At 50.6% G+C, this 273,172-nt stretch overlaps 12 protein-coding genes and 5 long non-coding RNA genes across 27 annotated transcripts; 6 read left to right on the forward strand and 11 right to left on the reverse strand.

Annotated features, from left to right (window-relative positions):
- Nucleotides 1-3,344: 3,344 nt before the first annotated feature.
- LOC307204537 lies at nt 3,345-4,072 on the reverse strand. The gene is made up of 2 exons (XR_013833735.1): nt 3,942-4,072; nt 3,345-3,473 (listed from the first exon to the last, which is right to left on the reverse strand). It is a non-coding gene; the product is annotated as an uncharacterized lncRNA (long non-coding RNA).
- Nucleotides 4,073-6,640: 2,568 nt separating this feature from the next.
- On the forward strand, nt 6,641-27,054 carry PITPNA (phosphatidylinositol transfer protein alpha). Its single transcript, XM_079956105.1, has 12 exons — nt 6,641-6,777; nt 11,030-11,060; nt 14,947-15,092; nt 16,144-16,239; nt 18,943-18,946; nt 20,663-20,737; nt 21,669-21,752; nt 22,536-22,613; nt 22,935-23,045; nt 23,708-23,830; nt 24,088-24,157; nt 24,634-27,054. The coding sequence occupies exons 1-11, from the start codon at nt 6,758-6,760 to the stop codon at nt 24,133-24,135; spliced, it is 816 nt and encodes a 271-aa protein (XP_079812231.1). The 5' UTR covers nt 6,641-6,757; the 3' UTR covers nt 24,136-24,157; nt 24,634-27,054.
- Nucleotides 27,055-28,676: 1,622 nt separating this feature from the next.
- Nucleotides 28,677-43,604, forward strand: INPP5K (inositol polyphosphate-5-phosphatase K). Of its 2 annotated transcripts, none has more exons than XM_079956116.1 (12): nt 28,677-28,808; nt 30,595-30,702; nt 31,197-31,305; nt 32,233-32,349; nt 33,015-33,190; nt 35,124-35,235; nt 35,680-35,789; nt 37,579-37,768; nt 38,587-38,724; nt 39,724-39,807; nt 39,896-40,000; nt 40,251-43,604. In XM_079956116.1, the coding sequence occupies exons 1-12, from the start codon at nt 28,777-28,779 to the stop codon at nt 40,350-40,352; spliced, it is 1,383 nt and encodes a 460-aa protein (XP_079812242.1). In that variant the 5' UTR covers nt 28,677-28,776; the 3' UTR covers nt 40,353-43,604. The 2 variants fall into 2 exon arrangements, with proteins under 2 accessions (XP_079812242.1, XP_079812243.1); XM_079956117.1 differs by lacking the exon at nt 28,677-28,808 and adding an exon at nt 29,354-30,413.
- A 5,060-nt stretch (nt 43,605-48,664) lies between these two features.
- LOC307204342 lies at nt 48,665-51,407 on the reverse strand. The gene is made up of 2 exons (XR_013833614.1): nt 51,299-51,407; nt 48,665-49,548 (listed from the first exon to the last, which is right to left on the reverse strand). It is a non-coding gene; the product is annotated as an uncharacterized lncRNA (long non-coding RNA).
- A 260-nt stretch (nt 51,408-51,667) lies between these two features.
- Nucleotides 51,668-55,852, reverse strand: LOC307204330. The gene is made up of 3 exons (XR_013833595.1): nt 55,652-55,852; nt 54,332-54,437; nt 51,668-51,918 (listed from the first exon to the last, which is right to left on the reverse strand). It is a non-coding gene; the product is annotated as an uncharacterized lncRNA (long non-coding RNA).
- MYO1C (myosin IC) lies at nt 52,108-93,951 on the forward strand. Of its 3 annotated transcripts, none has more exons than XM_079955450.1 (32): nt 52,108-52,238; nt 74,578-74,736; nt 75,170-75,285; nt 76,514-76,712; nt 77,081-77,161; nt 77,682-77,861; nt 78,042-78,140; nt 78,286-78,399; nt 79,016-79,087; nt 79,270-79,389; nt 79,614-79,699; nt 80,023-80,128; nt 80,525-80,605; nt 81,293-81,384; nt 81,599-81,693; nt 81,852-81,898; nt 82,022-82,102; nt 85,938-86,043; nt 86,361-86,478; nt 86,756-86,869; nt 86,955-87,031; nt 87,184-87,252; nt 88,101-88,185; nt 88,365-88,524; nt 89,434-89,517; nt 89,647-89,740; nt 89,832-89,887; nt 90,084-90,219; nt 90,607-90,677; nt 90,860-90,957; nt 91,855-91,954; nt 92,304-93,951. In XM_079955450.1, the coding sequence occupies exons 1-32, from the start codon at nt 52,122-52,124 to the stop codon at nt 92,328-92,330; spliced, it is 3,240 nt and encodes a 1,079-aa protein (XP_079811576.1). In that variant the 5' UTR covers nt 52,108-52,121; the 3' UTR covers nt 92,331-93,951. The 3 variants fall into 3 exon arrangements, with proteins under 3 accessions (XP_079811576.1, XP_079811578.1, XP_079811577.1); XM_079955452.1 differs by lacking the exon at nt 52,108-52,238 and adding an exon at nt 57,022-57,171; XM_079955451.1 differs by lacking the exon at nt 52,108-52,238 and adding an exon at nt 70,347-70,613.
- On the reverse strand, nt 61,960-72,565 carry LOC307204235 (uncharacterized protein). The gene is made up of 2 exons (XM_079955832.1): nt 71,348-72,565; nt 61,960-65,680 (listed from the first exon to the last, which is right to left on the reverse strand). The coding sequence occupies exons 1-2, from the start codon at nt 71,580-71,582 to the stop codon at nt 64,920-64,922; spliced, it is 996 nt and encodes a 331-aa protein (XP_079811958.1). The 5' UTR covers nt 71,583-72,565; the 3' UTR covers nt 61,960-64,919.
- A 2,115-nt stretch (nt 93,952-96,066) lies between the features above and the next one.
- YWHAE (tyrosine 3-monooxygenase/tryptophan 5-monooxygenase activation protein epsilon) lies at nt 96,067-110,890 on the reverse strand. Of its 2 annotated transcripts, XM_079955871.1 has the most exons (7): nt 110,685-110,890; nt 107,492-107,691; nt 104,144-104,250; nt 103,322-103,528; nt 102,600-102,736; nt 98,585-98,630; nt 96,067-97,566 (listed from the first exon to the last, which is right to left on the reverse strand). In XM_079955871.1, exons 1-6 carry the CDS (start codon nt 110,746-110,748, stop codon nt 98,623-98,625), a joined length of 723 nt encoding a protein of 240 aa, XP_079811997.1. In that variant the 5' UTR covers nt 110,749-110,890; the 3' UTR covers nt 96,067-97,566; nt 98,585-98,622. The 2 variants fall into 2 exon arrangements, with proteins under 2 accessions (XP_079811997.1, XP_079811996.1); XM_079955870.1 differs by lacking the exon at nt 98,585-98,630 and having other exon boundaries at nt 110,685-110,888.
- Nucleotides 108,096-110,325, reverse strand: LOC307204323. Its single transcript, XR_013833582.1, has 2 exons — nt 108,437-110,325; nt 108,096-108,401 (listed from the first exon to the last, which is right to left on the reverse strand). It is a non-coding gene; the product is annotated as an uncharacterized lncRNA (long non-coding RNA).
- A 1,443-nt stretch (nt 110,891-112,333) lies between the features above and the next one.
- CRK (CRK proto-oncogene, adaptor protein) lies at nt 112,334-119,152 on the reverse strand. 2 transcript variants are annotated; one of them, XM_079955845.1, is made up of 3 exons: nt 118,884-119,152; nt 117,488-117,856; nt 112,334-115,511 (listed from the first exon to the last, which is right to left on the reverse strand). In XM_079955845.1, the coding sequence occupies exons 1-3, from the start codon at nt 119,077-119,079 to the stop codon at nt 115,504-115,506; spliced, it is 573 nt and encodes a 190-aa protein (XP_079811971.1). In that variant the 5' UTR covers nt 119,080-119,152; the 3' UTR covers nt 112,334-115,503. The 2 variants fall into 2 exon arrangements, with proteins under 2 accessions (XP_079811971.1, XP_079811970.1); XM_079955844.1 differs by having other exon boundaries at nt 117,318-117,856; nt 118,884-119,143.
- A 3,774-nt stretch (nt 119,153-122,926) lies between these two features.
- Nucleotides 122,927-128,666, forward strand: RPL23A (ribosomal protein L23a). The gene is made up of 5 exons (XM_079956096.1): nt 122,927-123,073; nt 125,154-125,334; nt 126,374-126,550; nt 127,334-127,403; nt 128,509-128,666. The coding sequence occupies exons 1-5, from the start codon at nt 123,049-123,051 to the stop codon at nt 128,521-128,523; spliced, it is 468 nt and encodes a 155-aa protein (XP_079812222.1). The 5' UTR covers nt 122,927-123,048; the 3' UTR covers nt 128,524-128,666.
- On the reverse strand, nt 128,516-131,143 carry LOC307204523. The gene is made up of 2 exons (XR_013833728.1): nt 130,922-131,143; nt 128,516-130,754 (listed from the first exon to the last, which is right to left on the reverse strand). It is a non-coding gene; the product is annotated as an uncharacterized lncRNA (long non-coding RNA).
- A 7,471-nt stretch (nt 131,144-138,614) lies between these two features.
- TLCD1 (TLC domain containing 1) lies at nt 138,615-147,310 on the reverse strand. The gene is made up of 4 exons (XM_079955949.1): nt 147,105-147,310; nt 144,728-144,810; nt 141,287-141,369; nt 138,615-139,419 (listed from the first exon to the last, which is right to left on the reverse strand). Exons 1-4 carry the CDS (start codon nt 147,293-147,295, stop codon nt 139,039-139,041), a joined length of 738 nt encoding a protein of 245 aa, XP_079812075.1. The 5' UTR covers nt 147,296-147,310; the 3' UTR covers nt 138,615-139,038.
- A 16,536-nt stretch (nt 147,311-163,846) lies between these two features.
- Nucleotides 163,847-190,284, forward strand: NEK8 (NIMA related kinase 8). Its single transcript, XM_079955593.1, has 16 exons — nt 163,847-163,958; nt 166,656-166,861; nt 170,746-170,978; nt 173,266-173,397; nt 174,541-174,749; nt 176,293-176,372; nt 176,866-177,047; nt 177,973-178,123; nt 178,802-178,878; nt 180,655-180,772; nt 181,322-181,472; nt 181,814-181,977; nt 182,080-182,238; nt 182,356-182,514; nt 186,326-186,512; nt 189,941-190,284. The coding sequence occupies exons 1-15, from the start codon at nt 163,912-163,914 to the stop codon at nt 186,352-186,354; spliced, it is 2,097 nt and encodes a 698-aa protein (XP_079811719.1). The 5' UTR covers nt 163,847-163,911; the 3' UTR covers nt 186,355-186,512; nt 189,941-190,284.
- Nucleotides 190,285-192,800: 2,516 nt separating this feature from the next.
- Nucleotides 192,801-219,702, forward strand: TRAF4 (TNF receptor associated factor 4). Of its 2 annotated transcripts, none has more exons than XM_079955747.1 (7): nt 192,801-192,978; nt 211,370-211,421; nt 212,717-212,821; nt 213,836-213,997; nt 215,032-215,193; nt 215,972-216,127; nt 217,866-219,702. In XM_079955747.1, the coding sequence occupies exons 1-7, from the start codon at nt 192,848-192,850 to the stop codon at nt 218,496-218,498; spliced, it is 1,401 nt and encodes a 466-aa protein (XP_079811873.1). In that variant the 5' UTR covers nt 192,801-192,847; the 3' UTR covers nt 218,499-219,702. The 2 variants fall into 2 exon arrangements, with proteins under 2 accessions (XP_079811873.1, XP_079811872.1); XM_079955746.1 differs by lacking the exon at nt 192,801-192,978 and adding an exon at nt 195,823-196,108.
- A 13,000-nt stretch (nt 219,703-232,702) lies between these two features.
- On the reverse strand, nt 232,703-257,126 carry FAM222B (family with sequence similarity 222 member B). Of its 4 annotated transcripts, XM_079955669.1 has the most exons (4): nt 257,005-257,126; nt 239,900-240,024; nt 236,145-237,739; nt 232,703-232,742 (listed from the first exon to the last, which is right to left on the reverse strand). In XM_079955669.1, the coding sequence occupies exons 2-3, from the start codon at nt 239,979-239,981 to the stop codon at nt 236,184-236,186; spliced, it is 1,638 nt and encodes a 545-aa protein (XP_079811795.1). In that variant the 5' UTR covers nt 239,982-240,024; nt 257,005-257,126; the 3' UTR covers nt 232,703-232,742; nt 236,145-236,183. The 4 variants fall into 4 exon arrangements, with proteins under 4 accessions (XP_079811795.1, XP_079811793.1, XP_079811796.1 ...); XM_079955667.1 differs by having other exon boundaries at nt 232,703-237,739; XM_079955670.1 differs by having other exon boundaries at nt 232,703-237,624; nt 257,005-257,021.
- A 5,245-nt stretch (nt 257,127-262,371) lies between these two features.
- Nucleotides 262,372-272,141, reverse strand: ERAL1 (Era like 12S mitochondrial rRNA chaperone 1). 2 transcript variants are annotated; one of them, XM_079955740.1, is made up of 11 exons: nt 271,953-272,141; nt 270,325-270,486; nt 269,202-269,329; nt 269,022-269,099; nt 268,641-268,687; nt 268,484-268,545; nt 267,198-267,310; nt 265,939-266,298; nt 264,830-264,979; nt 264,624-264,704; nt 262,372-263,359 (listed from the first exon to the last, which is right to left on the reverse strand). In XM_079955740.1, the coding sequence occupies exons 1-11, from the start codon at nt 272,065-272,067 to the stop codon at nt 263,237-263,239; spliced, it is 1,419 nt and encodes a 472-aa protein (XP_079811866.1). In that variant the 5' UTR covers nt 272,068-272,141; the 3' UTR covers nt 262,372-263,236. The 2 variants fall into 2 exon arrangements, with proteins under 2 accessions (XP_079811866.1, XP_079811865.1); XM_079955739.1 differs by having other exon boundaries at nt 262,372-263,362.
- Nucleotides 272,142-273,172: the final 1,031 nt, after the last annotated feature.

Consider the following 273,172-nt stretch of genomic DNA (forward strand, 5'->3'; position numbering starts at 1 on the left):
ATAGGCTCCGATGGTCTCCCAGTAGCCCAGCCAGCATGGCCAGTGGCCAGATGCAATAGGAGGGGGGGGTCCATCAACATCTGGAAGGCCAAAGTTTCCCCCATCTAGTCCAGCATCCCATTTCCTACAGCGCTCAGTCAGATGCTGCTTCTGGGAAGCCTGCAGGCAGGGGTTGACGGCACAGGCTGCCCGCCCTGGAGGCAACATGCTCCTGAATAGAGAGTCCCAATAGCCATTAACAAATGTCCTCCATGGGGCAAACTTTGATACTAAGGCACCCTGAGCTAGGAGAATATTTGGTCCCTTCCCGTGCTTTAGGAAGATGTGAGGGCTCTGGCAGGGTCCTAGAGACCCCCTACCTCTTTCCCAAAATGGGGAGGCAGGACTCTAAGACCCTGTCAGAGCCCCCAGGCAGCCTTCCCATCTGTTCTCCCTCCACTAGTGGAGGCAGGGAGTGCGTCTGGAAATTGCAATTGAGGAGAATTGCTCAGGTCCTGCTTTTGGAATTCCCTTTGGGAGATCTGGCTGGCCATGTGAGAACAGGAGACTGGATCTTTTCTTGATACATACATAATTTTGTTGTTTGCCACCTTTCCACAGTTCAAGGCAGCTTACAACATGAAAAAATACGTAACTTCGACATAACAAAAGTAGTCATAAGTGATAAATAAAACATTAAAAAAATACACAACCAAACTGAATGCTTTGCAGATAAAGATCTAAAACAAATATATAAAAAGCCCACATCACCATCAGCAATGCCCTGCAACAAAACCCCTTAAACAACACCCCAGTCTTTGAGGCTGTTCAGCATTCTCAGATTTTGTAGCTGGAGTCAGTCCTGGCCCCACCCTCCCAGGCCAGGTGGAAAAAGACTTGCAAGGAAGAGAGCAGGCCTTCTGGGACTCACAGCCAAGCTAGTTCTTGATCTGTGTTCCCTTCATATAGTTAGGATCCTTACTTTCCTTCAGGCCCCTAAAAGACAGTCCTCTACTGGTTAGAGAAGACGGGGGCACGGAACCCACTGGCCACATCCCCTCTTGGGGATCCTTCCAGAGGCTGGATGCCAGAAGGACAGCGGTGACTCTTGCCACCTTGGTACTGCAGGGTACCTTCCCTCAAGAGGTTGTGTGTGCACACCCATGAACCTGCCTCTCCACCCAGGCAAGCCAGAGTTAGGATCCCAGTTCAAGAGCTCACTTGAGGCGGGCACTGAGAGATTGGTCTCAGAAGGGTGCGTGGTCTGAGCAGAGTCCCAAGGGCCAGAGAGAGAGAGAGGCTGGAGGGCCGCATTGGCTCCCAGGGCTAGAGCATCAGATTAAGACAGTGGAGAGCCAGGATCACACCTCTGCTCGCCCATGAAACTGATAGGGGGCTGCTACTTCTCAGCCTAATCTGCCTCACAGGAGGCCTATGCCACCCGCCCTGAGGTCCTTGGAAGGAGGGGGGGCGTATTAAAAGGTAATAAATGCACATTTGTGACAAGGAACCATGTCCCATTGGGAAGCGGTGTGAAGAAGCACCACTTGCTCTTGGGGCAAATGAAGGATGCTGGCTTCCTCCAGGGAGGTGCCTGCACTTGGTCCCCAGAGCCAAACATTCGCTGCTGCTGTGGCTCCAGGGAAGGGGCCTGGGCTCTGAGCCCAAGGCAGGCTGCAGCTGCTGCTCACTCTGCATTCGGACAGCGTTGCAAGCGAAGCCTCTTTCCCCAAAGATGAGGTCCTCTTAGTTAAACACACTCCCTCTGGGGGCAGGCATGGTCAAGGCAGACCCCGCTGAAGCCAGTCAAAAGGAGCAAGCGAGCAAGCCAGGCAGGCAGGTGGGCGGGGAAGGTTTCTCATCCACAAGGGCTCCTGCCAGCCCTCAGCCCCATTGACTTCACAGGACCAAGTCCAAGGGCGGAGAAAAGCCCTTAGATAAGGGGCCTTGGACTTTGCCTCTTTCGTTCTGTGGGCGTAAGTTCCTCAGAGGGTTCACAGGAACAGAAAGTAAACTCAGCCATCATGGGTTAAGTAAGAGGGTGGATTCCTCTAAACAGATTGGTCACTGCCTGAAACAAAAGAAAACCAAGAGTAGGAATAAATGCCTCCTCCTTGCGTAGAAGGCGGCTGCAAAAAGGGGCATCCCTGAAGGATCTCCTGAGATTTCTTCCAGAATATTAAAATTCAAGGTAACCTCACCTAGCAATTTTCTACAAAAATAACAAACCCATATTGACACAAGAAATAAAATACAAACTAGGTGACACCCAAATGCCCTGGCTAACACACCAACAACTGAACGCCGCCTTAAACAAACCAAAAGTAAAACCAGCAGCCAATATGCCCTTGACCACCTTTGAAAACCTCCTCATGACAAAATACTGCTCCAAAACCCCACAAACCCCCGTGACATCATCAAAAAACAATAATGCTGATGACATAAACAGAGGTTACGAAATTAACCCCACCCAATGGACTAGAATGTGGTCTAAACCTTAAGGTCATAATGACCATACACATTATAAAGAGCTTACTCTCACCAGCCAGAAACCTCACAGCCAGATGGACCTGTCCGGAGTATAAACATGGACCACTGGTACAAAATCGTATTGGGAAAAGCCTTACCATAAAAGTTAACCAATAAACTGAAACTGACACAGGAACAAATAAACGAGGATGCCTTTGTGATAGGAATTTTGAGGTCTTAGCCAATTTCAAACGTCTTTATAAGGCCTTGCATGCGATTTTTCTGGGTCTTCCTCCTTTCCTGCGGGTGAGGGGAGCACCCTGTTGCAACAGATCAATAAAGATCAGGCTCACTAGCTGCTTTGCTTCTCAATATTCTCTGCTTGGCCTCTGTTATTTTCTCCTACCAATAGGGAACCTACGTAAGGACTCTATATGGGCTCTTGGATACCCCTAAGGGGAAAAGGGCAATTATTGTTTACAACAGCTTCACCCTGGAATGGCTCCCCTTTATTACATACACAGCTCAACAAGAACCCACCAACAGCATAAACATTAATATGGCTAACTTGACCCAACAATCCCTCCCCCCTCACATAAACAAACCTCACTGCAGCAACCTCAAGACAACCAACCACACACTGCCCCAGCGCCTTACTACCAAGGGAATATAACAAATAGACAGAGAACCTGCTCAAGTGATGCTGGCACAAAAACCCACACACATACCCTTAGTGAAAGAATGTAAGTTTTACCACCCCACCCCTCTCCCCCTCTTCTTCCCCAACCTTATCCTGTACACACTGTCTCAAATGTAACCGATCTGTAGAAAAAAACTCTACAACCTGAGACAATGCACATATTTTTGTAAGGCAAGAAAATATTTTTTTTAAAAAAAAATTCAAGGTCCCCTTGTGAAATTGATCAGGTAGAGCAGTGGGCAGGAATCTCAGTCGCAGGGGTCAACTGGTGCCCTCCAAGCCTCTCTCTCTCTCCGGCCCCCTAAACTTTCCCCAGATCACAGCACTGTAAATTTTTCCAATATGCAGTGACAGCTGCAAGAGTGTTACTGGCCCAGAAATGGAAACAACAGGAAATACTGACGATAGAAGAATGGAGAATGAAACTGTTAGACTATGCTGAGTTGGATAAATTGACTGGGAAGATTAGATATTTAAGAGACCAAAAGTTCATCGAGGGCTGGGGAAAATTTGTGGAATATCTGGAAAGTATAATTGAGGGACAGATAACGCTAGAAGGATTTAAAGAAGCACTGTGAAATTTGAGAAGTATTGTTTAAAGGGAATAGAAAAAGAAAGGTTTAAATAATGACAACTTAAATAATGACTATGGATGATTTACGGAAAAGCTGAAGGAAGTCCAGAAAAGAAATAATTTGTGAAAAATTGGATGTGAAATTATTATGTGTTTTTGTTTTTGTTGTAAACCAATAAAAATTATTTTTTAAAAAAAAACTTTCCCCAGATCACACACCCTTTTCCCAGTCCACAACTCCCTGCCCTGCTTTGGGCCCTCCTTGAGTGCTTTGCCTGACTGGACTCTGCCCATGAACTCTGGTCATGTCTCTTGATGGCACTAGACAGGAGGGGTGCGTATATGTGCAGAAACTGCCCATTTTGCTTCTGGCCCCCGCTCCCGACATGTTTGTAACTGGCTGACTGACCGAACCCAAAGGGTGCTCATCAATGGTTCCTCTTCATCCTGGAGAAGAGTGACTAGTGGGGTGCCACAGGGTTCTGTCTTGGGCCCGGTCTTATTCAACATCTTTATCAACGACTTGGATGATGGACTCAAGGGCATCCTGATCAAATTTGCAGATGACACCAAACTGGGAGGGGTGGCTAACACCCCAGAGGACAGGATCACACTTCAAAACGACCTTGACAGATTAGAGAACTGGACCAAAACAAACAAGATGAATTTTAACAGGGAGAAATGTAAAGTATTGCACTCGGGCAAAAAAAAATGAGAGGCACAAATACAAGATGGGTGACACTTGGCTTGAGAGCAGTACATGTGAAAAGGATCTAGGAGTCTTGGTTGACCACAAACTTGACATGAGCCAACAGTGTGACGCGGCAGCTAAAAAAGCCAATGCAATTCTGGGCTGCATCAATAGGAGTATAGCATCTAGATCAAGGGAAGTAATAGTGCCACTGTATTCTGCTCTGGTCAGACCTCACCTGGAGTACTGTGTCCAGTTCTGGGCACCACAGTTCAAGAAGGACACTGACAAACTGGAACGTGTCCAGAGGAGGGCAACCAAAATGGTCAAAGGCCTGGAAACGATGCCTTATGAGGAACGGCTAAGGGAGCTGGGCATGTTTAGCCTGGAGAAGAGGAGGTTAAGGGGTGATATGATAGCCATGTTCAAATATATAAAAGGATGTCACATAGAGGAGGGAGAAAGGTTGTTTTCTGCTGCTCCAGAGAAGCGGACACGGAGCAATGGCTCCAAACTACAAGAAAGAAGATTCCACCTAAACATTAGGAAGAACTTCCTGACAGTAAGAGCTGTTTGACAGTGGAATTTGCTGCCAAGGAGTGTGGTGGAGTCTCCTTCTTTGGAGGTCTTTAAGCAGAGGCTTGACAACCATATGTCAGGAGTGCTCTGATGGTGTTTCCTGCTTGGCAGGGGGTTGCACTCGATGGCCCTTGTGGTCTCTTCCAACTCTATGATTCTATGATTCTATGTGCACAGCCCTTAGACTGTAAAAGGTTCCTGAGCCAGAGATTCAAAACAAAAGGAAGTCCTTCACACAACATGCAACTGAACTCATTGCCACATGAAGTGGAGATGGCCACTAGTTCAGGTTGCTTTAGAAGGGGGAAATCCAAGGAGAAAAAAGCAGCAGCCTTTCGATGGCTGTGTAGGACCTCCACTTTCAAGCGCAGTCTACCTCTCACAGATGCTGGAGGGCAGCAGGGAGGGAGAGCCCATGCTTTTATTCCCTTTCTGGGCTTCCCAGAGGCACCTGCAGGAAGTGGGAGGCTGGGCTCCATGGCCTGATCCTGCAGGGCTCCTCTTTTGCTGGAATTCCCTCCCAGGGATGTACTGGGCCATGGAGAGGGTAACATCCTGCAAAGATGATGAGAAACTTCTCCCATCAACTATCAGAGGCAGCTGAGGAACAACCAGTGTAACCAGCCCAGCCGGTATAAAGCCGGAAACCTAGCAACCCTTGAAATGAGGATGACAGCAGGCGGCTATCCCAGGCTCACTTCATTCTCCGTGTAGGGTGGAGGCACCAGATTGCCCTGCCATGCAGAAAGGGCTGTCCCAGGGCTCAGGGTGGGCCAGGATCTCCTCCCGCTCCTTAGCAGCTGAGTCATGCTTGGCAAAGGGGGAGGGCCGGACTCAGCCCTCCAAACCACCTTTCAGCAGCTGAACCTTCCTTACAGCCAAACCCTTTTAAAAAGGGTGCTTCCCCCACCCCACCCCCCAAAATATGGAAAAATTCCCCCTGATGAATTGAATAGGCAGGTGTGGGGAAGGAGTGAAAGTGTTGGTGGACTACAACTCCCATCGCCCCGATCCCTGACTATGCCGGTACATCCACACATGACTTCCCCCCCAAGAAACCTGGGAACTATAGTTTACCCCACCCCAGAAGTACCCTTCTTGGGATTCTTGGGGGGAAGCCGTGGGGCTGTGTGGGGTTGCAGTTCACCAACATGGGGGGGGGAGCACTGATGCCCACCCCCCGGTTCAAGAGAAGCTGTGGCAGAATGAATATCCGCTTTCCGAGCCCCTTCTCTCAGCCGCTGCTCCGTTTCAGGATGAACCCCACGGGGCTCCTTTGGACCTCCGCCGCATTCCGGATGGAAACCGAGGCCCCAGGACAGGGACATGGAGGGGGCGCGCGTTGCCGGGCGAGCGAAAGAGGCGGCTGGCGCCCTTATCACTGGAAGCAAGGCGGGGCCGGAATGCCTCTGAGCATACGCAGAGCGCCGCCGCCCGACCCGCCTCAACCTTCCCGCGCGCCTCCTGCGCAGGCGCCGCTCGCGCGCCCAGCCCTCCCGCTCTGCCTCCGAGGCGTGACGCCATCGCGCCGGGGACGCGGCGCAGTGACGCAGCGGCTGTTGCCGGGGAACGCTCGTTCCTTCCCTCTCGGCGCGCCGCCCCCTCCCCTCTCGCTCCCGCCCCCTCCCTTCGGCGCTCCGTCCGGGCCGCGCGCGGAGGAGCCCAGAAAGAGGCGGACGGCGGGCCAGGAGAGACGGAGCGCAGCCCCGCAGGAGGAGGACGGACTGCCAGTAGCCGCCGCCGCCGCCGCCGCCGCCCGCCCGCCATGGTGCTCGTCAAGGAATAGTGAGTGGCCGCAGGGCGGTATGTGGGGGGGGGGCGAGGGGGGTCTCTCCTCAGAAGGGCTTGAGGGAGGTGGCAGGGAGTTCCGCAGGCGGAGACACCCCCCCTACACTGTCCGGGGGGACGGGGGCTGCGCTCTCTCCCGGGAGGGGAGGGGGGTCTCTCTCTCTTTCTCTCTCTCTTCCCCCCCCCGTGGGAGGGATGCGGGTCCGAGGAAGAGGAGGATGGACGAGGGCGGTGAAGGTCACCCTCCGCCCGATGCCGGGATGGGGATGAGGATGGCGGAGCCGCGCTGCCCTCCTCCTCCTCCTCCTCCTCCTCCCCGGCGCCCGGCATCCTCTCTCGCAGGAGGACCTTGGAAGAGGAGGAAGAGCGGAAGGCCGCCGCCGCCGGGAGCCCCGAGGGAGAAGCGGGCCGCCCTCCTCCCCTCCCGGGTGGGCCACCTTCCCTCTCTGCCTTGGCGGACCGGCTCTTCCGGACAGGGCACAGCAAGGTGCGGGCTTGCCGCAAGGTTAACTTGAGATGAGTGCCTCTTTTTGCACCATGGTGGTGGTTGTTTTGAGGGTTTTTTTGGCTAAGGTCACTTGACCCTGCCTGAGGTCAGCCTGCAAAACCTCCTTGGTATGGCCCTTCCCTGGGCCTCTGGCAACAGGGTCTCCCTCCTCCTCCTCCCCCTCCTCCTGCTGCTGCTGGAAGTCCTGCCTTGCCAGCCAGTGCTGGGGGGGGGGGGAGGACTTTTGCTGGTGCCTTCCAGGTGCTGGGATTTGCCAAACGCCAGAGCAGGGACCCAGAAGATGGGACAGACCATTTGCTCTCCCTGGCAACCGGCTTGCCAACATGGCCACAGCCATCAGATGCTGACGGGCCTTCCGTGGAGGAGAGCTAGATGCCGGCAGCGAAGAGCAGCTGCTTCTTCATTGACCTGCCTGGAGTTAAACTTCTGTCCTTCTGCAGCACTGTGTATCCGCAGTGTGGGATAGAGTCTGGGATGCTCTGCTGCTCTCCTCCCTGCTCCAGGGTCCTGGTCACGTCTTGGGGGAATGAGACCCCACAACAGCACAGCGTTCCCTTTTCTTCCCCTCTCTGAAAGCACATGGAACTTCCTGAAAGAGGTTTCAGACTAGAGCTTGTTTCATATATTGTTCAAAGTTTGCCTCACCTCAGAGGCAGACAGACCCTGCAGCAGAGCTTCTTTCAAGCCTGGACCAATCCTCAGCTGTGGCCCCAAGGAAAGTAAGCCATGGCTAATCAGCCATGTTTGGTCCAAAGTCTACTCAGTTATGAAAGTATGACTTGATCGTGCTCCATTATAGGTTTCTAGTTGAGAACGCTTTGAAAGAAAGTATTTTCATTATTAAGGTGGTTTTACCTGTTTGCTGACTCCTTGACATGTCTGGAAAATGACAGCTGGCTATGCAGAATCTGCTTCTTCTGGACAAGTTTTGGTTTCCCCAAGTTATATGCATTTTGACAGGTTGCTTGATGATGAACTGAAATTCTCCAGTATGAAATTACTAATTGTCTCCTGTCTGTCTCTTTGCAAACACAGACACACATCCTAGCCTCAGGAGTCATGCTCTGCTGGCTCATCTCATGCATTGCTTTATTCCAAATGCCCATAGAATTGGAGGGTTGGAAGGTATCCCAAGGGTCATCTAGTCCAACCCACTTGCAATGCAGGAATCCTAGCTGAATAATCCCTGAAAGATGACCATCCAACCTCTGCTTAGAAACCTCCAAGGAAGGAGAGACTATACCTTCCAAGGGAATCTGTTCTACTGTTGAATGGCTCTCACTGTCAGAAAGTTCTTCCTGATGTTTAATTTCTTGCAATTTGAATCCATTGGTTCAGAGCCTCTCCTCTGGAGCAGGAAAAAACAAACTTGCTCCATCTTCCATGTGACAACCCTTTAGATGTTTGAAGGGTCATTTCTCAGTTTCCTCTTTTCCAGGCTAAACATACGCAGCTCCTTCAACTTTTCCTCATAAGGCTTGGTTTCCAGACCCCAGATGATCTTGGTTGCCATCCTCTGCACACATTGCAGCTTGCCAATGGTCTTCTTATATTGTGCAGGACTCCAGGTGTGGTCTGACCAAGGCACAATAGAGCGGTACTATTAATTCCCTTGTCCTGGACACAATACTTCTGTTGCTGCAGCCTAGAAAAGCATTCGCTTTTCCCCCTGCTGTATCACACTGTTGACTCATGTTCAGCTTGTGTTCCACTAAGACTCCTAGATCCTTTTCACATGTACTACTGGCAAGCCAGGTGTCCCCAATCTTACATTTATGCAGCTGGTTCTTCCTTCCTAAGTTTATAACCTGGCATTTGTCCCTTTTGAAATTCATTTTACTAGTTTGGGCCCAGGTCTCCAATCTGTTAAGGTCATCTTGAATTCCAATTCTGTATTCTGTGGCATTAGCTACCCCTCCCAGTTTGTTGTCATTTGCTAACTTGATGAGCACCCCCTCAATTTCTTCATCCAAGTTGTTTATAAATAATGTTGAACAACAACAGGCCCAGGACAGAACCCCGTGGCACCCCACTTGTCACTTTATTCCAGGATGATGAGGAACCCTTAGTGAGCACTCGTTTGGATTCAGTCAATCACCTACAACAAAGCCACTTAACAGTTACTCCGTCCACATTTAACAGTTACTCCGGCCACATTTTATTAGCTTCTCTGCAAGAGTATCATGGGGAACTTTGTCAAAAGTCTTTCGGAAATCAAGATACACTATGTCCACAACATTCACCTTGTTTTTGAGAAACCCATGCTGGGTCTTAGTAATCAAAATATCCTCCCTCAGTGCTGTTTAATTATCTGTTCTGGACTTTTCCTGGTTTTGATGTCAAGCTGACTGGTGGGTAGTTTCCTAGGCCTTCTATTCCCCTTTTTTTGAAGATGGGGACAACGTTTTTGTCTCCTTGTTCCCGTCTTCTGGTCTGTTATGACCAAGTTTAGGGCTGGGCTCTAAATATTTTGGTACAGGCTCCTGCTTTTAACAGCCATTTTGGAAATATATTTCTGGCTCTGACCAATGACAGAGAACAAAATAAGGCCCTTCTTTCTTTGCTGTCCTCCTTGCCTTGCCAGAAGCACAGGAAGTTACTCATTCCTCATCTTCCACGCAGACCCTTCCAGGTGACTCTCCTCCCCTTTGACTTTCATGTTTCCCTCTAGGGTACCTTTGCCCAAGACTGGTTTGGTGAGGGAGCTCACTCAGTAGGGCGTCTTGCCCTCGGCCTGGTTTGTGGACCACGGTGAGCTCTGCTGTCCAACTGGCTAGTATAGAGGGGTCTCTTTGCAGAATTCCATACATTCCTGGAGTCCCAGTGCCCACCATCCCAGTCTGTTGCCAGGTTGTCTGCTGGGAGCTGGAATCCAGCTGTCCCTGAAGGGCCACAGCAAGTTCCCCTTCCTTGGAGGAAGAGGACTGGCATCTCTCAGGGTTGCTACTGGGTGTGCACTGCATTGCTGGGGAAGAGAGATGGTCACATTTCGTGCCTGGAGCCCTTCCCCAGTTTGGAGTCGTTCCAGTCCACACTGTCTTGACTTTTCTGGAGTTCATCAGTTGGCCTTGCCAAACATCAAGAGCTTTGCCAAATATTTAAGTTGTCCTAGTATGGAGATTACTGGCATAGTTGTAAGAAACCCTTGTCTCTTTGTTTTAGTAGAGGTAGGCTTTGGTGACAGCTGCTATTGTGATGCCATCATCATAACGCATTAGATAAAGCAAACATCTTTGCATCTGACGTTAATGTTTAACTAGCCACTGTGTGTGTGTGTGTGTGTGTGAGAGAGAGAGAGAGAGAGAGAGAGAGAGAGAGAGAGACATTATTGTGGTGTTTGGGGTTTACATGTGTCTTCTTTCTTGAAAGTTCCTTGGTGGGGCTTGGGCAGAGTCCATTTTGCTGTTCTAGTTTTTTCTGTTTATGGAAGTGACAGGCACATATATTCTCTTTCTGTCTTTCTCTTGCTCCACACAACATTTGTGAAACGGGAAACTTCATTGCTGTTCTGGGAGGTCCTTGCCTGAGTTGCCCCAGGCTGCAGAAATGAACTCCCCAGCAGAGACAGCATTGGCAGTGGGGGTGGCAGGCAATAGCGGGGACAGAGGGGGGGTGTCCTAGCTCCACCGGAACCCCTTGGGCTGTAATCCTCCAGTGGGGCTGTGAGTTGTTGTTGGCACTGTGCAAGTGATCCTGGTTACTGGACCTTTAGTGAACTTCCTTTTGTCTCTTCTCTTGCAGTCGTGTTCTTTTGCCCGTGTCTGTGGAGGAGGTAAGTGCCAACTTCTCTGCTGCTTCTTTTTTCAATACCTGCCTTAAATCTAGTCCTGGTTCCATTTGTGGCCAGTGAGAAGTGTGTTGTAGCTACTTAAAGATTAGTTCATTTCTGCTTTAGTAGGGGCCACTTTGCTGCAAGCGGGGAGGAGGTGGGTGTTTAGTGCTGTGGAGAGGAACTTGTCACCAGTTCTGCAAGGGGTTGAGTGACATTGGACAAGTTTCTGGGAGTCTCCTTAAGGTGTGAGGGCCTGGCATTTGTCTGCAAGCTTTCTAATGTTCTTCTCACTGTTTAAACACTCATGGTCAGAGCACCCACAAGTCTCAAGTGCGTGGCAGATCTTTCCTCCAACCCAGTTCCCTGCTCCACTCTTGGCATCAGTTATGGATGGAAGAGTCTATAAGATTTATCCAGGTTCCTGGGCTCTGTTGCCTGCCTGCCCTCCTTCTTAAGACTATTTGAATTATTAGGAGCAAGCTGCTGACTAAAGAATGTTCCTGCATTTGCAGCAAGATTAGTGAGCGTTGTGTGAGGGCCTAACTCCCACCGTGCCATAAACTTCAGCCTGCCTGCCTGCCTGCCTGCCTGCCAGGGGCTTTTGAGTGGAGGTGGAGACATCCCTAGGATGCATAGCTTGTTATTCCCCTTGCTCTCTCTCAGCACTTTGCGCTCCAGGGAAGTGTCAGGCCCTCACTGGGGGCATTCCTGGGTGTCCGTGGCAAATGTGAGCATTGCACAAAAGCGTGTGTCATTTCCCCCAACTATTTGTTTTGAAGCAGAAGTGTGGAGGGGGCTACCAGCTTGAGCAGAGAGCTCTGGTTGACTTTCCTTCCAGGTCCATTTTTCTGCTAAAGTCCCCCACCCCCCGCCCCAACCCTGGTGATGGCAGTAACAAAGGACAATGGAGGCAGAGCTAGAGAATGTAGGTCAGCCCAAGTGGCCTGAAGCACACACGTGCGTCTTCTGTATCAGCTTCACCCACGGAAGGAGACCCAGCTGGGGAGCCTTGCTGGAAGTGCTCCTTGCTCCTGGCCAGGTCTTTGGGTGCTGCCCTTCCTCCAGCCTGGAATGGACGGGGCTCATCCTGGTCTTCTGACATGGCACTCCTGGGGCACTGACTCGCTTTCTGCTTGCGTCCCCCATGTGGAATATTTGGAGAGTAATGCCGGCCAACCCTGTACGGTTGCTGCAGAGGTAACTGAGACAATATGGGTGAAGTAAATATGTCTGCTTGAAATCCCCACGGCTGCCCGCTAGCCTGCTCTGGCGCCCAGGTGGCTCCTCCTGAGCAAGGGCTGGCCTGGCTGCCTCAGGCTCTGCACCTGCTGGGGTCCTGAGTCCTGTCCGGTGCTGCCTTGTCAGAATTGGGGCAAAGCAGAGTTGGGTTCATGTTTCCCAGAGTTCGGGTTACAGAGTGCCTTGAAGGGAGAAGGAGGCTCCTGACACCTTCCAAGTGCAGCTTGGTCTCTTGCCGCTTCCGAGGCTGCACCCCTTGGGTAGCCTGGCTTCCTGTCTCCCTAGACGGGGCCTGACAGGGAGCCCCCTGGATCAAGCTCTCTTGGAGACTCCCATCCCTGGCTTGTGGCTTTGGCAAGGTCCGGCTGGTCCCAAAGCACAACTCAACCAATGCAGGCAGGTGCCGTTTCCATTAAAGAGACCAGAAAGCCAGAGGACCTAGGAAAGTGTTGCAGGCGCGAGCTGAGAGTGGAAGCCAAAGCCCTGAGGCTACTGGGACGGAGAAGGGGGTGGGCCTGGGCAGCAGCGGGTTCTCTAGAGCTGTGTAAAGGGACGCCAAGAGGGGGAGCTGCAGAGCAAGATTTGTTCTGAGCGGGCTGGGTGCCAGCTGTGCTCTCTCTTGCGCCTACAGAACCCCTCAGCATCACACCCCCCCACAAAGGAAAGCAATGGCGGCAAAGGGGAGGAGAGCAGGAACCTTCCTCCCAATGAGGCAGCTTAGGCAGATTAAAAACCCAATGCCTCACAGTCCCACAGTCCAATGGCCAAAGTTCCGTGTGGGGCTTGTAGGTGTCTCTTCTCTGTATTCTGTAGGGGCATCTGCAAGGGCCTCAGTGGGGGAGGGGGACCTTTGTAGAATATAAACAAGATGGGCCATCTTTAATATCCAGAGGCAATTTAGGATTGGATCTAACCCCTCCCCCAAATATCAGTTGCTTGGTGTTTTTTGGCAGGATGTGTGGGTGTGTTCTCAGCTGTTACTTCTAACATGGTGCCATCATTTGTACCCACTCTCTGTGTGCCCCCCCAACCCATCCCCCCTCCTGCTTATGAGCTGGAGGATCTGCCTTTCCCAGCTGAATGCAAAGCTGCTTCCAGGAGGATGAATGGCCCCCAGGGAGCCAGGCTGAGGGGTGGAAAGGAAGAGGGGTGCTTTCACTACAGGATCATGTCTCCCTGAGCATGGCACTGAGTCTGAAGTTTTAGCCCCAGCAGAGCACAGGGCCACTCACTGCCAGGCCTCCCAGAGGGCTGAGCTGTTCCTGCTGGACTGAGCACCTGAGCTGAGCGGCTCCTTCCAGCCACCCCACCACCCTCCTTCCTGGGCACGGGGCCTCATGCCCTCTTGGACACTTTCTCTGGCGGATTCCCCCGGGGCCTGCTCTTATTTAACACAGCAATTTATCTGGGCCTGCTTCCTTGTTCCAATGGGATTAGGGGATCAGAAATAACAGGGAAGATTAAGGGGTGAAGATGGCAGTCCAGCAGCCTGATCCTCTTAGTGCCTGAACTCTAACTTGTGGAGCGAGAGGATGCAGGAGAGGGAGAGTGACCGGAGAGTGCGTCAGCGCTGGGGACACGCTGCTCTCTGTCCCCAGGGGACCCTGTCTGGGAGACCCCACCCACCCCCTGGGACAAAGCCACTTGGTCTGCCCCAGTATTTGCTCCCTCTGCTCTCTCTCTCTCTGTGTATGTGAATGCCGGCCCTGCACTGGAGGGGCTTCACAACTGTGCTCACAGTTATGGGGCAGATGGCCTAAAACGCTTGCACAGCGTGGAGGTTTAGTGTTGGACTAGGACTGGGTAGAGCCAGGCTCAAATCTCCCTAAGCACCTAGTGCTGCTTCCTCTTAGCGGCCTAATCCTTTCTAGGGTGAAATGGGGGGCGCTGGGCACTTTGGAGGGCTGGGTCAACCCCTGTTCCAAGGACTCTGCAGAGCAGGCCCTGCTTCCAGCCGGTGGAATGACCCAGGGCTCCCTCACAGGCTCTGCAAAGTCCTGGCAGCAAATGCGGCACATAGGCAGAAAAACAGCTTGGGTGCCCAGCACCCGACCCAGGTTCAGTCCCTGGCAGCATTGCCAGGTAAAAAAGAGGCTGAGGGTCTGCACAGTGTAAAGCAGTCAGGAACATAGGAAGCTGCCTGACACAGGCTCAATAATAATAATAATACTAATTAATAATGTTATTATTTATACCCCACCCATCTGGCTGGATTTCCCCGGCCACTCTGGGCGATTTACAGCATATCTACAAACATAAAACATCAAGCGTTAAAAGCCTTCCAATGCAGGGCTGCTCAGACCTTCCTCTGTCCAGTTTTGGGTTGCCTGCAGGGCTGGGTCTATGCTTATAGCACAGCTAGTGGTCAGGGATGATGGGAGTTGTAGTCCAGCAGCATCTGGGGGCCCACTGCCCTATGCAGGATCTCTCCAGCGCCTCCGATCATTTGCCGTATCTTTGCATGGTGCTCCTGCTCCTGTTGCAAGCCACTTTGCATCATTCCTGACCCACCAGTTGAGACCCAGTGGAGTAGGTGATGCTGAGCTGGCTGGACCAGTGGTCTGCCCCAGTCCAGGGCTGCTTCTTGTGTCCCTGCCTACCTGCTTGCTGAATCTACAGTGATGCTGTGATGTCCCTCCTCCTTCAGTACCAAGTGGGGCAGCTGTACTCCGTGGCAGAAGCCAGCAAGAACGAAACTGGCGGTGGTGAAGGGGTGGAGGTCCTGGTGAACGAGCCCTATGAGCGTGACGGGGAACGTGGGCAGTACACACACAAGATCTACCACTTGCAGAGGTATGTGGCAGAGATGCTGTAGGCAGGGTGGGTGTTGGTCTTCCTGGGGAAGGGGTGAACTCCACTGCTTTGCAGTCTCTTTGCCTTTGGGGAGAGGAGGGTAGTTGACCCCAGGCTCTGTCTTGGGAAGGCAGACCCTGTCAGAGGAAGGAGCCCTCTGGCCAGAGTTCTGAGCAGCCTTCCAAGTGAGCTTAAGGGGTGGCTGGAGGAAGTGCTTGTTGGGTGTGGGGGGGTTGGATCTTGGCCCCTCAAGTGACACACAGATTCATCCCTCCCCCTTGCAGTAAGGAAGCTCTTCTGGGTGTTTGTTCAGCCCTAGTAGTTCTGCTTTTCTGCATGTTGGGCTCATTGCTGCTTGTGCACAAGAAAAGCAGTGGGTCCCCTTCCTGCTTCAGCTTCTGGGCAGCTGTTCTTGTGGCACTCCTTGCTACAGCTCCTTTTTGGGTGGGGGTATTGCTTTGATCCCAGCTGCTGTGACCTGTTCGAGTGACCCTCAGGAAGCCTGCAGGCCCCTTGGAGACGGCCACAGCCAGGCACTTGTGAGCTGAGGTTCCTCATCGAGCCTTTCTGGCCTGGTGATGAGCAGACTGGGGAGACAGAGAGGAGGAATCACAGCTGGGTGGGGGGAGGACGTGGGGAGCCCATAGAGAGGAGCTCCCTCCTGACCCCTTTACAAAACAGCTTGCTGTGCAGTCAGCCCTTTGGCTTTACCTGCAACCGTGGAGAGCAGCAGGTGAGTAATGGAGGTGGGGGGTCAGTCTGAGGTCCTGGGCCTGAGCGCTGCTGGCTTGGGGGTGGTTTCAAGTCAGTTGCCTTTTTCTGCAGGGCCGGTGGCTCTTCTCAGCTTTGTGTGACCTTCTGGGTGTTGTTTCAGCCTTTGGGTGCAGGGCATTGTGTTTGTGGCATTTGACACATGTTTGCTGGCTGTTGCCATAGTCAGTCAGAAGATCAGAGGCCCAAAAGCATCCTGGGCTTGTCTGTCTGTGGAGCTGGGCTGTGTGTGCAAGATGCCATTCAAAGATAGCTGTCTTCTCTTGCTCGTTTCCTGCAGCAAAGTCCCTCCCTTTGTGAAGATGCTGGCCCCAGAGGGAGCCTTGAATATCCACGAGAAAGCCTGGAATGCCTACCCTTACTGCCGGACTGGTGAGTAGCCTTGCACTCTGTGGGGTGGGCACCCCCCTCACCTATTTGGAAAAGTGCAGGCAGGGCGAGGCTTTGGGGACCTTTTGCACAGACGTTCCTAAGCTGCAACTGAGATCACTTTCCCTCCCTGGAATGGGCAGCTGTCTTGTGAGGCCAACCGGAGTTCCAGGGCTTTGGTGCTGGAGAGAAGCAACTGTTCTGCTTCCTTGTGTAAACCACAACAGGGCTTGTCTGATGGATACCTGGACTGATTCTGCCCGGTTGATCAGCCAGGCAGGACTCTCCCTGCTCCAAATCAGCCCTCGAGAGGAAGATTCCTGGAGATCAGGCAGGGCTGAGTGAGCCAGTTTGGAGGAGCTTGCGGAGGGTCCTCTTCGTGCCTTGGCAGGTGAGGGCAAGGCTGGACCCTAGGGCAGCTGCTGGCTCCCTGGTGCAGTGGCCAGGAGGAACATCTGCCTTGGCAGCCCTGGGGGAAGAGCTTAGGCCAGCTGTCCTGGCAAGGATCACAGTTTGTCTCTGGCTTATCACATTAGCACTTTGCCTGAGACATTGGGATTCCTGCCAGGGCATGGCCAGTGTATCCTGGCATTAATTGGTGCCCCTTTCCTGCCCAGAATTTCACGGCTGCCCGACTGGCTTTCCTCTGGGCATGGGTGAGGCTGCAAATGTTCTTGCCCCTGAAAGCTTTGCAGGGTCCCTTGGCCTCAGGTGCTTCCCCCAAACCATGGACAAATGAGCTTCTCATGTAGGGAAAACAGCAACCCTTATTCCTCTCCAGCAGCTGCCAAGCTGTGCCTCTGGCAGGCCAGCACATAGCTCAGCACTTCTGTTTTCCAGGCCTGCCATGTTAGCGTTTTGGGGGGGAGAAGGGTGTAGCCACAAGGCTTGGTTGGTGCAGGAGCTGCAGCCGCTGCTCACGCAGCTCACAGGGGGCCTTGCTGCCTTCGCCCGCGTTTTCCAAGGGCAGAGAAGGCACACTGGGTGGGGGCCCAGGCCGTGGCCTCTTCTGGCCGTGGGTCCTTGCATTGCTCCGGCCTCTCTGGGGGAAACATCCATTGCTGCTCCTGCCCTGGACCAGAGTCTGTGGAGACAGCCTAGTTGGGAGGGGGAGCTGCACCTCCACCTGGACTTGCGGCCGTGCTGCATCCAGGGCAGGTCACACTTTGTGGCAGCTGCGCAGGGCTAGGGATGACTTAGTGAGGATCTTGGGACGCTGCAGTTCTTCATTTCCTGGAAGAAACTAGCAAACTCTGCGAGGCCCATCCTTGAGAGTTGGGCTGTGGTGCTCTGATTCGGGAGCCCTGCCCTGTGAACCTCCGCTCGCTCTCCCTTGCTTTAAGTTGGGAACGACACACCCAGCATCCTCTGGGCCAAGGGAACTGCCATGGCAGCTTCTTGTCACGGTACATTCCCAGGTGTTCCCTTGTGAAAACTTGTAGGGCCAAGCAACCTGGCCGATCCTGAAAAGGTGGCGTTAATTCCTCAGAAGTCTCCGCGCTTTGAGTAGCTGTCTGACGCGGGGCGTTGAAACCCTGGCATTTGCCCTGTGAGCTTTCGCTCCTCCTCTTCAGAATGGAAAGAGTGGCGGTGGCTGGTGCAGATGCCTGGCCTGTCACCAGATCCTCCGTGGCCTGGCTCTTGAATAATGGAGCTCTGCTATCAGAAGCATCTGATTACTGGCAGCCGGCGCTGGACTTGGTGTGCTGGTTTTGGTTACCACACGGTGGAATGTCAAGAGCTGGCCTGGCCTGGGAGGCGGCTATTTTTCCCTGTGCAGGATTGGAGCGAGGAGAGAAGGAGAATGTCCTTATGCACAAAGTAGAGAAGGCCTGGCAGGCTTCTCATCCAACTGGAAGCAAATGGCAGCAGAGCCTCAAGCCTGGTTCACCAGGCGGCTGGGACATTTTCCCCAGGGTGGTGCACTGTCTCCCTCCAGAGGAAGCCTCTTCCAGCCTCAACAGCAACGCCTGTTTTCTAGGCACAGAAACTCAGGGATGGATTGAGTCAGTTCCCAGGGCAGCAAAGTCTCCCACATCCCTCTGCCTGTGGAGAACACTTCCTCCTCCCCATCCTGCAGCGGGGGGTGGGGGGCTGTGGCCCTCCAGATGTTGCTGAACTCCCAATGCCCATCAGCCGCAGCCAACCAGCCGAGGAAAGGAGGAGGAGGGAGCTGGGGATGGCTTTGTGATGCATGTTTGGTTATTGTAAGGGTTGAGTTGAGGAGGGCCTCCACAAGCCGGGGCCACTGTCAGTGCAGACCATGAAGGGCTCTGGTCCACCTTGTTATATGGGAGCTTCCTAGGTGAACCCACAAGGCCCCTCCTGCTCTGAGATGTGACCCCCCCCCCGCCCCTGTAAACAGCAATAGAGCTGGTGCCCCCTCTGAAAAGTGGAGGCTGGAGCAGGAGCCCCAGGCAATTGATTCAGAGGCAGGCAGGAGCAGAATGACCCAGGAGCATATCCAGGGCTGTGAGGAGGGTTTGGGGCAGCAGGAGCGCTTCCTTCTGGCAATCCATTTGCCCCCCCCCCCCGCCCAGGCACCACTGGGCTACATGCATGGGGATGGGGGGGGGGGGAGTGTGGCAGAGTTCCTGCTGCATCTCCAAACTTTTCTCTCTCTCATGAAAGCTGTCTTTCTCTTTCCATGTGCCGATTTCTGGAGCAGTTATTACGGTAAGTGTGGCTTCCTCTCTCCTTCAGAGCGGAGCTGTGTAAGTGATTGGCTACTGGGATGTCCCACAGCCAGGTGGGGCTTGCAGAGGGACTGCACCCTCGTGATGTGGAGCCCCTGCTTTGCACACAGAAGGTCCCAGCTGGCAGAAGACCCTTCTCTCCTCAGGGGTGAACTTTGCTTCTTTGAATTCAACAGTTGATGCCCCTCCACAGCCTCTTGCCCCCAGCCCTGTTCTCACCCTGGGCCAGCTGAGATCCTCCCGGGCCACTTGTACCAACTGGCCCTCCCTGTCCTGTGGCCTTTGCCCCTTCCTTCACTGCTCAGCAGAGGCCATTGGGCCCCCATCCTGGCCACTGAATCCTGTGCCCACTCGGTGTCTCGACCGGTCCTGGCAGGCCCTCGATCAGCCCCTCTAGGAAGTGGCTGCCCTGGCGATGGATTCCAGGCAGGGCAAAGAAGTTGTGGGTGGGCTGGCTCCCTCTGGCTCTGGCCTGCTAGCCAAAACCCTGGAGAGCCTCTGCCAGCCTTTGTCCTGGGGCAGGGGACCAAGGCTCTGACTGTCAGCTCCAGGCATTCTTTGAGGGTTCTAGTCACTACACTTTGCCCCCAAAAGGGACTGTTTGTCTCTTAGCTGGAAGAGCACTGCAACATCTTTAAAACTACTCCATTCTCATTTTGTGATATATAAAACAGTGCAGGTTAAATGTTAGCAGGCACAGAGTTCTGAGATATTTAATAATAATAATAATAATAATAATAATAATAATAATAATAATAATAATAAAAAATTTTATTTATATCCTGCCCTCCCCAGCCGAAGCCGGGTTCAGGGCGGCTAACAACAATAAAACAGTACAAAAGTACAGCACAAACAACACTCTAAAATCATTCATTATAAAATTAATTAAATTCAAGCCACTGGCCACCATTGGGCCAGAGCTCCGTGAAGATTGCCAAGGGGGGGAGTCAGGCTGCGCCCTGGCCAAAGGCCTGGCAGAACAGCTCTGTCTTGCAGGCCCTGCGGAAAGATGTCAAGTCCCGCAGGGCCCTAGTCTCTTGTGACAGAGTGTTCCACTAGGTCGGAGCCACAGCCGAAAAAGCCCTGGCTCTAGTTGAGGCAAGCCTAACTTCTCTGTGGCCTGGGACCTTCAAGATGTTTTTATTTGAAGACCGTAAGTTTCTCTGTGGGGCATACCAGGAGAGGCGGTCCTGTAGGTACGAGGGTCCTAGGCCGTATAGGGCTTTAAAGGTTAAAACCAGCACCTTAAACCTGATCTGATCTTGCAGCGAAGACCCCGTAAGGAGTCTCGCTGCAGCATTCTGCACCCGCTGGAGTTTCTGGGTCAGTCTCAAGGGCAGCCCCACGTAGAGCGAGTTACAATAATCCAGTCTGGAGGTGACCGTCGCGTGGATCACAGTGGCTAGGTCAGAGCGAGAGAGGTAAGGAGCCAACTGCTTAGCTTGGCGGAGATGGAAAAATGCCGCCTTTGTTATAGCTGCAATCTGCGCCTCCATTTGCCAAATAATGCAAGAGCAAGTTTTCTCAAAATGTTTCTAAGGGCCTGGAATTCCATTGCTGTGATGTGATCCCAGCCTGTGAGAGAAAGTTGCCTGACCCAACTTAAGAAGCCAATGGGGAAAGGAGAGCAAGCAGACAGATCCGCTGCCCCAAGGGTGGAGTCTGGGAAAGGTGTATGCTCCCGCTTGATTTTCCTAATTCCCAGCTGGTAACGGAATCTTCTCTCTTTGGCAGAATGAGTACATGAAAGACGACTTCTTGATCAAAATTGAGACCTGGCACAAACCGGACCTTGGCATGCAGGAGAATGTAAGTGCCCTTGGCAGGAACGGCCCCTGTGGCTGGCTCTGCGTCCCAGAAGCGGGTGGCAAAGAGATGGCTCTGCAGAGCTTGCCTTCTGGAGGTGGCCAAGTGCAAAGAAGGTTCGGGCATGTTGCTGGTTTGGAGCAATTCTAAGCCTGAAGCGCTCGTCCCTAAGTGAAGCCTCCCCAGCCACCTCCCCATGCTTTGCTCCGGAGTGCCACAAGACGATACGCCTCCCGTGCGTGTGCTGGGGGTCCCCCAGGAGTTTGTGTGTCCATCTTAAAATGCCTCTCCCTGGACCACACAGGCTGTGGGGTGAAGTGTCCCCTCAGGCTGCTCTTGTGGGCAATGGGGGGGATTCTTCACTTACTAGCTTGCTTTTGGACAGGAGCTCTTTCCACCTGGGGCAGAGGAGAGGTTGCTTTTGGGACCCCGGAGGACTTGGCTCTTCGTGAGCCACCCCTCAGCTTCTCTCATGTCTTTTCTTGCTGCTGCTGCTGTGTTTATTTGATTTGTCTTACTTAGAAAACTATTAATTCTGAAGTAATGTGCAATGGGGGTTGTACAAAATCATAATGTAACAGTAAGAATGTATAAAACTAATGAACAGTATCCAACATTAGTCGTACTTGGAGCACCAAAGCAAATGGGCATTGTTAACTTGGGTCCATTAATTTCAGTGGGTTTACTCTGAGTAGAACTTAGTTGAATATAGCTTACTATAAATATTCTGCTCTTTCATAAAAACTGTTTTCATGGTGATGAGTTTCTGTGTGTTTAAAGATCTTTGCTGTTATGTTCTTGTCCTGCGTTGGCTGCCATGAAAGCTCCAATGGCTGAAGGTGGGGGGAAGAAATCAATTTAAAGAAGAGCACTAAAACTTGGAAGAGGGGCACTGAGACATCACGCAAACGCTCCTCCTTTCTGCTGCCTGCAGGTTCACAAACTGGACCCGAATGAATGGAAGAATGTAGAAGCCGTCTATATCGACATTGCAGACCGGAGCCAAGTGCTTTCAAGGGTACGGCAGCCGAGTGCGAGAGCTGGCCTGGGGTGGGTGTTCAGGAGAAGGGCTCCTCTTGGGCTGCAGGTGGGGGGGGGCTTTGGGGGGGGGCGCGTGCTTTGCTTGGCTGGAGAAAAGCAGCTGCCTCTGTCGGGGGCTGTTTCCAGTCGGCCGAACTGGGCCCAGGGCATAGCCACAAATAGCCACTTCAGAGTTGTCTGGCTGACTGTGACCTTGAGTTTTCCCTCAGAGCTCTGCAGCGGCATAGCTTACAAATGAAAGAATTGGCTTAGCCACAAAAACCACTTAAGACTTCTAATTTCTGTGGGCATTTTGTGGAGGCTTCTAGGAGAGTAAGAGGTTCCTTTTTTCTTTTCTTTTTATTTGCGAGCGCTGAGAAGGGACCATAAATCCCAGCATAAATCGCTCTGTTCCCTTGCTCAGGATTGTAATTGGCAGGGTGGCTGTGCCATGCATTGAGTGGAGAGAAAAGGGGGGTGCTGTCCGTCTTCCATTCCCTGGGGGGCCTTTGGGATTAGGAGCTCAGGCCAAGGTGGAAATGCCCAGCTTGGGTTGGGGCTTCTTCCTCCTGGTCCCCAGTGCAGGGAGCTCCAAGGCAGCCTCTGATGTCTTGCCCCTGAGCAGCTGCTGTGGCCCTCGATACTACAGCGGAAGGGGGGAAATGGAACTCCCCTGAGCTCCTTGCTTTCCAGGAAGCAAAGGAGACTGCTTTGCACCCTTCTTAGGAGGTAGGTGTTACCTTCCTTTGCTGTAACCTGCTCCCTGTTGTATCTGCTTCAGGATTACAAGCCGGAAGAAGACCCATCAAAGTTTAAATCCACCAAAACAGGGCGTGGCCCTTTGGGGCCCAACTGGAGGGTATGTATGGGCATTGGTGTCGTTCTGGGTGCTGTGCCAAATGGCAGTGGTCCTTGGAGAATAGGGGCTCTGTAGCTGCCAGGTGTTCAGGCTGCTTCATAGCTGATGGAAGGTGGCTCAGGACTGTCTTCCTTGAGACTTAAATGGGGGGCTTCCTGGCTCACAGCCGATAATCTAGACATACTGGACCTGCTATTGTGGGTTGGGTTGCCGGAAGTATAAACACTGAATGAGCGGAGAGGAGGAAGAGGGGAGGGCTGGCCGTGGGGCTGGTTTGGGGCCAAGGGCTCCATTCTGAGGATTCCTCTCTTACGTCTGCAGAAGGAGCTGGGCAAACAAACCGACTGTCCATACATGTGTGCTTACAAGCTAGTAACGGTCAAGTTCAAGTGGTGGGGGCTGCAGAACAAAGTCGAAAACTTTATACAGAAGGTGAGTGAAAGGTCATCCCCAAAGGCCAACAGGACGTAATTGGGGAAGGCGGGTGAGGTGGTGCAGCCCTAGGCCTTCACAAAAGGGCTGGGTGGGGAAACGTCCCTTCCGTCGCTTGGGGGTTGGTGTGCTGTGGCTTTGCCAGGCGTGCCACATTGTTCTCTTGGAGGTGGAGCAGCCACACACCAACTGCAGGCAGGCAAATGAAGCCCTGCCACGTTGCCCTCCTTGTCGTGAGGCCAGAGCAGTCAGCTCTGTCCTGTTCATATCTGGATTGCTGTTGCTTTGCCTTTGGCAAGTGCACACAGCTTTCCTTTACAGCCAGCAAAACCTGTGCCTGCCTCAGAATAGTTACAAGCCAAGGGTTGAGATGGCCTTTTGCGCCCAGCAAGATGAACAGGCACTGTAGGGCCCATCTTCCTTCTGCTTTGTGAATCGGAGCTCTTGCATTCTTGCGCTTGCCTGCAAGAGCTCAGAATGGTCTGTCGCTGAATGAGGCCAAGAATATTGGAACTGACTTCTGGCAGGGAGCAACGCGGTTCTGCTCCCTGGAGGGGAGTGGGGAGGCATGACTCAGCTGCATGGCTCAGCATGCCCTGCTGCACGCTGGCTGTGGACGGCTCTTGCGCTGGAGCTCTGAGCTCTTCTTCCTTCTCTTGTAGCAAGAGAGGCGGCTTTTCACGAATTTCCACCGGCAGCTGTTCTGCTGGCTTGATAAATGGGTTGACCTGACCATGGAGGACATTCGCAGGATGGAGGACGAGACGAAGAGGCAGCTGGATGAGGCAAGTGGGAAGGGGCTTGGTCTGCTGGGCCTCATGTCCCCCAGAGTGATCAAGGACTGGGGGTGGGCAAGTGGCCGGCAGCTCTGCTTTCCTCGCCCGAGTGCCTGAAGTTCTTGCTCCTTTTCTCTGTCGGATGCTTTGTGCATGACACGAGGCTCTGCTGAGGTCTCTCACTCCAGGAGATCTGCCCTCTGGTTGTGCTGCTCCCTGGCCTAATTTTGCAAAAGACCAAAAAATCTCCTTTTCTCCTGCTGCAGATGAGACAGAAGGACCCCTTGAAAGGAACGTCGGCTGCAGATGACTAGCGTGGATTCCTCTCTTTGCACGGTATGTCCACATCTTTGGGGCTGCCTTCAAAGGTTAGAAAAGAGGCGATGCCACAAATATGGGGACATGGTGCTTCTGACATGAGCTGTGTTGCCCCTTCTTAAGGATCCTGCATTGGCTCCAAGCATAAATATCAAGAGAAACATCTGTGCCAAGTGCAATAAATTCCTGGTGCAAATGTTCTTTGTGGCTCTGCTGCAGGAGGCTTTTGGTGTGGGCGTGGGGTGTCTGAGCAGGACATGGAATAAGTCTGCTGCTGGCTCTCCGGGATTGCACAGTTGACTGTACCCTCACTGTTGAAACCATGCAGTGTCATCCCTGAAGGAAAAGGCACTCTGCGTTCCCCCTCCTTCAAAAATGACTGCCAAGATACTCAGGAGTGTTTAATAAATCCAGCTACCCAGCAGAGTTTCCCCACTTGGAAGATCGCTTTCAAGCCGCTGAAGTAACCCAATTTCTCTCTTTCTTTCCTTAAGTTTGCAAAACAGCCAGCAGGAAGGCCCAGGAACTCCACCCTCTTGACCAACGGACCATCTCTGGATCAAGCCCTCCTATAGCCAGTCAGCAGGCGACTTCCAACCTCCCCTAGCTAACTCTAGTGGCCCTTACTATCGTGAGCAAATAGACAGTCCTCTGGTCCTGAGCGCTCTGGCCTTGGCACCTGGGCTGGAGGCACTTCCTGGGGGATGGCTGCACCTGTGACACAGCCGCCTTCCCCAGAAGAGTGTTCAGCCCGATTCCCATGTGGCTCTTTGATTTCCAAGTGACCGTTTTAGCTGAAATAGTCTTGTGATGTGGTGATTTAGATTTCATATGTATGTATATATCTATATTTTTCCTTTGAAACACTGGGATAAACTGCTGCCTTTGTTTCTTCACCTTTCTTTGTCCATTTGTGGAGATGGGAACTCAGTATTAGAGGGTGTCAGGCCAACCTTTTTGCTCCCCGAATATCACGGTGATGGGCAGGGCTCCTGGCCACAAGGAGCAGGGAAGATTGCTCCTAGCAGTGCCCTGGTCTTGAAGTGCACCTGCATCAGCCTCTGCTCCTTGCCCAGGTTCTGCCTGCTGAGCCCCTTCCAGTGTGGTCCTCAAGGTCCACATTGCCGCTTCTGGGGTGGTGGGAGCAGGTGACTTAGTTGGCCTGCTAAGAAAACAGTCCTGGGTCTCCTCCACCTTCCCCTTTACTACAGTAGACGAGCTGAATGGTCTCTTAACCCGACCACCAAACAAATTGCACAAGCAGAATCCCGTTCGGTTGTTTCCTGCTCAGGCGCTGCTTGTGTTGGGCGTTTGTGCTGCTCCTGAGCAATAAGGCCCGTAGCACGGAGCAGTGGCACTGCAGAGGGGATGATCTGTCTCTCTCGGTTGCCAGGAGCTGCAGGGGTCATGGCCAAAAGCTGGCTGAGCTCTTTGCTGCTGAGGAGGGGCTTCTGAAGCCCACTTGCCTGTGGGCTGGCAGCTGCTTAAGACAATCACAGGAGAAAGAGCGGGTTGAACAAACACTGCTGGCTTCACTCAGGAGCTGGTGGGAGCAGAGCTGAGGCCATGCCTTGGTGTGGCAGCCTCTGTAGCCGGGTCTCCTCCCTTTCTCTGCGCCTGAAGCAGTGGCCCTTGCCAGACAGAGAGGGTGGGAGACTAGCAGGGTGACGACGGGCAGCTCTGCCTTGAGAGGAGGCAGTTTATCCCTCTTGTCCTCTTGTTTTGTCCATTTTTTGCCTTATTGATGTCCAAGTGCAATAAGCAAGCTTGATCCGTTCTGGTCGCGCTCTCTTGACAGGTGACTTGAGGGGCTTTGGGGCAAAGGGGCTTTTAGCAAGCTCCCCAGGCGGAGCGGGAGACATGGCTCAGCACTGGGCCTGCCTTGCCTGCCTGAGAAAAAGAAGCCCAGGGGTTGGGGCAAAGTCTGTTGGGACCAGGAATGTGTCGGGTGCTCCCTTCTCCCTCCCCTCCAGGGCAAGGAGGCCCCCTGGTTAATCTTCCTGTACTGTAAAATACTGAGAATTGGGAATTAAAACACTGAACATTTTTTTCCTTTTTTTTCTTTTGGTAATGAAGTGTAAGAGGATTCTTATGCTTGAATGTGTTAACTGTTTCTATGGCTGTTCTTATCACTCCTGCTGCTTAAAGATTTGTTTTTTAGCTGAGAGGCTTTGTAGCTGGTGACACCACATCTCTATGGAAACAGATGGTGACATTTTGAAGGGCGGGGGAGAAAATCAAGGGAAGATTGTGGTACGAAGGTGAAAGCTCTCATTAAAACACAAAGCTTTCCTGCTTAGCAGTAAGAGCGAGAAAAATGCAGCAAACTTCCACTCTGTGTGTCCTTTGTTCTGCTCTTTGCGTGTTGCGTTTTTTTAGAGTTCGCCTCCTGCCGAACTGTAGCTGAGGCACATCTTCTGAGCCTTCTCTCTGCCTCCCCTACCCCCTGTGACGACTGACCTCTTTGTTCCTTCCTGGGAGGAGGGGGGAGCCCAGCAATGGGAGCAGAGAGGGTGCTGCGGAGGCACTGCGTAACATGTTGCATTTGGCTTCACCACCCAGACCCCACCCCACCCTGTTGGCTTGGAGGAGGAGGGTGGGTATGGTTGCTGAGCTGAGCTGCTTTCTCCCAACACCTGCCTGGGCTTCCATCTTTGGAGCCCAGCGGGGGGAGAGAAGCCCCCCACCCCACCAGCATGCTCTTGCCTTTCTGGGCTCATCCTCTGCTGGCCTCTGCAGGGACTCCCTGATCTGTTTTGGTTGGTTCCTAGTGCAACTCCTTTTTATGGCAAACACTTTGTAGACTTGATTAGATGATCTTATTGTTTCTTTAATGTGAGTTTGTGCCTTTTTTTGTCTCCCAATCTTCCAATACAGGCATATTGGAAACAAATCTAATAAAATCATAGACAGAGCATTGGCCTGTAGTCTGGCTTTTTCTTGGGTGGGTGGGAAAGAGGGAAGGAAGGGGTTGTTTTGCCTCTCCCCCACCCCTGATACCTTTTAGGGTGTGTGTCAGCCAGTATGAATGACTTCTGTTTAACTGGAGGAGGGAAGCAGACAGGAAAGCTGTGACAGCTGCTGTGCCTACTGAGCAGCTGGACTCCAGTAACCAGGGGGAAATCTCTAAGGACAACACAGCAGTGCTTGCAGCAGTTCTCAACCTGTGGGTCTCCAGATGTTGTTGGACTACAACTCCCATCATCCCTGAGCTCTGGCCTTGCTAGCTAGGGGTGATGGGAGTTGTAGTTCAACAACATCTGGGTACCCACAAGTTGAGAGAGGCTGATAGGGAGTGGGTGGGCTTCCCGGGTTGTCCCCTTAGAAGGCTACAGTGGAGACCATGATTTCAGTAGAGTTGGTGACAGCCGGGGGTGGGACTTGGGGAGTGAGTGAATGAATCCCCTCCCAGAAGACGCTGGGAAGGCGGCAGGAGCCGAAGGAGCGACGGGAGAAGCGTCTCCTAGCCTGCAGTTTCCCGGAGGCAAGGCAGGAGCCCCTGATGTCTTTCTACCGCAGTTGGGGTGCTCTGCACATGTTCTTGGGTCTGCCTTATTCCGCATTTGCACTCGCGCTTGGGCGTCCGGCCTTTTCTAGTGGGACAGCCCTAATTTATATATAAAGCGAATACAAGGCGAGGCTCCCTGCATTCTTGTGAGCTCCTCTGGACTTGGAGGCCTGTCACGTCGGCTCCCGAAAGAGACACATCGAGGTTGTATTTATGAAAGCCCCGCTGCTGCGCTCCTGGGCTGCGGCGCCAAGAAGCGGAGCGCGAAGCCGACCCGGAAGGCAGCTGCGGGACGTCACGGCGCGCTCTCGAAGGGACTCCGTCGGGGCCGCGCTCCCCCAGAGATATGAAATATGCAGAGGGGACCATTTTGCTGCCGGGATGGGCCACTCCCTGGATCCAATTGAGAAACCATGTTTGAATCTTCCTCCCTCAAGTGAGAGCAGCACGCAGAAAACAGTGGCAGCGCCCCCCTCCCCGCAAAAGAAACACACGCACAAAACGCCGCAGGCACGTCAACGCCCCATCCAAGTGCAGGTTTTTATTTCGGGAAAAATACGTTAATTTTACTGCGCCGGTCATCGCTGCAGCAGAGCGGAGAGTCCTCTGCGCGGAAGAGAGCCGCTTGCAACAGCCTTGCAGGGTAACCTCGCGCGGATATTGCGGGTTGGGGTCAGGCCCCATAATAATAATAATAATAAATCTTATTTATATCCCGCCCTCCCCAGCCGAAGCCGGGCTCAGGGCGGCTAACAACAATAAAATAATACAACATTCTAAAATCATTTCATTATAAAATTAATTCAAGTCATGAACAGCAGCAGGCACCAGGGTCGCATCTTCCGGCGCAGCGACCCTCAAAACCCCATTGACTTCTTTGGGCAGCTTCTTGTTTCTATCCGGAAATGCAAGGGATATGACACTCTAACTTTTTGCGTAGCTCTGCGTTCGCTACCCGTTGTTTGCATCACGTGCTCAGAACGACGCGGCCTCTTGGCATCCCAGCCAATCAGGAGGCGCGCCGACCTCGTCCCCTGCCCCGATTGGCCGGAGCGGTCACAAGAGCGGAGCGAGCTGTTTCCTCCGGTCTCGGCCGTCTCGCCCTCCTCTTCTTTCTCGGGCAGCCGCGATGGAGCCGGAGGAAGGACCGCGGCATCTCAGGTGAGGACGCGCCTGCCCATGCGCGCGGGGGACCCGTCTTGGGAAAACTCCCCTTTGGCCCACGTGCCCCCGGCGGAGTCAAGGGAGTCCCTGGGCATGGGCAGAGTGCGCCCGAGCCTTCCTGCCCCAAGTGGCGCCCCCACTCCCGCTGCTCCCTCGAGGCTCTTCCGCCCCCTTGGGGTTTCCCGCGAGGAGGCAGCAACCCCTCCCGAAGGATTTCGGGGCCCCGTGACCGGCCTCCGCCCGCGGACAGGCGCTCCTTCTTACAGCAAAGCCCCCGGATGCGGCGCCGCGGCTCCGGAGCGGGAGTTATGCTAATCGCCGCGGGAAGCGCGAAAGCCGATTTCGGCTTGCAAAGCACCGGCTGGGATTTGAGTCCTTCGTGGGCCGCTTATTTAGCAGGTGCTGCGCCCGCTGCCAAAGGGGCTCTCCTGCCCGCACTTTCCACATCCTCCGGGGGCGGTGATCAGGCGCGCCCGCGGAAAGGCAGGCAGGCAGGCAGGCAGGCGGCCGGGAACACGCCCAGGATCGGGGGCTGCCGGGCTGCCTGCCGGTGGCGCTTCTCCCTCCTCCCGCGGGACGGGGGTCTTGCGCTTAAGTCCCGGCCAGGTCTTCCTAAGCGCGGCCCTGCGCGGTACATCCGCGTTCTGCCTTTGCAGCTCCTGTATTTGCGGAGAACCTCCAGTAGATGTTGGACTCTAGTTCCCAGCAAGCAGCGGAGTCAGTGCTCAGGGGTGATGGGAGCTGTAGTCTGGCAGCATTTGCAAGGCCACCTGTCTCTGGGCTTCACCCTGTGCCTTCTGGAGGGCTGACTTGGGTGGGGAAACAGGCCAAATATGTTTTCCCTTCCCCACACTTCTCTGACCACAAGCTAAGCTCCAACAGGCACCTCTGAACCCCCAAACCCCTTCCTGGCCAGAAGCTGTGTTAATAAAAGCCTCCTGAGGGGCTCACTTGTCAGATTTGGTCCCTGGCTTGGCAATCCCTCCATGTGGGGCACGTGCCTCAAAACCAGTGATTATACCTCCATGACACAGTGGCAGAAACATGTGATTGGCCTCAGTTAACAATAGCTTTTCATAAATCTCCAGGCTCCAGTGGCATTAAATCTTGGCACGTGGCATGGGTGTGGGGGGTGCACCTTGAGGGCTTGCAAGGAGAGGAAGAGAACCTCCCTTCCTGCCTCAGAGTTGCCTTCTGGTGTGGTTGACGGCTTCCTTGCTTAGCTTGTGCCAGAAGCAAGGCTTAATTCTGCCAACATTGACACTTCTCTGGCTGGGGGGCGCCTTGGGTGGGGAGTGGGGCATGCCCCTCTCCTTCTGGCCCCATGGCATCTTTGCAGCCTGAAGAGCCGCTTCAGGACTTGCTCTCCATCTCCTTGCTAGACCTGGAGGGCACCCCCTCTGCCTTGCGCAGCCGCTCTGCCAGTGTGAGCAGCACGGGCTCCAGCGGGCGGCTGCAGCTGCGGCAGCGAGTGGCACAGCTCATGGCTTGCGTGGAGGACGTCAGCTCCGATGACGAGATCCACGAGGAAGTCTCACGCACCATCGACGAGGCTTTTCTGATCTGTGGGAAGATGCAGAAGCAGAAGCTTCTGGGGATCAGGTGCCCTTCCCAGGCAGACAGGCTCTCTCCAGCGGGGCTTTGGTGTTTTTAGGGCAGGATTACAGATAATAAGGCACGAGGAGGGGAGAGGTTAATGGGATGACGAGGTAGCTGTGCCGGACAGGAACCTGTCCCCACCTGTTTGTACTTCAGCTGCCCTGCCTTTTGTCTGTCTCTGAAGGTTGCACTTGGTGACTTGGAACGTGGGCACAGCTTCTCCCCCTCCTGATGTCACCTCTTTGCTGCAGCTCAACGTGCAAGACCAGGAAATGGACATGTATGTCATTGGGTAGGTATTTTGGGAACTAGATCTGGGGCTCTTCTTGGGGATATCATCCTGGTCATGCCATCTGCAGAAGCGAGGAGGCGGCGTTCACGAGCATGGTGCTTCTTGAGATCTTTTGCAGAAGGTCTCTGCAGGTCTCTGGGCATAGGGGGAATGTGGCACAGGTGAGAGATCTCATTCAAGAAAAGGGGCAGCCATTCAGGATTGTGTGGACTTCGAGAAAGAATGCTCTTGGTGTGTGATTTCACTGAGTAGTACTGAGTAGTCAGTACTTAGTATGCTAAGATGGTATCCAGAATTGTGCCACCGTGTAGTGATGCACCCTCCCTTCCTCTGCTTTCATGTGGATGCAGGCAATGGGTTAAAAGATTAACAAACATCTTATTGGACAGCAGAGGGACAGCAGCCGCTCCTGCTCTTAGTGTTTCCCAATAGGTCTGGGTACTTTTTGTCAAAATGAGATGTAAGATTACCTGGGTTAACCCTGGAGTGTTCAGTTTACAGGAGGTGAACTCCAAGATTGTGAATTTCCTATCCGACATGGCCTTTGATGATCCTTGGAGTATTTTCTTCATGAATGTTCTTTCTCCTCTGCGCTATGTCAAGGTAATCATGTTGATTTGTCTATTGGTGGCCTCTGGCTTACATTCTCCTGATGAATATTCTCTCATGTGAGGCGTCCTGTCATTTGGGCGTGGCCCTGCCTCCTTCCTGATCAGCAGACAGTCCTAGATCTGCTGCAAGTGTTCCAGAGTTTGCATTCAGCATAGGAAGGGCATGTTGGGGAGGCATTCTCAGCGACTACCCGCTCCTCCCAGGGACTTGCCAAAGCAGAAACCATTCAAGGCTGGCTTTTGGAATTAAGTGTTCTAGAATTGTCTCTGATGCAAGAAGTAATGTAGTCACAGTGGCTCTGTGCTCCCTCCACTGGTCTGGAGGCAATAAGTGCCTCTGAATACGGTGAATTACAAGGGTGGAGAGTATTTCTGCTGTTTTCAGGTCCTGGGGAGCAGGTTGGCCACTATGGGAAACAGGGCAGTGGGCTAGAGGACCCCTTTGGCCTGATCCAGTTGCTGAAGGAACTTCTTATGTTCTTTTGATTTCAAGAATGTTCTAGTCTGGTTTGATTCCAAAAGGCCTACCAACCACCTAGAATTGCAGTGGCTGTGCATTAAATTAAATAAGACAAGGCTACAATTTTGATGTTTCCTGTGCCTGGTCCTCAGACACTACTCCACGGCCAGAGTTCTGTTGAGCATTGCACTGGCTTTGGTCAGATGCTCCCCAGTGCCTTTATCAGGGCTGGGCAGGAAGAGATTCTTGGTGCTGTCTGACTTCCATTTATCTCAAATTCCATCAAGAATGGAGGAAGCAGAAGCTTTCCTTGGCCCTCAGAGGAGATGCAGTCGCCTTTCTTTAGCCAATTGAGCAGTGTTTGGACTCCCTTCCCAGGCCTGGGATTTCCTGGGGCATCCTAACCTTTTCTGGGGGGGTCGCTAGTGTTTGTTTTTTAAAAATCTCCTCTGCTTGCAGGTGTCTTCCATACGTATGCAGGGCCTCCTCCTCCTGGTCTTTGCAAAGCAGCCTCACGTCCCCTTCATACGGGACATTCAGAGCCAGTTCACTCGCACGGGTCTCTACGGATATTGGGTAAGCAGCTCACCGTGTTTTCCAGACATTTTAATGGCTTTTTCATTTCGCAACTTAGTCTTGGCTTCTGCATGTTGTCTGTGGTGGCTTCAGTGAGGAATAAAAGAACATATAGAATTTTACTCCTTTTAGTAAAGTTTTAAAACATTTTGTCTGAAGTTATAAACTTGTCCAGGGCTACGGAGATTAATCTGTACGATGATGCAGGATTGGACCACATCAGAGCAAAAAGTGCTGCCATCCCTGGTGCTAGCAAATTTGCTCCTTGCTTCTGTACCCAAAGAACAGTCTGATTCCTGGCTACCTATTTAACACTCATGGTGGCATACTTCTCTGTTGTCTTGAGGATTCCAGTCCCTTTCTTGTCTTCAAACAAATTTGGGATTGACCAGGGGTTTTTTTAGCTGAAACTCACTGGAACTCAGTTCCGACACATCTCAAGTGGGCGCCGTTGCCATTATAAGAGAACAAAGGAGGTATTCCTGATAAGTTCCGACACCTCTTTTTCTAGAAAAATAGCACTGTGTTTGATATTTATGAATGGTTGGTGTTGCTTCTGAAATGTACCTGTAAATGGAAACAAGTCTCAAAACAGCCTCAAGCGCTGTGGTTGTGTGATCTGGGGGACCTGACCCGTCGGTGCCTTGGCTTCTTATGTCTTGTAGGGAAACAAGGGGGGTGTTACCACTCGCATGTCTGTCTATGGACATACCATCTGTTTCCTGAACTGCCACCTGCCAGCCCACATGGAGAATGCAGGACAGCGGTTGGATGACTTCGAGCGTATCTTGGAGATGCAGCAGTTTGAAGGCGAAAAGATTCCCAACGTCCTGGATCACGAGTAATAAATAATAATAATAATAATAATAATAATAATAATTTATTATTTATACCCCGCCCATCTGGCTGGGCCTCCCCAGCCACTCTGGGCGGCTTCCATAGAAACCAAAAATACAGTAAAATATCACACATTAAAAACTTCCCTGAACAGGGCTGCCTTAAGATGTCTTCTGAATGTCAGGTAGTCGTTTATCGCTTTGACATCTGCTGGAAGGGCGTTCCACAGGGCGGGTGCCACTACCGAGAAGGCCCTCTGTCTGGTTCCCTGTAGCTTTGCTTCTCACAATGAGGGAACCGCCAGAAGGCCCTCGGCGCTTGACCTCAGCGTCCGGGCAGAATGATGGGGGAGGAGACGCTCCTTCAGATATACTGGACCGAGGCCGTTTAGGGCTTTAAAGGTCAGCACCAACACTTTGAATTGTGCTCGGAAACGCACTGGGAGCCAATGTAGGTCTTTCAAGACTGGTGTTATATGGTCTCGGCGGCCGCTCCCAGTCACCAGTCTAGCTGCCGCATTCTGGATTAGTTGTAGTTTCCGGGTCACCTTCAAAGGTAGCCCCACGTAGAGCGCATTGCAGTAGTCCAAGCGGGAGATAACCAGAGCATGCACCACTCTGGCGAGACAGTCCGCAGGCAGATAGGGTCTCAGCCTACGTACCAGATGGAGCTGGTAAACAGCTGCCCTGGACACAGATTTGACCTGTGCCTCCATGGACAGCTGTGAGTCCAAAATGACTCCCAGGCTGCGCACCTGGTCCTTCAGGGGCACAGTTACCCCATTCAGGACCAGGGAATCCTCCACACCTGCCCGCCTCCTGTCCCCCAAAAACAGTACTTCTGTCTTGTCAGGATTCAACCTCAATCTGTTAGCCACCATCCATCCTCCAGCCGCCTCCAGACACTCACACAGGACCTTCACCGCCTTCACTGTTTCTGATTTAAAAGAGAGGTAGAGCTGGGTATCATCCGCATACTGATGAACACCCAGCCCAAACCTCCTGATTATCTCTCCCAGCGGCTGCATGTAAATGTTGAAAAGCATGGGGGAGAGGACAGAACCCTGAGTGAGTGGCAACTGAATCTGGTCGAGGCTGCCCTGCTGTCTTGCTTCTAGGAAAAGAGGATCCAGCTTGGCTTGGCCTCTGCTACATATGTCATTGTCCATTTAGTTTAGGGAGCCCCTCTGATAGCTTTGAACCCAAAGTGAGAGCATCCGGAAGACGGTTATTTCATGAAGATGGTGGTGGTGATTAATTTGTTGCTGTTTCCACAAATAACCCAAAGTGGTTTACAAAAATGAACATTAAAAACAATCTAAAATGTTCATCAATAAAATGTGGATTCAATTCAACTTATCCTAATAAAAAGCTGAGCAGAAGGCCACAAACTTACTTGACGCTCCAAATTCCCAGGTAAATAACAATTTTTTTGCCCAACTCCTAAAAAAGAGATAGCGGCTGTGGAATTATGTAGTTTAGGGTTTATTCAGAGCTCCGCAGAAGTCCGTTCAAGGGAACAAAATTCCTGGAAGAAGAGGAGGTCCTCAAGCAGAACAGCCCTTGGTCTCACTCCCAAGCTTGGAAGTCTTCCCTTTTGCTCTGAAGCACCTGGTTCAGGGAGGGAGGTAAAGGTGCCTGGACCAGAGAGGGAGGACCATTCTGAGCATTATTCTGGCAGCTCTTTTGGGAGCCACTGTAAGTAGTGAGCCTGACTCCGCCTTGTCACTTTCAAGACTAAGTGATGCTTCCTAATGGGAAAAAACCATGCAGTTCAAAGCGAGCAAGGGGACAGATAACTTTGCACAGTGGTGAAAGATAATGGAGACCTACAGAGTAAATGTGCTCCTGAGATGATATGTGCGGATGAATCTGCTATGTCTGATGTCTGCCTTGAAGCTTTCTTAAGCAGTTATTTCTCGTTTCTTCTCTGTGAAGCGTTCTCTTCTGGTTTGGTGACTTGAACTTCCGGATTGAAGATTACGGCCTGCATTTCATTCGAGAATCAATCAATAACAGCCGATTCAGCCTTTTGTGGGAAAAGGACCAGGTACCACCACCTCCAAGTTCTGTTCTCTTCATTCCTGTGCAGGGGCCACCACCAGGATCTTCTGCTTTCTTCTCTCTGACCCTACAATTTCTCCTGCTGATTCCACCCACCCATGACTCAACCCCCCCCCCCCAAATGTCACTTGGAAACAAATCTGTGAATATTTACATTTTGTTCCCATATTTTTTTGCCTTATTCCTGGTCCATATCTATTTCACAATTGGCTCTAAATTTCCTCCTGGGAAGTTGTGAAACTTGCCTGTCCCATTCCATATTGATTTCTGTGGAGTAAAATGACCTTCATGTGGATCTCCTTTCCCAAAGAAAGAAAGAAAGAAGCCTCGAAGAGGAGGAGGCTGCAGAACTTCTCCTATGTAGGCTTCTTTTAGTTGGGGCTGGTTGCTGCTTTGCGTTTCTGTTATTCCTTTCTTTTTATTTATGCAGCTTAACATCGCTAAGAAGAAGGAACCCATTCTTCAAGAATTCATGGAGGGCCCCCTGAAGTTCAAACCCACCTACAAGTTTGACCTGTACTCAAATGACTATGACACCAGGTAAATGCTGGTTACCCCCACAGCACACCCATCTTGGGTGTATGACCAGGCTGGTGAGGGTGAATAAGCAGCCCACCTGAGAAGAAAGCGGGAGGCAGTTTGGGGAAGGAGAGAGCTTCATCAGTGTCTTGGCCCAGTGGAATTGGTGTTTGGGATTTTTGCACTAATGTCTGTTTCTATTTCAGGGGGCAGAAGACACTCTTTTGGTTTAAGTAAGGAGATTTTGATGCCCTCCTTTCCAAATCTTCAGCATTTTAGACTATTAGACTATTAGCATTTCAAACTGCTGCTGCTCTATTCTCTCCAGCTGCTGGAGGCTTGATCCTAACCTGCGAATTGGCACGATGGACCTGAAATAAAAAAGGAGCCTCCTGCATCTGGGTGCAAGGGAGAGTTTCCCCCACAGTGATCAATGGGGATGAAGGAAGCAGCTGCTCTCCAGCATGATAGCCCTTGTGGATTCAACTTTGTTGGCTCACTAGCTTTGCTTTCTTGCCTGCCTGCTGGGGCTCCTCAGAAGTCAGGATAGGAAATGCTTCTGCTGCACTTGCTTCTACAAGGCACAAAAGGGCTCTGCTGGCTGCTATTTAGTCAGGTCAGCAGCTTAAAACAGGATTCGTAGGTTGCTCAGCTGCCCCTTGGGTAGCTTAATCCCTTCAGAGAGACCCAGGTGGGGAATGGAGTGAACAGGTCAGATCTTAAACTACTGATAACTCCGGTGGCAATAAGAGTTTAGTGCTGCTGAGCAAACTGTCTTCTTCTTTTTTAAAAAAAAATAATATTTATTGGTGTTTCAAAAAGTTACAAGAATAAAAAACAGAAAATACAAAATACAGGGGGGGGAAACCAATTAAGAACAAATCCATCTTTCCATATCTTATCTATCATTTGCTTGTTTCCTTGACCTCCTCACACCTCCCTTTTTTGTATTCTAGTTCATTAGTTGTTTCAGCAAATCCTTTCCTTCTTTGTTTTTATCTTACTAATTTATCTTAATATATTGTAACTTTACATTCTGACCTGTTAACAATCCATTTTTACTTAATCCTTTATAACATTACTGCTAAAACCACATAGCTTCATTCCAGCATCCTTCTAACATTCCTTAATTTTACAATGTTTCTGTAGATAGACTTTAAATTTCTTCCAATCTTCTACTGACTCTTCTCCCTGGTCTCGGATTCTGCCAGTCATTTCCGCGAGCAAACTGTCTTCTTCTATAATTCTCTATAGAATTATAGAGTTGGAAGGGATCTGAAGGGCCATCTAGCCCAACCCCTTGCAGTGCAGGAATCCTTTGCCCAAAGTGGGGCTCGAATCCATGACCGTGAGATTAAAAGCCTCATGCTCTCAGTCCTCTGCGAATGACCAGGTAGCCCAGGCTGTATTTGTCTCCTGGGGTTATGACCATTTCACTCTGAAGAGACAGCAGAGTTTTTGAAAAACTACCCAGGATCAGGGCCAGAAATGCAGGTAGCACAAACTTCAATGTGGGCAAACCTCTCCTGAGCACTTGACGTTTTCATGTAAATGTAGCTGATGCAGCCTGGTTAACACTTGGTTGCTGCTAGTTCCTGTTGTTTTCTGATACGAAGTTGATTAACCTCCCTCCTCCTTCGTCTGCCTTTCTTTTAGATCTGCTAATGTACAGATGTTGTTTGATTGAGCTGTAAAATGAAGGCGGTGGGGGGCAGTGTATGCATTGGGTTGCTTTGTCCCCATAATGCTTCTGCTGCTGCCATGGATGCTTTGCTTCCTTGGTGTGTCCTCACTGCCTCCCCTTTTGCAGTGGGAAGAAGCGGAAGCCTGCATGGACGGACCGGATCCTCTGGAGGGTGAAGCATCTTTTGCAGTTGGCCTCGGAAGCAGGAGAGATGCCAGAAGAGGAGGCCATTTCTGTGTCCCTGCACAGCTACATCAGCCACATGAGTTACGGCATCAGCGACCACAAACCTGTCACCGGGACCTTTGTGCTTGAGGTAATGCTCTCCTCTCCCTGAGGGCAGAACTGGCTCTAGGAAAAGGGAACCTGGTCACGACTCCGGTCCCTTCCATCAGAGAAATGGCTGGACGATGAAGCCCTGCTACAGAAGACCTGGGAAGGCTTTACAAGCTTTCCAGCTACCCAAGGTGCATTTTCTGATGGTTGCTTTGCAGTCTTGCTCTGTGTCTCAAAGACAGATCACGAACCATCTTCTCTCGTGTAGGTGCTTGCAAACTGTAACTCCGTCTGCCTACTGATTTGGGAAGGTCTCCTGTGAAGCTGCTGCACCCCCCACATTTTTTTTGAGGGTCACTCTACAACCTTTTTAGGATAGCTTAAGTGGCAGCACGAGACGCGGGTGGCGCCGTGGGTTAAACCACAGAGCCTAGGACTTGCTGATCAGAAGGTCGGTGGTTCGAATCCCCGCGGCGGGGTGAGCTCCCGTTGCTCGGTCCCTGCTCCTGCACACCTAGCGGTTCGAAAACACGCCAAAGTGCAAGTAGATAAATAGGTACCGCTCCGGCGGGAAGGTAAATGGCATTTCCGTGCGCTGCTCTGGTTCGCCAGAAGCGGCTTAGTCCTGCTGGCCACATGACCCAGAAGCTGTACACCGGCTCCCTCGGCCAATAAAGCGAGATGAGTGCCGCAACCCCAGAGTTTGCCACGACTGGACCTAATGGTCAGGGGTCCCTTTACCTTTAAGTGGCAGCACTTGAGGATTATTAACATTTTCAGAGCTGGGAGCCTGAAGAGCGGCTTTTGACTGCTGCTGAATGGGTGGCTATGGGATACAACTTCTTTCCTTTCTTCCAGATGAAGCCTCTGCCCCCTGTCCCACTGGTCAGGCTGCATCCTGTGGGCAACTGGGATGCTGAGCAAGATGCCACCGTCCGCTACTCCACAGCACCTGAATTTCCAAGCAGTGCCTGGGATTGGATTGGTCTCTACAAGGTGACATTGCCACAGAAGTGTACTGAGGGGGGCAGGATAGTAGCTCAACAGCAGAGACATGCAGAAGAGTCCTTAGTTGAATTCCTGACCTCTTGAACTGGGAAAGACCCCTGCCTGAAACCCTGGAGATCTGTTGCAGTGTAGACCAGGCATCCCCAACCTTCGGCCCTCCAGATGTTTTGGACTACAATTCCCATCATCCCTGACCACTGGGAGTTGTAGGCCAAAACATCTGGAGGGCTGCAGGTTGGAGATGCCTGTTGTAGACAGCACACAGCCAGCATACCAATGGCCTGGCTTCCATTTCCTCTGCTCCTTTGAGGGTGAGGTGTGCTGTGGTCATGAGAAAAACTGTGCCATTGTCTCCGTGTGAAGAAGAGGTTCTCCTGGTCCCTCCTGGCAGTGCCAGAGATTTCCTCCTGCCCAGAGTGCCCACAGTTCCAAGAGGATTTTTGGCATCCTGCAGCCAAGGATGACTAAAAGGAGGCAGTGGTGGGTTGTGTGGAGCCGAGGTATCAGGGTGGGAGGGTTCCCTTGGGGGAAAGAACAGGCTGCAGAAACAAAGGCAAGGCTCAGAGACAGGAGGAGGCTCGTGAGTGGCAAACCTCCTTGTGCCTGAAAATTCTCATTTTGATGGAAGCTGTCAAAAGCCAGGAGACTGATGAGAGACTTGGTCTTTGGTATGGGAATCTTTTGGATTATTTAGGCCAGTTCTTCTGTCTGTGTCTAAGCCTCTATGTGTTGCCATAATTTCCTTAGAGTAAAGGTTACAAACTTTGTGATAAATCATTGTGTGGCCTTGGCTTAATCTTGCTTTTGTCGTCATATTTCCTCATTTCTAAAACCTTGTATCACTCTTAGCAATACTGAAGTGTGAAACAGTTCAGAGTTTGCATCCCATTTCCTCAGCTAACCAGAGCAAATAGCTCTCACATATTAGACAGGTGTTCACTCCCCTGACAGCCAAGTTGTGCTCAAGGCAGCTCTCTCCCCTTGCAGGTGACCTTCAAGCATGCAAATGACTACTTGATGTACGCCTGGGTGCAAGACAACGAGATTTCCTCTGAGGAGGATGCCAAGCAGGTGAGGGGGAAGAGAGGTTATCACTGCTGGCTGCTCCGTTCCAGATGTTTTGCTGAATGCTGACTGCCTTTGCTTTATTTTCCCCTAGGTCTATCTCAGTGCTGAGGAGCTTCCAGCAACGGGAGGAGAGTTTCTCCTGGGTTATTACAGCAACACAATGCAATCCCTGGTTGGCATCAGCCAGCCCTTTCAGGTATGGGGCTGATGGGCTGACTCAGCACAAGCCAGCTTCCTAGAACCCCCAGGGAGCTCTTCCCTATGTTCCTGGAATCACCTGGGGAAATGGTTCTCCTCTTTGGATTACCTAGCCTACCTCACAGGGTTGTTGTGAGGACAAAAATAGAGAGGGGAAGAGAACCGTATATGCAGCCCTGAGCTCCTTGGTGGGAGAGAACTGTAATAAATAATAAAAAACAAACACAAAGACTGATCTCTCCTTTCAGATTCAACCAAGGAGAATGTTAGCAGAGAAGGACCTGGCCTGGGACGGAGTCAGCAGGATGCAGGAGCAGCTCTGTGATGAGAAACCACCGTGTGACTTTTGAACTGTGCCACGTGCCCCTGCAGCGGGGTCTGTGAGGAGGGAACCTCCTTCCTCTGCCTTAGAAACAGGCCTCTCTCTGAAGAAGGCTTGAAACACAGGTGGGCATGTGAGTTTGAGCAGCCCAGAGCACCATTTCCTAGGAAATAAATAGTTCTATTGCTGTCCCAGGAAGCTGGAACAAGGCTGTGCCTACCTTCAGCAACTAAAGAACCTTGACTAATTGTAGCTTTCCCAAGAGGACCCACCTTCCAGTGGTCTAGCGCAGGGCAGAGGGCACTTATTCCTGAGGCCTGCTGCTGCTTCCTTTTCCTAGGGGTTATTTTAGGACCCAGGCAATACACTGCAATATTAAGTAGTCAACGGTTGGTCCTGTTTTTTAAAAACCAGCATTCCAGGATTCAGCTCCCTATTTTTATGAAATGCACTTAGAATTTACTTGGGAGCTGAAATACACTTTCTATCGTAGATGAAGAGAGTATGCAGTCAGTTGTGACATTTTGGTTGCTTGGGAATGAGCAGTCATGACAGAGCAGTCAAGAGGGAGGGACGTGAGCAGCTCATGGCTTCTGTTATCTTTATTTCCAGCTGCCCCACTTACTGTGGTAGTTTTAATCTCCAAGAGTTCAGTGCTTGAAATTCTGGAGGTAAATCTACATCCATCCAACCAACCAACCAGCTGACTTTTGCTTGGAATGTGGGAGTTCTTGATGGCCTGTCGCATAAAAACGCCCCAGCCATGCTGGCGATTCCACCTGGGGTTATTTTGAGCTGTACAGCAAGGGAAGCCAATGTGGTGCCGTCCAGATGTTGTTGGTCCCCCAACTCCCATCAGCCACAGCCAGCAGGGCCAAAGGTCAGGAAAGAACAGGGGCAGGTGTTATCTCCCCCTTCCCCCTTTGGAGCAAGTTTTGCTGGCACCTTCCTGGGGCCAGTCCTGATCTGGATGCATTTCCTGCACCTTTGCACAGTTTCTGTGGAACTGGCCTGTCTCCTTCAGCCCATGTTTCTGCAGTTTCTGGCTCCACTCAGCACTCAAGGCCCCTGTCAGGATGGGCTCCTGTGCTGCACTCTCTGCAGCCCCCAAGCTCATAAAGCAAAGCCGGCTAGTTCTCCTCTGCATGCAAGTGATGTGGAGGCTGCTGTGGGCAGCATGTTGTGTGTGGATATGACTTGGCCGCTGCAGGGATTCCCTTTGCTGCTCATGCCAATCCTTTGCACTCACAAGGGAGGGAGAGAAATATGGATGTGCCTGCCCTCTGGGCACTTGTCAGCCGCTCCTGTGACTCAAAGGTTTTCCATGGAGAAAAGGTACCAAACTGCCAAGAGAACAGGAGAAACCTGGGCTGAAATAATTAGTGGTGGGTGTTATCATGGTGGGCAGCCTTTGAACTCTGAGATAAGGCAGAGGCACCCACCAAAATCCTTATGAACAAGCACTTTCGATTTGTCTTGTCTGAATTACTCCTGTTGCATCGGGACTAGTTTCCATTTCTCCCAATGGAGTTTCTGTTTCTGAGAAGGTGGCCATCTTGCTCTCTTCTAGACTCCGACCAACTGTAAGTAGTTACAGATAGGTAGCCGTGTTGGTCTGCCATAGTCAAAACAAAATAAAAAATTTTTCCTTCCAGTAGCACCTTAAAGACCAACTAAGTTAGTTCTTGGTATGAGCTTTTGTGTGCATGCACACTTCTTCAGATACACTCTACATGTGTATCTGAAGAAGTGTGCATGCAAGTGTAAGTATGGGAGGTTTTTGAATGGGGCAGATTTCCCTGTGCCTGTTAGCAGGTGAGCTTCAGTCACTGCCTAATGGATTTAAAGTTACATTGTGGCAGATGGAGAGCAGGATTCTTATGTAAATTGGCCCACAAGAAGGGCGCCCTGTCTGGCAAAGCCTGACTCTTCGCTTGAGCCTTGGCATTCTACCTGGGGCAGGAACTTCCTTGGGAGCCAGTGGTGGCAGGTGCTTTTCTGTATGTCACTTTGTTACATGCGTGAAGATATATTGAGAGCGGTTTTTTATTGTCTTTTCGGTAAACACCCTCAAGGTACTGTCGGGTCATTGCTGTGACGGACATATTTTTTGTTTTAATCTTTCTGTTTGAGAGCTCTGTCGCACCCTGGGAAAGGACTCTCTTCAGGAAGGGCCGTAGCTCAGAGCACCTGCCTTGCATGCAGAAGGCTGCTGGTTCAATCGGCATGTAGGGCTGGGAGAGTCTGAAACCCAGGCAGTGTAAACAGTACTAAGCTAGATGGACCAGTGGTATAAGGCAGCTTCCTCAGTGGAATTTCATTTTCTCCTCTTTTAAGCATCCTGGCCATCCGCTTCCTTTGTTCTTTGCTGTGCGAATTTAAGATAAGCATCGTATTTGTGTCATTGTATCATGACATCATTTTTGTGTGTGAGAGAGATTCACCCCGAAAATTGTTTGGCAGTCAGGTGTGCTCTGTCAACACAGAACAAGATGTGGCAAAGCAGGTGTTCCATCCTTTCACTGTGCCAAAGAGTCTTGTGGCCTAGGGGTCACACTTCTCCATACCAAACTGGTTCACAGTTAAATCTGCCATTAAATCTAGTCCTGGTGTTGACACCCAAGTGGTAGGAAACACTTCTCATCATCTTTGATTGGTTTACTAGCGTGCATCTCCTCTTGAGTAGTTACTTGGCCACATCTGCAGTTGATAACATCCAAGAACTGGGGGGGACTGCCTAGGAAGAATGGCCAAGCTACTGAATATGTATCGGCAATACTTACAAGACTACCACTGGGTTGCTGTTGGTTTCCGGGTGCAGTTCAAGGTGCTTCTCCTACTGTTTTTTAAAGCCTAATTCCTTAAAGGGTACCTGAAGGAGCTCTGCTTCCTCCCATATGAACCTGCTGGTTCCTGGAGACCACTGTCTTAAGGTCCAGCTCCTGGCACCTCACTGTCACGGGTCAGGCAGGTGGTGATTTGGGACAGGGTGTTTTCTGTGCTGGTGCCTTGCTTTTGTGATACACTTTCAAGTGCATCAACTTTTTTTTTTAAAATCATGTTTTAGGTACCAAGTAACAACTGTATTTCCCCCAACCCCTCACCTGTTACAGTATATGCTGTATTTTGCTGCTGCTGCTGCTATTTGTCTTCACTGCTTAGTTTGTATTGTGCTTCTATACTATTTTATTTTAGATGGTAACTTGTCTTGCAGTCCTTGAGGTGAATCACAAATGGTTTAAAGAAGAAATATTAAAATAAATGTTAACTCTGATAGTTACTCTGCCTTCCAGTTGTTGCTGTTGTCTCTGAGCCACAAGGGGGCACTGCAGAGGACGCAGAGTCTGCTGAAATGGTTCCAGCTGTTTCTCGGGCGTGGTCTCTCCTCTGGAAGCTCTTCTGAGTGATGGCAGTGCAGACGTCTTCACCATCAGTAGGGTGCGCCTGCCTTTAAATGAGGCATGTGTGTGTCCGTCGCACAAGGGGGAAGGGGGTTGCTGGGGAGACGTGGAGATTGTTAGCGTGAAAAGAGATGGCCCTGCTCACTGCCATTGGCAGGGGACGCCTATCTGGGAAGGTTCCCCCCACTCACCGCTTCAAACTTGGGATGCAAAGGAAGTGGGAATATTTTTTCACGAAAAGTTTTTTCACAGCTCAAAAGCGTCTGCTGTTTTGGCTCCTATTGGCAGAGGGAGAACAGATCCTTGAGACCACAAAACAAGACCGGAATTGATCACTTGCTTCAGAAATGCCAGTTCAGAAATGTGCCAGGGAAAACTGCTGACACTTTTGAACTGAGTGGGTGGATCTGTCTTTAGTAAGCTAATCTCTCAGCAGAACAATGCTGCTGCTGCTGCTGCTACCACCGGCTGCAGTGGAAAGTCGTCTAATTAAATCTTCCCAGCTTGTGGCTTTTCCATGCCTTTGTGGCCGAGTGCAACCTGAGGTGGGAGGAGGAAGAGGGCCTGTGCTGCGGATGGAAGCAGATAACCAGGCAGGGAGCGGCTGGCTCCACAGGGCAGGCGCAGGGAGCCTGAGAGGGAAGAGATGACTGAGCCAGAGGCGGAGGGGAGGGAGGCTGGAAAGTATTTGAGGAGAGGCTTGAACATGGAAACAACTAGGCAACTTTTTAAAAATCTGCTAGGCATACAAGAAAACTGGGAGGAGTTCTCACATCTGTCCTTTCCCCTCCCAGCACTGTTGTTCACTGGTTAATGAATTGAAACAATCCTGTTCATGGTTTCCTCCAAAAGCAGTGCTACAATGGTAGGAAAGATTTGCTTCGACACGGCCGTCTGTGACCTGGCACCCTCAGGATAGGATGGCCTGCAGCTCTCAGCACCAGGCATCTGGAGGGCACCGGCTGGCAAGGGTTGCTAAAACAATTTTGTGTTCTTTTGTGGTCTAGTAAGATGCTGTGAACTCCTTGGCCTGGCTCAGCTCTTCCCCCCCCCCCCACTAGTAGCACTGCAGAATCGCCAATGCAAAGCAAGTAGGAGGCAGGAGAAATCACCACTGAGGTTCACAATGCAGTGAGGAAGAGTTTTTTTGATGTGTGTGTTTAAAAAAGCTGAATCTGGGTTGCTACTGAAACGAAGTACAGTATACTTGAAACAAGCAGAAGCGTGGGGAGATAAAACTTCTGACAGGGTTGGCATTCTGGGACAGCTGCCAAGGCCCCAAAACCTAACCCAATTCACTACCCCAGAGATGCTGGAGCAGCAACCCCCATGGCCTGCCCTCTGTCTTGTGGCACCATCAGCCTCCCACCCCTTGAAGTGGAGGCCATTGATTCCCACCTCTTGCACTGCTGAGGGGGGCGGGCAGGTGGTGGCAGAAGCTGCTGCTTGTTCCTGCCCCATTGCCTTTGGTTCGTCCACCTGACTGCATGGGGGAGCAGCAGGCAGCTCCTCCCTGGCACAATGGGACTTGGGCCTAGCAGGTGGCAGCAGCTCCTTATTGCCCCCCCCCTCCACTCAACACACCCTCCAGATACAGCTGCTTCCACACTGCTTCGCTTTCCTTCCTTGCCTGCAGAAATCTTCCTTCAAAGCCCTGCCCTAGAAGCCAGTTATGGCTGCCTGCCAAGAAGACGGTTGGCCCCTGACCCGATTGATTGACAGACAACTACACATGCCCTGGAGGCAGCAAAGTGGGCCATCAGTGTTGAGAGGATGAGACAGTATTTCTGCAAGTTCTTTTCCACTCCCAATCCTCCTGGTTTCAGAGCCAGGGAAAGATTTTGCAGCGAGGGTGAGGGTTCCTCTGCTCTCAGCTTCCTGAACTGTTGTCTGTGGGCAGCAGCACAGGTAAAGTTGCCTCGCCTGGCTGCTGCATGTTAGAGGCACGAGAGCAGTCTATGAGGTGACTTGTGGGGTTTTAATTCCCAGCATGGGCCTGGAAAGAAGCTAGAGGGTTGGGCAGGGATGCGTGTGTGTAGAGGGGGCAGGGGGAGTCTTTCCTCTTGGGACAGAGCTGAATGTTCTTTCGAGGATTTCTTCCCAAAGTGATTCTGATTTTCTCTCACCCAAGCTGCAGTTCCTCTGTAAACACCCAGCACCGACATCAGTCTGCAACTTCTTTGCACAACTGCTTAAGGCCTAGGAGTCCTTTTTCTGGCACTGCATCAGACAGCCACAGACTCATAACGTGTCTTTTGTTTAAGTCTTAGGTACCAAGCTGTACTAGGGAAGTAACAAGAAGTCATGGACTGATTGTGTCCAAGGGTTTTTCCCGTTGCCATGGGCTTGCTTTCTGGCTTTGGACCAGCCATTTCTCCTCTCTGATTAGAAATAGCTGGTGTGGTTTGCTGGGAAGAGTTGGAGCAGGAGCAAGTAGGGAATGGGAGCCTGTGGGTGGGGGCACCAGCCCACCATCGGGAATGACTTGCAATAAGGAGTTTTTGCTAACTTAACTATCAGCTACAGATAGGTAGCCGTGTTGGTCTGCCATAGTCAAAACAAAAAAATTCCTTCCAGTAGCACCTTAAAGACCAACTAAGTCAGTTCTTGGTATGAGCTTTCGTGTGCATGCACACTTCTTCAGATACGTATCTGAAGAAATGTGCATGCACACGAAAGCTCATACCAAGAACTGACTTAGTTGGTCTTTAAGGTGCTACTGGAAGGAATTTTTTTGTTTTAACTATCAGCTATTTAGTGAAATCCTCAGAACCAAAGACAGCCAAAATCATCATCATGTGGCAGGGTGTGTGTGTGTGTGGGGGAATACACCCATTTTCGGCTAAGAGCAGCAGAAAAACTAGACTCCAAGGGAACTTTTGGGTGACCAGGAAAAGTAATGTGACTTAATTATGTTAGCAGAGTTGGGAGCAACCTTTCTGTTAAAGTGGGTCAAATTTGATGGTGCTGCATTTGGGAGGCTTCCACATGATTGTGGCTGCTCAAACCTTAGTTCGAAATCAGCCCCTGCTCTTTTTACTCCTCTTAGGCAAGGAGGTTGAGTCAACCGTCTTCCAACAATTCAAAATCTGCAGGCTCCTTCAAGCTTCTGCTTGTTAGTGGTAGACAGGCTGGGGTGCTGGAGACTCTGGCTCTACAATGAAGTCCTTGCATTCTGATTGGTGGCTTCCGAAACTGGGTAAAATGCTATGGCAAGGGGACCCCCAGTGTGTGCGTATGTGTGTCCCAAGCAATGGCATGAAAGAATGGCAAATACCTGCTGAGGCCAGCATGCTGCAACTGCCAGTGTGGATGAGGAAGGCCAAGCTCTCTCTTGGGCAGGAAGAGATCCTGCCAGATGACCCTTCCCTGCCTCCCCCCCCCGCCCCCGCCCATTTGTCAGATACTTGGCAGCTGCTGGCTCCATCAGTCTTCCATAGGCTGTTTCTCAAAGAAAACATTTGTCTGCTTTCAAGTTGCCTAAGTGAAATCACTTGAGGACAATTCAGCCAGAGGGGTAGCAAGTGAAACATTGCAGGTTTCTTCAGACAGCTTGCTCCCCCCCCCCCTCCATCCCTTAACGCAGGCAGGAGCCATCAATGGTCACCCCCTCTCTTGGGGATAAATAGTGAACCTCTGCATTTACATAGCACAGCTTTATGTAAACAGGAAATGTTTCCAAGATATTTCGCATGTTTTTTGGACCTTAAAATATCCACTGATAAGAGCCATTGTTTCTTTCCCCACTGCTTCCTGCAAACTAAATTATGATTTCCTTGAGACGGCCCAGCCTTAGAGTCCCAGAACATTGTCTCCTGTCTTACCTGATTATCCTGGAACGTGGACCAAGCAAGGCAATTTCTCTGAAGGGCAGGAGACAAAGTTCACGGAGGCTGGCGGGACTCATCACCAAGAGGCAGTTACAGCCCTTGCGGGTGAATTTCCAGAGCACTCCCCATCAGGAAGCAGTTGCAGGGTAACACTGCAGCGTGGGAGGAAATCAGTAGTGTATGTCCACCAGATCATTCCTTCATTAATGGGGACTGACCAGGCACCCCACCAAGAGGTGGAGGGAGGTTGCAGCATAGTTGTGACACCCTTGCATTCTCAACTGCACTGTCAACAATTGAAGTATATTTAGCTATTTCACTGGATGCCTAACTAACTCTGATTTCTGCAAACAAACCTCTGTATAGGTTTCCTACCTAAGTCCACCAAGTTCAAAACCTTTCCCTTTCTTCCTCCTCCTCACTGTCCCATTGCATTTGGGATTATGCCCTTCTCTCTTACAGCCAGTGACACACCAGAGCCAAGGTGGCTCCATAAATAAATATAAGATTCATCAGAACTGTGAGACATCTTGGAAAACATGAAGTCTTTGATACTAGAAGGCAACTTTTCTCTTTCAACACAAGTTTGATACCTGGGCAAGGGTGCCTCTTCCCACCCTGGTTTGGGTAGTGTACGTGACAGCTGAGCTTGATACCAGTCTATTTTTAAGAGAGGTGGGATTTCAATCTCTGATGAAGGATTCAGTTGATTAATCAGACCAATTAACCCTAACTCCACCTTGAACCCTTAGCAGGAGTGATTCTAGCACTAATATAAGCTCAATTTTATCAGCAAAGGTGGCAGATGGGTAGCAAAAGCCAACAGTAACAGCTGAGAGTTTTTCTTTTTCATATACCATATTTATTCAGGTCTAAAGCACCATTGAATCTAATGCACATCTCAATTTTCAGAACCTTGAAATAAAAAAAAGGAATTGCTGGCGAATGTAAATGTGCTGTCAAATCTAATGCACCTTGATTTTTGCAACGTAATTTAGCCAAAAAACGTGAGCATTAGATTCAAGTAAATACGGTACATATGTATTTCTCGGCATGCTCATCACCCCTCAACATTTAAAGTTTCAGCAAATAAATTACTTAAAAGTACATTTTTCCAAACAAAAATAAACTAGTTTTATTTTTGGATTGCTTATCTCGGGGGAATATATTTGGACAGCTGTGTCCCAGCCTCCCTTTCTCCTCAGTGTGCTCTTTGGCTCCTTTCCACCTTCGTTTAGTTTCTGGTCCCCCCCCTCCCCCATTTTACATCTATTTCTTAAAACCTGCTCTTATATTTTGTTTCGGCCTGGGTCTTAAGGCACATCCATTAAACCACTTCTGAAGGAAAAGAGAGATTCAAGTCTGCTCCATGTTTTTAGGAGTAGGAGAAACTGTTGGCAAGTACTTCCCACCATGGAATTTGCTTTGGAAATGGGAAACTTATTCTGGAAAAGACATAAGCAGACTCAGAAGCAGTGACACAGCCTGTTCTGGAAGGGGTAGTGTTCCTTCTTTTGAGCCTGCCTGGAGTCAGATGCTGGCAGTAGCTGGGCTTTGGCTGCTGTGTCTGTCCTGGAGAAGGCAAATCTGGCCACTTTCATCACCCATGATGTCTTGGTCACATATTTCAACTACTGTAAACCATCTTTGACAAGGGCTTTGCAGCTGGTGGAGATTTATAGGATTTCCTCTGTTCCTCTCTATCTGTTTATAGATATCAATATAATGTCCTCCAGAAGAAATTCCCAAGGTGGTTTACATAAAAACAGGCAGAAATTCAAATTTCTAATTTTTTTTTGTTAGCATTGAGATGTGGTGGCAGGCAAAATGCGAGCATGTAGAATTTCTGCCTGTCATGGAACGGCTGATGACATAGAAGACCTCTCAGATAAGGAGAGGGCAAATTGTTGTTCCCTCTTAATCAGTTCCTGATTTCTTTCTGAGCCCAGTTCAAAGAGCTGGTTATCATCTCTAGTCCCAAGTGTTGTTACACCTGGTTATCCTTTTTTTAAAAAATTATATTTATTAAAATTTTCAAAAAATCCAGAATAAAAAAGAAAAAAAGGAAAAAGAAAAAGATAAAATTGGCATTTAAAACCTTACTTTCATTAACATCTTTCCAGGACTTCCCCCCCTCCCCCTCTTGTATTCCATTTCCATAGATTAATTCCACAAATTCTTACCCCAAATTTTAAAACCTTATTATAATTATAATTAGCCCGTTATTCAAATTTAGTTTAACTTGTATAACCATTTCTCTTTATATTTTTTGTACTTCCCTAAGATCGACCCCAGCTCCCTTCCACGAATTCCCCTTTTTTTTTATCACACAAAGTAAAACAAGAAAAAACAAAAAGATATAATTTTACAGCCTTTGGGTTCCAAATCTCCCTCCCCCCTTTCCCGGTTTCGATCCCCAAAATCCATCCATCTGTCTACTGCTGGCCTGGAGATCCCACGTCCATGTCTAAATCTCTCTCGATTCCACTTTGCCGTCTTTTTGGTAATCTTTAATTTCAGAAAACCCAATCTTAGAGAAACTCTCAGAAAAGATCATTCTTCTTCCATCCAGACCTCTATATTTAAGAGTATAACTCAAATTCTGTTTCTTGATCCTTTTAAAGTCTGGATGTCCCAAATGTTCCAACTTCGAGCTTGGTCCAATTTTTATTCCTCAGGTTTCTTTTCCTGTTCCGCTTCGAAAACCTTCTAATTCAAAAAATTCTAGTTCCTCTACAGAGGTTTTATTTGTTCAGGAACACAAACTTACGTCAAGTCCCTTCCTTTCTTCAATAGATAAATCCATTGTCTCCTTTAGTGTAGAGACCTCTGTAGGCAAAATAATACTTCGTTTTTGCAGCTTTCCCAGGAGATAAAAAGTCCTGTTCAATTCCATGAGTATTTTTCCACTTGCTGCCATTCTTGCAATGTCTCAGAATTCCCTCTAGAGGGATTATGGTAACTTAGTTTCCTTCCAGATCACACCCAAAAGTCAAATTAACTTGTTGCCCTTATTTTCAGTAAATTTATATCCAAATTGTAACGAATCTAACCGGCAAAGTCATCGTAACAAAGTTCTCTTTTATTCTCCCACTTTGACAGCTACTTTGACAGCTGTCAAAATTTCTATATCTCTTCACCAGTCTCTCATAACGGATCGCTCCCGGTTCCCGGGGGGTTACTCTTTAGTTCTCACAAACCACTCTTCTCCTCCAGCACAATTACTTGTAATTTCCCTTCGTGAAATTGATAACTTTTTTCAAATAAACAGATTCTTCTCTCGATCTTAGTTGTCAAATCCTTGCGTTAGAACATCTACAACAGGGGGGGCGGACTTCCTTTTTGCACCTCCCCCGCTCGCTCCGAATTCGTAAGACAAATTTTCCCTTTTAAGTCCGATAAATTTACTCACGGGTTGTTCTTTTTAGTCCAAATTTTCAAATTTAGAAGTCGGTGCTCTCCGTCAAATGGCATGCGGCTTCGCTAGGCAGGGGAAGCAGTGGACTCATAGCACCACACCCCCCCTGTCACCCTCTCCGCAGCCTTTAAAAAGGCTCCTTCACGGGTCGGGGGGGGCAAACGGTGCCCGCCGAGTCACCAAGTCCATGGGCATCACCGCCCATGGTTTTTGAGGGTCCCCGCGTCGCCGGCGCGGCGGGACCCAACCCCTGTCCAGCAGGCTCCCTCCGGAGCTCGGAGGGAGTCCGCCATTCGGCGATGGCGCCAACCCGGAAGTCCTAAACCTGGTTATCCTGCCTGCCGTTCTGAGATCTGCTGAGGAGGCCCTGCTCCACATCCCTCCTTCCCCTCCAGCAGAAACATAGAGGGGGCCACATTATTATTATTTATTAATTCACATGCAAGGAGGGTCTTTTTTGGCTGTGGCAACTGTGCAGACTCTGGTCCTCCTTCCTTTGGGCACAGCCTCTCTTCTCCCTGGCCATTTCACAGACTGGTAAAGACTGTCACGCAGGTGTTCAGATCAGATTATCACTGCCATGTATTTGCCTACTGCCAGTGGTGGCCTTTTTTATATATAGTATATGTGTTTGCAGCTCTTTTTATGATGTTTCCATTGTTTTTTATTAATAAAACAGCTTGCTGACTTCAGGAGCCTTTGGGTGAAAAGTTGCACATATAATTTACCAAATTAGCACACAAACAAAGCTTTGCCCCTTAGGAAGAGGTCTGACAGAAAGAAAGGCACACCTGGCGCCGGCTGGGCAAGGGGGACCAGGAGGGCTAATGTACCCAGGGAGGAAAAGAGCCCTTCCGCTGCAGCTTCTCAGGGCAGAACAGCCAAGATCACAAAGGTGGTGCCAAAAATTGCAATGTCCATCCAGGTCTCCAGAGTCCCCTGGGTCTGAGAGAAGAAACATTGGAGTTAAAAGCAATAAGCAAAGACATAAATTAAAGGCTCTTGGAACAGCTGAAAGGACGTGGAAACAAGTGCTTGAACTGCATTGTTGCTTGAGCTCACACCTAGAGCTTGTACAAACACAGGCCTCCAGTTCTTCCGCTGCTGGGCCAAGGAGGCTGTTTATTGTGCTGCTGCTCCTTCAGAGAATGCCAGGACTGTTCGATGTCCGCCGGCTGCAGAGGGATGGTGAAAACCAGAGACCGAAGCTTGGGAGGATGGAGCTGCGGACCAAGTTTATCCCCACCGGAGAAATGATTTGCCAGGTTGGTCAGGATCAAGGGGCTAAGCCTGTAAGCATGGCTCTTCTTGTGCTGCCTAAACCTGCTTTCCTTTTCTTGTTTTGGTAACTTGGCACAGACAAACACGAAGAGGGAGGCACGATTCAGGAAGGGTTCTATCAGTGCGAGGGAACTGCTGCATTTGTGGAAAGGGACATTCTAGCATGGCTTGTGAAGAGAATGAGGACAATACCCAGTGACAACTTCAAGCTTTGAGAAAACTGGCCCTTGCAAGGCCAGAGGAAGGAGACAATGGTGTCCATATTTCAGACCACTGGACTGATGCTATAGCAAGTTAAAAGCAAACACAGTGAAATCTGTCAAGGTGGTCAAGTATCAGGGGCGGGGGCATAAAGGAAAAGGTTCCAAGAACTGTGTAAAATTAGCTGGGCTTCAGGCTGTCTCTATGTTGGTGAATGATTGGATCTGGAATACCATACGGGTGAAGAGGAGGCATTTGTTGGTTTGGGCTTTACACATCTCTCCCAATATCTGCTCTGTTGCTTTAAATTAAAGTTGCCTGCAGGTTTCTAACTCTTTGTGCAGGTGACATAGACAGGATTCCAAATTCAAGGTCACAAAGGTTGGAGTGGACGTTTCTGGCTTTATTGGGACCTCCAAAAGCTAACAGCCTGCATTGCCAAAGGATGTTGGCTCTTAGCTTTATACAGTCCAGATGAATGATTACTGCTCTGCCTGCAGTTGGTCTTCTCCAGTGTCTATTGTGGTGGACCATGGGCTGGGCTGTGGGGCATTAGTGGCTATACCCGATGTGGGAGCCACAGGGGGAAGCCTTCCTCGCCCTGTGCTCTCTGGCGACAAGATTTGGCTCTCAAGTTACCCTGGGACTCTTTCCCCACTCTCCAGGATGTTCCTAGTAACAAGGGCTAGGCCCTGTCATAATGGCAGGATTTCTCTCTCTCCCCCTTTGGCTCTGCTGTGGTTGTTTATCTCTGCCCTCTCACACAGCTCCTGTGCCCATGTGGTACCAGCCAACGCGCCAATGTGAAATGACAATGGTTGTGGGGAAGAGGACTCGGAGGGCGGGTAACATTCTGGGCTGCTACAGCCTGCTGATGGAGCATGTGGTGACAGCAGCAGGGTTGGCTTGCCAGTACTGTACAGTGGTACCTTGGGTTACATACGCTTCAGGTTACAGACTCCACTAACCCAGAAATAGTACCTCGGGTTAAGTACTTTGCTTCAGGATGAGAACAGAAATCGTGCTCCGGCAGCACAGCGGCAGCAGGAGGCCCCATTAGCTAAAGTGGTGCTTCAGGTTAAGAACGGTTTCAGGTTAAGAACGGACCTCTGGAACGAATTAAGTACTTAACCCGAGGTACCACTGTAGTCCAATGGCAGCAGTTCCGCTCATGAAAAGGCTGGAGGCTGCTGCTGGCAGGACACTTGTGGCAACATTGGAAGACTTAATCTGCGAGTAGCTGGGCGAATGCCATGTAGATCAGACTCCCCCCACCCCCACCCCCACCCCCACATGCTGGAGCCTGTGCATTCTTTTGAGCTCCTGGTTCCCACTCCCTGCCCCCACTCTCTCTTATGAATCTCTTGCGTTCTCCTCTAGCACCAGAACATCCTCTATTCTGCCTTCCTCCTCACCCCCCCCACCCTGGCTGCCTTTATGGATTGGTTAAACATGAGATTAACTGGGGTAAATGTTTTCTACATGCTTACTTCCTCAGCCTCAGTGTTCCCCATCTATAAAATAGGCACGTTCCCTAGAATGCCTATCTCTCCTTTAGCTGATATGCTGCACTAATATGCTGCGCTGCTGTTTGTGTTATACATGTGATCTTGTGTGCAATGTGACTTGATGTGGTGGGGTTCAGAGTAATGGGGTCTACATGCACTCTTACTTCTTGCTTCATGCGGGACCTAGGTGAACATATCTGTTTTGTGGGTTGGGGGGCTGGAATTCTCTGCAAGGCTTTGAAGCAGCACAGCTTTTTTGAGTCCATTAGGACCTTCTAAAAATAACAGAAATGTGCCACTGTTGGTGACTTCGGGGGGCGGGGGGGGGGGGGGAGAAATCCTTACCAGGTCAGCAACACAGAATTTACCTCTTAGCTGAAGTGCTGCAGATAGCTCTGACATGGACCCACTGACAGTCTTCTGAAAATGACACTTGAGATTCTTGGGGAATAAGAGCTGTGTAGTTTGAAGAGCCTGCCATTGTGAGCATAAATGCACTTAGAACTTTTAAATGTCCTGTCTCCAGATGCTTCAAAATAAGAAACTTGAAATATTTTATTACTAACCTTCTACTGCTCTATTAGCTTCCAACAGCTCACTTGGGAGCATCTGAAAACAGGCAAGACTCAACCCTATCAGAAGCCTGTCAGCTACCCTTACGTTGGAAGCTGTCTTATCCTAAACTGGATTGTTAGTCCTTCCAGTGCAGTACTGCCCTTGCCCTCGCTATCCCCCATCTTTGTTAGAAATCTGCAGAGCTTCAGGCAAAGTGAGCAAATAGGTGTTACAAGGTGCTCCCTTACAGGCTAAAGCTGCATCTGCCCCAGCGCTGGGCACATTAACTGGCAGCAACTCTCCAGACAGGTGTCTCTTACAGTTCTGTCACCCGAGACCTTTCATTGGAGAAGTCAGAGCCTTAACCCACAACCTTTTACAAACAAACTGTGGACTTGCCAACTGCCAGAGCCTGACACGTTGTAAACTGGTCAGATTTGCAAGCAGGGCTGGGCTCAAATGAACCACAAGGCAAAGGCAAAGACTGCTGGTGGCGGGGAACTGCAAAAGGCAATTTTTGCAAGGGAGTTCACCCTTCCACTTTGCCCCTAAGTATATAGTAAAAGCCACGGTTTTCCCAGTAGTGATGTATGGAAGTGAGAGCTAGACCATAAAGAAGGCTGATCGCCGAAGAATTGATGCTTTTGAATTCTGGTGCTGGAGGAGACTCTTGAGAGTCCCATGGACCGCAAGAAGATCAAACCTCTCCATTCTGAAGGAAATCAACCCTGAGTCTCACTGGAAGGACAGATCCTGAAGCTGAGGCTCCAAGACTTTGGCCACCTCATGAGAAGAGAAGACTCCCTGGAAAAGACCCTGATGTTTGGAAAGATGGAGGGCACAAGGAGAAGGGGACGACAGAGGACGGGATGGTGGGACAGTGTTCTCGAAGCTACCAGCCTGAGTTTGACCAAGCTGCGGGAGGCAGTGGAAGACAGGAGGGCCTGGTGTGCTCTGGTCCAGGGGTCACGAAGAGGCGGACACGACTAAACGATTAAACAACAACAATAGTGTATGTGCTGTGCAACCCGCAGCATGTGGCTAAATCCCACTGAAAGTCTCCTTGGGGCTTCTGCATGGCAGAGCCCTCATCTATTTTCTAGGTCGGCGTTTGCTCTCCTTGCAGTGGGCGCCTGGGAAGGGCTGCAGCGAATTGCAATTCTCTCCTGCTTTCTTCATGTGAGCAGATCAGATCCCAAGCTCTCTTCCTCCTCCAAGAGTTGACAAATGTTAGAACTTGTATTTAAAAGTCACCACCAGCATTAAAGGCCTGGCCTTTCCGCCGCTTGCCGTGCCCCAGAAAGGCCCTCTGGCAACAAGGACGAGGCTCCTCTGGAAAGAGCTGGCCGGCCCAAAGCAGGGCGAGGAGGCCTTCGCCCGGATCCCGCTCACTGCGCAGGGAGCCGCCTCGGACCCGCTCAGGCCTCGCTCAGCGCTGCCCACTCGGACGGGCAGCAGCGGCGGCTCTGAGGGCTGGTGTCAGGCCTAAGCGCCACCGAGAGGCCCTCCAGCTCCCGGGGGCGAGGCTGGGCCACCACAGATGGTCCCCAGGGCCCCTCGAGCACGATCGAGGCGGGGAAACGCCTCACATAGTGGGGCGGCGGAGGAAGTTCCCTCCAAGTGTGACGTGGCAGCTAAAAAAGCCAATGCAATTCTGGGCTGCATCAATAGGAGTATAGCATCTAGATCAGGGGCAGTAATAGTGCCACTGTATAAGGGAAGTAATAGTGCCACTGTATTCTGCTCTGCTCAGACCTCACCTGGAGTACTGTGTCCAGTTCTGGGCACCACAGTTCAAGAAGGACACTGACAAACTGGAACGTGTCCAGAGGAGGGCAACCAAAATGGTCAAAGGCCTGGAAACGATGCCTTATGAGGAACGGCTAAGGGAGCTGGGCATGTTTAGCCTGGAGAAGAGGAGGTTAAGGGGTGATATGATAGCCATGTTCAAATATATAAAAGGATGTCACATAGAGGAGGGAGAAAGGTTGTTTTCTGCTGCTCCAGAGAAGCGGACACAGAGCAATGGTTGCAAACTACAAGAAAGAAGATTCCACCTAAACATTAGGAAGAACTTCCTGACAGTAAGAGCTGTTCGACAGTGGAATTTGCTGCCCAGGAGTGTGGTGGAGTCTCCTTCTTTGGAGGTCTTTAAGCAGAGGCTTGACAACCATATGTCAGGAGTGCTCTGATGGTGTTTCCTGCTTGGCAGGGGGTTGGACTCGATGGCCCTTGTGGTCTCTTCCAACTCTATGATTCTAGGATTCTAGGGACACGGAGACACCCCGTCCTGAGGTCGCTTCTCTCGCGCGCGCTCCTTTCCCGCGCAAACGGGCCCGCGGGGGCGGGGGAGCAGAGAGGGTCGCGCAGGCGCGGAGGGGCGTGGCCAGGCCGCTCTCCTGCCCTCCCGCCCCCGCCCCCCTCAGGAGGGCCCGAGCCAGGCCGGCCCGCGAGCCCCGCCGCGCAGGCGCATTCCGCCCTTGCCACGGCTCCGCCCGGCCCGTGACGGGAGCCCCAATTGCCGCCGCCGCCGCCGCCGCCGCCGCCGCCGATCCGATCGAGCGGCTGGAGCGACCGTCGCCGCCGGGGCACGAGGAGGGCGCGGCGGAGCGGAGCGGGAGGGCCAGGCGGCAGCAGCAGCTCACTCAGCAAGGTAGGCCAGGAGGGAGAGAGGGAGGGAGCGGCGAGGCGAGGCGGAGGACGGACCTCTGAGCATGGGCAGAGCGCCTGCCCCGCCGCCCGCTGGACTGGGTCTCCCACGGGGGCGAAGGCAGCCCGGCGGAGCTGCGGGACCTTCTCGCGCGCGGCGACCCCCGGAGGGGCTGAGGGGGCGGGGCTCCTCTCCCCCCTCCGCAGCCCCGCCTCCTCCTCCGACCCTGAGGAGCTAGGTCTCCACGTGCAGAGGAGGAGTCCCGCGTCCGCGTGTCCCTTGTGAATGCGGCCCCTCCCCGGTGGGCTCTCCGCGGCCAGGGCTGGGCCGGTGTCCCGGGGGGCGGCGGGTCTCGCTTTCTCCCGAGGAGGCCCCGCTCTGGCGCGGCCGACAACAACTTCGCTTCGGCGCCGGAGTTGGCTGCGCCGGAGCAGGAGGGAGGCGGCTGCCCCGGGGCGGGGCGGGTCTGCGAGGGCGCCGCCGCCGCCGCCGCCGCCGCCGCCCGAAAGCGGAAGGGCATCTGGGCTGCCCGCGGCGAAGCGTGGCTCTCGCTCCTCAGCCTAATCCGTCTGCTGCCAGCCAGCCGCTTCCTCGCCGAAGACGCTCGCCTTCCCTTGGGGAGAAGACGAGGCAGCAGAGGCTGCTCTCCCGGAGGGAAGGCGGGGAAACTGAGGCACAGGGGGATGGTGGCTCTGGAGAAGCAGGCCATGGCACGCCATACCCACTTGCTGCCACCCGTTCCACCCCCCACCCCCCGGTCCCGTATGCCAGGCAGCAGCTACACGTGAATACACCCCACTCAGAGCTCAGGTGTGAAGCCCACCTCCCTCCTGGGTGCAGCAGGGGCCTCTGGCTGTGTTAAAAGACAAGGCAAGGCAACCTGGCAGATTCAGCCTCAACTGGACTTTCTCCTGGGTAGCCACTCAGGCTGCCTTCTGGATCAGGCCCATGGCGCATCCGGTCCAGACCTTCTCCCAACCAGATGCCTGTGGGAAACAGGCAAGCTGCTCCCATACGTATGGCTGGCACTCTGCTCCCATACGTATCATATTATACTCCCATGTTTAACTTTCCACTGGGCAAGTCACTTTAATAATATTTCTTTTTTTTAAAAAAAAAAGCCTCATTATAAGTGATTCCAAAGTAACACGCTTTTCAGAAGCCAAGCCATGGACCTCCTACTTTTGAAAACTTTGATATCTCTATGGTAGTTTTTGTTATGTGAATGGAGCCAAGGACCCTCTGGGTGGGTTACATGGATCCGCTGGGGTCCACGAACCACCAATTGGGAACCACTCATATATAGTATAAATATGTATAAGCAGTATATAACAGTGTATGGGAACATCACATCCCAGATGCAGGCCAGGAGGATTCCTATACTGTGTTACGTTTTTGTGTTTCTTTGATTATCTTGGGACTCAACTCCAGGCGAGGTCCCATAATGGGCAGGTATATCCTGCTGACCAGGCTTGCAGTTATGTTGTTGAGGGAGTGGAGATTCATCTGCTCGTGTGTGTGTGTGTGTGTGTGTGTGGCTTTCCAAGTGCCTGGTGAGAGAGTTGGGGTCGCTGTTCAGTGCAGTGGGAGTGAGGGTGAGGGTCTGCCAGAAGGGATGAAACCTCCGGTGACCTTGGGAAGGAAAATGAGTTGGACTCTGCCACCTTTGTATGGGTGTCTTGCAACTTGTGTCTCTGTCAAGGTTGTTAGCAGGCCGAGCCCTTGGAGTGAATTTGGCATTAATTAAAATTTAATGCCTGAGGTCAGCAAATCCACAGCTGCAAGGGCAGGCGGGATGCTTACTTAGTGGACGTCCTGGGAGAGGGGAAGGTATTCTTGCTCTGCTCAGGGTTTAGGCGTGTACATTTTCATATTCCGTTTTGCATTCCAGTGCTTGGTGCTTGGAGGGAAACCCCGTGGCCTTAGGAGGAGTCACACCGACACACTCTCCCCCCTTCCCCAGGGTTTTGACCTGGCTTACAGAAGTGGCTGCTGGGTCAGGGAAGCTGGACTCTGAGCGGAAAGTCAAGAACTGCCCCAAAGGGGATTTTTTTGTTCTCAGGGTGGGCTACCTAATCTTTCTGGGCTGAGCTGCTGGGCTCTTATTTCCTGTTGCTTATGAGTGTTATGGAAGCTCTTAGTCACAACCAGCATTGCCAAGAGTGGCTTGATGCAAAGAGGAAAGGAAGCATAGCAGGTGACCTCTGCAGAGGCTGCTTGAAGGTCTCCTGGCTCCCAGTTGCAGCGCAGTGGAACGGAGGGTTGGGGGGTCTCAGCCAAGGAGGTGTGATAAGGGCATGGCAGTCTGTGTCTGCCTGAGAAGCTCTTAGACATGGGTTCTCTCCACCTCCCCCCTGCCCATTTGTGCCTTGGATAAGTGGGTGAGATCTGCAGAGTCCCCGTCCCCACCCCACCCCCAGAAATTGGGTGCCATGGAGGAGAGCAGTATTGGTTCCCGATCGCAGCTTTTGAATTCACTGCACTTAAAAAAAACCCTTATCTTACATTTGTGAGTTGGGCTGGGGGAAAACCCCATATGTCAGGTTGCCAGAACATTTGCAGATTGGATGCTGGTGCCAGCTTGCAGGTCTGAAGCCTCTGCCAGCCTGATGCAGAGCTGGTACCCAAACTACCATGGCTGGGTTCTCGGGATGTGATGGAGGGGAGCAGAGCAATGGAACTCTTTTCTCAGGCCTGTCCGGAAGTGCTGGGAGAAGTGGATTCTGCTTTCTGTGGTGCCTCTGAGGGAGGGGCACCTGGGTGCAGCGCTGCTGCTGCTGAGAAAGGAAGGCCTTGTCCACTTCCGTGGTGCTCATGGATGATCCCAGGAGGACTTTGGAGCTGTGACTCTTTGCTAGTGAGACACAGCGGGAGGGCCTGTCTCAGCGGCAGCCTCTTCTTCTGTGGTTCCAGCAGGAAGCCTTTGCTGCTCCAGGAGAGGGGAGTCCTGGCTGGATGTTCTGGGTGGGCTTCCTTCGCCACCAGTGGCTGATGCTGCTGGTGCCGTGCAGTCAGTTCTGAGCCGTTCTTTGTGCAGGAAAAATGCATTTTGTTGGCCAGACTTGGTGTCCCCGAAATGATGCCAGCCCTGCACATTCTGAGCCTTTGTTTCCCTGGCCAGCTTGGTTTAATAACATAAGAGCAAGCTTACAATGCCTCTAACTCGCTTAGCTGCAGCCTGGCTAATTTCCTGGCTTCTGTCGTTTAAACAGGCAGCGCTGGCTGCCGATGGGGCCAGTTGAGCAGCTTCTGGGTGGAAGCCCTTATCCTGTTGACAGGTAAAGGACTTCCATGGGGCCTCCCCGCATCCTGGAACCAGCCCCTCCCCTTGCCTCCCTAGAGGGCCTGGCAGGAGTCCTGCCTGGTGGCTTTTCCAAGGGAGTGGATTATTGGTTTTAGATTGAACTGCCTTTTATATCCTGGGCTGTGTGCTTTGCTCCCACACCACCTGCTGCATCTCAGGTCCTTCTCGGCTTCTTGGTGGCATTTGGCTGGGCCTGGGCAGAGCTTTCACTCCTGAAAAGCACAGGGCATCCTTTCTCCTCCCTCCTGCCCCCTCTCCCCGCCCAGAGCCTCCTGCCCCCCTGCCATTTTGAAGGTGTGGGGGGGGGATGACCACTTTTGGAGCCCTTTGAGTCAATTCTCTTTCCTCTCTTCACTCGCCTGAGTCTCACCCAATGAAGAACCACTGGGAGATCCCTGAGACAATGCAGAGTGAAGTGTTAGCACTTCATGCAAGAGGGAGGGTGCAGTTCTAATCCTGGAAAGAGGCTGGTGCATATTCAGATGCAGTTCTGCAGGTCTCTCTGCCCTCCCAGCCTCCCAGCCTAACATTTATTTGCATCCTTGTCTAGTGCTTGTCACAACAGAGCCAAAATCTCCCACAAGGAGGGGCAGCCCGCTGGCTGGTTGTACACAAAGCTTGGTGAACACTCCCTTCCTTGAACTAAGGTGCTTTTTCATTCATTCTGCTCTTCCTTCAATAAGTGTGTGTGTGAGCAGGCAGAGGCTTATCCTATTCTCACAACAGTCCTGTGGAGTAGATTAGACTGAGAGGAGGCGCCTGGTTCATGTTCACCTGGCTGCACGGGGATTCAAATGCAGAGTGCTTCAGCCTTCAGGTCCATCTCTCTCTCTGTGCAGGATGTGCAAGGCAGAGTCTTCTCTCCTACTCTTCTTTCCCACTAATTCCGCCCCCCTCCCCGCAACTGAGCAAGTGGGAAGTAAAATGGGAAATGCAATTCCTTGTAAGCAAATGGAAGGTGATGCATGTTGGGGCAAAAAAATAATAATCTAAATTTCACATCTACTCTTACGGCGTCTGAACTGGCAACGACTGACCAGCAATGAAACCTTGGGACATAGCAAATAGCTCTATGAAGATGTTGACTCAGTGTGCTGCATCAGCCGTGAACAAGGCAAATGCCATGCCTGGGCCATTAGGAAAGAGATTGAAAATGAAACTCCCGCTTTCCCAGTACCATTATACAAAACATTTGGAATATGGTGTACAGTTCTGGTTGCCCTGCCTTAAAAAGGGTCTTTTCAAGCTGGAAAGGGTTCAGAAGAAGGCAGCCAAACACATTTGGTGGAGAATGGTGTTTATTATGGAGAACTTTTATTATGCACACAGTCCTGGAAATGAGGGACCCCTCCCAAAGGGATCTGCCAACTTGTGGATAGTGCAGCAAATGGTCACCTGTGTTTTGTTTTTTGCCTTCTGTCACAAAGCAATCTGCTCCTGCGGTCAAGGAAGTGCTAGCCTCTCACTGGGGTCTCCAAAACTGTTTTGTTGTGAAATGCTGTGGGCTCAAACTGCGGTGCAGGACTGCAGGTAATAACAATGAATAGTGATTTTAAAAGGAGAGGGGGGCAGCAAAGTGAACAGGGTGTGTGTGGAGAGACTCCTCTATCAGGGCAGGTTACAACTTTGGGGGGCCTTTTTGGTTTAGGTAAGTGAGTGAGGCAGGACATGATGGGGAGTTTTGCATATTGGCAAAAGAGGATTTTCTCCCCCGTGGTACAAGGACTTGTGGACATCCAGTGAATTGGGGAAGACAAAAGAAAGTCCTTCACAAGCCGCATGTTTAACCTGTGGAACTCGCTCCTGCAGGAGGCAGGGGTAGCCACCAATGTGGGCGGCTTTAAAAGAGGCTTGGACAGATGCATGGGGGAGGAGAAGGAGGCTATCAATGTCCACTAGCCAGGAGGGCTGTGTTCTTCCTCCACGGTCAGAGGCAGTGATGCTTCTGAATACCAGTTGCTAGAAATTGCGGGAGGGGAGAGGGTTTTGTGCTTGGATCCTGCTTGCGGGCTTCCCACAATGGGCATCTGGTTGGCCCCCTATGAGAGCAGTTTGTTGGACTAGGTGGGCTGTTGCCTGGCCCAGCAGACTCTCCTTCTCTTCTTATCCTCTGGTGCCTTTGAGAAGCAAAACAAGACATTGTTTACTCCAGGCGATAAGCATGAATATGCTGCAAACTGAAGGTGCCTGAATGTGTCTTTTCCCTCACCATCGCCATCATTATGCTCAGGAAGGTTGCTGGGATCCCTGTGTGTGCTCTGTCAAGAGCAAACCCTCCAGCTGGCTTGAGTGGCTCCTTAGGAAGTCGCCTGTCCCTGGCTGGCCTTGCCCCCCTCTCCCCCCACTTGTGGGATGAGAATGCGGCATGTCAGAGAGAGAAGGGCCATCTGCCCTCTGGGGTGGGGCTTGGACCCACATCTGTGGGTTGTTTGCTGGGAGTGGCAGCTGAAGGGGGCATGGGAAATTTCTGGGTGGGGGGCTGAAGTCCTCTGGAACAAGAGCACTTGAGACACTTTTATATTTGGCAAGGGAGATTCTTCTGCTGAGAGAGAAAGAAGGTTCTTGAGGGGAAAGGCTGCTAAGAATAGAAATCATTTACATACAGCACATAAAACATTCCAAATCCCAGCCTTTTCCAGGCCTGCAACTCAGCGCAGCCCTGGGAATTGGGTCCCACTTACTGCCTTGAAGTTTGAATTGTAGGGATTCAGGGCTTGGGACTTGTGAGGCTGGTGGGTTCCTGTGCTCTTCCTTGGACAAAGGAGGTTTCCAGCTTTCCCCACCCAGGCCCTTCTCCCTGCATGTGGGGATGGCAGGAAGAACCAGCAGCTGCGTCTTGTTCCAGGCACTCAGGGCTCTGGGAGCACGAAAGCCTCCCTCCTGACATTTTGTCCCTGGGTGCTGCTTCCTGCTCTCCTCTCATTGCCAGCATTGTTGCGGAGGGCCCTGCGCTCTTTCTTTCTTTCTTCCCTCCCTTGCTCCTCTCCTCTGCTTCCCTCTCCCCCACTTGGGTCCCGTGCAAGAGAGGAATTTCAGCAAGATTCTCCACACGCTGGCATTGCCACTCCTCCCCACTGTGGAAAGTAGGACTGAAGTCAGCTCTCTCCCTCTTTCCCACCCTCGCCAGATCTCGACACAAACTGCATTCCATTCATTCCATGGGCCTGACTTGTGTGGAGGGGGGGCTTGCCATGACAGGCTGGAAGCAGAGCTGCCATCTCAGTCTGCAGCCCAGGCAGGGCTCCCCCTGCCTTGCCCCATAACGCTTCCTGGAGAAGGCGCTGCAGGATTCCCCCACTCCCCAGCGCCTCTGTAAGGACAGCAGCAAAGGTGCAGGTGGCTGTTGCAATTGTGGGTCCAGCCTCTGGGATCAGAAGTGTCTATAGCTCCCTGAGCCTTTCATGTGTGTATATATTGTGGGTGTAAAGCAGATCTGTGGTGTCGGGGTGCAGTATTAGAAACTCAGGTAGATAAGCTTATCGCCAAATGGCACCTTGAATCTAGGTTACGGTCAGTGTGAGAAACTGGGATACGAAAGCTAGGAGCCAAATGGTTTCTGAGACCTGGGTTGTGGGTGTTAAAACAGAATGTCTAGTCACCACTGGGGGAGTCAGCAACACTGTTAATGCATGTTTAATTTGGTGTTGGCGATATAAATATTGGTACCATACTTGAGTTTTCAAAACACTCTACTCTATTGTTAAACTCCTTAACGTATTGTCTATTCTTAACACCTGCTTCAAGGCTTCAAAGCACCTACATTTCAGGAATCCTGGAGTGTCATCCAGGTGCAAAAACGGCACCTAGACTTTTTGAGGTGCTCTCAAATGGAGAATCTTTAGGCGCAAAATGCGCCTGGCACTCTGCTAATTTCAAACCCTGGTTACAGTCACCACAATGCACTGTCCAGTTGCCTTTTCCCCCAATGAAGTTTATTATAGCAACACGACATCGCCACAGATTGGCAGGCTGGTTGGCATGCAGCAATGTCTTTTGATGCGTGAGCATGCAGGAACAGAAAACTGCTGCACGCCAGCCAGATGGTGGCAATGTCAGCCATGAAACCTGGCAACAAGGCATCTTCACTTGTTTGCAGTTGGACCTGCGCCAGGCACGAAATGCGCCTTGCGCCTGGGGAATTTTGAACACTGCCTGAGTGGTCCTCCGGATAACGCTGGACTCTGTTAGAAACTCAGATATATACGCTAGGCTCCAAATGGCTCTTTAAACCAGGGTTAAAGTCACCAAAACTAAATGCCTAGTTGCCATTTGGGCACCAGACGCCTTGAAAGTCATATTTTTCAATATGACTTTTTGGTTCCTGAAGTTCATTCTGATTGTGCAGGTAAAATATCACAGATAGAATCTTAACAGGTTGCGTTGCTTGTATGTGAAAACAGTCCAGACCCAAGGATCCCCAGGCAGGCACCTCCAGATGGAGAAGACGTCAGGTGTCAACCTGGCGCCCAGGCATCTTCACTTCATTGCAAGTGGCCAGTAGCCAGGGGCAAAATGCGCCCAGCGCCTGGCAAGTTTTGAATGCTGGTTGGATTACAGTTCCCATCATCTTTGGCCGTGATGTGAGTTGGAGTCCAGCAACATCTGACAGTCTGCCGATTTCCCATCCCTGATTTAGCAGGGGACGTGTGATGGTTGACTGAGATAATTTTGGTTTCTGCATTTTGTGTAATGCGAGATGGGGGGACACACAAGCAGAATCAGAAGGGGACCTGGTTTTATTTGGCCAGACAGGGCTGGCAGCAAGGCAGCCGAACAGCTCAGCTTGGTTCTTCATCTGGGACTTAAAGTCAAGCAGACTCACAATCTGAAAGGAATGATGATGGAAAGAGGCTGGCATGGTGGAGCAGAACTGCAGCCACACCCCAGCTGCTGAGGACAGGAAGCTGCCTTGGTCAGACCTTTGGTCCCTCTGGCTGGCCGCCTGGTGGCTCTCCAGGTTGCTAGCCGCCCTGCCTGGGACGCCACTGGGCCTGGACCTTTTGCACGGCAAGCAGACGCTTCCCACCGAGCCAGGTTGAGTAAGCCCCTGCAGGACTTGGTGGTGCTTGTTCTGAGGACGTTTCAGCATTTCAGAGTTCACAAGACGGCAGGGCGAACCTCGCCTGCCCTTGTCTGGGTGGGGCACTGCCTTGGCACTCTGGTCCCCAGAGACGTGTTTGTTCTGCTCCGTGTGCCTTGGCTGGGATCCTGCAATAAAGAATGAGTCACGAGTGTTTGGCCAGCAGCACCACTAAGTGGAGCCTTCTGAGGAAGAGGAATTTGGAGAGCTCTGGCGGCAGGCCTCGCTTCACGGGCAGGTGCTGAGCAGTCACAGGTTGTGGAGAGAGAGAGACAGAGAGAGGGGAACTCCTCCAAACCTCAGGGCGTGCAAAGGTGCTGTCTCCTCAGAGAAGCAGCAGCAAGAGCCAGGGGGGCCTAGGTGAGCCATCCATGTTTGCTTACCGGAAAAGGCAAAGGGGAGGAGGGAAGGATCTGGGCTGTTTCAAGGTGCGTTTTCCACACCCACCTGCTGGGCGAGGTTGGGGGCGTTATCCTTGGCTCCCCTGACTGTTCCCTATGGGATGAACATTTCTGTAGCTTATTGTTTATTCACTTTATTATTACCTGCTCTTTAAAAGAGGATTAGACAAACAGCCCTAAAGGAGGATTAGAGGAATACAAGGGGGTAAAGGCTATGGGTGGCTGTCCTCTTCCTCCACAGAGGGAGGCAGCAGTGCTTTGCCTGAGTCCTGTGGGCTAGAAACCTTGGCAGGGGCGGGCTCTTGCTCTCAGGGCCTCTTTGTGGGCTTCCCATGGGGGCATCCAGCTGGCTCTTGTGTTCTTCTGAGGTCCCAGGGTGGGCTACAAGAATTTAAAACACAAGATTAAAAACAGATTAAAACAAATTACAATCGCAAGAATAGGCCGGGTTCTAAAAATACGCATCTCGAGTGTTCAAGGCCTGGGTGAAGAGGTGCATCTTCAGCACACTGTGCTACGAAGGCGCCAGATATCTGCACCTCTGCGGGGAGGGAGCAAGGGAAGCGGGCCACCCAGCTCAGTATTACCTGCACTGACTGGTAGCCGTGACGCTGTCACTAGTGCTTCAGGCAGGACTCCCTCTCCCAGCCCTCCCTGGAGATGCCTCTGGGGGCAGAACCTGGTGCCTTCTGCGTGCAGGACAGATGCCTTTTTCCAGGCCCCCCCAACATCCAAGGGCAGTGGAGTTACCAAGAAGGCCCCCCCTCCCCTGATCTTACTCCTCCCCAAGAGGGTCAGGGGGGCTGGAGGTGGCCTCTCAGATATTTAAGGCCCAAGTCTTTCTCTGCTTCAAACGCCATGCAAACCCCTTGAATGGGGCCTGGAAATGACCTGGCGATCAGGCAATTTGAAGGGTGGCTTATTTTGGCCCCCTGGTCCCACCCAGCCCCCAGTAGAGCCCCTTCTCCCCATGGCTGCTCTTGGGGAAGGAGGTCCTCGGGGGCCACAGGAAGGGGAGTAGGAGCAGCTGCTGCGTTTTGCCACCTCCCTGCTGCCTCCACAGGCTTTCCCGTTCCCTTAATTCCCAGGGGTCTTGTGTGGGAATCGGCAGCAAATCAATAATTGGCCCTGGTCTGTCAGTGGCATCCCCCAGCTGCCTCCCAGCTGCCCGCCTGCCTCTGCTCCTCCAGGAGCCCACAATGGCTCCGGGGAGCCCCTTGGAGCAGCAGGATCTGGACCTCATCGTCGTTCCTTGCAGCAAGTAGCCAGAGAAGCACGAGCCTTCCTGGGGCGCCCCTCCCTGGGCGTGAGGCTGGGGGTGGCATGACCATGCCGCCCCCCTCTGTGTGGGGAGAGGCCTGTGCCTGGAGCTGAACAAACAAGCCATTAACCTCCTCCTGGGGCTGGGCGTCAGGCATCAACAGGGCAGGCGGCGTGCTCAGCGCCTGGGCTCAGAGCTGGGACGTTGTGCCAACCTGCCAGGAGCCACGAGGGACGCCTGATCAGCGCTCTCTGTTCATTGTCAGGGCCCCCCCAGGACGGGTTTGGGCGAGGGCTTTTTCCCTTCCAATTAATTAGTTCTCGCAGACTGGCTCTGAGCAGCAGCAGCAGCAGCAGCAGCTGGGGCTGCTCTTTTGTACAGGGTTGCAGGTACTGAGTCCCTGTCAGGGAAAAGGGTGACCTGTTGTTGGGGGGCAACTGGTCCTCCTCCTCTGCCCTGACAGTCTCCTGGGCCCCCAGGAGGACTTCCCTGGCCCCAGTGCTCTGTGGGAGAGGCGTCCTCTTTCAACTTTTGCTGGGAGTGGGATGTGTGTGTGTGTGTGGTGGAGAGGGAGGGCTGGCTCTGCCATTGGGGACCTCTGGCATGTGGAGCAGGTGTGGAAGAGGCCCAAGGGAAAGATGTCAGGAAGCATCGTGGCTTTGCAGGGGGTGAGAGCAAGGTGCTTAGTCCTAGACAAAAGCATTGCTGAGCGGGAGGAAAAGAGAGCCGCAGCCGCCTCAGTGCCCTTGAATCTGTGCAAAGCGAAGAGGCTGCTGAAAAGTGGCCAGTTCCTCCCTCCTGGACAGATCCTGCCTCTCTCTGTGTGTGTGTGTTTGTGTTGCAGCAGCAAAGCTGCTCTGCTGCTCTCCTCAGTTCCCCTCCCAAACTGCCAGGCACCCAGTGCAAATCTGCCCTTATAGAGTCATTTCCTATTCTTAGAAGCTTTTCCCTGGGATTGTGCTGGGGGAGTCATCCAGAGGAAATCCTGTTTCCTCCGTTGAAAAATGGAGGGCTGCAAGTGGCACTTCTCTCACTTCCTATCTGGTGTCCCCGAGGGGACCCTGGATGGAGGGGGCAGGCCCTGCCCGTCCTCCCCACCTTACGTCCTTTGCAGCAGCCTCCACAGAGCAGCCAGGTAGCAGACTTGCTTTTTGACTTTGGGCAGAGGAGCAGAGCCTTCTCAAGCTTGGGGAGGCCCCATCTGCAGGGCCTTCTTGCCCCATTGCTGCGGCTCAGGACCAGGGCCTGGATCAGCCCAACGCATCAAGTGGGGCAGGGGGGGCGCAGGAGGGGACCCCAGAGCCTTTCCGCTCTCCTGAGCCTCTTGAGGGAGGAGGCATTTCCAGCAGGGGAGGATTCCAGCAACCGCAGGCTCTGGACACTGAACTTTCCCCGTGAAAACATATTTTCTCCTTAAAAGGAAGATGACGGTCTGGCTGCTGGGAGGAGGAGAGGCTTTGGCTGAGCAGAATCCAGCTCTTTCTCCTCAGTGCCACATCTGGCAGGAGAGGGAGAAGCTCCGCAGGTGACTGGGCTGAGCCGGGGGTCTGCCTGGCTGCAGGGGGTGGCGAGGGGGATCAAGGCACAACAACAAACAACAAAGCAGGGCCCGGTGCAGGGGGCACCAGTGTGACATTTTGTTCTGCGTTGGCTCTGGACCCCACCATCCGCCTGTCCCCGGTCTTCCTCACCCTGAGGGCCTTTTGGCACCAGATGCTGTGCTCCTCTGTTGTATATGGAAGCGGGGCTGCCTACCCACAGGCCTCAGGGAACTGGGCAGCTGAGAGCCAGCAAACCCCTTCGACTGGCCTGTTTGGGGCGCTTCTCCTCCCAAAGCTCCCTGCGGAGAGACACTCTGCCTCCACTCGCTGCCTGTGCCTGGGAGGGAGGCCCAGGGTGACTGAGGGGCTCCTGCTCACCCTCCCGGGGGCTGCCTGGCTGCCTTTGGCCACATGGGAGGCTGCCCCGCCCCACCTAAGGGTGCCCCCCTCCCTTCCCTTGTGGCCTCCATTTCTCAGGCAGCTGTGGGGTTAGGATACAAAGGGCTTATCCTGGCAAAGCAGTGGGGGGACGGGCAACCAGTTGACCGATTGATCTCTCAGGTGTGAGCGTGGCAGTCCTGCGTCGGGACAGACAGACAGACAGACAGACAGACAGACAGACAGACGAGGATCCCAAGGCCCTTCTGCCCCTTCTGAATCCTGCCCTTTGTGGCCTGCAACAAGAGATGCTTGGCTGGTGGCGCAGCTGGCAGAGCCTCGCCCAGCCCAGGGAGAGATTCCACCTGGCCCCTTCCAGGCCTGCTGGGAAACAGGTGCTTATCAACTGTGAGTGGAGCAAGTCTGGCCAGGAAGGCCAGGATCCGACCACTGCCAAGGGGAGCCATGCAGCTGTCCTCCCCCGTCCTCCCCCCCCCCCCGGGCAAAGAAGAGACTGCTGAAGAAGACCCCCTCAGTTGCCTTTGCCGCCCTTGCCCCCCCCCCCACTGTTTCCCAGAGGCTCGGCCACGTGGAGATCCAGAGGAGGTTGGGCTGTGTGACGGTGCAGCAGAAGAGCCAGCACAGCCCCCCATCTGGAAGCCCCCATGCAAATTCCTGTTGGCAGGGTGGGCCCCAGATCTCCCCCAGCCTCTTGTACTTTGTGAGTGTGTGATGCTCACAGGGTGTTGTTGCCCAGAGGGCCAAGATGTAGGACATTGTGGACTTTGGGGGAAGAAGGCGGCAAAGGCTCAATTGTTGCCTTTCGGTGAGTTGCCTCACAGAAGTCTTCGAAATGTGCCAGGCACCTTTTGCTCCTGCTGCGGGTCAGTTTGCGACTATGTGGAGATTTCTGGGTGCCCAGAATACAAGGTGCCATTAGCCCCTAGCTTATATATTTGCGTTTCTCACACTGCCCCATGGCTGTGGCCCAATGGCCGCCTGCTCCTCCCTCCTGGGCTACCTTGGCTGGGCATCTTCCCATTGCCGTCCTCCTCTGGGAGCCAAGCTGGGCCCGCCATCCTCCCTCCCCCCTCCTTGTGGCTTTTTATGAGGAGTGCTGGGCTCGGGCCCAACTTTCCCAGCCACTTGGATTCCTTTTCTCTCCCTCTTGCCTGCTGAGAGGGAACTATTCATCCAAGGCAGCCGGCAGAGGCTTTTGCTGCAGCTTGTGATTTAGGGTGTGCCCACTCGCCTGCCCGCCTGCCTCTGCTGCCCATTGCTCACCGTGGAGCCAGGAGGGGGGCTCCTGCGGCGGTGGCTCCTGCTGCTGGTGATGAGGGAAGGCCTTCTGGAGGGCCCAGGGCGATGCTGCCGGGAGGAGAGAGGCGGCAGAGAGTAGCGGCAACATCCTTTGCATCCCTGCTTTGAGAAGCGAGGCCCGTGACTCTGGCGAGGAGCAGCCATGAAGTTCAGGGCCGTGGTAAGGCTCTTCTGCAGTGGGGAGGGGGTGAGGAGGGGCAGGAAATTCCTCCGTGGGTCTCCTGGGGGTTGATCCTGGCCTACAGCTGATGCCCCTCCCTATGGCCCTGTCCTGCAGGGGCAGGCCTGGACTTGGGAGGAGTGTGTGTGTGTGGGGGGTGTCAATGTGGCCACAAAGCTCAGGAGGTTTTCTCTGTGGGGCTCCTGGTTCTGGTGTGGGGAGGGAGCCTATTTCTTGGCCAGATCAGGACATGGGGAGGGGAGCCCACAAGCAGTGAGGCTCTGGTGTCATCCCGTCCCCCCCCCCCCCAGTCCTGCAGTGACCCAGGAAAGCTAGGCCTGATGTGCCTCAAGGGCCCCTCCTGGGTGAACTGGTGTGGAGGGGGAGCCTTCATCATCCTCAGGTGACCCCCCCCTCTCTATCCTGGGCCATGGAATCTGTCTCAGGCAATGTTCCTCCTTCAGCTTCCCTTATCACAGGAGCCAAGTCAGGGCCGCCCGGCCCCTGAGTCTCCCCAGACACAGCCTACCTCGGTGGAAGCTAGCCCTTCCCTTACAAACAGGGCTGAGCCATTTGTTCAGCTGCAGCCCCCGGGACGGTTCTGGGTTGCCCTGTCTCCTTGCTCTGTGTGTGTTGCAAGTGGGGGGTGTGTGTGTTGTGAATCCATTAAACAGTCGAAAAAGCCTTCCGAAGGGTGTTGGAGGAGACCCTCTGGGGGCCCTGGGGCCTCTTACCTTCAGGTGCCTTTGGGGGGCTGAGCCAGGCAGGGGACCAGCTGAGCGACACCCACAGCCCCCCTCCTAAGTCCCAGCCCGAGGGGCAGGGCAGCAAGACAAGGGATGTTGGAAGCAGAAGCGCTTGCGAGTCAATGGGGAAGCTGGCCTGGAGAAACCTTGCTCTTGCTGCCTTTCCTCTTTGCGAGTCTCGGCCTGGGCTTGCGCACCAGGAGGAAGTCGCCTCGTGAGACATGCTCAGTCTTGCAGTCGGAAGGGGAGCTTTGCTTAGTGGGCGGCCTGAGCAACAAGCAGGGAGGGAGGGAGGGAGCAGGGTGGCCCAGGAACCTTGGGAGGGCTCCCTGGCTGCCCACCTGCCCTCTTGACACCTGGCCTGGATGCCAGGCTGCCCCAGCCAGGCAAGAGTGACGTGGGGCCTCTTTGCCAGCCAGGGCAGGGACCCCCTGGGGACTATGGTGCCATTGCCACGCCCCGTGAAACTCCTGGCAGCTGAGGAGGGGGTGCCTGCATCTGTCTGGGTGAGGGAGGGACCCTGTAGAGATTTCAAAAGGCCAGCGAATGGTTTGACTGGAGCAGTGGAGCTAGCCAGCCTATCCTCTGAAGGGGGTGAGGGTCTTCTGGAGTATGGGGAGAGGCTCAGCCTCCTCCATCTCTGTTGTCAATTCTGCCTCTGGATAAAATTGCCCCTGGGGTTGGTGGAAAGCAGGACCCCTTTCTATGTGGTGTTGAAGGGGGTCGCTGTTGGGGAGCAGGCAAGCTCTCCTCTGCCCAGCATCACTGCTTGTGGTCCAGCAGAAGCAGGGAAGGAAATTCCTGAGGCTGCAGCAGCCTGAACTTCTTCTCTATATCCCCAAGTTCCTTCTACTTTGGAAAGGGAAACCTGGGGTGTGTGTGTCCAAAAGGCCCTCCTTCCTTCCTTCCTTCCTTCCTTCCTTCCTTCCTTCCTTCCTTCCTTCTATCTCTCCACCCCACCCCAACAAAACAATGTGTCTTTGGGTGCCCTTTGGGCCTCACAGCTCTGCCTCTGATGATGGGAATGTTTATAATTCTTGTTTGAATAAATACTGCAGAATTTACACTTGTTTGCTTCAGAAAGACGCCTAACGGTACTATTTTTAAATGTTACGTTTATTTGCTTTTACCCAATCCAAGATGCAAGAAAGGCATGTAAGATCCTGGCACAAAATGTGTGTGTGTGAGAGAGAGAGAGGGAGAGGGAGAGGGAGAGGAAGAGGGAGAGACGTAAACGGTGAACATGTCTGCATCATGTTTAGCACCAGAATTGCACCAGAATTTGACTGCCTGCATCACCAGGCAGTCAAAAAACCACCCTGCCTGCCTTCCGCTTCCCGTATCTAGCACTTCCCTCTAGTGGACAGAGGCTCAGGACCCTCAGGACCACGGGCAGGTTCAGTCCCGTCTGCAGACAAGCTGCAGGTGGGCCAGCCATGCCAGCCACATGTCCTGGAGGAAGGGGAGGCTGCCCACTCCCAGCTAGCCCTGGGGCCTTTGCCTCCACCTCCTCATCCCAGGGAAGGCAGCCAGCCAGTGCAGAGCATTGCTGGCTCGTCCCAGACAGGCCCATCAGCTGATCTGGCTGGCCAAGGGGGCTGCCTGCCAGGGATGAGCCTTCAGGATTTATGTGGGGCTGAGGGTCCCATGAGGGTCCTGCTTCTCCCCCTCCTTCCGCCCTCCCATGGGGTGGGCATCACTGTGGCTTTGTCTCCCTTGGTTTCTGGTGAGTCCCCTCCCACCTCCCCCACTGCCCTCTCCTCCAGTGTCCAAAATTCCCCAGGTGCGTTTTGCTACTGACGCAGGTCCAATGGTGATTGTGTGGAGATTTCTGGGCGCCAGGTTGGCAAACACAGTTTAAAAATCCATAGTTTCCCCTGTGTGTGTGTGTGTTTCTCCTCCTTGCATGCTGGGATTAGTGAAGTGTTGTAAGAGCAAGTACAATCAGGCAGTGCAGTTGAGATCATAGGATCGTAGAAATGTAGCGCTGGGAGGGATCCTGGGGGTCACCTAGTCCAACCCCCTGGCGAGCAGGCATTCCGTTGTGGTGACCGTAACCCAGATTCAAGGTGCCATTTGGCACCTAGGTTATATATCACACTGCTCTCCTCCCCCACAGAGCCACCACTTTGTCCCCCAACTGTACCTGTGGCACCTGGGGAGACCAGGGCGGGGAGATGTCCTTCACTCAGAGGTCTCTGTGTCTGGCTTGGATGTGACCTCTTGCTGCCGCTTGCCCCTCCTTGGCCAGCCAGTGTTGGGAGGAAGACCTCTGGGCTCCCTTTGCTGAGGGGGCTGGAGTTCTTGGCCGGTGGGATGGGACTGGCTAGTGCCAGGAGCCCCTGCAGGCATGGGGGGAAAGCTGTCTCTGAGGCATCCGCCTTTCTCTCCCCACTCTGCCCCCCAAACTCCAGGTCTTCCCCCCTTGGAAGAGCCCCTCCCAGTAGCCAACCCCCAAAGGCTCCCTGCGGGGCCTGAGCAGGGAAGTGGCAGGGAGAGGTTAAGAGGGTGCTTGAGGAGCGCAGGTGCACCTCCTTTCTCCCTCTCGCCTCCTGGGGATTTGCTAGGGGAGGAAATGTTCCTGTTGGCATGGAAAGTTTCCTCCATGGGGGGGGGGGGCTCTGCGCAGTGCTGGGGAGAGGCCGGCAGGCTCACTCCACTCCACTCCCAGCAAGCGAAGGACGTGGGACGCTGTGTTCCCTCTTGCGCCAGCCATGAACGTCGAGGGCTTGTTGGCCCAGATCCAGCAGAAGAGGTCTCTCATCCCCATGGGCTTCCACCTGGCCCACCATTTGGTGAGCGCCCATGGCATGTGCGGGGTGTTGCTGGCCGAGGGCAGGACCTGGAGGCCTGGACGGGATGCCAGTGGAGTGTGTGTGTGTTGGGGAAAGCTGCTTCCTTCTGCCTCGCAGCTTTCCTGGGAAGGATCCTGATTTGCATTGCCGTTTGTGGCTTCTGAGACCTGGACTCATTTACTCTAGGAGATGTTAAAACTTTGGTAGTGAACCAGCTGAGGGGCGTTGGCTGGGCTGGAGTGGGGCGTGTGGACTTCTGTCCCCTCCTTGTTGTGGACATGCCTCTCCCTGAGCCCCACCAGCCCTCGCTCTGGCCTCCATCCTTTGGCCCTTCCTTGACAGACAGCCCAGGCAGGACGAGGCTTCCCTCCCTGTCCACCTCTGGCCGCCTGGCTCAACCTCCCCTCTTGTTGCTCCTTGCAGCCTGTCGGCAGTGACGGGGTCCGGCTAGCAGCCATGGAGAGCGCCCTGACGGCTCGCGACCGCGTGGGAGTCCAGGACTTTGTCCTGCTGGAGAACTTCACCAGCGAAGCGGCTTTCATCGAGAATCTGCGCAAGCGGTTCAAGGAGAACCTCATCTACGTGAGTGGAGTGGGTGGGGCAGCCCCCTTCATCCAGCACCCTCCTCTTTCCCTGTGGGGCTCTACCCAACGGGAGCCCCTCTGTTTGGGTGCTGGGCCCCAGCAGGGTGGTCCCACTGCATGTTCTGGAGCAGAGGGTCCAGGAGGGCAGACTGAGGTGCAGCTGCCTTCAGCCCCACAGGCAAACACTGAAGGAGGCAAACCATTCTGCCCCCACCCCAAGTTTCTCATGACATCCAGTAATACCCCCCTGAGAAAGCCTCCCCTCCTAAGCTGAAAGCAAAGTTGTTTGAGGGATGCAGGAAACATTTCTTGGAGGAAGATTTCAAGGCAAAGAAGAAGAGTGTCACTATGAGGGATCGCCAGGTGTCCCAGAGGCTGCTCTCTCCCCCTCCCTGTGCCTCCTGACCTCCCCTCCCTCCCTTGCTCTGCAGACGTACATCAGCTCCGTCCTGGTCTCCGTCAATCCCTACAAGGACCTGGAGATCTACACCAAGCAGCACATGGAGCGCTACCGGGGCGTCAGCTTCTACGAGGTCTCTCCTCACCTGTGGGTAACGCCAGGGGTCAAGCCAGCCCCCCTCCCCCTCTTGCTTGGCCTGGGCCTCTGGAGCCGCAGGCCGCCAGCCACACCCAAAGGATAGGAAAATCTGTGTGTGTGTGTGTGTGTGTGTGCACGAGAGGGCAGAGGGTGGGATTTTTCCTGCTCCCTCTGCCCAACATTTCCCACGTTGCTAAGAGACCAGTATCTTTGTTTGCATAGCTGGGTGAACACTCCTCATTTAGAGAACCGAGTGCTGATTCTGAGCACAATTTTGGAGGGCTCGTAAGACAAAAAAGCCCTGCGTGCGCGAAACACCCGGCCGCACGGCTTGCAGGGCGTGTGTGTACAAAATCTAGGGAGTGCCTTTGCTTTGGGAGATGGGAGGGAGGAAGAGAGGGGAGGAGGGGATATCCCAGGTCACATTCTGCCCCCCTACCCATGTTCCCTGGGATTTGGCCCAATGGAAATGCTGAGTGGGCGGGGCGCTGTCTTTTAGATGGACAGGCTGCCTCCCAACTTCCCACTTGAGCTTCAGCCTCCTTGAGACGAGGGAAAGCAAAGAAGGGAGGGAGTGGAAAAGAATGCTAAAATCGGGATTTAGTCTCTCCCAAACCCTATCAAATTTATTATTATTATTTATTAAAATAGTTTGCTCTCCATATACCACCCAGGGCAGCATACGGCAAAAAGGTACAAATTCTCAATTATGACCCAGCAGACAAAATCCTTGAAACGTCGATGAGGATTTCTAGCAGTGGAAAGTGCCTCCCTGAGTGCCCAAACATTTGCCCTGTGGGCCCTGGGCAAGGCTCTTTGGGGGCGTCCTTCCCCAGCTGGGGCACCACAGCCAAGCAGCCCCTCGCGGCCGCATCACGGGAATCAGATGCTGCCACAGCCTTTCCCTGGCCAGATGGGATCCGACCCGATATCAGTCTCAGTCCCTGTTTTAACCAGCTTTTACACTCGTTTTAAATTTTGTTTTAATGGCAATGCATACTGGGTTTATGGTAGATATTTTGGAAATAAAGGAGGGAGGTGCCTGGAGAAAGAGCCTCAGCAGAAGCTCTTTAAGGCACAGGCAGGTGAAGAGAGAAGACGTAGAAGCAAAACTCTGGCACAGGTGCCCTCTTGGCAGGCCTCCTTCCCCCACCCCCTGCAGGCCCTGGGAGCGCCGGGTGGTGGCGCTGGCCGGGTGGTGACGACTGTGGCCCTTTGCTTCTCTCCTCCTCCTCAGCTACGCCATTGCAGACAATGCCTACCGCTCTCTGCGCACGGAGAGGAAGGACCAGTGCATCCTCATCTCGGGGGAAAGCGGGGCTGGCAAGACGGAAGCCACCAAGAAGGTGCTGCAGTACTATGCTGTCACCTGCCCAGCCAGCGAGCAGGTGGAGACCATCAAGGACCGGCTCCTGCAGTCCAACCCAGTCCTGGAGGTAAGAGCACCAGGCCCAGTTCAGAAGGTGCCGGCTGCTCCTTTTCCTATGTGGCTTTTGGGCCTGGAAGAGAGGTGGACACAGCACAGCCGCTCCTCCCCAGTGGACCTGCCCCATCTTTGTGGCCTGGTTTGCCCTGCTGGGTGCCAACAACCAAGGGAGCCCATATGCCAGCCCCTGGCCCAGGATGCCTGTGTGGAGGCAGGAGAGGCCCTGCAGTGGTCAGCACTTGAGTCCAAGTCGAGGCCAGCTAGGGACCAGGCTAGAAAGTCAAGCCAGGCAAGGCCTGCAGTCCGAGGGGTTGGGCCTGAGCCAGAGTCCTTTCCCCACGTCTGGAGATCAGTTGTTGTCCTCTTCTTCCTCTACAGGCGTTTGGAAATGCCAAGACCCTTCGCAATGACAACTCCAGCCGCTTTGGGAAATACATGGATGTCCAGTTTGATTATAAGGTGAGTCCGTAGGAGGGCAAACCGAGTTAGCCTCCTGGTCCGTCCTGCTCTCCCCGCCTCGCCTGGTGACGTTGGCGGCTGAAACTGGACCCTTCTGCATTGCAATGCGCACACTGGGCCACTGAAAACCCCCATCTTCTGAGCTGTGGAGTAGGGGGAGCCCCTCTCTCTGTCCTCATGTGGAGCCAGGTTTCCCCCAGCCCCCAAAGCTTTTCATCATGTCCCCTGTGGAAAATGCACGTGAGCTCTTCTGAGCTCTTTGGAGAGGAAAGACCGGCCCGGTTACTGAGATGAGGAGGAGGAGGACAGAGCTCCAGTGCAGGGCGCTCCAAGGCGGCTCTGCATGCAGGGCTGACCCCTGGTGGACGGTCTGCCGGTGCTTGGTGGGGAAACCCTGAGAGCTCTGGCAGCAGCCTTCTTGCTTGGCTGTGGACTCCCTCTGCCCCTCTGCAAAGGGGTCCTGAGCAGCTGGCTCCCTTTCTGCCCTCGCCAGCCACAGCTGCTGCCTTCTTTGCCTTAGGGGGCTCCCATTGGGGGCCACATCCTGAACTACCTCCTTGAGAAGTCACGGGTGGTGCACCAGAACCACGGCGAGAGGAACTTCCACATCTTCTACCAGCTGCTGGAAGGGGGCGAGGAGGACCTGCTGCGGAGGCTGGGCCTGGAGAAGAGCCCCCACCAGTACCAGTACCTGGTGAAGGTAAAGCGCTGCACACACCCCCCCCCCCCAGCAGAAGCTTTTCTGTGGCCTGCAGTGGGGATGAGTGGTAGCTGAGGACGGCCTGCCTGCCTGCTTCCTGTCCATTTTGGGGGCAGCCAATGCATCCCCCCACTCTTCTGCTGAGGGTCTCCTCCCCACGTTCCCCATCTCTCTTGCCAGGGCCAGTGTGCAAAAGTCAGCTCCATCAACGACAAGAGCGACTGGAAGGGCGTGCGCAGGGCCCTGTCCGTCATTAACTTCAGCGACAACGAAGTGGAGGTAAAGAGGCCCCTTTTGCTCCTGCGGCTGCTGCTGCTGCTGCCTCCCTGTGTTTGGGAGGGAGGGAGGGGGCTGGTCCTGCGTCCCCTTCTGTGGTGTTCTTCTGCTAGTGACCCTCCCTGGCCCTCCCCTCTTCCCTTCCCAGGACCTCCTGAGCATTGTGGCCAGTGTCCTGCACTTGGGCAACGTGCAGTTTGCTGCCGACGAAGAGGGCAGCGCACAAGTGACCACAGAGAACCAGATCAAGTACCTGGCCAGGGTGAGTAGCAGAGCTGGCAGGGAGGGGGCAGTGGGCGCAGGGTGTGGAGAGGAGCGAAAGGCCCCCAGGTACCTTCGGAAATGGGCCTGAGCTGCATCACTTGGAGGCTGTTTTTTAGGGGGGACGTGTGTGTCATAAAGTCTAGAGAAAGGGTTATATTCTAGAAGGGATCAAAGAAAGGAATGAATCTGAAAGATGGCCAAGTAACATTGGGGGACTCAACGTCCAGTGAATACGAAGGCAGGCCACAGCTCTTGGAGTCAGAAGACGGAATGCTAGAGGAAATGACTTTGGAGTACTTGAAAAGTATGAATAAGGCCTTCAGTATATATTGGGGGTGAGGATTAGTCACAGCTGCTGGAAGAGAAGAGGCCAAACCACCCCCAGACTTCCATTCTCTTCTAAAGTGAGGAGAAATAATGACACCCTTTCTCTGATGCTAAGCAGAGGTGGGGCAGGTGGCACCTTCTCTTCTCTCCTGGCTGCACTGCACCCATCCCTCCTCCTCCACTTTGGGTCTCTGCCGTCCTCCTCCTCTCAGGGCTGAGAAGGAGCCTCTTCCTCCGCCCTCTGGCTGTGGCTCTTCAGCCGTGGCTCTCCTTTTTCTGCCTTGCAGCTCCTGGGGGTTGAAGGGTCTTCGCTTCGAGAGGCTCTGACCCACAAGAAGATCATTGCCAAGGGGGAAGAGGTAAGAGGGTTGGCCGGCTGACTGCTGCGGAGGGTGGGGGGAGGCGGCCAGGCCAACCCAGGGGTGTTTCCTGGTGATGGTCACTGTGGCCATATCCATGGGAGGTGGTTTGGGTTACCTGCTTGCCCTCCCTCCCGAGTCCGCTGGCCGGAGAGAGGCTGACGGCAGCTCCTTCCTTGCAGCTGGTCAGCCCCCTCAACCTGGAGCAGGCGGCTTACGCACGGGACGCCCTCGCCAAAGCCATCTACGGGCGCACCTTCTCGTGGCTCGTGGGCAAGATCAACAAGTCCCTCGCCTACAAGGTCAGCAGCCTGTTCTCCCCATGACGGCCGCTGGGTTCTGGGCGGCACCCTCCGTGGAGGAGGCCTGGCTTCGGAAAAGGGGGCCGCAAGGAGCAGGCCTCCTTCTGCACGGGTGGCTTTGCTGGGACAGGAGCAAAGTCCCCGTTTTCCAGGCAGGCAGGGCAGGGGGCAAGGGGAGGGTGCCGTCCCCAGGGGGGGTCTCACTCCCCTGTGTCTTTTGGCAGGAGACGGAGCGCCTGGGCTGGAGAAGCAGCGCCTCCGTCCTGGGGCTGCTCGACATTTACGGCTTCGAGGTTTTCCAGCACAACAGGTGGGTTTTCCTGACTCCTGCCCAGGTGGAGGAAGAGGAGGGGCTGCCTGTCTTCCAAGGGGCTGCCTGGCACAGGCCTGGCCTCAGGCTGCTCTCCACCAGGGTTTGTCTCTGACCTTGTGCTGTGCCCCTGAAACTCGGCATCCCTGGTTGCTGCAGGCCAGCATGGCCATGAGAAGACCCAGCACCAGCAGGGAGGTGGGTCTCACTCTGCCACCCATGACTGTGCCCCCCCCTTCAGTGAAAGTGGTTGCTTGTAGGGGGAGGGGGGTCAGAGTCTCTGCTGGGGCCAAGCGCTCTTTTCTGCCTTCCCTCCTTTGCAGCTTTGAGCAGTTTTGCATCAATTACTGCAATGAAAAGTTGCAGCAGCTCTTCATCGAGCTCACGCTGAAATCGGAGCAGGAGGAATACGAGGCTGAGGGAATTGCGGTAAGAGCAGGCAGTGGTGATGGGGGGGCTCCTCTGCTCTCCCAGCGAGGGAGGGGCTGCCATTTACATCTGAGGAGGCCGACTTACTTAGTCCAGCTGAAAATAGAGTCAGCCCTTTGGCCAGCTGGCCTCTGCTGAGCCCTTGCCCTTTGGATTACTGGCCACGTTTCTGTTGAATGAGAGGTGCCTAAGAACGTGGCAGCCATCACTTCTCCTTTGAAGGGCAAGGAGTTGAGGCCTTAGTGCCTGACTCTTGGCAATGAGGGGTTTCCCCTTGTGCCCCCTAAGGCCAAAGGGGGGGATCCCAGCCGGCTGGTGCCTCCAGCTGCTCCCCCATGCTCCTCTCCTCCTGAACGGGGCCTATTTCACTCAGACTCTCTCGCTTCCTTTTTGCAGTGGGAACCTGTCCAGTACTTCAACAACAAGATCATCTGTGACTTAGTGGAAGAGAAATTCAAAGGCATCATTTCAGTCTTGGTAAGTCCTCAAGGACGTTTTGAAGAAAAGGGTGTGAGAAGATGGTGGGCAGAGGGCCTTCTCGGTAGTGGCTCCCTCCCTGTGGAACACCCTCCCTTCAGATGTTAAGGAAATAAAAACGATCTGACTTTTAGAAGACATCTGAAGGGAAGTTTTTAACGTTTGATGTTTTAGTATGTTTTTATATATGCTGTGAGCTGCCCAGGGTGGCTGGGGAAACCTAGCCAGATGGTTGAGGTATAAATAAAAATATTATTATTATTATTATTGCTGTTGGTGGTGGGGGGTGGAATAGCATTTCTGTCCCGTCCTTCCCCAAAGGTCCCAGGGCTGCAAAAAGGCAAGATTTTAATTGGTGGAAACAATTTACGGTCGAAGGAATAGGGAAGGCTCTGAAAACATACATTGTCTGTCTGCAGCTTAACAAGAGAGGCACCTCTGTTGGGAGGGAGCCCCACAGCACAGGAAATGCCCTCCTGGGCCCCCACCCCCACTGCTCTGCTCCCCCCTTTGGGCCCATTAGCCAAGTTGGTCAGCGGGCAGCCTCCTGGGGACACCTGCCAGCCCCCGCCCGATCCTCTGGAGGCTTCCATCTGCTCTGAAAGGCTCCAGGGATGGTCGTGGGGGGGGGGGAGGAGGGTGGTGTTGCCTGCTAGACCCCCAAGCCCTTCCATTTCCTCCCTGCAGGATGAGGAGTGCCTGCGGCCTGGAGACGCCACCGACACGACCTTCCTGGTGAAACTGGAGGAGACAATAAAGAACCACCCCCACTTCCTCACGTGAGTCACCTTGGGGGCAGAGGAGCCTCTCCATCTTCAGCCCAGGACTGGAGGCTCCACTTTGGTCTCTGCACCTTCTTTGAGAACAGAAGCAGCCAATCTGCTCCTGCTACAGGGACCCAATCCCCTCCAGCCCAGCCTTGTCCCCTGAGCCACTGGTTCTGGCTCCCTCCCTCCCATCTTCTGCCCATTTATGGGGTTTCCCTCTCCACAGACACAAGCTGGCAGATGCCAAGACCCGGAAGTCCTTGGGCCGAGAGGAGTTCCGCCTGCAGCACTACGCAGGGGACGTCACCTACAACGTGGCAGGTAGATGGCAGTTGTCTCCAGGCAGCAGTGCTGGGCAGCGGGGGGCGTCTGTGCCTGTGCCCCCCTTCCCATACAGACGCTGTTTCAGGAGCAAACCCTCTCTTCAGCTCCACCTGGCAGGGTCTTTTATGCTACTGGTTTTGTGCTTCCTTCCCCAGGTTTCCTGGACAAGAACAACGACCTCCTTTTCAGGAACCTCAAAGAGGTGAGTCCCGGCTGGAAGTGGGCCTGTGCCCTGGGCAGGAAGGTGCCTGTCCGTGCAAAGGGCTCCTGGGGCTAAGCCAGGCCCACTTTGCCCCAGTGTGACTCCCTCTCACTGCCCCCACAGGCCATGTGCAACTCGGAGAACCCCATTGTCAACCAGTGCTTTGACCGGGCGGAGCTGACGGACAAGAAGAGGCCAGAGACAGTAAGAGCCCAAAGAGGGTGGGAGGGTGGTGGGTGGTGGCTCTGCTGCAAGGCCAGGTGGCCGTGATCCTTTCCTCTGCTCCATGTTGGGATTCAGAACTTACTGGGTTAATTGTGTTCTGAGTTGTGCCTCCCATTCTGACGTTTTAGAAGGAGGGAGGAGCTCTACTTGTTGTTCTCTCTGTGTCTCTGAGAGAGACGGACGCCATGAATGCTAGCAGTCCAGGAGAATTTGGGAAATGCTGAGCTGTAAATATTTGCTGCAATAAAGAACTGATGAATTTGGACATACACAGTGCTTGGTGTGTTTGGATCTGAAGCAGACTGCAATAGTTTTGATCCGCTGTGTTTTTACTCTGCAAGGCGAAACCGGACAGAAGAAGGTCTGCGCGGCTTGGCTGGGAAGCGTGCCGGACCACTGGGGCTAATTGGGGCCATAAAGTAATTAGCCAGCCAGTACCAATAAAGATCTTATCAGATTTCGTCACAGGTTATGGGGGACCTAATTACCGCTAATAAAACTGTTGCTGAGAGTCTGCCGGTGAGCTTTGAAGTTTTGAAGTCAGCTTTGAAGAGCTGGGAGGACGCTAGACGGAGCGGAGGTCTGCGTTCTGTGTTTTGCCTGCTGCAGAGAGGCAAGAGTTGCTGAGGCAGAGAGCTGAGAAAGCAGCTGAGAAATCGGGTGCCGGAGAGCTGACTGGTGATACGTGAGTACAGCTGGGGCCCCGGGAAAGAGGAGAGAATGGCGGACAGCCAGGTCCTTGAGGACGTTCCGCTTGAAAAGCTCACTTTAAGAAGTTGGGCAACCTGGTCCAGAAGAGTAAGGGGTTGGTTTCTGGTTACTGGGCTTTGGGATGTAAGCCAGAAAGAGCCACTTCCCCTGACAGACATTACAGGCTTTGAGGCTGCGTTGCCTGAAGAAAGCCAGCAGAGAATGCAAAGAGAGCTTGCTATGCTAAAGGCATGCGTACATGCATCATTCTTGCCCAGTTTGGAGGGCGTAAAGTCAGCAAGGGCTGCCTGGGAGGTGCTGAGAAGTTTGTGTGAAACTTCAGCAGGATGCCAGGGCCCTGGAGGAGTCACGAAGAGCCTAGAAATGGCTGTAGCCCCAGTCCCTGAGGTGCAAGTCGGGGGGGCTGAGAATTCCAAAGGCAAGTTTCAAAAGTTTTCCACTGTGAGTGCTGAAGTGAAACGCAGTTTCAGCGAGGGCAGGGCTGGCACAGAGTGCTCTTCCGGAAGAAGGGGGGCCAGGCCAGCTGAAAGGAGCCCTGGGCAGTATTTTTCCACTGGGGATTGTCGTCGTCAGCCAAAGTCTGGAAGGCTGAGGCGAGCTAGACGCTTCAAGGTCGGCCACCTGGACAAAGTGAAGATAAGGCCTAAAGAGTCGCGTGGGAACGCAGAGGCCAGGCCGGTCTCCAAGGCAACGGAGGAGGCTACTTCTACGGAAGCTGCCAAGGTCCTGAGCAAGGGGGAGTTGGTTGCCAAGACAACCAGACAGAACTGCTGCAGAAGCCCAGAGAGAGGGGGCAGCGATACATTTGTTGCCAGTATGGCGTTGTTTGAGAACAGCTCTGAGAGACACACTGATTTTCGCTTTCTAATCGACTCAGCAGCGAACTGCAACCTGATCCCAGAGACCCCTGCAGTCGAGATGTGGAATTGCAAGGCAATTCCGGCTGGGAAAACTGTTCAGTTTGCAAGTGGGGAAAAGAAAAATGTGAATAACATTGCAAATGTATTGTTTTCTGTTTTGCAGGAGCAGATGGAAGTTTGCATTGTGCCAGGAGTGCAACACTGTATTTTATCTGTGCCTTATTTGTTGAAAAAGGGGTTTAAGGTTTGCTTTGAACACGATGTTTGTACAATATCCAAAGGAGGGAAGCAACTGGTCAGCGTTGCAAAGGGACAGAATGATCTCTTCATTCTTAAAACGTCTCTGGAGGGTGAGGGGAAGGTTGAGAAAGCACAAGCCCTGCGTGCTACAGTTCCCACTCATGTTTCATGTTCTTGTGCGTGGCATAAGAAGACAGCACATGCTTGTCTTGAAGAACTACAGGTGCTACCTGAGGTTTCCAAAGGCTGTAGAATTGAGGAATGTGCAAGAGTCCTAGATTGTCAGGCTTGCAGACAGGCAAAGGTAAGAGGGTGCAGTTACCCCAGGGTGGAGAGGGTAACCACAAAACCTTTTGATCTTGTGCACATAGATCTGTTGGGTCCCATGAAGGAACCAAGTTTGGGAGGGGCCAGGTTTCTGCTGACACTGCAGGATGATTTTTCGCAGAACACCTGGACACATGGTCTCAAATCCAAGGAAGATGCAGCACAGCTGATTAGTCGTTGGATTGAGGAGGTGGAACTAAGGTTCTCCACCAGAGTCAGGGAAATTGCTAGTGACAGAGGTTCACAGTTTACTGGGTCTGCTTTGCAGAAGTTCTTTCACAAGAAAGGGATAAGTCACACAGTGACTTCTCCTCAACAGAGGGGGGTGGCAGAGCTAAGAAGTGAGGCTCTGGTTAAGGCTGCACAGGTGATGCTGTCAGATTCTGGGTTACCTTCAAGGTTTTGGATGGAGGCAGTTAAATATGTGAGCTTCACCTGGAATCGGTCCTACAATTCAGTGGTAGGAGACACACCGTTTTTCATGCTTCACGGGAGGAAGCCTCAGGTACACTTCCTCCGTGCGTTCGGATCAACGGCCTCGCTGCCGGTGCCTGAAGCTTTGCGAGGGCCAGGTGAACCCAAGTTCCAGAAAATGATCTTCTGTGGGTATGAGCCAACGGCTCGTGCATGGAGGTTTGTGTACCCGTCAGGTGATCAGAGTAAGCTGCTGATCAGTAAACACGCTGAGTTCTGTAAGCAGGAGGAAAGGTCAAAGACCCCTGCCAGACGCGATATTCTTTCAGAATGTCTTTCTGATTCAGAGCAGGAAGGTTCTGATGAGGAGGAAGGAGAGCCAGGGGCTGAGTCTGCTGATGACGATCAGCTCACTGACCAAAGTCAGGAGCAGGATGGGGCATCTCCGCAAGTTGTAAAAAGGGAGCCCAAGAGTGAGCCTAGTTCTCCTGTGAGGGTAATGCAGAGGGTTCGAAGACGCGTTAAGTCAGAGGGGGAATCCCAGGATGCAAAGGACACACCTGCTGACCACAGTGAGTCAGAGGAAGTGCCTGAGTTTGTGCCCAGGCGGTCCAGTCGCACAACGAAGGGAATTCCACCTGAAAGGTATCAGGCCACAGGTGCGTGGGTAAGTTTCGCACAGTGCGAATCTGAGAGTTGTGAGGATGTTCCACAGATGCCTGACAGGAACGCCAGGAGAGGGCGCAAGGCATTGGGGAAGGGATTGATCTCACAGAGGTCTGCAAAGGTACATCCACAGGTCTTGTCAGAATGCTCGGCAAGAGGGGGTGTTGGGATTCAGAACTTACTGGGTTAATTGTGTTCTGAGTTGTGCCTCCCATTCTGACGTTTTAGAAGGAGGGAGGAGCTCTACTTGTTGTTCTCTCTGTGTCTCTGAGAGAGACGGACGCCATGAATGCTAGCAGTCCAGGAGAATTTGGGAAATGCTGAGCTGTAAATATTTGCTGCAATAAAGAACTGATGAATTTGGACATACACAGTGCTTGGTGTGTTTGGATCTGAAGCAGACTGCAATAGTTTTGATCCGCTGTGTTTTTACTCTGCAAGGCGAAACCGGACAGAAGAAGGTCTGCGCGGCTTGGCTGGGAAGCGTGCCGGACCACTGGGGCTAATTGGGGCCATAAAGTAATTAGCCAGCCAGTGCCAATAAAGATCTTATCAGATTTCGTCACACTCCATTCCTCTCTTCTCCTCCCTTGCAGGCAGTGACACAGTTCAAGAACAGCCTTGCGAAGCTCATGGAAATCCTGATGTCCAAGGACCCCTCCTACATCCGCTGCATCAAGCCCAACGACGCCAAGCAGGCGGGTGGGTCTGAGCAGAGGGCGGGGAGTGCTGGTGTGGGGGTCCTGGGGGGATTCTGAGCCTTGGCTGGATTCCCCTCTTTCCAGGTTTCTCATCCCTGACGTTTCTCAAAAACTCCCAACTTACAAGTTCTGGCTGCCGCCTAGGCCTCCTCTGATGCTGCCTGGCTTGCACTGCCCTGTTCTTGAAGGGGGGGGGCACTGTCTGCTGTGGAAGAATAGATCCATAGGCACCAAGAGGGCAAGCCAGGCGCTGGGCAGGGCGTTGGCCCGGCTGCCCTTTTTTACTTGTCACTCTCCTTCCTTCTGATCATTTTCTAGGCCGTTTTGATGAAGTTTTGATCCGGCATCAGGTGAAGTACTTGGGCCTGATGGAGAACCTGAGAGTGCGTCGGGCTGGCTTTGCTTATCGGCGAAAATACGAAGTCTTCCTCCAGAGGTAGGTGTGCGTGCAAAGCCTGTGCAGGAACATTACAGTGCAGGAATGGATTTGGAGGGAGCAGGTGTCTCCTGGGGGCGAAATGAAGAGTGGTTGCTCTGCCTGCAATGTTGCGCCAAGGGAGGGGGGGTGTTGTGGCTGCTTGCTGGGCTGTGGCAGCTCCAGCCCCCTCAGAGGAGAAGGGCAGCAAGATCCTCATACAGCTTCTGGGGGCTTTGGGGCTCTGCCTGGCGCTCCCTTGGTCATGTGACCAGGCTACCATCCCTTCCATGGCCAGGTACAAGTCTCTGTGTCCTGAAACGTGGCCCACCTGGGACGGGAGGCCCCACGACGGCGTGGCTGTGCTTGTGAAACACCTTGGCTACAAGCAGGAGGAGTTCAAGATGGGCAGGTAGGCGGCTGAGTCTTGGGGTGCTGCCCCAGATGGGGGTGGGGGATAAACGTTCTCTCTCTCTTATGGATAATTTCCTTTCCAGGACAAAAATATTTATTCGTTTCCCCAAGACTCTCTTTGCGACAGAAGACAGCCTGGAGATCCGGAAACAGAGTCTGGGTGAGTTTGTCCATCGGGGAGTCTGGGGGCAGGGAATGCCTGGGGCCCTCCGGGGGTCAAGAAAGGTGGGCCCTGGGCCCCAGCAACCTTTGAGGCCACCGGGGGGGGGGGCATCTCTGTGCTCAATGTGCCTCTTCCCTCCCTGGCTTCAGCCACAAAGCTCCAGGCCGGCTGGAGAGGCTACTACCGGCGGAAGAAGTTTCGGCAGATGAAGCTGTCAGGTAAGAAGCAGCGACGGCTCTTTGCTTCTCCTCTAGGGACAGACCCTCCCTCCCCGTCCATCGCAGGAGCAGTCATGCTCAAGGTGGCACCAGTTAAGCAGCAGGGCTGGCGCTCCAAGCAGCCCCTGAGGCCAGCAGGGGGGTGGGCAGGGCAAGGGCCTCCCTCCCAGGGGCGTTTCTGGGCCCTGTGCTCTGCTTGCTCCAGCAGCCATTTGCAGGTGGGGCAGGCAGTGGGGGCTGCTTCTGCGCCTTTCCTCAGGGCAGCTCTTGCCACAAGAGGCAGGCAGGCAGCTGCCAGGGAGGGACAGGGTGGCACACCCACTGCTTTGCCGCCCATGACTGGCCTGTGTTGAAGAGTCCATGCCTAGCACCATTGGCTTCTGCATCTGGGAGCGGGGATTCACCGCTTCTGCCAGGGAGCGGGGATTCACCTCATTCACCTCATTCACCTCAGGAAGCCCAGATACCTACCTTGCGGGTCCAGCAAAGGCCGGCCAGCAACATTTCAGGAGGGAAGGTTGGGAATCGCAAAATGCCCAGAGAGCGAGAGAGAGAGAGTGTTGGGTAGCCTCCTGCATCTCTGGCAAGGACCCCCCTGGCCACCTCCTGAGGCAGCCTCTTCTCCCACTGAAGAGCCCTTGCTCTTGGGGAGTTTGTCTGCCCTCCCTTTGGCCAGAACCAGCCAAACCCTTGCAGGTGGTGCCCTCTGGAGCAGTGGAGAAGAAGTGGCTGCCTCTGTGCCAGGCTCCCAGGCTGCCCTTCTCCAGGCTCCTTCCACAATTCCTGCCCCCTCACCGGCACTGTCCTGTGCCCCTGACCCCTTGTCTCCCCCTCTTTGCTCTCTCCAGCCATCACTATCCAGTCCTGGTGGCGAGGGACACTGGGGCGGCGCAAGGCAGCCAAGAAGAAGCGGGCCGTGGAGACCGTCCGGCGGTGCGTCTGGGCTCCCTCTTTCCTTCCCTGGGCCAGGGGGCGGGCACACCCTGCCCCTTGCAGGGCTTGTGAGGGGGGGTGGGGGCTGTGGGGGGGGGTTAGTGCCACTCTGCTCTCCTAAGAGGCCTTTCCCTGGGGCAAGTGAGGTTCTGGCAAGTGAGGTTCTGGTCTCCCTACAGGTTCATCAAGGGGTTTATTTACCGGAATTACGCTCGCTGCCCCGAGAACGAATACTTCCTTGACTACATCCGCTATTCCTTCCTGATGAACTTGAAGCGGAACCTGCCCCGGAACGTTCTGGACAAGTCCTGGCCGGTGCCTCCGCCCTCCCTGAGAGAGGTAGCACTCCAGGGGCAGTGGGGTGGGGTGGGGTGGGTGAGAGCCCTGCCTCGCCCAAGGAGCTCCTCCTCCTGCTGCTGTCCCGGGCCTGGATCCAAGCAGGGCCTGCATGTCCCACGTCCTGAAGCTTCGGCCTTTGTCCATCAGCAGTTGTGGGTGACAGCAGAAGAGTGTCTAGGCCACTGTCTCCTGGCTGAATGAGATGCTCTGCTTTTGAATGAACGAACCCGGATCATTGTGATAGTGCTTCCCCCTCCTTGCAGTCCGTGGAGATTTTCAAATATTAAGCAGTTTATAAATGTTGTTGTTGTTGTTGTTGTTAACGTTCCAAAGGGAGTCAGCAAAACAGACTCTGCAACCCAGTCTGGGAATTGTGGGACATTTGGCAGGGAGAGAAGAGGGAAGATTCTTGACGCCTTTGCCCTGGTGCCAGACACCGCTCCTCCCTCCTCTCTCTCCCTCCCTCAGATGTGATGTACAAGGAGCTGGAGGCCCCACAAGCTGCCCCACAAGTGCCAGGCCCATCTCCTCGAGAGGCAGGCAAAAGCATGAAGCGTGGAGAAAGCTCCTGCTCTGAACTCAAAATATCTAGCTCAGGAGGAGAAGGAAAAGATGGTCCTCTTGGCAGGGAGCTTTTGTCTTAAGTTTGAAGTTGTGCCATTGCCACCACCTCCTATTCAGGCCGCAAGGCTGCCCTGAACCCTGTGCAAATGTCCAGAGGGGGCCCTCCCAGCTTGGGGCCAGTTAAATCTGTGAGCTGGTGTCTGCGTGGGTGCTGAGAGCTTAAAAGCTGCCCAAATGCAGCTCGTATGGTGTGCTGAGGAGCAGCCCAGGGGTGTCTTTGCCCTGCTGCTGCCCCTTGTGGTCTCCCTTTCCATCTGGCAGCTGCCTTTGCTCCTTGTCCTTCAGGCATCTCAGCTGCTGAGAGACCTCTGCATGCAGAACATGGTGTGGAGTTACTGCAAGAGAATCAGCCCCGAGTGGAAGCTGCAGGTGGGTAGCGCTGGGGCTGCCTCCTTCCCTGCCTGTCCCACCCCAAGGAGAATGGCTCTCTGTGAGCAGCTTCCAAGTGGCTCCTCCTTTCCCTGGGGAGCGCTGTGACTCCGCCTGTCTCTTCCACAGCTGGAGCAGAAAGTGGTGGCCAGTGAGATCTTCAAGGGGAAGAAGGACAACTATCCTCAGAGTGTCCCTCGCCTCTTCCTTAACACCCGCCTTGGTGAGTGGGGCTTCTCAGGCTGGCCAGGGGTGGGGCTGCCGTCTCCAGCTAGCTGCTTCCAACTGCCCCCCTTCTTTCCTTTTTGCGGCAGGTAGCGAAGAGATTAATGCCAAAATCCTTCAAGTGCTGGGAAATGAGACGCTCAAGGTAAGTGAGCCATGGAGGCTCTTTGGCTGCGGCTCAGGGGCTCTGAAGGAAGGGCGCAAGGAGGCCGAACCGGCCCAGAAGGGCTGGCCGGGATGGAAGCTTCTGCTCTTCCCTGCTGCCCCCCGTAGCCTCTTGTCTGGAGGCTGCTTCAGGCACTGTGGAAATTTGCTGTTGGGATTCTTGCTGCTCCTTTCAGTATGCCGTTCCCGTGACCAAGTACGACCGCAAAGGCTACAAGGCCCGAGCCCGGCAGCTGCTGCTCACCCAGAATGCAATTCTGCTGGTTGAAGAGGCCAAGGTCAAGCAGCGGATTGACTACGGCAACCTGTCAGGTGCGGAGATGGCGACCAACAAGCGCTTGGCTGGCCTGCGGGGGGGGGGGGGAGAAGCTGCTTTTGGAGCAAGCGTTGCCTGGTCCCCGTTGTCGGGAGCTGTTGTTTCTGACACATGCATGCTCAGAGAAATTTGTTGTCCTCTGAGATTTAAGATGCACTTTCCAGAACGTGGCTGGCTGCTGGCATTGTGGGGCCTGTTTGTGGGCCTCTCTCCCCTGCCCAAGTCCCTGACAGAGCTTCCTAGCTTGGAGCTCTGTAGGTGGCAAGAGGGGCCTGTTCTGCCTAGAGGGCTGGAGCTGCCAGTGTTGCCATGGAAGAGAAAGGTGGCCGTGCCTGGAGTGAGCCCACTTTGCCAAGCAAAATGGCCCTTTCTTGTCTCAACAGGAATCTCCGTCAGCAGCTTGAGTGACAGCCTCTTCGTTCTCCACGTGGTCCGGGAGGATAACAAGCAGAAGGTAGCTTCTCTGCTCTATTAGCTGTGGATTTGGGAGGGGAGGAAATTTGGGCGAGGGAACAGGCACATGCTGGATTTGGTGTTTGGTGGCTCAGTCCAGTGATGAGCAGTCAGATTCCCAACAGATTGGTACCTTGTGGGAATTCGAAAATCTCTCTGAAAGATATTTGGTTTGTTTTCCAGGGCGACGTGGTGCTACAGAGTGATTTTGTGATTGAGACTCTGACCAAAATTGCAATCTGTGCCAACAAAGTAAACAGTGTGAATATCAACCAGGGCAGGTGAGCTTGCCATACTTTTATTTTAAAATGTGTGCCTGTCTGATGTGGGTCATAGGAGCTACCGCCCTCCTGCTTCTCTTAAGAGTAAAGGCCTCCAGGCCTGCTCCTGCTTTATCAAGGGAAGGGGCAGTCTATAGATCAAGCAGCTTTGCCAGAAGAATGTCTTGTGTATTTTGCGCTGCTGTGGAAAGCCAGTGCCACATCAGGCCACTGGGCAATGCAGACAAAAAGCCCCAATATCAAATCCGAGCTCTTCTCCAAGCTCACAAGAGGCCAGTCTCTCAGCCTCTCAGATTGTTCCTCTGCAGACAGCCATGGCCTGAATTGAAAGGATGTTAGGACTGCAAAAAGAATGTACGAGAAGCATGTTGAAGATTGAGTCACTGTACTTAAGAGACAGTGCTAGTGACAAGCCTTGTTTGTTGGGTTTGGTTTTAATCCTGCCTTTTATTGTCAAATTGGGACGCAGGTGGTGCTGTGGGTTAAAGCCTCAGCGCCTAGGGCTTGCCGATCGAAAGGTCGGCGGTTCGAATCCCTGCGGCGGGGTGCGCTCCCGCTGCTCGGTCCCAGCGCCTGCCAACCTAGCAGTTTGAAAGCACCTCCGGGTGCAAGTAGATAAATAGGGACCGCTTACCAGCGGGAAGGTAAACGGCGTTTCCGTGTGCGGCTCTGGCTCTGGCTCTGGCCAGAGCAGCGATGTCACGCTGGCCACGTGACCCGGAAGTGTCTCCGGACAGCGCTGGCCCCTGGCCTCTTAAGTGAGATGGGCGCACAACCCCAGAGTCTGTCAAGACTGGCCCGTACGGGCAGGGGTACCTTTACCTTTACCTTTTTATTGTCAAATTATACCAATTTCCATCTATTAATCCCACCCCTGGGTATGTGTATTCTCTACAGCATAAAGTTCACTGTTGGGCAAGGCAAAGAGGGCATCATTGATTTCACATCGGGATCCGAACTGCTGGTCGCCAAAGCCAAGAACGGCCATCTTGCGGTTGTAAGTAGCATTGGGCTGGCCAAGCTCAGAGTGGCTCCACCCTCCTGCCCACCCCCAGGGGTCACTCCATGCGGCTCCTAAGTCAGGCTCTGTGAGGTGCTATGATGGCAGCTCTCCCTCTCCCCTGTGACCCTGCAGGTGCCATAGGCTGGGCACAAAAGCCTTTATGCAGCTGTTCATGCTGCATCAGGAGCCTCTCATCCCTCTTGGCAAAGCCCTGCCTCAGTTCCTGCTCAGTGCTGACCAGGCTCCTTGCCAGCTCACCTTGTTCAGTTCTGAGCAGGAATAGCTGCTTTGGGCTAGCTGTTGCTCTCCCTCCTTCCACAGCTGACCTTTGTCTTCTTCTCAGGTGGCTCCTCGTCTGAATTCTCGATGACAAAAACTGCCCTTCCGCAAGGGACCTCTTCGTCGGACGACATTCTGTAATCCTGGCTGGACACTTTCCCTGCCAACCTTTTTGGGGGTGGGGGCTGCTTTGCAGACCTTCTTTCTAGCTACCAAAGACCTGCAGATCCAAAGAATTATCCTCTAATTATGTCCTTTGGTTTCCATCGTACCAGGCAGGAACCTTTTGTCACAGCAGTGGTGGCTGCTCTGTCCCCTGGGCATCCGACAGCTGTGTGCCACATCAAGGCCAGACCCAGAACAGCAGCAGCAGCAGCAGTGAGAGAACCTGTAGAGCTGCCGGCCAACTAAACGAAATGCCAAATTTTATACTAAAAATATTTTATGAAGATGTTTTCTCCTAGATTTTTTGATGCTTTCTATGAAAATGTAAAAGCCATAATACATGTGTGCAATTCTGTTAGTATGCCCTAGCTCATTGTATGGGATGTTTGCACTTTGAAAACTATTTTCTTATTTTTAATTGGAAGAGCTGTGATAGCAATCTAGAATTAATGCCCGTCTGCCTTGCCCTGACCTTCTCATTTCCTGTTCAGTCTTGTGGCATCTTGCATCAAAAATGTGGGCTGCTTTTGCTGCAAGGGAGGACTAGCATGCTTGCACCTCTATCCATTTGTGCTGGGAGGGGCTTCGGGTCCTTCGGGGCTATTTGCCTGGAATAGCCGTCTGCCCCAGGCCTTACTGCAGCCAGCTTAGTTGGGACAGTTGGCAATGATGGCTTCCTTCCCCCACATGCTACCTCTGGGGTTTCTCCCCCTGCAAGTTACTGCCCTCCCCGCTATGAACTTTCATCCCATCTACCCCCAGCCTTTGCAGGGTATTTTATCATGAAGTGACAAGCATGGAAACAGAAGCAGAGCTTTTTAAATGCCTTTTCAAATAAAGTGCAGTTTTAAGAATGCAAAGGTGCTTAATTTAGGCTCTAGTGTTTGGCTGCTCCAGTGGGAACCCCTGGGTTTTGGAAGCAAAAGTATTGTTTTTTTACCACCATTAAGACACTAAACCAACCTTTTGGTTTTGGTAAGCTTTTTGTGAAACAGTTCCATCTGGTGTCCAAATATCGTTTTAAATCTGAATGTTCAAATTAGGTGAAAAGCCCTATTCATTGAGTCAGAATTCTTTTCATTTCTTAATTGCCATGTGGAGGCATGATTTGTCTTTTACAGGACCCACAAAAGTTTGAGCACTTCTTTAATCCCATAAAACAAAAAAGGAGGAGCTATGATATCTTTTGAAGGTAGTTACAAGTCATCAGTAACAGCAGCTGCAGTGCTTTCAAGGACAATTACTCAAGATAAAGGAAAAACTTCTTTAGTGTAAAAATGTGAATACGAGTCACTTTTGTGGTTGGACTGGACAAGCTTAAAGGCACTATTTGATTTTGCATTACTGATGGGCAAGATGTAGAACTTGGTGTGCTTGTATCCTTAGCATCCTGCTGCTGCTGCTGACCTTCAGAAGCCCAATTAGATTTTCTTTTCCGACGGAATAAATGTTGCACCAGGCCTGGAATGCTGTCCATGCTATAGTGTATATAAGATTTAATGCACTATTGCTATATAAATGCCAAATAAATTTTTACTAAAATCAGATTTTTATTTGCATTACAAACTAGCTTTAAAGTGCACTTGGACATTGTCCATGAATGACAGGGGGCAGACTGTGGCTTTAGCTATGGAGATCTCTTAGCCTGGGTCAGATGTAAAAGCTGCAGGAGGAGGTGCGCATTTGGCCTAGCCTAGAAATTACAGCTCAGTGGAAGCTACTCAATCACAGCACTGTCAGTTTAAAAGGAGCTGAAATCCAGAGAAGCCACTGGTAGGCAGACTGGGCTCTTAGCCCAAGGGTGGGGGCTGGGATGGATGTGCAGATGCACATCCAGGAGACCATTTTCCTACCCAGCCTCATCTAATAAAGGAAAGGACCCTCACAACCCCTCAGATTGTTCCTCCTTCAGAGTTTGATGATCTTCCTCATCATTGCAGTTTGGGGCTGGGCTGCACTTTGTCCACCTAGCCCAAAGCTGCAGCATCCCCCCCCCCCCGCAAAACCACCATCACCTTGGCTTTGTGGGCCAGAAGCCCACCACCCCTGAAACAGACACTATGCCAAATACTCCAGATGGAGAATTACTCTCACCTTACATAAGGCAGCATCCTGTGTGGCTTTAATTTGCCTGGAAAACCCTTTATTTTGTAAAATATATATACCAGTACACAATACAAGTTCAGAGGGTAGTTGAAGGTAGAAGAGGAGGAATTGGGGTGAGTTTCACAGACAACCCATTTTGGGATGGACAGTGGTGGCAACTCAAATCTTCCCATTAGTGTGCTCAATTCTTGCTTTCAACTGATAACCAAAAAGTGGCAATGGTCTTTTCTGGTTTGAGTTTTTGAAAACTGGTCTCATGAAGCAGAATTACCTGTGAAGAAACTAGAACCTCCCAATTCCAACCTCTTCCTAGGGAATAGTTGATGGGGACCCCAAAGATGCAGCAGCAGCCAGCAGCTGGGCACTGCCAGACTCCTACATCACCATTTGGTGTTTTCCTTCCTTGTATCAAAAATTCATGTAACAGATTGGTTGCTGCCCAGCACTGAGGGAAGTGGCAGACCGCTACGTGACGGTGCCTGCAATGGGAGCCAGGGATGGGGTGGATGTTGAGCAGAAAATTTCTTGCCCTTCACTGCTCCTGGAGCTTGACGTGCCAGCCTCTCCCTCTATAGAGTCCAATAAGCAAGCAGCCTCAGAATGAGGCCTAATGGCAAACTACTGCAATCCCCCTTGCTGTGCATCCTTGGTAGAAACCGTCTGCTGTCACCTGTTCAGTCAGAAAGGGGAGGGCACAAGTATTATGGGTGTGTGACCTGTTTCTCATCAGAGCTGTAGTACAGTTGGTGCTGCAAAGCGGCTTCCCTCATCTTGCACCCACTAAAGTATAAATAGCTAAAAAGTATGAAGAGTCCATGCAAGTGTAAGGAACCGTTTGTGCAACTGCACACCTTTCACACAACACTAGTATGATCTGTTCATTGCGTTACTGTGGACTGGAGGGGGCTGAAGGCCACTGCCCTAGAAACACGTGAGGACCAGGCTCCTGGCTCCGATCGCCAAACAAGGCACGCAAGATGGCCACTCCATGGTCAATACAAAGGGGTCCTGGGAGCAGTCATTTGCGCCAGAATGTATTTCAAAGGACGGGTGGTTCTTGTGGAAGGCTAGATGCTCACTCTTTTCAGATATCCCCCTAAGAAAGGGATCCATTAACCTCAGTTCTATGTGCAGGTAGGAGCAGTAGCAGCTGTTAGCACAAGGGCTATGCCAGAACCTCACTTGCCCCAACAAATCCGTTAATGTGCAGACTCGCCATACCACTGGCTCATTTGGCATTTTGAGAAATGGGGGGTGGGGGGTGGGAGAAGGGAACAGCTCTAAAAAATGAAAATGGGCGGCTGCTGAAAGGAATGGGCACTTGAATCAAGCAATCCATTTTAACCCTCCAATACTGACTACAATTCTTGGCATCATTCAAGAGGGAAACACTGTTAAAACCCCCAAGCCCCTACCCCCTCACCAAGAAGGGTACTGAAAGGCATCACTAAGCATATTACTGCAAGGGATGGAGACTGATGGGGGCCTGGCAGATGCTGGTTGAGTGCTGAAGCATTTCCCACTTTTGAGAGGGTTCAGTAGAGAGCAGTCTGAGGTGCAGAATCTTGACACAGTATTTTATTTATCCAACAGACTCACTGCTCAGCCAGAGGGGAAAGCCCAGATGAAGCTAAAAGGCAAGGAGACAGTTCAGACCAGAAGGAGGGTACAAGGCATTAGCAGAAGGAGGCTGAAGCAGCCAAGGAACAGTTTTTGGGGCCGGAAGGCTTCCCCACAATCCTTTCAGTGTTTTGTCAGCATGTGACCAAAAGGTCTGAGCACAGCTAACAGCGGAGTTGAACTTTGAAAGGAAACAGAGCCGTTAAGAAATGAAAGGGAGCATGGCTTGGTTTTCAAAAAGGTGTTCTAGCTCAACCAGAGTACAAATTTTTGACCCAGTTAGGCAGGCGTCTGCCTTGCTGCTTCCCTGATAAAAACTGTTTCCTCGCAATGCAACAATTAAGCAGACTGAACCACCTCAGATTGATTCAGTGCCCAAGTTTGCGCTCTCTGGGCAGCCGCCAATTGAGACCCACAAATTCTGGTGATGGCCCTCTCCATTTTGATACAGCCAGCCTCTCTTCCATTAAGTAACACTTTTCCTGCTACTTGTTCGGTCTGCAGCTCTTGCTAAACATTTACCAGGGTAAAGTAGCAGTAGTATTTGGCATCATTTTAATTTAGGGTTGTTTTATTTAAGTTTAATGTTAATTCCATGCTGTGTTTCAGTAAGAACAATACAGATCCTGTATCTGTGGCTCCAGTCAGATATCCAGTAGTACAAATTAGCTTCAAGTTACACATACTGAACAAAAGAGGTTGAGCTAGCGAAAAGGGAGGGGGGAGGGAGAGAAAAATATTGAACACACATGCAGGCTTTCAACGCCACCTTCAATGCTAACCTGCTTGGAGGGAAAGTAAAGAGAAGGCAAGAATGAGCAGCCACGGATTGTTGAACCGTTACCAGCACCGTCTGTTGCAGCAACATCATCTCAGCACAGTTGGATTATTTTTTTTTTGCTTTTTGTTTTTTCTTTTACAGCAAAACCACTACAAGAACTGTCCCAATGAAACCGGTAACTCCAAGCTAAACGCCCAATTCTAAACACTCATATAAAATTGTTTAAACAATTATAAAAAATGAAAAATGCCAACACATGCACTCTACAGTGCAAGCCTCTGCTAGAATTCTAATGGCTTCCAGATGTCACCTCCAACACTGACAGAAGACAACACAGGAATGCAGAAAAAGCCTCTATGCAGCCAGTCCGGTTAGTGTCTTAAAAGAAACTGAAAGCTGGCACCAGTAAAATCCACAGACATTCACTCTTGCCTTTTAAAGAACTTTTCAACTGTGTAAAAAAACCAACAGGGTAGGAACCTAAATTCTGGGGCCCATCACAAACGTCAGATCAGATGGTTCCCAGGGACACTGAGGGGCTTATGGGAGTGGGTGCGGTAGAAGGGGGACAAAGATGGGGGTCTCTTATTGGCCTTGATGTCTCACTGGTTCTCATCTTCCACATCCTGCAGCGCTTCTTTACTCTGTTCTTCACCTGGGAAGGAAAACAACAGAATTAGGCCATGGCTGTAGGACAGCAGATCACCCTGTCGTTGAGGCCTCTGCCTGCCAGGATTCACCTACAGAGCTTGGCCCCTCACAGCAGCGGCAGGACAAGTGGGCAGCCCAGCAAGGGGTGCCTGACAGTCACAAGAGCAGCCCCCCCCCGCATTGGTGAAAGCGCAAATGCTGGCCATCAAAACAAGCATCCAAAATAACCAAGTAACTTCTACAGCCAAAAGAAACGCCTTCCTCCTTTCTCCCTAGGACCATGGCTCTTTTTAGTGGCTCCTATCTCTACAGCAACACACTGTTAGTCTACCCTGCAAACCTGCTCTGCAGAAGGCAAACACTGTTTTAATGGTTACTTTGCAACTCCAACACAAGCAGCCTTGTGCCAAAGGTTACAGAAAGGGTTGTTTTGACCAAGGCTGTTCACATGCTTGGCGTTAATTTGGAGCCACCTCCTCAGACTGAAGCATGCAATGAACACAGACTGCTCCACTGCCCTCTGCCACTAACCAGTTGGTGCCTGACCTTACACACACAAGCATGGACCCCTACATCCAAAGCAGAACACGCCTAACATGGATCTAGCCCCAGACATGCAGGACTTGGATCAACCAGAAGAACAAGAAGGCCAAAATGCCATCTGTGCCTCTCCCTCCTGGCACTCCTCTTGCAAGAAGTGGAAGGGATGCGTCACTGCACGTGCCAGGCCCCTTCATGGGGGCCACTGAACTGATAAGCTCAGGGGAGCCCTGGCAGTGCAGAAGTTAAGCTTTGCCATTTTGAGAGGCACAGAAACGTATTGAAAACTGCCTGAAGAGCAAGCACTTAAGGGGGCCTGCCCAGGTCTCCAGAAACCCAATGCCAATGGCCCATATTCAGAACCTATGGGAAGCAGGTGAGCTGGTGCACAGCCCTGAAAGAATCAAGATACGCAAGCAGGACCACGAGCATTAGTGCCAAGGAGGAAAACAGTCACTCCCCAAGTAACCATGAAGACTTACAAAGTAGAGTTTTAGAAAATGAACAGGTGGAGTTCCTTTTAAGAATCTACACAACAGAAAGGGGGGGAAACAGGAGTTAGAGAAAGGCAGCAAATGAGCCCAAGTATAATGTTTACGGAAAGCAGGAGATGGGAATGTGGCAAGCCCAATCTGGCTGGTTAGGAAAGGGACTGCAAAGATACCAGCGCACACAAAAGTCAGGCACACCTGGGAACTGCCACTGTGCACTGATGCTCCCTTTTCACCCTTCACACTTTCTCACAACTCGAACCAATAACTTTTGAGGCAGAATCAGTCATCCTGAAGTGGATTCCTAAGCATGCATCTTTTCCCTGGGTGTCATTTTAGCACACAGGCAGTGACCACTTTAAGCAGGTCTAACTGACACACAATCGCAGACGCACTGGTCTTTTTGGACCCGAAAGAAGACTGGAGTGGGGCAGAGCATGCTTATATGCCCTCCGCTGACGTGCATAGGGGCTGGGAAAGGACACCCCATGTGAAATGCTTGCTGCCTGTATTTCACAATACGGAGGACTACTGAATGAAAAACCAATTAACTTCCCCCAAAAGCAGAAAAGGAGGAATGGATTACCCCTTGCTGCTCTTTTGATACTTCCTTGAGCAGCTGAGGTGGGGGCAGGGCCTTCTGGAAGGTGGCAGTCCACAGGATGACCTTTTGAGTACCCAGTGAACACCTTTTCGTCCTCCCAGGCATTTTTACTGCAACGGGTGCATCTATTTTAGTGATTTGAGATCTGTGCACCATGCAACGCTCCATACTGGTTTTAATACTGGTTGCTGTGATTGCAGTGGTTTTAACTTTTTGCTTTATTATTGTTTAACTATTCTAATTTGGATTTGTTCTGTTTTGTTTACAGTATTTATAGTCCACTCTTCACTAAAAAAAAAAAAAAATTCAATTCCAGAGTGGGTAACAACATAGAAAAATTTATGCAAAAATTACAAAACCATATAAACAATGGTATGTACACAATACAAAAAGCATAAATTTTATGTGTTGCATAAATACAAAGATAGGACATATTAAAATTGATTTTAAAAAGCCCTTCTCTCCTGCTGCCGCCTCACTCCTGACCCAGAAAGGTACTGGACTTTTTAATACTGAGTTGAATGAAAATGAGGGTTGACAGCAACACTTAAGATTTCCCCGAGAAGAGAAATACTGGCTTCACCAGCAAAACCATTTCTGCTAGATGAACCCCACCTTGGTGCTGAATGGTGTGCCTGTGGTAAGACTCGAGGAGTGCTGCAACAGTGAAGAGCTGGGTGGAGAACAGGGTTTTGGAGAGGGGGTCTGTTTTCTAGCTGGGAGTGGAGCGTCCAAGTCTGACAAAACGAAGCCCAAGGCCACCTGTCCTAAAAGCGCTTTTCCTTAATTCTGCCTGGGAAAGAGCCATGTGCTTGCCCCCCCCCCCTTTTAACGTACCAACCGTCCGGAAAAAATAACTGTTGGAATCCAAATCTGGCCAATTTGCTGACTACCTGAGAATGTGTGTGAAAGTATCCCACACCAAATACTACTACAATTATTGCACTGGCATGTGCAGCATGGAGTGCTCCCTGTTTGTGATGAAAAACATCTAGTCCATTTGGGGTAGAGCACCTGACAGAGCACCTGGCCTTGCAAGCAGAAGGCCCCACATTCAGTCCTCAGTGTGTTCAAGTAGGGTCGGAAGACTCCCTGCCTGAAACCCTGCTGAGCTTATGCTAGTCAGCGCAGACATTATCAGATTGGGTGGATCAATGGTTTGACGCAGTATGGAGCTTCTTTTGCTCCTCTCCCCCTCATCACCGGCCTTGGGGATTCTTTTTGGGGGGGGGAGGGGGAGAGTTATCAGCAACAAATGCTGCTTTGTACTCTTGAAAACTTCAGGACCCCTCTGAGCATGCTGGGTGCCACATTAGCTCCACCAGGACTGGCACTCCAACTATTAGTGGCCAGGAGGGTCGGTTTCCTACAGGACCCAAGACAAGGTGCTCAGCTCCATTTCACTTGTTCTGGTTCCATGCGATGCCACCCCACACCTTGTCTGGATCATGTACCAAGCACAAGTGCATTCCCCTCCTTCCAGCCACCAACATTCTGCACTGTTACCAGTTCTGCATTTACCAATGCCAAGTCAAGCTACCAGAACACCTTTCCATCCCATGAGATGAAAGATCTGCCACGTGAATGGTGAAAATTATGATGATGCTTCTTTTTCAACAAAGAGGAAACTATCTGACCACTTTTATTTTGTTGCAGAGGACCAAACGAATGATGGCCAGGCATTCCTGATTTTAAACAGCAGCAAAGTTCCAGCTGGGAAAGTGAATTTTGTCTTTTTCAAAAGACTGATCATAATTCTGAAACTAAAGGTCAGCCCCTATAAATAAACACACCCCGTTATGATGCTGGTGGTCTCAACAGAAACATCTCATGAGATCATGACCATCGCTTTCTTTTCCTCACTTCAATTCACGCTTTGCAACTAGTCTGGGACTGAACAAGTTTCTTCCAGCATTCACAGTTAAACTGAGGGAATCAAACTGCCCGCTATGTGGAACCAAGGCTTCTCCGTGGGACCCCAGCTGACATGTAAAGTTCATGATGGCAACTGGCTGCTTTCTGCCCTCATGGCCTTTTGAACTCTTTTTATCTGTGATGTATTTTGTGGCTTGTCCTTGTTTGCTTTTTAATGCTAGGCCTGGATTCAATATTGAAGTGACTGCATTTCTGCTGCCTTAACATTGTTTCGTACCCAATGTATTTTTGCCTAGAGAAATGTTTTTCTGAGGCAATCAGCAATATGCATAATACAGGCACCCCACCCGTTTGCATGTGCTAAATGTGTGTGCAATAGTGGAGCACGCTAAACCCAGAAGTGACCCAAAAGCATCACGGGGAAGGGGGGGTTGTTTGCAGGCTTTTTCAATGGTTCTTCAAATATATGCAATTTCGCTGATGAGTGAAGGCCTCGGAACATATCTTCTGCGTAAGTGGGGGAGTGGGTTGCTTGTAATGAATTTTAAAATTGTGATTCTCAAACTAAATGCTTGAGGTACATAAGAAAAACCCTCCTCCTGCCTGTCACCCAGAGATGACAACTCACTGCAGTAGCAAATGCAGTCACTGAATGAGCCCAAAACAAGGCCACAGAAGAAGAATGAGAACAAGGCTCACAGGAGTGTAGCTGAAAGGAAAAAGCAAATGCAACCCCAGAAAAACAGTCACATGAGCACATTGAAGAGCTGGAAAAGAAAATGAGGAGTGCTGAGGAAAAGCCCTGCTTGGGCTCCTGACAGTTCCTAGTAACTTGGAGGGCGGAGTAGATGTATGGCACCCTGAACAAGAGCTGCCCTGCTAGAAGGGGAGGCCACAGCAGTCACCCCTCCAACAGCAAATTCAAGTGGCTGAGCATCTATCAATGCAGTGGCTTATACATACTACGGAGATCCTTAGGCACACCTAAGTATGCAAGTATGCAATTAAAAAACTGTGGAAAAACTAAAAGGAAAAGGTAAGTTTTAAAAAATACTTGCAGCTGAGCCCATGGGAAAGGGAAAAGGGTCAACATAAACTGGAAGGCAGACTGTGTCCGTTTATCTATCAATCAATCAATCAATCAATCATTTATGGTTGAAACCTGGAAAAAGACAAGAGACTATCCATGTGTCAGTTGAAAATATGGAGAAGAAGAACTGGAGCATTTCTGGTGTCATGCCAGTAAGAATCCTAGATGGGGAATCAGAACTGAATGTCCTCAAAAATATAAGCATTAAAAGACTCAGCTTTGAGGCTGACAGTCCCAAGGTGCTCAGCTGGGAGGGAGAAAAAGTGTCCCCTATCTCTTCCCTACTTCTTAAATACCGTGGCCCCCACAACGGCCTAACCAATGTGACAGACTTCCTGTTCCAGGCTAGCTGGAACCATGGGGATGCACTGCAACCTTCTGCCCCACTTGCTCTCTCCCATGTTAAGATTAAGGCTGGAGAATCATCAGCTACTCACCGTCACCCTGCATGTCTGAAGTCCATAGTGTCAGGTTATCACGTAACAACTGCATGATAAGTGTAGAATCCTTATAGCTTTCTTCACTCAGCGTATCCAGTTCTGCAATAGCATCATCAAAAGCTGCTTTTGCCAACCTACAAGGAGACAGATGACACAGTGTTCCGAGATACCAGATCTAACAAATCAAAAGAAATTCATGGAGGACAAGGCTAGCAATGGCTCCTAGCCACAATGGTTGGAGGCAGCAATGCTCCTCAATGCCAGTTCCTGGAAACTGTGTGAGGGGAGAGCTGTTGCACTCAAGTCCTACTCGTGGGCTTCCCTTGGGCCACTGTGAGAACAGGAGGCTAGAATAGGTGGCCTCCCTTTAGCTGCAGGGCTCTTATGCAAACCCGCCACTGAGATGCCACTGCCCACTTCTACAGCACTCTCAGGATTCTCTCCACCTTTTGTCTCTCACCAGGGGAGCAAAGTTTTAACCCCCAAAGATGACCAGGGGTGTATGGGCGGGCACACAAGGGCGACCCTTTTGCATGCCTACCTGGCTGCACACTCCAACAGGCCCAGAGGCCCAGAAGCAGTGGCAGCTGCTACACCCACCCACCTGCCCTGACATCTTCTGCTTCTCACCCCTGATCAGAGCTGGAGATAACCTTAAGAACTCTGCTTAGCAGGCAGCACCTCCCCCAAACCCTCCCATGCGGGGGGCTGCTCCTCACCTGCAGGCGCGGTCAGGAGAATTAAGGATTTCATAGTAGAAAACAGAGAAGTTGAGGGCAAGTCCTAGGCGGATGGGATGTGTTGGAGGAAGTTCTGTCATTGCAATGTCACTAGCAGCTTTGTAAGCCACCAGGCTGTTCTCAGCAGCTTCCTTCCTGTCGTTTCCTGTGGCAAACTCTGCAAGATACCTGTGGTAGTCCCCTTTCCTGGGGGCAGGTGGAAGGAAAGAAGAAAACATTGCTTACTTCAACAGCTTACCAGCTGGCATAGCATTCCATATAGAACATTTAAGCAGAAATTTAAATATATAAAATAAATAAATAAATAACCAGCTATGCAAGCTGTTGACTGTAAAGACTGATTTGTTTCTAAGCTCAAATAATACAATTTCCTTTTCTTTACTGATAGTTTTCTGCCTTAAACGTAATCTCCCCCCCCAAAAAAAAAGCATGAAATGTTTGTTACATTATGGTGAAGTAGCTAGTTTACTGTCTGAATAAAGGCAAGGCGTTCATTCATGTCAAACTTAATAAATATAGGAGTATAATTCTATGTGCTAACTAATGCTTGCTATGTTGTTCACAATACATTTTATGTTCTTAACAATATTATACAAGAACGGATGAAAAGTATTACAAATGCTTCCATTTCTCTCCGAACTTCTGCTTCCTTCTGGAGGGGGCAGGAGGAGAACTGTTCATCCCCTCCTGCCCCTGCCTCCCAACATGTTACACCACTAGGGAGGATCCCGTCACCTTTGAGAAGAACCCATTCTACCCACAAGCATCAAAGTTAAGGCACCTTCCCCATTTCACACCTACATTTTATAATAGAAAACCTTGGATTCGCCAGTGTTGGCTGCTGGAATGAGGTGTTTGTCCAGTACGTCCAGAATATCACAACAGATTAGTTTCAATTCAGTCTCAACCTTGGGGGAGAGAGGAAAAAAGAATGGCCAGTTCAGAAAACCTGCTGCCAATGAATAAACAAACAGAACTTTAACAGAATTTTTGAATAATCATCAGTCTCACTCCTGTGGAAAAGTGTGCTGCTTTGCCTTCTAATCCCTGCCTCCAGCCCAGGTAAAGTTTCTGACTCAAGGATTTACCTCCCTCCCCTACAAGCACAAGAGGTATACAAAGTAGGAGCAGAGAGGCCACTTTGCACCCCGTGCCCCACTTAAATGCCCCAGGGGCAGAATGGAGGGTCTGAAGGAAGAGGCCTGCTGGGCTAGCTGTTGTTTTGCAATCCAAGGCAGGGATTGGGTGGGGAGATGCACAAATTTCATCAGGTGTCCCACAGATCTGTAGGGAATTCTTTTTGCCCACTTTTCCCCCAGCTGTTGTTCACAGCGACATCCTTCCACCTCACTCTAATCCCAAAATCTTCAGCTTTCAGAAACAGTTCCCTTATCTGTGTATTCACTGTAGCGCAAATGCATTCCCAACTGATCACTGCAATAGGGTGATCTAAGTTATTCCTAATTTCCCAGTGACCACTGAATGGTTTGCTATTTGATCTAGCAGCTCACCCTAAACTCTTATTTGAATCCAAGGTTGAGACGCTACAGTGGTACCCCGGGGTTTAAGAACTTAATTCCTTCCGGAGGTCCGTTCTTAACCTGAAACTGTTCTTAACCTGAGGTACCACTTTAGCTAATGGGGCCTCCCGCTGCTGCGCAACTTCTGTTCTCATCCTGAAGCAAAGTTCTTAACCCAAGGTACCATTTCTGGGTTAGCGGAGTCTGTAACCTGAAGCGTCTATAACCCAAGGTACCAATGTATCTCCTGTTATGAACTGAATACAACACACAAAGCCCTTTAAAGATCCAGGGAACTTTTCAGAGCTTGGTTTGCCTAAGATGCAAATTCCTCACTGTGCTTCAGTGCAGACTTATGGATGCCCATTGTTAGACAGCTTCATTTCCACAGCACAGAGGCACCCCCATTATTCCCTTACAATCCCAGTTCAAGTGATTCCCATCATCTTTATGCAAAGGACAGCATGCTCGATTGTAGGTATGGGTGCCAAACAAAGGATCCCCCACCCCAAAGATTGTCCACTTGGAACAAAAGGAGACCATTCGGACCTGGTGCTGTGGTGGAATCCACCGGGGGGGGGGGGGTTGCTATTGTGCTCATGTCCTGCTTGCAGGCTTTCCATGGTTGGCCAAACTCTATGCTGCAGCAGTCAATGACAAACTGAATACTTGGCATTATGAGAAAAGGGATGGATATAATACATGCCTTATATATAAACAGATGATTTGTCTGTGCTTGAAATGCAGGTACAGGGCTGGTTGTCTGGTTTCAAAAAGGATATCAAAGCACTGGAGAAGTGGGCAGATCTTCACAAGGAGAAAAGGTTCACACTCCAAGGCTGGTTAACCATTTGTGCTCTTGGCTCCCACAGGGGTTTCCATGATCAGGAGCCAATTGTTGCAATTCCCCCTTTCTCCTGCATGCCCCATAAATACTGCCCCTCTAGAGCCAATGTCAGAAGAAGGAGGAGGGTGCAGAGGAAAAGGGAACCCCCCATTCCCTCCAATTCATAGAAGCTTCCATGTGCAAAGAGACACCATGGGATGCAACCTTTAGAGAGCCGAAAAGCTAAGGAGAAATGTAACAAGTGATGTGAAGGGAGTGGATACTTTTCTCTCCTCCACATAATTCCAGAACCATGATTTGCTCTTTGCTTTGACTTTTATATTGCCCATGGTTTTCATGCAATCATAGACACAGAGCTGAAAGGGGCCCCGAGCATCATCTAGTCCAACACCCTGCAATGCAGGAATATGCAGTTGTCCCATATGGAGACTGAACCTGCAAGTTTGGTATTATCGGAAACCTTGCTCCAACCAACTGAGCTATCCCTGGAGCTTATTAAAGGCTTATTTTATTGTATCAGATGCAACACAATGTCTTTCTGTCTTTCTTTCTTTCTTATTTATTTAATGACACACCATGTGACATTGTTACAGGGCTGCAAATATAAAGAATTAAATTCACAGCCATCCCATAAAACTGGCAGTTGTGTTCAGAAAATGTGTGCTTAACTGGAAGAGGATAGTCATGGGTTTGCTTCTGTGTCCGTTACATTTCAGAAGGTTTTTTTTTATTCCTGGTCGAATGAACGCTTGCCCTGTGCTCTAAGAATCCCATTTCCTGAATCTATTGGGGCTCCTAGAGAAGCATCCAAGGCCAGAAGCCCAACAACCAAATCCACTGTCTTCTAAAAGCAGAAAAGGCATTTCACAAGCAGAGATCGCCTTATTGTTACAGGATTCAGTCTAAGCAAGTAGGATGGGCAGCAACACTCTCCAAGGTGAAGAGATTCTAGTTTCGGGTTCTAGCCCTTTTCTAAGAAGGTCCTTTCTGCCCACCCCGTACCTGAGCATCACTTATCCATCTTTCCCATCCCTTGAAAAAGGTAAACAGCGACTGGGAAGTTTTTGTTCCCAATGGGCTGTTTCAGGGCTTTTTACCCTCTTTGGTAGTTCTGTAAATCTTAACGGTTCCCTCAAACCAGCTGATTTGTCCCTTCTGTGAAAGTTGCGGTTGTTAGTATAAACGCCAGCAACCCTGGTTGATTTGCTACAAAGCTGAGGATGAAATGTGTGCCTGTGATGTAACCAGCAGCCCTAAAGACAGCTCCTCATTCCTCTTTCACATTTATACCCAGCACCTTGACCGGAACAGGCAGAGACCAGGAAGAGGGCAGGTGCCTCAAGAAGCAGCTGCCCAGGTCAAGGAAAGGTCCAAGTGTACCTTGAATGGGACTGAAGAGCGCAAGCAAAACACCAGGGCAAGGTACACACAGTTTTGCTGGCAAAGAGCCCAACAGAACTATGCAGCTGGGATGTTGGGGAGGGAGGGGGATCCCCAAGCTCACCCATGCCTCAGTCTACACTGGGGAAAGTCTTGCTTAATCCCAAACACAGCCATCACACAGAAATCGTGAAGAAACCCTTACCTGAGGGCTACCCTAAACAGCAGGGCTGTGCAGCTGGAGATGTTCCACAATGCAAAACCCACACACTGATGCTTGGAACAACAACAGAGTCTGTGAGCCCCCCCCCCAAACCACTGGACTGTGTTGCATGTAGGGTTGCAAAACCCGCCAGCTGCCCCTCAAGCATCCCAGGGGTCCCTTCTCTTCTGAGAACTCACCATTTGCCGATACTCCCGGATCATCTTCAATTTGTCTTCTCCACCTTTGTTTTCCTCTTTCTGTTCAATGCTGCTGATTATTCTCCAAGAAGCTCTTCTAGCGCCAATTACATTTTTGTATGCAACAGACAGCAGGTTCCTTTCTTCGACGGTCAGTTCAACATCCATCCCAGCTACTTTCTTCATTGACTCAACCATTTCTAAAGAGAGAATAGGTGTGTCTGTGTGTGCTTGAGCAGAGTTGCTCTCCATGCCCTTCATTTTAAAACCATCACCAAACCAGACACAAGCCTGGCTTTGAATTAATGTCAGTCTGGACAAACCTGAGCAGGGGAGGCAGGAGGCAGGCAGCCACTTGCACAACCCAGGACAGCTTCACAGACCTACAAGAACTCAAGTGGTGTGATTGTTATCACCAAAGCACTTTCATTTTGCATCCATTATGCTATTCCAAGGAGCCAGGAAAGGGCGCTGATGAGCTGCACCATTGACGTGCTGAGCTACAAACCACCAGGGCTGTGATTTCAGGTCAGCTACTCAGATTAGATGTACATCATACAACTTTTTCAGCCCTCAAGTGTTCTCCTGTTCATGCACATGTAGCATGAAAACAAAAGATGCCTTCACTACAGTGGATTTATAGACACTGTAGCAAAGAACAATAATCAGAAATGGGGCACAAATATATCAACCAACTCCAAATTGTATCCATATTAAAAGGGAAGCCCAGTTTTTTATGTAAAGCTGCTTTGGGGCAACCATCACATATCACTGGGCACCAGCTGCAGTCAAGATCTGCTATATGATAGAAGATAAGGCATTCCAAGCTATGCTGAGCCAGATGTGTGCTGGAGAACAGTGATGAAAATGACCGGATTGTATTCTGATATCTGTTTATACTGATATTATACTGATATACTGTTTATACTGATATTATGTTTATACTGCATAATTCCTTCTGCTTCCAAAATATAAGTTTCTAAATTTGGAGGGGAAGAGGGCAGAAACAGAAGCATTGGAAAGGCTAAGAAGCAGGGGACAAGAGGTGTTACCTGGCTGCTTTAGCAGAGGAAAGATGAAGAGGCAACAAATGCAGGAACCAAAAGGGGAGAGAGAGACACTAAAAATGCTCAGGAGACATTTACCCAAAAGAATTTAAAGCAATACTGTTATTCAGGCGGGAGTCTTAAAAATATGCTAACGAGTTATGCATGTATGATGTTTCTAGAATTCAGTACAGGTTTTAACCTGAAACACATTGGGCAATGAAGTATATTCAGTGCACCTTCATGGTCTCATGCCCATTTATGCTTAGAAGTTACCCAAACATCTGGGGTTGCCAGGCCACTGCCAAGCAGGGAGTGCCTTTGACCTTATACTGCACTTCTGAAGCTCAGTTTTCAAAATCAGGAAAGGCCTCCTGCTCTGGGAGAACCTCTTGCCTCTTGTTGTTAAGGAAGGAGAGCAGCTGTAACCTGGAAGGGGCAGGGGGAGGGAGAAGAGCACCTGTGATGTTCAGCTCCTGTGGTCTGCAGGGAGCCTTTGAAAGGCAGCCTACCATGCTTTAGATGTACCATGTGAGGTGAAATAAGAAGTCAGCTGAGCCTTAACATTTCAAGCAGACAGGTGAAACGGAACCAGGTCATCACAAAAAACACACAGGCATGCCCAAGAGTGGTAGTCACAAGCTGTTCAGCACTCTAAGCCATTGCCACTTTCCTTTGCCCAAGACGAGGCTACCCAGGCCAGGGATAAACTACAAAGGTGGCGGCTTCAAGGAGCTACAAAGGAGCTAAAGGGCACTTTATGCGAAGACTGCAAAAAGCCGGCTGGGTCAAGCGTTTACAACTCCCAGTGTCCACACGTCACTGCAAATAGCCCAGCTCCTTTTCAATAAATACAGCCTTCCTTGTATTGTAAGCTCAGCCCTCATGGCCAGGATGGGATGGAAACAGGCCACCTAATAGCAAGTGGCTTTCTGCCTTGGACAGCTCCACCCTCCCCTGCTTTGGAGAGGACCTCCCTGCACTGCGATCAATGTGTGCTACCCACAGGAACAAGGGCACCACCCCATACTCTCTGCCCCGTCAAACCTCCCTGCCCCTCAGCATGGAGAAAGGATAAGGGCCAGTGTCACACAAATCCAGGTAAATGCTTACTCCCTACAGGTTGTAAAGCTTAAGGAGAAACTGAGTGTAGCGGAGAGTGTACTTTTGCTTCCGGGTTTCACAGCAGCAGATGCTTTTAAATACTAGAGCAAATGGACCTAAGCAATCCCCACATCTTCAGTTCCCCAGCAAGGGACAGTGATGGCAGCTAAGCAAGCATGCTATTTCCCAGTTACCCCCCCCCCCCGAGATTATCTTCCTGCGAGTCTCAGAATGGTTGTTCCCCCAGCCTAATAACGGGCAGTGGTATTCTAGAAGCCGGCCCCTCTGCTTTCAACGAGGCTTAGCCCCAGGAGAGGAAAAGAGCATGGCGAATACCCAACAATTCCGCCGGTCTTTTCCAAGGGAACACGTTGGGGGGGGGGGAGTGTTCGCTTCAAGTAACCAGCTTGGGGCAAAAAAAGACCCACCTCGGGAGCCCGTCCCCAGTGCGGGGCGCGAAACTGACAGTGCACACACACACACACACACACATCCCGCCAGGCGTTCAGGGGCTGCGGGAACCGGGGAAATGGGTGGACGTAAGAGAGGGAGCCCATTTGCCCGCCCGGAACAAGGAGCCGCGTCGCCCTCCGGCTGGCTCTCCGCCTCCGTCCGCCACGCCCCTCTGCGCCGCCGAGACCTCCGGGAGCCGCCCAGGCCCAGCGTGGGGCTTTTGTCCTCCCGGCAGCCCCCCCTCCCCGCCCAGGAGACCCTCACGCCGCTCCCCCGCCGGCGTCTTCAGCGCCTGTCGCGCGCGGCAGCCATTTTGTGTGCGCCCCCCCACGCCCCGCCGCTTCTCCCTCTGTCGCCGCCGCCGCCTCCCCGCCCGCCCCGTCTTGCCGGCCTGCGCCGCCATTTTGTGCCCGGCGCTCCCCTCCGCCAGCCAGCGAGGCAGCCGCCCGCCCCTCCCTCCGCTGGCCCTTGGTCGCCGCCGCCGCCCTGTTCTGGCTCCCCGGCTAGCTGGCCGGCCTGCTGCCTCCCTCCCTCCGTCCCTTCCGTCCCTCTCCGCCTCCGCCGGCGTCGTCGTCGCCCCCCGCGCGCACCATCGTAGCGTTCGGCCTGCTCGGCGAGCTTGGCCTGGTAGACGAGGTCCTCCCGGTCGTCCATGTCCGTCGGGCGAGGGCGGCGGGGGCTGCGCGGGGCGGATGGAGACCGATGGTCCGGCGGGGGGGGCTCAACCACGATCAGCTCTCGCTGCTCTCCGGGCAAAGATGGCGGCGGCGCCTCCTCCCGCTACATCCGGGCAATCCGGGCCGCGCGCGCAGGCGCACCGCTCTGCTATGCACGCGCGCTCTCCCTCCCTCCCCCCTCCCGTCCATAGCAACAGCGGCTCCCTAGCAACCGCGAGAGCCGCGGCGTCCGCTTCCGCCCTGGCCTCCAGCGGTTGTCCGGCGGGCGGGGCGGACGGCCTCTTCGCGCCACGCAGCGGCTGGCCTGTGGCGTAACGGTTAGAGGGTCGGACTAGGACCCGGGAGAGCAGGGTTCGAATCCGCCCCTCAACCCTGAAACTCATTGCGCGACCTCGGGCCACTCACTGCCTCTCAGCCTAACCTACCTCACAGGGCTGTTGTGAGCTCCTTTGAAGAAAAATGTGCTATATAAATACAATAACTAAAATAAAGCCCACAGGTGTGTCCTGGGGAAGAGCACTCCATTCGGGAGGGGGGCGGCATCTGAGAAGGGGCGCTCTGCATGCATTCTGCATCACTGGTGCGCCTCACAACCCCGCTTGCATCCTTCCCAGGCACACTGGCCGGACCCTGGTCACCCTGCGCAGCCTCCTCCCCATCCCCCCTGCTCAATGGCAATGCAATGTCAGGGAGGAGACTTGCCCCTGCTCTTCTCAAAAGGACTCACACTTTTCCTGTCGGATGCAGGGACGTCTACAAATTTATACAAATATATACTTTGGCAAAGTAGTAAATAACTATTTCTCAAAAGATCTGCTGCCCAGATCTGGGGACACCTTTGTAATGAATAAAGAATTTTAAAATAAAAATAACCAGTTGACTTAATACTGGCAGTCTGGCTTGAAACCTGGTTGGCAGGATAAGTGTGATGGAGAAAGCTTTCCACAAGAGTTGATTTCTGATCTTCATCTGAGGATCACAGGGTGATTTACACAACATAAAGAGCTCAAGAGGGTGGAAAGCCCAATGGCACAAATTTTCAGACTTCCCCGACGTGTATCTTTATAATTCTCATCTGTAAGGCACTCAATGCCAAGGCCTGCCAAGAGGCCCATAGAAACTTTGGACTAGCCCAGTGCACAAGTAGGCTGCAAAGAGGTAGAAATAGCTCAGTTAACAGTGAATATTCGGTACCGTGAGCAGCTGACATGTCCACAGGGAGAAGTTGGTTTGAACTACCCGGTAGTTTATTTGTCAGCTATAGTCTCAATAGCCACAGTGCAATCTAAATTTTCAAGCACATCAAAGCGGTGTCAAAACTCTTATATGCCATGTGAGTTATATATAATTTAAACTGGCAGGAAAACTGAAACTCATCAACTTTGGGGACACATGATGTCCTTTTAATAGCAATTCAATTTGCATCCTACATCTACACAGAAATTGATCCTAATGTGCAAAGCACGTAAGAAAATATTGAGGTACCTTTTCAATTTTGTTACAATCATCCTAGATATCTCACATATCCATACGTCTATATTTTCAAAGCAACGAGTCATGAATACGGTTTTTGCAATTTTTATTTACTTCACGTATTATGCACATGTCAATTACATACTACAAAAAGTAACTGTCAAGAAAGTGTGTAGTGTTATATAATACAGTGGCACATTTTTACATGTTTTTGATTCTTGTTCGCTTACTTAGTATTTTTCATCCAAATGGCATGTTATTAAAGATGATTAAAATACTTGCAGTATTAGGAATTCCAACAGATTAACAAGATTAAACCACAGCAAGTTTTAGTATGAAAGGCTGGGTTTGACTTAGATGGAAGACAGGATACACAGCAGCCCATTCAAAGAGAGTTCAGTATACTGGTGCAAAACTGCACCAAAAAGAACGAAAACAGGGCAGCCGATGGCGGTGCTGTAGTTAGAAACCTTTATGAGTTACGCTAGCTGTAGCACAAGTTAACCACCCAACACTGACCAAGTGATGCAGTCTTAAATCTCTGAAGTAACTAGGAAGGAAGAAGCTTCACTGTGGCAAAGAAAAAGCAGCCTCCGATCTTGTGCAGGAGTTTAATGCCATCTATGCTTCCCTGCCTTCCAGTCTTACTCAGCACCAACATTGAAGCAAATGGAAGTTTGTTTTTTCTGTTCCGTCTCAATCACTGTTGCATTCTTAAACACAGGGACTTTCCCCACACAACTTAAGAGAAGGGGTGGGGGGTCTTCCAGAAGTTGTTGGGTGACAACTCCCATCACCTCTGCACTACTGGGTGGGTTTGCTGGGCTTGACTGGAACTGAATGCCAGCAACATCCAGAGGACTGTTGACTTAGGCACAAAAGCTGGCTCCCTTCCTTCTGCCAAGCTGATCAGTTCCAAACTGAAATGGACTGTAATACCTATATTTTTTATTTAAAAATGCAGCACATCAAGGTTTAATTAAAAATATTGCATTTCTCTGTAAAATACAGTTCCATGACAAAATTTAATAGTGTGAAAGAGGAACTACTAAAATCAACCAAAGCAAAGAAAGGTCTATGGATTTTAAGACTGTAGCATGTACTAAAGCTGTTTAATAAGGAGTTATGTTATCTTACAGGAAATGCTGTAAAAAGAAAAGGGAGGAACTTGCTGAGGAATTGGTCAACTTTACAGAGACAGTCAGGTAGGTCTCAACTATCAAATTCCAGTTAAGGAGCAGAATTAAATAATAATAATCTGCGTTCCCCATAGAAATCCAAGAAGGTTCATGAAGGCAACTGATTGTGTTCACGGCTTGCCCAAGAATTTGGAAGCATGATCTAGATAAAACATGCAACAAGCACCATCAGAAGGAATATTACCTGCCAACCTGAATTATTGATCAGCAAGAGCATTTTGCTAAAACCTGCCTGATGCCGTCACACATCTACAGCCAATTTGCATTACTCTGTAGGCACTGCCCTTTCAACGTAAAGCAATCACACTTAAGCAGAAGTGAAGAACATGACCACTGCAGTGTTCCAGCCCCAAGGGCCTAACACACGGTGGTGTATTCTGCACATGGTCTCTATACTGGGATCCAGCTACTCCACTGCAATGTGTAACAAGAGAACGGCCCACTTATATGGGATCATCCAAAGGACATTTCAGTTCTTTATCCTTTAGGAAGAAAAGCCTTCTTTACAATTGCTGAATCTGGGTGGATGGTTGGATTGTTTAAAAAAGGATTGGGGGGGGGGGAAGCAGCCTGGGAAATATTAGCACAAAAGTTGGATGTTTAAGTAGTGAAAAAGTGAAGGGATAAAAATTAATTTTGTGAATTATGAATGTATTAGAATCAATCCCAAAGCATTTAAGTATTTCCATTAGTTTATTAAAAATAAGATCTTCATGGAGCCATCATGTGAATGCTTTACAAATGGAAACAAACAGACCTAAATAGCAGGTTTTAAAAAAAAGGTTTTGGCATTTTGATTTCTGATGGCAATATTCAGTGCTTATTTTCCGGGGGTACGCAGGGGTATGCACACCCCTAAACATTTTGTGAATCTAACAGGAAAAGAAACTTTTTTTAAAAAAAAAATTGTTTCTTCTCCAGCACGGTGAATCGTCCATTCCGTTGCTACCCCCGATGGCGGCCTCATTTCCTGTCACGGTGTTTCCTGAGTCTCAGACGGAATGAGAGTACCCCTAAACCCCCCCTTTTTTTTTTTTAGAAAAAAAGCACCGGCAATACTTATCTTACTATACTGAATGAATAAAAGCACGCAAAGACTTTGAGGCACTTCCATTCCTTCCTGCAGCGCATCAAAGGTTACATCTGGAGTGTAGTGCTCAGATCTGTAACAGATTCAGCAACTTGTATCGTTACCCATATTAGTGAATAAAGTGCAACAAACATAGTTCTCTGCACTTAGAAGAAGGCCAAACAGTCTACCTAATTTTTTTTAGGTTTTAATCTCTACTTCTGGAATTAAATCAGTAACTTGCTATGCTTGTACTGGAGACTGATTTCTGAAACCCCCTTTCTTGGCAACTCTGGGGAATACCCAAAACGTAGAATAGTTATACAACAGCTAACCCATTCAAATGATGGTAGTTATGCAACAGCTACCCCAGTATCAAAATAGTATGTTTAAACAGTCACCTGCAATGTGCAAATTGTACTTATTATGCAACAAGCAGTAATGATGCAGGAGTTGCAAGTCAAATCCAAAGAGAGGAAATTTTCTTGGGTTAGCAAGTTGTGAGCTTCCTACTTAACCATTCAGGTTTGCTGCCTACAAAGCAATGGGACTGGTAAAGCCATACACAAGAACCCCCTTGAGGTGGCCAAATCCTACTTCCAGCAGGGAGGAGGGGAGGGGAGAGGGGAAGTGATGTCTCTGATTTACCTATCCTTATGTGCCACTTTTGGCACAGAAGCCATTGAGTTTCGTACCCTGAAAACACAAGCCTCTTTTAAGTGTCGGGTCCCAGGGATATTTCAACAATATCAGTGTCTTGCAGAAGCGACACTGCTTTTGACATCTAGGAACAGTCTATGGCAGCTGCAGTGGAACACAGTGTGTTTGTTCCCATCTGTAAGCAGAACCGTTGAGCCATACTCAGCTGAAGTCTTCCTCGGGATTCTGTTGATCGAGCAGCCGGACATGTGTGAACGGGAAGTGTCCTCTCCTGCCATTGCACTCTCCTTCCCACTGGCCACTCATGTTAATCTTGGTGACCTTTACCAGCTCACCGACCTGCAGCCAAGAATGAAAGCACCACCGTTAACAACTCCTTGGACAAGTAGAGTCCACAATTATTTGGTCAAAGTAGTCAGTCACAACACTATACTGAGCCAATAACCCCTTTCCAAAAGCACCAAGGAGAATGGGAAGCAGTGAAATTAAGACACACAACCAGCAAAGCATCAGTGGAGACTCTTGGCTTGACTCTTTCAAGACCACAGAATGGCCTTCCTGGTGCAGCCTGCACAGCTGATTGCATATTTCCGTTCCACTGTGTCCAGGAGAAAACACAAAGCGGCACCATCTCAGGTGCTGCTCAAAAGCAAGTGAAGTCACTTGAAAAAAAATTAAGCTCATTTAACAGGCAGCCTACAATCACAAAAGGTTTCAGGTTTGAACTGGCCCATTTTATTGCTTTCATAAAATCAAGGACCACTCAGTCAAATGATTAACTACATGCAAAGAGCAGAAGGCAAATCCCGCTTGCTGCAGGAACTGAAGATCCCAGCAGGGCTTGGATTTAGTGCCAAATTTATGATCAGTTTGAAAACTACCCGGTGAACCTAAGGAAACAGTGTAGCCTCCCAGTAATATTAAGGAAGTGGAAACAGTAACACTCCCATCAGGCAGGCCTGTCTACGATCAGACTCCTCCCTGGAAGCAGGACAAAGCCTTGCAAATCACCTGGGTCACCTGAAAGATGGAGCAAAGAGCCTCTCCCAAAGCAGCTGCCCTACAAAAGTCTGCTTTGCCATTTACTGCTCCAACCTCTTGCTCTTGAGCAACTGAAGTTAGGGTTTTATCTACTCACATAAGGGAAATGCTGTATGCAGTGGTACCTCTGGTTATGAACTTAATTCATTCCGGAGGTCTGTTCTTAACCTGAAACCGTTCTTAACCTGAGGTACCACTTTAGCTAATGGGGCCTACCGCTGCCGCTACATGATTTCTGCTCTCCTCCCGTTCTTAACCCGAGGTACTACTTCCAGGTTCGCGGAGTCTGTAACCCAAAGTGTTTGTAACCCGAGGTACCACTGTAGTATGAAAGCATAAACCTCTAAGGAGACAGTAGACCTTATTGAACTGCATAGCAGTGTGCTACCCACAACATATGGCATAGCAATCTATTTGCCAAAGCAATGTGTCTAATCAGGCCTTTCAGAAAACTGTATGGATGTAGAGAATCCCCTTGTCTCTGAACAACACAGAATCCTCATTCTTTTGGATGCACAAGCATACAGAATGAAACAATTCTAAAGTTCAGTATTGGCTTCTCCCAGATTTCAGCATAATTAAACCTTTCAGGAAAAAACAAAAGTGGCAATCGCATGCACTAGAGACAGCAGGCAAGCACACCCTGCCTGCCCAAGGGTCCAACATTAGACACGTGTCACATTTTGTAAAGGACCCCTGGATGGTTAAGTCCAGTCGAATTCGACTATGGGGCATGGCACTCATCTCTGCTTTCAGGCCTAGGGAGGCGGTGTTTGTCTGCAGACAGCTTTTCCAGGTCATGTGGCTATTATGACTAAACCAATTCTAGCGCATGGGGCACCGTGACAAGTGCCAGAGACACGGAAACGCTATTTACATTTAGTACTGTAGATGCATAAGGATACAGGACAACATATTGCTGCAAGGTGAGGACTGGCCCCTTAATAGTATGTTTTCACCACTCCTTTCATATATTTTAAACAAAGAATGCATGAAAAGCATGACTACTTTTGATTAACAGCAAAAGGATTCTTAACCTCTTAGGATGCAAGGTTATTTGAAAGAGAAATTGCTTGAACCAATCTCTTTTTGCCCATTATGTACCTCCAAAGCCAAGGCTGTCTTGTCGTAGGCATTAGGGACCCGCTTCTGGATAACCCGGGCAAAAATGGGGCCATTCTGGAGGTTGGGGAGCGGAGTGTTGATGCTGGGCTGGGCATAGGGACCTGGTTCCGGCCCACCCAGTGGCTGTGGGAGCGCACTATCCTGGTTACCTCCAATTGGAGCAGATACTGAAGCAGAGGCAGGTCTATACTTCTCGACGTATGGAACAGGGATCATCCCTCGCTTGCCTTCGCTGTCTTCTGCATTCCACCACTGCTCTTCAGGCTTTTCCCGGATTCTCAGTATGTCTCCTTTTTTAAATGGAAGATCTTCCTCATCATTGCCATTAAAGTCAAAGAGAGCACGCACATACTCAGCCTCTTCCTGCCTCAGCTGCACATCACTGTTATGTTTGGATTTTGAAACAGGTTCTATCAAGGTTGTAGTGTCCAAGTAGTGTATTTTGTAGAACTCCAGTAAAGCTGGCAGGGAGTCAAACTCTTGGTCCCCTATTCGAAACCTAGGAGGATTATTTGACCCTGGGAGTAGGAGGGGAGAAAGAAAACTACAGATTACTTACTCCAGAAACTATGAGCATGGCCAAAGAGATAACTCTGACTGTAACTAGCTTTCTTTCAGTACAATCAACTTTTCAATTTGTGACTGTCTTAAGTATTTAGTTTATATGCAACCATCTAAAAGCACTCTTTTTTACTAAGTCAGTGTTTAAAAATATCTAATACCTCATTGTAAAAGCAAACAGAAAAACTCTCCAGTGTTATGGAGGGTCACCACACAAATGTGCCTTGTCCTGCATCCTCAAAGCAAGCATCACTTGGGCAATCTTCTCTCCATAATGGAATGCATTATGGAGAGAATGCATGCATAAAGTTGTGCATTCAATTTACAGGGCACCATCTGAGCCCCAACCACCAAAGTAACCAAGCCAAGCGATTTTACAGCACTGTCAACAAACACTTGATTGCAAACTCGGCAACTGCTGCTCTTCCAAAAGATTTCAAAGGCGCTTCATGCCTTTAAAGCAGGTGCAGGTGAACCTAGCAAGCAGCAACAAACCCAACACTGGAACTTTGAAACAATTATAAAAAGCCAAGCGTAGGAGCAGCGCACATCTTTTCGGGGGCCAATCGCAACAGCAGGAAGTTCCCAGGAGAAAGCAAGGAATCAGAAACATTGCTGGCTGGAGCGAGGCAGGATCCTCTCGCGGACCGTCTGGTCGCTCCTAATTTTTTGTGGGGGGGGGGGGGTAGAGAAGAGCGAAGGTGGAGTCAGGAAGGCTAAAGTTCCCTCTCTCCCAGTATATGTACAGCTAACCGAGGACGGGGTCCACCCCGTCTCAGGCCAAACGCAGGCGCGGCCTAGCCCGCCAGGAAACCGAGGAGGCTTCGGTCTGCTGAAGCAGCCTCGTGCTGGGGCAGCCCCGCCCAAGGCAGCGCCCGAAAAGGCCTCCCTCCGCGCCCGCTGGAGCTGCAGGCCCCTCGCCCACAGAAAGGGGCGGAGGAGGGGGAGGCCGGCCCCGGGGCCCCCGCTCCTCCCTGGGCGCACCTTGGCTGTTGACGATGTAGTGGGAGACGCGGGAGCTCTCGGAGACGGAGAGGACGAAGTCTCCGGGGATGCTGCTGGAGTCCCGCACCAGGAAGGTGCCGTGGCGCTGCCCCTGCAGGAGCCCCACCGCCTCCACCCGGTTCAGGCGGCCCCAGTACCAGCTCGCCTGGTCCTCCGCGTCGAACTGCCCGGCCATGGGCGCCGCCTCGGGCCACCGCCGCACCAGCAGGAGCAGGAGGGGCCGCAAGCCCGGCCGCCGCCGCCGCCGCCGCCGCTTCCCTCCCCCCGCCCTCCAGCCGCCCAAGATGGCCGCCGCCGCGCCTCACCGCCCGGAAGTGACGGTGAGCTCGACCGGAAGCCCTCTGAGCGGGGGGGGGAAGAGGAGAGAGAAGATCCTGCTGAAGCGTCATAGCTCTGCGTCACGGCCGGGGGCTTAGAGCTAGGCAAAGAAAGAAGGGTATCTGACAACCCGGAGAAGGAACTTCCGGAAGCGGAGAGTCTTGCAACTTACGTCACTGCCCCGAAAGCTCCTCCCCCGGGGCGCGGGGGCAGCAGATCTTCCAAAGGGGGCAGCTCTGAGGGCCCGAGGGGGCCGCGCCCCCCCATAAAACATTTGGGGGGGGGCCCCCAAGTTGATGGGCATTACTATTCAAATAGTGTGCGTGCACCACCAGCGGCGTAGCGTGGGTTGTCAGCACCCGGGGCAAGGCAAGTAATTTGCGCCCCCTAACCCAGGGCAAGGCAAGTAATTTGCGCCCCTAACCCCTAACCTGCCGTCGCTGCCAGCTTCTTCTTGCTGCTGCCTGGGCTGGGGTATTTACGGTAAGATAGCCACGGCGGCAGCAGTGGGTCCGTGTCAGGTGATCTGAGGCAAGTTGCCGCTGGCGCTGCCGGCCAAACGACGCCGCTTGCCCGGAGGAGGAGGAGGGCAGAGAGGCAAGGAAAATGCAACATGGCCCAGCAGCTGCTGCAGCAGTGGTGGCGTCGGGGCTGTGAGGAGGGGCTGCCTGGCGCGCCCTCCGCAGCCCTGATGCGCGGGGATCGCAGCGAGCACTGAGAGCCGCTGCCTGCCGGACGCCTTCAGCCCGGACGCGCGCACAGCTCGTCGGTTCCGCGAGACATGGGGCTCTGCTACAACCTGCGCCCGAGGCTCTTCGGCGATTCCGGAGGCGGCGAGCGCACCCCCCCAGATGTTGCGCCCGGTGCAGCCGGCCCCCCCTGCACCCCCCACGCTACGCCACTGTGCACCACATCCTGTGATTGATTATACGGGGCAGTGCTTACCAGCCCCCCCCCCAAATATTTTATTCACGATGGCATAATAATAATAACAACAACAAATTTTTGTTTATATCCCGCCCTCCCCAGCTGAAGCCGGGCTCAGGGCGGCTAACAACAATAAAATAATACAACTTTCTAAAATCATTTCATTATAAAATTAATTCAAATCAAATTGAATAATAATAAATCCCTAAGATCTTTATGACGTAGCTGCCAACTATGATAGCGGAAAGTGGTGCCTCCACGGCCAGGAGCAGTTTATCTCCTCCTGCCTGAGACAAGGTTTGTAGTTGCCCCTTTGTGAATAGGGTTTTATGGATTGTAAATGTTTTATTGATGATTTGTTAAATTTTAGGTATGATTTATGCTGTATTTCTAATGCTCTATAATGCTTTATCATGCTACTGTTATTTACTGCTTGTAAGCTGCGATGGATAACAGCATAGAAATACAATCAAACCAAGCTTCTAAGGAGGCCTTTTTGCCACCGGGTCCTGCTGTTGCACGTCTTTCCAGGCACTTCTGTGGGAAGCAGACAGGAGGGCTCGATTGGGGTAGACACCCCCACCCCACATTCTAGTCCAGCAGAAGCGAGTCTCTTCTCCTGTTTTGCTGCTTGGAATCTGCTGTGGCTGCAGCAGCTTTAAATGAAGCCACTTAATATTGTTTGCACTGGCTGGCAGCCTGCTCCCCCCCCCCCCCCAGGATTGCATGCTGGGGACATTGCCACCTCTACTGGTAGATGCTGCCTGGGACAACATGGGTCTTCTGTATGCCAAGCATTAGCCCTTCCCTAGAAGTTGGGACGCAGGTGGCGCTGTGGGTTAAAGCCTCAGCGCCTAGGGCTTGCCGATCGAAAGGTCGGCGGTTCGAATCCCTGCGGCGGGGTGCGCTCCCGCTGCTGGGTCCCAGCGCCTGCCAACCTAGCAGTTCGAAAGCACCTCCGGGTGCAAGTAGATAAATAGGGACTGCTTACCAGCGGGAAGGTAAACGGCGTTTCCGTGTGCGGCTCTGGCTCGCCAGAGCAGCGATGTCACGCTGGCCACGTGACCCGGAAGTGTCTCCGGACAGCGCTGGCCCCCGGCCTCTTAAGTGAGATGGGCGCACAACCCCAGAGTCTGTCAAGACTGGCCCGTACGGGCAGGGGTACCTTTACCTTTACCTAGAAGTTGGTATGCAGAAAAGTTAGAGTGGAGGCAGGAAGCAATGGAAAGCAAGGAATATCTTTATTTTTCTGTTGCAGCAGAATCCTCGCCATCACCTTGAAGGAGGTGATGCCCCAGGATAAAGGTGTGTCAGTGCTTTTGAAGACCAGAGGCTTTCAACCTTTTTGAGTCCACGGCTCCCTTGTCCAACTGCAATCTTTCTGTGTCTCCCCTGAGGGTAACACTCCAAGCCTCAGAAGCCCAGTTATGCCACCCCTTGTCTGCAAAACTGACAGCCCCTCAGCGTTTTTAAAACTCCCTTTGTGTTCACTCAGACTCCTCTGCTCTCCCATCTCCTTGGGAGTCTTCTGGACAGCAGCCACCACTCCACCCCAAAGAGAGGTGTCTCCTCCTGCCACCCCCCCCCCCCGGGCGGGGGGGGGGGAGTTGCCCCCAGCCTTAGTGGCCTGATGGAAAAAGAGATGTGAGTGGGCATCAGAGGAGGGAGAAAAGGAAGGAAAGAGGGACAGAGGCCAGAGTTGCCTGCGGCATCCCATCATTCAAAGCACTCCAGGGTGCCATGCTGAAAACCTCTGGACTAGGGGTCAGACATGGCTGCAGTCTTGCTCTCTGTCCTATTTTAAAAAGGTGTTTTGTTGGAAGCCGCCCAGAGTGGCTGGGGAAACGCAGCCAGATGGGTGGGGTATAAATAATAGTAAAGGTAAAGGCACCCCTGCCCGTACGGGCCAGTCTTGACAGACTCTAGGGTTGTGCGCCCATCTCACTCAAGAGGCCGGGGGCCAGCGCTGTCCGGAAACACTTCCGGGTCACATGGCCAGCGTGACAAAGCTGCATCTGGCGAGCCAGCGCAGCACACGGAAACGCCGTTTACCTTCCCACCAGTAAGTGGTCCCTATTTATCTACTTGCACCCGGGGGTGCTTTCGAACTGCTAGGTTGGCAGGCGCTGGGACCGAGCAGCGGGAGCGCACCCCGCCACAGGGATTCGAACCGCTGACCTTTCGATCGGCAAGCCCTAGGCGCTGAGGCTTTTACCCACAGCGCCACCCGCGTCCTCTGTCCTATTTTAGATCACTTTTATTTGGTGATATTGGCATTCCAGAAAACAGGGCAGGTGCTGTTTGTTTTCTACGCCCTTGAAGAGACTGAATAAAAATCATTGATTTTTTAGAAAAGTATAAAAATAGAAAACTCAGCCAGATGGGCGGGGTATAAATAATAAATTATTCTTAATTATTATTATTAACATACATCCATAAATGACAAGTGTCATGGTTAAAGCAATTAAAGTGTTAAAATACTCATTTTTGTTTTATACTTTGGTGTTTTATGCAATGTTGCTCATGTTTCTTTCCCCTGATGAATATTACATATCTCTGTTACTTGAAATAAATGAATAAGACTTGTCTGCGTCCCTTGATTTCAAAGGCTCCGCCCTTGCCTGCCACTCCAAACGTGGCCGCGGGGAGGCGAGCTAAACCACAACTCCCGTCGCGCACCGCGGCGCTCCATAGCCCCGTGAGGCCTCGTGGCGCGCATGCTCCCTCCTGCGTAGCCGGCTGTGCGGGAGCCCCGCCCCGGAAATCCCTTCCGCCCAGCCGCTCGCGGCTCTCCGCGGGACTTCTCGCGGCGTTTGGACGCCGTAGCCTCGCGAGAGCTAGCGCTATAAGCTGGCGCGGGGCTCACGTGGTTCCCTCTTTTTTCGTCTGCCTTTCCAAGATGGCGCCGAAAGTGAAGAAGGAGGGTGAGCCTCGTGGTGGGGGTTCGGGGGGGCGCCCTCCCTGGGGCAGCCGTGCACCTGGGGGGGCTGCAATGCGGGGAGGGAGTTATTTCACCCCCTATAATTGTTCTAGCTCTGTTATTTAACTTTCTCTTCTGGGGGGGCTGTTGGGAAGGGTTTGTCGGGGGGAGCTGCTGGTTTCTCCCCCCCAAGTTGGAAGTGGTTTGGCTGCAAGGCAGCCCTCAAATAGGGGAGGGGGCTAAATTATGGGGAGGGAGGAGGTGGTGAATTGGGGGGGGTGTTCAGAAGGGCTTGTTTCCTGGGGTGGGGGAGGCTGCTGGTTTGCTCATTCTTCTCTCAGCACTGCTCGCCACCAAGGGGGCTTGGATGAAGTGGGGTTGGGGAGACTGACATGGTACTGGCCCCCAAATTTGGGTGTAAGAATGATTAGGAAGATTAGAATATGCAGCAGAAATAGATGGTTTGAGGAAACCATGGAAGCATGGAATGGAAGTCGACCAAAAAAGAAATCATTTATTGAATAGATTGAAATGTTTTCTCCTTCCTTTCTTTACCCCCTCTTCTTTTCTTTAAAAAAAAATATTTTATAGTCTACAAAAGAAAACCATAAAATAAATATAAAACAGGTCCAAAGCAATTGTCGTAGCAACAGTAAAAATACTGTTTATTTTGAAAAAACTATAAACAAGAAGAGATGGTATTGGCCACCAGCTTGGATGGCTTTAAAAGAAAATTTGACAGATTTATCGGGGAGGAGGGGGCTTCCTGGGCCTACTAACCACACAGTCAGAGGCAGCAAGTGCCTCTGAATAACGATTGCTGGGAATCACAGGGATACAAAGATTTCCCTCCTTCTCTTGTAATAGTGAAACCAAATGAAGCTGAATGTTGGAAGATTCAGGACAGTCCAAATTGGAAGGGGCATTGAGGGATTTCCAGCCCTGGCTGAGCCTGTAGGGTGACATGCATTTGTGTTTTATACCTGTCTGGCAGCCAGACCCATTTAACAAGTGAAGTGAGAGTTCACCTACTGCTGAGTGGCTTTCATTTCTGGCTTTTAGAAAGCTTGTAGGCTTCCTTCTTTTTCAAAATATGTTTTTATAGCAACAGGTAGCTTTCTCCCCCATCCCCCAAATCTTTATTAACTCTGAGCAGATTTCTGTACATGTTATTCTGCATGTTCTATAGAATCTGGCCTTTTCAGAAATGCTGCCCCGCCCCCCCCTTTACCCAAAGAGACACCCAGGGACCCACTATTTAACTTCATGAAATATTTTTTGTACAGCTGTAGTGTTGCTATTGCAGCCCACTCTTAAATCAGGTTGTGACCCAATAGATCCTGACTTACCAGTGGACTAAGATGGTGTTGAGGCAAACACTATAAATCTACCCTTCCCGTTCTCATGAAAAGAGACCTGTTGAATCAGACTAAACATTCAAATAGCCAGCCCAGCATCCTGTTGTCACAGTCGCCAACCAAATGGCAAGCAGACCATGATCACAACAGTACTGTCTACTTGTGTTCTCCTGTGACTGGTATTCAGAAGAGGTTGCACATAGCTGTCCTGGCTAATAGCCACTCAGAGCTTATGGGGTGAAGAAATACTCTGGGTGCTCTGGATGAATAAATACTCTTGCCTGTCCTGAATTCTCTAACACTGGGATAACCCACCTTCTTTCTAAATGAGGGTGGGCAACCACAACAACACACAATATGCCAATAGAGTTTGCACCATAGATTTGTATAAGGACAGTTTTATTTTCAGTCCCTGATGATCCCTAATATGGAATTTGCCTTTTCCACAGCATCTCGATGCTGGGGCGACATTTTCATTGTGTTGTCATAACTACAAGACCTCTCTTGACCATGCACTGCTAGTTCAGAGCCCATTAGTTTATGCAAAGATTTCCTTCCCCCTGTGGGTCACTAATAGCACGCATTTCTGTTACTTGAATTAATGTGGAGTAAATTGCATAGGCTTTAAAGGCCATGTGCTGACAATCCTGTCGAAGCTGTATGGGATGCGCAGAGGATCTTTCCCCCACCTCCCTGCTCATCCTCAGCTCTGTCTTCTCCTTGCAGCTGTCCCGGCTAAGACCGAGGCAAAATCCAAAGCCCTAAAAGCTAAAAAGGCAGTCCTGAAAGGTGTCCACAGTCACAAGAAGAAGAAAATCCGGACGTCCCCTACCTTCAGAAGGCCAAAAACACTGCGGTTACGGAGGCAGCCCAAGTATCCCAGGAAGAGTGCGCCAAGGAGGAACAAGTAAGTCGGCCCAAGAGATTCTCAGCGAGGCCCACCAAGCTCTGGTAGCCAGGCAAAATACCCATGACTTGTCTACTCATGTATTAAAAATGGATTTTTTTATGTCATATAGAATCTTCCTGCAATGAGTTCCACAGTGTCTTCCTTTAAAAATTGCTGATCAGTTTCTGCACTGTCCCTCTCAGCTCCACTCTATTTTGACAGTTTTGTTTATTTTTAAAAAATATTTCTGAAGAAAAGTAAAATATTTACACATAGAAAATATCATAGAAATAATCAAGTGCAATGTCTTTAGTAAAATATTTGGAGGATAAAACTAGATTTAGTCTATTTTTATGGTTACTTAATGATGATACATGAATGATGATTGCTGCTCCTGTTCTCCTCCTCCCCCAAATTGTTGAGGGAGCTTGAGAGTTTCCCCACAGGCATCTAGGTGTTCACTGTGAGAACAGGATGTGGGACAAATGTGCTGTTATCCTGCTCCAGCAGAACTCTTTTTATGTTCTCATCTCAGTTCTTTATGAATGCTACGCAGGCATGTTGAAAGCTGTTTTATCCAGAGTCAGACCACTGACCCTTCTAGCTCAGCATTGTCTGCTCTGACTGGCAGAGGTACTGGCAGGAGGGACTTTCCCAGCCCTACCTGGAGATTCCCCTGGGGATTGAATCTGGGACCTCCGGCGCTTCCCAAGTCAGGCTGTTGGCCCATCTATCTTAAGCGCACAGACTGGCGGATGCCCTCTAGGATTTCAGGCAGGGAGGATATTCCCCAGCCCCACTGAAGATGCTGGAGGTTGAACTGGAGACCCCCTTTTGCATGCAGAGCAGGGGTTCCATTGCTGAGCCCGTGGCCTTCCCCTTTGGCTAAGGATCAAAGGTGCAGAGGATGATGCTTTAGCGACCAAAGCCTGATTGGTTGTGATTACAGCTTAATAGTGACTGATGCACCTGAATCTCATGTGTATTTGAGGACCTCTCACCCCCACCACTTCTGTGAGTAACTGAAACAGCCCCCTTTTGCTGCCCTCCTTCCCAGGTTGGACCACTATGCCATCATCAAGTTCCCCCTGACCACTGAATCGGCCATGAAGAAGATTGAAGACAACAACACCCTGGTGTTCATCGTGGACGTGAAAGCAAACAAGCACCAAATCAAGCAGGCTGTGAAAAAGCTCTACGACATTGACGTGGCAAAGGTCAACACGCTTATCAGGTGAGCAGAGACCGTTTTTGTGTGTGTGTGTGTGAGAGAGAGAGAGAGAGAACGCTCAAGCAGGGAGAGGCAGGTACGCTTGTGCAAATGATGGAAACATTATCGACTGAAGAAAGTGATGCTTTCAAAGGAACCACTGATGCACAAAAAATGCCCCTCCAGGGATCAACAGAGGTGTAAGAATTCTCAGGGGAGGGTATTTGCTGTCTGTAAAGCTTTATTTCATTTTATAATGTACAGTATATCAAACAGAGAACAGTAATAACAGATTAAAATCATGGAGATGGAAAACAAAGCTGTAAAACAGGCACATAGAACAAGTACAGTGGCAACGTGGGTTAAAACAACAACATTCCATGGTTCCATTGCACATGTCATAACAGGAACGCCAAATCATATAAAAAGTGTCCGGATGTTCTAGTCCTTATCGACATCTCAGATTATGCACAATTTTCTCCTGGTAGCTATATTCCAGAGTGGGTGGTACCAAGCGTCCAGTGTAAGTTTTTGGACTGGAAAATAAGGTTTTCTTTAAACATATGGTTGGAATCTTAGCATCTTGCAATTGTAAAGTAACTCAAAGCACACACCTAAAATTTAAATGAGGAGCAAGTGCTGTTAAGAGGAAGAGCATGGATTTTGATTTTTTTAATATTAAAAAAAAGTTCTACTTGCTTGAGGTAGTAAAATAAACTGAAGCAAGAATATCGCACACCGCACTTATCTTAGGAAACAAATGTGCACCAGGGCTTTTGAGAGCTAACACCACCTGTCTCCTTCCAGGCCTGATGGTGAGAAGAAAGCCTATGTCCGCCTTGCTCCAGACTATGACGCGCTAGATGTTGCCAACAAGGTAAGGAGGGAGAGGCCGATAGATCCTTTCCCCATAGCTGTGACTAACGGGGCCTTGGAGTAAGGGCAGGCAGGGCCTGGCTGCTGGATCAGGCCAAAGGGGGCCTGGCTAGAGCAGCATCTAGTCCCTGTAGAAGCCAGCCAAATTCCCCAGAAGGAAGCCCACAAGCAAGAGTGAGTGCAAGAGCGCTCTCCCCATTTGAGAGTCCTGGAATTACCAGCCAGGAGAAGAGGAGGTAGAATGGCCATCTTCACATATCAAAAGGGCTGTCGCATGGAAGACGGAGCAAACCAATAGGTTCAAATTGAAAGAGAGGAAATTTTGAGTAATAATAATAATAATTATTTCTATCCCGCCCGCCACAGCCGGGCTCAGAGTGGCTAACAACAATAAAAGTAACACAGCATTCTAAAATCAATTCATTTTAAAATCAATTCAAAATCAAATTAGTGACAACCATTGGGCTAGAGTTCTGTGAGGATTACCAGAGGAGGGGGTCAGACTGTGCCCTGGCCAAAGGCCTGGTGGAACAGCTCCATCTTGCAGGCCCTGTGGAAAGCTATCGGGGCCACGGCTGAAAAGGCACTGGCTTTGGTTGAGGCCAGTCTAACCTTAGTAAACATTAGGAATAACTTTCTGAGAGCTGGAACAGACTTCCTCAGAAGGTGGTGAACTCTCCTTCATTGAGGGGTTTAAAACAGGCCGGATGGCCACCTGTCAGGGATTCTTTAGCTGTGATTCCTGCATGCCGGGGGGGGGGGGAGGTTGGACTAGATGAGCCTTGGAGGTCCCTTCCACCTTTACAGTTCTGTGATTCTGGTCATTACTGCTAGATTTTCTGTTATGGCTGAGAATACTTGCTAGCTGATGGGGTTTCTAGGAAATAGCCCCAGATCTCAAATTCTTCGACAGTTTTTGCACTATGAGGCTGAGTTGTGTAGCAAAGTGTGTAGGCCGCTGTGAAGCTCCTTTGCTAGAAGATGGCAGGTTTTTCCCCCCCAAGGAGGGAGCAGCGCAGTGGGTGGGTGTGAATCCCCAAGTGGTAGAAAAGCTGGGGGAGATCAGACGACTAATGCAATTCTTCGCTTTTTTTGTGTGTTTCCAGATTGGTATCATCTAAGTGGCCCGTTGCCAGCATTGTATGAAAAGACCTCCCACCTCTGAAATGCATTTTGTACAAAATGTTTCCTATAGACTCCTGAGTCTAATCCCACCAGTATCTGTAAAAGGATTTTGCAATAAATTGCATCTTGGGCTCCATAAGTAACTCCAGATGTGCTTTCAAACAAATGCCAAAGTTGGGGGGGTGGGGAGAGGGAGAGAAGGGGTCAGCTTTGTCACCAGGCAAGCCCTTGGAGTGTGGGTCTGCAGGCATCTGAAACCATGCTTATGTGTCTTCTTATTCTTTGGGAGCGGAATGATGTCTCCTTGTCTGCAGAAATCCAAAACGGAAGTTGCCGTTTTCAACTTAAAGCAATTTCTACATCTGTTCAAAATTGGGCACTTCCACTTTCTGACCACGGGGAGGCAGATGTCGAGAGTGAGAGAGACGGAAGCTGGTTGAAACCGCAGCCGTTTAGTGTTTTCTTTTTATAAGGGTGAAGAACTAAAGAGATTTTCCTTTGGAAAACAGGAGGGTTGTGGGTCCACACAGGTTTTCAAGCATCAACAACTCTGTCTGCCCCCCAACCCAGTGCTTCAGTGGCAGTTAAGCTACTGCCAAAATCTGTTTGGCAAAAGACTGGAGCCTTGAGGTGGTTAGCCAGCCCTTTTTCTAGCCCAAGGGCTGCATGGGATCATTGCAGTTCCTCTGGGGCCGCCTGACCCGCCCACACTCTTCTGCAACCAGGTACGTGCATATTGATAAAATAAGCCATGCAGACACGCACACACAAGAAAATGGGGAAGGAATAAGGAAAGGGTGTGTCTAGCTATATATAATTTAGCAAAATGTATATGCCGCTTGATTGTACTAAAGCCTCTAAGAAGATTACAGTTACAGATAAAAATGATCAATTAAAAACATTTTAAAATGATTTAAGTAAAAGAGATTAAAATGCATGCCAGCATCTACCTGTGTGTGGCTGGTGTTGCCTAAGCAAAAATGCTTTAAGCAGACATGGCAGAGAGTTCAGGAAAGGCACCTGCCTGTTATCAAGAGGCAGGGAGTTCCAGAGGGCACGTGCCCCCGCACTAAAGTGCCACTTCCTTTCAACTGCAGAGCTGGTATTGGAAAGATCAGAGCGCTTGAGCTCTGGGAGTGATGCAATCTTGCAGGTGACCTGGTCCCAAGTTAAGGGTTTTAGATTCTAGCAGGAACACCTTGAGCCTGACCTGGTAGCAAACTGGCAACCAAGTGCAGATGTTCTTGGAGCACAGATGTTCTATCAGTATCCATGGGGCAGCATTCTGCCCAAACTGCAGCTTCTGGGTCATCCAGTATTATATAATATTGCCAGAAACAGTTACAATATACCATATAGCCTTTGGTATACCATGTCAGAACTCTTCCATGGGTACCTTTTGGGGTGGGAGAACAGCTTTTACCCTTTGGATGCTGCTGGAGTGCAATTCTTGCTCCCCCCCAAATTTTACAGGTCAAAAGTCATAAGACCTTAAGAAGGACCCTGCTAGATCAGACCAGAGGCTCACTGGTCCACCAAGCACAATGCCAACAACTGATATTCGGGAGCATTACTGCATCTGGTTGTGGGGACAGACCATAGCCATCATGGCTACTAGCCATAAATAGCTGCCTTCTCCTTGAATGTGTCCAATAATGATAATGATAATAATAATCCTCTCTTAAAGCCACCACTGCCTCCTGCAGAAGGGAGTTCCACAGTTAACTGTTCTGAGAAAGAAAGGAGGACTTTCTTTTCTCTATCTTGAATCTTCAACTTCATTGGCTGTTCACGAGTTCCAGTTTTATGAGGAAGAAAAGCACTTTCTCCATGCTATGCTAAATTCCTTATCCTGTCTCCTCTTCCTCACTGTTTCTCTAAACTAGAGAAAACCCAAACACCGCAGCCTTCCCTCCGTCTGTTTCAGTCACCCTTTTCTGAACCTTTCCCAACTCTCCCGTCGCCAGAGCCTTTTTAACTTGAGATGCTATTGAGGGTTGAACCTGGCACCCTCTGCCTGCTGCAACGTGGGGCTCCGTCTCAAAGCTACAGTTTCTCCCATTGTGCCAAAGGCATTGTACCCGTGGGAGAGTTGAGAAGACGCTGCTTTAGTCAACAGCTGCCTTGGGGCGAAATGCAAGACTCCCTTCCCAGCTGCCTTTGCGCCTGGCCTGATTGGAAACCCGAATCGCTTTGTTAGCAATCCAGCGGCAGGAAATCTGCTCACCTGCACGTGCCCTCAGTTTGCCATTTATTCCGAGGTTCCGTTTTACTTGGGGACGCCGGGGTTGAAGCTTGAACCCTCCCTGTGGCCCATTACCCAGTTCCCTCCCGCACTGCCTGGTACCATTCCCCAGAACAAAGACCATAAAAAGAGCTGGGAAAAGCAGCAACGATAAGCAAGAATGCGATGGATTTTATTAAACTTCTGTACGGTGCAAGTGGAGGACAGGAAGGTGTTTCTGAACCTGAGAGCCTGCTGGAGGGCCAATAGCCCATCTATTCCCACACCCTCACAGGGGCCAACCAGAGGTTCCCAAAGGAAACCTCCAAAGCCGGGTCTGAGCCTAAGAGCCCTCTTTCCCTCCTGCAGTTGCCAGCCACTGGTATCAAAAAACTTTGATCAAAAAACCGGTCTTGAAAGACCTACATTGGCTCCCAGTATGTTTCCGAGCACAATTCAAAACGGCCTCAGCCCAAAGACCTGAAGGAGCGTCTCCACCCCCATCGTTCTGCCCGGACACTGAGGTCCAGCGCCAAGGGCCTTCTGGCAGTTCCCTTGCTGAGAGAAGCCAAGTTACAGGGAACCAGGCAGAGGGCCTTCTTGGTGGTGGCACCTGCCCTGTGGAACACCCATCAGATGTCAAAGAAATAAACAACTATCTGGCATTTAGAAGTCATCTGAAGGCATCTCTGATTAGGGAAGTTTTTAATGTTTGGTGAATTACGGTATTTTAATATTTTGTTGGAAGCCGCCCAGAGTGGCTGGAGAAGCCCAGCCAGATGGGTGGGGTATAAATAATAAATTATTAGTGGCAGTTCATGGCATTCTCTGTGAATCTGCCTTTTCTTTTAAAGACACTGGGTTGGTCCCCCTCCCTGGGGAAGTGAGTTCCAGAGTTTAACAATGCGCTTTGTGAAGGACTCCCTGGAGCGATGGTGCCACGGAGCTCTCTCAGCCTGAAGAGCACTTGGGTGCTCTTAAACTTCCTTTGATTAACTGACGAGAACCGTTGCCTTCCATTTGGCAATGGGGTTGGCTGCCAAGAATTTCCCCATAAGTGGGAGGCATGTTGCAAGTGGGGCTGGATGCTGGGTGCTTTAGCAAGGGCGGGCAGTGCCTGTTTGGATCTGGGACGTGGGGTGGGCGAGAGAGTTTGGAGTGGGGTGAAAGTGGAGCAGTTGGAGTGGGGGCCCTGGATGGGCGTGCACCAAATCGCTTAATCTCAAGGAGGTGGATTGGCTATAGATCCTCACAGCAGCTACAGCTTCATGAAAAGCGCCCCAGTCTCCTGTTGGGACACCCAGATGCTCCAAAGCGGAACTCGAAAGCAGGGCATGAACACAAGAGTCCTGTGGTTTCCAGCAACTGGTATTCAGAAGCATTGCTGCCTCCAATCGTGGAGGCTGGGCAGAGAAATCATGGCTAGCAGCCCTCCAGAGCCCTCTCCTCTTCCATGAATTTGTCCAATCCTCTTTTAAAGCCATCCAAGTTGGCCATCACTGCTTCTAGTGGCAGGGAGTTCCACAGCTGAACTAAGCGCTGGGGAACAGAGCAGCTTAACCGTAGGGGAACCGAGCTGGAAGCTGCCCAGAATGGTTGGGGAAACCCAGGTGGGCGGGGTATAAATAATAAAAATATTATTATATATTATTATCAGATGCAGGTTGTGAGCACACTCTTAACGCGCTGCAGAGAGAAGGAAAGCCATCACTCTGGCAAAAGCTTGCAGCTGGAACGCTGCCACCTCCTGGGTTTCTGGGGCCCTCAAGAGTCCCAGGATGGGAACAAGGCGTCACCAGGTTGACTGAGACAAGGACCCTCTCAGCTGAAGTGGTCACATGCCTGAGCAGCTGTTTTGGAGATTCAATCTCCACAAAGAACAGTAAATACCTGCTGTTCTGTAGTGTTTGGCATTCAGAGGTAGGTTGCCTCTGATGCTGGAGAGAGAGCATCCAGCATCTCTGGAGAGAGAGCATCCAGAATTTCTTCTCTGTTAATTTGTCCTAATCTTTCAAAACCATCAAGGCGAGCGAGTTGCAGCGGCGCCTTGTGGCAGCCAGTTCCACAGGTTCACCACGCCCGGCCATTTCATTCTCTCTGGTCTGAATCTTTTATTTTCATTAGATGACTCAATCTTCTGGTATTGTGGAAGGAGAGTTTAGGGCAGAAAGAAAAGGGGGGAAAGTCCTTCACGCTGCAGAGAGTTGAACAGTGGAACTCCCTGCCACAGGAGGCAGGGATAATGGCCACCAACCTGGATGGCTTTAATAGAGGATTGGACAAATTCCTGGATGAGATTGCTCTGCCTCCATAGTCAGAGGCAGCAAGGCTTTCGAATACTGTACCAGGTGCTGGAGACCTCAGATGGGGGAAGAGTCTCCTCCTGTTCGAATCCTGTTTGTGCATTTCTCCATTCGATTCTGTTCATTGCACTTACATTCCCCCCTTCATGCAAGGGGCGCTTGACAACACCCTGTGAGGTAGGAGAGACTGAGTGGCCCAAGGTCACTCAAGGGGCTTCCATAGCTGAGCAGCTATTTGAACCCTGGTCACTTTTCACCAGTACACAGCCCTGGCTGGTTGGCCACTGTGAAAACAGGATGCTTGCCGGACTAGATGAGCCACTGGCTTGATCCAGCAAGCGCTTAGGTTCAGAAAACAAGAAAAACCTCTCCCTGCCCTTTGCTTGCACCGTACATGAATGCTATAAAAAGCCATCACAGCCAATTGCTGCTTTTCCTGACGCTCCAATACGGTCAGTTTCCAAATCAACGGTTTTACGATTCCAGCAGGGGATTTGCTTCCTTCCCTCGGACCATTTAAGTTGCCCTTGACAGCAACCAGAAGCAATTCAATGAAGGCTGTGTGCGCTTTACGTGGTCACATGAGTCCATGAACCCAGAACAAACTCCTGAAGCTGCGTCTGCATGGCAAAACCTCCTTGACGTTCAGGAAAGAAAACTCAACATCCCATTTAGCAGTTCAGGCATGCAGAGAGCGCCAGGGCCAGATTTTTTTGGCCAGTCTTGGTGGGAAAAGGACTTGGGGGGGGGGTGAGACCGCCTGCCAGTGTCCCTTTTGCACAAGTTGGGCTTGCAAAGTTCCCCGATTAATCTACGCTTTCTTCCCATAAAGTCCTCCCCATTCTTGGAGCCAGAAATCTGTCCAAATTCAACACAAATATGGGTTGCCTGGGCCGGGCAGAGATCCTTCCAAAACAAGCCATTCCAGAATTGTAGAATTGGAAGGGCCCTCCAAAGGTCATCCAGTCCAACCCCCTGCAATACAGGGATCGCCATGCACCCTCTGCTTAAAAACCTCCAAGGAAGAAGAAACCACCACCTTCTGTGAGTGTCCCACCATCAAACAGCTCTTACCATCAGAAAGTTATTCCTAATGTTCAAGTCAAAATCTCCTTGTAATTTGAATCGGCCAAACTTTTTAACATTTCATTCTCTTCCTGCAAGTTCCTAGTCCTTATGATTATGCTGGGAAACGGGCAATGTATTGGGAGATGGATTCGCAGTCCCTTCTCTGCTCCTTGGGTCTCTCACAACAATCTACCTCGCTTGGTTGTTGTTTCTGAGCTCCTGCTGGGACCCAGATGGGAATAACTTGCCCTACTTTAGTGCAGACAACCAGTAACTTCTTGTGCTAAGATACAACTGGTGTGATAGCAGCATTCCACCTCTTTTTATCTGGCCAAAGCCATTAATGCACCCTCTGGCCTTATCCTCCTAGCTTCTATAACTACTGCTCTCTCTGATCTCATTGCCAGGGCTGGCTGGGGCAGATAAAGTTGCAATCCACAAACATCTGGAAGGTTATATTCTTTCCACGGCGGACGCCGCAAACTTGCTTTGTATTTAACTGGGCTCTCTCCCCTTCTCTATTCATTTAATTTAAAAAATACTTGGATGGAAACATAAACCCCTTCTCACTTGTGATCCCCAGAAACTATTCAGAATAGACTGTGCTGAACACTGGAGGCACGACAAGGCCTTCACCAATGTTGTATCGTCTAATCCTCTTTTAAGGCTGCCCGGTTTCATGGCCATCGGCGCATCTTGCGGCAGAGAGTTCCAGAAGTTAACTCTTCTTGTTTCAGGCAAATGCATAAGAAGCAAAAATAATTATGCAATGCCAGCAATTGTTGTTGTCAGTTACTCAGGGTTGAGAAATGAGGAAGGAGTCTTTAAAAAAAAAAAAATCAAAGGCATACTAAGTTGCACCTAGCTCAACATTGTCTGCACTGACTGGCAGCAGTTCTCCAATATTTCATATTGGGGGGGGGGGTTTCCTCTCCCAGCCCTACCTGGAGATGCCCCTGGGGTTCGGACCTGGGTTCTTCTGCATGCAAGGCTGATGTTCTGCCACTATGCGGCAGCTCTTCACTTAAAAATTCAATATTCTAGTCCTCATGGTCTGGAATAAGGAAGTGACTTAAATGGGAACATAGGAAGTTGCCTTATTCCAAACCAGACCCATTGGTCTATCCAGCTCCGTATTGTCTGACCTGCACTTGTCATCCGAGGTCCCGCTCCTGGAGAAGTTTGGAGAGCGGCAACACAAGAACGGGCCTTTTTGGTGGTGGCTTCCAAAACTGTGGGATGCTCTCCCCAGAGAGGATTGCCTGGCGCCATCATTGCATGCCTTCAGGTGCCAGGCAAAACCATTCATTTTTGGCCATTAAATAATCTAAGGCTTGTAAAACGGGGGGAGGGGGAGGCTGTTATTCTGATGATTATTTTTCTATTTGGCTGTCAGTATGCTTTTTATTATGGTTCAATCATTGATGTTTTGTAATGTATTTCTTATGTTGTGTACCGCCCCAAGATCTTTTGATAAAGGGTGGTATAAAATAATAATAATTTATACCCCTAAACCCCGCCCATCTGGCTGGGATTCCCCAGCCACTCTGGGCGGCTTCCAACAAAATATTAAAATACAGTAATGCATCAAGCATTAAAAGCTTCCCTAAACAGGGCTGCCTTCAGATGTCTTCTAAATGCCAGGAAATGTTTATTTCCTTGACATCTGACATCGTTCGGGCTTAACAATGGGGGTGGAGACGCTCCTTCAGATATACTGGACCAAGGCCATTTAGGGCTTTAAAGTATATAAATTTAATTAATAATAATCAGTGGGGTTTTTTCCTGGGGGTACGCATACCCCTAAACATTTTGTGAATCTAAGTTTGGCCTCATTGAGGGGCAGTATTTCAATATGAGAAGGAAAGTGAGAGTACCCCTAAACATTTTTGAAAGAAAAAAGCACTGATATTAATATTATTAATAATACCTACACTGACTGATAGCGGCTTTCTGGGGTTTCTGGCAGTGGGTGTCTCTCCCAGCCCTCCATGGAGATTTCATTGTGGACTAATAATAATAATGCCTACACTGACTGGTAGCGGCTTTCTGGGGTTTCTGGCAGTGGGTGTCCCTCCCAGCCCCCCATGGAGATTTCAGGGTGGACTAAACCTGGGCAGCTCCACCACTCAGCTGCTGCCAGGTGTGTTTCTCTGAGCTGTGCCCTTGCTAGCTGGCACCATGCCCAGGGAGAAGAGCAGGCATGGATGCAACAACCCCCTCCTGGAGAAAACAGTTTCCAATTCCCATCACAGCTCATTGTGGCTCAGCAGCCGAGATCTCAGGGATATGCCAGTGGGGGGGCAAGAGAGTCCTTTGTTGTTGCTGCCACACACACCCCGGCCTCAAAACCCACAGTGCCTCTTTCGAGGCAGCACAGAGGCGCCCTCCCCATGGCAACCGGCTGGTTTTTCCACTCAGCCCGGCCTGGATCCCAAGCTGGGGATTGGATGGGCGTCTCAGGTGAGGCGCCAGCCAGCCAAGCAGATCCCGACTCTCGCTGTGGGACCGTTTGCAAGGCAACGGCAGCACCCTGTCGGCTCTGCTCAGCCCCAAGAGGCCGGCTGGGAGACGCATTTTCAGGGCACAGAGAGTTTGCTGTTTGACAAGAGGCTCTCGCTCCCTCCTCCGCGCCACCACTAATGTCCAAAAGGAGCCTAAGAAGAGCTGGCTGGGTCAGGCCAAAGGGGGCCCATCTGACTATATGGAACTTGCCGAACTGACCGGGAGTCTCCGAGACCCGAGAGAAGAGGCGGTGGAAGAAGATTAAAGAATATTGGAAAAAAATATGTTAATATTTAAATCTCAGAATAGCTTTGGAAGTGGATGTAGGCCGTAGGGTGAGGAGGAGAAGATAGTGTATTTTAAAATAGTATTACTTGTAAGGGGTAAAATGGCAAGGTTTTTATGGTAAAAGTAAGTGTGATTAAAAAATATGGTTAAAAACTATGATATATGTAAACTGCTAAAGGTGAGGTAAAATGAAAATCAGATAGGGGGGACGTGGGGAAGCTCGCCTAACAATGTTTAGAAAAAAAAGGGTAGGACAAGAATTTGCTTCTATTGCCTGTTTTTCTGTTTGTGTTATAAAATGAATAAAAAAATTGGGGGGGGAGGGGAGCCCATCTGGTCCAGCATCCTCTTCACAAAGTGGCCAATGAGATACCCATTAGGGGTAACCCGCAGGCGGGATTCTCTCCCTGCCTCTAGATAAAATAGCCACCAGGGCTAGGAGCCATTGATAGAATCCTAGAACTGTAGAGTTGGCAAGGGTCCCCCAAAGATCATCCAGTCCAACCCCCTGCATTTCAGGAGTCGGAGCTGAAGAATCCCTACCAGATGACCATCCAAACACTGCTTAAAAACCTCAATCGAAGGAGCACCCACCACTTTCCAAGTCGTCTGTTGCACCGTCAAACAACTCTTCTCAGAAAGTTCTTCCTGATGTTGAGTTGGAATCTCCTTTTAAGTCCTGCCCTCCTGCTCTCCTTTCGAGTCCTGCCCTCCGGAGCAGGAGAAAACAAGCCTGCTGCCTCTTCCATGTGAGATATTTGAAGATGGCTCTCCTATCTCCTCTCAGATTCCTATCATCCAGGCTAAACATCCCCAACTCCCTCAACCATTCCTCTTAAGACTCTGTTTCCAGACCCTTGATTATCTTGGTTGCCCTCCTCTGCCCACCTCCCAGTTTGTCAATATCCTTCTTAAACTGGGGTGCCCACAACTGGACACAGGACTCCAGGTGTCTTCTCAGGTCCCACTGTCAGGACTGCAGAAAAAACGTGAAAATTCCTAAACTGTTTTTTTTTAAAAAAAATTAGACTTAGCTTGATGAGCATCCTGTTTTCCCCAAATGGCCAACCAGATGGCCCAATGGGAACCCTTCAAGCAGGTTACCTGACTGCGGTAGCACTTTACCGCTTTTGCTTCAGAGCAGCTTGAAATTCAGGGGTACACTGCTCCTGAAGGTGGAGGCTCCACCTAGCCAGCCTGACAGGAAGCATTCAAGAGCCTTCTCCTGCTCAGTGGAGTCGTCTAGACCTCCTCTGAAGCAGCTAAACCAACCCCTACCTGGTGACAGCAATTCTGAAAGTTTGTTAAGCTTTGGGTGAAGGAAGTTTCTATTTTTTGTCGGGAAGTTTTATAAACCTCTTCTTCTTACTCACTCTTCTACTAAACTGAAAGAATCTCCAAACACTGAAGACTTGAGGTGGGGAAGCTCAAGCCTGGGGCTCAATGTGGCCCTCTGCTCCCTTCCATCAGGCCCTTGAGACTTTCCCCAGGCCGCAAACACTCCCCCCAAGGGGAATTGCCAGGCTGGGAAGTGTCCTTGAAGCTGACAAAGCTTACTTAAAGAACGGGAGAATTGGAAAGGACCCCGTGTCTCATCAGGTCCAACCCCTTTCTTGTCTGGACGGAGGATGGCGAGACACGCGTGGGAGCCTGTGTGGAATTGTTGCCCCCTTGAAAAAACACCTCTGGTGGGGGCGGCTTTTATCGAGAACAGCTTTTAATGCATGAAACTACCCTTTCCCCTTCCGTTTTCCAACAGCAAACAAGGCAAAAACTCAACCCCAACCGCCAAATCTTCCCATCTTCTCTTGCTTACTGCTGAGCTCAGATTGGCTCGGGCCGCTTGGCGCGGCACGGCCTCCCCTCTGAATTCGGAAGGCGTCACCCTCGTCTAGTAAGGCAAGGCCCGGTGGGGTGGGGTGGGGAGCCCCCTAACCCCACCGGGCCCAGAACAAGGAAAGGAAAAGGCTTGGAAAAGAACATCACAGTGAGAACGGCGCGGTCCTCGGCGGATAAGGCACACGGGCAGCAGAGGAGCGCGACGACAACGGCTCTCCCTTTGGCACTGCCCAAACCGTCCTCTCCACCCGCCGAGGAGTCCGGGAGAGACCACAAGAGGCGGCTCAGTCCGTCAGGAACTTCTTCTCGCTGTCGGGGTCCCGGGCGCCCGGGCAGAAGTCGGAGCGCATGAGGCGCGAGAAGTAGATGAGGATCATGCCGTCAAGAAGGACCAGGTTGACCATGAGGAAAGCGCCCTGGCCGCGCATCTCCACGAAGCGAATGAAGTACCAGGTCAGGTAGGCCTGGGGGGCCAGGCGGAAGAGGAAGTAGACCACCACATTGACGTACTTGTTGACCAGGTAGAGGGTGGGGAAGGGCAGGTGGCCCAGGCGCATCATCATGCGGAGGGTCAGGAAGATGTTGCTCACCTCCACAAAGAGGGTCACCAGGCCAGCGGCCACAAAGCGGTTCAGGAGGATCCCAGAAAACAATCCCATGATGGCCTGAGGAGGAAAGAGGAGAGGGAGGAATCGTGTCTTTAAACATAATAATAGGCAAAGATGAAGTTGACGGGCAAAACAAACTACAGTGGTACTTTGGGTTAAGAACTTAATTCGTTCCGGAGGTCCATACTTAACCTGAAACTGTTCTTAACCTGAAGCACCACTTTAGCTAATGGGGCCTACCGCTGCCACTGTGCAATTTCTGTTCCCATCCTGAAGCAAAGTTCTTAACCTGAGGTACTATTTCTAGGTTAGCGGAATCTAACCTGAAGCATGTGTAACCTGAGGTAAAATAAAATGGTAAATGGGCCCCTGACCATGAGGTCCAGTCGTGACCGACTCTGGGGTTGGGGTGCTCATCTCGCTTTAGTGGCTGAGGGAGCCAGCATACAGCTTCTGGGTCATGTGGCCAGCAGGACTAAGCCGCTTCTGGCAAACCAGAGCAGCGCACAGAAACACCATTTACCTTCCCGCCGGAGCGGTACCTATTTATCTACTTGCACTTGACGTGCTTTTGAACTGCTAGGTGGGCAGGAGCAGGGACCGAGCAACGGGAGCTCATCCCGTCGCGGGGATTCGAACCGCCGACCTTCTGATCGGCAAGTCCTAGGCTCTGTGGTTTAACCCACAGTGTCACCCGGGTTCCTTCGAACCCGAGGTACCACTGTAATGAACTATGCAGGACACACCAGACAATCTGAAACCCTAGAAAGAATAAGGATATTGTTCTTCTTTTATTTCCTTTTTCTCTCTTCTTTTTTTAAAAAAGGGAGAAATGTTCAGGCATAATTAGTAAGCTTTGCGTACTGGCTTCTACATTAGTTGACTTCTTAAAGGTCACTTGTAATAATATGCATAAGGTTTTAAAATTGGATAGTTAAGAGTATAAGACTCAGTGGACGTGTATAAATGAGTAGAAAAAATGGAACCAGGAGGGGGAGTCTGCGGGAAGTCAATTAAGAAGTGTGATTTTTTTAATCTGTCCTTTTGTTATCATAAAGTATCAAAACAAAACATAATAATAGGCAGCCCTGCTAGATCCGGCCAAAGCGGGATCATTTGCCCAGCACTCTTGCTGTCCCGGAATCATGAGGACTAGGAACTCGCCACTTAAAAACAAAAGCGAGTTTCTCTGAAAGCTGAATTCTGCAGTGTCAAAGAACATCAGAAGAGCCTGCTGAATCAGACTCAAGGGGCCCCTGGGCCTAGCCCAGCATCCTGTTCTCACAGATGTCTAAGAGTTCCAGTGTTAAGAGAAAAAAGCTTTTCACTATCCACTTTCTTCATGCCAGACATGATTTTATAAATGTCTATTGCGTTGTCTCTTCTTCACCTTTTCTCTAAACTAAAAAGTCCCAAACTTTCCCTCTGAAGAGAGCTGTTCCACTCCCTTGATCATTTTGGTCTATCAGAGTAGCAGAGATTAGCCCCAGAGGGCACCCCGCTCACCCCCTTGGTCAAGGGAAGACCTGGAACACAGGATGCAGCCACAGCAGATAAGGCCCCGCAAACTCTGGAGTCTGCCAAAACCTCTTGCCTGCTTTGATAGAGGGTGGTGAGCATGTGCAGAAACCCTGTCCTTGAATGACCTCATTCTACCTTTTTAAAAGTTATTTTTCTCATATTTAGTAAAGCAAGCTTAAAAACACAGACAATACCAAGCTCGTTTATATCACAATTTGCAAATGGCACACATTCATGTTTACTAACGAACTCGTGAAACGGGATTTTTTTTCCAGCAGGGGAAAAGAAAAAAAAAGAAAAACCAGGGAAATTCCCTGCTTTGCATCTCTGTGACTCAGAGCCAGCCGAGGGCGGCCCCCGGCCTCTGAGTTGCCTCTCCTGGCCCACGAGGGCCGGTACTTGCCATGGCATGGTGGACTAGGTACTCCCACGAGGCCCGAGACTGGCGGCAGACGATGATGTCCAGAGTGTCATGGATGAAATAACCTGGGGAGGAATAAGAAGAGTTATCGAGTTGGAAGGGGCCTCGTGGGTCATCCAGCCCAACCCTCAGCAGGAAGAGGTTCACTCTCGCCACCCTCTGCACCCCCAAGGATGGGGGAACCTGCGGTGTGGCCTTCTGGGATGCACAGGAACAGACTTGGTCATTTTTGATAATATGGCGCCCTGAGCGAGGCCAAAATTTGGTGCCCCAAAACGAATCTTTTCCATTTTGGCCCCTCGGCCTGGTGCCTTGTGTGGAGGAACTGCTCTAAATCTGGTGCCACGACTCCAGTTCCCATCTTACCATCACCTAAAACTATTAAAAGGCCCAAAACTTTTATCCTTTTACCCTGAAAGGTTAGCACCCCAACCCCCTTGAATTTCAGCTCTAACCCGCTTTGAGATTATTATTTTGTGAAAACGTTGTGAACAAAAGGACGAAAATGACAACACTGTGACCTTGGGGTATTAAACTGAGGAACACGGGGAGGTACCACTGGCCCATCTAGCTCAGTATTGCCTGCACTGACTGGCAGCAGCTCTCTAGGGTATCTCCCAGCCAAACGTGGGGGTGCTACTGAACCTTTCGCATGCCAAGCAGAGCCTCTGCCTTTCAGCCTTAAAATACATCAAGACTCCAGTCCTCAGAGTTGGTTTTAAATCAGAACAAAAGAAGTCGCTTTTTTCTAACTCAAGACCATTCATCATCCACCTAGCTCAGTACTGTCCACACTGACCGGCAGCAGCACTCCAAGGTTTCAGACAGGAGTCTTTTGCCTACCTGGAGACACCAGGGATTGAACCTGGGATCGCCTGCCCGCAAGGCAGAGGCTCTGCCACTTAGCTATCCTGTATTCAAGGAAGTCACATGAGGGAGCGGCCGGCCTGCTCACAATCCCCTCTTTCTGGGCCAGGAAAACCTCACGTTCACGCAGAAGGCTCCAAATATTGATGGGCACCCAGCAGAATCAGGGCAGCCTCAAACTTCACAATACAGAGCGCAGCTCCCAACTCTCAGCTGGGGAAAAATTAGCAACACCAGCCGTGTTTCCGTTACGCTGTTGAGCAAAAAAGGAAGTTGGCAGCAGTGCTGAGTGTCTGGTGGATTTTATTTCCATACAGCTGACCTGCAGAACTACCTTGCTGCAGCACGCGATATCGGGAGGGTTTGCACGCCAAGGGACAGCAGAAAAATATCTGCACAGAGAAATCACGGGGGCACGTGAGGTCGACCCAAAGCAGCGTCAGAAACTCTGCCTGGTTCCCTGTAACTTCACTTTTTGCGGTGAGGGAACCGCCGGAAGGCCATCAGAGCTGGACCTCAGTTTCTGGGGTGGAGACGCTCCTTCAGCTAAGTGGGGCTGAGGCCATTTAGGGCTTCAAAGGTCAGCACCAACACTTTGAACGGTGCTCGAAAATGTCCTGGGAGCCTTCTCCTCCGTGACCTAACAAGAGTCTGCTAGATCGGGCCCAAGGGGGGCCCATCTAGTCCATCAGGCTGTTCCCACCGTAGCCAAATGCTCCAAAGACCAGATAGACTGCCTTGGGACCTGGAGGTTCCATAAGACCATAGGAAGACCTGGTTGCTGGATCAGGCCAGAGGTCCATCTAGACCAGCCTCGTATTCTCACAGCGGCCAACCAAGTGCCCCAATGGGAAACCCACAATCTTGATCGCAACAGCAGCTCTGCCCTCCTGACATTTCCAGCAATTGGTATTCAGAAGCATCCCTTCCTCTGACCGCCGTGGCAGAGCAGAGCCATGGCAGCTAGTAGCCCAATCCATGGGACTCTCAAGAGTCTCCTCCAGCACCATAATTCAAAAGCGCCAAAGAATGGATGCTTTTGAATTCTGGTGCTGGAGGAGACTCTTGAGAGTCCCATGGACTGCAAGAAGATCAAACCTCTCCATTCTGAAGGAAATCAGCCTGAGTGCTCACTGGAAGGACAGATCGTGAAGCTGAGGCTCCAATACTTTGGCCACCTCATGAGAAGAGAAGACTCCCTGGAAAAGACCCTGATTTCGGAAAAATGGAGGGCACAAGGAGAAGGGGACGACAGAGGACGAGATGGTGGGACAGTGTTCTCGAAGCTACCAGCATGAGTTTGACCAAACTGTGGGAGGCAGTGGAAGACAGGAGTGCCTGGAGTGCTCTGGTCCAGGGGGCCACAAAGAGTCGGACACGACTAAACGACTCAACAACAACAACAACAACAGCCCTTGATAGCCCTCTCCTCTACAGACTCCCTGACCACTAGCTGGGAGCCGTATCAGAAACATCTGGAGGTCAGGCGGTTGGCAAAAGCCATCCCCGATTCTTGCCCCCCCCCCGGCAATCAATCCGACTAATGTTTTAACATTGCAGTTTAAAAGCTTCTGAAAGCCCTGCTCATTATTTCAGCTTACAACTGCTCTTAACTTAGGAACAAAGGCATTAAGTGTAGATGCATCAAAATACGGGAAATGTGAGCCATTATCCTATCTACCCGATCCAAAAACCACACATACAGCAGTTGCTCATCTTCTGTGGGAAAAGTCTGCTAAACCTTCCTTCTCTCTGAGCTGCATCTTGGAGAATCAGAGTGCTGAAAAGGGCCTTCAAGGGTTATCCAGCCCATCTCCTTGCAATGCAGGAATAGCATCTATATTATTATTATTATTATTATTATTATTATTATTACTACCCCTAAGTCCTTTTCACATGGACTGCTGTCAAGCCAGGTGTCCTCCATCCTATATCTGTGAATGTGATTATTCCCAATTATTACATTTGTCCCCACTGAAATGCAGTATGTTTCCAAGCACATTTCAAAGCATTGTTGCTGACCTTTAAAGCCCTAAATGGCCTCGGCCCCGTAGACCTGAAGGAGCGTCTCCACCCCCATTGTTCAGCCCGGACACAGAGGTCCAGCTCCGAGGGCCTTCTGGCAGTTCCCTCCCTGGGAGAAGTGAGGTTACAGGGAACCAGGCAGAGGGCCTTCTCGGTAGTGGCACCCGCCCTGTGAAACGCCCTCCCAGCAGATGTCAAAGAGAAAAACAACTACCTAACATTTAGAAGGCATCTAAAGAGAGCTCTATTTAGGGAAGTTTTTAATATTTAATGCTGTATTGTTTTTAACACTTGATTGGGAGCTGCCCAGAGTGGCTGGGGAAACTCAGCCAGATGGGCGGGGTATAAATAATAAATTATTATTATTATTATTATTATTATTATTATTATTATTATTATTATTACTTCCTTTTTTTGGCAAAACTACTCTGCACCGCCTTTTGCCCGTTAGGCTGCCTTACTCCATCAGAGACAAGGCGCTGGGTTGCTGCCCGCCTGAGCCCAGCACCGCTAGCATCACCTGCTTCTCACCTGCGGAAACACACAGCAGCAGATGCCCGGATCGAGAGGTTGAGTTGATGAGGTCGGCAAAAGCCCCAGGCATTTTCCACACCCTGGTTCATGGGATAGAAAACAAGAGATTCACAAGTTAGGACAGGCCATCTACAAGGAGGACTTTTAAAAAGGGTAAATTCAGGAGAAACAAGTTCCTCCTGGCCCAAGCCTTACCAGGGTCACACGCTCTTTAAGGGCCAGTCCTGTTCCTTGATCAACCCACAAAATCCATGTCATATTACAAGGAAGAGATCCCTGAGCAAAACTGGTGGATCATGGAACTAAGCCAAACTAAGGGGAAGGGAGTATATGACAGGCACAGACCACCAGAATTACTGGCTCCTTCCCAGACCCAAAACGGGATCTCTTGCACACAGACACAAATGCAAACTAAAATAATCAAGATTCACATTAGATGTCTCAAATCCAGCACAGATAACATTTAGAATTTCCCTAAATTCAAAATGGGGGCGTTCTTTCCTTCTCCAAAATCCCAAGTGTTTAAAAAGAGAGACAGACAGAAACAGAGAAAACTCCAAAAAATAAATAAATTGGTTTGTTGTTGTTATTAGCTGCTACTAACTAAAGCAAGTCTGCTTTTAGCACAATGTCTTGCCACTCTTTAAAGTCTGTTTAAAATGTTTTGTCCTGTTTTATGCAAAATGCTTAAGATTATTTTTTAGCAGTATATAAATATTGCTAAATAAAACAACATAGCATTACGAAGAATAACCCTTTATTGCAACATGCGGTGGTGTGGGGAACTTCATGGCCTCTCTCTCGAAGACAACCATTAGGGATTTCCTAATGCACGAAGATCCGAAACCAGGTTCTTGGCGTTCACACACACAAGCGCACAGATGTCCTTTTTCGCAACCAAGAGGTTCTGGCTGGCATCTTGCCAGCACCTGCTGGAATGAGGAGGGGCTGGAGACCCACAACAGGTGCATAGTGGCAGGGGGCGACCACCTGCGCCAGCCCCCTTGGGCAACCCCAGCCTGCTAAGAGAGGCTGAGCCAAGGCAGGGACAGACACATCCAGGGCCTCGCCTGCGGCCTCCTCTTGGGGAGACGGACCGGTTTTCTCCTTCGGAGAAGGTGAGTTAAGAAACATGGGAAAGAGCAGGTGAAGGATGCCCCACCTTGGCAGTGTGGGAGAGCAGGGCATCAGGCAACTGCTTGGCCAGCCACAGGCTTCTTTGGACGTTGCAAAACCCCGCTGAGGTTCACCAGGTTCCCTCCCCAAATCTGTGTGGGCTTCCTTGCGAGTAGGGCGGCCCACACTCTGTGTACACTCAGGGGCACCCTCTCCTTCCATTGACTTATTAGAGGTATTTCTGGTCTCTCCAGTTTTCCTGGAACAGAGCTGACCTCGAGGAAATTTGCCAGGAAGCACCTTCTAGGGAACAGGTAGAACCAGGAAAGGGAAGATCCATCATCTCCAAGGACAAAAGCAGCCTTGTATCAAGGCCCCGGCAGGCAGCCCTTGGCAAGAGCCTGAGAACAGGAGCCAGGTCTTAACCTGAGTGGCGCCAGGCTGCTGCCCTGGGAGAGAGGAGGGCAGGGAACAGAAGCCACATCTGGTAGCCCCACCCTGGGGAGCAACTTCTTCTTTCAAAAAGAGACAAGGGGGGGGGGAAATGTCCTCTGTTTTGCAACATGCTATCTAGGCTGCAGGAGAGGTGGCACTCTGTACATGCCCAAAAACCACCACCACCACCCTCACTCCCAGCCACCACAACGCCAGCCTTGCAAAATACATCCTCCCTGAGAGATGATGTTTATGTAAGGAGTGTTCTCTGTGCATGTGCAAAGGCAACCAGGCTCCGGGAAGTGCAAAGGCAGTGGCGGGGGAGGCACTTTGTGCATGCTCAGATACCACCCCACCCCCACCTAGAAACCCACCCCGGCTTTCCAAGACGCCTTTTCCGCGGCAGTGGACTGGCGGGGGGGAGGGATGGGAAGGGGGGTCTCTCTGTGCATGCTCAGAGGCAGCCTCGCCCCGGGTGCCGATCCAAGAGGGGAGGGCACTCTGTACATGCCCAGAAACAACAACCACCACCCTCACTCCCAGCCACCACAACGCCAGCCTTGCAAAATACATCATTCCTGAGAGATGATGTTTATGTAAGGAGCATTCTCTGGGCATGTCCACTGGCAAGCAGGCTCCGGGAAGTGCAAAGGCAGCAGCGGCGGCGGGGAAGGCACTTTGTGCATGCTCAGAGACCACCCCTACCCCGGCTTTCCATGACGCCTTTTCCCCGGCAGTGGACTGGCGAGGGGGGGTGTCTCTCTGTGCATGCTCAGAGGCAGCCTGGCCCCAGGAGGAGAGGGCGGCCCTGCTCCGCACTCACCCGACCACGGCCCAGATCCCGGCCACGACGGAGTGGACGAAGGAGACGAGCAGGTTCCTCCAGCGCCAGGTGCGCGTGGCGTCGAGGCGGACGTGCGCCGGCAGCGGGCTGAGCCGGAACCCCTGGCGGAGGGCGGCGAAGGCCAGCGTGGAGCCCGCCACCAGCCCCGCCGAGCGCAGCCACGGGCCCATCGCCCGCCCGCCCGCCTGCCTCCCCGCTCCCGGCGCGCCGCCCCGGCCCACGTGCGCGCCCGCCCGCCGGGAGGAGCCCCGCCCAGGGGAGGAGCCCGCCCAGGCCACGCCCCGGGGAGGGGCCGGTAGGGGGTCCGTTTGCCGCCGCCGCCGCCGCCAGGCCACGCCCCTCGCCCGCCCGCCCGCTGTGCGATTGTCACCGTCGCCCCATTGTTGTTGGGCAGCGCTGCAGCGCTATCGCGACGGAGGCACTTATTATTATTATTATTATTATTATTATTATTATTATTATCATCATCATCATTATCAATCACCCAGTAATATTAGCAGCTTCGTCCTCAAGCTGCCAAGGAATAATAATATCATTATTATTATTATTATTATTATTAATCACCCAGTGATATTAGCAGCTTCGTCCTCAAGCTGCCAAGGAGTAATAATATCATTATTATTATTATTATTATTATTAATCACTCAGTGATATTAGCAGCTTCGTCTTCAAGCTGCCAAGGAGTAATAATATCATCATCATCATTATTATTATTATATCTTGTCTATTTTTTAAAAAAATCATCATAACCAGGGCCGGATTTAGGTTTGATGAGGCCCTAAGCTACTGAAGGGTATGGGGCCCTTTATATGTCCAGCTGTCAACAACAAATTGTTGCTGGTTTTTTGTGTTGAATATATGCTATATGGTAATTTATGGATCTAATAGGTATCTAAAGCCATTTGCCACTGTTGCTGTATGTAGGTTTATTTTATTTGTTTTTGTCTTATATTTTGGAAATGTACATCCAGATTTTTTTCCTTTAAGTCTTTTGGGGGCCCCCAAAGCTATAGCTTGTTTAGCTTATACGTAAATCTGGCACTGATCATCACCCCAATGATAAGGAGAGTATCATCTTTGTCCTCAAGGTGCCACATAATAAGGACTTTATTATCATTTTATGGCTTTATTTCTAGTGGCCTCGCCATATGGAATTGCCACTGATTTTTTGCCGGGCCTGCAATAACACCTCTTTTTAAAAAATAGAAACCAGGCTTGTGGTACTTATGAATGCTAACAGTGTTATGGTGACTATTAATTAAATTGTATACTGCGTACAGGCCCTTGTTCTCCCTCCAGCTAAAGACTTTCTTGTTCCAACAGGCTGCTGGCAACTGACTGCTTTTAAGGAAAGGGCTGGTACTGTGCTGTTTTATTGTAATGATCTGTATGTTGTAAACATATTATAATGCATACACATTCTGTTACTATATAAATTTTTTTTAAGGATCGCTTCCCAATCCCATTTGTTTGGCTGTCTCTTTTTTAGCTGTAAGCCACCTTGAGTCCCTTGCCAGGGAGGAAAGCAAGATATAAATATATATTATAGGTCGAAAATGGCTTCTTTTATTACGGCCAGAGCGACAGTCCACGTCACCAGATGCGCAGAGCATTAGCCTGAGTTGTCACTGAGCCACTGATGTGAAGAGTGGGCCCTTTGACACTGGGTGGCAGCAACACACCACAATATTTGATGGGCCTTTTTTGTTTATCCAGAGACTTTCCTTGCTGGGGAAGAAGGATAAGGCTTCCACCAGGCACCTGGAATAGTTATTTCACTCGATTTTCCTTCACACGGTGCAGCCTTAAACTCGTGAATCTGCTGCAAAGAGATATTGGCAGTGAACACCAGCCTGAGCAGTTTAAAAGAAGATTAGATGAAATTCATGGGGGATAAGGCTACATAAGAACATAAGGACAGCATCAGGCCAAGGGCCCCTCTGGTCCAGCATCTTCTGGTCCGCAAACAGGATCTGAGCACACAGGATGGAGGATTTTCATTCCTGATCTAACGTATTGTCCTTCGCCAGATTTGGTGGCAGAGACCAGTTCCAATCTGTGCTCCCTCTGGTTTACTTTGGGCCTCTTTGCCTACCTTGCGGGTTTCTTGTGAGAATCAAAGAAGGGGAAAACGTTGTGTCTGCTGCTTTGGGTTCCTTGGAGCAATGGTGTGTGTGCATATTTGTTTGTTTGTTTGTTTGTTTATTTTAAATACTTTTTATTGGCTTTTTCAGTTAAACAAAAAACAAACAAAACCAAGCAAAAACAAACACATTATAATAAAATCATCTTTACATTCATTCTTTGGTATCATCATCTTATTTACACTGCATTATATCACGCCTCGACTTCCTTCCCTCCCAGTTGCAGGTTTCTTGGTATACCTCTTACAGTTTTTTCCCCAATTATGTACGCATTATGTACAGATATTAAATGGCGGCGCGCAGAGACGCTGCGGCTCAGTGCTCTCCTTTTGTTTTCAGCGTTTTGTTTTGTTTTCAGTGTTTTGTTTTCATTATTTTTACTTGTTCTGAGTATGTTTGGCCGGGCAAGAAAGATTTATAGTAGGCAGGAACTTCTGAAGGTCGGGTTACAGTGTGAACAAGCTGTGAGAGCTGATTATTTTCGCCCAGATAACGCTCCTGTGGGAGTAGCCAGGCCACCGGGCTCTCCATGGATTACTATGCCTCCAGGGAGGAGGCGAAGGCGGCGTAGAGACAGGAGGCAAAGGCGGGGTTGTCGGGCCGGCGTCCTGGTAAGATTGCAGAGGAGTCCATCTAAACCACCACTCCCTAGCATATTTCTTGCTAATGTGAGATCTCTTGCCAACAAGATGGATGAATTGAGGCTGCTGGCAGCAAAGAACAGTCTCGTAAAAGATTGCTGCGTCTTATTTGTCATTGAGACATGGCTTCAACCGTCCATACCAGACACGGCTATTCAGTTGGAAGGCTGTGTGGTACATCGTCATGACCGAGGCATGGACTTCGGAAAAACCAAAGGAGGGGGGCTGTGTGTATATGTGAACAAATGCTGGTCCAATAATTCTAAGACCGTGGGCAGTTACTGTTCACCGGATTTGGAATATGTGGCTGTTAAATGCAGACCAGCCTATCTCCCTAGGGAGTTTACAGCTGTTATGCTAACTGGTGTGTACGTGCCACCAGATGCCAATGCCAACTTGGCTCTGGGATGCCTGCAGAGCCTTATCAGCAGCCAGCAAGACAAGCATCCTGAAGCTGTGCACATCATTGCGGGAGACTTCAATCATGTTGAACTTAAAACAGTGCTCCCAACGCTCTATCAGCATGTGAAATGTCCCACAAGGGGGGACAAGACACTGGATAAAGTTTATTCGAATGTAAATCACGGCTATAGGGCCTTACAGCTGCCACATTTGGGCCAGTCCGACCATATGTCTCTGTTCCTGGTACCAGCATATATCCCACTCAGGAAACGGGCTCCCACAATATCAAGGACTGTTAAAATCTGGCCTGAAGGCGCTATCCACCAGCTGCAGGACTGTTTTGAGAGAACCAATTGGGATATTTTCGATCGTTCAGACCTGGAGGAGCACACGGCGGCAGTTCTGTGCTATATCAATCACTGCACAGACACTGTCACAGTAAATAAATCCATCCGGTTTTATCCCAATCAGAAACCCTGGATGAATAGAGAGGTCCAGTGCCTGTTGCGGGAAAGGAATAGGGCTTTCAGGTCGGGCGAGGTGCAGCTTTACAGTGTGGCAAGAGCAAACTTGAAGAGGGGTATTCGACGGGCAAAACTGGTCTATAGGCAGAGGATTGAGGATAATTTAAGGAGTAACAACACAAGACAGATGTGGCAGGGGATTCAGCATATTACCAACTACAAACCTAACCTTGGTGCTGTCGATGGTGACCCTTTGCTGGCGGAGGAGCTTAACTTTTTCTTTGCTCGCTTCGAGAAGGAGCCACCTGAGACGCCGGTATTACAGCCACCAGCCCATAGGGGCCCCTCATTCACTGTAGAGGAGCATGAGGTGAGACAGGTATTGAGGATGGTGAATCCGAGGAAGGCTGCTGGACCTGATGGCATCACGGGAAAGGTGTTGAAGGGCTGTGCGGATCAGCTGGCGAAGGTCTTTACTAAGATCTTCAACAAGTCCTTACACCAGTCTATTGTCCCACCCTGCCTGAAGTCGTCAACTATTGTTCCTCTGCCTAAAAAATCTACAATCAGTAGTTTGAACGACTACAGACCAGTTGCACTGACTCCAATCATCATGAAGTGTTTTGAGAAACTGGTGCGCCGTCATATAATTTCCTGTCTTCCATCAACTTTTGACAACTACCAGTTTGCATACAGGGCAAATAGATCCACGGAAGACGCTATCACTATCACTCTCCATGCTGCTCTGTCCCATCTGGAGCAGCCGGGGAGTTATGTGAGGCTGCTGTTTGTGGATTTTAGCTCTGCTTTTAACACTATCCTCCCCCATAGACTGGTGTCCAAGCTAGAGGCGATTGGACTCTCCAACTCCACCTGTCTCTGGGTTTTGGATTTTTTGTCAGAACGTTCTCAGAGGGTTAGAGTGGGGTCACATATGTCCACAGCCCTTAGCCTTAACACCGGCTCACCACAGGGTTGTGTGTTGAGTCCCCTGCTCTATACTCTCTATACGTATGATTGTACAGCCATCTATCCCAGCAACAAAATCATCAAGTTTGCTGATGACACTACGGTGGTGGGGCTCATTTCAGGAGGGGATGAGTCCGCCTATCGGGACGAGGTGGAGCGGCTTTGTGTTTGGTGTGGAGAGAACAATCTGGCTCTTAATACGGCTAAGACCAAGGAATTGGTGGTGGATTACAGGAAAAAAAAGGCGGACATTCAGCCCTTGTATATCAAAGGGGAACGGGTGGAGAGGGTGGCGGAATTCAGGTTTTTGGGAGTGACTATCGATCAGGGCATGACTTGGAGCGCAAATACCACTGCTCTGGTGAAGAAGGCCCAGCAGAGAATTTATTTCCTCAGACTTTTAAAGAAGAACAATCTGAGTGAGAGACTGCTGGTGTCCTTCTACCGAGGCTCCATAGAGAGCATTCTCACATACTGTATTTGTGCCTGGTTCTCCAGTTGTACAGCTAGGAAGAGGAAGGTGCTCCAGAAGGTCATAACCACAGCCCAAAGGATTATTGGTCATCCTCTCCCATCTTTGGAAGAACTGTACGGTTCCCGTTGTCTTAGGAAAGCAAACAACATCCTGCAGGATGCATCTCACCCGGGATACAGTCTGTTTGCACTACTGCCTTCTGGCAGGAGATATAGAAACATCAAGTCAAGGACAAATAGACTGAAAAATAGTTTCTATCCAAGAGCTGTGGCCTTTTTAAATGCTGTAACTCGATAGTGTGACCTGGGAGTTTGATGGGTGTGGGTGTGGGTGTGGCTGGAATGTGGTTTGTTTGGTTGTTGTTGTTGTTTTGCTTTTGTTGTTTTTAAGGGATGGCATCCAATTTCGTTGCACTTGTGCAATGTTGCACTTGTGTAATGACAATAAAGAATCTATCTATCTATCTATCTATTCCAAGGTTTATGTTAATCCTACTGTAGTTCTTAAACTTCTACAATTATATTCAATATATGTTACAAATTTACTCCATTCTTCAATAAACTTTGTACCTTTTTGGTGTCTAATTTTATGTGTCATTTTCGCTAATTCTGCAGATTCGAAAAATTTTGCTTGCCAATCCATAACAGTAGGGATCTCTGATGATTTCCATTTTTGTGCTATTAAAACCCTAGCAGTGCATGTTTAAATGTGAAACCTGAAGGAGCATCTCCACCCCCATCGTTCAGCCCACTGAGGTCCAGCTCTGAGGGCCTTCTCGGTAGTGGCGCCCACCCTGTGGAACGCCCTCCCATCAGATGTCAAGGAAATAAACAACTATCCGATGTTTAGAAGACATCTGAAGGCAGCCCGGTTTAGGGAAGTTTTTAATGACTGATGTTTTAATGTATTTTTAATCTTCTGTTGGAAGCCGCCCAGAGTGGCTGGGGAGGCCCGGCTATATGGGCAGGGTATAAGTAATACATTATTATTATTATTAGCTAATGCCCCTTGGTTTCCTTTTCTGACAAATTCTGATATTTATTTTTGTGTATATATGCAGAATCTTCCCCAGCTTTCCTTTGAAAACATGCACTACTCAGCGTGCTTTCCTCCCTCCTATGTTTTGCTTTAAAAAAAAAAACACCCCTTTATCAAGGTGAGGAGAGGGGAAGCCAAGCTCTGCCTCAGAGACGGCACCAGCCTTGCAAGACACCTGGCTGGCTGGCAATGACCTTGCAGGGAGAATCGGCCACCACATCCACCTTATCTCAGAGGATCTATCTCAAGACCTTGAAAGCCTCTGTGGGCTTTGCTGAAAAGGAAATCCATGCACCTCCTTTCCAGAGGTGTGCCTGGAAACAAAACATTTGCCTCTGCAAACAGGGCAGATGGCAGCTTGAATCAAGGCCAAAGATTAGTGAGTTGCATTCAGAGTTTTGTTTTCCCCCTTCTTGCAAACGTTGACTGCTTTGTAGGAAATGCCCCTCGTAAGCACTTCCAGTGTTCTTTACAAATCTGCTGTTTGCCCTGACTTGGTAAATAGGTCTAGACTTGATAAGGCTTTCCAACTCCTTATATATAAGCTGTGGGTTGCTTGCAGGGAGATCAATTAAGCTATCAATAAAAAATTGTCCAATAGCACCTTAAAAAAGGCAAAGGACCCCTGACAGTTAAGTCCAGTCGCGAGCGACTCTGGGGTTGCGGCGCTCATCTCGCTTTACTGGTTGAGGGAGCTGATGTTTGTCCGCATACAGTTTTTCCAGGCATGACTAGGCCGCTTCTGGCAAAACCAGAGCAGCGCATGGAAACTCCGTTTATCTTCCCGCCGGAGCGGTACCTATTTATCTACTTGCACTTTGACGTGCTTTCAAACTGCTAGGTTGGCAGGAGCAGGGACCGAACAACGGGAGCTTGAGGCATCTAATCATAAGCCTGCATTTTTATTAAAGCTTATATGTTTAATCAGGGCCTGTATCTTAAAAGACCAGTCTTAGAAGACCAGTTGCCTAAAAACCTTGACAAGATGTTTTACTCCTAGACAAGGGGCCCCCCTGATTTATAGCAGAAAACAACTCTCAAAGTCGTAAAAAGGGAATTACAGGCTGACAGCCAAGGTTACACTGACCCTACAAATTAAGGGTGGATAAATAGTAAAATGAGCCATATCTTCTTCCTAAGGTTAAGAAGGTCAAGAGCAGTGAAAAAGCATCTAGCTGGCAGAAACAGAACATTTTTGGGAAAGTTGTTTCTTTCTTAAACTAAGATCCTTTTAAGATTTCTTTTCCTTTTAAAAGGTTGTTTATGTATTAAATATATTAGCTTAAATATAATTATGCAAAGGATTTAAGAAATGCTAGATTCTTATTTCATATAGTTGTAAGAGTTGTAACTATCCTGAAATTAAGTCAGGCACCAGCCCCCCCCTTGCCAGACAGGAGACGCCATCGAGCACTCCTGATATATGGTTGTCAGGCCTTTTGTTTGGAAACCTTCAAATGAAGGAGATCTCAATGTTGATGTGAACTCAAAATCCTTGACATATGCATAAGATAAAAATTCAAGATTAATTATCTGTTTTGGAAGGCAATAGGGCAAGGAGGGCAAGAGGTGAGCTGGTAATTAAGATTCCTTGTTGAGACACATGTAAGATATATTACTACTTATTTGTCATTTATAGATAGAAGAATATATAGCTTTTTGATTTCCATAAAAGGGCAAGAAGGAAATGGGTGTATCTTTTGTGATTGGCTCTAGCAAACAGCCAATAGGAATTTCAACCAGGCTGATTGGACAGAGGCAGCCACAGGAGGAGCAAGGGGGCTGGATTAAGGAAATATAAGTGCTGGCCAGAATGGCAAGAGGCCAGGCCAGAGCTTGGTAACCATATACCACTGTGCCTCATATTTATTTGTCTGACAAATAAATTACTATTTTAATTTCTCTATTGCTGCGTTGAATATTTCATTCCAGCTAAGCGTTAACCACAAGCAGGGTGCTACAAGCTCACCCCATGAGGTTTAGACCACAGCGCCACCCGCGTCCCTTAGCACCTTAGAGACCAACTAAGTTTGTTCTGGGTATAAGCTTTCGTGTCCATGCGTCAGACCAACATGGCTACCTACCTGAATCTGCTATCAATTGCTGTTAGCCACTAGAGCAAAACCTTGTGGACCATCTTCAAGGGTTGACACAAAGGGCATAAATAGCTATGGCCATACTGTACTGTCCCAGGAATGACTGTATCTGGGAAGAGAGGTGTTTCTGCCCCCCCCCCCCCGACATCGAGTGATTATGTTCTTAATCCAGGTGCTTTGAAACAATTAGAAAACTCTTGCCTGTGAGTGCTCCAGTTGGAGAACAGCCTTTACCAAAAGTGTCATGGGCTTTGAAGACGCTCGAACTCAGGACGCAAGGAAGAAATGTGCTAAGAGGAAGGCACACTTGGCAAATCCACACTGTGATCAACTCCCGTCAGGAAACCAATGTCCCCACTGTGAAAGGACATGTGGATCCACAATTGGCCTCCATAGCCACTTACAGACTCATTGTTAAAACCGTGTTTTGTTTTGTTTTTTAAATGATATTTTATTAAATTTTTAACAAAAAAGAAGTTACAAGACAATAAACAATAAAAAGCACAAAAAATACAAAAACCCAAAATTTAACATAAAAAGAAAAAGAGAAAAAAATAAAATAAAAATCCCTCTTTTTAGTTTCTTACCATTCATTTACTTATTTTCCTGACTTCCTCACACCTCCCTTTTTTGTATTCCAGTTAAAACCGTGTTTATGGAAGACAATCTTACTCGGCTACGAGTGATCGCCAAAGAGAAAAGAGAGAGCTTTGAAACATATGCTTGATTAAATTGTTCTGTTGTTTTAGCGCCTGATGAAAAGGTCTGTTAAGCCCCGAAGCTTGCACACTACTAGTGTGCACAAGTGAAGATCACATCCACATTGTACACTTAAAGCATTTTAGCAGTCACGGAGAAAACTGGGAACTCTAGCTGATTAAGGGCATTGAGCGCACGCACGTACAATTCCCGGCACCATGATGGCTCTGTTCTGCTGGGGAGAAAACATTGTGCTTGAATTCCGCTTGCAGGTTTCTCATGTGGGCATTTGGTTGGCCACTGTGAGAACAAGATGCTGGACTAGGTGGCCCCCCCTTCGGCCTGGTCCAGCAATCTCTTCTTAGGTTCTTAGCACCCTTAACAAACTACAGTTCCCAGGCTTCTCCATGACTGTTAAAGTGGCATAAGAGGGGTTTAGATGGGTGGTGTGGATGGTTCATTCTGTCCCCAATATTCGAACCTGGTCCCTCCTGCAGAGACCCACTTTCTTTGCATCCTTCCCACCAGGAGTCCAACAGCAGGCTTGACTGGCTCCCTTTGTCTAGAGAGGAACCGCCTCGCCAGCTGTTTATGCCTCAACAACAGCTCATCCTTGCCCCAAAGGGATGGGGCATTTAATTTGCCTGAAAAGGACCTCAGCTGTGTTGTGTTTGGGGGAGGGAGTCCTGTCTCCTGGGGGGGGGGCCCTATCCATTAGGTGCAGAGGTGGGAAAATAGGCAAATAATTAGCGATGAACCTCCTGGATCGCAGAGGGCCTGAGTGGTGCCTTTAAAATGCTTTATATACCATACTAATTGTCATATTTAAACCAGTTTGCAACAGAAATAGCCATAGTTAATCCCCTAGTCCAGATGTGGGGAACCTTTGGCCCTTCAGATGTTGCTGAACTTTAACTCCCAGTATCCCTGGCTATTGGCTATGCTTGCTCTGGAGCTCATGAGAGTTGTGCTTTAGGACCATATTGGGGTGGGCAAAGGTTCCCCACACTTGCCTTAGTCCTAAAACTGCGAAGTACATGTAACCACAGTAAACAGCATATTCTAGCCTGGCTCTCTCTCCTGTATACTGTTGACTCCCTGGGGTCAGTCTGTAGATTAGAAGCCCCTTGGGGCAGAGACCTGTCCTCTCATTTTTTGTTTCTTTTTCGTAAAGTGCTTTGCTCCAGGAGGGCACTATCGAAATGATAATTATAATGGTGTCAGAACCACAAAAAAGAAAAAAAATAGTCAGAACAACCATTTATTTATTTGTTTATTGAACTTGCCCAGGGAGTATATGGTCAGCCAATGCAGACTTTTTTTTAAGTAAAGATATTTCATTTCATAATGTATATAAAACAGAGAGAACAGTTATAATAACAGATGAGAATTAAAAGATGGCAAATAGAAGTATAAAATGGGCACGTAGAATGAGTCCACCTGGACGTGGGTTCAAATAAAAAAGTCCAAGTAAAGAATGTTAGTGTCATCTGATTAACAACTCTGGTTCCAGACTTTCATGGCTTGAAAATGATGTTTCTGTTGTACATGTAATAAAGGAATGCCAAATCATATTTTAATAGGGTTGCCAAAGTGAACATCTGGTTGCTTTTTTTGGCAAAGTTTCTGAGCTGCTATACATCTGGATTTTCCCTTGTCAAAATTCCAAATTCTGTGAGATTTGAGCATTCTGTGCTGGCGATGGTCTGCCTCCCTCAATAGTCTAGCTGTGGCATTTTGCAACAGCTGGGTCTCCGGACCAAGCCCCACAGAAAGCAATTTTATCTATCAGTCTGTGGGAAAACTGACAGGATCTCCTGCTGCGACTAGATTTCCGTTCCCACAAGCCTCTGGCCAGCAGGAACAGTGGTCAGGGACTGTGGAAGTTGGAGTCCAGCTGCATCTGGAGCACCCTACCCTTGCCTATGCACCCTAGAGAAAAATCCGAATGCAGCCTTTGCTGGCCTGCTATTTTCCTCAGATGTTTTGGGCTGCCTGTAGTCCCAAACATCTTTAGGGCAGCAGGAAGGTGAACCCAAAGGGTGCTCATCAATGGTTCCTCTTCATCCTGGAGAAGAGTGACTAGTGGGGTGCCACAGGGTTCTGTCTTGGGCCCGGTCTTATTCAACATCTTTATCAACGACTTGGATGATGGACTCAAGGGCATCCTGATCAAATTTGCAGATGACACCAAACTGGGAGGGGTGGCTAACACCCCAGAGGACAGGATCACACTTCAAAACGACCTTGACAGATTAGAGAACTGGACCAAAACAAACAAGATGAATTTTAACAGGGAGAAATGTAAAGTATTGCACTTGGGCAAAAAAAATGAGAGGCACAAATACAAGATGGGTGACACCTGGCTTGAGAGCAGTACATGTGAAAAGGATCTAGGAGTCTTGGTTGACCACAAACTTGACATGAGCCAACAGTGTGATGCGGCAGCTAAAAAAGCCAATGCAATTCTGGGCTGCATCAATAGGAGTATAGCATCTAGATCAAGGGGAAGTAATAGTGCCACTGTATTCTGCTCTGGTCAGACCTCACCTGGAGTACTGTGTCCAGTTCTGGGCACCACAGTTCAAGAAGGACACTGACAAACTGGAACGTGTCCAGAGGAGGGAAAAACGAAATGGTCAAAGGCCTGGAAACTGTTAAGTTGTGGGTTGACATAGCAGACGACACAGCAGCTCTTTATTTTGTAAGCTGGAATAGAACTGACTAGCAAACAGCTCAGCCGGCCTGCTTTTATAGGCAGCCGGCTGTCAACATTGTAGCAACAACAACCCAGAGTTTCCCGCCTAAAATAACTGACGTGGACCTGAGTGAAAACTATCTACAGACCTGAGTGAAAACTATCTACAGTATCCCCCTGCTGGCCCAGGGTGAAACTTCACTACATAAGACCCCTCCCCACCGAGATAAGGCGTTAGTTACAATTGTAATGGTTTCCTTATATACAGCACTACGCGTAATGGTTCAATTAGGCACAAAAGCATATCGGTTACATTTCCCATACTTAGACCCACAGTGATACATGTCCAACAACATAGTCCTTTAAATAAGTTGGGCGCTTGGAAACTCTGCCAGACCACCAGGGACTGGTAGCCAAGTCCAGAGGGCCACACAGTTCTTGCTGAGGCTGTGGTGCGACCCTAGGTGGCGTTGAAACCAAATCCCCTGGATCCGCTGCTGTGGGTGGAGCCTCCGCAAGTGGAGTGGTCTGAGTCTGTGGTAAGTCTGGCAGACCCTCTGAAGTGGCTTGGTTTGGCTCCACGCTGGCAGTTTGCGAGGGAGGTGTAGGTGGAGCCTCGCCATCTGTAAGTGTCTCTTCTGGAGCCACAGGCGCAGTTGGGGGCACCACGGTAGTGTCCAAGTCCTCAACCCTGCGCCTAAGCTGGTCTATATGCCAGCGCCACAAGCGTCCGTCTTCAAGTGCCACCTGGTACGAGCGAGGTCCAGTGACTCCCACTACTGTGGCTGTCACCCAAGGAATGTCCCCCACATAGTTCCGGGCAAAGACCTGGTTTCCTGGGACAAATGACCGTGGCGCGTTGGCACAGCCTGGGGGTTCAGCCATGGCAAAGTCCGGGTGCAGCCGGTCGAGCGGTGACCTGAGGCGGCGGCCCATAAGCAGTTCAGCAGGACTCCGCCCTGTGGCTGCGTGAGGGGTGATGTGTTGCACGAACAAGTATTCGGCGACCCGCTCGTGCCAGTCTCCCCGGTCCAGGCGCGCCAGTGCCTTTTTTGCCGAGCGCACCATTCTCTCCGCTTGCCCGTTGCTGGATGGATGAAAGGGTGCCGTTAGGGCATGGCGGATGCCCAGTCCCAAAAGATACCGCTCAAACATGCCTGACGTGAATTGCGGTCCGTTGCCGGAGACAAGGACATCAGGACACCCATGCGTTGCAAACAGGCCTCGCAGCACCTGGATGATGGCCTCGGTAGTGGTGGAGGGCATCAGGGCCACCTCCAGCCATTTGGAATAGGCGTCCACCACTACCATAAAGGTCCGGCCGTGAAAGGGGCCAGCCAGATCGATGTGCACCCTCGACCAGGGTGTCTTTGGCGTCTCCCAGGTGTGTCCCTTACTTGCCGGTGGTGCAGGCCTCGACTCTTGGCATGCTTGACAGGCGGACACCCAGGCAGTGATGGCATCGTCCATATTAGGCCACCAGACGTAACACCGAGCCAACGCCTTCATTTTGACAATTCCCGGGTGGCCAACGTGCAGAGCCTCCAGGACGCGCTGACAGAGTCCCTGGGGAATCACGACGCGGTCTCCCCACAGCAGACAGCCACGATGAACCGAGAGTTCATGTTGTCTGGTTGCAAAGGGCTGGAACTCCGATGCAAAAGGCCCTTGTGGCCACCCCCTCCACACCCAGTTGTGCACCCGGTTGATGGTGCGATCCTGGGCAGACGCGGAGGCCACAGTGGCAGCCGATACAGGCGCTGCCAGAAGATCCTCAATCAGGAGGAGCGATGAAGCTGGAGCCGGGTCTTCCACAAATGCTGGAAGAGGGCAACGGCTGAGGGCGTCGGCATGGCCCATCGATTTCCCCGGGCGATGGACGAGCCGGTAGTGGTAGGCAGCCAGGAAAACAGTCCATCGCAGCATGCGTGGCAAGAGGACCGGTGGAGTTGGACGATCACCGGCGAGGAGGCCCAGGAGTGGCTTGTGGTCAGTGATGAGGTCAAAAGTCCTGCCATAGAGGTATTCATGGAACCTCTTCACTCCAGCCACAAGTGCCAGTGCCTCCTTGTCGAGCTGGCTGTAATTCCGTTCCGTCGGAGATAGCGTCCTCGAAAAGTAGGCGAGCGGTGCTTCTCTTCCGTCTGGAAAATGGTGACTAAGGACAGCGCCGATGCCAAAAGGTGAGGCGTCGCAGGCAAGGACCAGCGGCCTGGATTCACTGTACTGTACCAGCACACGGTCCGATGAAAGGAGAGCCTTGACCGTGTTGAAGGCTGCTGTCTCCCGATGACCCCAGGCCCAAGGCGTCTTTGTACTAAAGAATCGGTGAAGAGGCTCAGCCACTGTGGCTTTGTGGGGCAGGAACATGTTATAAAAGTTCAGCAGCCCCAGGAACGCCTGCAACTCCGTCTTGTTCTTTGGGATGGGGGCCTGCTGGATAGCGCGGATCTTGGATGTGGTCGGGTGGAGGCCGGAGGCATCGATAAGATAGCCCAGGAACTCTACCTGTGGAACGGCGATTTGGCACTTCTCCCTCTTTATCTTGAGCCCGGCCTCTTGGAACCTGGTCAGCACAGCACGGAGGCGCTCAAACAGCTGCTGGCGTGAATCTGCGGACACCAAGACGTCATCAAAATATGGTACCACGCCCGGAAGCCCTTGCAGGAGACGCTCCATAAGGCTTTGGAAGATGCCAGGAGCCACACTCACCCCGAACTGCAATCGGCGGCAACGGAATGCCCCTCGGTGGGTGACGATCGTCTGGGCTTCAGCAGTGGCATCATCGACGGGCAGTTGTTGATAGGCTTGGGCAAGGTCCAGATTAGCGAAGACCTTACCCTCACCCAGGGAATGCAGCAGGTGTTGGACAACAGGAACCGGATAAGCGTGCTGCTGAAGTGCCTTGTTGATCGTGCGCTTGTAGTCAGCGCAGATTCTCACCGACCCGTCTGGCTTGACAGGTGTGACAATGGGGGTTTCCCACTTGGCGTGGTCAACCGGCTCCAAAACTCCTTGGGCGATCAGTTTGTCCAGTTGTTCGTCCACCTTAGCCTTGAGAGCAAAGGGAACCCGGCGTGGCTTTAGCTTGATGGGGGCGACTTGTGGATCAAGGCTAAAGGAGATGGGCGTACCTGTATATTGCCCCAAGGTGCCGTCAAAAACCTCGGCAAAGTCTTTGACCAGACCCTCAGTCTCTGCGTTAGAGATGCAGTTGATGCTGGTGACTTCCAGGCCGAGGGCATCAAACCAGTCTAGCCCTAGGAAGCTTGGCCGCTGACCTTCGACCACCACCAACCGGAGCAGGCCCGAAAAATCCTTGAAGGCGATCCGGAACCGGCCAACGCCTACCACGGGAATGTCGTTTCCCTGGTAGTCTCTCAGGTGTACACGGTGAGAGTCGAGTTGCCTTTTGGACACTCTGGGTACCAGTCTTTTGATGGTGCTCCAAGACACGATGGACAGGGCAGACCCGGTGTCGATCTCCATGTCACATGGAACTCCTTCAATGAGCACCGTGACGTTCAGCTTGCGTCGCGTAGGCGAGTCGGTTTGGCCAATCGTGGTTCCAGACGGGCAGCGGCAGTTGGTGAGAGCGAAACAACTTTCCTTGGCAGACTGGAGTGAAGACTTGGACTTGTGATTCAGCTCAGTGATTCAGCTCAGTTCAGAGGCTGGCCGCATCTGGCTGTGCTCTGATGTCCATCAATCCCATCCTCGTCACCAGTGTTAAGTTGTGGGTTGACACAGCAGACGACACAGTGATTTCTCCAAAGCAGCTCTTTATTTTGTAAGCTGGAATAGAACTGACTAGCAAACAGCTCAGCCGGCCTGCTTTTATAGGCAGCCGGCTGTCAACATTGTAGCAACAACAACCCAGAGTTTCCCGCCTAAAATAACTGACGTGGACCTGAGTGAAAACTATCTACAGACCTGAGTGAAAACTATCTACAGTATCCCCCTGCTGGCCCAGGGTGAAACTTCACTACATAACAGAAACGATGCCTTATGAGGAACGGCTAAGGGAGCTGGGCATGTTTAGCCTGGAGAAGAGGAGGTTAAGGGGTGATATGATAGCCATGTTCAAATATATAAAAGGATGTCACATAGAGGAGGGAGAAAGGTTGTTTTCTGCTGCTCCAGAGAAGCGGACACGGAGCAATGGATCCAAACTACAAGAAAGAAGATTCCACCTAAACATTAGGAAGAACTTCCTGACAGTAAGAGCTGTTTGACAGTGGAATTTGCTGCCAAGGAGTGTGGTGGAGTCTCCTTCTTTGGAGGTCTTTAAGCAGAGGCTTGACAACCATATGTCAGGAATGCTCTGATGGTGTTTCCTGCTTGGCAGGGGGTTGGACTCGATGGCCCTTGTGGTCTCTTCCAACTCTATGATTCTATGATTCTAAGGCCCAGGAGCAAGAGGGCAGCAGCTAAAGCTTGCACCCTTGGGCTCCAGAGAGACCCTTGGGTGGGTCTTCAAATTCACAGAAGCAAGCCTTTGGTTGTGATGGGGACCCTTGGGCCAGTCACCACCTCTCAGCAATGTGAGCCTACCTCACAGGCTTGTTGTGAGAATGGTCGGCAGGGAACAGGGAAGGAGAATGGGAGGAAGGTAACGTTGTTCTCAGCGTTTTGCTAGTGTTTGCTATTGCTGTTGTGATTCTCATAGTTATGTTATTGATTGATTATGGTCATGTTGCTGTTACTGTTTGGCAGCTAGTTTATTGTTTATTTATGCTATGACTATTGAAGTTTAGCAAGGATCCCTTAAGCAGAGAAAGAAAAAGAAAATAGCATTCAGGTTTGTCTTGTTAATAATAATAACAACAATAATTTTTAAAATCATTAAATTAATAATTAAATGCAATAATCCTTCAGTCAATACTTAAATAAATAATTAAATGTAATAATTATTAAATCAATGTTCTTGTTTGTTTGTTTGTGTGGTTTGTGATGGGGGCCATTTCAGGAGCGAATTTCCCGTTAACTCTTTCGCTGCCGGCGGCCCTTGCCACCCACCTATTCCCCACCAAGCAACGTGGCACGGCGCTGCCCGGCCAGCCTTGTCCCTCGGTGGCCGCCGTAACCTTCATCCCGGAAGCGTCTCCATGGCGACGCGAGACCCTGTGGCCGCGGCCTGGCTGGGAAAGAAGAAGCGCGATGGAGAAATACGAGCGAATCCGGGTGGTCGGGAGGGGGGCGTTCGGGTGAGAACAGGGGCGAGCGGACGGGCGGAAAACACTTTCTCTCTCTTTCTCTCGCACTCGCGGGTGCATGCCGACGCTGTTGCCATGGTGATGGGAGGGGCGCACCCCTCCCTCCAGCCAATCAGGGTTTTGGGGGACGCCTCACCCCCAGTTTGAAAGGGGCGTCCCGACGAAGCACCCCTTTCCCCCCTCGCATCTCTCTCTTGCTCTGGTCGCAGCCCTGTCCTAAGAAAGCTTTTTTTTAAAAATGCTATTTTCGAATAATGAACCTATGCAAATGAAAGAAGCTACCAAAATATGCATATGCATATTAATGTGCGTGTATTGCATATGCAAATAAAAGGAGCTCATATAGATGTATATGTATAATACATATGACTGCATTTAAAAAAAAAAAAACAATTCAGGACGAAATAAATCACCTTCCCCCATTGGCCAGGAATTTTCTCAATCTGCCATTCTCTATGCACAATTTAACCCACTCGAAATAAAAGTGGCGCCTACTCCCAAGGAAGCATACAGAGGATGAGAGCCAGGGTGGCATTGTGGCCAAGGAATGCAGGGTGATCTGGGTTCAAATCCTGCACTGAAGGAGCCATGAAGTTCCTTGGGTCACCTTGGCACAGTTTAGTTTCCCTATCTTTGGAGGGAAATGACTGGAGAGGAAGGTATAGGAAATATTGAGTAGAACAGTCTCCTCTCTGAGTGTAGTTTGAGCCCCACCCCTAATGATGTTTTGGCACCCGTTAAAGGCGCTCTTACGTTCCCAGACTTAATTGCACTTAATTTCAGGAGGTTCTTTTATATTCTCTCCATTTAACACTGCATGGCTTATCTGCTGCATTTTACATTGTATGTGGTTATTTTAATCTGGATGTCATTTAAATCACAGCAGGGTGCCTCAGGGCTGAGGTCCATTCATTATTTCAGTAGGTCTACTCTGAACAAAATGCAATTGGAGCCAGCCTATGGCTGAGCTCATGTGGAATCTTGTGACCCTAGGCCTTAAATTCACCTTTTCTTTCATTAATGCCTTCCCTCTACAGTATATGCAATCAGTATAAAGACAGCTAAGAGATAAAAAGAAATAAAAATTATACACAACAGTGAAAGCAAAATGCCATAAAACCAGAAGCAGTTTTAAAGCAGGGGCTATGCAGTCCTCCAGATGTTGTTGGACTACAATTCCCATCATCCCATGTTGGGGGTTGATGGGGGTCACAGCGCCATGACATCTGAAGGGCCACAGATTCCGCATTCCGACTTTTTTTTTTTTTTAAAAGAGTGTCCCATTGCTTCTCTCCTGCATGAGTCACATTCACATGTTACACTCCCCAGATAAAACAGCCGTGACGCAAAATGTCCTAAGGGGGTGTTCTAATCATGTGTGCATTACATTTTCATTTGTACGCTTTTCCAGAGTTGGAAAGTAGGCCATGTTTACTGCTTCCATTTCACAGATGGGCAACTGAGCTAACTGATGATGACTTATCCAGGATATTTCAGCCATGGCACAGCTTTGAGGCTTTCCCCCCTGCAATGGTAGAGATGCCTGCTTTTTGTCCTGAAGACCCCAGGTTCAAAAAGGATCTTACTGCTATAGAATCATAGAATTGTAGGGCTGGAAAGGAACCACAAGATCCACCTAGTTCCCTGCTGTGGAGGAATCACAGCTAAAGAATCCCTGGCCAACCAACCTGTTTGAAAACTCTCCAGTGCAGGAGAGTCCATGGTAGTCCATTCCACTGCTGAATGGCTCATACCGTCAGAAAGTTCTTCCTAATGTTTAAGAAACTCCAGCAGGTGCAGAATGCCGCGGCGATACTCCTTACGGGGCCCTTGCCGCGAGATCACATTCATCCGGTGCTATACCAGTTGCACTGACTCCCTGTGGAGTACAGGGTCAGGTTTAAGGTGCTGGTTTTGACCTTTAAAGCCCTATGAGGCCTAGGACCCTTGTACCTACGGGACCGCCTCTCCTGGTATGCCCCACAGAGGACCTTAAGGTCCATAAATAACAACACTTTGGAAGTCCCGAGCCCCAAGGAGATTAGATTGGTCTCAACCAGGGCCAGGGCCTTTTCAGCTCTGGCCCTGGCCTGGTGGAACGCTCTGCCACAAGAGACCAGGGCCCTGCGGGATTTGACATCCTTCCGCAGGGCCTGCAAGTCAGAGCTGTTCCACCAGGCCTTTGGCCAAGGCACAGTCTGACCCCCCCCCCCCCCATTCCTTTATTTTTTTGATGGAACCCCTTATATGGGATTTTGTATATACCTTTTCCCTTGGCTCATTTTGCTGGCCCATGTAGGACCAGCATGGATAGTTTGCCCCAGTGAATATTTGATGTTTTCTCCCCTTACGGCTTTGATCTATAGGCTACCACTAAAATGAGGCTGCATTTTAAGCTACATTTTAAACTGTACTCTAACTTATATTTTAATCAACTGTTTGTTGGGTTTCTTATTTTTTGTTTTGTTCTTAATGTTTTTACTGTATCTATATTCGGTGTTGTTGTTGTTGTTGTTGTTGTTGTTGTTGTTGTTAGTTTCCTGTCCCTGACACCCTGGTGAGCCTCTGCCAGTCAGAGCTGACAGCCCTGGGCTGGGTGACTCCATGGCCAGACTGCGTACCAATATGGCTTCCGATGTTTAGGGGCTGACTTCCTTCTTGGTCTTTTTGTGCTCCCCTGTCCCTCAGGATCGTCCACCTCTGCCTTCGGAAAATGGACCAGAAGCTGGTGATCCTGAAGCAGATCCCCGTGGAGCAGATGACCAAGGACGAGCGGCTGGCCGCCCAGAACGAGTGCCAAGTGCTGAAGCTGCTCCACCACCCCCACGTCATCGAATACTACGAGAACTTCCTGGAGGACAAGGCGCTCATGATCTCCATGGAATATGCGCCGGGTGAGGATCGTGGGTCCCCAAGGCAGCAGGGCGCACTCCTGCCACCTAAAGGCTCGTACCTCTAGGGAAAGGGGGGTGCAATACAGGCCCTGCAGGCTGAAGGCTGCCCTTAAGCTATCCTAGCACTCTTCAGATGTTTGGACTACAGCTCCCATCAGTCCCAGCCAGTACAGCTGTGGTTCTGCCAGCTCCAACCCCAACCCCAAATCATTCAGTCTTGAGGGTGCCAGGTTTGGGGCAGCTGCTCAACACCACACATTGGCTCCCAGTACGTTTCCGAGCACAATTCAAAGTGTTGGTGCGGACCTTTAAAGCCCTAAACAGCCTTGGCCCAGTATACCTGAAGGAGCGTCTCCACCCCCATCGTTCTGCCCAGACACTGAGGTCTAGCTCCGAGGGCCTTCTGGCAGTTCCCTCTCTGCGAGAAGTGAGGTTACAGGGAACCAGACAGAGGGCCTTCTCGGTGGTGGCGCCCGCCCTGTGGAACGCCCTCCCTTCAGATGTCAAAGAAATAAACAACTATCTGACTTTTAGAAGATATCTGAAGGCAACCCTGTTTAGGGAAGCTTTTAACATTCAGTGAATTATTGTATTTTAATCTTTTGTTGGGAACAGCCCAGAGTGGCTGGGGAAACGCAGCCAGATGGGTGAGGTATAAATAATAAATTAATACAGTGGTGCCTCGCAAGACGAAAAGAATCCGTTCCGCAATTCTCTTCGTCTAGCGGTTTTTTCGTCTTGGGAAGCAAGCCCATTGACGGCTTAGCGGCTTAGCGCTATTAGCGGTTTAGCGGCTTTTAGCGGCTTAGCGGCTTAGAAAAAGGGGGGGGGGGAAGGAAAAAAAACCCGCAGGAACTCGCAAGACATTTTCGTCTTTCGAAGCAAGCCCATAGGAAATTCGTTTTGCGAAGCACCTCCAAAACGGAAAACTCTTTCGTCTAGCGAGTTTTCCGTCTTGCGAGGCATTCGTCTTGTGGGGCACCACTGTATTTTTATTATTATTATTATTATTATTATTATTATTATTATTATTATTAGGAACCTCAAGAAACTGCTGGACTCCCATAATCCCCGGACGCTGGGTCTGCTGGGAATTGGGAGTCCCACCTAGAAGGCCCCTGGTTCCCTATCCATGGTCTGTTTTATTTCCTTATAATCGTAGAGTGGGAAGGGACCATGAGAGTCATCTAGTCCAACCCCCTGCAATACAGGAATATTTTACCCAGTGTGGGGCTTAAACCCCTGAGCCTGAGATTAAGGGTCTCGTGCTCTACTGACTGAGCTGACCTGGTTTGAAAACAGTAACATTTTTTTCCACGCTTGGGTTTAATCTTAGCTTGTCCAAACTGGGTAAGACTCATGGAAGAGAGGGCTGCCGATGGCTGCCAGCCATGATAGCTGTGCTGTGCCTTCATAGCTGGAAGCGGCAATGTTTCTGAATCCCCGTTGCTGGGAACCACAGGAGGAGAGAGTTGCTCTCAGGCTAGCCCCTATGAGAAGAGGATGCTGGTCTAGATGGAATAAAATAATAATAATAATAATAATAATAATAATAATAATAATAATAATAATAATAATTTATTATTTATACCCCGCCCATCTGGCTGGGTTTCCCCAGCCACTCTGGGCGGCTTCCAACAAAACACCAAAATACAATAACCTATTAAACATTAAAAGCTTCCCTAAACAGGGCTGCCTTCAGATGTCTTCTAAAAGTTTGGTAGTTGTTTTTCTCTTTGACATCTGGTGGGAGGGTGTTCCACAGGGCGGGTGCCACTACCAAGAAGGCCCTCTGCCTGGTTCCCTGTAACTTGGCTTCTCGCAGAGAGGGAACCGCCAGAAGACCCTCGGCGTGGACCTCAGTGTCCGGGTAGAACGATGGGGGTGGAGACGCTCCTTCAGGTATACTGGGCCATTTAGGGCTTTAAAGGTCAGCCCCAACACTTTGAATTGTGCTCGGAAACAGACTGGGAGCCAGTGTAGGTCTTTCAAGACTGGTATTATGTGGTCTCGGCAGCCGCTCATTGGCCTGATCCAGCAGGCTCTCCTTATGAGCTGCTGGCAGCACTGAGCTACATGGACCGATGCCCTGACAGAGTCAAAAGGAACTTCCAGCATCTGCCTTCCTTCTCCTGGGAGAGCTAAAGCTCGAGAAAAACCGTTGGGTGAAAAAGGCACTGAGCCCTCCCTCTCCAACCTCCAGGTCAAGGCAGTCTTTGACATGCGGCTTCCTAGCAACACCTGGACCTATGGCAGTGGGAAGAATGCCAGAGAGGAACACCATTGTTCCCAGGGCCTGCCCTACAGCACACCACCTCCCCCTCCCCAGCCTCTTTTTTGCAGGTCACCTTCAGGCAGGTGAAAAGGAGGTTTCAGGTTTCAAAGCCACCAGCGGTGGCAAGGTAGCTGCAAACCTGAGATTTGGCTTTGGGTTTGTGGTTTGGAAACAAAAGAGCACCGGGTTTGTTTGGCATGTGTGTTTTTCGCAAGGGGTGGGGGGCCGGGGTGTGCTTCCTGGACTAGGAGGATCTACAGACCCCCATATCTTTGAGGCAGAAGGAACAGGTTCAGCTCGCTCTGCCCTTGGAGAAAAAATGGATTTCTTCCTTGTGGTTCCACCCTTGTCAAGGAGCACAGGGTTTAACCCGTTTAGGGACAACTGTAGCTCTGCTCCCATTCAGGGGAGAAAGTGCTGTAGTTTTCCGGGGGGCGGGGGGCGGCTTTCTGTTATTTTTGTTATTATTCCATTTATCACTAGCCCTTCAAAATATGGTGCATTTCAGGGAGATGCACTAGATGGCCCTGTGTGTGTCCCTTCCAACTCTACAATTCTATGATAAGAATTTAAAATCTAAAATCACAACAATTTAAAATGCAATATCAAAAGCAGTTTAGATCAGTAGGCCCCAAAGCTTTGGGGACCATGCCTCCTAGGTTCCATAAACGCACCCCCAGTGCCCCCTACCCTAATAAAAACATGATTCACAATAGCAGTTTGCTTGGCCCTTGAAATATACTCAGAGTCTAGTGTGGATTTCATGCTCTTTATTCAGCTCAGAGTAGTGAGGAATGGAAGTTCCCCTGAAATGTCTGCTTTATATAGATTATTTACATAGTGGGCCCCACGTGATTAGCTAATTCTGGGATTCTCCTGTAGGCCAATCAGGTTGCAGATTCACTTCCACCCGGAGTTGGATTGGGTGGCTCCTGCGGACCAATCAGACTGCTACATTCTGGATCCTATTGTTCTAGGACCAATCAGACTGCTGCATTCTGGATCCTATAGTTCTAGGACCAATCAGACTGCTGCATTTTGCATCCTATTCAACTCAGTACATAACAGCCTTGTAGGGAAGTTGATAACACAGTCAAGTTCAAAACCGTAACAATTAATTGCACGTTTATTCAAAATCCAATTAAAACTACAGTGGTACCTCGGGTTACATACGCTTCAGGTTAAATACGCTTCAGGTTACAGACTCTGCTAACCCAGAAATAGTACCCTGGGTTAAGAACTTTGCTTCAGGATGAGAACAGAAATTGTGTTCCGGTGGTGCGGCAGCAGCAGGAGGCCCCATTAGCTAAAGTGGTGCTTCAGGTTAAGAACAGTTTCATGTTAAGAACAGACCTCTGGAACGAATTAAGTACTTAACCCGAGGTACCACTGCATATAGGAACTATTCAGAATATATATAGGAACTATTCAGTTTAATTCAACAAAATGGATGAACTTGATTCAATGATACCAGCTTTTCAAAGAAAGTCTGGTAGTCGTTTTCACTTCCAGTGCCCACCTGCCACCCCCTTGGCTCTTAGCACCCCCCTCGCTAATCCCACCATGCCCCAGGTATTATGCTGGCCTCTCTCTGCTTGCTCCCTGCCAGGTGGGACGCTGGCTGAGTTCATCCACAAGAGGGGCAACTCCCTACTGGACGAGGAGACCATCCTCCACTTCTTTGTCCAGATCCTCCTGGCCCTCCACCACGTCCACACCAAGCAGATCCTCCACCGGGACCTCAAGACTCAGAACATCCTCCTGGACAAGCACCACATGATCGTCAAGATTGGGGACTTTGGCATCTCCAAGATCCTCAGTAGCAAGAGCAAAGCTTACACGGTGAGAACAACTGATAGCAACTCCTGGTGCCCACCTCCCTCCCCCTGTGATTGGCCGGTGATTTGAAGCCTCTGGACTGGCTAGGTGTGGTGTCAGTCACAGGGCAGCCAATGTGCTACTGCCCCTTGACAGGGCCTTCTTAGCGGTGGGTCCCTGTTTGTGGAATTCTCTCCCTCATGAGGCCATTTGGTATTATTATTGGATTAATTTCTTTGGTTTCTTACTCACCCTTCACTGCATGGTCCCGGGGTTTAAAACAAATTGTATTATCAAAAATTCAGGAGGAATTTTAAAGAGCAAACATTCTCACAGGCACTGAATGGGTGAAAGATACTTTCCTAGCAGGATGGAGTGTACCTGCAGCTGAGCAATTTGCCGAAGAAATGGAGGCCTTACACCAGCAACTCAGGCTGAACTTGGAGAGGGCCAAGGAAGTTTACAAGAGGCAGGCAGACAGGCACCGTCGGGAGGGGGAGGCCATACAGGTGGGAGACCGGGTGTGGTTGTCGTCCCAAGGGTTGCCCCTAAAGGGAGGGTGCAAGAGGGTGCAAGAAGGCGACTGGGGCCCTTTGAGGTAATACAGCAGGTCAACCCAGTGGCATTTAAACTCAAGTTGCCTGACAGCATGAAGATACATCCGGTGTTCCATAGGTCCCTACTTTCACAGTACAGGGAGGGGTGGGAATTCCCAGGAAGGTAGGGAGGGGTTACCACCCACCCGCGGGTAGAGGAGAGGGAACTCTGTAACGAAGCTACGAAAATACTCGATTTGAGGTGGCGGGGTCACCAGGTAGAGTACTTGATAGCCTGGGATGGAGAACCCAGGTCGGAAAACACTTGGGTCCCTGCTGAATCAATCACGGACGGGTATCTGGTGGAAGAGTTTCATGGTTTGTTCCCGGATAGGCCTAAACCATTAGCTAGATTCTGGGAGGAAGAATTCGGACCCACAGACAAAGGGGTTTTGTGGGGTTTCCTGCCTCCGAAGAGGAGGGAGGGGAAGTGTCTGAGGGAGAAGAATCAGACTGGGAGGTTCGACCAGCTGGAAGAGATGCGAGGGGATGGGAGGCTGGTTTTGAATCCTCAGAAGATGATGACAGTTCTTTCAGGGGGTTCCCCACATCGTCGGTCGAAGAGAGAGAGGAGGAGGTATCGGAAGATCGTGCCGGGGTTGCGGGGGGTCCTGAGGAGGGGGTGGATGTCAGGGAACTGCCATCAGTACTGGAGGGGGAGCGCAAAAGCCAGAGGGATTCCTGAGAGCGTCCAGGGATCGGGAGAAGCAGCCCATCTTCTGGGGAAGAGAATCAGCGTAGCACCAGTGGAGAAGGGGGCAGGTGGGGGAAGTGGCGAAGCGGTCCCATGACTCCTTGCCGGGGACCAGCGGGGAGAGTAGGGGTCCTCCGTTGCCCACGCCCTCCCTGTGCAGAAGGCTTTCGCGCAGAGAGGGTAGGCGGAGACTAGGCGTCAAAGAGCTTCTTTGCTGGAAGAAGTTTAAGAAACGCCCACTCACGGATTCTGCCAGCGACTGAGTCAGCCACGGGTGAGTGGCTGTCCGGACAGAGGAGGTTCACTTTGGCAACCCAGCCAGGTGTTTGCACCCAGCCAGGGAGATAGGCACCTGCTTTCGCACGAGCAACCCCTTAGAACCATTACACAGCACTATCAGATTTTTTGTTATAGGATTCCCGTCACACACGTCATTTTCTTTTTTTACTGTTTTTATTTCATTCATTCATTTTCTTCTTGGGAAACAAGGAGATTTGATATATACCGTATTTTCCGGCGTATATGACGACTGGGCGTATAAGATAACCCCCTCCGCAACTTTTCCTGTTTATATTTTAACTGGAGTTTGGGATATACTCGCCGTATAAAACTACCCCTCTTCCAACGCACACCAAATAAAAATTAAAAAAAACCAGTCTCCAGTCCAGCTTGGAAATCCGCTCCACTTCCCAGTGGCCGGGGGCTTCTGGGGCCAATTTTCAAGCGTATTTCTGCTTCATCTAGAGAGCTTGGTGTCCTCTGATTTAATTTGCTGTCGTTTTATCCTTTGGTGGGGAGTTGCTGCAGGAGCTTCTGCTGTAGCCGGTGTATAAGACAACCCCCGACTTTTGAGAAGATTTTCCTGGGTTAAAAAGTAATCTTATACGCCAGAAAATACAGTACTAGATTTGGCATTGTAATATTAAAACGTTAATAACATTATTCAAGAAAAAAGAGAGAGTAATACTCGCCCCTCCACCTTTGCTTTGGGCCTCATTCGCACATCCATGTTGTTTCCTAGGTGGTGGGCACCCCCTGCTACATCTCCCCGGAGCTCTGCGAGGGCAAGCCTTACAACCAGAAGAGTGACATCTGGGCTCTGGGCTGTGTGCTCTATGAGCTGGCCAGCCTGAAGAGGGCTTTTGAGGCCGCGGTAAGGAGACACCTTCGAAATCTGGTTGGAGTGGAGGGCTGGCTAGTCTCTGTGTCCTGTCTGCTCAGCCTTGGTCCTGTAAACGATTGTGTCGGGTTCTGTGCAGTGGCCCAGCATCCTGTCTCCGAGAGGGGACAGCTTCATGCCTCTAGGAAGCTGGTCCCCTGGTCAGAAGAGTGCTTGACGGCCAGGTCAGATAAACCGGCTCTCAGTTTAGTCCTCTAGTTCCCAAGCATTTTGGGGCCACTGCCTCCATGGTTCCCTAAATTATTCCCCAGTGCACCCTACCCTACCCTATAAAAAAGGAAGATAATGCAAGAACATTCAAATCAGTAACAATGAATTGCATGTTTATTCAAAATTATAAATTATGCTATTAATCTGATTTGAACTGATTTTATAATGAAATGATTTTAGAATGTTGTATCATTTTACTGTTGTTAGCTGATCTGAGCCCGGCTTTGGCTGGGGAGGGCGGGATATAAATAAATTATTATTATTATTATTATTAAAATCCAAATAAAATGATTTTGTTTCTTAGCTGGCGAACTTGATCCATTGATACCAGATATTGCATGGAAAAATTTGGGCTCATTCTTATTGACGAAACCATAAAGATGAAGGAGGTTTATAGCATAAAATATTTAATATATAAGTTACACACAAACTTTCACCTATCACAGATGTGCTATAACTTTATTAAGAAAATCAATCTCTGTTAGCAATAATTGGCTATCTTGTGACATGTGGCAAACAGATGCTACCCAAAGAAATAGCTTTGAAAGCGATAAAAGCAGTAAACCTTTAAATACAAAGCAAGGAAGGTGTTTCGCTCTAGGCTCCAGCCTGGTCAATCGTAAATAAGTGATCAGCCTACTTGGAGGGCTCCGCCTCCAGTGCCCCCTTTGCCTCTTAGGGTCCCCCCAGGGAATCCCCCTCCCCTGGGAGCAGTACCACCCACGTTGAGAACCACTGGTCTAGTCAATGATTTCACAAACCTCTCCTCACCTTCCTCCTTTATGTGCCCTGCCTTGCTGGTGTGGCGCTGGCCGCTCCTTACCTATCGCTTCTTGGGGAAGGCAGTATGGCAAGGCGGCATTCCATGCCTTCTCTCCTAACTGTCCCGCCATCATTCGCACACAGAACCTGCCAGCCTTGGTCCTGAAGATCATGAGTGGGACTTTCGCCCCCATCTCGGACCGCTACAGCCCCGAACTGCGCCAGCTGATCCTCAGCCTGCTCAACCTGGACCCCTCCAAGCGGCCCCAGCTCAACGAGATCATGGCGGAGGCCATCTGCGCCCGGCCCCTCCTGAACCTCTACACCGACGTCGGCAGTGTCAGGATGAGGAGGCAAGTCCTGGGCCCATGTGGTGGCGCTGACGCCCCCTCCTCCAGGAACACTCAGCTCATGGGCCCACTTAGCTCAGTAGGGCTTGCACTGGCTGGCAGCAGCGACTCCCTGGGCTCCCAGGCAGGGGATGTTCCTAGTCACAGTATTATAGAACTGTAGCATTGGAAGGGACCACGAGGGTCATCTAGTCCAACCCCCTGCAATGCAGGAATCCTTTTGCCCAATGTGGGCTCAAACCCCAAACCCCAAGGTTGAGTCTCATGCTATACCAGCTGAGCTATCCTTACCGGGAGATGCCACTGAGGATCAAGCCCAGGGCTTTGAAAGAAGGGCCTTTGCTGTAGAGCTGTAAAGTAAGACTCTAGTCCTCATGGTTCCAGGCGAAGAGCATAAGAGCCTGCTGGATCAGGCCAGTGGTCCATCTGGCCCAGCATCCTGTTCTCAAGCAGATGCCCTAATGAGAAGGCCACAAGCAGGACCTGAGCGCAAGAGCCCTCTCCCCTCCTGTGGTTTCCAGCAGCTGGGATTCAGAAGCATGGCTGGTGCCCATTGATAGCCTTACGCTCTGTGAATTTGTCCTCTTTTAAGGCATCCAAATTGGTGGCCATCCCTGCAGGAGGGAGTTCCATCCTTTAACCATGCACTGCATGAAGAACCATAGAATCATAAAATTGTAGAGTTGGAATGGACCCCAAAGGTTACCCAGTCCAACCCCCTGCAGTGCAGGAATCTCAGCTAAAGCATCAGTTGCAGATGGCCATCCAACCTCTGCTTTAAAACTCCTCCAAGGAAGGAGGGTCTTTCAGAGGGAATCCATTCCACCTCGAACAGCTCTTACTGTTAGGAAGTTCTTCCTGATGTTGAGTTGGGATCTCATTTCCTGTAAGTTGAAGCCGTTGGTTCAAGTCCTACCCTCTAGAGCAGGCACAGGCAAATTCCGGCCCTCCAGATGTTTGGGACTACAATTCCCATCATCCCTGACCACTGGTCCTGTTAGCTAGGGATGATGGGAGTTGTAGTCCCAAACATCTGGAGGGCTGGAGTTTGCCTATGCCTGCTCTAGAGCAGGAGAAAAGAAGCTTGCTCCCTCTTCCATTTGACAGCCCCTTAGATATTCGAAGATGGCTCTCAGTGTCTCCTCTTTTCCAGGCTAAACATCCCCAACTCCCTCAACCGTTCCTCTTAAAGACTCTGTTTCCAGACCCTTGATCATCCTGGTCGCCCTCCTCTGCACACCTTCCAGCTTATCAACATCCTTCAACAGAAGTCCCTTCCGTTTTCCTCTTTGAAATAGGAACACAGGAGGCTGCCTTAGTCTAAGTCAGCCCATTGCCCTGTTTAGCTCAGCATTGTCTTCACTGAGTCACAGATCTCCAAGGTTTTAAGACAGGAATCTTCCCGGGCCTTACCCAGAGATGCTGCCACTGGGCCTTAGACCTGGGACCTTCTGCATGCCAAGCAGATCCTCTGCCTCTGAGCTGCAGCCCTTCCCTGCCACCGCTGTCTGAGAGAAGCTCACCCTCTTCCTCCCCCCCCCCCCAGGCCCGAGAAGCCGCTGGCCGCTGTGCCACCAGTGACCCACGGCAGGGTGGGAGCGGGAGCCGTCGGCCCTAGAACCAGAGGTAAGGTGGGAGGCCTTTGGAAGAGGGCTTCACACTCTTTATTTGGGGGGGGGCATTGCCTGTGGCCCTTCCCCAGTGGCCCAGAGGGCACGACTGGGGTGGGGTGTGTGTGAAGGCTTTAGTTTGGGGCACCACAGCTGACAAGGGCATGTATGGTCAATGCATCCTTCCCATATCGAAAGTTATCTTTTAATTGATTTTAAAATGCTGTGTTAATTTTATTGTTGTTAGCCGCTCTGAGCCTGGGGAGGGCGGGATATAAATAAATTATTATTATTATTATTATTATTATTATTATTATTATCTGCTGTTATTTTCTGTCCTGCTGGATTAGGCCAATGGCCCACCCAGTCCAGTATCCTCTTCTCACAATGGCCAACTGGATAACAATGGCCTTCCATACCACCAACCTCCCCTTTCCTGAGTCTGGGGGTTCCCCACTTCCCCCGCCCCCCAGGTCCACTAACTCACAGGGCTTTTCTCTTGGACCCAGGCTCCAGAGCTGGCTCGGCGAGGCCAGGCATCCCCCCCGCCCCATCTTCCGTCTACACCTGGGGGGGCGGGATCACCCTACCTCTGCGCCTGCCCATGCTGAACACCGAAGTGGTGCAGGTCTCCACCGGAAGGACCCAGAAGGCGGGCGTGACCAAATCTGGGCGGCTGATCCTGTGGGAGGTGAGAGGGCGAGGAGGGGTCCCACAGGTTTGTGGGTGGGTGAGGAGCTCCTCGTTATCCGTCTCCCAGCTCTGGGGATTATTGAAAGGAGGAAGGAGGCTGACTGAGAATTTCTAAATATGCCTTACATTAGACCAGCTTGTCCTTCTGCTTGAAACTCCTGGGCCCTGTGTTTCGTTGTACAGTACGATCACATCTTATGCACAGTTAACCTGAGCAATGTCAACCTTGTGTGGTTGAAATCTAGCCAGTTAAAGATAAAGGGACCCCTGACCGTTAGGTCCAGTCACAGACAACTCTGGGGTTGTGGCGCTCATCTCGTTTTACTGGCCAAGGGAGCCGGCGTACTGCTTCTGGGTCATGTGGCCAGCATGACTAAGCTGCTTCTGGCGAGCCAGAGCAGTGCATGGAAACGCCGTTTACCTTCCCGCTGGAGCGGTACCTATTTATCTACTTGCACTCTGATGTGCTTTGGAACTGCTAGGTTGACAGGAGCAGGGACCGAGCAACGGGAGCTCATCCCGTCGCGGGGATTTGAACCACTGACCTTCTGATCAGCAAGCCCTATGCGACCCTCTAGCCCGTGACCCTCTAGCCAGTTAAGGTTGCATAAATAAAATTCATGCTAGGCCCCTGGGGCTCATACATGCTTGGTGGCAATGTATCCTGGCCTGTATTCTTTTGCTGTTAGCCCCAGATGTTTCCCCCCCCCCCAGGGCGGGTTGTGGCAGCCAGGACACTTCAGTATGTTCTGCATATGCTCAAGCATCTCTGCTTTCTTTGGATGCTGCGTTGCTGAGCCCTGACCCTGTTGCCACCAGCCGCCATTCAAACTAGGCCCAGTTTGCTCCAACGGACCCGGGCAGGAATGTAACACACCCTCTTCCTGCTGTTTTCTTTCTCTCTTTCTCTCTCTCTCCACCAGCCGCCCCCACTTGGCACGGCGGGGGGGCCCTCGCTCCCCGGGGCCACTGAGCAGCTGCAGCCCCAATTTGTCTGCCGCTTCCTAGAGGGCCAGTCCGGGGTGACCATCAAGCTCGTGGCCTGTGGGGACCTTTTCACCACCTGCCTGACAGGTACAACAAAGAGAAGCTAAGGGGGCTGTCAAGGCACAGGAGAGGACCGCCTCTCCTGGCGTGCCCCATGGAGGACCTTAAGGTCCACAAATGACAACATTTTGGAGGTCCCAAGTCACAAGGTGGTTAGGTTGGCCTTAACTAGGGCCAGGGCCTTTTCAGTACTGGCCCCAACTTGGTGGAACACTCTGTCACAAGAGACCAGGGCCCTGCGGGACTTGACATCTTTCCGCAGGGCCTGCAAGACAGAGCTGTTCCGCCTGGCCTTTGGTTTGGACTCAGTCTGACCCTTGTGTTTCCCTCACCTTTATGGTTTTGACTTTTAAAATGAGGCTTCATTTTAAATTGCATGTTAACCTGTATTTTAAATTGTTCTTTTTCTTTTTTTCTTATTATGTTTTTACTGAAATTTTAGGGCTGTTAGTCGCCCTGAGCCCGGCTCTGGGTGGGGAGGGCGGGGTAGAAATAAAATTTATGATGATGATGATGATGATTTTCCTGCTTGTCACTGGAGGGCAGCAGTTGTGTAAGGGATGGTTGCACAGGGATCTGGCCCCACCATGCATACACACTCACTGCCCCCTTGATCATGAGGAAGCGAAGGTGGTTCATTTTCCCTTCCTTCCTTTGGCATCCTCTGCTCTGGACTGTGCTGACAGCCTTCCTTTCCCCCTGCAGACCGAGGGATCGTCCTGACCTTTGGCAGCGGCAGCAGTGGGTGCCTGGGGCACGAGACCTTCATAGACGTCACCCAGGTTGGCCAGGGCTCAATTTCTGAGCATCGTTAGGCTGGTGGGCTGGTTTGGCCACTTTCCCCAGATTCCCTGGAGGCCAGAATTCCTCCCTGTGGCTGCTGCTGTACAGGAGCTGGGTCTGGCTGCTGGGTCTGGCTGCAGGGGACCCATCTAGCCCAGCCTCCTGTTCTCACAGCACTCAGCCACATGTCGCCAAAGGGAAGCACACAAGCAGGGCATGGGCCACAAGAGCCTTCTCCCCCCGGGGGTTCCAGCAACTGGTGCTCAGAAGCATCTCTTGCCACCAACCTTGGAGACATCCAGGGAAACTGAACGCTGGAAGGTTGAAGGCAGATAGAAGAAAGTCCTTTACGTGGCGCATAGTTAAACTTCGAAACTCCTGCAGGTGGCAGGGGTGCCTGCCAAGGGTGGAGGAGAGGGCTGTTGATGGCTACTCGACACAATGGCTGTTCTATGTTGTTCCACCTGGCCTTTGGCTTGGAATCAACTTGATCCCCTCCCCCTCTTTCCTTTTTCCTTTCTCCTTCTGTGATGGAACTCCTATTTGGGGACTTCCCTGGTTTTTTTCTGGCCCACGTAGGACCAGTCTGGATAGTTGGCCTTGGGGAAGACTTGACATTTTCATCCCCAAAAAAGTTTTTGATCTGAGCTTCTACTGAAATGAGGCTGCATTTTAATGTTGTACTTTAATCTTGTTTTTAAATTGTATTTTAATCAATTGTTTTTATACCTAGTCTTAGCTGCCCTGAGCCCGGTCTTGGCTGGGGAAGGCGGGGTATAAATAAAATTATTATTATTATGATGCTTCTGAATGCCAGTTGCTGGACACCCTGGAAGGGGAGAGTTGTTCTTATGCTCACATCCTGCTTGCTGGTTTCCTGCTGGCTGTGAGAAGAAAATGGGTTCTTGAGAAGGGTTCATCAAGAAAGACCTGGTTATGTTTAGAATGATGCCGCATAGGGAAATGTTCCCTGATACCACGATGAGGGATTCTATGGAATGCAGATAGAGAGATTTGATAAGAATAATGATCTGTTGTGACCTTGACGGAAGCATACAATAGATGAGCCTTCTTGTGTTTTGGCTCATCTTCCTCTTTTTCTTCTTTTTCTTCTTTTTTCTTTTCCTCCTCCTCCTCCTTTCCTTTTTCTTTTTTCTGTTTTCTTTCCCATAATGGCTTATGTCCTATACCATGTACTTTGATATTTTTTGTAGTTTTTTTAGCATTTTTCATTATTATTATTATTATTAAGGATTTTTTTTTGTAAATTTGGTTGTTTATATTTATCTGTATTTGTTTAAAGCAAAATAAAAGTATTTAAAAAAGAAGAAGAGGAGAATGCTGGACTGACCGCTGGCCTGATCCAGCCGGCTCTTCTTAGGACAGAGCACAGCCCTCCTGGCAACTAGCCATCATTATCCGTCTCCTCCATGAATTTCCCCAAAACCTGTGAATTTTAAACTCATCCTATTTTGTGGCCACGCCTGTCTCCCGCGGGAGCAAGTTCCTTAGTGTGCCATTCCATAGTTTTAAAGACAGAATGAAGGCAGGATAGAAACACATTGAACTGATGGTTTTATTGTCTGGCGTACAAGGGTTTCCCCCGTGTCTGGGAGGTGGCAATCCTTCCCCGGCAAATTTGGCTGCAGGGGATACGGGTGGGGGTGGCTTGTGCAGTTGTGGGGCAGGAAGAAAGGGGCTGGGTGGGTGGGGAGAGAGAGGGAGGACTTGTGGGGGGAGACTGCTTGAACAGTTGCTGCCTTCCCCCTCTGCAGCCCAAGATTGTGGAGGCCCTGCTGGGCTATGAGATCACGCACGTGGCCTGCGGGGCGTCGCACGTCCTGGCTGTTTCCAATGAAGGGGAGATCTTCGCGTGGGGCAGAGGGGACAATGGTGAGTGGCAGCGGTGCACTGGGTTGTTGGGGCTGCCTGTTCTCTTGGCTCTCTTTCATCCTGAGAGATCTGCATTGGCTCCCAGTACGTTTCTGAGCACAATTCAAAGTGTTGGTGCTGACCTTGAAAGCCCTAAAGGGCCTCGGTCCAGTAGACCTGAAGGAGCGTCTCCACCCCCATCGTTCAGCCCGGACACTGAGGTCCAGCGCCGAGGGCCTTCTGGCGGTTCCCTCTCTGCGAAAAGCCAAGTTACAGGGAACCAGGCAGAGGGCCTTCTCGGTAGTGGCACCCGCCCTGTGGAATGCCCTCCCTTCAGATGTGAAGGAAATAAGCAGCTATCTTCTCTTTAAAAGACATCTGAAGGCAGCCATGTTTAGGGAAGTTTTTAATATTTGATGCTGTATTGTTTTTAACACTCGATTGGAAGCCGCCCAGAGTGGGGAAACTCAGCCAGATGGGCGGGGTATAAATAATAAATTATTATTATTATTATTATTATTATTATTATTATTATTATTATCACCTCCCACCCCTTCCCTCTCTCCCCAGGGCGCTTGGGGCTGGGCACCCAGGAGTCCCACAACTCCCCACAGCAGGTCTCCATCCCACCTGACCACGAGGCGCAGAAGGTTCTCTGCGGCATCGACGCCTCCATGATTCTGACGGGGAGGAACCAGGTCCTGGCCTGTGGGAGCAACAGGTAGGGCAGGGTCAGTCACAGGAGTATTGGGGAGGGAGGGTAGTGAAACAGAAATGCCATAAAGCAGAAGATCCGATCCTGCTGACCTGGCCAGAGTGGGAAGCCAGGCTAGCAGGCAGAGCCAAATCAGAGGCTTCATATCCAGGGCCTGACACAGCTCACTCCTATTCCTTCCTGGGCAAGAGCTGAATCTGGACTGGGGCAAGGAAAGTCTGGTTGGATCCCGTGTTTTGCTAGGCCAGAGTCTCCCAAATCCAGAGGAGGCAGAGTTTGGCAAACAGAGGGTGGTTCTGCAGCTTGGCCCTCCCTTGACCTCCTCTCCCCTCCCCACTCTCCTCCAGGTATAACAAACTAGGCCTGGACAGGATCTTGCCCCAGGGGGAGCCCCTCGCCACGGACCAGGTGGAGGAAGCCCTTGTCTTCAGCTGCGCCTGCTCTGCTCCCTTGAGCGAAGAGGCCATTGTGTGGGCTGACATTGGAACGGCTCACTCAGCAGTCGTCACGGGTGAGCATCCAGTGAAGACACCTCGCTTGGGGGGTTCAGAAATCACCCAGGAGCAGGAAGGAGTCGCGCTATTCCCTGCCCTTCTGCCTTTTCTGTTGCCAGCCACGGGCCAGTGCTACACTGTGGGCAGCAATCAACACGGGCAGCTGGGCCCCATCCCTTGCCGTGCCAGCCGCACCCCCTACCTGGTGGAGGGGCTCCAGGCTGTCCGAGTCACCATGGTGGGCTGTGGCGACGCCTTCACCACTGTTGTGGGAGCAGGTGAGCTGATGGGGTGGAGTGGGGTTTGGGGCTTGGTTTCCGGTGCAGCGGGCCCCGAGGGGGTCTGGCCTGGCCTCCCTGTCACCCTAACCTGCTGCGGACGTCCTCTCTCCCCAGATGGCGAGGTGTACACCTGGGGGAAAAGCGCCAGGGGGCGCCTGGGGCGGAAGGATGAAGAGCCCCGGAGCCCTCGTCCCGTGCAGCTGGGAGAGACACACGCCAGCCTCGTGGCCTCCGTCTCCTGCTGCCACGGAAGTACCCTGCTGGCCGTGAAACGTAAGTGTGCCTTTGGGGGGTGCACAGGTGGAAGAAAGTGTCCTTTCCCATTCGCACAGCATTCACAAGGTGCGACGCTGCTTCTGTTCCGCTGCAGTCCGCCTTCCGCCAAAAGCACCATGGTTTGTCCCATTGCGGGAAAGTTCTGTAAGTTCCGTTGCCGTTACTTTGGCACATCCACAGCACTTTCAGCAGCCGTGGCTTCCCCAAAAGAATCCTGAGAATTGTTGTATGCTAAGGATGCTGAGAAGTATTCGGAGACCCCATTCCCCTCCCTGAGCTACAATTCCCAGAGTGCTCTAGGAAGAGAGATTGATTGTTAAACCACTCTGGGAATTGTAGCTCTGGAGTCCCCAAACAACTCTCAGTCAACTCTCAGTTTCAGCCAAGGTAAAGCTTGAAGCTTCATGAATGTCAGTGAATGTCATAGCAGAGCAGAGATTTGAACCCAGGTCTTCCCAGTCCTGGTCCAACACCCTTAACCACTAGGGCCACATTCGGGCCATACAGTTGAAGCATTATGATGCCACTTTAAGCAGTCATGACTACTGCCCCCCCCAAAGAATTCTGGGAGCTGTAGCCAGTTGAGGGTACTGAGTTGTTAGGATTCCCAGAGTTCCCTGGGAAAGAGGAATTGGTTATTAAAACCACTCGGGGAATTGTAGCTCAGGGAGGGGAACGGGGTGAGTTTCGGGAAGTCTCCTAATGATTCTCTGCACGGAGAACAGACTACACTTCCCAGCATCCTTTGGGGAAAGCTGTGACTGTCTAAAGCCGCATCGTAGCCCTTCCAGTACATGGTGTGAATGTGACTGTTCATTTCAACACAAAGGAAACACCTTGCAAACAGGGATAAAAACACAATCACTTACGGTTCATTTGTATTTGCTGGGTATATTTCCCTTCAGGACCAGCGAGGAATAAGCGAGCCCAAGCCGTCTCTGCTCCCATCCCTGTTTGCGTCTGGCTCTCCCAGTGCCCCTCGTGTGGGGCTTCTGGGTGAGGGTGCATTTAGGCCCGGGAGGCGGGTACCCGCAAGGCCCTCGCGCTTCCTTGCTGCAGCTTCGCTTGCTGCCAGCTGGAGAGTTGAGTCAGAGGCATGGGCCACGTCCCTCCCTCCTCTGGTACCTGCCACAGTCCTGCCCACGGGGAGCCATGGCGGCGGCAGCAGTGAGCCAGCTGGCAGTGGGGCTGGTGAGCGGAGGAGGAAGGAGACTCAGAAGGGGCTCAGCGGAGCCCTGCGGCCCACACCCTCTCTGGCAAGGAAGGCTTTCTAGGAAGATCCTGATGGGCCTTGATGGAGGCTCCACTCTGCCATGCTGCTTCTGAATACCAGTGGCTGGAAACCGCAGGAGGGAGAAGCACTCTTGTGCTCACATCCTGCTCCTGGTTTCCCACAGGATTCTGCTTGGCCACTGGGGGAACAGGAAGCTGGACTTCCCTTGGACGGCCCTCTGTCTTGGATGCTTTTGTTGAGATTCCTGCATTGCGGGGGGTTTGACTAGATGACCCCTGGGGGTCCCTTCCATCTCCACGATTCTATCATTCTGTGGTGCTATGACTATGTGGTTCCCCTTTGGCCTAATCCAGCAGGCTCTTTTGTGCTTATAATTCATGGAGGATAAGGCTTTCAGTGGCTACCAGAAGAGAAGAAGAAGAGTTTGGATTTGATATCCCGCTTTATCACTACCCGGAGGAGTCTCCAAGCGGCTAACATTCTCCTTTCCCTTCCTCCCCACAACAAACACTCTGTGAGGTGAGTGGGGCTGAGAGACTTCAGAGAAGTGTGACTGGCCCAAGGTCACCCAGCAGCTGCATGTGGAGGAGCAGGGAAGCAAACCTGGTTCACCAGATTACGAGACTACCGCTCTTAACCACTACACCACACCACTACCAGCCACTTCCACCGTCGGAGGCAGCAGTGCTTCTGAATCCTTGACGATGGAAGCCACAGGAGGGGGTGGAGCAAGACTCTCAGGGGGGCGTAGTGAGCTGCCCATGGTGGGCATTTGGTGTGCCGCCCACCCGCGACTCCCAAGCCTCCCCCAAGCTGTCAGAACGAAGGGGGAAGGGGGGAATGTCACCAGCAAAGCAGCGCAGCTCCCTGCCTTACCCCTACGGCTTGGGGTAGGCTTGGGAGTCGCGGGTGGGTGGTGTGCCAAATGTCACCCCCTTGGTGAGGGCACCTGGGGAGATCCGCCCCCACCGCACCCCCCTTCCTACACCCCTGCCTTTGGTCTGATCCTGCAGGTGCCGATGTTCTTACATTGTCTCTCGGCTGCAAAAGGCGATGGCACCTCATATAGCCAAGAAGCCAGCGGTCCATGAATGGAGGGGCAGTGAGAAGGCCGGGAAGCCTGCCCAGTAACTCGGACGTTGCTTGCAAGGGGGGTGAAGATGGCTGGGAGTGAAAAGGAAGGCCAGGCGGGGGAAGGGGAGAGAGAGAGAAAGCAAACCCCCCATTCCACAAAGAACCCTTTAGCCCCAGTTCCAGGGACAAAGCCCCTCTGTCTTTGATTCCCCCCCAAGGCTCGTGCCAACCACTGTCCTCGTGCCAGGCTAATTTCCGACGCCTCGGATGCGAGTGATGTGCCTCACTTCGGAAAGTTGGAAGAGGACCCGGAAAAGGCAACCGAAAGGATCAAGGGGAGGGAGGGAGAGACTCTCCTGTGAAGGAAGGCTGCAGCGTTACAGACTTTTTAGTTGAGAGAAAAGGCGAGTGAGAGGCAAAACGATAGGAGTTAATATAATTACTCACAGCATGGAGAAAGTGGATGGGCAAACGGTTTTTTCCCTCTCTTGTAACATGAGCTCTCACTCGTAGGCGTCCAATGAAACTGGAAGATTCAGGGCAGACCAAAGAAAGTCTGCATGGTTAAACTGTGGAACTCCCTGCCACAGGAGGCAGGGACGGCCACTGGTTGGAGCGGCTTTAAAAGAGGATCAGACAAATTCGTGGAGGATTATCGGTGGCTGGGCTGGGCTGGATCTGAGAATCCTCCGGAAAAACAATCTCTCAAAGGACCTGTTGATGGCATTTTATCATTGTACTGCGGAGAGTGTATTAACTTATGGTCTCTGTGTGTGGTTTAGGAGCTGCACGGTCAGGGGAAAAACAATGCTGTCCAGGGTTGTAAAGACTGCGGAGAGAATAACTAGGTGCACTCTTCCCACCTTGGATCAAATCTACGCTTCCAGGTGTCATAAGAAAGCTGCAGAGATAGCGCAGGATAGTGCGCACCCCGGAAATGATATCTTTCAGCTTCTGCCTTCTGGAAGAAGGTCCAGGGTTATAAAGACTAGGACTAGCTGCCTGAGAAACAGTTTCTACCCAAATGCGATTTTGGTTTTAAATGCAATGTAAGGGGTCCCTATGGGAGTATATTGTATTTAAAAATGGGGTATCAGAGTTTTTAGGGGGCTAACCAGGTTGGGATAGCTGGGATAGCAGGCTTGTTGGGTTTTGAAGGTCTTATGTAGATTTTTTCAATTTTGTTGTTCTGTATGGGGCAATGGCAATAAAGATTATCGTATAATCGTCTCACCACACCTGGAGGCAGCAAGGCTTTCAGATACCAGTTTCTGGAAAGCACAGGAGGGGAGAGGGCTGCCCTTGTGCCCAATTCCTGCTCGCGGACTTCCCAGAAGTGGCACCTGGTAGTTCCCTGGGAGAAGAGGATGCTGGGTAGATGGGCCATGGGCCTGATCCAGCAGGCTCTCTTTATGTTCTTATGTTAAAAGGGAGGAGGGAGGACCAAATCTATAACCCTATCACCCTCAAGTCTGTGTCTCTGTGTCTCTTGTGTTTCAGCTGCGGCAGAGGAACCCAGTCCTCACTGAGGAGAAACCAGAGGGCCCCGCCGCCCCCTCCTTTTGCAGACACCCCTCTGGCAGGCCTTTCCCCCTCTGGCCCACGTGGCGGCCTATTTTGGACCTTCAACGCAGAGCGCCTGGCCAAACTCAGCCCGAGAGAACTCAGCCCCTGCCTGCAGGCCCAGGTACCTGGCGGGCACCCTCTTCCTCCCCAGGGCCTTGCCCCAAACAGGGGGATCCAGCTCCATAAGCGTTATTGGGCAGCCACCCCCCAGGAGGGAGCAGTGCATGCTGGGAAGCTGTGCCCCTTCTCTGCATGCAGCTGAGCCATCTCTCTCTCTGTGCCTCTTCTCCAGCGTGACTTGGCTGGGGGGCAAGGAAGTGGGCCCTGGGTTTATTTTTACTGCTCTCCCTCTTGAGCTGACTCAGAGGCTGTGCTGCGTGGGATTTTGCATGCCCAGGTGGCTGGAGGGGGGGGGGGGCGAGCTGAACGCCGCTTGTCACAGCCCCAGGCGCTCTCGGGGAATGAGTCAATGCCAGGCTTCTTCAGAGGCACTGAAAGCCTCTCTCTCTTTTCTCCCCCACCCTCCTTTCCCCCTCATCTCCTGCTTTCCAAGGCCTGACCCTGATTCATGTTGCGGCCTTTGCTCTGCCCAAGGGGGGGCCTGGAGCCTCCCATCCTCTTAGGAAAGGTGAAAGGAGCTTGGGAGAACAGGAGATGGAAGCGGTGGGTGGGAGAGCCATCCTCAAATAATGGGAGAGTCATAGAATTGTGGGACGCGGGTGGCGCTGTGGGTTAAACCACAGAGCCTAGGACTTGCCAATCAGAAGGTCGGCGGTTCGAATCCCCGCAATGGGGTGAGCTCCCGTTGCTCGGTCCCTGCTCCTGCCAACCTAGCAGTTTGAAAGCACGGCAAAGTGCAAGTAGATAAATAGGTACCACTCCAGCGGGAAGGTAAACAGCATTTCTGTGCGCTCCTCTGGTTCGCCAGAAGCGGCTTCGTCATGCTGGCCACATGACCCGGAAGCTGTACGCCGGCTGCCTCGGCCAATAAAGCGAGATGAGCGCCGCAACCCCAGAGTCGGCCACGACTGGACCTAATGGTCAGGGGTCCATTTACCTTTACCATAGAATTGCAGAGGTGCCAGGGACCGCCAAGGGTCATCCATTACAACCCCCTGCAATGCAGGAACAGAGCTACCAAATCCGCGACAGGTGGCTGTTTAAAACCCCCCCATGAAGGAGAGTCTGCCACCTTCCAAAGGAGTCTGTGGATGATGGAGGGAATACATTTTCTGTTGATCTGCCCTGGGCCCCACACAAAGCTCAGCAGGGGGTGCTGGGTGAGACTATTTCGGATACCAGCAGAGGGGCGGGTGCAAAGGGCGAGGTCCGGGAGAGGGCAGAGGCTGACCTTTGCGTCACTCTGCAGCTGTGCGTGTTTTCAGAGGGTTCGCTGGCCTATTTTCTGTTTCCAGTGCCTCGAGCTGACACAGAGCAGTGTTGCCCGTGCTCAGCCGCACACCTGTTTGCTTGAATTTATGAAAGGAAAGGAATGCGTGCCTTCAGCATGCCGACTTTGCATACTTAGATTCCTGGCGAAATGTCTGCAACCCTGGTCGCTCGGCCGGCAGAACAGCCTTTGCCAACCTAGAATTGTAAAGTTGGGTGGGACCCCCAAAGGTCCTCTAGTCCAACCCCCTGCAAGACAGGAATCTCAACTAGATCATACATGGCAGATGGCCATCCAACCTCAAGGCGAGCCCATTTCCAAGGGTGTCCACTCCATGATCGAACAGTTTTCTCCACCTAACGTTTTGTCAGAAACCTGGCACCCTCCCAATGTTTTGGTCTACAAATTCCCACCAGCCCCCTGCCAGCCGAGCTCACTTTTCACACGAGGGGTTGTCAGTGTTTGACTGCAGCCCATGGCCCCAGGGAAGTTTTTTATGTTTGACATTTTATTGTACAGTACTTTTATATTTTGCTGTGTTATGGAAATTATGGGGGGGGCACATCTTTAAAGTTGTTCAGTGTTACAAATATTATGTCTGAATGTATCCTTTCAACTTGACAGCTCAGGGAAGTTACCTAGCTTTAAAAATAATATAAAATCAACTCCTTGGTCTACAGCTATTAGCTCCGGTTGGTGGCTGGACTCCTTCCTTTATTCCACAGGGACCCAGGGGCTCTGTCCGACGAGCTAGGTGACTGAGCAGCCTCACACCCAGATTTTTCCGTAACAGCTCCCACACCGTAGCTATGGCCCTGTTTAAGGCAATGAGGCCAAGTGGCCCTATCTCAGGGGTTCCTTAGCTGTGATAGCTACATCACAGGGGGCTGGACTGGATCAGAGCCAGCCTTGGGTCTCCAGCTCTTTTTTTCGGACTACAAGTCCCATCATCCCTAGCCAGCAAGACTAATGGTCAGGGATGATGGGAATTGTAGTCTGAAAACAGCTGGAGACCCAAGGCTGGGAAACACTGGACCAGATGACGCTTGGGATCCCTTCAAACTCTATGATGCTGTGATCAAATCCCTGGAGCAGACAAGGAGGATTTCTATGTTTCTGTTTTTGCGTTTCTCTGGCATTCAGCTCATCTTGAGGACTCTCCTTAAAAGCAGTGCCTCCAACTCTGGGTTCCTGTTCCAATTGTAATGGATCTTTGCAGACAAGTTCCACATCTGTTGTCTTACCTAGCCAGGTGTTGTGTCTCAATCACGGGAGGTGCACTTGCTTGTGAAGTTTTCTCCTTTTCACCCCCTGCCGGCCTTGAAACTGCTCGGAACTCACTGCAGCAAAGTCTCTTTGCAGCAGAATGAATTGTGGGGGCAGAAAGTGGCCTTTGGGAAACGCCCGGCCTCGAGGAGAACATTGGGATGATTTGGAATTGCAGGGGGTTGGACTGGATGACCTTTGGAGGGTCCCTTGTGCTGTGATTTGCCAGCATTCCATTCCAGCTCTAGCTTGTTCCCTTGAAAAGCCAGCAACATTTTGATTCCCTGTTCAGTCTCCTTGACATGAAAAGGAAGCGGCTTTTCTTCTGCTGGAGCCAGGAAGGGGTTCCAAAAAGGTTCTCTTTGATGTAGCACAGCCATGCTGGGGGGAGATGAGATAGCTGAGCAAGCAAAAGGGGAGAGGATGCAAGTTAATTAGCAAGCACAAACTGTCATGGTATTAGCACATTTGGATTGTTTTAGCCATCCATCTGAGGGAAACTTAAACAAGCTTGCAAACAAAAGACAAATGTTTGAAATCAAGAAGCACCCTGAGAAAAGAGTGTTAAAAGAGTGGAATGTTTTGTTTTTCCCCCTATTTTAAGCCCTCATATTAGGACTCAACCTCTCCAGCTTGCAGTTTTCTTACTGATCTTTGCCTCTGTGTACATAGTTCTTGCATATGAAGCCTTTACAGCAAGAAGTATTTTTAAAAAAATCTTCCAGATTTGTAACACACGTTGCTGATTATTTTTATCTTTGCATAATTTTAATGGTTTTGTATATGAATTCAAAAAAACAAACAAATTGTGGGTACAATCCCTCAAACTTGTGGTTCTCGAAATCTTCTTATTCTGTTGGTTTATTACATGTGTATCTCCCCTTTCCTCCAAGGAGTGCGAGGTGGTGTATGTGGCTGCTCCTCTTCCCCAGAAGCAGGGAGCCACCGCTGAAAAGGCCCTGTCCTTTTTGCCACCACCCTCCAGACCTCACAGAACCCCCGGGGGGCATGCAGATCGTTCCTGGTGATCAGAGGATGCTGCCTTATGCTGAGTGAGACCACGGGTCCATCTAGCTCAGTATTGTCTACACTGACTGGCAGCAGTTCTCCAGGGTGTCAGAGAGGGAGTCCTTCCCAGTCCAAGCCAGGAATGCTGCCAGGGTTGACCCTGGGACCTTCTGCATGCAAGGCAGGTGCACTGCCACTAAGCTGGGGCCGCCCACCCAGGCATTGACTGGACCCAAACCAACTTATAATAATGATAATAATAATAATAATTTATTATTTATACCCTGCTCATCTGGCTGGGTTTCCCCAGCCACTCTGGGTGGCTCCTAACAGAATATTATTATTATTATTATTATTATTATTATTATTATTATTATTGCAATAAAACATCAAACATTAAAAACTTCCCTAAACAGGGCTGCCTTCAGATGTATTCTAGAAGTCAGATAGTTGTTTATTTCCTTGACATCTGATGGGAGGGTGTTCCACAGGGTGGGCACCACCACTGAGAAGGCCCTCTGCCTGGTTCCCTGTAACCTCGCTTCTCACAGGGAGGGAACTGCCAGAAGGCCCTCGGAGCTGAACGATGGGGGTGGAGACGTTCCTTCAGGTATAGTGGGCTGAGGCTCTTTAGGGCTTTAAAGATCAGCACCAACACTTTGAATTGTGCTCGGAAACGTCATGGGAGCCAATGTAGGTCTTTCAAGACCGGTGTTATGTGGTCTCGGCAGCCACTCCCAGTCACCAGTCTAGCTGCCGCATTCTGGAAGATAGAAGTGGCTTCTGCAAGTTAGCAATGGCTTCCTCTGTACATGCCCTGAGACTCTTTCCTCCTCTGCACAATTAAACCCTTCAACATCTTCACAGAACTCTAGCCCAATGGTTGCCATTAATTTGATTTGAACTGATTTTATAATAAATTGATTTTAGAATGCTGTATTAATTTACTGTTGTTAGCCGCTCTGAGACCGGCTTCGGCTGGGGAGGGCGGGATATAAATAAAAATTATTATTATTTATTATTATTATTATCCCTGGCTGTGTCATTCACATTTGCCTCTGATTGGCAGGTGCCAGGTGGGACAAGGAGCCTCTGGTTGCCTCACCTCCGAAAGGAAAGCAAAGAGCTGGGAAGGTTCAGGAACGGGCAACCCAAATTATCTGGGGGGTGGGGGTGAGGGGAACAAGTCCCCTATGAGGACATACGCGGGACTTTTCAGTTGAGAGAAAAAGCGAGGAAGAGGCGACAGGATAGGCATTTATAAAATGATGCCTAGAATGGAGAAAGTGAAGAGAGAAGTTTTCTCGTAACACTCAAACTCATGAGCATTCCATGTGGCTGAATGGGGAAGAGTCAGGACAAGAAAGAGAAAGTGTTTCACACGGCGCATTGACTTTGGAACTCTCTCCCACAGGAGGCAGTGATGGTCGCCAAGTCGGGCGGCTCTGAAAGAAGACCGGGCAAACACAGCGGAGGAGAGGCCACTAGCCACAATGGCTCCTCTCTGGCTCTGCAGAGAGGCAGGGATGCTTCTGAAGCCACAGGAAGGGAGAGTTGCTCTTGCTCTCGCGTCCTCCTTGCTGGTCTCCCATAATGGCCAGCTGGATGGCTCCTGTCTCTGAACAGGATGCTGGACTAGAGGGGACATGGGCCTGATCCAGCAGGAGGGTTTTCATCTGTTCTGTCTCCCTTGTGAGCCTCCCCAAGGCATCGGACGGGGCGCTGCCCCAGGCTGACCTTTGACCTGACCCTGCACAGAGGTTCTTCTGTACCCTCAAATGTGGTCAGCAGAGCCTGGCCATTGACCAAATTAACCGCCTGTTGTCAGCTAACCCAGCAACCTGCAGAGAGAGAGAGAGAGAGAGAGAGAGAGAGAGAGAGAGAGAGAAGCCGCAAAGGGATCTGTTTGATCTGCAAGTTGAGGCATATCCTTGGCCAGGGTGGAGGAGCGGCCTCCCCCCTTCCCACATACAGACATTCTTTGTCTCGGCCACCATGGAAACCCAGGCAGGCATTTTGCTTCAGGTGCTCAGTGGCAAGGCAAAGGCACTGCTGGAGGGAAGAAGGATCCAGCCTTGTCCAAAGGGGAAAAGAACCAGAGGTCTCATGGACCGCTGTAGCCCAAAGTGACGCAGTGCATACAGGAGACCACCAGAACATTAGACGATTCTCACAGTGGCCTCCCAGGTGCCCCCAAAGCAGGATTTGACCACAAGAGCCCTCTCCCCTCCAACAACCAGCATTCAGAAGCATCGCTGCCTCTGACGAGCCGTCATGCCTAATTCCCATCCATACTCCTCCTCGAACTCACTTTTAATGCCATCCAGGTTCCTGCCTCCTGCAGCGGTGAGTTCCACCGTTTAACTGTGCTGTGTGAGGAAGGACTTCCTTTTAACTGCCCTGACTTTTCCAACCTTCAGCTTCAGTGGATGGGCACGAGGCATAAAGAGGGAGAAGCTGTTCTGCTACTGCCCAACTTCCGTGTTGCCCCACCGGGCTTCAGGGCCAGCCCAGGAAAGGCCCCAAGCCACAGTGTCCTGTCCAGGCCTGTTTTTGGAGATGCCCCATTCATTCCCTGAGCAGTGGGGCAGAGGATGCTACTCTTTGGAGCTGCAAGACCCAGACACTAGTCAAAACTCACGAGGCCTATGCTCAATTTGCATAGCTTTTCCCGCTGCCATCGGACCGTTTTGTGACGTGCTTCTCTTCCCCTTCTTGGGCTGGAGAGAGAGATGTGCTTGAGACTGCCCTGACGGGAGAGAGAGGGGCTGAACTGGGTAAACTTGCCGGAGATGGAGGAGCCTGGCGCTTTGACGGCCATGTGTCGACACGGATCCCAGTGTGACCGACGTGTGGGGCCAGCAGGAGAAGGTCAAGGGACTTTGAGCAAGCAGACCCCTCCAGCACGGCCAGCTGATAAGAGGTACAAAGCTCAGAACAACTCCTGGAGGGCAGGGCAAGCGGCGGCTTCCAGGCCACAATGGCTGCGTTGTGCCTCCACTGCCAGAGGCAGTGTACCTCTGGATTAAGGTTGCTGGGAATCGCAGGTGGGAAGAGTTGCTGTCGTTGTGCTCAGGTCCTGCTTGGTGGTTTTCCATGTGGGCATCTGGTTGGCCCCTGTGAAAACAGGATCCTGGGCTAAGTGTCCACCCCCCCCCTCAGCCTGATCCAGCAGCTTGGGCTTTTATTGCGCTATTTAGGCCTTTCTTGAACAATTGAGACTGTTCCACACATCTTTCGGCCTCTCCAAGCTGCCATGTTGGGCTGCTGACCACAAAAGGCTGCCACATTGGTCAGTGTGCGCCAGGGCTCAGTAGCAGAGCACCTGTCCTCAGGTTCTCCAGTTAACAGGCTCTTAGTGGCAAAAGACACACCCACCCCTTCTCTGCCTGAGCAGCTGCCAGTCAGAGAGAGCAGAACCAGGCTAGATGGACAAAGGTTTTGAGTTGGAATATGAAATGTCCATTGTTGCACTGAGTTTGCCAGCAGGACGTTCTAAACAGCGCAGTTGGTACAGCATCTTAATCTCAGGGTTGTGCATTCGAGCCCCCCAGTGGGCAAAAGATTCCTGCATTGCAGGGGTTGGACTAGATGACCCTCGTGGTCCCTTCCAGCTATGATTCTGTGATCTGCAAGGCCTCGTTTTTTGCTTTTGAAGCTGGTGTCTGAGCTGCAGAAAAAGTGAGGGGACATCCTGCCTCGCCGCCACTGATGCCTTTGGGCTTGTTTGGGCCCAATGAAACCAGACGTTCCAAATAATAATTTATCCTTAACAAGCCTGTGCAGTGTAGGCTAAGGGTGTTGGACCTGGACCTGGAAAAGACCACAGTTCAAATCCCCTCTCATGGGCTGGGAAGGGGCCAGTCACCCGCCTCTCAGCCTGACCTGCACCACTGGGGATTAAATGAGGAAGGATAAGAACCACATGGATCACCTTGAGCTCCTTGGAGAAAAAGCTGGAATATAAACACAATAAATAAAACAGAAATAACACACCTGGACAGTGGTGGCATCAGAAAATAATTTTGCTTTGGGGGGAATTTTGGGCAAGGGGCAGTGACTTAGCCCCCATGGCATCTGTCCTCTGCTAGGTGTTTTGATAGACTTCCAAGTGAGCCCAGGGCCACAGACTCATCCGAATTCCTGGTTTCTAATCTATACATGTTGTGAAGATGGTGCCTTCTAAGTAGATCATAGGGTTGTGTGTATGTGATGCTATATGCATCTGGGGGCTCCAACTTCTTCCTGATATGGGGGTGGGGAGAGGAATCTCCTGCTAGCTAATTAAAGAAAGTAGGTGAGAGTTGGAGAAGCAGGAGAGGAAGGCAGCAGAAATCTGGTGCATCAAAGGGAAACTGCAGCAGATTTGCATCTTCTCTTCCCTGGGGGTTTGTGTGTGTGCGTAGATGTAGTTTTGTGTCACAAACAGGACAGGGGGCCCACACTGCACAACCCACCCCCCACATTCCCCTGCACCAGCTGAAATCAAGAGCAGCTGTGTACTGTCTCCATGGCCCTTAACTTGGTGGTCTGCTGTGGTCTGGGCTGGGGGCGTGGAGAGGAGTTAGACACCCATCCTGCAGCTGTGCAGTCCTCCCCCCCCCCCCCCGCAACCACTGACGAGGAACACACACACATGTGCTTGAGCCACCAAGAGACAGAGAGAGAGAGAGAAACTGGGGGCGGCAAGGGAAGCTCTTTACTCAAGCTCAGTGAGAAGCAGCTGTCTTCTCCGCAGGCCCTGGCAAATCGTTGGAAGGGACCCTGGAGGGGCATCTAGTCCAACCCCCTACAATGCAGTGATCTTTTGTCCAACGTGGGGTTCAGACCCACAGCCCTGAAATTAAGAGTCTGCTTCTCTACAGATGGGGAGTGGGAGGACATGAAGGGGGTCCCCAGTTGGTTTTTAGACAGCAAGTCACCTCCTGATGCAAACCAGGGTGGAACCATGTGGTATTTGTGTCCCCAGGACTGTGCCCTTGGCAGGGTCCGCCTGACCAATGCCGTTGGAGGCAGGGACATACCTAGGCATTGGCCAGGCTGGACCCTGCTAAGGGCACAGGGACGCAAAAATCACAAAAAAATTAAGAGAGCCAGCAATTGCCAAAGGTACCAGGGAGAGGGATGTTGATACAGCTTTTTGTCAAAGGAGCAAGGAAGCCTAGATTTGCCTCTCTGGGTGGTGGATTAGCAACTGGTAGTATGTGGGCCATTACTGGCCAGCGGAGAGGGACACTTCTCTGGTTTGGAGGGCTGGTTTTTGTTCTGTTGCTGGCAGACCCTCTCCATTTGCCCCAAGAGCTCTGCAGCTGGATCAGGCCCACGGCCCACCTAGTCCTGACTCCTGCTCTCACGGTGACCCCCCAGAGGGACCAGAGTGAGCAGCAGCAACTCTCTGCACTTGAGATTCCCCGCGACTGCTACTCAGAGTCATTTGCTTCTCCTTGCCTTCCGGGGATGCAGCCTGCAGCTGTAGAAAAAGACCCCAGCGCTCCAAACCTGGGGAACAGAATGCTCTCTCTCAAAAGCGGGGGGGGGGGGGAGCAAAGTTGGCAGCTCTCCCAAGGCAAAAGAAAGAAAGAGAAAGCGAGGGGAGGCTCAGCCTGCAATAGAAGATAATGAACCACCCAAACCAGAGAAGCGGCGAAGCGTCCCTCGACGGCAGAGGAGCGGAGGAAAGGAGCGAAGTTGGCAACCCTCCCGAGGCGGGGAGGGGAGGCGGAGAGAGCGCGGGGAGGGGAAGGAGGCGGAGAGGCGTGGCGTTGCCTTGCCTAGGCGAGCCTAAGTCGGCGCTGCACACAATAGGGAGAGGGGTCGCCCGGCAGGACCTGCGAGGCCGGCGGGCGCAGGAGGCGACAGGGGCGGCGCGGGGCCTGCGGAGGCGCCTCTCCCCGGCAGGCCGGCGGGACCATGCCGGGCTTCGACTACAAGTTCCTGGAGAAGCCGAAGCGGCGGCTGCTGTGTCCGCTGTGCGCCAAGGCCATGCGCGAGCCCGTCCGCGTCTCCACCTGCGGCCACCGCTTCTGCGACACCTGCCTGCAGGAATTCCTCAGGTCAGTCCCCGCGGAAGGAGGAGCCGGGCCGGGGCGGCCAGGGGGCGCGATCCGGACGCAAGAAGACGGAGGCGCACGGCCCCTGCGCGCCTCTCCAAAGCGCGCTTGCTTGGAGAGCCCCGCTCGCGCGCCCTGGGCGCACCGCCGCCTCCTTTGTTCCGCGCCCGCTTCATTGCTAGGGAGAACTGGAGGGGCCCCCCACCCGCCTCCCTCCTTGGGGGCTCCCCCCATATCCCAACACTTGGCTCGGCAGCGGCAAATGGGATAGGCCGCTTCTCTGAGCGTGTGCAGAGTGCGGCGGCGCGAAGTCTTGCTGGGCTGCCTCCCTCTCCCACCTCATTCTTTTCTATTGTTCTGCCTGCTGTTGAAGGGCCCCTCCTGTCCTCCCCCCCCCACCCCGGTTGTCAAGGGCCTCGGAAAAAGGTGGGTGTCTTCTTCGCCCTCAGGTTTGGGGGCTGCTCAGAGCCCCCCGGGCGTGGCAGAGGTTTGGGGTTATCTGTCCCTTAACTCCATGATTTGAACCTCTGAATCAGAGTCCGGCTGGGTTGGACCCAGCACCCGCCCAGCAGAGCCGGAGAGCCACAGCTGGGTCCTCAGTGGAGAACCCCACCCCCCTTTTGCAGTAGGCTTAGCTGGATCTGTCTGCGTATAATTAAGGCGGCTTCCGTCTTCCCTTCCTGTTTAAATTCAGGACCATGAGGACTAGTGTCTTGCATTCTTTTTTAGGGAAAGGGCCGTAACTCATTGATGAAGCACTTTCTTATTTGTAGGCAGAAGGACCCAGTCTCAATCCCCGCTGGCATCTCCAGGCCTGGCTGGGAAACCCTCTCTGCCTGAAATCCAGGAGAGCCATTGCTGCCAGCCAGTGCAGACAATACTGAGCTAGATGGATCAGGTGTCTGGATTGGGGAAGGGCTGTACCTCAGTGACGGAGCCCCTGCTTTGCATGCAGAAGGTCCGAGGCACAAAATCCTTAAGTAGGGCTGGGGAGGAAACTTTGCAGAGCCACTGCTGCCAGTCAGTGTCGGCAGACACGGCTGAGCTAGCTGGAATAGCAGTCTGACACAACAGCTTCCCATGTTCCTGTTTAAATAAGCCCTTTTATTTGGAACGATGAGGACTGGCACCTTTATTTCTCAGGAAACTCTGGAGAGCTCTTGCTCCCATTGACTCCCAACATTGGCTACATGGGGTAGCAGGAGCCTGGTGGTGTCCAAAGGCCCACATGCTGTTCCCCCGTCCTCTGGGAAGATGAGAATGCTCTTGGCTGGCAAATATTTCTTGATATTTAATCTCAGAAAAAATGCAGGGCAAAGCCCTCCCGAGACAGCTTCTGAAGTCAACTCAGACAATATAAAAGAATGTTTCAGATATATTCCAAACAACCTAGTTGCAAAGCTATTTCTGTAAGGAAGACAACAAAGAAATAGAAACAGAATTGTTGGAATCCAATACTAAGAATTTATCGAAAATGTACAACTTGCTGTTGAAATGGAATACACAGGATGAAATGGTGAAATCAGCAATGATTAAATGGGCACAAGATATTGGACATGATATTATGTTTGCTGACTGGGAACAGTTATGGACCACCGGTATTAAATTCACTGCATGTAATGCTTTAAAAGAAAATATTATGAAAATGATCTATCGGTGGTACATGACCCCAGTCAAGCTTGCAAAAATTTACCACTTGCCTAATAATAAGTGTTGGAAATGCAATGAAACTGAAGGCACTTTTTACCACCTTTGGTGGACCTGCCCAAAGGTTAAAGCTTTCTGGGAAATGATCTATAATGAAATTAAGAAGGTCCTTAAGTGGACTTTTCCTAAGAAACCAGAGGCTTTTCTCTTGGGCATGGCTGGCCAATCGGTGTTAAAGAAGGATAGGATTTTCTTTATGTATGCCACCACAGCAGCAAGAATTCTACTGGCAAAGTATTGGAAGATGCAAGAACTTCCTACTCTGGAAGAATGGCAAACAAAGGTGATCGACTTTATGGGATTGGCCGAGATGACGGGCAGAATCCGTGACCAGGGGAAAGAGACAGTGGAGGAGGACTGGAAGAAATTTAAAATATATCTTAAAAACAATTGCAAAATTGAGGAATGTTAAGATGTCAGGGGGTAAGAAGTAAAGAATTGCAGCAGTAACTAAAAAAATTAAAGGGAATTTTATGAAAGGGAATTAAGACAATGGACCTAAGGGTTGCTAAAGAATCATTAAACAAGGATGCAAGGAAGGGGAGGCATGGGGAAGTCAAAAGAAAGAAGGGCATGAAATGAGGAATCTAAAGTTACATGGGTCTAATTGTTATGTCCCTTATCTGTTTTTTTTGTTTTTCCTTTGTTTGTTCTGTTGAGTGTTTTTTACTTGTTTGAAAAATCAATAAAAACTAATTTAAAAAAACACACACACAAAAAAAACAAAGAAATAGTAGTAGTAGTAGCAGTAATAATAGTAGTAGTAGTAATAATAATACGAGAGCCCTCTTCAAATATCTGAAGGGAGCTGTTCAGCAGTGGAACGGATTTGATAGCCATCTGTCAGGGCTCCTTTAGCTGTCATTTCCTGTATTGCAAGAGGGGGTTGGCCTAGATGACCTTTGGGGGTCCCTTCCAACTCTACAATCCTACAAATATAAATAATAATAATCCTGGCCTGCTAACCAGCTAGCTCCCTCTAATTCCCCCCCCCCGCCGTAAAGACCACCTAATCCCATTTAGCTCTTGCCCACCCCTGATTTCCCATCGCAATTACAAACATCTGCCTTTCCCCTTCCCTTCCAGTCCAAGGTTCAAGCCTCTCCCGCCGCTCAGGTGCCTTGTGGTCAGGCTGTTCCCTTGACTCTGCAGAGGCGTGACTCTGTATATGTTTGTGTTTCGTGGGTAAAGGCAGTAAGTTTTCCCAGATCTCCCTGGGCGTTGAATAGTTAAGTGTTTGGGGATCTGGGAGGGGCTGTAGCGACTGATCTCCTCTGCCCACCCCCACCCCAAAAAAGCTGGGAATTCTCTCTTTCTGCCAACCCCTCTTGTAATAAGATCTCTCTAACTAACAAGCAGGGACTGCTTGTCTGCTTAAGTGAATTTTTCTGGCCTTTGTAGAAAAGCTGCTTTGGGGAGGGGGGCAGAGAGGCCTGCGAGGCAGTGGGGGCCCTTGCATGACTGGCAAGGGGGGGCGCGGGAGAGGTGCTTAGCATATTGGCACCAAGGTCGCTTTGCAATTCGCCTCCTTGCAGCTTCCCAACAACCCTGCCAGGTTGGCCTTGACTGTTTGCATTTTAGAGGCAGGGAAGGGAAGAGGAGGCAGTGTGTGAGCCTCATCCAACACTCCCAAAAAAAACCTTCCTGATCTACTCAGAATCTGAGCTTTGGTGGAGAAGGGGGGAAGTTGATAAGCCGCCTGCATTCCTGTAATGTTTAACTTTCTTAGATGTCTGGCATTATCCAGGGATTTGAGGGGAGAAGGACTACAGCTGTTGTGGCTGCAGGTGGGGTGCGGATCAAGCACTGCACCTGGGATTGCTAGTTCAGGGTACCCTGCAGGCTACTGGGCGGGGGCCCTTCCTCGCCGCCGGCTTCACCTGGCTGCCAGGTAGCAGAACAATAGCCAGAGTTTTTGGGTCTGAACTGAGATGGAAGCAGCTGGAGATACAAAGACCTGCTTGCTCTGTGCTGGGCCCAAAGCTGCGACTAAGCAAGATATTTCGGGGTGTAAATGCTGCGAGCCCCTTTAAATCCTATGCTTAAATTGTACACGGGTCAGAATGTCTGGATAGGACCAGGGGGAGATCAGCATTTGAATCCTCACTCAGCTACGAAGCTCACTGGGTGTGTGACCTTGGAAGCCGGTCACCCACTCTCAGCCCAGCTTACCTCGCAAGGTTGTTGTTGTGAGGATAAAATGGGGAGCAGGAGAACTATGTACACCGGCTTGAGCTCCTTGTGGGGGGGGGAGGTGGATAAAAATGCAATAAAACCATATATCTAGAAGACTTTCCCCCCCTTAGGATACATTTGCACGTAGCAGCCAACGAAGGCAAGCCGAGAAGACCACTCGTCCTGCCCCCGGGAACTGGTATTTGGGGGTGCATTCAAACAGAGACCCCCCCTCCACTTTGGGGACACCGACATGCACAAAGCTTCTTTATTGCTCCAACTTTGCTTGGCACGTAGGCAAGCTTTCGGAGTTTCACCGAACTGTTAGTCAGCCGGGGACCATTCCAGGTGTTCCAGAGAATGAGTGTGTGTGCGTCTGATCCATGGGCCTACTTATTCACGGAGCGGAAAAGACGCCCGCGAGGCAGATTGACAGCGGCTTTTCCAGTTCAAGAGCCCCGTCCTTTCATAACCGTTTCCAGAGCGTTGCTGCGAAAACAAAACCCAAGTTCTTGTGCGCACCTTGAAGGCTGGCGAGCCTTTTAAACCCATGGAAAGCCTTTGCTAGAATAAATTTTGTGTGAGTCTCCCGGGTGTGGCACAGGTGTTTGAGTTGGCCTGTGCACTCTGTGTGTGTGTGTGTTTGGGTCATAGTAGTTTCCTGCGATTTCATAGCTATCTTTGCAAGCCTCCTCTTGCCTTGGGGGGGGGGGGTTTCAGGTTTTGCATTCCTTTGGTGAGTTCTGCATGTTTCCAACCCTCTCGCGCTGAAGTGTTGAGGCTGAATTGATGCAATACGTTTGTTCTTTTGTTTTATTTACTGCATTTATATCCCGGGTTTTTCTCCAAGGAGCTCAAGGTGGCATCCATGGCTCCCCCCTCCCCCCAATTTAATCCCCACAACAACATCCCTGCAAGGTATGTTAGGCTGAGAGAGGCAGTGATTGGCCCCCAGTGTCAAACCCAGTGAACTCTGTGGCGATTTGAACCCTGGTCTCCCAGGTCCTACTCCTCATCTAGTCCCTACAACAACCCAGCGAGGTCACCACTTGAGAGCTTCATGGCAGAGTGGGGGGGAATTTGAACCCTGGCCTCTCCCAGGTCTTTGCCCAATGTTCTGACCACTGCACACTAGCTTTCCGTGAACCGGTGCGTGCGATTTCATAGGGACACTTCTTGTCTCTCTGTCTTTCACAGACACATCCTTCTAACTAAACTTTTCTGCTCCTTTGCAGACACCCTGAACCTTTCCTTTTTGGCTGATCTTTTCCTGGGGTTCTGGGTTCAAGCCTTGCGGAGTGAGGGGATTTGGATAGGCATGTCTTTGCTTGCCTGGCCCTTGATGCACAACTGTGTGTGAGAGAGAGATAATGAGGCAGACATAAAAGGTTTTTGTGTTTTCAAGAATGCAGAAGGCATTTTTTCTCCCCTGACTTCCTTCATTCCACTGTGGCCTCCCCAGAGAGAGAGCAGATCCATAGGGGGCTGATTGGAGGGGGAGAGGCGCATGGGTGTGGGGAGGGGCAGAGTCAAGAGCCCAAAGCCAAGGAGCTGGATTCCACCTTAAGGCTCCGAGATCCTGTGCCTGGGACACCAAAGGGTCATCCAGTCCAACCCCCTCAATTGCAGTTGAAATCCAGCCCCCTCTTGTGGGTTGGGCTTGAGCTTGGAGTCAGGACACAAGAGGGCTGGAAAGAAGGGGGAGAGAAGAAAAACCGCCTTTAGATCAAGTTAGATCATTGGTCCATCTTGCTCAGCGCCAGCCACACTGACTGGCAGCAGCTCTCTGGGGTTTCCCCTAGCCCTGCCCGGATGTCGTCAGGAGTTGAACCTGGCACCTTCTGCGTGCAAAGCTGAAAGTCGTGAGTAGGAGGCTGATTTGAACAGGAGCAAAGGAAGATGGTACATAGGTCCAGCTAGCTCCTTACTGCTTACACTGACTGGCAGAGGCTCTCCAGGGTTTCAGGCAAGGGGCACCCCCAGCCCTTCTGCATGCCAAGCAGCTGTCTTGACACCCTGAAGACAGGCGATTGAGCCACCTTGCTGTTCCTACTTGGAAAATGGATGTAATCAGGCTACCTTCCTGGGGTGTTTTACCTGGAAGGAATGGTTAGGAGGTGATTTTTATGCTCAAAGGAGGGGGGCAGGGTCTCTCTCCCTGCAGAGCTCAGCTCCAGGGGTGCAAAGGGTTAAATCTAGAGGGTCTGGAAATTCCCAAGGTGGGGGGTGCTGCAGATTAATCCCCACCACAGCCTGCTGGGCCCATCACACTTGGCTGGGCAGGGAATGCGCTGAGGCAGCAGCCTGGGAAGGGCAGAAAAACCGGTTCCCCCCCTCCCCAACCTTCAGCCATGCAGATGGAGGTCATTCTGCCCCACAGCTGGGCTGCCTGCTCCCTCCAGCTTGCCTTTCAGCAGTTCTCCCCTCCACCTCCATGCTTGCATCGGCTCAGGGAGATGCACTCTGCATACACACAGAGGCTTCCCGGGGCCACTTCACCACACCCCCAGGCTGAGCATGGGCAGCATCCTTTGTTCCTATTTCAAGAAGCCCTTAATTCGGAACCATGAGGACTAGAACCTTAGCTGTCTCTTTTATTTAAAAAAAAAAAGGAAAGGGCCATAGCTCTGTGTGCATCCCCACATTTGTGGTGCCCCCTTGCCCCGAGACCCAGCTGGACTTGCAGATTGTGGGGGGCACACCCCTAGGCCAGTGCTCTGTTCCTTCAAGGGGCGAAGTGCCTGGGGAAGGGAGAGAGGAAGCCGACAATTCCCATCACCCCTGACCACTGGTCCTGCTAGCTAGGGATCATGGGACTTGTAGGCCAAAAACATCTGGAGGAAGGCTGCTCTAGTGCCTTTAGCTAGTCCCAAGCCAGTCCTTTTATGCTCAGCCAAGGCTTCCAGTCTCCCCCCCCCCTCCTCTCTAGCAATTCTTCCAAAAGTTTTGCCCCGATTCCTGCACTGCAGGGGGGTGGACTAGATGACCCGTGGGCCCCTCTCAGCTATGATTCTATTATTCTGCCTGGCTTGCCTCAGAGAGCAAACTTTTGGGGCGACCTGCTGCCTCTCCGTGCCCCTGCCTTCATCACACTCAAGCAAATGTGGAATCAAAGAATCGTGGCGTTGCTTAAAATGTATATAGAAAGTGCAGTATAAGCGATGGAAGTCAATCAATGAAATTTGATTCTTATTTTCATATTGAGATATTTGTAGAATAAACTTGGAAAAAATTCTTCCAACTTTTCTTCTTTTTTTTCCTCTTTATTTTTTCTTCTTTTTTTGTTCCTTTTTTCATATATATATATATATGTGCTTATTTGAAATATATATGTATGTATGTATCCAGCGCCGAGGGCCTTGTGGCGGTTCCCTCATTGCGAGAAGTGAGGTTACAGGGAACCAGGCAGAGGGCCTTCTCGGTAGTGGCGCCCGCCCTGTGGAACTCCCTCCCACCAGATGTGAAGGAAATAAGCAGCTAGCTTCTCTTTAAAAGACATCTGAAGGCAGCCCTGTTTAGGGAAGTTTTTAATATTTGATGCTGTATTGTTTTTAACACTTGATTTGAAGCCGCCTAGAGTGGCTGGGGAGACAGCCAGATGGGCAGGGTATAAACAATATTATTATTATTATTATTATTATTATTATTATTATTATTATCATCATTATTATCATCATCATCATCATCATTATCATCTGCAATATTTTTCTCATATTTTGTAACAATTATGTTAAATTTAAAAAATTAATAAGATTTAGAAGAAGAAGAAAAAAAGAATTGTGGAGTTGCAAGGGACCCTGGGGGTCATCTAGTCCAACCCAGCCTGCAGCGCTGGAATCCCATCTGAATCACATCTCTTGGCTGGGGGAGGAGAGGCAGTCGCCCGGCTACATGTGTGTGTTCCTTCCCAGACAGGTCACACCCGCTGCGCCCGCTGGCCGTTGCTGCAAGTTTTTCCTTGCCAAGGATCATAGCTGCTTGGCGCAGCGTGTCCCGGCCAGGGGTGGCCCCAAAGGACCTCTGCGCTTTCCCGTTGGCCGCCAGGCCCTGCTTGGCATGGGAGGGAGAGCAGCATGGGTGGCAGCCGATCTGACAGAGTCGAGCCAGAGCAGTAACTGGCACTGAAAATAAAGCTGCCCGTCTCTTAATGCCATTGCACAAACCTGTGGTGCAGCCGCGTTTGAAGCGCCACTGACCGTTCTGGTCGCCTCGCCTCAAAAAGGAGATTGTCGAGTTGGAAAAGGGGTGAGCGAAATGATTGAGGGGAGGGAGCGGCTCCCCTCTGAAGAAAGGAGGCAGCGTTTGGGACCTTTTAGCTTGGAGGAAAGGTGAGGAAGAGGCAACGCAATGGCAGTTTATCCAATTTTGCATGGCATCGAGGAAAGTGGAAAGAGAGAGAAGTTTTCCTCTTTCATAACCTTAGAAGTCGTGGAGGAAGAGTCAGGAGAGGTCAAAGAAAGGACCTGGTCATGCAGAGCGTAGTTAAACTGTGGAACTCACTGCCACAGGAGGGACTGACGGCCACAAACTGGGGTGGCTTTAAATGTGAACTGTGCCAGTTCCTGGAGAAGAGGGTGATGGACAGCTCTGCTCTGCCTCCACAGTCAGTCTTGCTTCTGAATGGCAGTTCCTGGACACCGCAGGAGGGGACAGTCGCTCTTCCGTGCGAATCCTGTTTCCTGGTTTCCCTTTGGCTATCTGGTTGGCCACTGTGAGAACAGGAGGCTGGCCAAGGTGGGCCATTGGCTCTTCTTAGTGATATAAGGACTAGAGACCCAAGGTGTATATTTTTGATTTTAATAACATTTCGGTGTTTCACTTTATTTGCATGTAACTTTTTTTGTTTTTGTTTTAATTATTATTGATACAGCAAGAAAAAAAGAAAAAACACAAATACCAAATTACACACAGGAATGACCATAGACACATAATTTTCTTAACAAACAATAAAACATATATTGGTCTTAACACTAAAGACCCAACCTCCCGTCTATTCCATATTTTGATTTCATATTACTTATTGCCAATATACACTTTTATCATAATTAGTTTTTTTCTTAATAGATCTAATTCCTTATATCTACCTTGCAACTACAGTGGTGCCTCGCAAGACGAAAAGAATCCGTTCCGTGATTCTCTTCATCTAGCGGTTTTTTCGTCTTGCGAAGCAAGCCCATTGACGGCTTAGCGCTATTAGCGGCTTAGCGGCTTTTAGCGGCTTATCATCTTAGCGGATAAGCAGATTAGCGGCTTAGAAAAAGGGGGGGGGAGGAAAAAAACCGCGCAGGAACTCGCAAGACATTTTCGTCTTGCGAAGCAAGCCCATAGGAAATTCGTTTTGCGAAGCGCCTCCAAAACGGAAAACCCTTTCGTCTAGCGGGTTTTCCGTCTTGCGAGGCGTTCGTCTTGTGGGACACCACTGTATTACTGAAGTTCCTCGAATGCTGCAACAGAATTTAAACTACTATATTTATTTTTCAAATATTCTTTGAAAACCTCCCATTTTGAAACAAATTCCTGTTTTGATTATGTAGCGTTTTAGAATGCATTCGGCTTGAATTTGTCGCCTGCGGTTTGTCCCCCTCATGCCATCCTCCATTCCCACATTACCTGACCTTCGAAGGGCAAAGGATGTTTTGCCACGAGAGGGATGTGTTGAACCAGCTCTCCTTAAAGCTCTCGGTGAGACGCAGGAAGAGGAGATGGGGGAGAAACTTACGACGCTGCTCCCTTCTTACTGAAGGTCTGGTTGCCTAGACGCAACTCTCCGATAAGCTGTACGTTGAGACCAAATGTTTTGGGACCTCGCTAGAAAGTTGACCCCCGTGTGGAGTCCTGTATCTCAGTCGGTCGAGCATCAGACTTTTAATCTCGGGTCCCACATTGGGCAAAGATTCCTGCATTTCAGAGGGTGGGACTAGATGACCCTTGTGATCCCTTCCTGTGATTCTGTGGTCTTTGTATCTCATGACCTGTAACCTTTCCTGACGTATGTTTAAGAATGCATAGATGTTTTATGACTCTTTGCCGTGTTTGAACTGCTATATAAGCTTTTGTCCTGAAGTGCCCCAGGGCACACCTCTGTTGGCACGTTGGGCTGAGCTCTGTCCTATTGCAATCCAGTCGTACCTTGGAAGTTGAACGGAATCTGTTCCGGAAGTCCGCGCAGCTTCTGATTGGTTGCGGGAAGCTCCTGCAGCCAATCGGAAGCGGCGGAAGCCCTGTCGGACGTTCAGCTTCCGAAAGAATATTCAGAAACCGGAACAGTCACTTCCGGGTTTTGATCGTTTGGGAGCAAAAACATTCGAGAACTAGGCTGTTTGAAAACCAAGGTACGGCTGTAGAAATAAATGTTGGGTCCTCCTGGATGCTGGACTTGGAATTAGTTTCCTTGGTTTATTTAACTGGTGGTGTCTCACCTGCATAACAAACAAGGGGCTGTCAAAGTGAATTCTTACATTCTTAAGTTCCAGAGGAATCTCTGCCCCAGGGAGATTACAGTTCATGGCAGACATAGCTTGAGTGTCATCCCTGCTGCTGATCCATCATGGCTTCTCTGTGGAGACCCAGATCCCACGACCCCCCAGAAGCCAAGTTCTCTGCCTGGTCCACAGCCCACTGGACCAGGTGTCCTGCCCGTCATGGGCTCCCTGGCTCAGAGGAGAAGCTGAGGGCAGCGCCGTGCGCAAGTGGAGCGACCTGGTGTGCTTGGCGATGTCGTTTGGAGGGGCTGCCGGCGCCGGAGTCCCTGGGTGCAAATAAGAGAGAGGAACTTTGGGCTGGCTGGTGTTTCATTAGGCAAGAGCCACAGTGGCTCCACTCTCCCAGTAAAGTTACTGAGGATCGCAACTGGGGGGGGGGAGTCTTCCTCCCTCTCTCCCAAGACTAGAACTTGTGAAGATGAGCGCTGGAAGGTTCAGGACGGAGAAAAGGAAACCCTTCTTCATGCAGCGCACAGTTAAACTCTGGAACTCCCTGCCACTGGAGCGATGGATACCCACCGTAATGGCTTTCAAAGAGGATCAGATTTATGGAAGAGGAGAAGACTGTGAATGGCTGCAAGCCAGGATGGCTCCACGGTCAGAGGCAGCGATGGTGATGCAGCCTAGGACCCATGTGCCTATGGGACTGCCTCTCCTGGTATGCCCCGCAGAGGACCTTAAGGTCCACAAATAACAACACTTTGGAGGTCCCAAGCCTCAAGGAGGTTAGATTGGTTTCAACTAGGGCCAGGGCCTTTTTGGCTGTGGCCCCGATCTGGTGGAACGCTCTGTCACAAGAGACCAGGGCCCTGCAGGACTGGACATCTTTCCGCAGGGCCTGCAAGGCAGAGCTGTTCTGCATGGCCTTTGGTTTGGACTCAGTCTGACCCTTATGTTTCCCTCCCCTTATGGTCTTGATTTATCGGCTACTTTAAAACGATGCCTTATGAGGAACGGCTAAGGGAGCTGGGCATGTTTAGCCTGGAGAAGAGGAGGTTAAGGGGTGATATGATAGCCATGTTCAAATATATAAAAGGATGTCACATAGAGGAGGGAGAAAGGTTGTTTTCTGCTGCTCCAGAGAAGCGGACACGGAGCAGTGGTTCCAAACTACAAGAAAGAAGATTCCACCTAAACATTAGGAAGAACTTCCTGACAGTAAGAGCTGTTTGACAGTGGAATTTGCTGCCAAGGAGTGTGGTGGAGTCTCCTTCTTTGGAGGTCTTTAAGCAGAGGCTTGACAACCATATGTCAGGAGTGCTCTGATGGTGTTTCCTGCTTGGCAGGGGGTTGGACTCGATGGCCCTTGTGGTCTCTTCCAACTCTATGATTCTATGATTCTATGAGGCTGCATTTTAAATTGCATTTTAACCTGTATTTTAAATTGGTTTCCCCCCCCCTTCTCTTTTTCTCCTGTTTTTACTGTGATTTTATTGGTGTTAGCCGCCCTGAGCCTGGCTCTCGCCGGGGAGGGCGGGGTATAAATTATTATTATTATTATTATTATTATTATTATTATTATTATTATTATTATCCCTGTTGCTGGAAGCCGCAGGAAAGGAGAGAATTGCTCTTGCGCCCGAATCCTGCTTGTGGGTTTCCCACTGGGGTATCTGGTTGGCCCCTGTGAGGACAGGATCCTGGACTGGGTGGGGCCCCCTTTGGCCTGATCCAGGCGTCAGGCTCCCCTCCATCCTGCCGCAGTCTCATGTCTTGTTCTGGTGTGAAGCAGCTCTTTTGTCTCCTGGCCAAACCACGGACAAGGGCTTGACTCTCCCTTCGCTGGCAGCCTCTTCTCAGATCCAGCCCCCAGCAGCTGCCTGGTTTTCCCCACAGCTGCCACCCCTGGTTTCAAGGTTCCTGGAGCCGGCAAAGTTGTTTTTCATCACCTGTTGGGCCGGCTTTGCTTCAGCAGCTCTAAAAGACACAGCCATAAGCAGTCCTAGAATCAGAGCGTTGGAAGAGGATCCCTAAGGTCTTCTAGTCCAACCACCTCCTCCGCAAATCAGAATATTGTGAGAGCCATGCCAGGTCAGAGTTTTGGGTTTGGCGAGTAAAGAGGCAACACGACGGGAAATGTACGAATGGAGGATGCGAAGAGAGAAAAGCTCTTCTCATAACACTGGAACCATGTGGGCGTTGAACAAATCTGAATGCTGGAAGATCCAGGAGAGGGAAAAGGAAGGAATTAGTCAGGTAGCATGGAGTTCAACTGTGGATCTCCCTGCCACAGGAGGCAGAGATGGCCACCAACCTGTGTGATAGGAATTTTGAGGTCTTAGATATATGTTAAATGCTCATAAGTGTACCAACCAAGCACTTACATAGATCAACACAGGAAGGCCAACCTGAACCCATTTTGATTCCCAAACTGAGCAAATGTTTTTCTGCAAGGTCAAAGGAAAATGGAAAAGCCTCCCCATTGTCTTTTCCTTCACAAATCCTGTCTTAAGGGCACATTTGGCTCAGGAACTAAGTATTTATCATTGCAAAAGACTGGCCAGGCAATCCAATCAAGTGACCATTAAACCGGTAACCTGGCAGACAGGAGGTAAACAAAGCACTCAGATTTCTGCTGTAGTCCGCCCTTTCTGTGATGTAGGTATGATGTATCGGGGTGGTGGTCTTGGGTTATACCCCTTCTGTGATGTATGTATGATGTTTCTGGGGGTGGTCTTGATCTACAGGGTGGCAGTTTCAAAAGTCTATATAAAAGTCTGGGTTCTGGTCACCTCAGACTTGCTGCAGTAGCAAAATTTTAAAATGTAGTATTTTTGTTTTGCTTTGCTTTGAATGTGTCTGGTTGACCACCGCTTAGTTCAGATGCCAGGAGCACCCCAACGGACTCCAATTTGTGCCTAGCCAGCAGGCATAGTGGTTAGCGATGGGTTATAGGACTCTGGGGGACCGGGTGCGAATCCTCACTCTGCCCATCTGGCAGCTCGCCAGGGCAGCTTTGGGCCTTCTCAGCCTGGTCTGCGGGGAGAGGGTCCTGTGGGGCAGCCCCCCAAGGTCCTTGGTGCAAAGGTGGGATGTAGAGGTGGTAACAAATAGGTCAGAGTGACTGTTTTTAAAATAGACGGCACCAATTTACTTCTTATACAAATATTGCGGCACAGTATATGCCAATGTCTGGCTTATTTAAAACTATATAGAACCTTTATTCTCAAGAATAATGGAGCTCACAGGTGCAGAATACTTTTTTGAATATTAATCTTCCTTGTAAAAGGAATCGTTGTACGAGTTGATATTTATTTATCCTTTTGGAGCTTTGCTGTATCCTTGTACGTTTGTCCTTCCAGCCTGTGACGCTTTATGGTTTAATTCTTTCTTGTCTTCTCTTTTGTGTGCACTTTTTGTTGCTGTTAACACTTTTTAAAAACCCCACACAGATCAGAGAAAATAAAGGAAATCCCTGTTAGAGAGTGCTTGGGTGGGGGGGGGGTGTATTAGGAAACATCTCACGAGACAGTTTGGAGCCGGGGTGGCCTAGTGGTTAAGAGTCTCGGACTAGGACCTGGGAGAGACCCGAGTTCGAATCCTCACTCAGAAGCCAGACCTTGGAAGCCAGTCATGGCCTCTCAGCCTGCCTTGTTGGGTGGATTAAATGAGCGGGGAGAACTTTGTAGGCCACCTTGAGCTCCTTGGAGAATAAAGGTGAGCTATAAATGCCCCACTTTGGCCCCTGGGTCTCCATTTCCTCTGCAAAGCCGGGACTGGAGTGTTAACTTTGCAGGGCCCCCGTGGCATGAAGCTGGGGGGTGACACACAGTGGGAAATGGGGCAGGGCTTGGCCTGACAGATGTGACATTGGGATTAGCAGGATTTGGCCCTCTTCCCAGCTCGCTCTTGCTTCCGCCCGGTTGCTCCCGACTATTGAGGTTTGTTTGTTTTATTCCCCCCCCCCCCCCAACCACCACCCTTGCGTGCCACTCCTGGGGCTCTGCTGCCGACGCGGCAGGTGGTTTATGGGGCCGGCTGTGTCCCCCCACCGAGCGAGGATTTCAGACAGATGGAAAGGATTAGAGGAGCCCGGCTGCTTCCTCTCCCTGGCAGAGACCTCCCCAGGTAGAGAGGCAGGGAGCGTTTGCCACAAGAGTGGTTCCGGGAGACTTTCAGAAAGAATTTTCCTTCCGTTAGGTCCATCAAGCTCAGTGATGCCTGCACTGACTGGCAGCAGCAAATCTCCATGGTTTCAGGCAGGGGGACGTTTGGCAGTCCCCGTGTATTATTACATTTCATTTCATTTATAAATGATTGTAAAGGGGGGGGGAGAGAAGTGGTTTACCAAAAGGATAAACCTGTAAAATTATCACTTAGGGAAAATTTGACATCCGTAGCTGAAGACAACTCGAAAAGTTAAAATAGGCGTAGACTGAAAAGCAAGCGAGAATGTTTTGAGCTGTTACAGGGAATGGGCTTGCCTTGTATCAATAGGCCGGGAGTTCCAAAGTGCGGCTGCTGCTGCCCAAAAAGATTTGAGTTCTTGCAAATGTGGAACGGGCATTGTGTGGCACCCGTGAACAGTGCCAGTTTCGCCAATCGAAGCGGGTGCGTGGGCACAGATGGGAAGGGCGGTCTCTACTGGGAGATGCTGCTAGGAATTGAACCTTCTGCATGCAGAACACGTGTCCTAACACTGGCCCTTCCCCCCGATAAAATAAGATCCCATTCCTCATGTTTCCAAGGAAAGTAATAACTTGTGCAAAATGAGGACAAATTGGTGAATGTGTTTTTATTGGCATGACATATGTGGGAGATGGCTGGTTTTGTAGTGGGGAATACAGACTATTAAGGGGGGGGAGGAGCTTAATTGGAAGAGCCATTGGCTGAGCTGCTGTGATGTCACAGAAGCTCCCAGGATGGTCAGCTTCTCAACCTCTTCCTTTTCCTCCTGCAGCGAGGGGGTCTTCAAGTGTCCAGAGGACCAGCTGCCCCTTGACTACGCCAAGGTGAGTGCCCCCCACCTAAGGAACCCCTTCCTTCTACTAGCGGAAACGTTGGTAGGCACTGAGGGCTACAGGGGAGGCGCTATTCCTCTCCCCCACTTGCCTCCCTCTCTCCTCGCCTGAAGACACCTAGTTTGTACAGTAAAATCCATATTTAAAAAGTTAAAAATTAACCGTTGTGGAAAGTTACTATTCTTAATTGCCTGGCAGAATAGAAGAGCTTTCGTCAGGCATTTAAATGTTAGAACAGAAGGTGCTTCTTGTCAGTCACTCGAGAGAGAGAGAGAGAGAGAGAGAGAGAGAGAGAGAGATTGTATGAATAATAATAATAATAATAATAATAATAATAATAATAATAATAATTTTTATTTGTACCCCGCCCTCCCTAGCCAAGACTGGACTCAGGGCGGCTAACACCAAATATAAAACAATTGTTTGAAATACAACTTGAAAACAAGATTAAAAGACAACATTAAAATGCAGCCTCATTTCAGCAGAAACTCAAAAACTTTTGGGGGGATAAAAATGTCGAGTCTTCACCAAGGCTAACTAGCCAGACTGGTCCTATGTGGGCCAGAAAAAAGCCAGGGAAGTTCCCAAGTAGGGGTTCCATCACAGAAGGAAAGAGGAAAAAAGAATATATATAAATACTTTTAAACAAATAAATGGATCAATGAAACAAGGCACTCTGCATGTGGTGGGTTCTGCATTCAAAGCTCATCTCCTGCTGCCCCTTGAAAGCTGCCCCACGTTTTGTATTTTGTATTGTATTGTATTATCCATTGAAATACCAAAAACCCACAGAACCCTTTTTACGTACGCAGCCACAGTGGCTAGGATTTTAATAGCAAAAAATTGGAAAGGCAGCTTCATCCCCAATGGCAAGTGAACTTGCGAAAATGACTGGGAGAATAAGAGGAGACTTAAACCAGAAAGTCAACAAAGATTGGATAATATTGAAAGAATACCTTAGAAAGTAGTATGATAATGCAAATCTTTTGACAGATTTGAAGTATAAGGAAACTATAAAAGTAAAATTTCTTTTGATAAGTAACAGAAAAATAATAATAATGAAATGTGTATAGATTAATAAAGTGTAAAAAGTACAATGAGATGAATCGGAAGTTAATGATATGTTGTTAGTTAGTGTCTGTGTTTGTTTCTGTGGGGTTTTTTTTGTCCTGTTTGTGTTACGTGTAAATTGTTTTGTAATAAATAATTGTTTTAATCAAAATAAGGAAAGAATTCTGTCCTGCAGGTGCTTTTTTGCGTCTCATATTTCCCCCTTCCTTTCCCAGATCTACCCAGACCCAGAACTGGAGGCTCAGGTCCTGAGCTTGACCATCCGGTGCATACACAGCGAGGAGGGGTGCCGCTGGAGCGGGACCGTCCGCCATCTGCAGGTGAGGAGACAGGCTGGAAAAACCAGGGATGGGGAGCCCTCAGCCCTCCTGGTACTGGTGTGGTATGGCGCTCGTCTTCCCTTGACCTAATGTGGTCCATCCCTTAAAAAGTAAGGTTAAGGTTGTAGTCCTCATGGTTTTGAATAAAGCATTGTGGATCAGAGAGCTGGGCTTCAGTCCTTAAAAATAAGGTTAAGACTGTAGTCCCCTTGGTTCTGGACCACAGAGCTAGGGCCCATTCCTTAAAAAGGAAGTTAAGATGGGTTTTGCGTTTTTTTAGGTTTTTATTTATACTTTCCCAATTTCTACATTTCATTAGTTTTACAATCAGTTTGACATTCCAGCATTTGACTTCCTTCCCCCTCTTTTGGCAGTTCCTTAAATTTATTTCTTAATATCTTCTGCATATCCAAGTTTGTTTAACTTACTCATTTTATTATCTACTGTAGATATATACTCTTTTAAAACTGCAGGTTATTACACTAATCCTGCTAATGTTTTTATCTGTTTACAATTTATCTGTAAATATTCAATCAACCATTTCCATTATTTTACAAAAAGTTTGTTATCTTGATTTCTTCTTCTTCCTGTGAGTTTCGCCACTTCTGCATTATTCCATAAGTTTCTGTATCCATTCTTCCTTTGCTGGGACATCTTTTTAACAATTTTGGGCAAGTGACATTCTTGCTGCTGTAGTAGCAGACATGAATAAATTTCTGTACAATTCAGGTAGTTCTGTCCCTTACTGTATTATGAAAAACTTTTAGGAAGTTAAGATGATAGTCCTCATGGTTCTGGGTTAAGGGTTTGAAATAGGATCTCTTCGGCAGAGTCAGACCATTGGACGGTGGAGTCAGCAGCCCTCCACGAAGGGTATCTTAGCTTAGACCTTCCTGGGAATCAAACCTGGTGGCCCTCGCTTCCCTGACCTGTGTGAAGAGGGCTGGGGAAAGGAAGAAGTTTTCTGGCTGACCCCCCCCCCCAATCCTGCTCCCCCCCCCCCGTCTTGCCCAGGTGCACCTTGGGACGTGCAGCTACAACGTGGTGCCCTGCCCCAACCGCTGTGGGGCCAAGCTGAGCCGCCGGGACCTCCCGCCCCACGTGCAGCACGACTGCCCCCAGCGCCACCTCAAGTGCGAGTTCTGCGGGGCCGACTTCACAGGGGAAGCCTACGAGGTGAGCAGGCGGGGCCGGAGGGGCGGGGCTTGGGAAACGGGGCGGGGTCTCTTGGCCGTGGGGCATCCGGGGCATCCGTGGAGCAAAACTTTGGGGTCCCGTTTCCGTTGTCAGGATAGATCCTCGTCCAAAAGGCACCCGCCTCAGGCCACTCGCCAGCCCTGCTGAGCTGCTGCCATTGGCTGAGCTGCTGTGATGTCACAAAGCTCCTCGGAATGTCAGGGGCATCTAAGAGGTGAGGGAAAGCTTAGCATTAGAATGGGGAGACAAGGACAGGTTGTGAGCTTGGTTTGTCTTGTAAGGGGAGAGAGGCCAGTTGGCTGAGATTTAGCCCAGAGAAAGAGGAGGGGCTCTTTGACTTCCAGAAGTCCATTCGACTTCCAAATTTATTAAATCCATTTTTAATATTATTGTTTTTAATTCATTAAAATGTCGCGATGCAGTGCTTGGAGTCTGTATGTTTGCTTTCTGATTTTCAAGTCGAACAAATGGTCAGAAAGACAAAACAGGTCTATGTCTGTGCTGCTGTCAATAACTGTCATGCAGTGATTTGCTGTTGTGTGCTTTTAGTGAATTTTTTAAAATGGATTTAATAAATTTTTATTCGTATGTTTTCACTGCCAGCATGCCAGTAATGTAACATATATTTAAACGTAAATAATTAGGGGTGGGGCTGGAAAACTAGGGAGAGATCCTGAGCTACAGACCTTCGCCTAAAAAAATAATAATAATAATTGAGATTCCTGGTCCTCATGGGTCTCAGTTAAGGAACAGAGGAAGCTGCCAAATGCTGCCAGACCTTTGGCCCTCCTAGCGAGGTGTTGCTCACACTGACCAGCAGCAGCTCTCCTGGGTCGCTGGCCAGAACTCTGCCCCAGCGCTGCCTGGAGATGGTTTGAACCTGCCAAGCAGCTGTTCTGCCCTTGAGCTGTGGCCCTTCCCGCAGAGAGAATGCCCAGGCAGGAGGGGTCCTTCTGGTGCCCCCTCCCTCCGTATTAACCCCATGGGCTCTCCCCCTCTTCCCCCCCCCCCAGAACCACCAGGGCCTCTGTCCCCAGGAGAGCGTCTACTGTGAAAACAAGTGCGGCGCCCGGATGATGCGACGGCTGCTGTCTCAGCACATGCTCTCTGAGTGCCCCAAGCGCACGCAGCCCTGCGGCTACTGCAGCAAGGAGTTCCTGTACGACACCATCCAGGTGGGACCCGGGAGAAGGCGGGACCTGCGCCAGGGGCGCCGGGGGGCGGGAGGACCAGGGGAGCCATTGGCAAGCTCCAGAACGTAGCAGAATGGCTTCTTTCCCTTTCCCTTTAATTTGCTCTTTAAATAATAATAATAATAATACTTTTATTATTTATACCCTGATTTCCCCAGCCACTCTGGGCAGCTTACAACATTTCTAAAAACATCAAGCATTAAAAACCTCCCAATACAGGGCTGCTTTCGTTTCCTTATTTACATTAGTTTTCCAAATCTTACTGTATTATGAATTTAGATTCAGATAGGAAGCTGTGTTGGTACGACGCAGAAGAAATAAATTTTAAAAATTGTCCAGCAAACTTAGTTGGTCTTGAAGGTGCTACTGGACAATTTTTATTTTTTAAAATTTATTTCATCTGTATTATGAAAATCTTACATCAAGCATTAAAAATCCCCCGATAAAGGGCTGTTTTCTTTTTCTTATTTACATTAGTTTTCCAAATCTTACTGTATTATGAAAAACCTTAACAAAAATCTTGCATCAGGATTTAGTAGAACTGTTAATAGAGCCGGGAGGGCCCCCCAAGGAGCATCTTACCCCAACCCCCTGCAGTGCAGGATTTGCAGCTAAAGAAACCTCCCAACCTTAGAAACCTCCCAAGAATTCTAGAATTGCAGAGCTGAAGAGGGAACCCCCCCCCCCCAAGGGTCGCCTATTCCACCCCCTTGCAAACTGTCTCGGAGTCTGTCTGAATCCTCTTCCTCCGCTCCCCCAGAACCACGAGTATCAGTGCCCGCGTTACCCCGTGCCTTGCCCGAACCAGTGTGGGGTGCCCAGCATCGCCAGGGAAGACCTCAGTGGGCACTTGAAAGAGAACTGCACCACGGCACTGGCGCTCTGCCCCTTCAAGGAAGCTGGCTGCAAGCACCGGGTAAGGCCTTCCTCCTCCCTTTGCGCAGCCTTTCCTTTACTGCTGTGCCTGCCCCTCGCCCCAGTCTCGCTCTCTGACAAGGCCGGGCATCCAAAACCCTCTCCGCTGCGGCACAAGCCCTTTCAGAGTTACTGCCATGTTATTTTCAGAGTCATCGCCATGGCCAGCTCTTCCTCACAGGGTTGTTGTGAGTTTAAGGGGGAGAGATGTGTACACTGCCTTCAGCTCCGAGGGGGGAATGTAATAACAGAGAATGAGAGGGGTGATTTAAAAAGGGGGCAGGTTTTCTGAAATGGGGAGGTCCATTTTTGAAAACTTTTATCCAGTTTTCTAAGTCCCCAGAAGCAATTTTCCTTATTTTAGCAATGGGTGCCCAGTGTCTATTTTATTTGTGGGCATTATCAGTTAACTAGAAGGGTTTTTGAGGACTGTGTTAAAGCCAGCAGATCATTGCAGGGCTGTCGATGACTTGTCGGACCTCGCTGCTGTCTCAGGATGTGTCTGACAATGGCCGTAGGCTGTGAGGGCTTTTAATAAAGGGGGGGTTAGGCAAATTTGTGGAAGAGGAAGAGGCAATCAAGGGCTGCTTGATGTGGAGGCTCAGTGGAACCTCCAGGACGCAGAGCAGTCTACCTCTGAATGCCAGATTCTGGGACAAGTGAGGAGAAGGCAGCTGCTTGGCCACTGGAGGAAACTAGAGGAGTCTGGCTGCTGGATAACAACCCTCAAAGTAGTTTGCAAAGAGAATAAAACAATAAAATTATTAAAACTTGTCCCAGCTTTCTAAACATCTGGGTAGGCTTGTTTAGACAAAAATGTCTCCAGCAGGCACCGAAAAGAGGACGGCAAAGGCTCCTGCCTGATATCAATAGGCAGGGAGTTCCAAAGTGCAGGTTCTGCCACACTAAAGGACCAAGTTCTTATAAATGCAGAAGGGGTCTCACGTGGCAGAGGTGACAATTCTGGTTCTCCCAATCGAAGAGGCCTGGATGGGGGCAGCGGATCTGACAGGCAAATTGGCCCCAAGTTGTCAAGGGCTTTGTATATTAATAGCAAGGCCTTGAACGTGGCCCAAAAGCAAGTACAGTTCTCTGAGCGCAGGAGTTAAGTCCCGACAAGGCCTCCCTCCTGTCGGCAACCGGGCTGCAGCATCCTGCACCGACGGCAGCTTCCGGATCAGGAGCGTGGGAAGCCCCGCCTAGAGCGCATTGCAGTAGTCCAGTGCTGAAGTCTCTGCGCAAGAAAGGCAGGAGGGGGAAGCTGTGGCCACAATCTTGGCTGGCTTTGAAAGAGAACTAGGCAGATCCAGGGAGGAGGAGGAGAAGGCTGTTGATGACCACCAACCAGTCAGAGGCAGATCCTGCTTGCAGGTTTCCCATAATAGGCATCTGGCCGGCCACTGTGCGAATGGGAGGCTGCGCTGGCTGGGCAACTGGCCTGAAGCAGTGAGCTGTTCTTACACGCAGGTTGGTCTTGTGTTCAAATTCTGCTTGCGGGCTTCCCTCCAGGGGGGCATCTGGTTGTGAGAAGAGGCTGGGCTGGGTGGGCCCTTGGCCTGATCCTGCCCGGGCTCCTCTTCTTACCCTTGACCCGAACTACAGAATTCAGCGCTTCCTTTCCTCCGGTTTCCTAGTCCTCGTGATTCTGTAAGGATCAGGGGGGCCGCTGCCCTGATCCCAGCAGGCTGGCCTCTCGTTCTTACGATGTCCCTGGTCTCTCTCCCCCCCCCCCCCCGCAGTGCCCCAAGCTCTCCATGAGCCGCCACCTGGACGAGAGCACGAAGATGCACCTGGGCCTGATGTGCGCCCTGGTGGCTCGCCAGCGGCAGGAGCTGGGGGACCTCCGCCGCGAGGTGGAGGAGCTGGCGGTGGGCAGCGAGGGCGTCCTGATCTGGAAGATTGCCGACTACGCCCGCAAGCTGCAGGAGGCCAAGGCCCGCAGCAACTTCGAGTCCTTCAGCCCCCCCTTCTACACCCACCGCTACGGCTACCGGCTGCAGGTCTCGGCCTTCCTCAACGGGAACGGCAGCGGCGAGGGCAGCCACCTCTCGGTCTACATCCGCGTCCTGCCCGGCCAGTACGACAACCTCCTGGAGTGGCCCTTCGCCTACCGGGTCACCTTTTCCCTGCTGGACCAGAGCGACCCTTCGCTCTCCAAGCCGCAGCACATCACCGAGACCTTCCTGCCGGATCCCAACTGGAAGAACTTCCAGAAGCCCGGGGCGGGGCGCACATCCCTGGACGAGAGCCTGCTGGGGTTCGGGTACCCCAAGTTCATCTCCCACGAGGACATCAAGAAGCGCAACTACGTGAGGGACAATGCCGTCTTCATCAAGGCCTCGGTGGAGATCCCACAGAAAATCATCTCCTGAGCGCCTTCGTCCCCAGAAAGACGGGATTAAATCTGTTCCTGCTTTGCAACGGGTCAGACTGGATGAGCCTTGGTGCGCCCTTGAAACTCTACAAGTCTGTGATTATACGGTTCCCTGGAGGTCTTTTAAGCAGAGATTTTTTGGGTAGGGGGTTCTCTAGCTGTGATTCCTGCATTGGACTAAATGGACCCTGGAAGTCCCTTCAGACTATGATTCTCCGGAGTGCTGCATCAGAGTTTTGCATCTGAACATATTGTACTCTTGTCTTGCCCAACTTGCCCTTTGTAGTCCTGACCTCTGGACTGATTCTCAGCCTCCCCCCTGCCCCCAAATGGTGCTAACTTGCTACAGCTGAAGGAGGAAATCCTGCCTGCCTTGAGACCATCTCTCCCCCCCCCCCCCGCCAATGCAGCTGGGCTGCCTCTGTTTTCCTCCCCCCAAAAAAATAATAATTCCTCAGCTCTTCTTCCAGAGCATCCTGCCCTGGTCTTTGTCCTTTGGGTCTTGGGTTCAAGAGGCAGGAAGAACGCTTGACCCTTTCTTCACGACAAACGGCAGGGTTGGCTATGGGGTGTGCAGAGGGGGGGGGGTCCCCCAGGGAGAGAGAGAGCGCACTGGGGCTTTTGGCTTTGCGATGGGCCAGTCTTCCACCAGATCCCGCCTTCTCTCCCCCCACCAAAAAAGCCAGCTTTCCTAGCCATAGTCCTGGGAAGAATGTGTCCCTAAATGGGGGTCTGTCTTTCTGTCTGTCTCCCTCGGTGGTCTCTCAGGGATGCCCTGCAGTCGCTTTGGACGGACGCTTGAGGAGGTCAAGGCCCCTTCTACCTTCCAGGTACGGCCACTGGCCAGCATCTCGAGGCTACTGACCCCAATAATCTTCCCTCCTCGTGCCTGGACCCCTTTGCCGCCCACTCAGTTGCCTGGATTGATCTCCTGTTTAGCAGGGGGAGCAGTAGGGCAGGGAGAGGCCCCCCTGTCCCCCTACTCCATCACAGAGCCATATTTTGTACAGGGAGCCCCAGAGTCTTTGAGTGGATCTGGTCCTCCTTCATCCTCTGTCCTGTTTTTGGAATCAGTTTTCTCCCGGAGGGGTGTTAGGGGGGAGGAGCAGCTACGATTTCTGCTCCTCACTTCCTTTCTCTGCCTCTCTCTCATTCTCTCTCTGTGTGTTTTTTTTAAATAAACAATTTCGTGTATTTATTAACCAGGCTCTTCTTCCTTATGTGAGGGTGTTATTCTGTTTGCTGACTCTGAAAGGTCTGACTTAGGCAGGGGTTCCCAAACTTTTTTTGGCAGCTGGGGTGGGGGTGGAAACTCAGCTTCAGTGCCCCCTACCCTGAAAAAAGCATTGTTCAGAACAGTGGTCTTATTATCCACTGAGGAGGATAATAAGCACCATAAAATTTAAAACGGTCACAATTAATTGCGCATTTGCTCAAAATCCAGTTAAAACTATTTAGTTTAATTAAGTCGACAGAACAGATGAAGTTGATCCGGTAATACCAGCTTGTCAAAGTCTGAGAGGCATTTATACTTCCAGCTGACCCCTTGCCTCTGAGCTCCCACCAAGGTCATCCCACTGCCTCCCCCCCCCCAGGAGGCAAGACACATCCACTTTAGAAACCACCACACTAGATGGCCTTTGGTGGGTGGCACTGTGGGTTAAACCACAGAGCCTAGGACTTGCCAATCAGAAGGTCGGCGGTTCGAATCCCCACGAGAGGTGAGCTCCCGTTGCTCGGTCCCTGCTCCTGCCAACCTAGCAGTTTGAAAGCACGTCAAAGTGCAAGTAGATAAATAGGTACCACTCCAGCGGTAAGGTAAACGGCGTTTCTGTGCGCTACTCTGGTTCGCCAGAAGCGGCCTAGTCCTGCTGCCCACATGACCCGGAAGTTGTACGGCGGCTCCCTCGGCCAGGAAAGTGAGATGAGTGCGGCAACCCCAGAGTCAGCCACGGCTGGACCTAATGGTCAGGGGTCCCTTTACCTTTACCTATGACTCGCCAGTGGGGGGGGAGCCCTCATAGTCGCGCTGTACCCCACCCCCCTTGTGCTGCATAGGGGGGGCAGCCCATTTAGCTCCCAGCAGTAAAGGGAGCTGCCTCCAGTCCTTGCACATACACAAAACACACTTGGCGTGCAGACGGTTCAATCCCGGGGGGCTGGGAGAGTCACTGTGGAAAGCTGCTGCCAGTCAGTGTAGACAACACTGGGCTAGATGGGCTGGCAGTCTGGGAGAAGGCAGCTTCCCGTGTTCCTAATTCTCCCTCTTTGCAGCTTTCTCCAGCTGTGTGTTGAGGAATTGGGGAGAGGGGGCCAGCCATGTTCCCAGTCCTCTGCGCTGTCCACTGTTGCTCCTGCCTTGGGGCTGGGAGATTTTCATCCTGCTCCTTAAATTACAGAGCCTCCTTGGGCTGTGATTTCCTCCTGGTTTTGTCCCAAGGGGCCGCAGGCCGGCAGCGGTGGTGCCAGGCAATAACTGCCTTTGTGGTCTTTGGTCTTCTAATTCTGGAAATGGCAATTTAATTCCAAATATATCACGCTGTGTTTTGAGCTGCCACTGCAATGTGTGGGTTTCTTGGGCCTTGGAAATGCAGCCAGCCAGCCAGCCACATAGCTAAGCTGCAAACCTAGATCTGCCTCTTTTAGGAACCATAGACAACCTGCCTGTCCTTCCGGCCTCGACCTTCCTGTCTGTACTATGGGGATAATAATACTGGCCTGCTTAATAGTGTTAAAAGGATTACGTGTCTGTGGCATGCTTTGCACAGCAACATATTGGTGCAGGATGTGTGTCTGGGCCTCATCTCCCCAGAGTGGGGGGCCACAAAGGCCGTAGCTCAGCAGCTACTATGCAGCATGCAGAAGGTGCCAGGTTCAATCTCTTGTTAAAAGAGATCCGGTACTGGGTCCCTCTCCACTTGAGACCCTGAAGATCCATTGCAGAGTAACATGGAATCCTGGGCACTTTGGCTTACCCCTCTCAGAGCTACACTTCCCCACACCTGTAAACTACAGTTCCCGGCATTCTTGGGGTTAGATGAATGGGGAATGCACAGCGTGCGGAGAGGTGCCTGGGTGCTGTCATGCAGGGTTAGAAATTTCTTGCAGAGAGCAAGGAAGGAAAGAAAAGCTTCGCTGTGCCAGCAGGTAGCCTTTGGCCATCAATGACAGATCGCCTGTGTGCCCCAGCCTTTGCCCTCTCCTTGTGTGCGTAATCTCCTGTTTATAGGCAGGAACGCGGCCCTTTCTTTGGACTCTGGCCTGGCCTGTGGGTTCTGCCCTCCCGGGGTGTATCCAGCCACCACCGCCTTCAGGTTCCTCTTCCGCATTTGCCAGATGCTTCACCTCTGAGTCACCTGCCAGGCAGATCTGGGTGGAAGACTTTTCGATTTTTGCATAGTGCAAAGGTAGTATTTCTGCGGTTGGCGTACTTATTCCTTTGCATTCCAGTTCCTTGCCATCTTGATCCTTTGCCCCATGAAAGGTTAATATTTTTTTAAAAATATGAGCTCTGGAGGCAGGTTAAAGAAAGCTCTGGAGGCAGTGCTAAAGAAGACCCTTCTCTGCCCAAGACCCTGGGGAGCAGCTGCTGGTCAGAGCTGGCAGTACTGGGCCAGAAGGACCAAAGGTCTGGATAAACCAGCATCCTAGATTCCTAAAATCAGGTGATCTGTAAAACCAATGCAGGAAGGTTGTTTCAGACAAGCTTTGAAATCCTGCCTTGCAATGGGGTGAGACTAGATGAGCCTTGGGTGTCCCTTCCAAGTTTACAGTTCTATTATTCTATTTTCCGGAGCCAAAGGAGTGCCGTGGGAGCCTGTTAGAGCACCAAAGACAGAAGGTGTGTTTGCAGCGGGTTTTGTCTGGGGGAAATTCAAATCTCTCTCAAATAAAATCCTAGGCAACTGCTGATACAAAGTTTACTGAATGAGGAAATGGAACGAAGCAGTCCCACCCAGTCGCTTAGTGGTGAATCTTCTTTTCCTTGCAGAATTATACCACGGCACAGGTTGCATCTTGTCACAGGATGCATCCGGAAGAGCCCATTCAAAGGATGCACAATCTCCTGTCTGTCTCCTGGCACAATCATAAATCCTCAAGGGTGCGAAATCAACTAGCGGTCAGCTGGTTTCTGGGCCCGATCCAAGATGCTCACATTAGTGTTTAAAGCCCTAAACGACTCAGGCCCCCAGTGCCTCCTTGCCTACAGACCCTCTCAGGGGTTAAGATCTCCCTTGATAGTTCTCTTGCCCTCTGTGACAGACACTAAATGATTACAGCTATTTTGAATTTAAATCCCAGCCTTCTTCCCAAGTAGGGATTCAAGTCCAGGACAGTAGACCACACTCAATGCTCGGTGGCTCCAGCGGTCTGACTCTGCCTGAAGCATCTTCCTGCATCTCTATAATTTGTCGCGTGGTGTTTATAGGAAGGGTCAGAGCGGGACCCACCTTCTGCCCAAGTCGGCCCGCGGTTGCCGATGTGCAGAGTGGTCCTGTCGCAACCCCGACCCATGCATAGGAGGCCAGTGGGCTTAAGAGGCAGATGGGGATCCTGTTCTGGCAAAGAGGGGTGTCTCTGCTTCCTGCCATCCCGACTCTTAGGAACTGGGGCAAAAGGCTCTGCCTTAATCGGTGACCCACATACAGCCCCAGACAACAGGGGCTTAGACAAGGAGATGGCTGGGAAGTCAATCTTGCCCGGAGGCTCAGGACCCTTCCCTCCCTCCCCCGCCCCCCAGCATGGGAAGAAAGGGGGGGAATGGTTCTTTGGAGCCTCTGACAAGCATTCAAATGGGGGCAGGGAGGCGGGGGATAAAACCTCCGCTCTTGAAAGGCAAACTAGAAAAGGCCTCCCCCCCCTCCTTTTTCTATAGTGCAAAAGTGATAATTTCCCCCCAGTGATGCGGCTTCTGTAGAAGTAGTCGATACAGCTCTCCCCCCCTGTAATTGTCAAGAAATTGGTGCATTAATGTACAGAGAATGCGGTTGCTTTCAATTCCACTCTGCACCCACTCCCAATTATATCACACAAAAGTCATTTGCAAACTGTCTGTGCCAGCAAACTCCCCCTTTCTTTTTTTAACTTTGGGGGGGGGGATCCAGATTCACAACCAGATGCTTGGAAGAGTGTTGGAAGGGGTCAGAAAACGATTTCCTCTTTTCTCCACCCCAAAATTCTCCAGCGTCACCAGCTGGAACTCAGTGTAGTCCCCTGCCCCTCCTTCTTCATTTCCCAAAATTCACAGCCAGCAGCAGCTGTGCAGGGCTTGAAATCCCAGCACCTAATTAGCCGGATCTGTAATTAAGGTGCACTTTGCTGAGAGCTGGGTGCTAATTCACAGCAGATGGAGGTGAGGAAGGGAAGGAAATGACTGCCTGGTGTGAGGAAGGAGGGAGAATTGGATGAGGCCTGTCTTCCCAGAGTAAGAACAATTCCAGCATTTTCCAGGGAGGGGGTGGGATGGAGAAGGGCAAAGATTTGGCATTAGAGATGTCAGCCTCGGCTTGGCAAGCAAATAGCCACCCAAAGCCCCTGCCCAAAGCCCAAGGAGGCCAGCAAGGCGCAAGGGTTTTGTAGAAGAGGGCAAACTTCCCTTACCAAGAGCCCCTCTCTCGCTTTGCCTCTGCCCCCCTTCCTGTTTTGCAGAGACGCCCTCTTCCCCCAAATCTTTCTGAGCACCCTGGTCCCATGTCTGCCCTGCTAATCTCCCAATTGCATTAGAGGGGCCCTGCCTTTAGGCTGATTACCAGTACTGTAACCTGTCTGTATCACAATATATCTGAGCTGATCCTTCCCCACCCAGATCCAGATTATGTCCAAAGGGCTGGTCCTTTTCAAAATCCTTTTATGGCCTGAATACTTGAGCGATGGAAGCCTCCTGGTGGTCTCATCATCTAACAGGGTGGGTTGAGCAGCAAGTTCGCCTCCCTCCTCCCCAATTTTATTCCCACAATTGCCCTGCAAGGTAGGTTAGGCTGAGAGAGGCAGTGACTGGCCCAAGGTCACTCAGCACAGTGTGGATTTATTTGAACCCTGGTCTCCCAGGTCCTAGTCCATCACTCTGGCCACTGCCCCAGAAGGCTTAATTTTGAAAGCCCCAACCCCCTCAGTCTATAACTTCTAAAGTACTTCGCAGAATGGTTGATCCTGATGTTTTTCAGCTCTCTGAATTTCATAATATCGTGGTACCTTGGGTTACAGACGCTTCAGGTTACAGACTCCGCTAACCCATAAATAGTACCTTGGGTTAAGAACTTTGCTTCAGGATGAGAACAGAAATTGCGAGCCAGCAGCGCGGCAGCAGCGGGAGGACCCATTAGCTAAAGTGGTGCTTCAGGTTAAGAACAGTTTCAGGTTAAGGACAGACCTCTGGAACTACTTAAGTACTTAACCCAAGGTACCACTGTAATAGTAATAATAATAATAATAATAATAATAATTTTAAAATTACATTTGTAACAAAAAGAACAACAAACATCACATATCCAAAACAGGAGCTGTAAAAAGGCCAAGACTGGAATTTCTGTTGCAGTAACATATGCAGTAAGTGAGCTGGTGTGAAGCCAACAGAACATGCCAAGCCATAGAAGAATGTGGCAAATTAATCAAACTGCAGGAAAAAAAAAATAATAAATCACAATGTTATAAAAAATGAACCAAAGCCAAAAATAGAGTGCAAAATCTTGACTAATGCTTTGAGTTGGATTGATAGACTAGCAATAGATAAACCTTAATTCAGAATATGAATATGACTTTAAAATTGTTGTTGCTGTTTTAATTGAATGCTCTTTTGCTAAGGCAGCTGGTGGTGCGTCTCCTCTGAGCAGAGAGACTTAGCTGTGCCACGCAGAGGCTGCTGCCTGGGGCGATGTGCCCCTTGGTGCCCTAAAGCCCGATTAGCATCATCCAATCACGAGGCTATTTTTACAGCTGCTAACTAGGCAACATGGGCCAGGCCGTGGGGGGCAACCTTGAGGCAGCGCCTGGGGCTCTTGCTGCTGCAGTCCAGCTTCCAGGGGGGTTTAAAGCCCTTGCTGAAAGCGGCCCAAGGTTGTTGCTAGCCTGGCAAGTCCTTTATCAGTTGTTATCCCATTTCTAGCGACGCGGGTAGCACTGTGGGTTAAACCACAGAGCCTAGGACTTGCCGATCAGAAGGTCAGCAGTTTGAATCTCCTCGATGGAGTGAGCTCCCGTTGCTCGGTCCCTGCTCCTGCCCACCTAGCAGTTCGAAAGCATGTCAAAGTGCAAGTAGATAAATAGGTACCGCTCCGGCGGGAAGGTAAACGGTGTTTCCATGCACTGCTCTGGTTCGCCAGAAGCGGCTTAGTCATGCTGGCCACATGACCTGGAAGCTGTACGCCGGCTCCCTTGGCCAATAAAGCGAGATGAGCGGCGCAACCCCAGAGTCGTCCACGACTGGACCTAATGGTCAGGGGTCCCTTTACCTTTACCTATCCCATTTCTACCCCAGCTTTCCTCCAGGCTCAAGGTGGCATCCACAATTCTCTCTCCATTTCACGTAAGAATGCAAGCTCAGCCTCTCTGCATCAGGCCACTGGCCCGTCTAGTCCAGCATCCTGTTCTCACAGTGGCCGTATATTCCTAGGAATCAAGGTAGACTGCCTCTGGACCTGGAGGTTCCATAAAAACATAAGAAGAGCCTGGTTGCTGGATCAGGCCACAGGGGGCCCATCTTGATTTATCGGCTACTGTATTTTAAAATGAGGCTGCATTTTAAATTGCATTTTAACCTGTATTTTAAATTGGGTCCCCCCCCTTTTTCATTTATTATGTTTTTACTGTGATTTTATTGTGTTAGCCGCCCTGAGCCTGGCTCTGGCTGGGGAGGGCGGGGTATAAATAAAATTTATCATTATTATTATTATTATTATTATTATTATTATTATTAGTCCAGCATCCTGTCCGCACAGGGACTGGCCAGAATCCTCTGCGAAGGCTGCAAGCAGGACCTGAGCACGAGAGCAGGAGATCTCCCCTCTTGCAACCGGTGCTCCCAGGTAGACTGCCTCTGGAACTGGAGGGAGAATGCGGTAGCCCCTGATAGCCTCATCCTGCACAAATGTGTCTAACATCGTCCATAAGAACGCCAGTGTTCTAGGATTGTAGAGCTGACTTTATATACATGAATTTATAGACATGGATGTCTGCCATTTTTTCAGCAATGGCACCACTGATTCCCCACCCCCCAATTACTTTGCTTACATGAAGACAGTTGGGGAGGTGTTAGCGTGTTTGGGGGGGGGGTCAGTGTGGCAGAGTGGTTAGACAAACTATGGGTAGGCAAACTAAGGCCTGGGGCCCGGATATGGCCCAATCGCCTTCTGAATCCGGCCCGTGGACGGTCTGGCGTGTTTTTACCGTTTTTACATGAGTAGAATGTGTGCTTTTATTTAAAATGCATCTCTGGGTTATTTGTGGGGCATAGGAATTCATTCATCCCCCCCCCCAAAAAAATACAGTCCAGCTCCCCGCAAGGTCTGAGGGACAGTGGACTGGCCCCCTGCTGAAAAAGTTTGCTGACCCCTGGGTTAGAGCACTGGAGCTGGGAGACCAGGGTTCGATCCCCACTCAGCCATGAAGCTCCCTGCATGTGACTTTGAGTCACAACCACTCCCTCTCACCCGCACCTACCTCATAGGGTTGTTGTGAGGATAAAATGGGGAGGAGAATAACTATGTACTCCTTCTCGAGAAACTTGGGAGAAATGTAATAACTAACAAACAAACAAACAAGTGGTAGTACAGAATGACTGAGGAGTCGCTTCAGTTCTAGAGCTCAAAGCAACTTTCTGAACTTGATAGAAAACAGCCCAAAATCTCAACACCGGACACTTGACAGCCCTCGCTCTGGAACAGAGCTATAATGGAGGAAACAATAATCTGAGATTTTGACATGGTTGAGAACCCCCAGGCATTTTCCATATGATTTGGCGTTCCTTTATGACATGGGGTGGAATCATCATGTTAAAGGCAGCCCTTATCCCAAACCTGGATCTTTATTTGATAAATCAGGTAATATTCTTTACTTGGACTTTGTTATTTAAACTCCCGTGTGTGCAACTGGACTCATTCTGTGTGCCTGTTTCACAGTTTCGCTTCCCACCTTTGAATTTTCAGCTATTCTTTACCAAACAACAGCAGCTTCATGGGCTCGCAATTCTTTAATTGTAATTAACACGTACTCTGGTTAGCAGACCTTTGGGATTCTGGTAAAAACAAAACAAAACAAAACCCCACAACCACCCTAAGTAGATCCTGCAAGTCTCCCTTCCTGGGGTTAGGAAAGCCAGACCCAGATAATGTTTGTGTGTGTTTGGAGGAGGGGAAGAGACAGTGCTGATGATCCCATTTGTCCTCACCCCAAGATTATAGGGTTGCAGAGCCGCAGGGGGTTGGAGGTTGCAGCCAAATGGAGCAAAGAATCTAATTTAAGCAATAATGAATGATGACAGCAACCCTCCGGCAGTGGGATGGCAAGGAGGGGTTCCTGGCAGCCACTACTAAATCATCTTTATATGCCTAGCACTGCCCCCCAATCCCCTGCCAACCTCACCTTAAGCAACCTGCCCTGCTGGGCTCTACCTCCCTCCCAGATGTGCAGGAGGGGGAGCTGCCTCAACTGATCCCTAGCTTTGAATCCCACCCCCCAGTGCACACACAATACGATAATCTTTATTGTCCTTGTCCCATCCAGAACAACGAAATTGAAAAAATCTGCACCAGACATTCAAAAACCAACAAGCCTGCTATCCCAGCCTGGTTAAGCCCCTAAAAATTCTGATACCCCATTTTTAAATACAATATACTCCCATACAGACTCCTTACAATGCATTCAATACCAAAATCGCATTTGGGTAGAAACTGTTTCTCAGGTGGCTAGTCCTAGTCTTTATAACCCTGGACCTTCTTCCAGAAGGCAGAAGCTGAAGGAGATCATTTCCGGGGTGCGCACTATCCTGCACTATCTCTGCAGCTTTCTTATGACACCTGGAAGTGTAGATTTGATCCAAGGTGGGAAGAGTGCACCCAATTATTCTCTCCACCAATGTCCCCATAAGGACACAGGAAGAGCCCATGCGGGATCAGGCCCATGGCCCATCTAACCCTGAATCCTCTGGGATTCAGAAGCATCACTGCCTCTAACAATGGAGGCAGACCACCTTGGCTAGTGGCCATCAATAGTCCTCTCCTCCTCCATGGATTTGTTGGAATAAAGCCCTGCCTTTATTTGATCCACTGTGAATTTTCCAACATTCAGCTTCGAGTTCTAGTATTACAACAGAGGGAGAAAACTCTTCTCTATTCCCTTTCCCTAGGCTATGTGTGATTTTGTGAACTACTGTTTTGTCTCCTCTCCCTCGCTTTTTCTCTGAACTAAAAAGCCCCAAACTCTGGGACCTTTCTTCGCAAGGGAGCCGTTTTCTGAATCTTTCCCAACTCTGCAATATCCTTTTTGAGGGGAGGTAGCCAGAACCTCCAGGCTCTCTGCGCTGGCTGGGGGCTACAAGCCTTGCTGCTCCTTAATGTTCCTCCAGCCTTCTTCCTTTGCTGAAACCAGAGCCAGCGAAGGTGGGAGCGGCTCTGCTTGGAGTCAAGTGAGAGAAAGATAATCAAATGCCTGGCAGCCTTCTCTCCAGGTGTGAATTTGGATGCCAGTATTCTTCTCCAAAGAGGCCTTTGAAATGCAGCCCAGTTTTCGCAGACCTGGAGGGGAGGGCACCAGGTGAGAAACTGTGGAGTCACCTGCCCTGGTTACCAGAAGGCAAGAAGAGCCTGGCTGCTGGATCAGGCCCGTCTTGTCCAGCATCTTGTTCTTACAGTGGCCAGCCAGGGAAACCCGCAAGCAGGTTGCCCCCTCCTGAGGTTTCCAGCTGCTGCTCCAAAGTGTTGCAGACTGACTGCAGAGGCAGAGCCAAGCCACTATGGCTATTACAAGCTGCTGGCCAGGAGATTATCTGTTTTTAGAGGCAGCAGGTGGCTAAGGAGACCAGTAAAATGGGCAGGGATGGGGCAAGCTACAGTTGGGGTGGGTTATTGCTCAGTCCAGAAGATCTCAGGTTCAGCATCTTCCAAAAACTATCACCTACCCATGGGTGGAAGAGAAGCATCAGCTAATGGTCCAGCATGCAATAGAGCCCGAGTCTCACATTGTGAACCAAAACCTCAGCCAGAGCCTCTATAAAGCAGTTTCCTTTGTCCCCCTCTATTCGGAGCAACGAGGACTAGGATTTGAAGTGGTGGAGGAGGGAGAATAGCTTTGGTTTCCTGGGAGAGGCTGCAAAAGGCTTCCCTCTAGATGAGCGGTTTCCAAAGTACTGACCCCTGTGGGGTATTGGAATTTTCCAGGAGGCACTAAGAGGCAAGGGGATGTTGAAGGGATACATGGCTATCAGACTTTGAAAATCTGCTCTCCCAGGATAAAGTTCATCCGTTTTGTTCAAATCCTTAAACTAACTCGTTTTAACTGGGGTTTGAACGAATGTGCAATTAATTGCTGCTGTTTTGAGTTGTATTGTGTTATTGGGGCAAAGCACTGTAATGAATTACGCTTTTTACAGGGTAGGGGGAACTGGGAACCAAGGAAGCAGTGGCTTAGAAAATGTCTGGGAACCTAGGACTCTCGTCAACCGAGCAGGTTTTTAGGCTTGTGACAAGCAAGTCTCCAAGCCAGCAAAGATGGGCAGAATGGGACCACCAGGCCTCTAACCACCCACTGACCTCTACAGCTATAAGCAAAGAGCCTGGCCAGCTCAGCTCTTGACTAATCCCAGCTTGGAATCGTATTAGGTGGCAAGTGGATCCTTAACCATTTAAAAAACAGCCTGCATTAGCCCTTGTCCCCCTTCCAGCAGCCCCCCTGGGGTGGCACCGACTCACACTGCCATGTTCCTTCAGGGGCCTCCAAAAGCAGTTGTCTGTCTTGCGTAACCTCCTTGTCCCTGGCCATGTGCCTAACTGTAGAGCTGGAAAGGGAACCCAAAGGGCCATCTAGTCCAACCCCCTGGCGAGAGTTCTCAAAAGGGGCCTCTGCACTCAAAAACTGGTACAAGCGCAGGAGCCAGGCCCTTGGGGAAAGCGGAGCAGAGCTGGCAGCTTGCTTACTTCCCAGAAGGCCAACAGGCTTGAGAGCAGAGTGCGAGGCTTGGGGTTGAAAGGAGGCCACGTCACAAGGCATTTGGTAGGTGAGCAAGGAATGGAGCGGCGCTTGCTTCTCAAGGCTGGAGGCAGCCTCTGGAGAGTGCAGAAGCAGCACAGTGCGAGGCGAGCCTGCCCTCTAGCGTACGAGCTTGGGAGCTGCAGTGAGCAACAGCCATGCGCTTGGGCAGGGTGGCCCACATCCCGCTATACGCAAAGCTCACACTCTGATACAGAGGCCATGGAAGCTGAGGATTCCTGCAGTAAGAACCAGGAAGACTGCAGCTCCCAGGCGGCAGCTGAGAGGCAGTGTGGTGTGGTGGTTAGACTGTCTGACTCGGGCCAGGGTTCAAATCCCCACTCTGCCATGAGATGCACTGGGTGTGACCTTGGGCCAGTCACGGCCTTTCAGCCTAACCTAGCTCACAGGGCTGTTGTGGGGGTTAGAATGAGGAAGGGGAGCAGCAAGCATGCCTCCTTGACTCCTTGGAGGAAAAAGCCAGGATATAAATGCAATGGATGGATAAAATGAATGATTGATGTTTTCAGTGGAGAGACAGTCAAAAGGCTCCCCTGCATCATTGGCTCCTGCCAGTTTGCTCCTACCAACACAATGCAGCTCTCAGCTTCCTCCCTCCCAAGAAACACTGTTCTGGTCTGTCCTGACACTCAGTGTCCTGGTCTAGCACATGCCACGGCTCAGGCAGAGACAGGGGAAATGCATGGCCCTCCAAATGTTGTCGGGCATTTTCTTGAACTCAAGTGGTCAGTGCCCAGCAGCCACCATGGCTGGAAGTTCCAGGGTTCAGTTCCCAGCGGCATCCTGGGAGACATTCCTGCCTGAGACCCCAGAGAGCTGCTGCTGCCAGTCAGTGTAGGCACAGCTGAGCTGCTATTACTGTACTCAGTTAGCTGACCCTTTACCAGCAGATCCCAGGGTGGGCTACAATAATATAAAATCCAATTATTCCAAACAATAATTGTGGGAATAGGTGCCAAGATGGACTATCCAGTCCAGCCACCTGTTCTCAAGGTGGCCAGCCAGATGCCTCTGCTGGGAAACCAGGAAGCAGAATTCGACACAAGAGCAACTCTCCCCTCCTGCGGTTTCCAGCAACAGGAATTCAGAAGCATCGCTGCCTCCCAGCTGTGGAGGCAAGAGCACAGCCATTGTGGCTGGCAGTCTTCAATAGCTCTCCTCCATGAATGTGTCCGATCCTCTTTTCAGACTCTGTGCAACACGGGTGTGAGGTGTCAGGATCAGAGCTCTCTCTATGCCACCCTTGGGACTCTTGCCTCACTGGCCTCCCCCCTGTTCCTTGCATGCTTCTGCCTAGCTGGTCTCTGCTGCTGAATGGTGACCATGTCTCTCACATGCCACGGTGGGGAGAGGTGCCAGCGTTACCATGAGTCATGGAAAACCGCTCCAGCTTTGGAGTGATTGGACCCCAAAAGGCAAAGTCACTTCCATAACTTCCCCTGAGGACAGGTGGGCTCCCTGCTTGCCCTTGTGGGGATGGGGCTTCTCAGGCTGAAAAGGAGTCCCTAACCCCTCATGGGTGGGATGTGGGTGGCGCTGTGGGTTAAACCACAGAGCTTAGGACTTGCCGATCAGAATCCCTGCGACGTGGTGAGCTCCTGTTGCTCAGTCCCTGCTCCTGCCAAGCTAGCAGTTCAAAAGCACATCAGAGTGCAAGTAGATAAATAGGTACCGCTCTGGCGGGAAGGTAAATGGCGTTTCCATGCGCTGCTCTGGTTCGCCAAAAGCGGCTCAGTCATGCTGGCCACATGACCCGGAAGCTGTGCGCCGGCTCCCTCGGCCAGTAAAGCAGGATGAGCGCTGCAACCCCAGAGTCAGTCACGACTGGACCCAATGGTCAGTGGTCCCTTTAACTTTAACCCCTCATGGCACAGAGACACTTCCCACCCCCAACTTTCCAAGAACACCCACAACAGTGCAGGCAGGCTTTGGGCAAGGTGGACGGACCACACTCAGGCACCCTTCAGAAAGGGTTGCGGGAGACAGAGAAAGCGTGACCAGAGATTTGAGGGGTTTTTTGGCTTCACTTTTTTATTTTTTGTTCCTGCAGACCAAAAAAAATAAAATAAAGAGAGAGAGAAAGAGAGAAGAAACTCTAGTTTGGATACCCGTAGCACATGAGCAGCAGCTTATATTAATAACAGTAATTATAATCAGTGAAGTGTTTTTTAAGGAAAATACAGCAGCAGTTTAAGACCATCAACCTTCCTCCTCCTCCCCCCCCCCCATGCAGAAGATCTTCCCTGCTCCTGGGGGGTGAGGGGCACTGTGGACACCCCATGGGAACCTGCAAGGGTCACTGCTTTTGCTCTGAGGGCTCCCCAAATGCTTCCCCTCACACCCCAACCTGCAGAGAGACGGGGGAATCTCTCCAAGTGGCAGCTGCCGGACTTTTCTGCATTCTGAGCAAAACTGTGGGCCTGTAGCTTGATTCTGGGAAGGGGGGTGGGGGGAGAGAAGAGGGAGGTGCTGTCTTGGCGTTACTGGAACTGCGATGAAATAGGACGGGGGCTCCTACAGTGCTCCAACAGGCCTCTACATCCTTCTCCCCCCATTCCTAGGAGGCCCACACCTTTCTGAGTAGTGGCCCAAGGAGGATGGACTGTAAGGAAAAGAAGGTGCAAAGGGACAGTAGCGTGTCCCTCCTCCTCTTCAAGGTGAACATGCTGCATGATGCCCACCGCACCATGCTTGTAAAAACATGGCCGCAGGTCAAGAACGGAGTGGTCAACAGCCAATGTGTCTGAGGAAATGCTCCCGTCCCTTTGTTAAAGGAAGTCTGTTTAAAACTAGTTTATTTGTAGTGGTGGTGCTGGGGGAAAAGAGGAGGGAATTGGGCAGCACCAAAGCAGGCGGCAGGCCCTTCACTTCCAGCCCAAATTCTGCAATGGGGGGGGGCAGGGGGAACATGTGGGTACTTTGTGGGGAAAGCTGAGCTAGTGTAGGCCCTGGCCATCACCGGAGAAAAGGGGCCACGGTGGTTAAGTGAGCTGTGCTGGACCCCTGATTTAGGAACTCAAAAAACAACAGAAAAACAAAACTATGAAGGTAGACGGAGGTGCCTCTCCACAGAAACGACAGCAACAACAGTGATAATTCGAGAGAGGGGGGAGAGGTCTGGGCACTAGCTCTGCCGTGCGGGGGGGGGGGCAGTCTGGGGGCTAGCTCCGGCACTGCTCTGGGATCAGAAGGTGGAGGAGTTAAAAGGAGCTGCAGTTTAACAGTCTAAGCTTGGTACCTGGAGAGGTGACAGAGGACAGGGAAGGTTTTCAGTAAAAACATGTCCAGGTATCAGAAGTTTACAGGAACCTTAAAAAAAGGAACAAAACCAAAGAGCACCCAGCAGTGGTTGACTGGCTGAGGAGGGAAGCAGGGAGAGGCCTCTGGCCCTGTTGCTGGGGGGCGGGGGCGGGGGGGCGGGTTGCAGGAGAACCCTTCGCTGGAAGTAGGATGGGGGGGCAGAAGTGAGATTGGAGATCACTCATTTTTTCACCAAAATGTGTGGACCCCATCTTCTTCCTCCCTCTCCCCAGCGAATAAAAAAAGAAAGCAAAAAGGCCGCAGGGGTCAGATTCTAAGAACAATAAATTAGGATTTCTGTGGCGCTAGGATTTGGTGTAACAGATCAGGCATCCTGTTAAGGCAACGCAAGCCGGCACATAATTTAATCCGCTTTAAAAAAAAAGTATTTTAGATCACTGAATCTTGTCCTAAGGAGACAGCGCCACAGCACTTTAAGAAAGGAAGGACCCCACGATTCTTCTAACACCCTGATCGGCGGATTTTTAAAACAGCCAAAGTAGTGCTCAGGATCCTGCACTGGGTTGGGGGGTGGGGCGGGGAGAGAGATGGCAGCTAAGCTCAAGAAGGTTACTGAGGTTTCCTACAGCCCAGAACTAGACACCTAAATCAAAAGAGATACACAGATTTAAAAACTGATCCTAATTTCCCCAACTTCTGAAAAATCCTTAAGAACCTCTAAGCCAACTAGGACGTCACTTTTAAACATTTGGAAATTTTGTCATGGTTTTCTTCTTTTTTTAAAAAAAGAAGTTTTTGTCTGATAGCTTTCAGAGTTTAATCCATGCTCGTTAGGGAGAACCGGAGGAGCAACAGCTTAAGGCTTCATTAATTTGTCATCAATGTGTTTTTAGCCCCCACGGGGCTGTGGGAAGGGAAGGGGGGGAGAGGGGGGGAGGGGCAGTGGGCGGACCCCCAGAGTGCTACTCAGACCCCACCACGCTACCAGGTAACATTCACACAGAAATATTACACGTCCGAGTTTACAGTGTACAGCAATCGCTTTAGCCAGTGTACAAAGAATTTTTTTAAAAATGCAGCTGTTAATCATTATTGTGATTATTATTATTTTTGTTTAAACTGCAAACTTGATGGTGATCACTGTATGCTCAAGTTCTGTCTTTGGAGGCAAGGCTGTGAGAGGACGCAAGAAAACTGGGAAAATATTATCCCTCTCTGGCACATTAGCTAAAGTGGTACCTCAGGTTAAGAACAGTTTCAGGTTAAGAACAGACCTCTGGAACGAATTAAGTACATAACCAGAGGTACCGCTGTATTAAATGTATTATCTTGAAACGCTGTATTTTATTCTGCATGTTCTTGTGAGCCGCTCTGAGTGTGGCTCTGTCATGGAAAAGCAACATACAAATAAACTCATGACGATGACCATGACAAGCCTGTCTGGGGGGTGAACAGGACCCTGGGCATGGGTGTTTTCTTGTACGGCTGCGCCCCAACAGCACAAACCCCTTCCAAAAATAGCCAGCTCACAGCCTTCCCCACAAATGGGCACCGCAGGGCCTTATGTATAAGCTATGAAAAGGACCTAGGGGGGTCACAGTAGATGACAAGCTTAACATGTGTCAACCGTGTGATGCAGCAGCAAAAAAAGCAAATGCTATTCTAGCCTGCATCAACAGAAGTCGAGCGTCCCAAGGTGATAAAGGGCCTGGAAACCAAGCCTTACAAGAAACAGTTCAGCTGGGAATGTTTAGCCTGCAGAAAAGAAGACTCTGAGAGGCGACATGATAGCTGTCACGTGGAAGATGGGGCGAGCTTGTTTTCTGCCGCTCCAGAGGGGAGGACCCAAACTGATGACAAGAAGGAGATTCTGGCTGAACATTAGGAATAGCTTCCTGAGGGTAAGAACTGTTTGACAGTGGAATGGACTACCTGGGAAAGAGGGTGAACTCTCCTTAGCTGAAGGTTTCTAAGCAGAGGTTGGGTAGCCCCCTGCCAGGGTTTCTTGAGCTACGATTCCTGCACTGCAGGGGGCTAGACCTCCGCTTAAAAACCTCCTTCGGCAGTTAGCCACCAGGATCACCAAAGTTTGCACGTTTAAAAAAAAATAAGCAATAAACCAAAAGGAATAAAACCAAACAAACAGCCACACACCTTTTGCTTATTAATTCAAATTAAGACTAACCCTAATCTTCGCTCTGGTCAGTGAAAAGTGACGGCTGCCTTATCTATACCCTGGGTGCTGAATATGAAGGCTGCGACTATCTGCGGGATCGTGGGCTCGGTTCATGGCGGGGCGGGGGGCTTTGCTCAGCACCCCCCCGCCGCCCTGCTGCTCCCGGAGGCAGGAGTGCTGGAAGTCCCCGCTCAGGTATTCCATCGTCTGCATCAGGCCGCCCTGGGCAGGCGGGCCACTGGCCCCGGCCCTGTAGTGAGGTCCGCCTGTGCACTCCAGGCCGGCCCCCAGGGGCTGCCCCCCGCCTCCGCCGTGGAAAGGCATCGCCAGGTCCTGGGAGCCCGAGCTGTCGCTGTTGGGCGTGGGCAGAATGTTATTCCACAGGGGCTGGAAGTAGTGCCCGTTGGTGTAGGGGGCGGGGCCTGGCAAGCTGTTGACCGGCGGCGAGGGGGTGGGCTTCTCCAGCGGGGGCTTCACGTTGAAAGGCTGGCCCATGCAGAGGTCCAGGGCGTAGCCGGGGGCCTTGCCGGCAAAGCCCTGCCCAGGCAGCTCCCGCCCGGGGGGCTTCCCCATCAGGCCCGAGGGGCCGACGGCCTCGCCGCACATCTGCTGCAGGTGAGCAAGCTGGTGCTGGTTCCAGGCTGCCACCTGCTTCATTTCGCTTTGGTAGGCGGGGGGCCCCCGGCTGACGACACCCCCCAGCGGCGGGACACCCATGGCCCCGGGGCCCGAGGGGGGGACCCCAGGGTCCACCACGCAGGAAGGCAGGGGCGTGGGGGCGTTGTGGGCGGACACCCGGGTGCTCGCGCTGATCAGGAGGTTGCGGCTGATGGGGCTGGGGTTGGCAATCTGTCCCTCGCAAACTGAGGTAGCGCTGATGCCCGCGCGGGCCTGGCAGAACTGGTTGATCTGGTGGACGATGCTGCTCAGGTCCGGGGGCTGGTTCTGCTGCAGCGTGGCAGCCATGGAGAGGGGGATGGTTGAGGTAGACACAGTCACATTCGGGGGGGCGTCGGCGTCGGCCATCTTCCGGCCCCCATGCAGGCCCGCTGCTGCCGGCGGCTGCTGCTGCTGCTGCTGGAGCAAGTGGTTGGCGTGGTGTGGCGGAGGCTGCAGGGCCGGGTGGGCCATGCTATGCGGGTGCTGCGGCTGCTGCAGGGCCGTGGGGATCCCCTGAGGGTGCTGCTGCTGCTGCGCCAAGCCCTGGGCGTGCTGCAGAGCCTGCTGGCGGGCCATCGCCTGCGGGTGGCTTAAAGTGCTGGGTGCCGCGTAGGGGGCAGAGGGGGGGTTCATCATGGCTTCCGGCAGCAGGCGCGTCCGGGTCCCGTCAAAGTCCTTGACGATCCCTTTGGCCGGCGGGGACCGGACGATGGCCAGGAGGCCCGTCTTCACGGAGGCCTGCGACGGCGGGTAGGGGCTGTAGCGCTGCCCGGAAGTGTCCAGCCCGTTCACGGTGCGGCGGATGTGTTTCCGCTGGGGGACCTTGACGCTGTTGGGGAAAATTTTGATAGTCAGAGGATGGCTGGCCACCTTCTTAGCATACGCGTCCAACTCTGCTGGAGTAGGGTGCTGCTGTGCGGCTCTCATTTTCTGTGGAGTGTCCCCTGGTTGGGGGGAAGGGAGGGGTGGGTGGGAAAGAGAAGGAGGAGGAAGGAGGAGGAAGGAGAGAAGCAAGAAGAGGGAGAGAGAAAGGCAGAGAGACAGAGAGAGAAAGAAAACGAGAGAAAGAAAAGAGACGCCATCAACACTGACTCAACAAACAGCCAGTGCTGCCTCTTAAGAACAAAAAGAACTGCCCCCCCCCCAGAAAGGTCCGTCTAGGCCAGGGGTGGGGAACCCTGCACCCTCCAGATGTCTCTGGACTACAACTCCCATCGTCCCCTGCTATCAGTCATCCTCAGGCTGCCGGGAGTTGCAGTCCAGAGAGCCTCGCAGGTTCCCTGTCCTTGATCTAGTCCAGATATAGACAGAGAGACACTTCTGGGAAGCTCACCAGCAGGGCATAGATGGCAATGCTCTCTGTCCCCAAACCCCGGTCCCACTGTTTACCCACAGCACCTGGCAACCACCCCCTCAGGTAGACTGCGCCTGAACATGGAGGCTCTCTTCTTTGCTCGAGGCAACAGAAACGGAGCAAAACTTACTTCTGCTGGGCCAGGACAGATCAGGAGTCCTAAGGCAGGAGCAGCCAAGGTGGTGCCTTCGCCCATACTGTTGCTGGGCTCCCAAATCCCAGCAGTATCCTGCAGCACTGGCCATGCGCAGAGTTGGGAGCCCAGAAATGCCTGGAGGGCCCCACAATGACTGCCCCCCTGGCCCTTCCCTAAATGAGGAGGCGTGTAACTCTTAAGGAAGATATTCAATCTGAATCAGATTGGTCCATCAAAAACAAAAAGAAAGCAGCCCACCAGCCCTTCTTGGTGGGCCATTCCTCAGCTTCAGAGAATCATGGAATTGTAGAGTGGGGAGGGGTCTTCAGAGGGTCATCCAGTGCAACCCCCTGCAATGGAGGAAGACAGCTGAAGAAACCCTGACAGGCAGCCATTCAATCGTCCTGTCTCAATGCAAGCAACCTCCTCTGAAGCATTCCTTCAACCCAGTCAGATGAGCAGGGTACAAATAATAATAAAAATATTATTATTTATTTGGGATGAGGACTTAACTCCACCCCCTGCAGCTTCAGTTTAGGTTACTATCCTTCGATTAAAATGAATTTCAAGCATAGGCATTGCTTGGAATCAGACAATGGGTGTGTGAAAAAGAACAAAAAACACCCCGTTCCCAGACGGAAGGGCAGAAGGCAATGGGCAGCCTCCCCCATTGGCAGGCAAGCCTCTCACCCCTCTGGGGGTGACTGAACACCCCAGCCACAGCAGACATGGAGATAGGGCAAAAATTACCGGCAGAGCCAATCGAAAAGGAGAGGACAGGGAGGCACACAGAGCTGCAGTGGGCAGTCTTCTCTGTGTCCACACATACCCAGAAGAGGAAGAGTAGCTGGGGCTCAAAGGAGCCTCTAATGCCTTCTTTCCTTCTTGCAGCACAGGATTTGGGAGCATGGAAGCTGTCAACCCGCCACGAAGCACTGCAGCTTCAGGGCGGGTTGTAAACCCAGATAAAGCACATTTCACAGTGTCAGCAAGACAAAGGCAACTGTTATAGCACATCAATGGTGCTGAAAAGCACGGTGGAAATAATAGCTGTGAGAACAGTCAACACTTCCTCCGTGACCCCCTGCTTCTTTTTTAGATTTCACTAAAACAGCTTTTTTTCTTTTAAAAACAACTTTAGAATAGAGGTGGAGGAAAGTATGTCGTGCCTGCCCAAGATACCGTGGGGACTCCAACTCCCATCAGCCTCAGGCAGCATGACCAAGGGTCACGGCTGCCCCCATCTTGGCTTCTGAAATGATGGGAGAGTCACTCAGGGAGGGAGGGAGTTTGCTAAGAAGGGTCCCAAAGGCCACCTCTCTCTGCCTGCGTTGGCCGAAAGGAGAGTGGCTGCTGTGAATCTGGGTGAGTGGTGGAAGGGACCCCAGAGAAAGGTCCTGGGTTCAACCCACAATGAATGGAAGACCCTAAGAGAAGCCTGCTGGGTCAGGCCGCTGGTCCATGGTGCAGCCTTCTGTCCTCACAGTGACCCCCTAGATGCCCCCATGGGAACTCCTTGAGCAGGACCTGAGCGCAACAGCAATTCTCCCCTCCTGTGGGTTCTCCCAGCTCACGGCTGCACTGTCCAGATTCGTGGTTGTGGCAGCTACTCACATTTCTGAAGTCCAGCGTTCATCTGCGGGTAAGAAAGCAGCTGGAAGGAGAGGTCGCCTGGTCCCGGCAGACAGGCCAGCATGGCAGGCGGTCACTAGCACATGGGGCCCTCAGTCCTCTGCACACTGCAAGGAGAGAGAGAAGGCAGGCAGGTGAGAATCCACTCCAGCCTGGGGAACAAGGGCCAGCCGCCAGGCTATTATAAAGGCTTTCATTCTTTGGAAAGATTCCCTTCAAAAATGTTATTTGCCTTTAAATTCATTGGTAAATTTGTATTTGCTTATTATCAAGAACATAGGTGCCTTTTTTGATATATGGGACAGTAAATCTAATTTGCTTTTTAAAACAAACAGAAGCTACTGCTGATGGTTGGAAGGAAAAGGACCACATTTACACTTACTTATTTACTTACTTACTTACTTTACTTACACACACACACACACACACAGTTTCTAGATGATTATTGATCTAGTATCAACTTGTGAGTCTTTACAGATGTGAAGATGTATGCAAAAAGCAGAAGATTCTTCACACATTATTTTTTCATGGTCCACTGCAGATTTCTCCCGGAATCTCCCATTACAGAACAGGGGAAGAATCTTACTTTCACCACCCCAACATTGATCAATGCATTTGCTTTGGGAGGGCTGGGAGGGAGAGAGAAATGCAGCACACTGAAGGAAAGAGCATATGAAAGATCCAAGTTCAGACTTGGGAAAAATAAAGGTGTTTGAAATAACAAGATTGAATAGCAGTGGGGTTACTGAAGATGGAAGCCGCAGCAGCCCCCACGCCCCATTCTCAGAACCTAAACCCTGAAACCTATTTGATGTTTCCACCAGGTGGGGGTGCCTGAAAGCAGTCAGGTTGGACGAGATGCTATCTCCTCCTTCAGTGTCTGCCTGACGTGGCAGCATTAGATCTTTATGATGTTTCCAAGGCACAGTGCTTGCCTGGCTTAGCTTTGCAAATCAATTCACATCTGAAGGCGAGTTTGGGGGGGGGGGAGTTCATCCATAAAACAAACTATTTTTCTGCATCTGCGTCAATGACATTTTTGGCATTCTGATGGCCAGGAAAGAAGGAGCAAAGGAAGACAGACGCAGACCAGTTTGCAAAAGCTCTTCTTCCTATTTGCCTAAAGGCAGTTCTTACTCACCAGAGGCGATCAGGAGGGAAGCTATTTAAAGTTCTGCTGGGTAGCTTCAAGCTACCCAAGTCCCTTCCCTGCAAACTGCCCAAATGCATAAACTGACAAGCAGGGAGAGATTGGGGCCGAGAAACCCTTCCTCCTGAGCTGCTTGCTTCTAAGGACAGTCTGGCAGCTGAACCAAGCCAAAGGCCCAGCATCCCAGGTGTGAGGGAAGTTTTTAAAATGATGCACGATGTGGATGTCTCCATATCGTGAAAGGGTCTGAGAGGTGCTGGTGACGGGGAGCTCAATGCTAAAAACAGTATGATCTGACAAGGCGAAAGCCTCGAGTGCTTGCCTGCCTCTCACCCACTCTCCGTGGAGAACAGGAAGCTACATTAGCACCTTCTCATGCTCTGTGTGCAGGTGGCTTGGGGCTGTGGGAAGCTTCTGGCCTCCTTCCCTGCCCACACACCTCGTTTTTTTCTAACCAACAGACCAGAAAATAGCTGCTCACCTCCTCCCACCTGAGTCGTGGCTTTTAATTTTTTAATTATTAACACCACCCTGTTCTTCCCAGATAAACGGTTCAAAGCACTCTGCAGAGGGGAAAGCCTGGCCTGCACCATCATCCCGATACCATGAGCACATGAACAGTTAAGTCCAGTGGCTGACCCCAGAACCCACGCAGCACTGGTCCCGTCCCCCCCAGTTGTTGTCTGTTCTGGCAGTACTGCACACCAGCCTCAAGTAAAGCCAGCTGGTACTTTGATAGGACACAGCTGTTCAGAGATGGATTCTGCAAGATGGAGGGTGCTACCGAAGCTCTTAACTACGTAATTCTAGTTCTCCCCCTCCTCGAGAAGGCTCCAGCACTGAGGTGAAGGAGGAGCAAGCTGAGAGGCAGGGCTACCTCCAGGGCTGGTTGCAAGAAGGCAGGCACAGAAGGGCTGGCTAAGGGCAGAGCCCCACTTGGCCAAATGGACCAGCTTCCCCTGCCAAGCACTGATACCTCTCTTCCCCCACCAGTGGGAGCCCTTCTCAGCCCTCCATGTCTTCTCTGCAAAGCTGTAACAACAACTTTGCAACTTCAGTCTAGCAAAGTTAATAGCTCACCTGTCTACACCAGCATTTGAAATTTGCCAGGCGCCAGGATGCCGCCTGATGTCTCACCATCTGGAGGTGCATGCCTAGAGATTCCTTGGGTTTTGTCTGTTTTCACACACTAACAACACATTCTGTAAAATTCTATCATCTTATCCGCGCAATCAGAAAAAAATTCAGGAGCCAAAAAGTTGTATTGAAAACTATGATTTTCGAGCTGTCTGGCCCCCAGATGGCAACTGAATGCCACAACAAGTGCCCAATTCTGCCCTTGAGTGTCTGAAAGTCACAGAAGCGCAATCCACGGAAGGTCAAAAGCAAAACTCCTCCTGAGAGAGACCGCACTGTCCTGGAAGGGACAAGAGAGTCAACAGGCCAATGACTTTGTCCAGGGCTTGCACTGGACTCAGGCACTGGCTTCCATGCAAACCTGCTGGGCCCACAGGCTGGCTTCTCTGGAGGTGACAGAAGAGGCTTGCTCTCCTTTCCTGGCACCTGCACGATTTGCAAGATGGATATATACACATAAAAGCTTCTGCAGGAAAGCCAGCCTCAGTTCCTGGGCCCTCCTTGCCCATTAATGAAAAGCAATTTATCAGCTCAGCTCTGAAGACTTGGATCTGTTTCGTAACACACGTTCACACCACCCCTTGATGCTTAAAGGGACACTCTCAAGGAGAAAGGCTTTGGAGGCGGGGAATCTAATCCCAATCCCCAAGGTAGAAAGAGAGAGCAGTCAATCATTACATGGAGCCTTTTTAGCAAATGAAGATGGCTGGCTACCCATCAGATCCATCAAGGTGCAAACTGTCCTGGCACAGGAAGTCAGGGTTTGACTCCAGTATCTGGCAAGCCGTCCCCTGCCAGACTCTGCAAACGGATGAGATCAGCATGCAAGTGACCAAATTACTGCATGCTCGTTTCTGGAATACTTTCCATTTGGAGCCCAGCTTGGGGGACAAAAGGAATAAGAAATGCTGAGACACAGCACATGGTTGAACTATGGAACTTGCTTCCACAGGAGGCAGAGGATTAGACAAATTCATGGAGGAGAGGGCTAGCATGTTTCTAAGTACCAGTAGCCGGACACCACAGGAGGGGAGAGTTGCTCTTGAGCTCAGGGGCTGTTGGTGGGCTTCCCGCAGGCACCCGGTTGGCCACTGTGACAAAAGGATGCTGGACTAGGTGGGCCCCTTTCGGCCTAATCCAGAGGATCTTCTTATGCTCATATGTTCTTACTGCAATGCCAACAGCCTCACTCCCAGGTTGGTTCCTACAGCTGATCCATGCCGAAAGCTATTGAAGTGACACAGGAGGGCGGGAAGGTATTACAGCATAAACTCTTGGCATTCGCTCTGCCCATTCGGTAAGTCAGCAAAAATCACCTCCGCAGAATGGAGTCAATTTATGCAGTAATTGGCTGCTGATTTGCAGACACTGTTGAATGGAAAGGGTTTGAAATAACACTGCTGGTCACAGATGGCGTGTTCTAAGAGGGCTAGACAACCACTGAGTAATTCTGCCTGATAATTTGCCCCTGGCAAACAGCTGCTGCTCCCAGGAAAGCACCTTGGAGGCAAATTATATACAGGGATGCACCCTCCCTCCTTCCCAGGACCAGCAGAGCCTGCAAGCCTCAGCATCTCTCTGATTTGAAAATATAATTCATATATTCTTTCTTTCTTTCTTTCTTTCTTTCTTTCTTTCTTTCTTTCTTTCTTTCTTTCTTTCCAAGAGCAAACATGGGCAGCTGAGGAGCCCATCACTTTGGAAGCAAAATAGGTCTGCCCCGAAAACAAGGTGGTGGCTCCTACAGACTGGGGAGACATCCTAGGTATGAAGGAGGACACAAATCCGTGAAGCAAAAGAAGCTAGACTCCCATCAGCCCGGAAGGAGCGACATGGGAGCTGGAGCCCAGCAACATCTGGAGGGTCACCAGAGCTCCCACAACCCCTGCCCTAGGAGGTTGTGGTCCCCTGGAGAGGGACACCAGGAGTGGGAAAGCACACCTGAGGCCAAATGCCCTCCAGCACCCCCACTCCCTATACAGCCCTCATGTTAGCCAGCCCTGACCCATAGCAGGTGCATGCCACGCAACAGGGGAGGGTTCTCTGCCAGCCCCAAACAGCTCCAGGCCAACAGGAGGTCTGAACAGCAGAGCTCTGCTTAGGGGCTGGGGATACACTGAAGGATCTTCTCTGGGGTCCTCTCACTCCCCTGCGCTGCCTGTGAACTGGAGTCCAGACAGGAAGGATGTTGAGCCACGTTTCCTTCAGGCAAGGGAGCTCAGATGCCCCCACTCTGCGGGCTGGGATGGCAAGGGGCGGGGGAAGGAGAGGTGCAAGAACTGCAGGCCATTTCCTGAATTAATTCCCCGATATCTCACTTAGGAAATGGGGGTGACGTCAGGGGTTTCGGAAGTGGGGCGCCCACCAGGCTCACCCCCTCCCCCACAATCCCCAGAAACAAGCCTGTTAACTTAAGCTGCTTTGGCAACAAAACAAACAAACAAACTGGCATCAGGGAGCCAGGCTGCAAGTGGACATCTTGAGGATTAAACTGATTTGAGAAGCTGGCGGGGGGCACTATTCCTGATCCTCCTTATTGGGAGGGATATAAACAGACACACAGTCCCTGCTGCCTCCTTTCACAAGTTCTGAACCTCAAAAAGATGTTATCTAGTTTCAAATAGCACCTGTGTCAGTCACCATCCGCTCCAACCCAACGACCACACAGGCCCAGCTTTTCATAGGTGGCCATTAAAAAAACTTAACAAAATACAGGCAGTAGCCATGCTTCCACTGTCTGGCAACTCACCTCCCTCTTGGGGGGTTTCTAGTCACTGCCCTTCCTCTTCCTGAGATGAAGAAGCTATGTCAGGAGGTGAAAATTAAGTCCTCCTCAGAAGGAAGCCTTTATTCTTATATACATTTATTTCTTGCATTTCTACCCCCCCTTTTTTCCTGCAAAGGAGCTCAATGTGGCGGATAGCCTCCCTCCACCACCCGCATTTAATCCTCACAACAAACAACCCTGCGAGGTAGGTTAGGCTGAGGGACAGGGACTGGCCCCCAAGGTTACGCAGAGGGCTTCATGGTCGAGTGGAGATTTGAACCCTGGTCCTAGTCCAACACTCTAACCACTATGCCACACTGGCTCTCAGTGTCAAGATTTTAAAAACAAGTCACTGTTTTATTATTATCTGCTCAAACGAATTGGGGGGGGCGGGGGGAGAAGAGGAAATAGGTTGTTCCTGTTCCAATGGCTTGGGGAAGGCGGTGCCTTCTAGCTTTCTTCTCCTGGTGCACTGGTGATAAAGCTACCTTCCTCCACCTCTGCTGACAAGGGCATTGAGCATGTGGCCCCCCAGGTGTAGCTGGACCCCCAGGGCCCACTCGTCCCATGGATTATGGGAGCCGGGAGTCCAGAAATATCTGGAGAGCTGCAGAAGAGGCTACAGCCACTCCCTGCAAGGAGGCAGCAAAATTACCTGTCCTCAGAGGAAGCCACGCGCTCGGCTTCACTCTCATCAGGAGGCACACCCAGAACAGGGACTCGCACAGAGAACATAGCAGGCAGGGGGGACTCTTCAGAGGGCAGGCACTTTGTATGCTTACATGCCCTAAAAGTAAAGCGTTGGGGGGGGGGGAGAATGTTAAAGAGTGAAGGAAAAGTCCATGCCACTAGAAGGCCTCTTCGGTTCTGCTGCATTAACAAGGGCTGCTGCAACCAGCCCCTCTGCTTCACGGATCCTCAGAACCTCTGGGCTGTGCTATCTGGACTATGAATCACTTTAATTAATATTTACCAAAGTGCCTGAAAAACTCCCTTGCCTTCTCTGTTTCCCCCCCTTGACATTACTCAGCCGAGCTGCTGCTGGATGATCAATGCTTCTGAGGCCGTTGCTCCTTCCCAGCAAGGCAAGGAGGGGGTGGGGAAGAGAGCCTGACAGCAGCAACTCCAAGGCCTAATTGCGCATACATTATGCCGTTAATTATGCAGTTGGGTCTGGCTGGGTATAAAGCGCCACATTCTGGAGGTTGAAGTTTTCCAGGCTTGACGTGGTTTTGAAGGTGGGGAATCACTCCCCAAATTACAGCACGTATCTCCACCGCCACCTTGCACAGAGCCCCACCCTGCTTGGCAGAGCAACCTGGGCCAATGCAATCCAGGCAGGGCAAGTGGCGCAACCTTTATAAATTATGCAAATGAGGTGCAATCCCGATTACTGTAAACCCTATTCTGCTTACTTTAAATTCTGTCCTGATTACTGGCAACCCTGTTGGGGCTACCACCTCAGGCACCTGTGATTTAGCCAAGCATATCTTTCATCAGGTCTGTATCTTTGCAACCTTCAGCAGCAGAGAAGTAGTTCAGTGGCAGAGCATTTGTTGCACAAGCAGAATGTCCCAGGTTCAATCCCCAGTGGCACCAACAGGTAGGACTGGGAGAGACTCCTGCCTGAAATCCTAGGGAGTCATTGCTGCCAGTCAGTGCAGACAATTCTGAGCTAGATGGGACTAATGGTCTGACTCAGTGTACGGCAGCTTCCTGTGCTCCTAGATCCTTGGGAAAGTGATCTCCAGGACAACCATAAATATGTTCCGCTTTCCTGTGAATGAGGACACACACACATCCCTGATTGCAAACCACAAGACCAAGAGCCCTCAGTCGTGTGACCCTAAAACCACCTCTGACATGGGAGAGAAAGAACTGAAGGACCGTTACATCTTCCCTTTAACACAGAACAGCAAGTTTTGTGCATTCCTCTCCCCTACTTCTTCCCTACCGATGTACAAGATAAATAAAACCAGGCCTTGATTGCTTCTTCAACAAATGTAACAGGCACTTTCATTTACTGTCCGAAGCAGCAGCAGCTACAAGATATTCAAAAATTGCAGAACTTAAATGTGAAACGCCCCAGAAAAACAACTTTAAAAGGGACGGGAAGAAAACACAGTAAGAAAGAACCTCAAAGCTGTAGCAGGCCTTTTTCTTTCCTTTACAAACATTACAAACCATTAAGGTTTAAAGGCAAAGGGAAGACTTAAACTACCTGGCAAGTCATGTTCCCACTAAAAGGCCACTGATGAAGACAGGCTGCAATGATGAGCATGACTTTTTAACCAGACAGTTTCTCTCTTGGACACTGGGTGGGAGCATGAATCATTATTTTGTCCCCATCTTCTCTGTAACCTAAGACTGTTCAGGAGGGATGTCCAACCTGTGCCCTGCCCTATATGGGGCTAAACTTCTGCTCCCATTATAGTTGATCAACAGTCATGCTGGCTACTGGGAGCTGGAATCCAACAACATCCTGGATGGCCACAGCTTAGCCATCTTGCCTCACAGTTTCATATGGAACAATATTTGCAAATCATTGCTTGCTACGGAGAATGGAGTCATGGCCAGGAGACTAAAGAAGGGAAACTTCACAAAAGGGCTCTCTATTTAGGGCATCACTAAATTCATTCTCTCTGTCTTTTCTTTTTTAAAGTGGGTTTGTAAATTTTGTGGACTTACTTACAAGGGTGCACAACACTGCTGAGATTCTTTTGAGGTCAGTATTGCTGTTAAGTCCACAAAAGTTACTAGGCCATACAAATTCTTACAAGCCTCTCTGCTTTTGTGATGCTTCAGTGGTTGCATCTTTTGCCAATCTGGTGACCTCCAGATGTCTGGGGACTAAGCACTCATAAGGGAATCTTAATGCTGTACACCGTTCTGACATCTTTTAATAATTGGCAGTATAAAAACTGAATAAATAACAATAAAAATAGGACTTGTGGTCCTAAATACCTGGAGAGGACCAGGTTGGTACCCAGCGCTACCTCTCTTTTAAATCGGAACCAGTGAAGGCAGTAACTCCTGTAGTGCAGGGGGCTAGATAACCCCTGAGGTCCCTTTCCAACTTGACAATTCTGATTTTATAACTCCCACTGCCAGTTGCAGAAACCCCACATCCACTCTGGCAGATTCTATTTCAAGGGAGCTGAATTTATCATCTTAGATGTGAATTGAAGAAAGGAAAGGCAGTGGGAGAGAGAGAGAAAAGCAAAAGGAGATCACCAATATATTTGAAGCTGTTCTTCAAGCCAGCTAAGGAAAGGATGTGTTTCCATGAGTTGGAGAGGAGGAGGGTTATTATACATAGCTACTTGATCACACATACCTGCCCCATCTCACCTGCTCCCACCTTTGCTCCTGTGACTCCAAGTCAGCGGCATACAACACTCAACGCCTCAACCAGGATGTCTGCTACAAACACATCAACAGGCTCTTTCTGACGCCTGCCAACTTCTTTTTCTTTTAAAGAAGAAACCTGAGTTGGTTGCCCTTCCACTAGTTGCGGCTTCCGGATTTCAACGGCCCAACGTTAATATTGCAAGCTGATTCAATGTACCAGTAAGTTGACACCCTCACAATTTACAACAGCCTGGAGGGGTAGCTGATCACACTTACATTGTCGTCCTCTCCCACTGCGTGGGGGATGATTCGACTTCACCTTGCAACCACCCTAGGAAGCAGAGCAGGCCAAGAGATGCTGGCTTGCCAAGGGCACCAAACAGGTGAGCTTCAGTGCTTGGTCAGCAGCTGAGATCTGCTCTCCTGGCTGGCAGTCGCAAATAGTCCTGCTTGCCCCACCGCGCGGGAACAGAGTCTGACTGCTGCTCAGGAGCAAAGTCTACAACAGAGGGAGAGCTGCTAACTCTGCACACCCTATCATTTAAAAAAAAAAATACTATTTTTTACTTTGTTTTGGGGGAGGGTTGGAAAAACACTCCCACCTGAACCCCTGGAAAGCCAATTGCTGTCAATCAATGTGGACTGTACTGAGCCAGAAAGAGTAATGGGCTGGCTCAGTGTCAGGGAACTTCTTACATTCATATGACAGGTCAGGTTTGGAGGTGGGGGTCCTGGCTGCTCTTCAGAGTTTTCCCTACCTTTCCTGTAATGAGCGAATCTGTAGAAGGCCGAGCACCTCAGCTCCTTTCCATCACAATTTTAAAAGCCCTCCTGCTCTCTGTCAACATCTCAAAAGCATGATGTACAGAGCAAATTTTGCCCAAACTGCAGCCATCCTTCCTCCTCGCCCCCCTGGCCCTTTCTTCCCTTGACTTTCCTTTCTTAGCTCTGATGCTTCTATGATCTAAAGTCACAATTTCCCTCTAACTTCTGATTCACAGGCCGGACAGAAATCAACCAAGATTAAATCAGGGAAGATTCCGAAGGCTCAATTTGCCACAGCTCTCCCTTTAGATTTCAGCATACCCCAGGCTATCCCTTTAGCTCGTGGCACTCTGCACCTCTCCTGCTGCAACGAGCACCCTCCAGACCCATGATCCCAAGCTGGCTCCTGGAAAAGGAACACCCAAACAACACCAAAAGCTGGGGGTGGGGGTGGGGAATGCAAGTCATTCGGAGACCAAATGAGCAAGTAAGAAATTCCCCGTCTGCCATCTCCCATGCCTACTTGCCCAAGCAGCTTCTGCTTCAGCTTCCAGAAAGAATGTATGAAATCTGAGCTGCCACAACAGGAACGCACAAACAGAATGAACTGGAGTATGGACCATCAACATCATTTTATTATTTGTATCCCCCACCCATCAGACTGGGTGGCTCCCAACAAAATATTAAAAACACAGTAAAACATCAAACCTTAAATAGCTTCCGTACACAGGGCTGCCTTCAGATGTCTTCTAAAAGTTGTATAGTTATTTATCTCCTTGACTTCTGATGGGATGCCGTTCCTCAGTGTGGGCGCCACTACCGAGAAGACCCTCTGCATCTTAGAGACATTAGCTTTCATTTCAAAGCCAAAAGACAAGCCTCTGACCCTTAAGGTTTGGAAGACAAGCTTGAAGTTGGAAGCATGTTACCTGGTAAACTCTCAGAAGTCAAGAGGACCTGCAGACCTTGAGGGGCAGAGCTCCAGCGCTCTGCAAATCCTAGGACGACACGGGAAGGGCCCTGCAACTGGGTCAGTCCAAAGGCCAACTGAGTCCAATGTTCTGCTTGGTAGCTAACCAGATGCCCCAATGGGATGCCTGGAAGCAGTTCCTGAATGAAACCACACTCTCTCCAACAACCTCTCTGTGTGCCTTGCAGAAGAAGAATGCAAGCATTTTTGTTTGTTTTAAAAAAGCAAGCAAAAAGTGAAGGTTGCGAACAATTCTCATGGCCTGCTTCCGTAATTACAGATAAGAGTATGGGCAGTGTTGTGTCTTGAGCCTTGGCCCAAGAGTCATTTAGCTCAGCATCACACTGCTAGTCCAATTCTCCTGACAGGGAGATAGAGAAATATTTGGTAAGCAGAACCAAAGACAAGGATCCTAGACAAGTACCCATTCCCAAGATTATTTAGAAACAATGGTCTCTCTGCCCTTCTGAAAGTGCAGCTGGGCAGGGGCAAGAGGGGGTGGGGAGCACCCACTGACTGTCTCAGAAGAGGGAGGGGAATTTTTTTTTTGCAAACCCTCCATTACTAGGCATTTTTGTGAATCACATAGAGGGGAGGGGAGATAAGGAAACACAGAAAGGCTTTCTATGTGGCTGAGGTCACGAGCGCCTTTACATCCAAGATTGCCCTTCAATTAATACACACTGAATACAGCCTTAACAAACGCTTCCCTTTCCTCTTCCAAGTAAAAGAAAATTGATTATGCTGCTGCTGATTGGTTTCAGGAGATCAATTCTGAGAGCCGGCAGAGTTCCTTCCTTGTCATGAGTGCAATTTGGTCAGCATGGTTGACTTTTGAGAATAAAAAGCCAAAAATCAAAAGGACTGCGCCATGTTGGTGCCAATGAGGTAGAAGCCAGGATTCTGCAGCCTTTCCCCAACCTACTTCACAATGACCTTTGGGTCCCATTCAACTCTACAGTTCTACAATGCTGCCCTCCAAACCCCACCATGCTTGACCATTGGCCATGCTGAGTGGAGACGATGGCAACTGAGGTCCAAAGACACTGCCAGTGACTCTAGAACAACATTCACCAACTGGTGCCCATCAGCCCCATGGCTGCTCTAGACCATACCCCAGAATACTTTGCAGCACACCAAAAGGGGCCAGCCTGGGAAAGAAGAATTCAGCAGAGAGCCTCAGTGGGATCAACTCATATCGCTGTGCAATCAGGCATACGTAAGAACTCTCTCTTCCATCCAGGGGATGGAAAACCTAAATGTTTCCAGCACTTACTTGGCAAGGCAGCTCAAAACGGAAAGAACTCTGGGTTAACAACATATGCAGTGGGTTGTCTCTAGGTCACCTCAACCAAACTAGTGCTCAAATCAGGTGACTGCTAAGTTCAAAGATAAATTGCACAATTAAAACCAAAAAGCAGCCACAGGCTTATTCAGACACCTCGCTAAAAAGGACCTACATATTTTTAAGGAAACTCCACATGCTTGGAGGGAGGGAGTGATCCTGTTGTGTTTTAGCTCAGGGACACAAGTACATCCATTTTATTTCATGATGTTTGTAAGCAGCCCTATTCCTCAGATGAAATAATAGGTTTAATAAAGTAGTCAGCCCATGAGAGACGCCACACTTTTTTACACTCTGGATCCAGACTGTTGCTTCTGCTGCACACATACAAACTGAACTTAAGTGAAGGTTACATCTTAATAATTCTGGGTTTACCAAACTATTACATGCAAGGATCAAATTTTACTTCTCAGCCATGAATCCCACAGCATTTGAGCTGTGATCTGTTCAACCTCAGACTTAAGATACCTTGGGCAAGACACAGTCCAATCTCATTTTTACAACCTGATCTTTATCATGTTTAATCAGAAGTAAATTCCAACGAGTTCAATAGTTAACCCCTTAAAGCTGCGGTCTCTTGCATGCTTCCCTTGCTTGGAAGGTAGCCATACTGAACTCAGAAGAACTTACTCCCACATAAACATGAGAGGAGCAGATGACCCACATGATTACAACAACCACCTTGTTGTGTGATCTGCAGTGTTCTTACTTGGGATACAACCTGAACTGAATTCAATGGCACTTACTCCTAGGCAGATGGAAGTAAAATAGGGTTGCCATATGTCTGGAATGTCCTGGACATAGCCGGAATATGGTAGTTGGAAACAATGTCCAGGCAGAAATTGCAAAAAATGTCTGGGAAAATCTGTCTTTATTTTCTTTGAGAATCTGCAAAAAAGCTCAACAACTTTGGCCAAAAGACAAAAAATATTAGGGGAGGCAGCACTTTGGCTTTGCATGGTTTATTGATTATAATGGAGGCAAAAGTGGGGGAGGCAGGGGTTAAACAGGCTGGAAAAAACCTGTGACACACTTCATGGAAAGTCTCAAGGGAACTGGAGGCAATGGGGGGGTAGGTTTAATGGAAGCATAACAAGCATGGCCCTCAGTTGTTCAAGGTCAGCAGTGGTTTTAGAGATACATATGTAGTGAAAAGAAAAATCAGATCAAAGCAGTACTTACTTCTGAGTAAATATGCATTGGATTAGGCTGTATAAGAGGGGAAGAAGCAGAATAAATTCTCTTATTCTGAGGAGGTTATTTGATCAGGCTTGTTAGAACAGACCACCATCAAAACCTTACTTTGCTTACAGCAATTTCCTTGACTTCAGACACAGAAAAATGAATTTTGGGGAGGTGGAGGGGTGAATAAGAAAAGGGAACCAGATCATTTCACCTGCCACTCACATCCCCCATCCCGTGGCATTTGTCAAAAGCTGTTCCTCCATTTATCACTTGTGTCAAACCAAAGGTCATCACAAAACATTTATCAAAGCTGTGCCACTCTTCCTTTTAATAATAATTTTAGAAAGTCAGCCTCAGACTCAACCCTGATGAGCTTTCTTGCTCCTCAGAGACTTCTGCACCCCCACTGCAGCAGGAGGGGACTTAGGCACGGGGAAAGCCAAGCCAATCAACTCTCTGCAGGTAACCTCTATCTGCATCGCTAGCTCACCTGTAAAATGGCAAGTGAACAAGAATAGCAAATGTGCACATAGGGCTTGGAGGAAGTTCTCCTAACACACCCCAAAAAGGCACAGGCAGGCCACAGACAATGCCACAACCTACCTCACTGCCAGCCTTTGCCAACTGGGTGCCCTCAAGGTGCTGGCTGGGGCTTATGGGAGTTGTAGTCCACAACATCTTGAGGGCACCTGTCTGGGAAAGGTCATGATATGCACCTTAGGAGCCAAGGAGCTTTCTGACTGTAAAAACAAGAGTCCAGAGAACCAGGATTCAGAGCTATGATTTCCCACCCCCCACCAAATTCCTGAAGATTTGAACACAAGACTTGAGGGGCTCATTCTCTCTCAAGAAAATTACACTTATATGATCAGGACTGGGGAGGAAAACTTCTAGAAATCTAGCATCAGTTCCTAAATGGGCCACAACTGTCCTCCAACCTTGAGCACGGTTGGAGCTTAAAGTACTAGAAACTGGAGGGGAAATGTCTCAGCCCCATAGGTCAGGAGTTGGGACCCTCCAGAAGTTGTTGGGACTCCGGTTCTCATCAGCTCCAGCCAGCATGGGATGGGAGCTGGAGTTCCTCCTGGGTATGATCATTTAAACACCCAAAGAGGCCAACTATTTAGGCTTCTCAATTTGGTAACTATACAGCATCGCTGACATGTGAGATGCATACCTCGGGTTTGTGATGAGCATATATTTATAAGCAGCTATCCTCAGTTTTCGATATCTTCCTGGTACAGATGGCCATCAAAGCTATCAACCGCCCTGATTACCAAGGAATCGGTCCTCCATTGATCCCAGTATCTCATGCTGAGGAAAGGTGATGTCCTGTGACAGGCTAACTTGCCCCAACAAAGTTTTCCAAGTATGTGGTAGTAAATATCCCCACTCCCCACAAACATAGGGAGACCATAAACTCAATATGGAGATGGGGTAACTGAGAGCAGGGGCAGAACTCCTACCACTTACAAGAGCAGCAGGAGAAAGTCTGGCTGCTGGATCAGGCCTAGTCCAGCCTCCTGTTCTCACAGGGCCTAGCAAAACGTCACTTCTGGGAAGACCACGAGCAGGACCTGGGCACAACAAAAGCACTCTCCCCATTCAGGATTCCCAGTAAATCAGTATCATCAATGGGGCTAGGAAAATTCTGGTTTGTGGCATCACAAAATTCTGGTTTTCAGCTTCACAGAAAGTGTAGAAGGATTCACAGCTCAGGGGCAGAGGTCCTGCTTTGTGTGCAGGAGGTTGCAGATTCATTCGCCAGATAAAAAGGGATTGAGTGCTGGGAACAATGCCCCTCTGCCTGAAAACCTGGAGGCCTGCTGCTGCCAGTCAGAACAAACAATTCTGGTTTAGATGGGACATAAATCCTGACCCAATACAAGGCAACTTCCTATTTATTTTTGTAAGTACCAGAATCCTTACACGTTCAGGAGCACCAGACATTTGCCCCCACTACCATCCCCAGTTCTGGCAGCAGATATGTAGCCTGAGGAAGGGAGAGGCTGAGTCCATGACAGAGAGGAAATAATCCGAACTGGCTTTTCAAGCCAGATGCAAAAAAGGCCTCTGAGCGAGGCCGAGAATGGAAGTGGCAGCTTGATTAAAGCTACCTCAGCTCCCCGTGACAGAACCGCCCCTCAGGCAACCAGCCATGGAATTTCACATGTTTGCAAACTCTATCAAAGGGGTGGTGGTTTTTTTTTTGTTTTTTTTTTTTGGAGGGGGGCGTTGCATAATGAGAGTAGGACAAAGTGGATTTCCCCCTAGATGGCACCCCCACCCCTGCTCTCTCAACCCGTTCACATCATCTAAATTTGACTCATCAGACACTTCAGCCGGGGCAGAGAGAACTGACAACACCTAAAGAAATTTAGGGAAAGACCCTTAAGTGTAATTAAATCAGCCAAGCCTAGTCTCTCAATTCCAGCAGAAGCCAAATGTGGTCTCCAAAAGGACATGTTCTTTCCGTTACTTCCCCTAGGAACAGCGGGGGGGGGGCTATCTCTCCAGGCCCCACCAAGACCAAAAACCAGCATCTTTTTTGTTCGCTGCTTCCAAAATCCACAGAGGACATTGAATGTCTCTGTGACAGAGGACAGAAGCAGGACGTGGTGCCTTGCAGGCCTGCCTGATGCAGTGTCACTACCAGGGGTGCCCTTGCTGGGAGGTGAGGGAGCCTTCGGATCTGAATTCCTGCCACAAGGGAGCTGGGCAAAGGGACCTGAACAAGGAGAGCGTGGGGACTATAGGGCAAGTCTGTTTTGTAAAAGGACACATGTCCTAAATTGAATTTGAATTAAGTTTGAATTTCAGGAGAGCCTTGGACATATTGGGGAGGCGTGGCAGGTTAGACTGGCCAAGACTTAGGGGCCTGATATGTAGGAGCGGGGAAAGGTAGCTAACTTATGGAACAAACCAGGTTCACTCACTGTAGTTGCTCTATAGCATTAAATAGATTTTCAGGGGCACCTGCCTCCTTGACCAAACAGGGGTATGGGGCAAAGCAAGGCCCTAGACCATCCCTTATTAAAAAGAAATAAAAATTACCATGTCTCCCCCCACCTTTGGAATGAGACCAAACCTTATTCCTACTGCTACTAAAGGTGGACACACACAGACGCCCAATTCAGTACGGTAGAAAACTCAAGAGGTGGTGCAGGAGGGGGTCATATCCAGGTAAAGACAGCAGGCAAGGCTGCAAGCTGAAAGGGGTGGATATTGGTGATGGAGCAGGATATGGCACTGGGGAAAGATTTATGGGAGTGGGGGGGGAGAGACCTCAAGAGAAAGTGGGGGCTGCAGTTTGCAATGGGGGAGAGAAGTGGAGTTAAGTGCTTGGGCTGCAATGCAAGCTGTAGTTCATTGTGGGAGGGGCAAGAGGCCCACCTCACACAGGGGGGAACCCAGCGGAGGCAGCCAGTTCAAGGACCCAGGTGTGGGGAGGGGAGAGAGAAATGATGCAAGAGCAAACATGAGCAGCCCCAGCTGGATTTGTGCAGGAAGGAAAAGGAAAAGAAAGCAGGAGCCCACCTGATGGAGAGAGGAAGCTGGAGGGGGGGGGGAGAGGCTGCAGGTTCAAGGGGTGGGGGGTGGCTGCAATGGAAAGAGGAGACTCTGATGGTGCAGGAGGAGGAGGAGCAACTCAGGCCGGAAGGGGGTTTGGGGGGGGGGCTTCCCTAAGAAGCGAGGAAGCAGGTGACTTTGCAAGTTCAAAATCGGTAGGCAGATAAGCAGGGGCAAAGAAGAAGGTGCAGCCAGAGGAGGCTCCTCAGCAGCAGCCGAATTGGGGGCGGGAAGAGGCCCCACCGACCCCCTGGGGGAATTCCCCCCCCCTCTAACATTCATCTTGATACTGGGATTGGGGAAGAATGACAAAAAGGGGTGCGGGGGGAAGAGCAGCAGATGAGGCTACCATCTTTATCGAAACAAATTTTAAAATGGGGTGTTTGAATTTGGAGCAGGCTGAAAAAAACACGTGTATATATAGATATACTGTACATATATGTGAATGTGGGGGGGGTAGTCCTCTGTTCCCCACCTCAACAAATGCAAAATTAATGGGAGGGGGGATGGACTTCCCCCAGGTCCCCCTAATTGCCCCCCAAATACACAGCCCCCCTCCATCGTCCTAAGCCCCCCTTAACATCCCTATTAATTACTCCAAAAATACACCACCCCCCGATTATCACCCCCATTAGTTACCCCTCAGTCGCCCCCCCCTCACGCAGAGAGGCCCTTTTCGGGTGGGGTTTTTTTGCCCCCCTCCCATCGCCCCCCCAGGGAGGCCCTCCGCCCCTCCCCCCACCGGGAGCGGGAGGGGCGCTTGGCCGGGCCTGAGGAGAGGTGGGGGGGAGGGTGTCTTTCTAACCGCCCCCCCCGGACAAGCGTAGCTTCCCTCCGCCTCACCCACCGTGGGAGCCCCCGCCCGGCCCTCATGGCGCCGCCGCCGCCTCGCCTCGCCTCTCCTCTGGCCGCCTTCAGCCGCCGCCGCCGCCGCCTTCTTTCCCCTCAGAGCCGGCTCGGCCGCTCCCCCCCTTCTGCGCACGCGCCGCCCGGCCCAGAAGAGGCTCCTCCTCCTCCTCTTCCACCAGCACCGCCTCCAAGAGGGAAGGGTCACAGCAGCAAGAAAGGGCACACGGACACTTCCGGCTCTCTGTTAGGGGCTGGGGGGGGTGTGGTGGCGAAAGAGAAGAGAGGCTCGGCCTTGAGGTTTGTTCGTTTCTGCGGGTTCGGAGCAAGGCGAGATAACAGCTTGAACGTGCACGTGCGCGTTCGTTTCCATCACACCCACCGTATCTCCGGAGGTCAAATGGAAACCGGAAGTGACAGTTACGTTGGGTTTTTTTTTTCGTTTGAGACGCGGACCTTTCCTTATCTCTATGGCTTTTTTGTGCCCGTCTCTGCATCGCTCGCTACTGTGCTATGGAGGAAATGCCGGTTTTGACATCCTGGTGCGCGCGCGCAGCGCACGCGCTCTCTTTTCCTCCACATTCGAGCACATGCTGGCTGGGGGCTGATGGGAGTTGTAGTCCAGAACATCTGGAGGACATCCAGGCTGCCCTACCTTGTGGCCTATTGAGTTAGGGTAGAGAGACTGTAGCAGCCCTATATATTTTATCATTAGTTGTTGTTGTTGTTGTAGCAGCCCTATATATTTTATCATTAGTTGTTGTTGTTGTTGTTGTTGTTGTAGCAGCCCTATATATTTTATCATTAGTTGTTGTTGTTGTTGTTGTTGTAGCAGCCCTATATATTTTATCATTAGTTGTTGTTGTTGTTGTTTGTTGTTGTTATTATTATTATTATGCCCCAGCTTCAAGGAGCTGGTGTACATTACCCTCACCCCCTTTAAAACAACCCTGCGAGGTAGGTTAGGCCAAGAGGCAGTGACTGGGCCCCAAGGTCACCCTGTTGTTGTTGTTTAGTCGTTTAGTCGTGTCCGACTCTTCGTGACCCCATGGACCAGAGAACGCCAGGCACTCCTGTCCTCCACTGCCCCCCGCAGCTTGGTCAGACTCATGCTGGTAACCTCGAAAACACTATCCAACCATCTCGTCCTCTGTCGCCCCCTTCTCCTTGTGCCCTCCATCTTTCCCAACATCAGGGTCTTCTCCAGGGAGTCTTCTCTTCTCATGAGGTGGCCAAAGTATTGGAGCCTCAGCTTCACAATCTGTCCTTCCAGTGAGCACTCAGGGCTGATTTCCTTCAGAATGGAGAGGTTTGATCTTCTTGCAGTCCATGGGACTCTCAAGAGTCTCCTCCAGCACCATAATTCAAAAGCATCAATTCTTCGGCGATCAGCCTTCTTTATGGTCCAGCTCTCACTTCCATACATCACTACTGGGAAAACCATAGCTTTAACTATACGGACCTTTGTTGGCAAGGTTATGTCTCTACTTCTCAAGATGCTGTCTAGGCCTGTCATTGCCCTTCTCCCAAGAAGCAGGCGTCTTTTAATTTCGTGGCTGCTGTCACCATCTGCAGTGATCATGGAGCCCAAGAAAGTAAAATCTCTCACTGCCTCCATTTCTTCCCCTTCTATTTGCCAGGAGGTGATGGGACCAGTAGCCATGATCTTCGTTTTTTTGATGTTGAGCTTCAGACCATATTTTGCACTCTCCTCTTTCACCCTCAATAAAAGGTTCTTTAATTCCTCCTCACTTTCTGCCATCAAGGTTGTGTCATCTGCATATCTGAGGTTGTTGATATTTCTTCCGGCAATCTTAATTCCGGCTAGGGATTCATCCAGCCCAGCCTTTCGCATGATGAATTCTGCATATAAGTTAAATAAGCAGGGAGACAAAATGCAGCCTTGTCGTACTCCTTTCCCAATTTTGAACCAGTCAGTTGTTCCATATCCAGTTCTAACTGTAGCTTCTTGTCCCACATAGAGATTTCTCAGGAGACAGATAAGGTGATCAGGCACTCCCATTTCTTTAAGAACTTGCCATAGTTTGCCATGGTCGACACAGTCAAAGGCTTTTGCATAGTCAATGAAGCAGAAGTAAATGTCTTTCTGGAACTCTCTAGCTTTCTCCATAATCCAGCGCATGTTTGCAATTTGGTCTCTGGTTCCTCTGCCTCTTCTAAATCCAGCTTGCACTTCTGGGAGTTCTCGGTCCACATACTGCTTGAGCCTTCCTTGTAGAATTTTAAGCATAACCTTGCTAGCGTGAGAAATTAGTGCAATTGTGCGATAGTTGGAGCATTCTTTGGCACTGCCCTTCTTTGGGATTGGGATGTAGACTGATCTTCTCCAATCTTCTGGCCACTGCTGAGTTTTCCAAACTTGCTGGCATATTGAGTGTAGCACCTTAACAGCATCATCTTTTAAAATTTTAAATAGTTCAGCTGGAATACCATCACTTCCACTGGCCTTGTTATTTGCAGTGCTTTCTAAGGCCCATTTGACTTCACTCTCCAGGATGTCTGGCTCAAGGTCAGCAACCACACTACCTGGGGTATATGAGACATCCGTTTCTTTCTGGTATAATTCCTCTGTGTATTCTTGCCACCTCTTCTTGATGTCTTCTGCTTCTGTTAGGTCCTTTCCACTTTTGTCCTTTATTATGGAAATCTTTGTGCGAAATGTTCCTTTCATATCTCCAATTTTCTTGAACAGATCTCTGGTTCTTCCCATTCTATTGCTTTCCTCTATTTCTTTGCATTGCTTGTTTAAGAAGGTCTTCTTGTCTCTCCTTGCTATTCTTTGGAAATCTGCATTCAATTTCCTGTATGTTTCACGATCTCCCTTGCATTTTGCTTGCCTTCTCTCCCCCGCTATTTGTAAGGCCTCATTGGACAGCCACTTTGCTTTCTTGCATTTCCTTTTCATTGGGATGGTTTTCGTTGCTGCCTCCTGTATAATGTTACGAGCCTCCATCCATAGTTCTTCAGGCACTCTGTCCACCAAATCTAAATCCTTAAACCTGTTCCTCACTTCCACTGTGTATTCATAAGGGATTTGACTTAGATTGTATCTTACCGGCCCAGTGGTTTTTCCTACTTTCTTCAGTTTAAGCTTGAATTTTGCTATAAGAAGCTGATGATCTGAGCCACAGTCAGCTCCAGGTCTTGTTTTTGCTGACTGTATAGAGCTTCTCCATCTTTGGCTGCAGAGAATATAATCAATCTGATTTCTATGCTGCCCATCTGGTGATGTCCATGTGTAGAGTCGTCTCTTGTGTTGTTGGAAAAGCGTGTTTGTGATGACCAGCTTGTTCTCTTGACAGAACTCTATTAGCCTTTGCCCTGCTTCGTTTTGATCTCCAAGGCCAAACTTGCCAGTTGTTCCTTTTATCTCTTGACTCCCTACTTTAGCATTCCAATCCCCTATAATGAGAAGAACATCCTTCTTTGGTGTCACTTCTATAAGGTGTTGTAAGTCTTCATAGAATTGGTCAATTTCAGTTTCTTCAGCACCAGTAGTTGGTGCATAAACTTGGATTACTGTGATGTTAAAAGGTCTGCCTTGGATTCGTATCGAGATCATTTTATCATTTTTGAGATTGCAACCCAGTACAGCTTTTGCCACTCTTTTGTTGACTATGAGGGCCACTCCATTTCTTTTACGGGTTTCTTGCCCACAGTAGTAGATATGATGGTCATCCGAACTGAATTCACCCATTCCCGTCCATTTTAGTTCACTGATGCCCAGGATGTCAATATTTATTCTTGCCATCTCATTTTTGACCACCTCCAACTTACCCATGTTCATGGTTCTTACATTCCAGGTTCCTATGCAATATTTTTCTTTACAGCATTGGACTTTCCTTTCGCTTCCAGGCATATCCGCAACTGAGCGTCCTTTCGGCTTTGGCCCAGCCGCTTCATCAGCTCTGGATCTACTTGTACTTGCCCTCCGCTCTTCCCCAGTAGCATGTTGGACGCCTTCCGACCTGAGGGGCTCATCTTCCAGCGTCATAACTTTTATATGCCTGTTGTCTTTGTCCATGGAGTTTTCTTGGCAGGGATACTGGAGTGGCTTGCCGATTCCTCCTCCAGGTGGATCACGTTTGGTCAAAACTCTCCACTATGACCTGTTCATCTTGGGTGCCCTGCTCGGCATAGTTCATAGCTTCTCTGAGTTCTTCAAGCCCCTTCACCACGGCAAGGCAGTGATCCATGAAGGGGCCAAGGTCACCCAGGGGGAGCTTAATGGCCAAGTGGGGATTTGAACCCTGGTCCCTTCCAGGTCCTAGTGCGAAACTCCAACTACTATACCACACTGGCCCTTTCTCCTCATTTAATAACTGCATAAACTGTTTAACTTGCTTTTAAATGGCACAAGGTGCTTTACTGCGAGCCACCCTGGGCCCTTGTGTCAAAGGTCAAGGAATAAATCTTATTATTTCATTGTGACCTTTGTTTTGAGAGAGAAGGTGGGAGGTTAAGAGAGGACACGTTATTCCAGGTCTCCGCTGCCACAGGATAAAGCCACGCCTGTTAGCCAGATGCAGCAAACTATAAAGAGGAATTACGCAAAGGAGAGGGCCCAGGCAGCTGTTGCAAAATGGAGAAGAACAAAAAGTACCCATTGCTCTGACCAGACCCAACGATGCAATCCTACGTGGGCATACATTGACGCAAGCTCTACTTGTGTTTCTGTGGGGTTTTGCTCCCAAGAAAGTGTGCCTGGCGTTGTAGCCTCAAGCACCTGACATCACGTTGAAAAATCTGTCTAGTGTTGATAGTAAAATGGTTACCTCTTCACTAAGTGCCACCGGACTCTTGGTTAGCAGCAAAAAAGGCGCAGACACCTCACACCAGGCATGCCTGTATGTCAGGATGGATGGGGGATCTGTGGTCCTCCATATGTAAAATGGAGATTGCCAAAGCAAACCGGAAGCTGAGAGGGCAGGGGTTGCTTTTCATTGTACGCCTTTAGGCGCCAGGTGAAAACATCCCTCTTCAACCAGACCTTTGGCTGATTACATCCAATACCCTTTTAAATGTATTTGGGGCAGGGTTATTGGTATGTTTTTGTTCTTGTAGATCAGAGTTGGAAGGGACCACGAGGATCATCAAGCCCAACCCCCTGCAATGCAGGGATCTTTCACCCAATGTGTGACTCAAACCCATGAGCCAGAGATGTATATTGTGTTACTTTTATCTTGTATTTTTATGTTGTGAACCACCCTGAGAACTATGGGTAGCGGGATGGTTCACTACTACTACTACTACAATCTGTTTTCCTCAGCCATTAGAAAGGATGGGCCTTCCTAGAACAATGGCCTTTATACATTTCACTCTGTAAATGCCCACAAAAGATTTACAGTAACCCTAAATAATATTTTTTTATTATTGTTATTTATTAGATTTACATACCGCCCTTCATCAAAAGGGCAATTCACAAGATAAATCCGGACTAAATAATCTAGGGCAGGCATGTCCAAAGTCCATTTCGGGGGCATAATCCGGTCCATCGGTCGGTGTAATCCGGCCCCTGCGGCAGTTTATTTCCTGGGGTAAAATCCTAAAAAAAGGTCAACAACCCATTAAGGCTCCCATTTTACAGATGAAGGGCGGCACTGAAGCTGAGATCATTAGACCTAAGTAGTAAGGGACAACAAAATGTTGCCTGAGTGACCACCTCAATTTATTGGCAGCCGCATCAGAGCCCAGAACGGTCTCTGGCTGAAAGAGACAAGCCATTGCCCCATGTGCCAGGCTCCAGGCAGCAGCTTCTGAAAGGTTTGCGTCTCTTCTCCTGCTAGCACAGAGTGAAGCCTACACCCACCCCAGGCAGCAGTCACTGTGCGAGCCAGAGAGAGCGTGAGATTCAGCCACATGATCTGGGGGTCCACATCGCATGAAACCAGGGAGATGTGCATGTGCGCAATTTCAGTGAAAGATACACATTGGCAACCTGGCACTGCCGTTTCCTCCTTGTGTATCATCGTTTGCTGGCCGTGGGTCCATCTGACACGACACGCGCCTGAAATGGGACCTGGGTCAGGAGAGCCAGGCCGCCCCCGTCAAGCCATTGCTGCAGGCTTTGGGACAGGAGAGAAGAAGTTGGGAAGAAGTCCTTGGGGCCGGTTGCTGGCGAGACCCATGAGCAGGAAAGCAGGGCCTTGTCGTTGGCTTGCAGTGGCCCCTTCCGTGGCAAGGCCAGGCTGCTGCAGGGGGAGCCACGGCTCTCATTTCTTCAGCTGCACAGAAAGTTTCAGGTGCACATCGCAGAGGAAAGCGTTCATCAGGTCAGAGCCGGCCTCCTGGGCGATCTTGCTGATCAGGTGGCCGCGGGAGCCAATGAGCATCTTCTGCTCCAGGGGAAGGCGAAGGCCAAGGAGAAAGGAGTGTCAGTGGGAATTGAGACAGCTTATCATTTGTGGCATCACAGCCTAGGCATCCTTTTTTGCTCACCCTACCCCATTCCCCAGCTGAGAAGCTTATCTGCAACTACAGAAAGTTCATTGGGAAGAAGGCTTATATTAGAACATAAGAACAGCCTGCTGGATCAAGCCAATGGGCCATCTTGTTCAGCATCCTTTGGTCATAGGGGCCAACGAAATGTCCCAATGAGAACTCCCCGAGCAAGATTTGAGCGCAAGAGCCCTCTCCTCCCCAGGGGGTTTCCAGAAATCAGCATTCAGAGAGCATTGGAGGTTGCTGCCTCCAACCGCCATCCTGGCTAGTAGCCATCAATAGCCCTCTCCTCCTCCATGGATTTGTCTAACCCTCTTTCAAACCACCCAGGTTGGTGGTCATCACTGCCTCCTGTGGGAGAGAGTTCCACAGTCTAAGTACGGGCTGCATAAAGAAGGTCTTCCCCTTTTATGCGTCCTGAATTTTCCAACACTCGTTGTTTGTTAAACTGCTCTGAGAATTGGGAGGGACTAGGGGAGCAGCCCAAAGATTCTCAGCAGGCTTATCAAAATACAGTTCCTTGAAACAGCCTTGGCCCCGTAGACCCGAAGGAGCGTCTCCACCCCCATCGTTCAGCCCAGACAGGCTGAGGTCCAGCTCCGAGGGCCTTCTGGCGGTTCCCTCCCTGCGAGAAGTGAGGTTACAGGGAACCAAACAGAGGGCCTTCTCGGTAGTGGCACCCTCCCTGTGTAACACCCTACCATAAGAAGTCAAGGAAATAAACAACTATCTCACTTTTATAAGGCATCTGAAGGCAGCCCTGTTTAGGGAAGTTTTTAATGTTTGATGTTTTAGCGCTTTAATAATAATAATAATATTCTGTTGGGAGCCGCCCAGAGTGGCTGGGGAAACCCAGCCAGATGGGTGGGGTATAAATAAAAAATTATTATTATTATTATTATTATTATTATTATTATTATTATTATTTAGTTCCCATGATTCTTTGGGGGAAGCCACAGCTATCTGAAGTGGCATGAAGCTGCTTTAAATGCCTGTGGTGGAGACGGTCCCTCTCTTCATGGCCACTACCATTACTGATTTGGGAGGGAGGTTTAGGGGGAAAAATAGCCACCCTCAATGCCAAATTGACAGCTTGGCAGAAATGTTTCTCTTGGCTGGTGGCGGGAGGAGAGAAACACCTTCTGACCAGGTACTCACCATGTGCGTCTCCTTCTGGACTATCAAATTCTGCACGATGACCAGCTCCCCGCCAGGCCCCTCTTCCCAGACCTCCGTCCTCTGCAAGGAAAAGAGAAGGAGCCCTCAGATCTACAGTGGAGGGGAGCGCACATGCTAGGATGTGTAAGGAAGGGAAGAAGGGGATAGGATCCCAACCCATCACCTCCTGGCCCTCCCCGCCTCACCTGGGTCACTGTGTAGGGCACTTCCTCAGGCAGATACTCGAGAAGCTTCTCTCGGATGATGTTATCACAGACCTCCTGCGGGGTCTGGGTGGTCAGGACCTCGCTGTGGAACTCCCAGGGGCCTGGCCTGGCCTGCTTCAAAAGGTACCTCTGTTGGAAACAAGAGCCAGGGTCAGGCCAGGAGGGTTGGACTAGATGTCCCCTGCAGGTCCCTCCCAACTCTACAGTCCCATGATTCTTGCATCACTGCCTCTGGGGGGGCAGAGGGTGTTTGGCATTTTGATTTTATTTTATTTTCTATACCCCATTTACATCATCTTCTTTTGTGCAAAGAGCTCAACAACCCTCACAACAACCCTGTGAGGTAGGCATGGTGGAGAAAGAGAGGGAGACTGGCCCCAGGTCAGCCAGAGAGCTTTGTGGCTGAGTAGGGGATTCGAACCCTGGCCTCCCAGCTTCAGACCAATGGCACACCAACCCAGCCTCCTGTTCTATAACAGACCTGGAACAACTTGTGTCCAGGGTGCCTCAGGCCCTGCCTGAACCCTTCTATCGCTGCTCAGTCAAGTGAGATCACCTGCAGGAGCGCCACTGGCAGTTCCTTTTATGGGAAGGCTCGTCTGACAACAAGAAACCGAGGCTTCATTGCGATCGGCCCAGTCTTGTGGAACTCTCTGCCACTAGAGATTCAGCAGGCGCCCTTTCTGTGCTGACTTTTAAACGCCTGCTGAAAACATTTCTATTCTGCCAGGTCTAAGAAGGCAAATACGAAGACATCCTTCCGCAACGGTTGATTGACGTCTGTTTTTAACCTTATAATTCTGTAAACCGCTTTGATATATTTTTTACGACACAGCAGCATACAAATATTATTTACGCATAAAACAAATAAAAGCATTATTTTGATAAAATGCAAGGCGGGGCCAGCCTTCCCTCTGTCCTGTCCCCCCATCCCCCCAAAGGAAATTGTTGCCAGGCAGAAGTCTTCCCTCCCGCCCAGTCCTACCTGGAGATGCTATTGGGGACTGAAACCTAGGACCCACCACATGGCAAAGCAGGTACTCCAAGCAACCCCAAGCATGACTCCAAGCAACAGCCCTGCGATTTACCTTCAGAGTCTCCACTTCCTCTCTCTCCGTAGCAGCCAGCATAAAGATCTCCTGGAAGCCGGGCCAGCCCTTCCTGGCTTTCTCCCTCACATGTTTCCTGTTCTCCTTTGCAGGAACTGAGTCTTCTGCAGCCTCACTGGCTTCACCATCCAAAACGGAGCCAGGCTGATGCCCTTGATCTGCCTCCAGGTGCCTGGTCTCTGGGGACAGGTGTTCAGAGGTCGCTGACGCCTGGGTGACCTCAGTAAGGGAGTCTGGCTTGACTCTGGACTTGACTTTCAGCTTCTTTCCATTGACGACCCCCTCGGTCAGCTCCGTCACCAGGTACAGCAGGAGAAATTTCTTCTTCAGAAGGTCCACCTGAAACAGAAGAAATGGGAGGGAATCATGAGTTGCAGGAATGTATTTACTTATGTATTTCCTAAAATTTATGCACCACTTGATTGCGGGGAGGAAAACCCTCAAAGCAGTTTGCGAAAAGATAAAGCTAAAGCAACAATAGACTAAAGGCAGATTAAAACACCTTTTGACTTCCTAAACATCTGGCCAGGCTTGTCTAAACAACGTTTTTAGCAGGTGCTGAAAAATGTGTAGCGAAAGTGCCTGCCTGATGTCAATAGGCGGGGAGTTCTAAAGTGTAGGTGCTGCCACACTATGTTACAATTGTGGAATGAGTAGTATGTGCCAGCTGGAATGGCCAGTTCTCTCAACTGAGGTGGTTGAGGGGCCTGGTCCCTAGCCCCTTGGCTCAACTGAACTTTATCCCTTCGCCAGAATTTCTGGCTTGCATTGTTGCCTGAAAAACATTGAAAGAAATCTCAATATTAGTGGCATCTAGGGAAGATGGCATCAGCAGCTCCAGGGGTAAAGCAGAACTGGAGATGAGTGGCATCGAGGCCGCAGGATGCCAAAGGCATGGTAAAAAATAGCAGTGAAAATAAAGATGCAAGTCTAAGTAGCAATCGTATATGTGAATGAGAGAGGAAGACGAGATTAAGGTTAGAGCTGCATAGATTAGAGAGGAGATCTATCAGCTAAAGCATTTGATAAGAGATGAGGACAATTTTAGTCAAGGGTGCAAATTTTAACAAACTGCAAGCACCCTTGATTGTTTTCTGCAGCTGTTTTTGGTTCTGCTGTGGTTTCTGCACCACGGAACAAAAATAGAACCTTTTGGCAATAAATGGAAATTGTTGCTATATTACATTCTCTAGCCCTGCAGCCCATCCTTCTGGGATAAGGAAATTGGGCACACTCACCTTGTTCAAGACAAGGACGCTGGGAAGATCAGGGAACCGAGCCAGACACTTGAGCACCTCTGGGTGGAGGCGGTTCCGGGTATAATGGTCTGAAACATCCACGAGAACTAGCACTTCAAAGGAGGAAGTAGGGGTTACAAGGTCAGCCTGGGTCAACCTTTCACTCCCAAGCAGCAGACAGCCACCAGCCCATCCTAAAGCAAAATGTTCCTTAACGGTAACATCAGCTGGTCCAAGGAGGAAAAAAGCCTCTAGAGTGTGGTTAGAGTGTTGGACTATGACCTGGAAGAACAGGGTTCGAATCCCCACTTGACCACAAAGCTTACTGAGTGACCTTGGGTCAGTCGCTCACTCTCAGCATAATTTACCCCACAAGGTTGTTGTGGAGATTAAATGAGGAGGGGGAGGACCTACAGGACCGGCTCTCCTGGTCTGCCCCACGGAGGACCTTACGGTCCATAACTAGCAACACCCTAGAGCAGTGTTTCCCAACCTTGGGCCTCCAGCTGTTTTTGGACTACAACTCCCATCATCCCTAGCTAACAAGACCAGTGGTCAGGGATGATGGGAATTGTAGTTCAAAAACAGCTGGAGGCCCAAGGTTGGGAAACACTGCCCTAGAGGTCCTGGGCCCTAAGGAAGTTAGATTAGCCTCAACCAGAGCCAGGACCTTTTCAACACTGGCTCCAGGCTGGTGGAACGCTCTGTCTCATGAGACCAGGGCCCTGCGGGATCTGATTTCTTTCCGCAGGGCCTGTAAGACAGAGTTGTTCTGCCTGGCCTTTGGCTTAGAATCAATTTGATTCCCTCTCCCTCTTTCTTTTTTTGCTTTCTCCTCCTGTGAAGAGGCTGCATCTTAATGTTTTAATGTTGTATTTTAATCATGTTTTTTAAGTTGTATTTTAATCAACTTGTTTTTATTATTGGTTGTTAGCCGCCCTGAGCCCGGTCTTGGCTGGAGAGCGTGGGGTATAAATAAATTTATTAATTTCTTCCATGGAGAAAAAAAAGGGATATAAAGCAATGTCCACCCCCCCCCCAATTATATCCCCACTGCCTTCTGAGGTAGGACAGGCTGAAATATAGTGACTGGCCTGGAGTCACCAGGTGAGTCATGGTCCTAGTCCAACACTCTAAGCCCTGCACCACACTGGGACACTGGTTCATCCTTCCCACCATCACCACATAAATCACTGCAGCAGCAAAGGATGGCGACCACTAAGTGGTCCAGGGGTGGCACGATGGGAGAGAGAGGTCAAGGTAAGAAAAGGAAACCAAGTCTCTACCTAGGTCTGCATTCTTCAAGCTCTTACAGGGGTCGTAAAGCAGAGTTTTTTCCAACTGATGCCTGAAAGAAAAGTTGAAAGAAACACACAGCGTGAACTCAGTACTTCCCAGCCCCAAGAGAACTGCTTCTCTCCCAGGCTCCAGTTACTTCTATACCTTTTGGCTTTGAGGTGTGTGGTGAGGCCTGGAGTGTCCAAGACAACCTAGGCAAAGAAACAGAGAATCAAATCACTTAAAAGGTTTAAGAAAACACTTGGCTGAAGAAATGAATTTGCTCATTGAGAACTTCACTGAAGAAAAAAAAGAGAGAGGAATTCCTGCTATAAGGGAGTAGAACAGAATACTCCTCAATTAATGAATGGTAGCTCTGCCGTCAACCATGTTAGCTGAACATGGAGTCTCCATGTTTTGGAGTATCACACCACCAAATGCCAGTCGCTGTGGGCAAACAGCACCAAACCTTGGCATGTGAGTTTCACAAGGCGTGCCTGGGGTGTTGGGGCAGGGAGAATGCTTGGGCCAATTCTTAATACCAACCAGCTGAGTATCGTCCTTTGTGATGACGCCCTGGGCATTGCGCCTGGTCGTGTGCACCTTCTTGGAGACAGGCAGGACCTGTCAAGGAGAGAAGCCAAGGGGTTGTATAACACAAGGGAGTGCTGGAGGGCGGCCCCAATCCTCCCACACCCATGGAGGCTGTGTGCTCCAGCTCATTACCTTCCGTCCCAAGAGCTGGTTCGACAGGGTCGATTTCCCAGCATTTGGAGCCCCAATGATGGCGATTCTCAAGATCTTGGGATTCTCAGGCTGATCCGGCTGGTGCCCCAGCAAAATGTCTTGCTCAGCTGCAGAAAGAACGCCCAGACATCACTTGCTATTTCCAGTGGTTTCACATGAACAATCTCTATGGGACTTCAGTGCTTTGCGAGTCCCAACAGATTAAAGTAAAGGCTTCCACATCCAGAACTAGGCTAATTTTGTGATTGCAAGTTGTTTTAAACCGTTTTTAATATTGTGTTTTAATGCTGTAGCCCTCCCTGGGACCTGAGGGTGAAGGGTTGGCAACTAATAGTAATAATTATGATGATTAAAGGTAAAGGTAAAGGGACCCCTGACCATTAGGTCCAGTCGTGGCTGACTCTGGGGTTGCGGCGCTCATCTCACTTTATTGGCCGAGGGAGCCGGCGTACAGCTTCCAGGTCTTTAAGTTTCGATTTCAATCGATTTTATTGCATTAGCCATACGGCCATAGCATAATATACATAGAAATAACAACATAAAATGGGGGTGGGGAGATAAAAGTGGATGTCGTCCTGGGGGAATACTTTGAGAAAATGAGGATAACAAAATCTGCACTGGTTGCCAATTTGCTACTGAGCCAAGCTCAAGGTGTAACTATTAGTATAAAAGGTAAAGGGGCCCCTGACCATTAGGTCCAGTCGTGGCCGACTCTGGGGTTGCGGCGCTCATCTCGCTTTATTGGCCAAGGGAGCCGGCGTACAGCTTCCGGGTCATGTGGCCAGCATGACTAAGCCGCTTCTGGAGAACCAGAGCAGGGCATGGAAATGCCACTTACCTTCCCGCCGGAGTGGTGTCTATTTATCTACTTGCACGTTGATGTGCTTTCAAACTTCTAGGTTGGCAGGAGCAGGGATCAAGTAATGGGAGCTCACCCCGTTGCGGGGATTCGAACCGCCAACCTTCTGATTGGCAAGCACTAGGCTCAGTGGTTTAACCCACAGCGCCACCCGCGTCCCTACGATAATTCCAATCAGCTTCTACCAAAGGAAATCAATTTCGGCCTGCTACCCAAACATAACTGACAGAAGTCAAGGTTCACCTTTAAAGGCGCTCAAAGGCGGTGGGTGCTGACCAACCAAAGATGGGGCATCTTCTTTAGTAATCCCAAGGATGTAATCCAGGGCAGAATCGTTTCCATACAAGCGAGCTGGGACAATCCTGCCCTGATGGGATGGGTCCTTCAAGAATTGGAGGCTGATACCTAGAGCAAATAACAAGAGAGAAAACCCGCATTTTAGAAATACTCCTCTTGCAGATCAAGGATGTGGTGGGGAAACCTCAGGACCAAGAACCCAGAATGTCGGGCATTTGTGGGGGTTGAACTTGCTCTGATACGAGCAAGTTCAACCCCCACAAATACACTATGGGTGTGACGGCACAGAATGCTGGCAAACATTACAGCTACTCATAAGAAGATAAGATGAGCTTGCTGGATCGGGCCCAACTAGTCCAGCATTTTGTTCTCACAGTGGCTGACCAGATGCCCCAATGGGAAACCTTCAAGCAGGATTTGAGCACAAGAGCCCCCTCCTGGAGTTTCCAGCAACTGGTATTCAGGCACATTCCTGCCTCCAGCTGTGGTGGGCAAAGCATAGCTATCATGGCTAATAGTAATGCATTTGTCTGCTTTTTAAAAGCCCTCTAGGTTGTCAGCCATTACTGCCATCTATGGAAGTGAGTTTTCCAGTTTAACTATGCACTACATGAAGAAGGATTTCCTTTTCACTCTCCTGAATCTTCAAGCATTCAGCTTCAATGGATGCACACATGTTCTAGAGTTAATGAGAGAGGCAGGAAAATTCTCAGGAACCAAAGAGTGTTTGCAGTCAATCTGCCGAGAAAGAAGGGGAAGGAGGAGTACACTTTCCTATGGTGAAAGCAGCTTCTAGAAATGGAAACACTTTTGCAGGTAGGCTAAAGAATAGAGTGGTACCTCGGTTTATGAACTTAATCCATTCCGGAAGTCTGTTCTTAAACTGAAATCGTTATTAAACCGAGGCGCACTTTCCCTAACGAGGCCTCCCACTGCCAGTGCCCTTCCACCGTTCAGATTCTGTTTGCAAACTGGCAAAGTTCACAAATCAGGACACTACTTCTAGTTTTGCGGAGTTCGTAAACTGAATAGTTCGTAAACAGGACTGTTCTTAAACCAAGGTACCACTGTACAAAGAAATTCCAGGAAGTAGGGCTATTAAAGGCCAGGAAGCACAGAGGCACTATTGGCAGGAAGAAGGGAGCTAAGGCAAATGATTTTCATGCAGAACAACAGGAGAAAACGGGCAGCTTCCTTATACTGAGTAGGGTCAATAAACTCAGTATTGTTTACTTTGGCTGGCAGCAGCTCTCCAATGTTTTAGCTGCTAGCTGGAGATGCTACTTGGCATTGAACCTGGAGCCTTCTGCATGCAAAGCAGGTGTGGTGCCAGCACTTAAGATATAATTAACGAATGAATGAATTGCCCACCCTTCAGCCTAAGCTCCCAGGTCGGCTTACAGCATTAAAAACAATATTAAAGACCAGTGGCCCTTTCCCTAAAACTAAAAAGGCTTTAGCTTTGGGCCTTCTACTCGGCTGATCTATCTACAGATTAATTCAGCTTCCCGCCAGTGAGACAACCTCACAACATGCGGCGGCGAGTTCCAAAGATTAACCAAGCCCAACGCCACCTGAGCAGGCGCAGCGCGACGACGGCCTCCCTCTCCCCGCCGAGGCCCCAAGTCCGGCCAGGCCCAAGGCCCGCCAACCACGCCGGGCCAGGCACGCCGCCGCCACCGCCGCCATGGCAGCCACCGGCGCCGCCGTCGAAGCTCAAGAAACGCCTCGGCGGACGGGCGGCGCCATCTTGGCGGCACGAAATGCATTCTGGGAGGGGGGAAGAAAGCAGCCGTGCAATCTGATTGGCTGATTGGCTGGAGGGGGCGGAAGAGGGGAACCATAGAGAGCAAGGGTGGCGGTGGCGAGAGCGGCTTCGATGACGGAAGTCGGAGGAAGAGCCTGGAGCAACTGCTATTATTATTATTATTATTATTATTATTATTATTATTATTATTATTATTATTATTATTATTATTATTATTATTTCACAACTTAGTACACCCTGAGGGGTGAGCTTAACTCTCTGCCCCCCTCGTTCCAGTTCGCCCGGCGGAAGCAGGAAGGGTCACCACCGGAAATAGGAAGTGATGTCACTTCCGAAAGAGTTTCCATTGCACACCCGTGTTTACGCAGTCACAGGGCGGCCGTTTTCAGTCACGTGATCACGCTTGAATCCGTGCAATCCATTTCCCACGATGAACAGCGCAGGGAGTCACTTCATGCCAGGGAATAAACGGAAGGCGGAAGAGACGGGAAAGCGCTCACAGAGTTGCGAGACAAAACCAAGCCTCTGAGGACGTGGACGAGGAATTAAGTTTCCTGGACCTGGGAGACGCGTCTGTCTTAATATAGGGAACCATTTGCAGGGGAAATGAGGAAAAACATCAATAAGCATCGTTGTTGTCGAGTCGTGTAGTCGTGTAGTTGTTAGTTTACAGATCAGTAGGCCAGCGCAGAGGGGGGTCCTGTCTGGAAGTGTCACAGCCAAGCAGGGAAGCTCCTAGGCTGTAGGGGAGAGCGAGAGAGGAGGGCTGCAGCCCGTCTCTCCTCTCCCGCAGCAGAACTGCAGATTTATTCCTCTGGCACTTCCTTGCTAGAGCGATCGTCAAGAAACGGCTTTGTCGACAGAGCAGGAGGCTGAGCTCACTGAGCTTTGCAGAAATATTAAAACAAACCGTTTTGTTAAACGAATAGGGGGCTACCAGGGGCCTGCCAGACACAACGCCCCTCTTCTCCCTCCACTGTTGGAGGCAGCAAATGCCTCTGAATGCTTTGTTGTTGTTTAGTCGTG

This window comes from Podarcis cretensis (genome assembly GCF_951804945.1).
Source record: "Podarcis cretensis genome assembly, chromosome: 15".
Lineage (NCBI taxonomy): Eukaryota > Metazoa > Chordata > Lepidosauria > Squamata > Lacertidae > Podarcis > Podarcis cretensis.

Coding starts and splice junctions, on each gene's coding strand:
- MYO1C (XM_079955450.1), top strand. CDS start 52,122: ATGCCAGGACTGTTCGATGTCCGCCGGCTGCAGAGGGATGGTGAAAAC. Junction 79,088..79,269: donor TCATTGCCAAGGGGGAAGAG/GTAAGAGGGTTG, acceptor CCTTCCTTGCAG/CTGGTCAGCCCCCTCAACCT. Junction 81,694..81,851: donor CGTCACCTACAACGTGGCAG/GTAGATGGCAGT, acceptor TTCCTTCCCCAG/GTTTCCTGGACAAGAACAAC.
- NEK8 (XM_079955593.1), top strand. CDS start 163,912: ATGGAGAAATACGAGCGAATCCGGGTGGTCGGGAGGGGGGCGTTCGG. Junction 170,979..173,265: donor GCAAGAGCAAAGCTTACACG/GTGAGAACAACT, acceptor GTTGTTTCCTAG/GTGGTGGGCACCCCCTGCTA. Junction 176,373..176,865: donor CGTCGGCCCTAGAACCAGAG/GTAAGGTGGGAG, acceptor TCTTGGACCCAG/GCTCCAGAGCTGGCTCGGCG.
- INPP5K (XM_079956117.1), top strand. CDS start 30,136: ATGGCATCTTTGCAGCCTGAAGAGCCGCTTCAGGACTTGCTCTCCATC. Junction 30,703..31,196: donor ATGGACATGTATGTCATTGG/GTAGGTATTTTG, acceptor TGGAGTGTTCAG/TTTACAGGAGGTGAACTCCA. Junction 39,808..39,895: donor CTGAGGAGGATGCCAAGCAG/GTGAGGGGGAAG, acceptor ATTTTCCCCTAG/GTCTATCTCAGTGCTGAGGA.
- CRK (XM_079955844.1), bottom strand. CDS start 119,079: ATGGCCGGGCAGTTCGACGCGGAGGACCAGGCGAGCTGGTACTGGGGC. Junction 117,857..118,883: donor CTACATCGTCAACAGCCAAG/GTGCGCCCAGGG, acceptor TCCTACTCCCAG/GGTCAAATAATCCTCCTAGG. Junction 115,512..117,317: donor AGACAGCCTTGGCTTTGGAG/GTACATAATGGG, acceptor TCTTGGCTGCAG/GTCGGTGAGCTGGTAAAGGT.
- TRAF4 (XM_079955746.1), top strand. CDS start 195,966: ATGCCGGGCTTCGACTACAAGTTCCTGGAGAAGCCGAAGCGGCGGCTG. Junction 211,422..212,716: donor TGCCCCTTGACTACGCCAAG/GTGAGTGCCCCC, acceptor TTCCTTTCCCAG/ATCTACCCAGACCCAGAACT. Junction 215,194..215,971: donor TCCTGTACGACACCATCCAG/GTGGGACCCGGG, acceptor CCGCTCCCCCAG/AACCACGAGTATCAGTGCCC.
- YWHAE (XM_079955870.1), bottom strand. CDS start 110,748: ATGGACGACCGGGAGGACCTCGTCTACCAGGCCAAGCTCGCCGAGCAG. Junction 104,251..107,491: donor TCCGGGAGTATCGGCAAATG/GTGAGTTCTCAG, acceptor CTCTCCCCCAAG/GTTGAGACTGAATTGAAACT. Junction 102,737..103,321: donor TCTCCTGACCGCGCCTGCAG/GTGAGGAGCAGC, acceptor GTCTCCTTGTAG/GTTGGCAAAAGCAGCTTTTG.
- ERAL1 (XM_079955739.1), bottom strand. CDS start 272,067: ATGGCGGCGGTGGCGGCGGCGTGCCTGGCCCGGCGTGGTTGGCGGGCC. Junction 269,330..270,324: donor GCCTTTGAGCGCCTTTAAAG/GTGAACCTTGAC, acceptor TTCTTTCTGCAG/CTGAGCAAGACATTTTGCTG. Junction 267,311..268,483: donor CTTGAAGAATGCAGACCTAG/GTAGAGACTTGG, acceptor CCTCCTTTGAAG/TGCTAGTTCTCGTGGATGTT.
- TLCD1 (XM_079955949.1), bottom strand. CDS start 147,295: ATGGGCCCGTGGCTGCGCTCGGCGGGGCTGGTGGCGGGCTCCACGCTG. Junction 144,811..147,104: donor GGGATCTGGGCCGTGGTCGG/GTGAGTGCGGAG, acceptor CCCATGAACCAG/GGTGTGGAAAATGCCTGGGG. Junction 139,420..141,286: donor ACCTAGTCCACCATGCCATG/GCAAGTACCGGC, acceptor TTTCCTCCTCAG/GCCATCATGGGATTGTTTTC.
- LOC307204235 (XM_079955832.1), bottom strand. CDS start 71,582: ATGTCTCACGAGGCGACTTCCTCCTGGTGCGCAAGCCCAGGCCGAGAC. Junction 65,681..71,347: donor CCCCCCAAAGGCACCTGAAG/GTAAGAGGCCCC, acceptor TCTTTATTGCAG/GATCCCAGCCAAGGCACACG.
- FAM222B (XM_079955669.1), bottom strand. CDS start 239,981: ATGCTGGCCTGTCTGCCGGGACCAGGCGACCTCTCCTTCCAGCTGCTT. Junction 237,740..239,899: donor GAACGCTGGACTTCAGAAAT/GTGAGTAGCTGC, acceptor CCCCCCAACCAG/GGGACACTCCACAGAAAATG.
- PITPNA (XM_079956105.1), top strand. CDS start 6,758: ATGGTGCTCGTCAAGGAATA. Junction 6,778..11,029: donor ATGGTGCTCGTCAAGGAATA/GTGAGTGGCCGC, acceptor CTTCTCTTGCAG/TCGTGTTCTTTTGCCCGTGT. Junction 21,753..22,535: donor GGAGCCAAGTGCTTTCAAGG/GTACGGCAGCCG, acceptor TATCTGCTTCAG/GATTACAAGCCGGAAGAAGA.
- RPL23A (XM_079956096.1), top strand. CDS start 123,049: ATGGCGCCGAAAGTGAAGAAGGAGG. Junction 123,074..125,153: donor GCCGAAAGTGAAGAAGGAGG/GTGAGCCTCGTG, acceptor TTCTCCTTGCAG/CTGTCCCGGCTAAGACCGAG. Junction 125,335..126,373: donor AGTGCGCCAAGGAGGAACAA/GTAAGTCGGCCC, acceptor CCTCCTTCCCAG/GTTGGACCACTATGCCATCA.